The 288,358-nt window shown below is 42.9% G+C and overlaps 2 protein-coding genes across 8 annotated transcripts; one reads left to right on the plus strand and one right to left on the minus strand.

Moving 5' to 3' along the window:
• Nucleotides 1-13,497: 13,497 nt before the first annotated feature.
• Nucleotides 13,498-35,320, plus strand: KCTD18 (potassium channel tetramerization domain containing 18). Its single transcript, XM_080798436.1, has 7 exons — nucleotides 13,498-13,598; nucleotides 16,032-16,267; nucleotides 17,677-17,888; nucleotides 20,107-20,300; nucleotides 21,383-21,477; nucleotides 27,455-27,557; nucleotides 33,698-35,320. Exons 2-7 carry the CDS (start codon nucleotides 16,108-16,110, stop codon nucleotides 34,179-34,181), a joined length of 1,248 nt encoding a protein of 415 aa, XP_080654562.1. The 5' UTR covers nucleotides 13,498-13,598; nucleotides 16,032-16,107; the 3' UTR covers nucleotides 34,182-35,320.
• Nucleotides 35,321-43,753: 8,433 nt separating this feature from the next.
• On the minus strand, nucleotides 43,754-208,747 carry SPATS2L (spermatogenesis associated serine rich 2 like). 7 transcript variants are annotated; one of them, XM_080798274.1, is made up of 13 exons: nucleotides 208,613-208,747; nucleotides 186,649-186,698; nucleotides 129,370-129,430; nucleotides 103,661-103,769; nucleotides 100,029-100,078; nucleotides 97,198-97,447; nucleotides 81,928-82,134; nucleotides 80,419-80,554; nucleotides 60,467-60,525; nucleotides 53,568-53,677; nucleotides 50,923-51,025; nucleotides 47,384-47,604; nucleotides 43,754-44,675 (listed from the first exon to the last, which is right to left on the minus strand). In XM_080798274.1, the coding sequence occupies exons 3-13, from the start codon at nucleotides 129,406-129,408 to the stop codon at nucleotides 44,280-44,282; spliced, it is 1,680 nt and encodes a 559-aa protein (XP_080654400.1). In that variant the 5' UTR covers nucleotides 129,409-129,430; nucleotides 186,649-186,698; nucleotides 208,613-208,747; the 3' UTR covers nucleotides 43,754-44,279. The 7 variants fall into 7 exon arrangements, with proteins under 7 accessions (XP_080654400.1, XP_080654399.1, XP_080654405.1 ...); XM_080798273.1 differs by having other exon boundaries at nucleotides 208,076-208,615; XM_080798279.1 differs by lacking the exon at nucleotides 81,928-82,134.
• Nucleotides 208,748-288,358: the final 79,611 nt, after the last annotated feature.

Raw genomic sequence — 288,358 nt, forward strand, 5'->3', positions numbered from 1 at the left:
CCCAGGTGCCCCCCAATACCACTTTTTAAAAAAGTGATGATTCTCTTATTTCAGAACAGTTGAGGTAATTTAATGAATCATTGTTTTGTAAATTATAAAAAGCTCTTGAAAATGTAAATTGTTTTCAAACACAACCGTAAACTTAAAAGGTATAATTAATTGAACTGGATGTAACCTGATCTGAGCTTGCTTTTAGGTCATTTGCCTCGTGGTAGAATGGAGAGAGGCAGGAGCCCTGAACTAAGAGCGTGAAGATACAGTTAGTTTTATCTTGAACATACATTAGCCGTGTGTTCTTTGTTTTGGGCTCCTTATGTGTAAAGTAAACCAGTTAAATTAAATAAGCTCTCAGTTCTGTTATGATACTCTCCTGTACAAGGCACTGATTTTGCTCCCTCCCTCCATTTTCCTTTATTCCTACATTCATTAGTTGCCTGATTTTCTCCACCTCAGCGTAGATTCCAGCCAAATAAAATTTGGTTGTCCTGCCCCCTGACACACACACACACCATAAAATCATCTAAGAAAAACAGTCCCTGAATAGGAGCCGAGTAGAAGACACCGAAAATCAACAAACCAATAAAACAAAGTAGAAATAGTGTACTTCCATTTTATTAAACCGTTTGATCTGATCATCTCTATCAATCTGGCAGGTTGAATTACACCAAGAAAAACTAACCCAGGCTGGCAGAAGCGGAAAAGGACATTGGGTGGTTTAAAGCACTTTCGGAGAGGATAGAGATATGGGCTCGAAAACAGGAACCAGAGGGCCTTGGCAACAAAGACCCATCACATGCTACCAGCACGGTTTGCAGGGACATCCCTGATCTTCCATAGGCCTCAGGGGCCCTGCCGGCTACCCCTGGAACCTTCGCTGCTGCGCATCTCTGGAAAAAGTGGGCATGACTGTGCTACAATCGCTACAATCCCCATCCCTTCCGCCTGGCACCACCAGCCCCGGTTGCGAGGCCTGAGCTGAGTGTGTCTGACTGGTCAAGCCTGAATCATAGGCTACAAACTCTAGCTGGAACGGAGTCCTGAACATTCAGCCTGGGTCTGGCTTTTTTTTTTTTTTTTTTTTTCAGTGAGAGGCCATCCCTGCCTCCCCACTAGTCTCGGGAAGGGCCCTTGAGCTGGGCAGCCAACAGAATGCGAAAGGTTCATTTCAGTATTTCCCGCTACTGCGTTACAATAACTATTTCTATTTTCTTCACTGAAGACTTCCTGTTGCGCCGGGCTAGGGATAGGTAATAATCCTAACAGCGGCAGGGAACACTGACCAAGCTTTTTCTATGTCTTGGGCACTGTGTCCAGTCCTTTACACGCCTTTTCAGTTCTCACAGTGATCCTATGTGGTAGGTACGATTATTTCCTTTTTATAGTTGAGGAAATGGAAACACAAAAAAATCTAAGTAATTTCTGCGAAAACTTGGTTGTGTGGTACAGATGGAATTTGAACCGAGGCGGTCCGGCCTGGGCCATTCTGAGATGGCGGAAGAAGTGGCTGGTCATCTGTCACTTAGTTTCAAGGGATGGCCTTTATCCCGCAAACTTACCCGTGTTACCTGCTTACCAGCCTCCTCTTTTTCTTCAATTAACTTTTTTTTTAAGTCCCTTTCGTCCCTGGCATTATACTAGGGGTGGGGATGGATGAGGCCAATCCTCTTTCCTTAAGGGATAAGGCAGACAAGTGAACAATCCATTCCAATACAATTATGATAAGTAGAGATTTAAGACGTTTAAGATGTTTCTCTGGTTTTGGCAGGGGCAGGGGGTATGTAACAGGGGTGCTAAGCATTATTATCTCTGCGCTAGGTGCATGTGTGTGTGGCAGGGAGGCTTCTCTGGGGGAGGGATAAAATTACTAGAGCTTTTGGTCTAAGCCGCTCTCTGGCTGGACGGCCCTCAGCCGTTCTCACTGGGGCTCACTCACTGCCTCTGCCCTGGTCCACATGCTGGACTGTCCCGAGAGACAGAGGTTGGGTCTGCTTCCCCATCTCTATCCTGTGCTTCCACGGGTTTTTCCAAAAAGGATCCAACATTTCTCTACTCAAGATTTCCTGCGGTGAAATTCACAGCACACAACCTGGAGGCTTGGGGAAGGCTTGAGAAGTCAGCTGTCGTGCTCACTAGCTTTACCGACAGCCTGACAGTAGCATGTCCCATCCAGCAGGGCAGGGCCCTCGAGCCCACCTCTCCAGGGTTCTCTCCACACGGACGTTCCGCTGGCTGCTGGGGAGAGTCCCAAGAGCCCTCCCTCCACACCCTTCCTCAACACCCCCTTTCTTCCTTCTGTTCCTCACGGCAAATGCAAAGGAATGGCGGTTGTGGACAATAATGAATTCTGTTTGAAGTCCCCTGGGGATAGCTAGGTGGACATGTCCAGCAGGCACACAGATATAAAATGTGGAACTCAAAAGAGATATCTGGACTTGGCAGTAGAAATTGCTGGGATTGATTAAGTTCTGGGGGGAGGTGCATAGAGGCACGAGGAGGGTAGAAGGCAGAGCCCCGGTGAACATCAACATGGAGAAAGATGAAAGGGCAGCCAGGGAGGCAGTGAGGGGTCGGAGGAGACACGGGCCTCCTGAAAGCCAAGGCAAGAGCTCACTGCCGAAGGTACAGGCTGCCTTGTCTTACCCCACAGGAAGAGAACAGCCCTGGGGGTGAACAGTCAGGAAGTCATTCATTTCCCATCATCAGAGATGATGCAGGGATGGGGGCAGACAATGCCTTTTTTTTTTTTCTTTTTTAAGACTTTATTTATTTATTTAAGAGAGAGAGAGAGAGAGAGAGAGAGAGCGCGCGCACAAGCAGAGGAAATGGGGGAGGGAGAAGCAGGCTCCTGCGGGGCAGGGAGCCCGATGTGGGGTTCGATCCCAGGACCCTAGGATCACGACCAGAGCCGAGGCGAAGGTAGACACCCAATCGAGAGAGCCACCCAGGCACCCGCAAGGATTCTTTGTGGATTAAAAGGGAAGTGACAAAAACATCAGGGGAATCCAGGGTGGAGGGAGGAGCTGGTGGAGCGGGAGGGTGAATGACCCGGGAAAGAGGTGGAGAGGAGTGGAGCGGAATTCTGCGGATCCAGAGGTTGGAACAAGGGCTAAGCCACGGGCTGAAGGGTCACCTCTGGCTCCGAGGCCGGAAGAAGAGGCGAAATACCAGACATTGTAGACATAGATGAGTTCGCTAGCAGAAGTGCTCTGTAAGTTTCAAATTCCTACCAAAGTAGGACTATGAACTACTATTTTATTTAAAACATTTGTTTCCTTTTGAAAAAAGCCATCTCTACATTTAAAATATTTTGGTACTTCTCCTATAAATAGTTTCTGTAACAGGATGAAAAGAAATAATTAGTTTGTGCCTAAGACTCTCAGCAGCCACTACACACAGGAAGGGCCTCTTAGGATACTGTTAGTCAGAGAAAGAAAAATAAAAAGCATGGGTTTCAAATGACTAAAGCACCACAGAATTTAAGAGGGAAAAGATAAATACAATGGCAGATTCCTCCCAATGTAAAAGTTTCAACAATGAATCTAAATAAGCCCAAACAAATATGTTCACCAAACCAAACTGCATTCAACCAAGCCAGCACCAGTAAGTAGCTAAATCTTTATCATAACAGTTGGTTGTAGAAAACTTTGCGAAGTTCACCCTTAAAGCAAATGTGAAATACTTTTCTCCATAAGAGGATAATTAGGAATATTTTAAACTCACAGAATATCATGTATCTTCTCCATCATCTTAGTCTTATTAAGATGGTTTTCTTAAGATCATATTTGCCATTTTTTGTAAGTAATAAACCATATAGTGAGAGAAATTCTTTTTAAAGATTTTATTTATTTATTTGACAGAGAGAGAGAGAGAGATCACAAGCAGGCAGAGAGAGAGGGGGAAGCAGGCTCCCCGCTGAGTAGAAAGCCCTATGCGGGGCTCGATCCCAGGACCCTGAGATCATGACCTGAGCCAAAAGCAGAGGCTTTAACCCACTGAGCCACCCAGGTGCCCCAGTGAGTGAAATTATTTAGATAAAAGGATTAACAGCTAATAGGTTAAGAGGTTACACTGATGGAAAGTGGGTGGTGTCAAAGAATTGCAGAGACCAGTACATCTGACACATCATTGTAGCAATATAAGGTGGTCCACGTTCATTGTCACAGTAGCAGCAGAGGGCAAAGAGATTCCTGTTTGGTTGTAGATCCGGGAGGCCAACACAGGACAGTTCATGTGACCCTAAGGGTCTGTGGTAGGTTGCAAAATTCCTAATACCTCGAACTTGTGAAAATTACTTTATAGGGCAAAACCATGGATATTACCTTATTTCGAAAAAGAGTCCTTGAAGGGGCACCTGGGTGGCTCAGTGGGTTAAAGCCTCTGCCTTCGGCACAGGTCATGATCCCAGGGTCCTAGAATCGAGCCCTGCATCGGGCTCTCTGTGAAGCTGCGAGCCTACTTCCCCCCTCTCTCTCTGCCTACTTGTGATCTCTGGCCGTCAAATAAATAAATAAGATCTTAAAAAAAAAAAAAAAAGAGTCCTTGAAGATTTCATTATGTTGAGGATTTGGAGATGAGGAAATTATCCTGGACTATCCAGGTGAGCTCGAAATGTCATCACAAGTGTTCTTGAGAGAGGCAGAGAGAGGTGAGATGCAGAGATTCAAAGAGAAGGGAGGAGCAGAGAGAGATGCCCCCACACACTCAGCAATGTCAACAGTCACCAGAAGCTACAAGAGCCAAAGGTCAAATTCCCCCTAGAGCCTTCCGACGGAGTGCAGTCATGCTGGTACCTCGATTTTAGGTTTCTGGCCACCAGAATTGTCAGAGAATACATTTCTGTTGTTCTAAGCCACCCAGTTTGGGGGACTCTGTTGCAGTAGCCTCAGGAAAGTAGTACAGGGCTTGTAAAAGATGCGTAGGGTTTCACCAGATGAGAGCTGCATTGTATGGAAAGGGGCATTTTATACTGAGAGAAAAAAGGCAGAACAAAGGCAATAAAATGTCAAAAAATGAATAAATTTTCTAATGAGTAGTCCAGTTCAGATATAATGTAAATATTAAGGGCTAGGTAGAAAAGGAGGGAGTAATTTCAGAATTGCCAACCCATAACTGAAAACTCGACTGACTAGAGTTGAATATTTGTTTACCACTCTTGTTCTTATCTTTTGCTTAAGGCAAGGTGGTCAAATACTGTGATCTAAAGTTACTTGGATTCATTTCTCCCCTCTATTCAGGGTGACTGACTCCATTATTCACTTGAATTATGGCTAGGTTTGCTTAAGTCTATTTGTATATAGTTTTATTTTTTCCCTATCTTTATATGCATGTATGTTTATGTTTATATATGCATCTTAGTATGTGAAGCATTAACTACTTTCAAAATCAGAACTTTATTCACTCTTCCTTTCTTCTATCCCTTTCTCACTCCTACTTCCTTACTGCCTGTATTAGTTTCCTACGGCTGCTGTAACAAATCACCACAAATTTAATAGTTTAAAATGACTGGAGGCCAGAAGTCTGAGACAAATCTTAGGGGGCTAAAATGAGTATGTCAGTGAGGGCGTGTTCCCTCTGGAAGCTCATGGGGAAAATCTGTTCCCTTGCCTTTTCCAGCATCCAGAGCTGCATTCCTTATGTTCTTTGACCCAGGGCACCTCCCCCCTTTTTCAAAACCAGTAGCATCACATCTTGTGCTTCTGACTTCCCATTTCCATCACAAAGCCTTCTCTTCTGTTTATAGTCAAACCTCCCTCTGCCTGCCTCTTATAAGGATACTTGTGACTACAGTTTAGTACCCACCTTGAAAATCCCAGATAATCTCTCCATCTCAAGATATTTATTCATGTTTTAAAAGATTGCATTTATTAACTGAGGGTTTTGGAGGGGAGGAGGATGGGGGTTGGGTGAGCCTGGCGGTGGGTATTTTGGAGGGCACGTATTGCATGGAGCACTAGGTATGGTGCATAAACAATGAATTCTGGAACACTGAAAAGAAATAAAATCAGGGGCGCCTGGGTGGCTCAGTGGGTTAAAGCCTCTGCCTTCGGCTCAGGTCATGATCCCAGGGTCCTGGGATCGAGCCCTGCATCAGGCTCTCTGTGAAGCTGCGAGCCTGCTTCCCTTCCTCTTTCTCTGCCTGCCTTTCTGCCTACTTGTGATCTCTGTCTGTCAAATAAATAAATAAAATATTTAAAAAAAAGAAAATTAAACTAAATTTTAAAAAAAGATTGCATTTATTTATTTGATACAGGGAGAGAGAGAGAGAGAGAGAGAGAATACAAGCAGGCTGAGCAGGAGGCAGAGGGAGAGGGAGAAGCAGGCTCCCCACAGAGAAGGGAGCCCGATGCAGGGGTCAATCCCAGGACACTGGGATCATGACCTGAGCTGAAGGCAGATGCTTAACCAACTGAGCCACCCAGGTGCCCCTTTTTTCTTTTTAATTGCAGCTTGTCTCTTCCTAGAGGGTCTGCTTCCTCTGCAGCCCTCTCAAGTAGTGACTGCTTTTCCTTCCACTCTCTGCATACATCAGGGTATGTATTACTATTAACAAACATTTTTTCTTCTTTCCTTTCTCTAAGTCCTAGTTAATCAGAACTGTGTGCCATCTGGATATAGGATCTCTCCTTGTCTCCTCAATGTCATCTTCTAAGGTTCTTCTAATCATCCATTGTTGATGACATTGGCTTCTGTTTCATCTTCTTTCTTTCCACTCTTGTTGACTTTACTACTTATGGGGATAGCTCATCTGAAAATAATCATTTCTTCCATCCCATCTCAGCCTGGAACCTATCATTACAGTCATTGTAATGATAATACCTTTGAAATCTTGAAATCGAGTATGATACTCTCGGACAAGACAAGGTTGTCCACTCTCACCACTTTTATTCAACACAGTACAGGAAGTCCTAGTTGCAGCAATCAGACATCCAAAGGGCATCCAGATTGTGAGGAAGAAGTAAAACCATCACTATTCACAGATGACATGATACCATATATATAGAAAACCCTATATATAGAAAACATCAAAAAATTATTAGAACTGATAAATGACATCAGTAAAGTGGCAGAGTACAAAATCAATATACAGAAATCTGTTGTATTTCTCTCCACTGACAATGAAGTCGCAGAAGGAGAAATTAAGAACACAGTGCCATTTATAATTGCACCAAGAGCAAAATAGCTAAAAATAAATTTAACCAAGGAGGTAAAAGACCTATACTCTGAAACTTGTAAGACATTGAAGAAGGAAACTGAAGACAATACAAATAAATGGAAAGATATACCATGTTCATGGATTCAAAGAATTAAAATTGTTAGAGTGTGCATACTATACAAAGCAGTCTACAAATTCAATGCAATCCCTATCAGAATACCAGTAGCATTTTTCACAGAACTAGAACAAATAATCCTAAGATTTGCATGGAAGCACAAAGGGCCTTGAATAGCCAAAGCTATTTATCAAGCTTCTTGAGAAAGAAGAACAAAGCTGGAGGTATCAAAATCCCAGATTTCAAGATATACTACAAAGCTATAGTAATTAAAATAGCATGGTATTGGCACAAAAATAGACATATAGATCAATAGGAAGAATAGGGAGCCCCAAAACAAACCCGTGTTTGATCAATTAATCTATGACAAAGGAGACAAGAATATATAATGGGAAAAGACAGCCTCTTCAATAAATGGTGTTGGGAAAACTGAACAGCAGCATGCAAAAAAATGAAATGAAACCACTTTTTTACACCATACACAAAAATAAACTCAAAGTGGATTAAAACTCCAAATGTGAGACCTGAAACCATAAAACTTTTTTTTTTTTGAAACCATAAAACTCTTAAAAGAAAACATAGGCAGTAATCTTTTGGACATCTGCCTTAAAAATACGTTTATGGATCTGTCTCCCCAGGCATGGGGGAAAAAAAGTAAAAATAAACTACTGGGACTGCACCAAAATCAAAAGCTTTTGTGCAGCAAAGGGAGCCATTAACAAAACAAAAAGGCAACCTAGTGAATGGGAGAAGATATTTGCAAATGATATATCTGATAAGGGGTTGATATCCAAAATACATAAAGAAGTTATACTACTCAACTCAACACCAAAAAACCCCCAGTCCATTTAAAAAATGGGCAAAGGAAAAATAGACATTTTTCCAAAAAAGACATACAGATGACCAATAGATACATGGAAAGATGCTCAACATCTTTGTATGTATGTACACATACATATACATACACACATACATATACACATAATGGAAACTTACTCATAAAATGAATAAAAATGAAAATAATAATGAATAAAATCTTGCCAGTTGTGACAACGTGGATGGATCTAGAGGTTATTATGGTAGATGAAACAAGTCAAACAGAGAAAGGAAAATGTCATCTGATTTCACTTACATGTGGAATCTAAAAAATAAACAAAAAGAAATGAACAGACTCCTAAACACAGAGAACAAATTGGTGGTTGTCAGAGGGAAAGTGGGTGAGGGATGGGCAAAATAGAGGAACGGTATTAAGATGTACAAACTTGCAGTATAAAATAAAGAAGTCAAAGAGATGGAAAGTATAGCATAGGGAATACAGTCAATAATATTGTAATAAAACATTGTGCAGTGACAGATAGTGACTGTACTTATAGCGATAAGCACTGAGTAATGTATAGAATTGTCTAATCAGTATATTATACCCCGAAATGTAATACTGTACATCAATTACACTTCAATAAAATAAAATAAAGTTTAAAAAGTACGATATTCTCAAGGCATCCTGGGTGGCTCAATCAGTTAAACATCTGACTCTTGATTTCAATTCAGGTCATGACCTCAGGGTCATGAGATTGAGCACTGTGTTGGGCTCTGTGCTGGGTGTAGAGCTTGGTTAAGATTCCCTTTCTCCCTTTGTCTCTCCTTGCGCGCGCTCTCTCTCTCTCTCTCTCTCACACACACACACACACACACACACACACACAGAGTATGATAGTCTCTAATCACTGCCTCCAATCCTTCCAGGTCACTTCACTCTAATACTCCTATTTAAATCATTTCTCAATTTCACTAAGATTTCCAATCCATTAACCTCACTTTTTTTTCACTACCCACCACCACCTCTATATAGTTACTTCTCTCCTTTCCAGCGTAGAGTCCCTTCATTAGGGGAAAAAATCACGTATCAACTCTCTTGCCCCTCTCTCCTTGTATTATATTTCAACCCTAGTTGAGTCCCATTATCAGCTCCTACAATGAAGTGGTTGAATGTTCCTGGATAAAAGTCACATAACTGGGATGACTGACTTATCATCCATGTTACAATGATTATAATCTTCCAATAGGTTCTCATTTCTTCTTGGCAATCCTAGAATGTTTCTATAGAAAGTTTGATTTTTCAATTTCTGAAGATAAATAGTTTGTATTTTATCTTCCTTCCTCAAACCTTGTCCATACCTCATCTTCTTTACTCTCAGCCTCTGATCTTGGTTTAAATTTAGTAGAAAAAGTAGAAGCCATTCCATCAGAATTTCCTCATTTATTCACTGTGAATTTTACCAGTTTATCAGAACTTAATCTGTCTTCTCTGTTTTATCTCCCATCTCTGCTCTTGTCCAAAAGAAATTCCTCCGTTTGTGGAATATTACTCAGCCATAAAAAAGAATGAAATCTTATCATTTGGAATGACATGGATAGGACTAGAGAGTATTATGCTAAGGGAAATAAGTCAGTCAGAGAAAGGTAAATATCATATGATTTCACTCGTGTGTAGAATTTAAGAAACAAAACAAATGAGCAAAGGGAACAAGAGAGAGAGAGAAGAGAGAGAGAGAAACCAATACACAGACTCTTAACTACAGAGAACAAACTGATGGTCAGAGGGGAGGTGGGTAGGGAGGGGTGAAGCAGGTGATGGGATTACAGAGTACATTTGTGATGAGCACTGGGTGTTGTATGGAATTGTTGAATCACTATATTGCACCCCTGAAACTAATATCACACTGTATGTTAACTAACTGGAATTAAATTAAAAACTTAAAAATAAAGGAAAATCCTCCATTTGTGATCTGGTTCCAGTACTCTTTTGCCTTCCCAAGTTCTTATTCCGTCAGTGGTCCCCACTCTCCCTCCTGCATCGCCAATCTCGACCTTTCCACTGAATCATTCCATCAGCATAACCTGCTCTAGTAATTTTCATCCTAGAGCTTCTTTCCTTGATCCTGTATCCCACCTTAACTACAGCTCCACTTCTCTTGCGTTCTCTTTACCATAGGTCTTCTCCAGCTTTACAACCAGTTTCCCATCTCACAGTTACTCGTTGGCCCAGTTTTATCTGGGCTTGCCTCTTCATCATAGCCTTGAAACTGCTTTTGTCAAGGTCACCAAGAATGCCCATGTTATCCAACCCAATGGACTCTTGATCTCTGAGCAGCATTGGACAGAAATGACATTTTCCTCTCTGTAGCTCCATACTCTCCTCCCCTCTGGCTTTTTCTTCTAAGCCTGAACTCTAAATATTGGAGGCAATGCTCCATCCCACTTCTCATTTACCTGTTCTTTGCACAGGTGATTTTATCCAGTTCCATGGCTTTTAATGCTGATGCCTTCCAAATTCAAACCTTTAGCACAGAACTTCACTCCTGAGTTCCAAATTTATTCACCAGCTACTCAATCTCTAGTTGGATGCCTATTAAACATCTTAATCATTATAGTCCTAAACACAGCTTCTGATCTCTCCCATAAGTCACCATTTCAGTAAATGGTGCCAGCATCCAGTTTTCAAGCCAACATTTTGGAAGTGACCCTGCAAGTTTCCTTTCCCGTATTTCCCATATGTGGCAGCCATGAAAACACACTGCTCCGAACTCTGATCACAGGGAGCATTACTGGCTGGTGGCCCCAGTTGCTGTGCTCTGAAATCTATCACCATGATCCAGGCTGTACTTCCCCTGGATTGCTCTGAGCCAGTGACTGAGTGAGGCAGGGTCGGTAAGGCAGGCCCATTCCTGGGAGACATAGGACTCCTCTGATGGGGGGCATTGGTTTGCGGACTCCCCATTGGCTTTCTTGGGGAGCATCTTGCATCATATTTACAACTTTTCCTACCTGTTTTTTTTTTTTTTCCTGTCCTCCACAAGAGTTGACTCACCATCCAGTCTAAAGGTTTTCCCAGCCCCCTTCAGAGCCCTCCTTGTTTTTCCTTCACAGATGTCTTCTCCAATAAGTTTTCAGCATGTTTAATCTAACTTTATGGGCTGTTTCTCAAAGAACCTGAGCTAACACACCACAGCTGAACATTCAGCAATGTTATATAATTTCTGTTTCCTAAATACATCTCTCGCAGTCATCCAGTTCTCTCTGTTGCCATCATCACTGAGTAGAAACTATGCCATTTCTCCCCTGGATTATTCCAATGACTGCCTACTCTCCAAACCATTCTGAACATAGTAGCCAGAGTGATTTTTTTTTAATAGTAAATCAATCATGCCACTTTCCTGCTTACAACCTTTCGATGGTTTTCCATTATACCTAGGGTAAAATTTAAACTCCTATGACCACCACAAGGTACTTTAAAACCTGGCTCTTGCCTATCTTTTTAGCTTCATCTTATATCACCTTCCTCCTTAGCCCCACGCTTACCAAGCTCCAGCCCTACTAGTGTCTTTTCTCTTCTTACAAACTGTCAAATCCTTTCCGGCCTTCGGGCCTTTCGGGCCTTTCTGCTTGCTCTCTCTTCTCCATAATTACTCTTCCCCCATTTCTTCAGAGGGTGGGCTCATTTTCATCCTTCATGCTCAACTTAAATGCCCCCTCATCAGCAGGGCCTTCTCTACGCCAGCCATCATCTCCACCCAACATGATCCCATTTCCTCTCAAGCAGTTCCCACTAACCGTAACCACTTCGCTTAGTGTTTGTTTCTCCCACTTGAACAGGAGTAGGCAAATTATGACCCACAGGCAGCCAACTGTCTTTGTATGGCCGGGATCGAAGAATGGTTTTTACAAATTTAAGTGTTTGAAAAAATTTCCTTAAGAATATTTCACAACACAGGAATATTATGTGACATTCAAATTCCAAAGTCCACAAATAGAGCTGGAACACAGTCACTCTCATTTAGGTATTAACTATGGCTGCTTTAACATCACAACAGCAAAGCTGAGCAGCTGCATGCGGCCCACAAAGCCTAGAACATTTACAGAAAAAGTTTTTTTTTTTTTCCTAAACTGTTATTTATTAAGTAATCTCTACCCCCAACATGGGGCTCAGGCTCATAACCCCAAGATAAAGAATCACGTGCTGTAGCAACAGAGCCTGCCAGGCACACCCACTAAAGTTTCCACACCACTGCACTAGAATGTGGGTGCCATGGGTCAGGGGCACTGCTTGTCTTATTCAGTCCTTCCCTCCTAGTGCCTGGTCCACAGCTAATGCTCAATTTATGGAACGAATCAGTCTTACCACTCTCCAGGGACTACTACTGTCTGAGGGGGTAGGTGGGTGTAGGTCTCATTGGCTTCTTCCCTTCTAAGACCCAGGCAGAGGAACTGGGAACCAATTACTATTGGCTCTAGAAATAGTACCTTGAAATAGTATCTTGAAAACAGGACTGGGTTTTATTCATCTTGAAATATCTAGCAAAGTCTTTCGAACAAGGTAAGGTGCTGCTGGAAGCTGGAAAAACTCTTTTGGGGGTGTAGTTAAGATAAAATGAAATAGGGGCCCCTGGGTGGCTCAGTGGGTTAAAGCCTCTGCCTCCGGCTCAGGTCATGATCCCAGGGTCCTCCGATTCAGCCCCGCATCAGGCTCTCTGCTCCGCGGGGAGCCTGCTTCTCCCTCTCCCTCTGCCTGCCTGACTATTTGTGATCTCTGTCTGTCAAATAAATAAATAAAATCTTTAAAAAAAAAGATAAAATGAAATAATCATGCAACGGGCTCAGCATAATGTCAGATGGACATTAGTGTTCACTAAAAGATCGCTCCTGCCTCAATTTTCTTTGCTGTGATGGGAATAAAAATATGCGGCAGTACAACAGACTAAATTAAACAAGAATGCTCTTCGTGAAACAGCTTTGTAAACTACAGACACTCTCCGAAAGGACTTATCCAAGTGCATGCGGTATATTACTAAACTTGGCATTGGGCCGCCCAGTTTGGAGGGAAGGGCCCTCACCTGGGAGTAAGAAGACGTAACTCTTCCTAACTCTTACCACTTAACTGACCAGGAACAATCAGAACATCGGTGTTGTTTCTTTTCTTCTCGTGTAAAAGCAGCCTCTGCACAGACACGACATTCCCCTAGGGTTCAGCCGTTGTCTCTCTGCCGGGTCTTGCCTTTTCCTGCAGGTACGGAGCCCTCCCACTCTCGCCCTACCAGAGCCCGCAGGTTGAGGCGGGCTGAGGGGCGGGGCCAGTCCGGGGGCGGTGCGGGGCGGGGCGTGTCTGGGCGGGGCCGCCCTCTTTCCGGGTGTAGTCGCCGCCGGGCCGGGCCACACGGGGGCGCCGCTGGGGCCGCGCTGCTCCACGAGTTGCCGAGCAGCCGAGGAGGCCCTCACTTCCGCGTCGGGCCCCGCGGCGTCCGGCGTCCGAGCCGAGGGCTGGGCGGGCCGCAGGTCAGTCGAGGAGGCCGCCTACCCGGCCCCGCCCGTGCAGAGGACCCGGGCGCCGGGTGGGCCGCGGGCCCGGGAGGCAGCGGGGCGCCCCGAGGAAGGGCCCGGATCGCGCCGATATCACGGGCGACCCGGGCTGCAGGCTCGGGCTTCGGGCCGATTCGGGGGCCCCCGGGCAGCCGGGAGACCCTGGCGGGGCTTTCTGGTGTCCCAGCCCCTCCCCCTCTCGTCCCGCATCGCGGGAGAAGTGCGAATCCCCCGAGCAGCGTTTCTCAAAGTGGGGTCCGCGGGCGGCCTCCCGACCCCACCTCAGACTTTCTGATCCGGACTCTGTGGTGTGGCCCGGGAATCTGAATTGACAGCAAGCGTCTCTGATTGTTTTGAGGCAGGGGGTCCGAGAGCCTCATTTTGGGGGCAGTTCTACGGAGGGCAGGGCACTTCCGACACAGCCAGTGTTTAAGCGGGTGCATTTGAGGATGGGGCCCGTGACTGGCCTTGAAACGGTGACGGATGGTTCTCTGCCATAGGAGAACCGGCCTGAGGCAGGGGTGGCTCTTAAATCCTTGCACTCGGGGTGCTGCCGTGTTCCTTCTGTCACAGCAGAAGTCTGCAGATGGACAGATGCTTAGTGAGCGGAGTGCCCGGGTCAGGGGCCTTGCGGATGAGCAGATGCTGAAGTAGGCAGTGCGGGGTGCAGCGACAGTGTGGGGTGCAGCGAAAGAACTTGCAGCTGGTCCTGCTGACCCGGATTGGGGCCGACCCCACCACTTACCGGCGGCGGAGCCCTACTGTGGACCCTGCTCACCTCCCTCTATGTCTTTTTCCAGGGTCCTCATCTGTCTATAGGGACAGTAATTCCGATCCAGTGGGGCTTTGTGAATTAGATAATGTCTGCCACGTGTTTCCTGCAGTAACGGAAACCCCATACGCATTGAGTAAATGGGAATTATTAAGAGTGATGTAGAGTCTGCCTTCCTAGGGCTTATGGTCCCCCCCCTCCCCAATTAGGGATTAAATAAGTGAGATAAAACGTGTAGAGAGGTACAAAGTATATTTGGTGGTCTTCGCACGGATTCTAACTGGGGGGTGAGTGGGAAGCTCATGCAAGTGGTGTGGTTTGCCTGAGGCTGTTGAGAAGGATTTCAGGGGGCTGGTGGCTGGGGCGGCAGGAGCCCATTCCCTCCCACGCTTCACACGCGGTTCTCCCACTTGGATCATGGCCCGGTTGCTCCTCCGACTTCCAGGCAGCCAAAGAAGTCACACTGATGAGTGGCGTTGGAAAGCTGGACCATGGGTCCGTGAGAGTGTCTGTCTACTGACCACGTTTGACGCCCAGTGTTTTCTTTCGTCAGACATCAGTGGTCTCCTTTCCCTGATGCATTAGAGACTGGCCAGACTGGAGCATCTCGGAGAGGATGCTCGCAGTACATGTGAGTTGCCAGGCCTGAGCCTCTAGACAGCCGTTTTACAGGTGCTGTGGAATGTGCAGTTATATCAGGAGAAGCTTTTTCATCACCGTGTTGTTTCCGGTTCCATAGAAACCCCACAGTCATCTGGGGTCATCCATCTCCGGAGAGGATTAGCACATCAGATCCTTAAAACTTCCCCAAAGCTTCAGCCACTTTTGACTGGAGAAGCCATATGATGTAGAGGTGTTATTTGTTGCTTTCTGGACCGGTCTGGCTACTGGTATACATAAAATCCTGATCTCAGTTGATAAATGACATGTGTTCCTTAGTGACCTAACCTGGGAACTGCAGTGACCATTGTTAATACTTTCTGCTCTTACGTCTCCTTAAATCTCCGGAGCCAATATCAGTCCCTCAGTATTCACCTTATCATGAAATTTATATCATTATAGATAATATTTATCACTTACCAAGTACTTACTCTGAGCCGGAGACTGTCCTGTATGTTCTGTCAGCTTATCTTAGCTTTTTATATGTCCTGTCGGTCCTTCCTCTGATAGTCCTTTGAGGTGGGCACCATCCCTGGGTCCATTTTATAGATGAGGAAATAGGCAGGGGGAGATAAGTACTTGTCCCACCCTAGTAAGTGGTAGAGCCTCGTAGCCTAATCCCACACTACATGCTGACCCTCTCTGTGGTCTAGACAGCTCAGACTCTCTTATGTGAGTACCAGAGAACATAAGCAAACCTCACCTTTGCTTTATATGTGACATTCAGTGCATTATTTGAATTCTTTACACAGTCATTTCAATAGCTGTGATTTGGTTGGTGACAGTTTATCATTTGCAAATGCTCTGAGCCAACGTTTTCCAGCTTCCCAGCATATCTCGGACTTCTTTAATATGATATAAAGCCCTTCAGTATTGTCAGAGCTGAGGAATTTGAGTCACATTAAAATGCGTTTATTTCATTATCTACTTAGTGCATTGTAGGACGTGTCAGCCGTGGTTGTTCTTTGTTTTCACAGAGGTGGAACAGGACCGCCCTTACTTTGCAGTTTCTGAAAGCGTTTGAAGGCAAAAATTCAGGTGTTGCTGGGAGCAATGGAAGGTCACAAGGCAGAAGAAAAGGTGTTAGATGTTCTTCGACTGAATGTGGGTGGCTGTATTTACACAGCCAGACGTGAGTCCTTGTGCCGCTTTAAAGACTCGATGCTGGCATCCATGTTCAGTGGTCGTTTTCCTCTAAAAACAGATGAATCGGGTAAATACCTAAAGTCTGTAAGCATGGTCATCAGTATGCATTAAAATAGTCTAGTTTGAATTCCCTTTGGTTTTCGTAATTACAAAAGAATGTATTCGACCAGTATACTAATTATTGAGACCATTAGGGCTGAATGGCGATTTATTAAATACATGGAGAAATGAAATATGAGTTTCCAGAGTCCGTGACACTGTCACTACAAGTTGACAAGAAGACGAATGCGTGTAAAGGCCAACCGTGACCTCATTATGGGGATTGATTGTATTTGGAAAGTTGTTCCATCCACGTAACTCCACGGATGAAGGTGTTGAGGCGTCCCTCTGTGTTTTGCAGATTAAAACACCGATTTCTCTGGAGAAAGCAGCCGTCCTCCTAGTTCACAGGGCAGTCAGTGGTAGTGTTGAATTAGCATGAAACTTGCCACCTCTAGCTGCGTAGCCTTGTGTGGGCTGACATGTACACACGAGAAAATGTCAGTCACCTAGTCGGGGGGAGGACTGAACATTGGGGTTCCAGAAGGGACTGTAAAACACAAGGGTAGGGATCTGGGCTGCTCTCCCTGCTTGGAGTTCTCTGGCATTTACTGAACCGACTACTGGTTGTCAAGCAACTTCGGCCGCGGGAGTAAGGCATTTTGCCCCTCCTCGGTGCTCTGGGGCTCAGAGAACCCACTCTTGCTTTTGTGTCAGAAGAGAGGGAGAGAGGAGTCTTGAGCACGAGGGACTGTTGGTAACCCTGGGTCTTAGGAGAGTGGTTTGCCAGCCGGAGGGCAGTTGAATGAATGGGAAACACCAGTGGCTGGTGGCCAGCGCTCAATGGCTACGTGGGCAGGAAGATTGTTGGTGAAAGATGGTAAGCAGCGATTGTGGGTCCCCCCCCCCCAGGTTTTAGCTTCTTAATCCCCTCTATTCTAAGCTACTCAAGGGAGAAAAGGAATTACTGAGTAACCTTCCATCAAGTTTGCTAAATTGTCATAAAATAGTACCAGCATAGCATCAGGAGCCCTGGGTTTATATGTCAGTGACACTGGCAGCTGGCTTAGAGCCAAACATGACATGTTAAGGGCACGCCCTCATTAGGGAGGAGCTCCATACGTCCTCCCTGGCTGGGCAGGGTTGAGGTTAGGGGTAAATTTCCATCTCAGGAGCAGTCTGGGGTCTCCATGGCTTTTAAAGGGCCACAGCGGGAATATGGTCATTGCATCCAAAATCCCAAATGGAGCTTGGGATACATTTTCCTGTACGGTTGGTGAATACAGAGAATCACCAAATCTGACTAACCCCATTTGAACTGTAGCTACTAAGTTTCTCATTGTAGAGGTCTTCAGTCTGATTTCAGTTGGACGTGTTGAAATTTTATCTATGGTCATGTGTATCTATGCAATGATTTTTGAACTGAATGTTTTCTAGGGGCTTGCGTTATTGACCGTGATGGACATCTGTTTAAATACCTTTTGGATTATCTTCATGGAGAAGTTCACATTCCCGCAGATGAGCACACCCGAGTTGCTCTCCAGGAAGAGGCTGATTACTTTGGCATCCCTTATCCGTACAGCCTGTCTGACCACTTGGCCAATGAAATGGAGACATACTCTTTAAGGTCAAATATAGAACTTAAAAAGGTCTTGGCATTTTCTTAAGTTTTAAAAAATATATATGTGTATATATTTTTACATTTTTATACACAAAGTAATGTGTGTTATTTTGCATAGCCTGTGTTGCCACATAAGCCAAACATGGGAAAGTTTTACTTTTTCTAATATTTGAAGACACTTTTCTTAATTACTATTAATTTTTTTTAGAGATTTTATTTATTTATTTGACAGACAGAGATCACAAGTAGGCAGAGGCAGGCAGAGAGAGAGGAAGGGAAGCAGACTCCCCGCTGAGCAGAGAGCCCGATGCGGGGCTCGATCCCAGGACCCTGGGATCATGACCCGAGCCGAAGGCAGAGGCTTTAACCCACTGAACCACCCAGGCGCCCCTATTAATTTCTTTAAGGCCAAAATTCTATGGTCTAGGAAAGTGTATTATATTGCCACTCAGGTTTCTGGAGTTTGTCTCTCTCATTGAAGATTTAATATCTTTTGATGGCTTTTTAAAAGTATTCCGGTCTTTAGGTTCTTTGTAAATTAACAGCAATACTGTAGTATATAAGGGTATGGTGGTATTATTTTATTTACTGAAATGACTTTTTAAAAGAATGGTCATGATGAATAAAAGATTGTATAAAATCTCCTACCTGATTTAGTGAATGTAGCAGTTTGTTACTAAGTTAAAACATTGCTTTGATTAATTTACTTTGGGATTAGTAAATCCTTTTTTAAAGATGCTTCTCCTTTAAATCACATTTTAAAGATCTTTACGTGACTTGAAAAGCGTCATTACCTGTTTTTGTCATATCGATAAGTATTATATTTACTTTTAACACCTTTGGGGATCTAAAAGGAAAATACTTTTCCTAGATAATTAATAATAGTGAAAACTGATCTCAATTGGTTTAATTTGGACATTGGCTTAGGAGAGCAAGCTGACGGTCCGGTTATTAGGAGTGTAGCATGAAGAGAAAGGTGATTTGGTTCCAGATCCCCTTCAGGAATTTGCGTGGTTGTGTGGGTTCTGCTACTGAAGTTACTTAGAAGTTATTGGGTGCTGTTTGCCACATCTGCAGAATGGGGCTAAAACACCTGACTGGAAAGTTGGGGTGGGCTGACATTCATCTTCTGAAGTCTCAACTCGATAGTCTTTTATTTCTGATTTGTATGCAAAAAGGACATTCACCATGTCAGCCAACACATACTTACCTCCGATGTCTTAGGTGTATAGAGCACTGCTCTAGGGACTGTGTGGGACACAAAGAAATACAACATACAGGTAGATAGCAATAGTAAATGAAACTCTAAGACATGTTAGGGTCCTATTTTCATTCACTGGAGTCCATAAATACAAACATCTTCTTTGCATCAGGCAGGATTCCAGGCACTTGGGATACTAGACAAAGCAGACAAAAGTGCCGGTCCTCAGGGCGCTCAGAAGAGTAACGCGGTTTCTCCCAGGGAAGGCCTTTGCCACTCCAGTGGGCGAAGTCCTACTGCTCTGTGTCCCTTCGAGTGACATCGGCTCACCTGGTCGCACTTACACTGTGTGCTGATGGCTTGCTGACTGTCTTGTCTTTTACCTTAGCTATAAACTCAAGGAGGGTTGGGATGCTGTGTCCAGGACGTTAGACACCATTCATCACATGAGTAGCTTCTTAATATTCAAGTGAATGAATGAATAGATAGATAAATGCCAAAGGAGTTCTTACAGTTTGCATGGGGTTCATGTATCCCTATCTTTCAGTGGAGAAGAATAAGTTAATCTGCTTAATTCATGATTGGACTTGGAGTTAAAAATAAGTACATCAACCACGAGGCTTAGTCAGTAGAAGGTGAAAGGAAGACTGAGTCAATGGGGAAATTGGGCGAATAAAGGGAAAAGAAGAAGGTCTTTTGTCATATGAAGATTTTAAAATTAAAAATAATGTTGGTAGTGAGGCTAAAGGAGGGGGGAAAGGAAAATACAATTTCTCTGTGGGAAATTGTACAAATTCTCTGTGGGATTCGGTAGAGGAAAAGGTGTTGGGATTTTGGGTGGTGCCTTTTGTGATTTGCCCCACACTCACCCCAAATTCAACAAAAGTGTGTTTGCTTTTTCAAGGCATAAAGACTAGGTCGAAATTTATAATGTTTTTATTTCCTGTATGACCAACTAAAATGCCGCTTTACATGAAATAGAGCACATTCATTTTTACTTTACTCCAGAATTAAATTCAAATTTTGTATATTTTTTTTGCTCCAGGCTCTAACAGACTTCTGTGATTCATATGGTTTGGTTTGCAATAAGCCAACAGTTTGGGTTCTCCACTATCTTAACACATCAGGTGCAAGCTGTGAGAGTAGAATTATCGGTGTATATTCCACAAAAACGGATGGAACAGATGCTATTGATAAGCAGCTGGGAGGAAGAATTCACAGTAAAAGCATTTTTAAAAGGTATGTCCAAATTTAAATAGGAAAAGGAACAAAATAAAGTCTTGGTGTCTTGTAAGAGGTGTTACTGGTTGGAGTATGTGGTTGACTAGAGGAGATCATCGACACTGGGCAGCGCGCAGCGTGAGCCCTGGCTGGCAAGACCGGCCTGCTTCTTGATGTGCATGTAGGCCACAGGACAACCACAGTGGTCTAGTCTATTGCCTCACAACTGGGAGTGGGCATCAGAATCCCCCGAGACTTTAGAAAAAAAGAAAAGAAAGAAAAGCAAAGCCACCTGCTTGCCTGGCTCTCTCCCCTGGACCATACATAGTCCAGCAGCAGAAGCACTGCTTAGAAGTCAGCAGGCCCACTGAGTGACCCAGGACTGGCCTGTGCCTTGGTGACCTATTCTGAGAAATAACAAAGGACTTCCTTGGTCCCTCCCAGCCTTGAAATTCTATGACTCAAACATGTCAAATTCTTAAGGGTTATTCTCTTAATACTCTTTCTGTAAATTTACTTAACATTGGTCAGTTCACTTAGCAGTCCTGTTTTTTGTTGTTGTTATTTGTTTAATTCTCTGGGTGGCTGGATTGGGTCACATATTAGTGACTAATGAATGACCCCATGACTTGCTTATTAGGTGATTAAATGTGTCATCATTTTCTGAATTCTTTCCAGGATGTTTATCTAAGATATGTGAGTGCTTGGCTTAATGCTATGCAAGTTTTAGTCAAAGGTGAATCTTTTAAAATTTTCCTGGGGTTAGGTAATTTTTTAGAAAACTTATTTTTAAAGATTTGTTGATTTGTCTGCACAGTCTATATTGTGGAATTAACAAGTACTTTACCACAGTAAAAAGAGATCAAATGTGGTTTAGCACGAGTATAGCATATTATACCCATAGTATATAATACATAATAAATATATTATCTATATACTTAAGGGAGGGTCACAGAAGAAATGTTATTCAATACCAACATATTTTTCCCCTTAATTAACAAATACTTGGTGAGTTTCTAGTTTTTTGTGTGTGTGTGTGTATACATGCACACATTCATACTTAGGTAGTATGTTTTCATCATCTTTTGCAATATTTCTAGAGAGGCGGGAAATAATGTTCAGTACATTTGGAGCTATTATTCAGTAGCTGAACTGAAGAAAATGATGGATGCCTTTGATGCCTGGGAAGGAAAAGGTATAGTACAATTCTTTTATTTCATGGCAAAAGGTGGACCTTTCCTTAATAAAACAAAGTAAGCTCAAATGCTACATTTCTCTTTTTGAGAAAGTATTTCTTTGTATAGGTCAAGTATGTCTTTGTATATTTGTCACCTCATAGTATCATTGATTGAGGCAGTTTACTTAAAAGTCTTGAGACCTCTTGGGGTGCCTCAGTGGCATCGTTGGTTAAGGATCTGACTCTTGGTTTCAGCTCAGGTCCTGATCTCAGGGTCACGAGATCGAGCCCCTAGTCAGGCTCCATGCTTAGCACAGAGTCTGCTTGGGACACTCTCCCTTTCCCTTTGCCCTTTCCCCCTGCTCTCTCTCTCTAAAATAAATAAATCTTAAAAAAAAAAATCTTTAGATTCCTGAGTTGCTAGATATTACTAATTGTTTATAATTAGTAATCTAAAAAAATAGTTTATAATTTCACCATCTGGTTATGCTTATTTAGTTCAATTAAACAACAGTTTATTTAGCACCTACTGTGCACCTAGCTTTGTTCCCAGGAAGTATACGTTTAAATTAAGCATGCAGTATACAATCAAAAGAAAAAAGGAGGGGTGCCTGGCTGGCTTGGTCCGTGGAATGAATGTGCAACTCCTGATCTCGGGGTTGTGAGTTCCAGCCCCATGTTAGGTGTAGAGATTACTTAAAAGTAAAATCTTAAAAAAAAAAAAAAAAAGGAAAAATTAAAAAAAGAGAAAATGAAAATAATACCACAGAAGATATCTGAAGAACACTTAGGAAATAATCATCTTTAAATACACACTTTGAAATTTGACCATTTTTACCAACCGCTCATATCATTTGATAATAATAATGCTGTTTAGTATCCAGTGTGGTAAGTGGCTTACATTCAGTGCCTCTTAGTCTTAAAACAATTCTGGATGCTGTTTACCATTGTACTGATGAGAAAACGGAGTCTCCGAGAGGCCCTGCCACTTGTAAGGATCACAGAGGGTTAACTGTTCTATGTCTAAGTTTTTTTCTTAATTAACAAGTATGTATTGAATGTCTCTTAGGTGCAAACCCTGTAAGAAGCCCTAAAGTTGGGTCCACAGATAAATAAGACACATCTTGGTCCTCAAATGATCTTAAAAGCTGGTAGAGACAGACATTGCAAGTCACATAAGTTGGAATAAAAGGAGAGGAGGAGGAGACTTTTAAAAAACTCTCCCACCACCCGTTTTTCTTTTGGGTGGGTTGCTAGTGCCAATCCTTCTTCCTTTCCTCGACTTTGTCCCCCTCACTTTTCCTCCTTTATTTATTTATTTATTTATTTATTTATTTTTCCTAAATCATACGCCTCAAGCAGATAGAAAAAAAAAAAGTGCTATTCTCTTTAAGCTTTTAATTTTAGATTTAATTGACTTTGAGACACTTAGGCTTAAGTTGAGGAACAACACCCCCCCCCCCCGCCCACTCTGTGTTCTCTGTGTCTCCTGTTGTGGCTCCGGACTGGCCGACGGCCTGGGAGCCTTCGGGAGGGCCCTGGCCGGGCTTCTCTCTCCTCTGACTCAGGAAGCTGAAGTGGAGAGCTGACGGCCCTGATTGACAGGGTGTAAGACTGATTTTAACTTTTTCGAGGTATTTAACACCATTCCGGAAGGCCTGTGGAAAGCCATCAGATAGGATACAGAAGTAGGATAAAGAATTATTGGAAGGAAGAAGACACTTATTATTTGGGGACAGTATGTCCTTTAAGAAAACCCAAAGGAATCAGCTAAAGGCATTTTAAACGATGAGTTTAGTAGACCAAACTATATAAGTAAACAGAGACCAGCTTACTTATGATAGATTAGTTAGAAATCACAGCGGAAAAATCCCACTCACAATAGCAATAAACAACAAAATAACTAGGACTGACCTATCAGGAAATGCTTTTGTGAAAAAAAAAATGCTTTTGTGGAGTCTTTTGTGAAGGAAACTGCTAAAATATGTTTATTCATCCATCAATTTATCCATCCACCTATTAAAAAAAAAGAAGATAAAGATTATGGTGAGACATACCATGCTCCCGAATGGAAAGTCTGTTCAGATAGATTTTATAATATTCATCATAATATAATATTCTATATTCTACATATATAATATAATATTTATAATATTCATCATAAAGACATTAGTACTTCTCAGATTAAGTTACAGGTTTAACGCAGTTCCTACCAAAATACACCAATTGAATATTGGTGTAAAAGATAGATGATTTAATAAGTAATTGAGAAATATGCTTGGGAGAAAACAACCTTAGCCTCATGTCCTGTATCAAAGTAATCCCAGGTGAATTATGGATGAAAAATGAAGCTGTAATAAACTATAATGAAACTTAAGCAAATAACTGTTTTCTTAATTGGAAAATAAATCATAAAGACAAAGATGAATAAATTTGATTACATAATATTTAATACATTAACTTTAAAATGAAAATTTGTAAATAAAATTAAAAGGCTAATAAAAACTTAGATTAAAAATATTACACTAATTGGACAAAGAATATCCTTAAAATAGAGTGGATTTATTTACATGGATTAGAAAGTCAATTCAACCCCTATTGTAAATAAATGTGCAGAGTTCATGACCACAAAATTTCTGGGAAAGGAGATAAACATGTGGCAAGAGGTTCACACTTATTATTTATCAATGACATACATATTAAATGAGACTTATTTTTTTATACCAGATTAGTAGAGATCTATGAATTCTTGGCAGGAGTAAAAATTAATATCACTTTATTGGGAAATAATTTATCCTTATATATCAATAACATCAAAAATTTTCATATTCTTTGACTCGATTATTCTACTTTTAGGTATCTACCCTAAGGTTATATACAAATGCAGACAAAGGCTTATGAACAGAGTGTTCAATGAAGCATTATTCATAACAGAAAAAATAAAAACAATATAAATGACTATAATAGAGGATTAAATACATATTGGTACATCTATGGGATATAGTTGAGCTATAGCTATTAAAATTATTTTGAATAATTTAAAAAAAATAACCATTAGCTTTTCAAAAAAAAAAAACGATTTTATTTATTTATTTGACAGAGCACACAAGCAGCAGAGCAGCAGGCAGAGGGAGAGGGAGAAGCTGGCTTCCCACTGAGCAGGGAGCCCGATGGGGGCCTCAATCCCAGGACCCTGGGATCAAGACCTGAGCCGAAGGCAGATGCTTAACCGACTGAGCCACCCAGGCACCCCTATTTTGAACAATTTTTTACATAGGTGAATGCCCATGATAAAATAAGCTATCATGGAATGATCAAAAGCAGGAAACAAAATGAAATATAAAGTATGTTCAATTATGTGCCTATCATATGAATAAGAAAAAGACTGGAATCAGATTCATCAAAGTGTCATGAACCATGTTTTCTAGTTTTAGGATTAGAAGTGATCTTGATTTTTTTTTTTTTTTTAAAGATTTTATCCATTTATTTGACAGAGATCACAAGTAGGCAGAGAGGCAGGCAGAGAGGGAGAGAGGAGGAAGCAGGCTCCCCGCCAAGCAGGGAGCCCGATGCGGGGCTCAATCCCAGGACCCTGAGATCATGACCTGAGCCGAAGGCAGAGGCTTTAAACCACTGAGCCACCCAGGCGCCCCTTGATTTTTTTTAATATATACTTTTCTATAAAATCCAAATTCTGTACAAAGGAAGTGAATTACTTTATAGGGAGGAAAAAAAATAAAAGTTTTTAAATTGTGGTATATCCATATAATGGAATATAAGCAATAAAAAGAAATGATCATTAATGTATATAGCAACATGGATGAATCTTGAAAGCATCATGCTAAAGAAGCTAGCCATTTATGTGCCACCCCTGAAGAGGTAACACTAGGGAATGGAGGGGAGGCACTGGTTGCAGAGGGGTACAAGGGAGCTTTTGGGGATAACAGAAATGTTCTATGTCTTGACTGTAGCTTTGATTACAAGACTATACATTTGTCGGGGCGCCTGGGTGGCTCAGTGGGTTAAGCCCCTGCCTTGGGCTCAGGTCGTAATCTCAGGGTCCTAGGATTGAGCCCCGCATCTGCTTTCTGCTTGGCGGGGAGCCTGCTTCCCCCCACCCCCTCCCCCTGCCTCTCTGCCAACTTGTGATCTCTGTCTGTCAAATAAATAAATAAAATCTTTAAAAACAAACAAACCCCCCAAAAAAACCAAACCCTATACATTTGTCAAAACTCATTGAACCGAGTACTTTAAAAGGGTGAATTTTATTTTATACAAATTATATCTCAATAAACCTGACTTTAAAAAAGTCTTAATGGTTGAGATTTGGGAATATTTTTGTAGCGTAAGTAGGTTTGGGAGCATGATGAAGCAGTTCCAGAAAATTACTGTCTTAAAATGAGGTCCATAGGCGTCTGTGAATACTGGATATATCTATTATATATAATAACTTATATGCCCAACTTGCTAAGTTGGTTAATATGTATTACTAAATCTTTAATGATTAAAAAAACAAGACACCAGGGGTGCCTGAGCGGCACAGTCAGTTGAGCATCGGACTGTCAGTTTTGGCTCAGGATGGGGTCATGGGATCGAGCCCCACGTTGGGCTCCGCATTTCGTGTGGAATCTGCTTGAGATTCTCTTTCTGCCCCTCTCTCTGCCCCTCCTGCTCACGCTCTCCCTCTCTCGCTCTCATAAATAAATCTTAAAAAAACAAACAAGAAAACAGGACACCATTTCCATTCCTGGGACTTCAAAATTACTTTAAAAAAGAAAAGTCACTTTTTATCTAATGTCATTTTTAAAGTCTTTTTAAAATGCATCTTTATGTATTTTTTTGTGATTCTTTTTTAAAAATTGAGGTGAAATTCACATAACATAAAATCAAAGCATATACTTCAGTGGCATTTACTACGTCAACAATGTTGTATAACCACCATCTCCATCTAGTTGCAAAACATTTTTATCACCCCAAAAGGAAAGGCAGTACCTGTAAGCAGTTACTCCCCATTCTCTTCTGTCTTCAGCCTCTGGCCGCCACCAGTCTGTTTTCTGTGTCAATGCATTTGCCTGTTCTGGATATTTCCTGTAATTGAGATCGTACAATATGTGACCTTTTGTGTTTGTCTCTTTTCACTCAGCATAATGTTTTTGAGGTTCATAAAAATACATTTCCAACTTCCATTCAGAAACCTAACCAGATTGAAAAATTAAAATTTGACCACAATCTTGACCTAACACGTTAACTCTGATTATTCTTGTTTGAAAAGGTGCTTGTAGGATAGTGATAGCTCATATTTTTATAGTGGTTGCCTCTTATAGAGTGGTTCACAAAATTTAACCTGATTTGATGATTACTGCAACCCAATGAGGTAGATAGGGCGGCAGTTAGAACCCTCACTGTCCAATCTTTACATGACTGTCAATGCTATGATTTATAAAATAAAGGCACCTAATAAAGAGACCTAATGTCTCTTAAGTGTTCAGGTGCCAGTACATATACTAAGCATTTTGCATTTATTGACTCATTTAATCATCACAACCAACCTATGAAGTATGTACCATTGCTGTCATTTCACAGATGAGAAAATTTAGGCACAGAAAAGTAACTTTCCCAAGGTTGCATGGTCAGTGAGTGACAGACATGGCATTCAGACCAAGGCAGTCTTGGCCCCAGAGCCCGCGCCTTTAACAGCGCACGCCCTCCTGTGCAGGACCCGTATGAGCACCTGCGGAACATCACTGGTGGAGCTGGGGCTGGTGGCCCCATTCCTAGACCTGAGCTGGGCGGCTCTTACCTTGGCTCTTCTCGGGGACACTTCCGGTGTACACCTACCTTCTTCAGATGAGAGGCCTGAATTTCAAACTCTTTCTGCCAAACTCTTCCGGTGTACACCTACCTTCTTCAGATGAGAGGCCTGAATTTCAAACAGTGCTGCTGAACCTTTTGCAGGGGATGGTGGCTCTCTTAATTATGCCTTTTTATCTTCCAGGTGTTAGCTACTGGCGGGTCCCTCATGAGCTCATAGAATGTTGGACTCTGGAAGAGCGGCCCTTACTTGGAAGCCTCCGTCACATGGCCCCGATTCGGAAGAGGTTATCTGTGCTTTCTTGATCCTGTTTTTCACTTTATGAATTTGAACCTGTATTTTTACTGCTTTTACTGGGGAAATGAGTAATGGTTCTTGACCTTACCAAACTTACTAATCACCAGGCTAAGTGCTTTGCCTTACCATCAAAATATAAATCATGGTAAATTCAAAATCATCAAAACTATCTGAACATTGGAAATAATTCTCTAAAACTGACTTACAGTATGCCCTTTTTGGGAGAGTGTGTTTTTACGAATGCTACTGGATACAGTGAGACTGCTGTGGTATTTTTCCCTATAAGAGTGAAATCCTAGGCTTTATTGGCAGTAGTCAAAAACTTATTTCTTAGACTTAATATTTGAAAACTTCTGACTTACTCTGAATTCCTTTCTCCTTCCTGTTACCACAAATAGCATTTTAATTTAATGGTATTTCTTATAATTCTATGAAATTATTAGCATTAACTTCACTCCACATCTGTGCTTTTCACTTTAAATACATTTGAAATCATATTTTTCACTGGGTATTATTCATGGTTTTCAGATGTTCTGATTTCTTGATCATCTGTTCTAGAATTTGATTCAGTGCCCCTATAGAATCTCTGACTGTTTTCTGTTTTTTTTCTTCCCCTTTGGATCTTCCACAGAAATGCAGAGAGTTTTATTCAGTTTTTAGTAGTTCATTATCTCTTGTTAAGTGATCTTTTTTCTTAAGGACTCTCCTTTTATTATCATTATTTATTTTGCTTTTTGGGCTTACAGTTAGCAAATATTGTTTGTTTTGGGTCTAGAGCAGTGGTTCTCAAATGGAGGCACTTTTTTTTCTTTTTCTTAAATGGAGGCAGTTTTGTCCCACAGGGCATATTTGGCAACGTTCAGAGACACAGTCGGGTGGGAGATGCTACTGCGACCTAGTAAGTGAGGCCAGGGACACTGCTAAACATCTTAAAATGCGCTGGGCAGTGCCCACAACAAAGATTTATCCAGCCATAAATGGCAATAATGCTAAGGTTGAGAACACTTGGTCAAGAGTCTAGTGGAAGTTGGGGACAGAAAAAAACAAGCAGGAATGGTTTTATGGAGATTCTCCTCTGTGTTGTCTTACCTCTGGTTTATAAAGCATGGTTTTTGATTCATGGATAAGATAATGATATTGATGACTTAGAAGCAACTTCGAGGTCCCAAAGAATCACTTGATTCACTTAACTAAACTTAATTATGTTTAGTAGTTTTAGGGTTGAATATGTTTGCATTCTTTACTACATGTCAGTGTTCAGATCACCGTGCCATTATCATCCTATTTCCAGGATCAAAGTTCATTTATTTGCCTCTGAAAACACATCAGTGCTGATAAGAGGGAGAAGACTAGGGGAATTGCCATTACACTTCCTGTTCAGGGGCGATCTTCGTGAAATGAAACTGATGCAAGCAGTAGAAGGAGCAGGCAGGGTTTCAACAGTGGTTGTTTGACAGTTTTAAGGTCATTTCAGACAATATTCCCTCTGATTTTTCCTTCATTTTGGTAATGCGGTATATCACATTGACTGGCTTACAGATGTTGAACCATCCTCGCGTCCCTGGAATAAATCCTGCTTGTCTTGGTATATGATCCTTTTAATGTATTGTTGAATATGGTTTGCTAATATTTTGTTGAGTATTATTGCATTTATGTTCACCAGGGATATTGGCCTATAATTTTCTTGTCTGGTTTTCGTATCAGGGTTCTCCTGGCCTCATAAAAAGAATTTGGGAGAGTTCCCTCATCTTCTGTTATTTGGAAAAGTTTGAGAAGGATTGGTATTAAATCTTCAAATGTTTGGTAGAATTTACCAGTGAAACCATCTGGTCCTGGACTTTTGTTTGTTGGGAGTATTTTTGTTTTGTTTTGTTTTTGTTTTTAAATAAGCTCCAGGCCCTATGTGGGGCTTGAACTCATGTCCCCAAGATCAGGAGTCACATGCTCCACTGATTGAGCCAGCCAGGTGCCCTGGTTGCTTTTTGATTACTGATTCATTCTCTTTACTAGTAGTTGGTCTGTTCATATTGCCAATTTCATCATGAGTCAGTCTTGGTAGGTTGTATGTTTCTAGGAATTTTTAAAAATTTATTTATTTACTTATTTCCTTTTTTAAAAAAACACTGTAGTATAGTTGACATACAATGTTATATTAGTTTCAGGTGTAAAATAGTGAATCAACAATTCTCTGCATTATGCATTGCTCACCATGCTAAGTCTCCTTACCATCTGTCACCATACAATGTTATATAATATTATTGACAGTATTCCCTTAGGCTATACTTTTCATCCCCATGACTTATTTATCACTAGAAGCTTGTACCTCTTAATCACTTAGGAATTTATCTATCTCTTCTAGGTTGTCCAATTTTTTGGTATGTAAATTATTCATAGGAAGTTCTTATGATCCTTTGTATCTCCATGGTATCAGTTGTAACATCTGTTCATTTCTGATTTTACTTATTTGAGTCCTTTCTCTTTTTTCTTGGTGAGTCTAGCGAAAGGTTGGTCAATTTTGTTTATCTTTTTAAAGAACCAGCTCTTAGTTTCATTGATCTTTTCTATTGTCTTCATAGTCTCTATTTCATTTACTTCTGCTCTAATATTTATTTCCTTTCTTCTACAAATAATGTGTAGCTGTCACTCAGCTATTCTTTAGGATTTTATTTTTTAAGAGGAAATGGTTCTGTATATAGATGTAAACTCAGTGTATCCATGGGAGGAGGTAAATTCAAGATTTTCCAACATCACTATTGTGAACTGAAACAAATGTCTCATCAGGTTTTGATATCATCTCAAAAATCATGTGATCATCTCAATAGATACAGAAAAAGCACTTGACAAAATTCAACAACAGTTTATGATAAAAACTCACAACAAAGTGGGACTAGAGGGATTATACGTCAACATAATAAAGGCCGTATATGACAAGGCCACAGCTAGCAACCTAATCAATGGTGAAAGGCTGATAGCTTTTCCTTTAAGGTCAGGAATAAGACAAGGATGCCCACTCTTGCCACTTTTATTCAACATGGTACTGGAAGTCCTAGCCAGAGCGTTTAGGCAAGAAGAAGAAATAAAGGGCATCCAAATTAGAAAGGAAGAAGTAAAACTGGCACTATTTGCAGTTGGCATATTATACATAGAAAACGTTAAAACCATCAGTACTATTAGAGAAAACAAACAAATTCAGTAAATTTGCAGGATACAAAATTAATACACAAAAATCTTTATTTTTATACACTAATGATGAATTATCAGAAAGATTAAGAAAAAAATCCCATTTGCAATTGTACCAAAAAAGAATAAAATATCTAGAAATAAATTTAACCAAGGAGGTGAAAGACCTGTTTACTGAAAACTGTAAGATATTAAAGAAATGAAAGAAACTGAAGAAAACATAAATAAATGGAAAGATATTCTGTTCTTATGGATTGGAAGAATACTGTAAAAATGTCCATACTACCCAAAGCAATCTACAGATTTAGTGCAATCCCTATCAAAATTCCAATGGCATTTTTTTTATGGAAATAGAACAAACAGTCCTCAGATTTGTATGGAACCACAAAACATCACGAATAGCCACAGCAATCCTGAGAAAGAAGATTTGACAAAGCTGGAAACCTCATGGTCCCTGATTTCAAATTAGCACAGTCCCCTCCCCTCCTTTTCCACAGGGCATATGTTCCAAGACCCCCAGTGGATGCCTGAAACCACGGGTAGTACTGAACTGTATATGTACTATGTTTTTTCCTATACGTACATACCTGTGATAAAGTTTAGTTTATAAATTAGGCACAGGATTAGTAACAATAACTAATAAAATAGAACAATTATAACAATATACTGTAATAAACGTTATCTGAATGGGATCTCTTAAAATATCTTATTGTACATCACCCTTCTTGTGATGATGTGAGATGATAAAATGCGTATTGATGAGATGAAGTGAAGGACATAGACATAGCATTAGGCTAGTAGTCATAGTATGAGTGACATTGTGACATGGTGTTAGGCTAGTACTGACATTCTGATTATAGTCAGAAGGAGGATCATCTGCTTCCAGACCGTGGTTGACTGTGGGTAATTTAAACTGCAGAAACTGCAGAAAGGGCAGACTACTGTATATTACAGAACTATAATAATTAAAACAGTATGGTATTGGCGTAAAACCAGACACATAGATCAGAGGAACAGAATAGAAAGCCCAGAAATAAAGATACCTATAAAGAACAGTCTCTTTAGTACATGGTGTTGGGGAATATTGGACATTCACATTGCAAAAGAATGAAACCGGATCTCTATCTTGCACCATACACAAAAATTAACTCAAAAAGATTAAAGACTTGAACATAAGATCTGAAGTCATTAAACTCCTGGAAGAAAAACAGAGGTAGTAAGTAACTTGACATAGGCCTTGGCAATGATTTTTTTTTTTTAATATCTGACACCAAAAGCAAAAACAACAAAGGCAAAAATAAACAAGTGGGACTATATCAAACTAAAAAATTTCTGCACAGCAAAGGAAACTATCAAAATCAAGACTATCTGCTGAATGGGAGAAATATTTGCAAATCATATATCTGATAAGGAGCTAATATCTAAAATATATAAGGAACTCATACAACTCAATAGCAAAAAAAAAAAAAAAAAAAATTAAAAAATGAGCAGAAAATCCAAATAGACATTTTTCCAAAGAAGACATACAGATTGCTGAGAGGTACATGAAAAGATGCTCAACATCAGTAATCATCAGGGAAATGCAAATCAAAACCACAATAAGATACCACCTCAGATCTGTTAGGATGGCTATTATCAGATAGGAAGAGATAACAAATGTTGGCAAGGATGTGGAGAGAAGGAAACCCTTATGCACTTATGGTGGGAATGTTAAACTGGTGCAGCCACTATGGAAAATAGTATGGAGGTTCTTCAAAAAATTAAAGGTAGAACTACCATATGATCCAGAAATTCCACTTCTGGGTATTTATCTGAAGAAAATGCAAAGAGTAACTTGAAAAGATATATGCATCCCTACATTCATTGCAATATTGTTTACAATATGGAAAAACCCAAGTGTCAATTGATGGATAGAAAAAGAAGATGAGTGTGTATATAAGTGTCACACACACACACACACACACACACACACACACACACACACACACAGTGGAATATTATTCAGCCATAAAAAAGAATGAAATCTTGCCATTTGTGACAACATGGATGGACCTTGAGGGAAATAAGTGAAATAAGTCAAAGACAAATACCGTGTGATCTAATATGTGGACCCCCCCCCCAAATTCCAAGCTGATAGATACAAAGAACTAATCCATAGTGGTTGCCAAAGGCAAGGGGTGGGGGAGGGAAGAAATGGGTAAACTAGGGTGGGTTTTTTGTTTACTAAAAATTAAATAAAACACTGCTCTGCCTTCAGACTTCTTATAAGGAATGGCAGACTCTATTCAGGTATCTTTGAAGGTTTGTCCAGTACCTCAAAAGCATCCAACTATACCAAGGGTTTGACCATACCAGCAGCTCCCCAAATGCATTTCAAAAAATGCTAATTTTACTGGGTGCCAATGTTGCATTGCAGAATTATTGGGAAATACGGATACAACAAATTTGAACAGTTGCCTTTAGACCTCAGAAACTTTGTTAAATTAGAGTGTAGTTTCAAGAGGAGAGTAAAATATGCAGTAGCATTTCTCAAGGAGTTTACTGGACTGTGAAACAGTAAATTTCCTCAGTAACTCTCTTAAAAAACTGTTGTTCTGGGAAAATAAAACAACTTGGGATCATCCTGGTTATCCTCCGGACCACTTGAGGATTCTTAGGAACCAAGTGATGTAATTCTAGTGTAACACAGTAAATTTTAAGTTGTCGTTCTTATTAACATTACGGTGATTTCAAAGAGTGTGTTTTCAAGTAGAAACAATCTCATGTAAACTTGGTGATTTATTTATTGAACTTGGTGGGAGAGGAGATGAGGTAGGCTGATGCCTCCGAACCTCTTGACTCAAATTCTCGAGGAAAACGATTCTGGCCCTGAAGACAGAACTTTGGAGACGCGTCCCCGGGTCACCCAGCCCTGGAAACGCTGACCATGACATGCTTCTGTGTTCACAGGCGACTGACGGCGTTCAGTGACGAGGAGGACGAAGGTGTGAACGGTAAGACTGGTCCCAAGCCGGTCAGATTCCTGGGCCCTTCCACCAGCACCCAAATTAAAGTCAAGAACTCGGCGTCGGTCAGGGTGTCCCCGGCCGGCGCCCTCCAGTCTGCAGGCGGGAAGGCAGCGCCGCGCTCTGCGCCGCCGAAGGCTCCGTCCCCGTCCCGGGCGGGCCCTGCGCCCCCGGGGCAGCCCCAGGCTCCTCGTGGGGCCGGGAGCGCGGAGAACGGAGCCGCGCACCCGCCTCCCGCCAAGGTCCTGCTCTCCGACACGAAGGCCACCCCGCCCCGCGTGATAAAACTGAAACGGACCCCGCTGTGCGCCGCCGGCCCGCCCCCGTCCGCCGGCGCAACACCCAGGCCCGCGGAGAACGCCGCGCCGGCTCCGGAAGGCCCCGGCGCCCATGCGCGGACTGAAAATGGGCGGGGCCAGGCTGATTGACGGAAGCGTCCCGCTCACCTCCCGGAGTGGCAGAGCGTGCACTGCTCTTCCGTGGCGCTGTTTCGTGGTGCAGTAGGGCTGGAAACCTGAGTTTCTCTTTAGGATCATTACGGGAAAAATGAATTGTGTCAAGTAGGAATGGAAGAAGGAGACATTAATGGTTGGGTCTATCTTGCCTCAACTTGGAAATGTTGTCTACTGACGGTTTGAATTTCAGGTTTTTAATTTTTTTTTTAAATTTTTATTTTTTGGATGGTTCACTGGTCTTAAGGCAACAAGACAGTACAGTAAAATCATCAGTACAGAAGTACACTTTGTTGCTGAATAATTAAAGACTTTAGGCACTTTTGTAATGTTACTCATTGCTGCCCAGGGCCGAATGGGGTTAGATATTACTGTCTGGTGAAATAGGGTGACATTAGTGTTTCCCTGCGCTGTGTCACAGCCAAGAGATTTCAGAGAAAATTCAGACCCAGGTGAGCTCCCTGCGGGTTTCTTTCAGTCTCAGAAGGCTTCGTGAAAAGAAATGATGAGGGGGGAAAAATAGTAATTTAAGATCACACTTTGACTCTGACTCAATTGAACTATTTTCTTTTCCTAGATTGTTTTTTTTTCCTACCCTTTTTTGCTAGCAGATTTATTTATACATCATAAGAAGATGTCTTGGGATGAGAACTATGTAACATGTCTTCAGAATGAATTGTTAAAATATTTTACTTTGAGCAGTGCAGTTCTGAAAGTACTTTGAAAAGGAAGTTAAGCATTAACTTTTAACTAAAGTTACTACTTGTTTCTCAGGAATGACCAATGAGAAGTCATTCTAATTATACAATATGATTTTTATGCATAAAATTCCCATTTACCTTGAACTTAATATTTTTAAACAGAATATTTTGATTAATCCTCTATTTTTTCACAACTATTCAGTTGTATGTGTCTACTCTTACATGTTAAGTTTTATAATTGGATCCCACATTTCTACCTTCAGTAAGCAGTATGCCTTCAGTGTATTAAAAATAAGTTCATAAAGCAGGGTACTTTTTACTCTGTGCTTATCATTGTACTTGCATTACTTTGAAAGGGTAGAGTAAATATACTCAAAGCATTACTTTTTACAAAATAAATTAAAACTTTTCCATAAAAAGTAACATTTTCCATGACTGTGCTTATTTTTAAGCCTTAGAGCCCTTTGGGAGTCTGCGAGGTTGTTTGTTTAATGCTTTATCTATTTCTGGTTACAAAATTGCTTTCTTGTCTAGATAATGTATGAAATAATTAAGCCGATTTTGGATAGCTAGCCAGATACCAGCAGCCTTTTAAAATAGGTGTTTTATTTGGCTAGAAAAAAGCAAATATTCAACTGATGGTCCATGAGTGACATTTCCCTATAGAATATAAAAAATATTTAGTCGCCTTGAAAAATACTATTGTAAAGAATCCAAGCGTTCTGAAAATCAAAGATCACAGTGAATTTTGGGAACTTCCATGTCAGACGTTGCTAGTATTGCTGGATCTAGGGCATTTTGAATTGCTGATTCACATAAGAATATTTTATACCCGTAGACTTGCTTGGGGCAGGGTTGCCACAAAACCTTCCATCTGTAAGAAGTGCACCATCTATGCAGCACAATAAAGTAAAGTGCAATTAAACGAGGTGTGCCTGTGCTCCTGGGTGATTCTGTGAGCAGCCTGCCCTTCTTTGCCACGAACAGTTTAAAGGAAATCTATTTAGCACATCTTTATAAGCAGAGTTTTTGGAATAGCTACCAGGCCGTGGTGCCGCTGAGGTAGAAAGGAACAAGTGGCCCCTTTTGGGTGTCAGGAGTCAAGGTCAAATTCCGAATGCTCAAGTAACTTGAACATTAGTTGGAGTGGTTCCCTGGGGATTAGGAATTTTTGCATGAAAACACATTTCTCAAGATTCTGCAGACACAAAGGAATAACTTATCATAGCCCACTGTTCTTCCTGGAAAATGAAAAATAAGAAATGGGAAAGTATGCTTTATAAATAACGGTTCAGTGTCATTACTTTGGGAATATAGTTTTGTGCTGTTCTTGGGTCAGAGGACACAATAGAAATTTTTAATGGTGAGTGAAGGATATTTAGTTACTGCTCATATCAAAAAAAGACATTTGACTACGATGCCTTTACAGGTAATCTTTGTTGAAAACTGGTTTGGCCTGATTAAAATTGGTTAGTTATATCATGGAGAGCCTAAGGCTGACAATTTATGTTTCATATTTGTAAATAGTAAGTTTTTGATTCACTATTGCCTTACACTACAGTTTTATAAAGTATTCTCATATATTCTATTTGATTGTGTTCATTTTGCTTGTTAGTTTCAGAACAGCAACATAATGAAGGTCATCTTTCCCAGTTCTTTCAAGGTCAAGAAAAAAAAGAGGTTGAACAAAATAAAGGCTATACGATGGTGACACCCCCTCCCCTCAACCTCAACCCCACGTTTTAGGCCCATAATCTGATAACCACAGACTAACACAACATCACCGACCAAAGGAAACGGTAGATGGAGGAAGGAGACTAAAAATGTGAACTTGTTTAATACTTAAAGTTTTTGAGCAGGAAAGTATTAATATTATATTTGGATTACGTGTCTGTTACACTCTGTTGCCTCTCTATGTGCAATGCCTGGTACATAGTAGTCCTTCAGTCAAATTTTTTTTTAATGATTTTATTTATTTATTTGATAGAGACATAGCAAGACAGGGAACACTAGCAGGGGGAGTGAGAGAAGGAGAAGCAGGCTTCCCGCTGAGCAGGGAGCCTGATGTGGGGCTGGATCCCAGGACCCGGGGATCAGGACTTGAGCCGAAGGCAGACGCTTAAGGGCTGAGCCACCCAGGCGCCCCCTTCAGTAAATTTCTGAACAGTGAAAGCAATCCCTCACTCTCTCCCCCCATATTTATTTTTAAAAACGTGTCTGGTAGCAATCTTCAGGAGCTGTGGAAACTGATTTCCGACCTTGCAGAGTATATCCTGTCAGAACGGAAGAAGTGGTAGTGGAAGTTCCTTCGTAGGGTGATTATTGCTAATGACCAAAATTACCGTCAGGAATGACCAGAACAGTTATAGGACTTGTCAAGTTGTTTAAAGTAATCCAGAGCCACGGATCACGAGATCTCAGGGAGGTCGATGCCAGTGCTGTCTGACTTCTGAGAAAGGAAAAAAAGTCTGGCCTCTCTCCTCCGGCTTCATTGTTTCTGCTAGAATTGCTGATGCAATTTCTTTTTCATTCACAGACTTAATCCTATTCAAGTGCTAACACTGAAAAAATTGTTGACTCACTTCCCAGTCTGTGGTTAAATATAGTATAATTATCCAGCTAGTTCTTGATTTTTAAAGAAGGAATTAACATGCAAGCATATTTGACTTTACCTGAGAAATTGTTCATAGAACATTTTTGATTTAAATAACATTTTGAGGGGCACCCGGGTGGCTCAGTGGGTTCAAGCCTCTGCCTTCGGCTTGGGTCATGATCTCAGTGTCCTGGGATCGAGCCCTGCATCGGGCTCTCTGCTCGGCAGGGAGCCTGCTTCCTCCTCCCTCTCTGCCTGCCTCTCTGCCTACTTGTGATCTCTGTCTGTCAAATAAATAAATAAAATCTTAAAAAAGAATAACAACATTTTGAATGTGCACGAATACTTGTGGTAGTAAATCGTTCTGTAAAGGGGCGGTTGCTAATATTTGTATGAAGATGAGGTTACCGCAGAAAGGGTCGCCTTCTATCTGCAATTCCTTTGGATAGCTTCAGTTTATACCTGGTAGGATGTTGGTTAGAGACAAAGTGGAAAGTACAAAGTTGATAAAATGAAGGGAAAGAACTTCTACTATAGCAAATGGAAAGTATTTTCAAATTATTTACATCTGTGTATTCCTAAAGTAACTAGGAACTTTCTACTGATGGAAAGTACTGTCCTTTTGCTATATGTGGAAACTCCCTTGAAAACTGTCAACAAGTTGCTGATTCCTCCCTGAAGAGTGGATGAGGCATTCTTTGTCGAGGGCTGCAGTTAGTATGCAGGATTTCAGGCATGTAGTGCAGCCAAAAAAGCAAACACGAATAGCTAACAGGGGGAAAGAAAAAAAACATTGGTTTCCAGCTGTTTTCAGAATTTCCTATTCATGGAATTTGGTTGGTGGTGCAGCCTCAGAAGGGCCATTTTCACTTACAGTCCTGTCAACCTCGTGAGACACACATGGCTCACACATTGTTCCAGAAAAGCTAATTTTTCTTTGTTCACATGTGTTGCCCGAGACAGCCCAGAGACAGTTCATATCCACGAGCTAGACGGTTCCTGAGGTAGGCGGTAACCAAGATAAATCGAATTGTACAGTAACTGGCAGTCAGTATTCAGCCCGACTTGTTTATTTAACAACTTCTCCTTCTGTACTGTTGCGTCTCGTACTTTTGATTTCCTTCCTTTACCCTGAAGCCCTCATTACCTTGGTAAGATTTTGCCCAGCTACAGGGCTGAACCGGGGGCCTGGAGCGTAGAAGAGAAGCCTGTTTTAAACTGAGAGCACGTTACAGAAAGCAAAAGGTAGTGTATTTGCTGAGGTTGGGAAAAGGCAAATATTGCTGCCATCTGCCAAGATTTCTTCAAACTTTGGACATTCTGCTTCAATAACAGCTCTTTCAAGAACTCATCCCCTAAATTCTTGGTTTGGAAGATGTGGAAACTCGACTTTGATGTAGATGACAAGTGGGTCAGACGATCTGGATGTTAACTGGTAAGCGAGGCCAAACCGGTCAAGAGCCCAGCGTAGCTGGGGGAGTAAGACAACATGTACCTTCTCACCAGCTCTGTCTCTGTTCCCTTTCTGCAAATCCCTTGTTCCCTCCAGATGAGGATTTTTCGGCATCGACAGCATTGACATCTTGGGTCATTCTGTGTGGTGGGTAACTGTGCCAGCATCCCTGGCCAGTGACCCCTGCCCCGGTTCTTGTCATCAAAATGCCTCCAGACTTTTCCAAGTGTCTTCTTTGGGTGAGGGGTGGGCACACAGTTGATTATCCCCAGTTGAGAACCATTGTTTTAGTTGGGTGTCTTAACCTGAGCAAAATAATTTGTCCCCAAATTGGGGGCCCTGGGTATGTGAAGAAACATCCCTGCTGTCAATCACAGCCTTGGGGATTAAGGGAGGGGATGATACCAAAGAAGGGGTGTCTCATGCCTGCCAATTAAAACATATATCCTGTTAGCTTCCACTTCCATTTTTGGTTTTGGTATTGTAGCTGCCTCAAGATGGGCTACTTGGGCACGAAGATTATTTTGAGTTGAAAGCAATCAAAGCCCAGCAGAGTCAGAAAAAGCTCTTTTCTTCCCCCTCAATGGCCTAACCATAATGTAGATAGAGGACCTGCTCCAAGAAGAGCCACCAGGGGGGCCTGAGTGAACAGGGGTAGGAAGCTTGCCCAAACTTGTTTTTTTCCTTGGACACTGGTCTCTACTGCAGTGGTAATTGTTCCTCTATCTGCTATTCTTGCATTCTTTCATAGCTAACCCCTTGTTACTAATTATTTCTTCTCTCAATTATAAACATGTATAGACACACATAAAAAAGAACATACATATGAAGTTTCCACACACACATTCATAAACCTTCCCCATTTAAATTACTTTGTGGTTACTATCCCCTAATTGGAACCTGATACGTACAAACTGCCAGAAACTATTCCAAGTCGTTTGCAAAGATGAACTTATTCAATCCTTATATCAAACCTTCAAGGTTTGTTATAGGTGTGGTTATCAGCCCACAGAGGAACTGAGGCAGGGAGATGTTTGGAAACATACCCAAGTTTCCACAGCAGGGCCGTGGTGAGGCCTAGAGGCGAATCTAGGCAGTCTGCCACCACGGACAGCATTTTGTTGCTCTGCTGTCTTCCCATCTTCTCTAGAATTGACTTACTGGATTATTTTGCATAAAGCCATTTAGGCTCCAGAATTTTCTAGGGGTATTGGAGTTGACCACTCTTTCCTATCTGCTCTCTTGTATTTCTTGAGTTCCTACTGTGTGTCAGGCATTGACAGAGGGGTAATAATAATATTAGCCAACTCGGTACAGAGTGATGGTAATTTATAGAATGTGAGGTCTCACAAAGGACTAGAAACAGGCAAATCTATTTCAAACTTAAGCATCTGAAGTTAAAAAATAGGATAGTTTTCTGTTTTTGACGGGAGGTACTTTCTACATTCATTTTCTATAGAAATTCTTTAGTCATTGTTGCACACGTGGTTCTGAAATATTTTTCTGTGAGAAATCTACATATTTTCTCAAGCAGAGTAAAGTATTTGCTTACAATTTACTTATTCCCTAAAAACTGTGTGTGACGATGTCACCTGTGAGACTTGAACTTAGCAGTGGCACCCAAAGCTCTTGTGAGCTGTGAGAAGAGGCAGAGTTCACAAACAAGGGGGCCTCTGAAAATCAACCCCCGAAAATAATTTAGAAGAACCTGCTTGGGGAGCGCAACATTGTGTGTTTCTCAGATAGCAGGACGAAATCCAGACCAGAGTGCCTTTGCTCAAGGGGCCACTGTATTGGGATTAAACACTGGTTTGGGCTGATCTACTGCCAAGGACTGGGGACCTGGTTCTTTGATACTAAGAACAGACCGAGAACTTGCTTAGGATTTAGAAAGACTTGTTAGAAAAAGCAAGAGGCTGAAAAAAAAAATTCCTTGTAATAGCTTGCAATGAATAGTATTAAAATTGTGCTCCAAATTCTGAGGTAAGAAGAGAATCTGGGACTTAGCAACACTTCATATTTTTTTCTCACCAGATTTGAGCAGTTACGATGGCTCAGTACTTTCGGAAAAATGCTGGAGCAGTGTATTAGCCAGCTGAATAATTTAGATGGGAGGTGATGAGTTTGCTTACGAAATGTGGGAGCATTTTGGTGTCTGCGGGGAAATCTGGAGTCCTAGCCCAACTGTGCCAGAATTTTAGGGAAGGCCTCTGAAGCCGGTGGAGTAACGAAGGTGCCATTGCCTAGCTCATGGATGCTATCATGAGCGACAGTGGAGAAGTGAAGATCTTACCATCTCTAGACACAAGAGGGCACTCGAAACAGACAGGGTGGGGGACAGTGCAAAAAGGGAGGGAGGAAAAGAGCCAGGGTCAAGCTCTCAGTCAAAGGCGATGTTGAATTTAGGCATGGGGGTCGGGTCGGGTCACTTTCTCAGCTCCACCTTCTCCACCGGCACCCCAGTTGCCCCAGGAAAGAGAACTGACCAGGTCCTAGATTCCCTCTCCTCATGATTAAATTGAAACCAAGGCCCAGATCTAGGCTTTCAGAGTCAGGATTCCCAAATCTCCTACTTTGGCAAAAATCTGCAGGTCGCTGTTGGTCTGGCAACTTTTCCCATTAACCTCATTTGATGTCGCTTCCCTAGGAATATTTAATTAGAATCTCTTTTTCTGATGCCAGCAGCATTGAACTACTTGTGAACTGAGCTTTAAAGCAGATACGTTACGTTTCTAGTTTCTTCCCTCCAACTCCTCTGCATCTTTTATTGAGGGTGAATTTTGTATGACTTGTGTTTAACTCTCTAAGCCTTGCTGTATTCAGCACCCCTTGGAGAGGCTCAACACGACCGAGTTGGAGTAGGCAGACACTCTCAAATGGAATGTAAATTTGGAATGTAATGGGAACCCAACAGGGAGGTTGCATTTCACAGATGGAGTCTTGGTACAATGTAGGTGAGTTTTGAAGTGATTCAATCTTCATGGGTATTAAAATGCTTTAACCTCCACCAGAGACGTGTTTAAGAGTGAGGAATCTATTCTTCGGGTTCTTGTGCATTAAGCAGAGACATGAAAGTGCTCGTGACTGTGGATTTTTTAAAAGGAATTTAAAACATTTTAAAAGAATGGCGGTCTACTACCCAGCTAAGATCACAATGGTTCTACCTGAGTAGATGTCATATAGTATTCAAATGGCCTGACAGTGGCACTCTAATATTGAAATTACCATTTCAAACACACGAATTAGTAAAGGCTCCCATGCCCTGGGTTCTCCTAAGAAAGGCAAAATCTAGGAAAAGCCAAAATTAGGTCTGAACACGTTTTAGCACTCTTTTTGGTTTCTTTTCTGTGACCTGGGCGCATTTGCATTGTGCTTGGCGATGTGTTTGAGCTGCCTTCACGCTGAGAGCGACAGGAGCTGGTGAGTCAGTCCAGGCTGAGAGCGGTGGGGCCAGCGCAGCCCACAAAGGAAGGCGCACCCCTGATCTGGAAAACCCGTTGTTTGTCTGCTGCAAGAATTATTTGACTCATCTTTAAAGCTGTCACATATACACTGACATTTCTCAGTGGCAGGCCAAACCTCGCTACACAAAATTTGTGCTTCGTCCTTCTGTCTTGTAAAATATAAATTCAGGGCCTCAGATGGAGGAAATGGGGATCTCAATCCTGACCATTTATCTTTCTTATTTGAACGAGCAAACTCTTCCTTCCTTCCTGGAATGTGACTTAACATTTAAAATTCCTATTAAATCTCTGGTACATCCAGAGACCTCAGAAAGCTCTCTCCGGAGAAAGCAAACATCCTCCTGCTCTTGGCCAAAGAAACGGATGCTCGCGTGGCCTGTAGGCTCAGCTGCTCGGGGCTGCTCGGTGCAAGAGAACCGCTCGAGCTGTGTTGCCAGGAAAAACGTTAACGTTGAGCTGGAAGTCAGCGTGTGCACTTGAGAGAGGCCAACCAGTCTGTAGGACAGGAGGAAGCTGTTGCAAGCAGGGCCCACACTGAGCTGCCCTGAAGTCAAAGATAGGGGACTTGAGGCTCTTTGGGGCTTGGGCTCCCCAGTGTCCACTCTCCCTTCCTGAGGAACCCATAGCCCTTCCCACAGGCCCCTGTGCTTCTGGGGAACTGGCCACACCCCAGCTCCGAGGCTGGGATCCGATCAGTTTTTATTAATTAGTAAATCTTCTTTGCTGTCCCCTCCCCCACTTTGCTGATTGGTTGAGTGACCGGCCTACCAGCAATCTGGGCCAACGATTTTCCTCGCAGACTTCTGACAAGGACACGTGCTCCACGTGGATGCGACCAGGACAGCGTCTCTTTTCTTCTGGACAGTGCAGGGGATGGACTTGAACCCTAGGAGCAAAGTAGCTATTTGCCACCCCTCTGAACACAGTGTCAGCCCAAGGAGGAAGGATTGCTGAGCTGATGAAGAGAAATGAGCTGGAGTCCGGACCAACCTGGACCCAAGGCATATGTTGTTGCTGGACTTTTCGGTCACTGAACCAATAAATTGTCTTTACTGTTTCAATGAGGCTGAGCCAAGGTCTATGTTTCTTGCGATCAAGGCTTCCGAATTACCACATGGTATCTAAGATGATTGGGGTGCATACCCATTTATATGTGGGGCAACAGACTGGCCGGGGCCATTGTGATTGTTTTTTTCTGAAAAGGTACTTGTCCTAAGAGCAACAGTACTGGGGAGAGCTCTGAGCCACACTCCCTCCAGTTTCCTCGGAGGTCCTACATTGAAAAACAAAGTGGGCATCAATAAAAAAAAAAAAGAAAAAAAAAAGCCAGCCAGGTGTCAAATGCAGCATATTTTAATTTGTTTCAAATAAAGCAATATATGTATATATATATATATTTTTTTTTCCAGAAAAACACCAGGTGTTAAATTCTACAAAAGCGCATGTGTCTTCAGCAGATCATGGTTGTCTGATCGGTAAGATTTTTTTTTTTTCCCCCAACATTAACTCTCTAAAGACAATCAATGGACTGACATCACTGCTACAACACAGGTTGCTACTGAGCCTCTGATCTGTAGCCACATCTTGATTTTCCTAACAAACGAGTAAATACTGCCGGGCTAAAATGCTGCGATGTCTTGATGAGAAAAAGCGTCAACAGATCAAGCAAAGCCATGAAAGTTATGAAAGCAAGCTAGAGCTGATTATTAGAATTAGTAAAAATGATTAAGAGAGGATGACACAACCATATAGGGTCTGTATATTCTGATTGACTCTCTTTTGGCAGCGAATTGGGTCAGCACCTCGGGCAGGGAACCAAAACTGAGTGAAAACTGCTTTTTTTTTTTTCCTCCTCCTCCTCACTCAGGCCACCAACGTCACCGCTGGGACTGAGAGGACCGTGGCGTCTGTGGAAACTTCTATTCTCGTGGGGCAGAGATTGCACTGTGAAACCCTAGCGACGTTCCCCCGGAACGGCCTGGCCTCCGAGTTGTCTACGGCGTGCTGCCTTCGCCGGGGCTTCTCCGAATGGGCTGGGGCCTCGGGGGTCTTTATCCCCAAGGGGGCTTCTTGGTTTTTGGCGCCGCCTTTGTTTTTGGGGCGGAAGCCATTGTGCGGCTGTCTTCTGTGTTCATGGCGGTTGTTGCCCTTCGTCATCAAATCAGCTTCACTTCCACCGGCCTGTGGCTTGGCAGAGCCATTCAGCCTGTTGTTATGGTACTGGGGATTAAATCTTCGTCTTTGGCTAGAAGACCCATTCTGCCAAAAAAAAAAAAAAAGAAAAAGAAAAGAAAAGAGATGGGTATTAGATGCCAACAAACTCCAGATGACATCAGGGAAACCAAACCTCTAAGCCACAGGTAACCTTTTTCACACCCTAGAGGACGATGACAACATGCAAATGGGGTCAAGCTGATACAATCCTCAAGCTTAAAAGAATAGCGGACTGTCTTGTGAGTGGAACTCCAAGAAAATGACTGATGTTGGAAGAGAGGTTTCAGAAGTCTAAGAGAGACAATGCCAGAACCAACAAAACCCCATAAAATACACTTAAAATATCATGGAATGAAATGTTAACACAGAGGCAGGACAATGATAATTCTCTACCGTGAAAATTTCTTGGACCTTCTAAATGGATTAGGTATAGGAATTCTCATTAAATATAGAAGCAAAATGTAAAATTCTGCTTAAAATTCAGTTTGTAAGTTTTCTTCTCTAAAGCAGCTTTTTAATTTTTATCTCGAAACAACTATCATAGCTTAGAAACATCATCTTGGGTAAACACAGGGCTGAGGTCTATCTGGTAGACCTTGGCAGGGTATAGAGGTGACGTGAATTTTCCTACAGGTGATTCGTTCTTCTAATAAACTTTTCGGAGTTCTCAGCCAACACGAGTTCTGAAGCATCATACTGGAAAACTGGCACCCTTCAACAAATCAGCAGCCACAAACGTAAATGGAAGAGTAGAGAGGAAGCAACGGTCCGTGTGTCCCTGTACAAGGGAAGGATTTCTGAACTCCTTGAGGTCAGTAACAGCCAACATTCACTGAGCGCTTGTAGCATGCCGGGCCTCACGCAAGGGACCGTCTCGTGTATCCTCACACTGACCCTTTAAGGTAGTTGTTGTTACTTGCTTCATTTTACAGATGAGGATAATGAATTTAAGAGACTTGCCCAAGGTCTACAGTTAGAAAACGATAGAGACATTCCCATTTCGCATATGGTCTTCCTGACAAGATCCACAAGTAGTTTGTTCCATGAACAGAGACCTTTACTGAAAATCAAACTTCTATTATTAAAATGTATGATTTTATGGCTTATAAAGATACAAAGTTCTAAATATGTAGGCGGTGACTGGACGGTATAGGTTTAGGGCAGACGCACCCCTCGTCATGTAGGACCCAGGGCGGGAGTACGAAGGCGGGCCCATATAACCGCGTGAGTGAATATTATCTCTTCGCTGCTCTGACTCTTTCCCACGTGGTAAGGGGGCCTTGCACGCATGCATGTGGGCACTCCAGCCTGCACGCTTCAGCTTCGTCCTCACCCCCGACAAATAACCCTGCTCTGGACCTAGGGGTGTGCACACCGGCGGTATGGTTGGCTCTCAGGGTGCCCTATCCAGGAAAGCGGTCCAAACAGACCCTAAGAGCAGGCTTGGGGCCATTTTGGGACTAGAATTCAGGATCTGGAGTATTTGGAGCACTTTCCAGAAGGGAGAGTACAGATTCTGAGTCCTGGCATCTCCTCGGTCTTGCTCTATAGGGAGGTCCATGGCTGGGAGAGGGCCAGGAGGGGTGACTCCCAAGTGCAGGGCCTGGCCCGAGGGCCCTTCTTGCCTAGGTCTGCAGTGTTCTGGCTTCCCTATGGAAGAATATTTCAGCTTAAATGAGCCATCGCCTAAAATGTTTTACTGGAAATGGTAACAGTGAGCTGAAAAAGTATCTATGTCACTCGCATTTAATTTGGCTTCCTTTGTTTTTAGAAAAGTGAAAGGGAAACCCAGCCTAAATTTTAGACTTACTTTACATATGGGGTTTAATAATGACCAAAGAACAAAAGGTGTGAAGATGTGTTTAGATGACAAGTAAAACAGACCCGATAATGATCTTTGGCCCGTGAATATATGAAACGCCCCTTGTCAAAGTGCTCTTTTGATGTTGGGAAAGACGTCTGGGCCCAGAGAAATGCCTGTCAGTGTCGTTTATGAGAATGCTAAAAACCCTAGACCACAGACTCCAACAGGGCACCTGCTGGAAAACCAGGATTTTGGAATGCTTTAAAAAAGTCTCTTTACTTGTGCTCTCTTTCTTAGAGACTATGAAAGCTGTCTTTATAGCATGCCCCACGTCTGTATCATCAAATCCCGTGTCTTGTTCGTCCTCTAATGACCAGGGGGAAATCACTTCTTAGGCATACAGTGGAGGAGCAGAAGGAAAGAAGGAAGACTGACCTTTGCACGCTTATATTTTTAGGAGCCATGACAGAGAGGAATTAATAATGTCATTTTGAAAGATATTTCCCGAAAGCCCAAAAGAAGACAGGGAAGTTTGAACTGACTTTGGCCTTGTACTGAAAAACTACACATAATTGGGAATTCAAGGAACTTACAAAACAGATGCCAGATTTCCTTTCATCAGTAGTGTCAGTGAGCAGGTACAGAATCTTATTCCCATGTCCCGGGCTTGGCGGAGGGTGTGGGGGTGTGGGGGGGATGTGGGGGGTGTGAGGGGGTTTGGGGGGTGTGGCTTCAAGGGCACAAGAAGGGCTGGCTCCTTCAGGCACATGCAGGCCACCTCATCCGCCTGGACAAGGGCCCGTGGAGTGTGCGCGGACGGACCAGGGGAATTCAGGGAGGCCCCCCGGCGGCCAGAGGCCTCCCCAGCCCGGCAGGTAGTTTCCTCCTGGCACCAGGGTCTGCGGGACCCCCGGGGGCAGCGCACGCTGGCCTCCCTACACAGGCTCACCTGCTTATTAGCTGGCACGGCCTGGGGAGAGCTGTCGGCAGCGCTGGGAAGGTTGCTGGCCATTTTGGGGGTTGCGGCTTTACCCTCCGAGGGCTTGTTGTGATTGGTCGATTTTCGGGTAAAGTGACTCTGTTTTCCAGAGGCTGCTGCGTGGGCGTTCAGCAGGGGCAGCAGGGAGCTGCAGGGCGTTCTTGAGGAATAGCTGTTCTTTGGGTGTGTGACTGCAACGAGAAAGCACCTGGGTTACGGGCTGCGCCATGACCCCTCCCGCCTCGGGACGCCCGTTGCAGATGGGAGACACTGGCAGGAGCTTCAAAAAACATATATTTATATATGCGGTGCCTGGGTGGCTCAGTGGGTTAAGCCTCTGCTTTTGGCTCAGGTCATGATCTCGGGGTCCTGGGATCCAGCCCCACATCAGGCTCTCTGCTCAGCAGGGAGCCTGCTCCCCCCTACCCACCTGCCTCTCTGCCTACTTGTGATCTCTGTCTGTCAAATAAATAAATAAAATCTTTAAAATATATACACACACACGCATACATATATGTATATATATACACACACAGGAGTTTCAAAAACATGTATATGTATATGTATATATATTTAAAGATGTCATCTGAAAGGGCACTTTCATGTTTGGGAGACCAGCAAAGTTCTGTGAGAGTCACTGGACGGTGATGACAGCTTCATCATACAAGTTGGGAAACACTTGTCGGCAAGAAGACATGTCTGAGCGACTATAGTGTTATTCCTTAGGTTAGGAACCGCAGAAGGAAGAGAGACAGTGGAGTCTCGAAGTACCCTCTCGTGCCTGTGCACAAGGGTGTTCTGCCTCTAGGCTCCCCTGTTCCCAAGCCCGGGCCTGCCGACCGCTCGCTAGACCAGTGGGGGCTGCGGAGACACAGGAGGACCAGGAGGCACGTGGACACGCAGATGTTCTGCTGGGTGTCAGGAATTTTGTCACCCTGGGTCATGCACATTCTGTGATGACGGAGCCAGGCCTGCCGGCCCAAACAGGCCCTAAAGTACTACTGTTCATATCCCACGAGAGCCATATGACCCGGCCTCTTTCCCGATGCCATTTTCTACAGCTCATCTGCAGATGGGTACCGACTCAAAGCTCAAGTCAGTGCGCCTAATCACACAGATCCCAGCAGGCTGGGCTCTTCAATGTTCGTGATCCCCAGCCCCGCCGGTTTTGGAATGAGGTGGTTTGGGATGGGATGATTTCTGTGTGATGATGCTGAGTCAGGGCTGGAGGGAACCACTCAAGGATGAAGTTATGACCTCCCTCTCACCCTTCACCAGAATGTGACTGCCATGCCGGACAATCAGACCTTTGAATCTTAAAATTGTCAACAATTTTTTAAAGGCAACGTTCTCTGCTACCTGTGTTGGATCGGACTTCATCCTTGGGTTTTTCCAGAGGATCAGCGGTGACTAGTAGGGATCACAGAACATTAGAAATGGGAAGGACAGGGATGCATCTCTAGTCCCCTTATTTATAAGTAAGGTGTGACAGCCCATTGGGGACTGTCCCAACATGACCAGGGGATTTCAGTGGCTCTTGTGTTCACTAGATAAAGTTTCAGGGGGGTGGGGGGCGGTCATTATTTCCTACAGCTCAGGGATGACTCCGGTTCATTAGCTGTGGGTGTCCAGTGTGCTCTCGACAAAGCTGAGCTGGAAAGAGTCCTCCGTTGGACGACTACTGTCTCCAACAGGGGAGGTTGTCTCTCGTGTGGACACTTGCTGTATGGTACGGGGTGGTTCCTCCCACGAGATGGCCCTGGAAGTGCTCTGGAGGAAAGCGGGTGAGGCTGCACCAACCACCCCACCCTCAGACGGGGCAGTCACTTGGCCTCAGGGTCCCACTCATCACCAGGCTGAAGTGGGAACTTGCATGGACAGTTGAATGGCCAACTGTGAACCCGCTCGTTTGTTTTTCAGATGGGGCAAATGCAGGGGTAGAGAATGATAAATGGGTAGATTATGACACGAGGGAAGGAACACATAGAAAAAAAAAAGGGAAATAATTGAAAAGAAATGCATAGTGGCGGCGGGGGCATGCTGTGCCTGGATGGCTCAGTGGGTACAGGGTGTGACTCTTGATCTTGGGGTTGTGAGTTCAAGCCCATGTTGTCTGTAAAGAGTTCTCAAAAATAAAATCTTAAAAAAAAAAAAAGGCATTCAGTCAGGAAATCAGATAACTGCCAAAGATAGGTGAAGAAGGATGCTCACAGTGCTGTTATTTTAACGGTGAAAAAGTTGGTAGCAACCTGAATGTCCACAATCAGGGGACTGGTTGTGTCCATTATATTCATATAAATTATGAGTTAAACATGTTAACATGGAAAAATCTCAACCATATGTTGTGAAATGATAAAAACGAATCAATTACTTTGTATTATGTAGTATAGTATAATAAATTATAACATGCAGTATCATGAGAGATGTAGTATATGACTTACACAAATGAAACGTGCATAAAAAGTGTGAGGGAGGGGCGCTGGGTGGCTCAGTGGGTTAAGCCTCTGCCTTCAGCTCAGGTCATGATCCCAGGGTCCTGGGATTGAGCCCCACAACGGGCTCTCTGCTCGGCGGGGAGCCTGCTTCCCTTCCTCTCTCTCTGCCTGCCTCTCTGCCTACTTGTGATCTCTGTCAAATAAATAATAAATAAAATCTTAAAAAAAATGTGAGGGATACATAAAAGTAATGGCATGTTCTATTTAATACAGTTCTCAAATTTTTAGATCAAGCTTCTATTTTTTAATACTTGGGGGAAAAAAAAAGCACTTTCGACTTTGAAAACAAAAGTGCAGCCACATCGCAAATTTCCAGCTGACTCTGAGGTTGTGGGGAATCCACGTCCCTCGCCAGTCCTTCCTTTCCTCCTTGTTCCCGTCCTTAACGCCACCTCACTGTTCGTTCCCGCCCCCCCCATGGGTGGGCTAGAGTAGGAGAAAAAAAGATCAGCCAATTTTGTTGCACATTAACTGCTCTAATTAAGGCTTAATAGCGAACAAGCCTAAAGCTAATGGTTGAAGTGAAGTCCTTCATTATCTGCAGACTTCCCCCGGCAAGCACACAGACCCGGCCAGCGGGAGAGAGTCAGGGCGCCGCGAGCCGTTCGCAGACAACAGCTGGGCCCTTCAGGACAAGAGCCGATTGTCCCCAGACTTGTTAGGGAGACCGGCTCTCGGGGGTAACAGGTCTCTGCGGGACCAGGCGGTTGGAAATCAGAGAGGCAGTTTATCCGGCGGTGCTTAAGAAAAGTTTGCAAAAGATAGAGACTAGCTGACCCGTTCTGTTCTGCTTCATAAATCCCGGGGATTTACGGACGGGCAGTGGCATTTGAAGATTCTAAGTTCAAATCTTGACATTTCTAGTGACTTGTGTTGTGACCTTAGATCATTAAATCTCTTTAGACCTCGCTTTAACCCCCCTGGGGGACCGCACACCTGACATTTCCGGTATCAACTCCAAATAGCACCAAGCTTAACTCACACAGAATTATTTAGCAAGTACGCAAAACTCACTTTCTCCGCAGAGCATGATTTGGGCCTTTAGCTGCTCGATGTCGCAGGAGAACCGGGCGGCTCTCCCGAGCTCTTCGTCGTACTTCCGCTCGCTGACGAAGTGCTGGAGGAGACAAGAGCCCCACGGTTACAGGAGTGACCCAGGCACTCAGCGGCCGCTGTCCCTTCTAACCAGGAGGCCGGGCATGCCAGCTCTGCCCCTGGGAGGCTCCGTCAAACCAGGCCTGGTCTGACCTGCCTGGAGAAACATCCATCACCTTCTCCTTCCGGGACTCTGTGAGGGTCTTGCCTTTCCCCTGCCCAGACCTGGAGAAAACTGTGATCGGGCAAAATGTGCGTCTGGACTCCCGTGTTTAACCCTCAGCACCCCTCGCCCTCCTTCTAGCATGTTCTGTCCCGTTACAGATTTTGGGATTGCAGGATTGCATTCTGGCAGTCTTTCTAATTTGGCCAGTGACTTGCTAAGGTGTTACCCACTCTTGAAAGAAGACACATTATCCTTCCCCATCCTAACAGGGAAGCAGGACACTCAAAAAGCCTTTAGTAACTAGAAAACGTTATCTTGAATGGTAGAATTTCAAGTGTTGTTAAAGGAAGTGGGAAAGAGATTGCTTTTCAATTCATTTAAAATTAAGATCTGTGTGTAGATGACAGAGTGAGAAATACAGAAATAACTATGACTCAGTCCCTCCTGAATTTGCCAGGGAGTTTACCACAAGACAAGGGAAACAGATACCACAATACGAGGTAGAATGTGGTAGGTGCTTGAGGAATACAAAAGAGGAAGAATGATTTCCTCCCAAGGGGCATAGGGGAAGTGTTATGTGAGAGGGAGCATTTGTGCTGGAACATTAAAAGAAATATATTGATCATTTACCAGACGCGGACCAAATTCTTAACAGATAATCTCATTTTCATCTGATCGCATTATTATGAAGTCAGTTCTGTTATTATCTCTATTTTATAGAGAGGGAATCAAGGTTCTAGGAATCTGAGAGGAATTTAATTTACCCAAGTCACAGGAGCTGGACTGTTTCAGCCTAAAGCCTGTGCCGTTAACCATTTTTTGATGAGTGGCATCTGGATAGGCAGAAATGAAACTTGGAAAGTAAGTAGATGACACAGACCCGGAGCTGGCAACTTCACCTTCCTTACTGGATGTTCTAACCTGGCAGGGCACAGAGCTCAGAATATATATATATGTGTGTGTGTGTATGTATACATATATTTATATATAATGGAGTCCAGCTGTGGATTTCATTCTGAGGGAAAGGGGAGGCCATAATGCGGGAGGCCAGATCTGCTCTGGACTATGACTCTGGTCTTAGGGTGGATGACCAGGCTGGAGGGAGACAGTGGAGGCAGAAAGGCTGGGTAGGAGGCCATTGCAAGTGACTGGTTGGCAACAACAAAGACCAGACGAGAAGGGAAAGACCATTAGGACTTCTCAGGACCCTCAGAGGAGGTCCTTATTCCCAAGGGGCTCCCTTTCATGCTTAACCAGGGCAGAGGGGACTGAAGGCGCTTGCCACTTTCTGCCACCCCAACAACTTTTATGCCTGGATGAGCAGACAGTCCTACTTAGAAAGTGAGTAGCAACTGTGTCCTCAAAGCAATCTAGACCTTAGAAGCTGGGCAGACGCTGAGCCCATGTGTATACGTGTGTATGGTCAGGGCACTGGGGAAAAAGAAGAGGATAATGGAAAATGTATAAACTGTAAGTTCCCGTTTTGTTGTAGACACCTGTTTTTGTCCTTCGGGTAACCTCTCTCCTCCTGATAACCGTATCCCAATGTGGTTTCAAAGATCCCCAGTGTTGGTGGGTCTGTCAGTCAAGGCCTCCCTTAGCCCAGTGGTGTCTGTGATTCAGGCTGAGGCCAATCAGAATCTCTTTCTTTGGGACGTGAATCGGGTGGGGTGGCACAAAGGCTGATGGCATCTGAAGGTCCCCCACTCTGACGGTGCCCTGAAGAGAGTCTGGTAATTACAGCTGTCTATGTCACCCGGGAGGCTGCCTGGGTTTCTGCCCAAGTGTAGCCTGGAGTCCTCCGATCACACTTCGCTGAGCTGCACTCATTTTCTTTCCACTTCCTCTTATTCTCGAGGTTAGCCAGGGTCAGCTTCTATCGCTTGCCACTATAGAGATCCAATAAATACATATCTGTGGGTGGTCTTCTTAATAAAAGGGCAAGTCAGCTAGAAAAGGATACAAGAAAGAAGTCGCTGTGTATTATGTAAGCTTTAGCATCCTTACTGTTCTACCAGGTTCACACTCGCCGTGTGTTCCCACGTCTGAGTGCTTATATACATACACCCGAATTACATATGGTGAAAATAATATCCCCCATTCCAGCTCTAATTCGTGGTTGAGTACATTTTATTTGGGTCAGTCTCTACCGACTAAGAAAAGAGCTCGTACTTCTCCTCCGTAATAATATATCCCTGCAAACCATAGTAGACTTAAATACAGTGATTAGTGGGTTCTTTGCCCTTCTGTAGTCTCTAGTTCAGCACTGGGAAAGAGCATTAAAGCTGGGTGCGTTACATCAGATCCTCAGACAGCCGCACTCTTATCGATGCAAAACAAACGTAATGGGGATCAGATCTCTGGCTCCGGGTTCAGGCTGTGATATTTTAGAACTGACCTTAATTTCTGCCCTGAGTTCAGCCAGCTGCATCTCCGCCATCTGACTGGCCAGATCCGTCAGTCTCTTTAGTTCTTCCGCTTTCTTCTGACGAGCAGTCAGGATTTCCACTGCCAAATAAGAAAGAATAATGCGTTAGGGCCAGCGATCTAAACATATTAAATGACCTATTTCATGGGATCGGTTCTCCCTCCACGTACTGATCGCTCTGTTGGACCATGACGAGGTTTTCCGAGTTGGTTACTGAGGTGGGTTGGCCCTCGGTGCTCGGGACTGATCATTTCCGTATGTCCTTATCCACCAACTCCTAAATCAAACACGGTCCCTTTGGATTCACTGTACACCCACGGTCTTCTTCGCTTTCCTCACTGCCGTCTGATCTCACTTCCTTAATTTAGTCTTTGCAACTTGTGCGTTACTCAGAACCACTATCACCAAAAAAAGACACTTGGTGAAATCCTGTCTGAATGATATCACAAAGATAGGGAGGCCACTAAGCAAAAACCGTTCTCCTGGATGTGCCAGACTATTAAATTCTAACAGCATCAGACCTTCTGAACTTTACCACTTACTCATTTAGAGCCACTCGCTGTATCATTGGAATGTGACATCGAAGTTTTATTTTATTAGCTTTTTGTGAGCTAAAAAATGCCTCTGCTTTTGATACTCTGCAGATCTGTTGCCATTTTTGCAACCAAAGAGAAGTTCTAGACCAGAGTGCCTTGTTTTAAGCGTCCCCCATGGAAAAATGTCCAGGGTGAGTCACAACCCGCTTGGACTGGATTTGTGTATCCTCTTTAGCATCCGCACAGAAGACACCAGGGAGTTTTCTGGTGCCACATTTCACACGTCTGTCGGATGGCCTGAAGGTTCAAGCAGAGGTAGCAGTCCACAGGTGAACTTGTGGCACGTGTCTGTGTTTCCCAAAAGATTCTACCGCTAGCTCAAAAGCAATGCATACAATCACATAGAGTGAGATTGAAATATAAAATTTCCTCTTCCAAGAGATAGTTTGTTGTTCTCTAATTTGAAGTCAAAGACGAACTGCCTTCATTTCTTTTGGACAAGCATTTTGAGTTATGAGAAGAAAGAAGTCCACCCAATGAAGATGCTACACATGTTGGAGTCACATTCCTTTCTTGGCTGAACAAAAGTCTACTGCTTTATTAGACCAGATTCACAGCATACACGCAGAGCCGAACAATGATTTCTCACCGTAAAGTTCTTAATGTATAAATGTCAAAAACAGCCACTTCAAAACCCCTCGAAAAGTTGAAAAGCAATCAAGGGTTAAGATTTCCTGCAAACTATAATCCATGCTGCAGACAGACTGAGAAACATTATCTTTAATGCTGATACAAATGTTGAGATGTCGATAGAATCAGTAATCTATGACTCACAAGGCCTAATTGTTTGCTAAACTCCTCTAATCATGCTCTGATTACCCACCAGGACTCCCCTTGCCTCCCATTTACAAACCCATGTAGCTGAGTGGATGGAGGCTGATGTGTGCCCGTAGTCTTTCAGGACATAGGGGAGCTAGCGGAAAACGAGTTCCCATGATGGTTGTGCAAAGAATCCATCCGAGTACAGACCGTGTATTACTGAATGATGTCCCAGTTATCCAGTCACACAAAGAGGGCACACAGAGGTGGCCTACTCTCATGTGTGGCCACAGAGTACGTTATGTTTTGTTTGGTCCACATTTTACTTATACAAATGAATTGTCCGCATTGAAAATTAGGAGATTTCACTCAGAAGCTGGATTTCTGGCTTCTCCTAAAATATTAGAATTTCTGGCCACAGTTGGCCAACATCCCCATGTGGCAACAACTGGCTACCCTTGAGTTGTTGCCCTTTATGGATGGAGCGTGGCGCCCATCGTGCCGTCGTCACTCCCTGCCCTGCCTGGCTCATTAATGATCCCAGCCTGGCGCTTGGAGGCATCTCCAATCATGGCAGAGGCTACACTTAACAGTTTTTCGTGTCCACATTGCCCAGGGCCTGGTACAAAGTGGGTGCCCAGTATGTACATTTGCTGAATGAAGGGCTGAATGAACGCATCAATCCATTATTTAAAAGCAGTATGCGGGGGCGCCTGTGTGGCTCAGTGGGTTAAAGCCTCTGCCTTTGGCTCAGGTCATGATCCCAGGGTCCTGGGATCGAGCCCTGCGCTGGGCTCTCTGCTCAGCAGGGAGCCTGCTTCCCTTCCTCTCTCTCTGCCTGCCTCTGTGCCCACTTGTGATCTCTGTCAAATAAATAAATAAAATCTTTTTAAAAATTTTAAGAAAACACTTATTGAAAAAAAAAAAAAAAGCAATATGCGAGGTGCTTGGGTGCCGCAGGCGCTTAAGTGTCCGACTCTTGGTTTTGGCTCAGGTCATGATCTTGGGGTCATAAGATCGAGCCCCGTGTCAGGCTCTGGGCTTAGCACAGAGTCTGCTTAAGAGTCTCGTTCTCCCTCTGGCCTTCCCCTCCATGAGTGCGCTCTCTCTCAAACATAAATAAATCTTGAAAAAAAAAAAAAAAGAATACACAAATAAGGACAGTTCTTTTTCTAGAAGGACCACTGAGGCATGTTTAACATGTATACCTTTGATTATTTATATATTTGCCATAATTCAACATAGGAATGAGACTAAGTCTGTAGCATGAAAAAACGATTCTTGAGCAGGGAGTTGAAGCAAAGTGCTTTGCTCTTGCAAAGATTAAAAAAAGAAATTCCGAAGGCCTAGACTTGGTGAGCCGAGAGTAAAGGGGTCAGCAGAACCTGAATGACTACAGTTAAACAGATCTGACTTTTCTTAATGGATCATTTGTGGGACTGGTGACAATTAGGGATAATCGTACTTTTTGAGAAGAATTTGGGCATTCGCACAAAAGATTTTGTAGAAATAGATATAAATGGGTCCTGAAATAGGAATGCGGGTGCAAAATCACCAATAAATTCTGAGTTTACCCGCATGCAAATGTGCATGAAAATGAATACTTTTGCCTCAGCCAGTGTTGGGATGAATTTTACATACAGTCTCATTAACATCTCAAAGCCCTTCATTATGGAAAAGCCTTAAAACTGGAGATCTAAAGCCAATATTCTGTGGGGACACTAACAGGTTCACCTCAAAAACATCAATCACAGAAACAAAAAGCAAAAACAAAACCAGACCAGATCCTAAGACTCACTGATCCTCAAATTTAAAATAGAATAATAAGGAATGTTTTGAAAGCAACATCCTTTTGGAAATCTGTAGAGAGACAGTTTCATGCAGCTTTCATTTTCACTGCATTCGGGACTTCATTAGTATTATTGAGGTACTTTTATAAACAGTATCTGGTAGGCTGAAATCCACTTTCACAATAGGATTTATGAATGCCTTCAAGTTTTTGGAACACACTGGAAACTGGCTCTTGTTGCATGAACCATGGAAAATTTTAGGGCTTCTCAAATAATACTCTTTAGCAGAGGGTGGGCTTGAAATCCGGGGGGGGAGGAGCTGGGACACAAAGCTTGTTTCAAGCACGAAGATTCTTTGATACTTTTACCCTTTTACTCTTGTGAGTTCTTCCTTCACCTCCCAAGAGATGTGCACTCCTGTTAATGTTTTCTTCCCGTATCTCCAATAAATTTGATGCTCCAAGAACACACCTATTTTGATCTTCAGTTCTTTCAAACAGAGTCTGAGACCACAACACTACAACATGTTTTGCTTCTTCATCTAATAAACATAATAATCATATTATTTTTAGGGCTACTGTGGAACTAAATGAAATAACCTATGCGACATGTTTAGTATCATACACTAAAAAAATGCTAGCCTCAAATATTCATAAAGTGAGATATGTTCATCTAGAATATACTTCCTTTTTTTTTTTTGCTATTACTAATATTGGATCCCACAGCCTACAGATACTGAATTAATTACAATAATTCACTTAACAGATATTATGAAGTACCTACAGTCTTCTCAGCACTACGTCAGGTGCCATGACGGACAGAGGGGCTTATGTTACAACTGAGGAAATAAGGTGTGTAACATGTGCAGCAAATGGAAAATGTGGAAAGGACTCCGGAGACCATAGATGAGCCATCTCAAGACAGTGGTTGGAAAGACGGTTCAGTTCTTAGTGGAGGGAAATCCAGTGGTTCCCTCTGCCTGTGGAGACACGCCTGTGGCACCTGAGAGACGCTGCCGAGCTCGGTCGGCCTCCATTTTCTGGCGGTCATGTGAGGAGGCTGGACTGACCCCTTCCCTAGTGAGTGCTTTTCCCTTTTTGTGCACAGACTGGGTCAGGCACTGCGCTAAGTGCCTGGCATATATACTTTCCCCTTTTATCTTTACAGTAACTATTTGAGATGATACTATTCTTATTCCGCCTCTTCTGAGAAGTAAGTGTGGATGTTGAGGAGTTTAACAAATGGCTCAAAGGCACACAGCCAGTAAATAGGTGGAACGTGGATTTGAACTCAGTCTTGCTTGTCCCCAGCACAAGCAAAATGGCTTCCCAGGGGCTCTGGGCAGTTCTCAAACTAGGAGCCTTGGCACCAATGACTGAATGAAGTTAGGCAAACCCTACCAACCAATCTCACGCTTTTAGCTAGGCTGAGAATTCTGTGTGTGCAGGTCCCAGAGTTTGCTGTTTGCTGTCACACCCGGTTTGTGATAGTGCGTAACACATACGCGAGCGCACAGTAAATGTTTATTAATTGAGTGAATTTTAAAAATGGGGAAGCTCTCCAGAGATGCTCCAAATCCCACAGGTCTTGGATCCTAATATTATTCTCTCAAGAAGATAGAATGAGGGGCGCCTGGGTGGCCCAGTGGGTTAAAGCCTCTGCCTTCGGCTCAGGTCATGATCTCAGGGTCCTGGGATCGAGCCCTGCATCGGGCTCTCTGCTCAGCGGGGAGCCTGCTTCCCCCCTCTCTCTCTCTGCCTGCCTCTCTGCCTACTTGTGATCTCTCTCTGTCAAATAAATAAATAAAATCTTAAAGAAAGAAGAAGAAGATAGAATGAGCACGTGATATCTGAGGTCTACTGTTAACCTCTTAGGAGGGGATGTGCTAGTAACTTTGTATTTTGGTGCTAGAGACCCGTTTGTGTCTGTGTTGGCTGCTCACATTGTTATCAATAGGACATGAAACTAACAAGAAAGAATAAGCTATACCTAGGAAATGGGGGATATCCCGGATCATGTGGAAAGCAACTTTACTGAAGAAATGAACAAAGTTCATAAGAATAAAATAATATTTATTTTATAAAATAAAAACATTTTATAAAATAAAATAATTTCACATTCAAAGGGATTGTGTAACTGCCTAAATATTCCATAGCTGAACCCTGGATCACATTTCGTCTTATTTCATAAAACTTGCTGTTATTTGAAATTCTCGGACGTTGCTTAAAATCATTTTTTAAAAATTGTGTAACAAAAATACCAATCGTTACTTTTCACAAAGTGACTACTGAATTACGACCAAGGGCCAGACAAGAAAAATAGAAAAAGAATGAAGAATTTGGTCGGATCCTTCATTCTGGTAAAAAGAAAGACACCGCTGTCGAAGTGGGTTAAAGCCTCTGCCTTCGGCTCAGGTCATGATCTCAGGGTCCTGGGATCTCAGGGTCCCTGCACTGGGCTCTCTGCTCAGCAGGGAGCCTGCTTCCCCCTCTCTCTGCCTGCCTCTCAGCCGACCTGTGATCTCTGTCAGTCAAATAAATAAACAAAATCTTTTTAAAAAATAAAAAAATAAATAAAATGCACAGGAGATAAGAATTGTAAGCCCAGATCCCAGGTGAAAACTATGGTTTTAGGCTTCTCATCAATGACAGGGGACTGCATTTGATCCTAAGAGAGGGCTTAGCAGCCCCACCTGGGGCTTGCTATTGTCGCTGACAAAGCAATCTGGTCTCACAATGTCCCCTCGCCCCCCGCTCTCCCCCCCCCCCCCCCCCCGTGAACCCCAGCCTGTTTGTGGGAGTTTAAATCTGTCCTACTATCTGTTGAATAGTTTTATGACCATTGGACAAACTGAGAACTAGAAATAAGTATAAAGATAATACAATAAATCCAACCCAGTGTATACGAATATTTTAAGATTGTCTGAGGGTGTTTATTATTTAAACAGGGTATTTGGGACATTAAATAGTCTCATTTGTGATTTCAACTTAAAACCTGTCATTGATTTTCTTGTGAGGTGTTAAGCTGGCAGCTGGCAGCAGATATGACTGAGTTTGTAAACAGAACTGGGAGTGTTTTAAGAAAACTTCACTTAGTACATCTCTACGTTTGAATTATTAATCTTATAAGAGCTGTTTAAAAGCTTGGAACATGTTGCTTTTAGGCTGGTGAGTTTGCCTTGCCCGGCATCCGAAGTGCTCGGAAAAAAAGGCAGACGTTTAATTTATAGATGTGATTCAAAATGTTAAGGGGAATTTAAGTAAAGTTTCAAATGGACAGTTTTCTTAGAGGAATGTGATGTGTCAAACTTGAGGTAGCTGAACCTAAGAAAGAACAAGGGAAACATATCCTTTTAAGTCACATAGCCAGATATGGAAGTTGCAAAAGCATAAAACCGATGTTTGAAAATTTAATTTTAAATTCGATGTCATTTTAAACCTGATTACCTGTAAGTACCCCTTTATATGCCCCCAATTTTAAGTAACTCAGCCGGACACCTACTCTTTGCTGAGTACCTGCTCTGCTGTGCGCTCCTGGGGCCGCACCCACACGAGGTTCCCCAGGTCTCCAGGGGCTACGTGACTCGCCCGAGGTCCCAGAGCTCATTAGCCAGGATCTCGGTGTGAATTTTAGGACCTTTCTCAGAATCCATATCACTGCCAGTGGACCTACGGATTGCTTCAGACTAGGAGGCGCCTAACCAAACAACCGTGTGTCTACTTACTGGCTTCTTCTTTAACTTTATCCATTTCTGCCATTAACGAAACTTCTTTGTCAATGATGCTGAGAGGGGAAAAACAGAAACAAAAGCAAAGAATGCTTAGTCAAAGAGAAACCTTTAATAAGCACTGGAAGCACAAGAAAAATTATTTTCATTAAACAAAATACAAAATTACCATAAATATTTCTATGTTACAATGCCAGCAGCACCCTCTGCCTTTCCAAAAATGAGGCAACACGGAAGGGTTGCTCCCAAGTATTTCATAGTGACATCTGCTGATTAAATCATTGTCAGCAAATCTAAAAAAAAAAAAAAAAAAAGCCTTTTCCGACTTTCAGAATTGTGCTGCTTTGAATTTAAACTTGGCAGTACTTTTGCCCTATGAATTCTGAAGTTCCACGACCATATGAAGAGTATTTGAAAAGCCAGGGTTCAGGGGATCTAGGCCTGTAGTTTTCACATGCTTCTGTGCGTCGCTCCCCTAGATACTGGCTGGGGGGCGGGGAGGTGGGCGCATCTCTGATGCAGATGGCCCTGGGACCTGCTTTGGGAAGTAGAGCCTGGATCAATCCATCTACGTGTTCTGTAATAGGACTCTACGCGTTCTCATTCCCCCAAAGAAGCATTTCAAGTTCAAATTAACTTTTCCCCCACACTATATTACTTTTTGGTTAGTTCTTTGCATAAATAATAATCTGTCCAATAGTTCACTTCTCTCCCATCCTGACTGCTAGTTCCCCTCACAACAGAACACAGCATCAGAATCCCCTCATCCAGGTGACTCTCGAACACCACCTTGAACTCTGCAGGTCCTCTTACACACGTGTTGTTTTGGGTAAACACAATACAATACCGCAAGTGTATTCTCCTTATGACTTTTGCAATAACATTTTCGCTTCTCTAGCTTCCTTTATTGCAAGAACATACTATGTAATACATATAACATACGAGATGTGTGAATGGACCCTTTATGGTATTAGTAAGGCTTCTGGTCAGTCAGAGGTTATAAGTTAAGTTTTGGGGGAGTCAAAAAGGTTATACGCAGACTTTAGACTGTGTGGGGGGTGGGCACCCCAACTGTCTCCCCTCCATTGCTTAAGGGTCAGCTGTATATCCTTTCACAGATTTTCATGTATATGTAAGTGTAGATGCGAGGTATTTTAAAATTTTCATTTCAACCATAAATACTTCAATATATATCTCACAAAGATAATGACTTGTTGGGACTATAACCATAGAATTACTAGAATACCTACAAACATTAACAATAATTTAATATTATCAGGTATCTACTCAATGTCCAAATTTCCCTAATTGTTCCCTACTAATTTGTTAACAGTTTGTTTGAGCCAGGATCTAGGTAAGTCCAGCCATTGCAATTGGGCGATTGTCTAGGAAATCTGTTTTTAATCTCTCCACACCCTGTTTGCAACTCATCTGTTGAAGAAAGCAAGTTGTTTGTTCTGTTAAGTTGTCCAAGGTCTTAATTTTGCTGATTGTACTGCATGTTATTATTTAACCCATTCTTTTAATTTTCCTATGAATATGGTATGAGATATATAAATCTGATTAGATTCAGATTTGTTTTTATTCCAGGAAGGATACCTTATGTTATCTACTTCCATCAGCAGACATATAATGACCCAACGCAGTTATAAATATTCCTCTGAGAAAAAAACCAAACCTGAATGTATTCAAATTCTTATATCTCATAACAAATTTGTAGGAAATACAAAGGGCATCTCTATTTTTTACGATTATCAGCAGTCCCTGATGATGGTTACCTGGATAAATAGGGTTTTAAAAACGGGGCTATTCAAATTCTACTACTCCTTATTCACTTATTTACCTTGAAGTCTTGCACAAAGAGAAACTTTCCCTTACCAACTCTTTGGGTTAACATGTAGTACAATTTATATAGGTAAGCAGGATAAATGCTGGTAGATCCGTTTTCAAAACGATAGTTGGTTCCCTAGCATCCCTCCGAAGAAACCAATGAGATTTTTTTGCTTGTTTGTATAGTTTGTGAACTCATAATTAACGTGCTTCAATACACGGCAGTAAGCATCCGTAGTTATTACCTCTCTGTTCCAACCAATGTATTTTTTACCCCTATCAGGTGTACTTTTAAAACTTAAAGTGTATTTAAAATTTATTTCCTCTTAGGAGGAATATTTTGTAATATTTGTCAAGGTAAGAAGTGTCTTCGGGATATGTCTATAGGAGTTTTGGGGCTCCTCACCCAGACGATGGAACCTGAACACTTGGCGAGTCAGGACTTGAGCTGAGCAGCGCGGCTCGTTCCAATGAGGAAATCCTAAGGGAAAGAACTGACGTGTCCAGTGAGTGGCGAACTCTCCAGAACTGGGCGCTAAGCCTAATCCATCAAGTGTAGATATCAACTGTCCCCATGTCGCATACGGCTTAGGGTCACTGGATATGATCATGCTGGTGTGACCAGCACACCAGGATACCCGCAAGTTCTTTACTGACATTAAATAAGTATGATGTCAGTGTGTTTTAAATAGAGGAAGTACAGAAGAGAGTCTTCATCCCCCCTCTGTCCCCGTGTATTTGGCTCCCTTCCCTGCGGGTCTCCATCAACACCAGCTTCTTGCATTTCTTTCCAGAGACTATCTACTCATAAACCAGCATATGTGTCTTAATCATATGAAATGCTGAGTTAAGTCAAAAGAGGCTTGTGCGCCTGTGATTATGAGGTATATTTAGCTTCTCTGTCAAGTTCACACATGCAGCCAATATGGGCCAAGCAATTTTTTGTGTTTGTGTTTAACAGCTCACCCGGAGAGGGCAGTTCTACGTTTGCTTAGGAAAAGGAGGCTCACGGATGAGCTGTTAGAGAGACAAGGTGAGAACCTAGAAATCTGGAGTCAGGAGCCCCAGTCACAACGGTACGACTCAGCTTCTCTGCCTGAGGACACGTTTTGAATTTTTATCCCCTACAGAAAGAGAGGCAGAAGAGGGAGGGAGAAGAGTCAGCAAGAAGGGTGGGGACGGTGCGGGGTGAAGAGCCAGGAAGAGACCTCAGCGGTGGGGAGGGCACAGGAACTTCCAGGAGCCACAAGGCCGAAAGGGTACACGGCCAGGAGTGTGATGTGAGCCTTCCGGATTGTCCCTGTGCGGGAGCGGATGGTCTGAACGCGAGCAGGTGCGCACACAGACACCGAGGAGGGGGACGCCTTCCACGTTTGGGTCAGTATGAGGCTGAACAGATAGAAGGCGACTGAGCGCGAGAATATCCGGCCCACCTTCCCCCCTGGATCGGACACAAATCTTAGCGAGAGTTTGAATTCCACTGGACACCAACAGGAGTCCGCAGAACTAGGGGACAGGGATACTGCGGAGGAATCGCGAGAGCCCGGCAGCTAACACGAGCTCCCCTGTCCACCTGCGGGCTGCAGCAGGGCGCTCGGGCTTAGGCCACAGCGAGCACGGGAAATGCGGAGACTTACAGAATATTCAGCCATGGCACAAGCACTTGCTGAGTGCCTGCCCTGTGCCGGCAAGGGTGTTGGGGCAGGGCAATGCAGCTGGGGAGGAAGGTGAGAGGACCCGCCGAACTTACTGGAGAAAAAGCCAAAAACCAGATGGAAAGGGAAGACAATGATGACGGCAAGAAGAAATACCTCCACCCCCCCCCCCCCCACGCCGCCCACCCAGTAGGCTTCTAATTAGAGTCTCTGGGATCCGAGAGCATGCAAGGGACGAACCAAAGGAAATTCATGCCCAGGGTACAAGAGTAGGTGTGGTCAGGCTTCCGGAGGGCGGGTGCCAGGGCAGCCTCCCGTGGTCCTCCCACCCACCCAGCTCCCAAACAAGGCCCTGGAGCGTGGAGGCTGGGAGCCCCGCCGCCTGTGTGCGTTGGGAGGGGAGAATGGTGGAGGCAGGGGCCTTTGCTAATTTCTTTGCCAGCTGCAAGATTGGGGTAAATTCTTGTTGATTAAATTTGTTCACATAATTATGTGCCTAGAGAGTTTACAAATGGACATCAGGGGCATAAGACCTACCCCCAGGCCCAACACATCCTCAACAAAGCTGGATATTGACACAATGGTTAGTTTGGGCCTTCCGGGCCAGCAACAGGAGGGAAGAAGGTTTTCACAGTAAACTGTTAATCTGCTTAATGACCACTTGAGGATGTGAAGGAGTCCGTGAAGCTGGCATCGAACCGTGCTTCCATTCCACTGGGTATTTCAACAAACGACTGTCCTCAAGCATCTCCGTAATTCCAGCACTGCTAGGTCTGACTACTTTCAAAACTCATGTGCATGAAGGCAAGCCAGGGATCCCTGCTGAATCCGGACCCTGCGCAGAACCCACGACTGGAACGCAGATCAGGGTTCGGGGCCAGCGGAAGCAGCGCCTTCCGATCCTCCCTCCGGGATCTCAGTAGGGTACGCCTGAGGGTCTCTTTGGGCTTCACTTTCAAGGCGGCAGGACTGTGGAAGGGAAGGACATCGCGGGAAGTAGATAGGGAGGATGAAGAGGCGGTAGTAGGAAAGGCCAGTAGTAAAGGTCGGACAGCGAGGAGCCAGACCAAAGGAGGAAAAGAGGAAAGGCTGCGTCCAACACCTTCCAGGGCCTGGTGTCATATCCAGCTCCATGAGCACATGCCTCAGCGCCATGTGTGAGCCCTGCTGGATCTCCTTAGGGGTCCCGGGACAGATGCATACACCGAGTGCGCCTCATGAAACACTCTGCAGGCTGGCAAGGACAGAGCGTGCTGGGCAAAGCCCTGGGACGGGGTTAGCAGATACAGAGGCAGGGAGGGAGGGTCTTGAGAGGAATGACATCAGAGAGTTGAAGAGTCACAGAGAAATCACAGGCAGTGTCACAGACCACATTCCTACTGAGGAGCAGAAAGGTCACGTGTTTGCTTTTTAGGTACACCTCTGCAGACAGATGTTAGCCCTGAGGTGCTTCAGAATGAGAGCTGATCATAACTAACACAACCTGAGTGCCTACTGTGTGCTGGGCACCAGCTTCATGAAACCCCGCAAGGTCTCTGCTCTGCTCTCTCCTCACCACAGGGCCTTGGCACATGCCCTTCCCGCTGCTGGAAGACAACTTTCCTCCCCAGCCCTGCTGTTCTTTATTTCATTAACTGTGAGTCTTTGTTCAGGTCTCCACTAAGTCATCACTTTTTCAGGGAGAAACTCTGAGTTTTAAAAACTTCTGTTCAACTTTATGGACTTAGACTGTTACGGGTTGCTCAACAACAAACTGCTCAGTAGTAACAATACCCGGAGTATGGAAAGAGCTCAAATGTCCATCGACTGATGAATGAATTAAGGAAGATGTGGGGTGTGTGGGTGTGTGCGCGCACGCATGTGCACGCACACACACACACAATATTATCCAGCCATCAGAAAGAATGAAATCTTACCATTTGCAACAACGTGGATGGAGCTAGAGAGTATAATGCTAAGAAAAATAAGTCAGGCAGAGAAAGACAAGAAACATATGATTTCACTCATATGTGGAATTTAAGAAACAAAACAGATGACCACAGGGGAAGAGGGAAAAAGAAAAGGGAGAGGGAAACAAACCATAAGAAATTCTTAACTACAGAGAACAAACTGAGGGTTGCTGGAGGGGAGGTGGGCAGGCGATGGGCTAAATGGGTGACGGGCACTTGGGATGAGCACTGGGTGTCATAGGTAAGTGATGAAATTCTACTGCTGAAACTAACATGACACTATATATCAACTAACTGGAATTTAAATAAAAACTTGAAGAAACTGCCCAACAGTGATGAGCAGGAGAGACAATGTATTCATTTTTCTGTGGGATAACAATAATGAAACTTCTTAATCCGTCTACTGTAGTGCTTGCATATAAATCACGTTTAAGCAAAAATTTATATAATTTTTACCACTGATGGAATCTAATCATTTGAGACCTTATGAATAAAAGTGCAATGATAATCACCGAACCACACAGGGTTTGGCTCAGAATCAAAACACACAGTTGATGTTTCTGTATGCAAATTAGGGTGGTAATAAATTATTGAAATTTGTGCTTTCCCCCACTGATCGTCTGTAACTCCTGCTTTTGAACATTTTTGCTTTGAAATAGTAATCCTCTGTACTTGACAGAAATACAGAACTCTTTAACCAGCCTTTCACTGACCACTATAAGTTCTCTTTTTTAGAATTCACAGTTCTTTATTTGCTTATCTGAGAGAGAGAGAGAGAGACAGACCACGCTCAGGAGCAGAGGTAGGGGCAGAGGGGGAGGGAGGAGGACAAGCCGACTTCCTGCTGAGCACGCAGGGCTCCATCTCAGGACCCTGAGATCCAGACCTGAGCCGAAATCAAGAGTCTGATGTTCAGTGAACTGAGCCACCAAGGCACCCCCCCCGGATATTCTTTAAATGGTTGGATAAAGTCCTCCGGAGGGCACCAGACTCAAGACACATCGAACACGTTCTATATCAACTGAGCTCACATAAAACCTATGCTGACCTCACATGTTTCAGATGTGCCCTTTATCCTTCCCGAAACACATCTTCTCATTTTATCTAAACTGTCTGGATAGTAAAATTTTATTCTATTGCCATAAAAAAGCTTTTATTATTAAAGCAATAAGGTGTAAGGAGGAGATTACCATGGCAAAGCCTTTACGGTTTATTATATAGTTAATCACAGAGATAAAGTGTCATTTAATAAAAATGTTTCTACTGTCTTGCTTCTTTTCTACAGAGGAGTTATAATAACAATAATAAAAAGAATCAGAAAGGCACTTTAGCAGGAAGAGATTTATCATTTCCTGCTCTTGAGAGATTTTTCCTTAAACCTGGAGACGAAAACACTGAGGGACAAAACTGCTTCCTTTGGAAGCAGGGGTGAGCCACATCGAGTCCGGTGTCCCTCATAAATAAAGATGCTGGGCTAGGGAGCAGCCCCGGGACTGTCAGTGGTTGATAAGCCGGCGAGCAGAACCTGCTCGTGGGTACCGAGGAATGAAAGCAGAATTTCAAAGGGAATTTCAAGAAATCAATCTGCAGCGGCAGCCAGATTCGATGTTAAAAACAGTTAAAACTAGACCACATTTCATCTCGGTGAGTTTGCCTCAGGGAGGCTGCAGTGAGAGAAGCTGCCGGCGACCATCTGATCCCAGACAATCTGGCTTCAGGACCTTCTCGTGGACGAAGAGCTTCCGCTCAGAGCCTCCTTAACTCCTCAGCTGCCAAGCAGGGCAAAGCAGGTGGAGTGGAGGGGGCGAGGCCAGCACGTGCTGTCCCCCAGCCCCGCAGAGGACGAGAGCACGGGAATGGATGGGGAGAAAGGATGCCCGCGAGCTCGGAGGTGATGCTCCGGTCCTTCTGGCCTGTACCGAAGAGCGTGAAGCAGGCAAATGAATGGCAAGCCATAAAGCCAGATTTCCTGTATTAAGACTTTCTCGTTCCTTCACTAAGAGAAAGAGTAAGGTAAAATCATTGCCCCCGCTGTGGGCTGCGCTCCTGCCCATGGCATCAGGGAAGGACTGTGAAGGCCCGGAGGAGAGCCGGCTGGGCTGCCGGCAGCCTCAGGGCCCAGTGGGCCTCGAGCTGAGGAGCCCCGGCTGATGGAAGAGGCAGCCTGTCCGCCCAGCAGGTGGATGGCAGGAAAACTCCCTTTATTAAACATTTAAGGGGTACCATCCTGTTGTATGGGTGCCATTCTAGTCCAACTTCCCGAATACTCGTGGACCCAGGGAATTCGCGGGCCCAGGGTAAAACCCATTTCTCAACTGTTGCTGTGGTCAACAGAGCTTCCGTCCTGGGCCCGACAGGCACAGGGGCAGTGAGACCGCGGGTGCTTTCCTCGTCCTTGGGTCAGAGGATTGGCAGCTCGACCGCTTACAACAGGTGCACGCGAACAGCGCCCGTGATCTCGCGTGCTGCCCGTTCCCCACTCCTGCTCTCTCTGCTCGCAGAATTCGGCCCCCACCCTCAAATACAGAACTGCGGTGTACGGATCATCGCGAGCTGCAGGCACTTGAAAAACAGCCAATGCAGGGAGAGGAGGTATTTGAACTCCCCTCATCTGCCTGAAGACAGAGCCTCCAAGGAACTCAGTTGTCATAAATCCCCCCCCACCCCGGAGGGTTCTGTCAACCCGGTGAGACTGCTGCCTTCTGTTACAGGAGAAGAGCCTAGAAGTGGACGCCACACTCAGACACGCTGTTACAAGTGATCACACCTCCCGTCTGCCCTTCTGAGGGTCTCTCATCTTTTCCAGAATCATTTACTCTCCTCTGAGAGGCCTACACCCACCCCCCCACCTTGCCCCCATCCCTGCTGAAACGACATTTAATTCTGAATCCTGAGCCCCCTAGGGAGCTTCCTGACTTTTCCCTGGGTCTCTCCCGTGTATACATGAGGTACACACGTTAATAAGCTTTTGTTCATGTTTCTTTTGTTAATCTGTCTTTAAACAGGGGTCTTGGCCCAAACCCGGGAGGGTGGACGGGAAGCTCTCTGTCCTGCCGTCCATCCCCATCTCGTCCCCTCTCCTGTAGCCTGTCTGCTGGTTACTGGTATCATGTGATCTGTGGGACTCCTTTTCCTTCACTTCCCACGTGATCACGGCCTCCAAAGTCTACCGCAGACAGGTCTCTCCTACCCTTCTCCTACCCGCTCTGGCTAGTTTCACTCCCCGCTCATTATGAAGTAGTTGGCTGTGTTTCATTCTGTGGTTTTGTGGGGATTCCTGGGTCTGTCGCCCTCTACTCTGTACCTTTTTCCATTCGATTTTACCAACCCCTGGCTTCTTTTTTATAATTGGAACCCTTCTTTTCTGCATGCAGCTGTGGTGACAAACTGATCTTTCTAAACGTCTCCTGAATTCCACACGGTTATTTGGCAAACATGGCAAAACGCAACATACATGCCTATGGCAGGTAGACCGGGGTTGGGATACAGCCCTTCAGTGGGGTGCCTCGTGATCGCGACTATCGGGGAAACAAAGCGGCAGCGCCTCGGAGCATGAATCATGCTTAAACTACAAAGCAGTCAAAATCCCTCTAGCTGTCGAAGAACGCAACAGCCGCACTCCATTTGCCAATCAGGCTGGGCCTGTTTTATTTCTCTTTTATCTGAAGTAATATCATCTGTTAACGTTAGTATCTCTTGGTTGCGTATCTCATATTGGAATCCTACAATAATTTAAATCACAGTCAATGAATATTTCATCGCACTGTCTGAGGGGCACTTCTGGAGTGAGGCTCATGCAGATTCAGCATAAGGACTGACGCCCAATACTTCTAATCCAGAAGGTCCTTAAGAAGCAAATAGTTAATTGAAAAAAAAAAACAACAACAGGGGTTCTTTCTCTTCTTGGAGTTTAAAAAGTGATATCAGAGTCGCACAATCCTACAAATTCTACAAATCTCACAATACCACATGCTCAGCTGAAAAATCTATCCTCCTTGTATACCTCCCTTTAGAATTTTACGTATGATTTCACTTAATAATATAATTTCTTGTCTTTACTAATTACTTCTTAGTTTTGTTTCTTTCCATGGAGATCACTAATCAGGGAAAGTAACTTAATGGTACTTCAATTTCTATAGCTATAAACATTATATCATTTACTCCCACCCCCTGAAAACAAACCCCCAAACTAATACCACCACTATGAAGGCAGACTCATATCTGTGGACGTTAATAGTCTTACAGCACAAGGGTGCCATTTAAGGCACTGACTTCACATTCTTCACATTTTTATTTCATGTTACATGCTCATTAAAAAAGCGGGAAAATATAGAAAGCAGGATAAAATAAAACCAACTTCAAAATGAAACAAGGCAAAGTATCTCTTTGTTTCATACCCCAAATAGAGTCAAGCGCTCAGAACACTGTGGCATTTCTCTCTAATTTGAGCGGGGAGGGGAGGTGTCTATGCAGAAGCCATCCCGGTTGCTGAACACAAGGAAGACAAACGGAAGCTGGAAAGGACGGGGGCGGCACAAGGAGTCCCAGCGAGGCTGGCCCACGTCCAGCCCAATGTCCTGGACTCGGGGAGCCTGCTCCCGGCCTCCTGATGGGCTCTTGTGTGAGAAGGGCCTGAGCTTCCTGGCTTGGGCCCCGAGGCTCCTCCCCACCCACCATCTCCAGGCTCGCTACTGCCACTCCTGCTGGGCACCTGCCCTAGTCCGCTGGTTTCCCAAGGGGAGTGGGGGGGGGGGCAGATGAAATACTGAGCTTCATGTATTTACTCTTTATTTAAGAAAGCAGACTTTCCTAATTTCCAGGATACAGATTAATAGCGGTATACCTATGTGACCTATAAACGAGTTTTCTGGTTTGAGAGGGATGTGTTCACAACTCATTTATTAATGGCATGAGACCCAGGGAACGTACTCCTCCCAGAGTGCACTGTGGTCTTTCTGCTTCGGGTTCCTCGTGTTGTTCCTCCTGCCGGCACCCTCTCCCTCCCTTCTCAGTCTGCCAATTCCTAGCCTCGCTTCGAGTGCCAGTCCAATGTCACCTCTGCGATGGGCTCTTTTCCTGCCGGCCCTCAACCCTCCCCAACGTGCGCTCCCTTTCCTGGTTTTCGCCATACCGCATTACACACCTTTCTGTCTACTCCCGCTAGACCTTGGACGTTTTTCGGAAGGACACCGTCTTTTATCTTTCAGTATTTCTAGCAGTGCTTCTTCAAGTGTGGTCCTCAGAGCATGTACACTGGTCCTCATGACCCCCCACTGTCTTCATGACACGTACGTTCCTGGGCTCCCCCTGCACCCACAGAATCAGAGCCTCTGGGAATGACGTCCAGGTGCTCCCTGTGCATCCCAAAGTCTGAGAAGCACCAGCTCATGACATGTTCATCTCCCTCCTGGAGGGTTGGATGGAAAAGGGAGAAGAGAAGGCAGAAAGAGGGCATGACAAGATGTGAGAGGGGAAGGAAGGTTGATCTGGTGACCACGGTGGCCATTCAGAATCAGGGTCCTTTTGCCTCACTTCTCTCTCCATCAAGCAATGAACAGTAAAACCGCGTGATGAGACATTCGCACCCCAAAGCTGGGATCCTCTGCATGCTAAATAGAAAAGTGGAGAAAGAGAATTTCTTCCCTTTGTCTTGGTACAGAGAGAATAAAATTGACTAAATACTTACCTGGAAGAGAAGAGAACCAACCTAGATGGGTCAGGCTAGAGATTTTCTAGAACACTCTGAACAGTGCATATCTTGCACACAAAATCTTCATAAAACCCCTTGACAGTAGTACCCCTTTTTGTAGCAGAGTGGAAGTAAGAAACTCAACCATCTTCAGAGCTAGAATATGTGAAGATGAGATTTAAACCCTATTCTAACTCTACGCATCACGCCTCCTAATTATGTGGTTAATAAACCTTGGAAGGGGCACCCGAGTGGCTCAGTGGGTTAAACCTCTGCCTTCAGCTCAGATCATGATCTCAGGGTCCTGGGATCAAGCCCCACATCTGGCTCTCTGCTTAGTGGGGAGCCTGCTTCCCTCTCTCTCTGCCTGCCTCTCTGCCTACTTGTGATCTCTCTGTTAAATAAATAAATAATTAAAAAAAAAATAAACCTTGGAAGATGTGACTTTTGTGAGAATATGGCTACAGTCACCGGAAGAACAGTGTAACTGACATAAGAAGGAATTCTGTTCTACGGACAGGCACGGTCTGTTATAGGATTTCTTGCTGTCCTAGCTGACAAATTGCCCAAAATGACTCCTTCGTCTCACCCCGAGAGAGTACAGGGTCTCCCTCTGTATCAGTGTCATCAACAGAAATAAGTCCTAAGACCCATTCTGAAGTTGTGACCAAGGATATCCCAGTTTGGAAACTATAATGTATTTTAGACTTACAGTAATATATGGGAGCAAATTTGTCTTATATTCCCAGTGAAAATGGATTATACTATAAATTAAAACACACACACACACACACACACACACACACACACCCCACATACTCTCCATCTGGGATAGTACAGATAAGAACAATTTGCTTCATTCCTTTTTATATCTCTATTCTATCAGGCAAACCAACCCTATTCAGGAGCGTGCTGCTAAGCTGGTGGGACGGGTAGCCTTCATTTGCTGAAAAGATTCAGAGATCTTTTCAGATTTCAAGCTGAAATCACGATCAGCGTCTTGTCCTCCAGCTCCTGTTGTGGGTCTGCGGTGAAAGCAAAGCTGACCTCCAGCGCCAAGTGTATGACGGACGTAACGTATGGAGGTAATCACACCCGGAGCTCGGCGAGGCTATTAATACAAGGTGCTATTTATGTTGGTTTCCTGGGGACTCTACCCAGCCGAAAAGGCCAGTTCGGTACTTTTTGTGTTTATCAACCTGCTCTTCCTTCACGTCGACTCATTCTCTGAGTCCTTGTGGCGGCCCGAGGGAAACATCTAATGCACGGAAAAACCTTGGGGAGGAGAGAAAATAGGAAAAGAGAAGCTTTCACCTCCAAAGAGGGAGCTACGCCTATTCAGAATGACACATATTCACGAACGAGGCAAGATTTGAAATACAGTGTACCGCGGGGACTCGCCGGAGTCACAAAGTCGCAGGAACCTTGAGTTTCTCCGTGGTTTATGGTATTTACCCTTTTCACAATTCAGAATGGATCCCGGAGCTTATTTCTATTTATTGGACTGGTGCAGAGTGAGGAAAAGGAGTCATTTTGGGCAATCTGTCAGCGAGGACAGCGACAGAAACCATACATAGGGCTCTCCTGAGGCATAAATATATTTATTAGCCTCCTCTGTCATTGCCTCTTGATATCCTCTGCAGGTGAAGTTCATCTCCATACTGTGAGTTCCTTAAATATGCTGGCAGAGTCTCGAATGTCGGGCGTGGGGAGAAGGTACAGGTTTGTTTGATTTCCGTCGTCTAGCTCTTTGTGCAAGTCACAAGCAGGTGGGCACTCAGAAAAGCCATTTAATGAGAAGGAAAGAGGTTAGTGGGAAAGTCTTTGTTAGTGCGGCTTTTGATCAAGGGGAGGATTATATTTATTTCCAAAGCAGAAGGACAGGGAGGCCTTTTATAAAATTTCATTCTAAAACTATAAAAAAGGACAAAGCAAACCCCTGATTTTGTCTTCATTACACATTTAATCTAAGGAGCTGGCAAAATTTAGCTACCACTCAACACGCTGCTGCCATTTAACAGGGAACCAGAGTCTGTACGGCATCACGTAGCAACGCCAAGTGGCTGCAAAGGTTCCCCATGTCAGCTCTCCCACAGGTAATCCCACTGCGAGCAACCCCTGTCGAACGGCCTAGAGAAAAGCATCACTCCGTTCATGGACGACACACTCCTCCAGAACTCATCATGTGCGCGGGCGCACGAGGAACGAGGACCATTTCAGCCATGGTTTTAAAATGGAGGGGCGCCTGGGTGACTCAGCTGGTCGGGCAACTGCCTTCGGCTCGGGTTATGATCCCAGAGTCCCGGGATCGAGTCCCGTGTCGGGCTCCCAGCTCCACGGGGAGTCTGCTTCTCCCTCCGACCTTCTCCCTTCTCATGCTCTCTCTCACTCTCTCTCTCTCAAATAAATAAATAAAATCTTAAAAAAAAAAATGGAGTCTCTGCTCATTATCTGGGCTTATGTCAATGTTTCCACGTGACTGAACTTGAAAACCAAGTTGGCTTGTTGTCACGGCATCTACTCTGATTCTAGAAACCACTTCAACGAATACATATTTTCCCTGTACTCAGCTATCGAGGTGCACACAGCGCCACAGTGTCCATGATTCACTAAACTAGATGCTCACCAAGATTTGCTCCACCATGACCGCACCACAAGGGACAGAGAGACCTGTCTTCCTTCAGCTTAAGTAGCTCAAGGGCCGGCATGGCTGCCGAGGTCACCAGCGTGACAGCAGCTGGACACAGGCCACGTGAGCCCAGAAGCAACAAGGACTATTGCCGCCTGGCCGAAGCCAAACAGAAATAATGATCCTCTAAACAGACACTCGGTGAGACAACTCTTTTCTGTATTTTTCTTTACATACCTCATCCTAACCCTAGGCCCCCTGTGATATTTGGTTTTACTGCAGAATGAGAAAAAGACAGGTAGAGACGGAAGGGTTAATGAGAGTGCTTGTCTGGTGCTAGCAACAACCTCCGGGTCTTCATTTTTCCCTTTTCTCCCCAGCACTGAGTTGACTTCTGCCATGTCAAATAGGCAAAAACCGCCAAGCCCTCAAATTTGCTACACTTCCACATAATTGTTTGTCTGGTCTTGAGGAGGCAAAAATGTAATGTAATGTAGCCAGAAAGTTTAGGTTTAAAATTTCCTACAGCACTGATAAGAGGACAGTGTGGTTATGTTTTTTGGGGTACGGAGCTGACTGGAAAGGACAGGTCCTCTCCTGTGTTTCCGGCCATGGGTTAGGAGGGCCACTGGGGGAGGGGCAGACAGGACTCAGAAGTGCTGCCAAGTACTTGGGGATCTTGGGGATCCCTCCCTCAAGGAGCTACGGCAGAAGGACGGATGGACCCTCTCACTCTCTTACTCCTCTCACTCTCCTCAGGCCAGGCTTTCCCAGGGTTATTGTTGTCCTGGGACAGACAGTGTTTTGTGATGGGCGGTGGGGGAGGGCTGTCCTGGGCATTCTAGCACATGTTGGGCTATGCCTGGCTTCTACCTACTAGGGGCCAGCACTTGTGACAACCAAAAATATTTCCAGACATGTCAACTGTCTCCTGGGGGTGAACAGTGCGCTAGCTCCAGACGTGGCACTCCCTTTGGAGGGCTCTCGGAGAGTGGCTTTCAACCACAGATGCACAAAAGAATCACCTGGAGTTCTTAAAAAAAAAAAAAACAAAACCCACCTATTCCTGACCTCCTCGCAGACCAGTAGCGTCTGCCTTTCTGTCAGTGCTACTTCGGCAAAGCTCTAGGGTTTTTTAATTCTAGTGGACCACATGGCCTTGGGTATGGAGAGAAGTAAATATTAATTTACAAGCACTGTCTTTCAGTCAATGGGACGTTACTCACAAAGAGAACACATTAAAAAACTCCAAGAGCACAGGAAAACCGGTCTTCTAGCATGAAATGGAAAGCCACGTATTCACCAAAAATCAGCGAAAAGTTTGGGGAATATTGGTGGGGGGGTGGGGGACGGGGTGAGAACCAACCCAAGAGGAAAGAATCCTGCTGTGTGATAAACCTGCTAGGAAAGAAAAATGGTTTCACTTGGACTTGAACGGAAGTCGGTCCGAGCCTTGTATGCTCCGAGATTTGTACCTGAGTTGAGCGCCCGACGAGCAGCGGACTGGGACTGTGGGACACAGGGCTGCCTCGCGTGCTCTGAAAGGCCCCACACTGGCCATTTCCCCTTTGGGAGGCCTTCTCAGAAAAAGGACACAATGTTTAAAATGTCACAGGGAGGCTCTCTGGTTGGTGTGGGGTCACCATGCTGACTACCCTGGTGGTCCGGGCATGGTTACCTCCGAAGCTTCCAGGGCAGGCGAGAGGCCCACTTCGGGGTGGGATCTGAGGAATGCTGGGAGAAGACAGGCTTTTCTGCAGCCTCAAATTCTCCCTTGTAGGGTTATGCTTTTGGCTGATGGAGAGCGTCTCAACACTGTTAACATCTGAATTAAATAGGACACTTTGGGAAGGAGGACCCACGGCCATCAGCAGGATGAGGTTATCAGTGACACAAGAATGAGTGTCAGTCATTAATGAGGAAAAAAGGAAAGTGCTATGGGGATCCAGTGCAAGCTTATCTTGTAGTAGTGAGTGGTGCTATGGGGAGGAGCCCCTGGGATGTAGGGAGCACCTGTCTTTGCTCTGGGGGAGGAAACTCCAAGGTGCAAGGAAAGAGGAAAGCAAGGGCTGGCGGGGGAGTGGGGGATGGGGGGGAGGGGAGGCGGGCAGGGCAGGGCCTGGAACTCCTGACCTACTCCAAATTCCGCTGAAGTAAGACCTGGCGGCGCTTCAGGAAAAAATAAACATGAGGTATAAGGACGCAGGCTTGGACTGATTTCCCTTTCCTACACGAAAGCAAAGCAGCCTAAAAATATTGTCTCTCCCAGCCTCCATTCTCTATGACCCTGTTACCCCATCCCCAGCACAAGCTCTACCCTCTGGCTCATTACCATCTTCCATTTCCTTTAGGAGTGCTTTTAATTAGATGTTAAATTGACAATGGCACCTAGCAATTTTTACAGCTCGCTTTTGGAATCCTTCCTCCCCCGGCATATGGCAGAGCGATCAAGTACTATTCTCCTTCCTTAATGTTTTTTGAATTTAATGTTTATTGTTCATTTTAAGCCTGCACCATCAGCTTGGACACACACACACACACATACACACACACACACATTTGTGATGAGAAGCTAGACTAGTTTGCACACAAAGCAATTAAATCTGGCAGCTAGGATTCCAAAGGATGAATATTTTCCACTTGTGGTAGGGGGCCAATCATATAGAAAGGAAACCAGCTGTTTCATGTTAGTTCCTGATGTGACTTTTCACACAGACACTCATGTTGCAAAATTTATTTTCTGCTAAGACGGCGTGAGAGCATCGTGTCATCTCTGCTGCCCTCTCGGATCCCCAGTTCTTTATAGGCAAATGAGATTGATCCATTAATGGCCATTTAGTCTTATGTAACTGTGTCCTGGTCGCAGGCCAGCTTTGAGCCACTTCACGGTTTTCCTTAGGAACTGGATTGAACAAAGCGTTCTTCACTGCCAGACCGGGTCGGAAAAGCACTGGGTTCATTTCACCCAGATATGCACTCGCTGGGGGCTGGGCGTGTGCAAGCAAGTGCTTTCTCCCCGCCTCCCCAAATCTTCGTTCCCCCGCGTATCCCAGCGGGCTTGTGGAGAACTGGATCGGGCAGGATTCACCTCCTGAAGCCCGGTAGCCAGCTGAATGTTTAGAATGTCTGACCTGAGAGTTTCTGTTTATTTCTAAGCTACACCCAAAGCCTGTTGAAGGGTCTGGTGAGGGCGCCGGCTGGCCTGAAGCTAGGAGAGCAGAGTCAGGAGAACAATGAGGCCTGTGCACCAGGTAAACATGTCTCAGGACCATCCCTCCTTTGGGAAATCTCCAGAGATTTGTCCCACGTGGTCCACATCTGGATATGCCTTCCAACGTAACCCCGAGGCTCTGATTCTATTCAGTGAGTGGCGCTGCATTCGCAATTTTCTCCAGTGCCTGGAGCCCGCCACGTCACCCCCAAGAGGAAAGCTTCATTTTTGAAAATGTGTAAGCTGCCCTCCTCCGTTCTGTGACCTGTTATTTTTTTAGGAGCAGCCCGATCCCTAAAATTCATCGGTTTCTCCCCCTCAGAAGACGAGAGGAAGACTTTATCCAAGTACATCAATCACCATGCTGGCGAGGCTGCAGGCTCGTTTGGAACAGAGAGGTAACGTTTTCTCGTTTGGCAGAAATGCCTGCTGACGGCTGATGAGAAAGAATTCCTTTTGTTTTATTTTCAAGTTGACACGAATGTCCTTATTTGGGGATCATTTTTAGCAAAGGTTAGATCAGAAAACAAGCGCCGGTGTTTACGCGTTTGGTAGCAACAGCACATAAAAAATGGTTAATCTATACTTAATTCTATACTTAATTCTTCTTCTGTAAGGAGGAAAGGTGCCATTCGTTACGGGGTGACTTTTAAACAGCGGTCCTGCTTGGCAGAGCTCACTCAGAGGCGATCTTACCCATCAGTTTAAAACTGAGTGTGACACACAAGCAGAGAAAAGATACACAACCCGACTTCCCTGGTCCACACTTCAGCTCTTGAGGAGTGAAACACTCAGAGAGTCTGTTATAAATCTCCAGATGTTTCGTGACCCATGTGGTGTTCATTTTACTAAGGAAATAAAAAAAAAAAAAAAAAAAAAGGACTCCGAGCAGCTGGAGGAGAGAGGTAACTTGAGGTCAGTGCTACACTTTGTCAATTAGTGTGTGAGTCACTCGGAGGGAAGGTATCACACAGAGGCCCCAGAGGAGGAGTTGACTCTAAAATGCCACACAAGAGAGTGAGACAGAGTGGTCTCCTCTGAGCAGTTGACTAGTCCCTCCAGAGACTAGGAACCTGTGACCCCCACGAGCCGAATCAGGCCCACTGCTTCTCTGCATTTCTCTGGCTTTCGTGCCCGAACAGTAGAGCTGAGTAGTTGCAACAGAGACACGACTGACTCTAAAACTCAAAATATTTACTAGCTGGCATTTTATAGATAAAGGTTGCTGTTTCTGGCTCTGGAGAACAGGCCTGGAAGTTGAGTGTGCATATATATATATATAGGTAACAAGGATAGATTTAAAAAATCATAGAACTATAAGATTTAAAAATCAGTGATACTACTAACACCTTTCGTTTATATAGCATCTTCATCTTCTCTAAGTACTTTCAAACATATTCCTGCAGTTTACTTTGAACGATTAGTTAAGCGTCTGACCAGGCAGAGAAGAGTTCCACTAAGGTGAAGACGACATGACCAGGGGGAGGGAAGAGGGTCCCTCCCTGAATGATCAGTGATGGAGACAGTTTCCTTTCAAGTCTCTGACAGCTTATGCACACTGGGATCTTATATGTAGCAGATGGTTGAAAATTCAAGACTTCTAGATTATGTCAAGCGTAATCCTTGGTTTTATACAACTCTCTAGTCTGCTGAAAAGCACATCTGTGTCAAAGAAAGGACTTGGAAAGGAAAGCTATGCAAAACATGGGATCGAATTCTAGAATCATGGAGAGCCAGTGAGACACAGAGAACACATGTGAGCCTGGGCACTGTAGATATGTTCTCTTTGTCTTTATATTTTTTTCTCTTTAGCACCCGGACCTTCCTTCGAGAAACCACGGCTCTTTAACTCTCAGTCTGTGGGATTCAGATGGGGCTCACCCGACCACTAACTCTGTGGTGGGCACATGGCCCTGGCCTGGCTAGCAGAGAGACTGTCCCGCTTGCCACAGTGACTGGTTTAGGGACAGATATGTGACCCAGCCCCGCCAATGCAAATTAGCCCTTGGACTTTCTCTGGAAGTGTTGGAGACAAAGCTCTCTCTCAGATCACAGGGACTAAGGATTATGTAAGCTGGGAGCTGCTAGGGGGCCATCTTTGCTACCTAAGATCATACCTAAGAATCAAGCCAAGAATAAGCAGAGCCAGGAGACTGTAGGAGACGCTGAGAGAGGACAGGAGGGAGAGACGGAGAAAAGGAGAAGGGGAGGGAGAGAGAAACTGAATTCTCAGAACACAATTTAGGCTTAGAACCAAATTTGCCCAAAGGAATGTTCTGGATTTTTCATGTACATCAGCCAGTGAACTATCCTTTGTCGTGAACTAGTGTGACTTGGGTTTCTGTCACATGAAGCTGGAAGGGTCTTGACGGATACACCGAGAACTTTTTCTACGGATAATAACCTTCACCAGTAGAGACCTCATCTCAGTTGTGCATGTAAGCCCGTATGCACAGCTCAAAGAAATGTCTCCCATCAACATCAGTTGCAGAGCAGGGCAGGGCAGGACCCAAACCATACCAGCGAACCATTCCTAAATTCCAGTCCTCAAAACACCACCCAAGGATGGGATTCCATCACTAAGCTTGCCTAAGATGTTTCTGAGTTTTGTTAAGGGAGTCTTACTTATTTTACAATGATAAGGCTGGAAAATATTTTTGTCTCAGTAGCATTCATGATATCAGCCTTCCAGGGATTTGTCAAAAATATCATTTGTTGAGGTTGTGTTCTACATCACTCATATACTTTGGGGCCAACTTCAAACTCCAATGAATTATGTGTATCAGGTTTCTTCTTATTCAAACATTTTCCCTTCTTTTTTTATTCCCAAGATATAGGCCTCTGCCTGCAGGACTTAAAAAAATTTGCCAAGGAGTTGTTCTGTGATGTTTATGTATTAAATAAACAACATATCCCATCAGATGCTTTTACCTGTAGGAACAGCTCAGGTGCCGTAAGTTTATAGTTTCTAAGTTGAATTACTCACCAGTTGTGTAATTCAGCAAAGGCAGCTTTGATCTTCTTCACTGAACTATCCACTTCCTCCTTGATCATGACACGATATCTCGTTAGAGACACAGTGCAGCGTTGCAAATCCTTCACGGATTTCTCAATGTTTGGGCCTAAAAGTAATGTCATGGAAAAAATGTTAAATTGAACACTTAATCTTTTTACATCTGAGCTAAACAACGACAACAACAAAAGCAGCGATCTCCCCTACCCCTAATAAAAAGAGAGAGATTTATCTTTTGTTTCTCAATGGGGAAAAAAAAAAGGTCCGTCAAGAAGATGTTTGTGTGTTTATAACCCAGAGTTGTAAAAATCCACAGTGGGTGACTGGTGTGGCCCCTGGGACTGCTGGGATTTGACCAGGGGCTCTGTGGGTGGGCCATTTGGGGCACCCACGCCTCCTTTGCGCTTTGGAAAGAGGCTGTGGTCATAATGTTCTATTGCAAACTCCAGTTTCGAAGAATCTGATATGTCTGAAGACTGTTTGTGTGCTGCTGGCTCTCACCACTCTGCGTGGTTAAAAGCCAGCGGGGCTTTTGGATGAAGAAAAGGCCATAGAGCTTGGGAGAGGAACAAATGAGCTCGAGAGAGGAGGGAGCTCTGGTGCCAGGTACGTTGGCTCCCGCCCCAGCGGTCCTGAGCCAGGCCTGTAATTAGAGCAGCAGCACTTAGAGCTGCTCGAAGGCGGCCAGTCTCGCCTGATTTCCTGAAACCGTCACCAAGGTACACAGATAGGGCAGAGCAAATGGGCCAATTGTACTGATCCCAACAAGGCCATGTTTCTTAGAAGAAAGAACCCTCCCTCAAGAGAAGTAAGAAAGTCTATCAAACCAAAGCCAAGGAAATCCGATACAACCGAGGCTGAATGCGAAGAATATCACGGATTTCATCCTCTGGGAACCAGAAAGGAAGCGATTTAGCCCCTTTCGTGTTTAATACCAGTTAAGTGTAAAGTATGACAAAGCTCAAAAACTAGTAAAAACATAGTGTGTCAAATATAAAATCCTCTTTCGGGGTTACAGTGTCTGCAAGTTCTAGCACAGAACTGAGGTTCCGTGAGGAAGGTCGCATCTGAAGAAGACGGATCAGCCTCTAGGATCATCTTCATTCAGGGCGAGGGGAGAACTTGCGGGCCAGGGAATCAGTCGGCATTCCCTCTGCTAAAAGGGCTCCCGCGTTAACGTTAGCTTCATGAAACACGAGGGTAGAAAGCACTCGTGGGGCCGGTTTGTCCACGCCTACGAAGAGCGGAATGACCACAGAGGGGCAGAGAAAGGAGAGGTGATTCCTCGTCAACATTCGAGACCTTTGGTTCACATGGGAGGAATCACATCTACTTTTCCATCTGTGTGGGTCACCGAGAGAAATGCAATTACATGTGCATCTCTCTTCACTAAGCAGCATCCTTTGGAATGGTCTAGCATTCTGGCACTTCTCCGGGTGTGCAAAATGTGTTGAATCATTTGTGCAAAAGAAATCACTTTACCTCTTTTCTTTGCCAGCTCATCTGGCTTTATTTCAAGATGAGCTGCGGGGGTATTGGACTTAACAGGAGATGTTTTTGTCTTAGGCTTGCTTGGGTTACAAGGCTGCTCAGCTGACCACTGTAGGCCATCTGACCTCTCTGGTGTTCCATGTATAGGTTTGGGGTTCCCATCTAAGGATAGTTTCTGTTGCAGTGGTCTGTTGCCTTCTGTAAGAAAACACCAAATAATGACTGTGAAGTGATACACTGAAAACACTGATGAGAAAGTGATGGGGAAATGCCAAGAGTTTTGCTTTTGTTTCCGTGTTGGCAATAATGCCCTTCGTTGCGAACAGTGAAGAAACTGCTTTAATAGAATCTCTAGAAGATTTGAGGATATCCTAGAAATAGAGCCCTGCACTGGGAGTTGGAAGACCCGGGTGGGCGTTTTGGCTCTGGTAGTTACTTATACGGTGGCCCTGGGCAAGTCACTTCGCATCTCTGAGCCTTGGTTTCCTCAGTCAGGATGAAGGTTATTAGGAGACGAAGAGGTTTTTGGGTTTTTTCCCCCCCTCATTCAGTAAAGGTATAAGCATCTTTAAGTATGGTTTCATATTGAGGCTATAAAAATACAGCCTTCCTATCTCCAAGTGCTACATTAATGTCTTGTGGTATTTTATTCTGAATTAATGAAGGCAGAAGAGTGACTGGAGATAGGGCAAGAATGAAGTGACAACAGGTACTATAATCATTTCACTTAATTTATGGAGGGATTAAATCAGGAAACATAATATCTCTACTATATTTAAAATCTAGGGAGTCAAATTCTCTCTAGAGCTTTAATAGATGTGGCAATAAATTAGCAGCACATTGCTCTCAGCATCTTTTAAAGGTAGGTTTCTATTTAGTTATTGCTGGAGTGAATTAAATGGCACCTTAGTGGCCGGAAAAGGAAATGTATCACCCTTAACATCTTACTCACAACTAGAGAGAGCTTTGGGTGTAAAAAAAGGGAAGCCAGTGTGCTATTGAAGGCCAGGTTCTTAGAGAAAGCTGAGTGTAGTAGAGAGAGGGCAGGTGGGGATCCAGGATCCCATGTTCTGAGCCTGTGTCCTGGGCGAGCCTGTAGGAATGACTCCACATTTCTGGCTGCCTGTGGCTCACACTCAAACAGAGCACAGCATCGTCTCTATGAACCCCAGACCCTTTGAGGCCTGCCTTCCTTCTCTCTACTCCTAGGGTGCCTCATAAAAATTTACTGCATTATATTTGAACACAAGACTTATGTGTCTGCCCCTCACCCCTGCCCTGAGAAGGCTAGAACTCCCTTGAAGTTTGATTCATTTGTGAAGCCCTGGTACTTGGGTCTGGCTTGATAGCTATCTGTGAAATTGTGACTGAATTAAAGTACTCTTAAAATGATCTCATAGGAAAATGAAGAGCCTTTCTTAACATTTGCCACAAACATTATGGAGACTATACTTGGAAGGTGCAAAGGACTACAGCCTGGGTCCTAGTCAGTCTGATTTTAGACATTTACGAGAAGTGTAAATTTGACTTTGGTTGAATCCATCGTTCATAACTTATACATCAAGAAAGCACAGGGGTGGCTGGGTGGCTGTCTGTTGAGTGTCTGACTCCTGATTTTGGCTCAGGTCATAATCTCAGGGTCATGAGATTGAGCCCTGCATCAGGCTCCAGGCTGAGCAGGGAATGTGCTTGAATTCTCCCTCTCCCTCTGCTCCTTCCTGCTGTGCTCCCTCTCTCTAAAATAAACAAACAAATAAATCTCAAAAAAAAAAAAAAAGAAAAGAAAAGAAAGAAAGAAAACACAGCGTACAGTTTATGGGCTGAATGATGAATACTCTCTAAAGGGAAATTACAATACACAGTGAAATGGTCAACAAAGGTAGTGAACAAATTAAGTACTGAAAACAGCATTTCCTCCAGTGGTGAAACAGATTTAAATGGTAGAATGTGATTTTATCTTTAGGGATACTGATGTGGAACTTTAGGGCAGTGGTTGTCAAGATTTAGTGTGATCAAGCTCTCCCTTAGTACTTGTTACAAATGCAGATTCCCAGACAACACTCCGGGGATTTTGAATCAGCAGTGGGCCCAGGATTCTACCTGCCAGGTGGTTCTGCTGGGGTGAAGACGGATGGCCCACCCAGCTAAAGAAGCTCTACTGCATAAGATGAAAAACTGATTTTTTGATGAGTCAGTGAATGTTTTGTTAAAATAGTGATTAAGTACAGGCTGAATCCAACTCACTCCCTCTCTAAATCATAGTGAAGATTCAGCCTGGATGAAATATTATAAATCGAGCATCTAAAGTAGAGATCGCTGTGCACAGTGTAGTGAATTAGTCTTATTCTTGAAAATAAGGGGGTTTATATTACAGCCTAATGGAAATAATGACCTTAGAATGAAGGGAAAGCATTATTCTTTGGATGCATAAGAATTTTAAATGGAAGGCAAGCATGCAAATGAGCATGGGTTCATTAACCTAGAGCTGAAAATATTTTGTGTCTCAGAGAACTGGTATGTGGGCTATTGGTTCATTTCATCATTCATCCAACAAAAATTCATTGAGAAATATGAATAGCAGGGTTTTTTTTTTTTAGGGCCCTAAAAAGCTGTCTTATTGGTGGAAATCACTGCACACTGGAAAGATCTGAAATTCTCAAAGATGGCTTGGATATATTTGCACATTAGCTGTACAGATCTGTCTCCAAATATAGTAAAACTCTGGGGCTCTTTCAGAAGAAAGCTGGTGGAGTTATTCAGCTACAACAGAGTTAGGCTCATCTTAACCACAAATCCTGATATTTCTAGCAACAGAATAATGGGGGTTCTTGCCTGGATACAGCGATTTCCCTCTAACGTTACGGCCAGAAGTACCATCAGTTCTCTATCTTTCTGGAATCTACTTACAAACTTCAACAGACTGTAGCTGACTCAGATTTGATTCCTATCTCTGTCCAATAAGGTAGCCACTAGCTACACTCAACACTTGAAATATGGCTTGACTAAATTGAGATGTGCTGTAAGTGTAAAATATACACTGAGATTTGAAGTCTTCGTACAAAAAAAAAAGAATTAAAAATATTACTTTGATAATTAAAAAAAATACTGATATGTCAAAATAATATTTTGTGTGTATTAAGTTAGAAAAAAATATATTAACCAATCTAATTCATCTGTTTCTTTTTACTTTTTTAATGTGGCTACTAGGAATATTATTTATTTATTTATTTTGCTACTAGAAATTTTAAAATTATACATGTAGCTCACATTATATTTCTACTGGGTAGCACTACTATAAATCAGAAGGAGCATGAGATTATTGATCTAAAACCTGCCATCACTACTAATTTATGTTCTAGACTAAAAGAGTACTGATTTTAGTGAAACCTTAAAATAGCCACTGCATTTCTACATGAGAAAAGCGGTGACAGAGTTATGTATGTCTTGTTCAACACTATATGCTTGGTGCCTATTAAGTACGTGATGACTACTGAACGAACGAATGAACGAACAAATGAATGAATGAATGAATCAGCATTACTCTGGTACTTTCTGCACCGGGGGCCTTCTTGTTATAGGGAGCCTAGTTTGATACGGGTCTCTGGCTGTGTCTTTATCCAATATTCATCAAATACTTGAATCAAAGTAGTTATATCTTGGACACACCTCATCTGCCCACATTTCAATGAATACTACATAAATTTTAATTTATACACATTTTAACTTAATCCTAAAATGGCTCCTAGAAGGGTAAATGTTTTTGAATTTAACTATTACCTGAGTCTTCCCTTTGTTTAAAATACTTATCAAATCCCAACATAGATGGTATATATCTTCCTGAGTACCATTCTGATTTCTGACTCAACAGATACATATGGAGTGCCCAGTATGTGCTAGCCTGGGCTTATTCATAGGAGATAAATGGGACAGTCTTGCTGCCCTTAACAACTAATATGTAAAATGTGAAAAAGTAACAGACCATAGCAGTAAATCTGAGTTCACCTTTCCCCACTGAATTATGTATGCTCGCACCTTTGTTGAAAATCAATTGACTATATATGTGTGGCCTATTTTTGGACTATATTCTATTCCACTGATGTAGTTGTCTATCCTCACCCCTAACACCACACTTTTTTACTGCAACTATATAATGAGTCTTAATATCAGATAATACATGTCCTCCAACTTTGCTCTTCCTTTTCAGGATTGTTTTGGCTAACTTAGGTTCTTTGCATTTCAATGTAAATTGAAGAATCAGCTTATTTTTACAAAAACAATCAGTGTATTTCTACAGAAAATTTGGTTAGGCTTGAGTTGAATCTCGAGTTGAATCTCTAATTCAATTTGGAAATATTTAGTATCTTAACAATACTGCATACTTTGATCTTCGAACATGATACATCATGCCATTTATTTAGCTTCTCTTTAATTGGCCTCAGCACTGTTTTACAGTTCATAGTGTCTTGGGCATCTTTAGTTAAATTTATTCCTGGGTATTTTAGATGTCTTAGGCTATTATATATAATGTTTTTAAAAACTTCATTTGCCAATTGTTGGCTGCTAGAATGCAGATATACAACTGCCTTTTTATATATTTAGCTACCTTGCTAATTTCCTTTTTTTGTCTTTGTAGGTTTTTAAAAATTTTCTATGTAGGCAATAATGACATGTGTAAATACATCTAGCGTCTTTCTTTCCAGTCTTTCCTTGCCTTATTAAACTGGTTAGAAACCCTAGTACAATGCAGAATAATACAATCTTGATCTTAGGCAAACTGTATCCAATATTTATTATTAACTATGATATTAATGGTACAGCAGGTTTTTTGTATGTTTATTAGGAAATTCTCTGTATTCCTACTTTTCTGGGAGTTTTTCTTATTTTGCCAAGTGACTTTATTTGGCCTCACTTATTGAGATAATCATATTTTATTAGTATAGCAAATTACATTAATCAGTTTTGACCTGTTAAGCCAAAGTTGCATTCTTGGGAAAAGCACACTCGGTCATAGTGCATTATCTTTTTATAAAAAGATAAAATTGCTTACTCCAACCTGCTAATATTTTGTGGAATATTCTGCTTCTTCAATCATGAGTGATATTGTTCTGCTTCTAACGACTAATCTTTCTCTTCACTATAGGTCATATTTGATTGCATCTTGTGTGGATTTATTTTACACAGCAAAACAGAAACTGTGGCGGTTGTTTTTTGTTAACAGTACCAAAAAAACCAAAATCTTCATCTTGGGAGAAATAAAGGACTAGGATTCAGAGATTTTCATAATATATGTACAGTCATGTATGTGTTCAGACTTGAAAGTTTCTGAAAACTCTTTTTTCTTGTTAGATTTTACTTTCCAGTGAAAGCTTTATGTATTTATAACCAGACTGAAGGAAGTATACATGGAATTCAAATCTAAGTTTAAGAAATGTGTTATATATAAGAGCAGGTCTAAAAAATTATTTTAACCCATTAAGTTCCTATTATACACAGTAAAACACCGACTCCTATACATAGTAAAACAGTTGTCTGATGATTAATATGGTATTATGAAGTAGTTCTACTTAGAAAAAACTGGAAAGGAGGGGCACCTGGGTCGCTCAGTAGGTTGGGCCTCTGCCTTCAGCTAAGGTCATGACCCCAGGGTCCTGGGATGGAGCCCCAAATTGGGCTCTCTGCTCTGAGGGGAGCCTGCTTCCCCCACTCTCTCTGCCTTCTTTTCTGCCTACTTGTGATCTCTCTCTCTGTCAAATAAATAAATAAAATCTTTTTTAAAAAAATTAAAAAAAAAGAAAAAACTGGAAAGAAAACAAACTATAATTTTGTTATAAAATTCTGCCTAAAATTGCTAATGTCTGTGTTACTAAAAATGTGTTACATTCACTTAAAAGTAATTAAGTCAGTATGTTAGTGTTTAATGATACCTGATAATAATAATAGTTCTTTGATCATAATCTTAGTGTTCTTAAGTATTCACAAAAAGAGAAATGCAAATGGAAATGAAACATCTTAAAGTGTGCCATTGCCCTACTAATCAGTTTTACAAATAGAAACAATGTGATAAGCACAATCTTTCTGGACAACAATATATTAAGAATTTCAGAAATATTCATACTCTTTGAACCTTAAAATACCATTTCTAAGAAAATGTGCCAAGGAAATCATAGTTGTTTATAAAGATTTATACATAAGAAATGTTCACTAGAGCATTATTTACAAGAGCAAACAAATGGAAACAATCCACATGGACAATAGTTTGGGAATAATTAAAAATATGTCAAATTCATAAAAACACAAGGTGGCCATTAAAATCATGTTTTTAAAGAAACGAGGTAATGTTTATAATGTCACCTTAAGTAAAAAGAATACAAAAGTTCACATGCTATCTAATAGGATATTTGCTTTTAAAAATCCCATACATCTGTGCAGTTAAGAAATTCTGAAATTAAGTTTAATAGTGGTTGTTTTGGGGAGGTAGGATTTTTTGATCCCTTAAAACTTACTTCATTTTTCAAATTTCTTCATTAGTATAAATTTCTTTTAAAATAAGAAATACAAAGTTCATAATTGTCTTTAAAAAGCAGCATAGTGACTTAACAAAATTTAACCTACACTTCTTTACATATTCTATCACTAATACTTCAACAGAAAAAGGCTTGTTTGTCTGAGCGCCTCTAACGTCCAGTTACTGTTTTAGGCCCCAGAACTACAAGGGTGATCAAAGACAGATGTGCTCTCAGTCTTTCCAGAACTTTCTGGGTGTTACGAAGACATATAAGTCAAATGGCCACACACACAAATGTGGAATTATAACTGTGATAAGTGTTACGAAAGAGAAGTGCACAGTGTTTTGAAATCTGCCACTGGCGTAGCTGACTTGATGCTAGTAATTCCCCAGCCATCACCTCCGGTCACTTGAAAGCCCATGAACTACCCAATCAGGTAAGGAAGCCAATCAGTGCAGTCCAGCAAAGAAAGCTTTTGAGGCAGGAGGAAGCATCGTGTGCCAACTACCAAGTTACTGTCTCTTGGTTCAAATCTCCCCTTCTTTGTCTCACTTTGTGTTGCTGGAGCTGGTGGCCCTGTTTTGCCTGCTGGCAGAAAGTTCGCTTTAGCGGGGGAGGGCCGTGAGGTGACCATGCGGGGCTAAAAGGGCAGGCATACCCCTCTCTTCCACGTCTCGTTCTTTGTTATGCTTGTTCGTCACGGGAGCTCCTGGGCCGCACCCCCCGCCGTGTTCTCCAGTTGCTCCAGTCCCCTGTGACTCTGAGCAGTGCCAGTCTGCCTACGCCCTCTGGCTCTGGTAACGGTCTACAGAGCAGCCTGGTCCTGGCTCCGCAAGGTTGTTGTTTGGTCACCACAAGGCTGCGTGTTCCTCTGAGGGCCACATACCTTTGACAGGATTAGAATCTCAGTCTTGGACTGGACGGCTCTTGAGTGTCCAACCTTCCTGGAGACAGTAACTGCTCTCTTGCGTGTCTGGATCCCTCAGAGTCCTCATTTATCCCTTTTAGTAATTAACCACCTCCTGGTGTTTCTAGTGTTTTAGTAATTCTCTGTATTACCTTCCTCCCATTCAAATAAACTGTGGCTTCTGTCTCCAGACTTGAACCTGACTGATACACGCAGCCAGCATGAGGGACTGAGAGAGGACCAGGATGGCTGAGTAGAGACAGTAAGAAAGAGTAGGCCATACAACGAGGCTGGAGCGACACACAGGGGCCAGATCATGCTGAGCCTGCAGGCCATGGTGAGACTTTTGGTTTTTATCTTAAGAGTTCAGAGTTGTGGTTTTGAAAAGATTTCAGGATACGGATTGACTTAGAGGGGAACAATGTAAATGCTAGGAGACTAATCAATGGACCCCTACAGCAACACAAGCAAAAGAGGATGATGGCTTTGGTGGGAAGGCACAGGTAGAGACAGTGAGAAATGGATGAATTCTAGGAATATTTGGAAAAGAAAATCAACAGGACTTGTTGATGGATTGGATGTGGAAGGTGAGAGAGGGGAAGATGTCAGGACTGATGCCTAGATTTCTGGCTTGCACATCAAATACAGAGAACACTAAGATCAGGAACACTATAAGAAAGCTGAGACTGGGACGGAGATCATGAGTCTGCTTTAAGGATGTTGTTGAAGTGCTTTGAACTGTTAGAGCGAAAATGTCCAGTTTAAGAGCCTGGAAGACAGAGAGTTGCCGGGACTGGGAAGATGAACTTGTGAGCCAGCTTACATAATTAAAACTCAGGCATGGTTGAAATGATCTAAGAAGATGGTATGGTTTTATATGAGGAAGGACCTGGAACCAACCAAACCTTGTCAAGCTCTACCGGTTAACAGCCCAGTAGAGAAGAGGGACCCTCAAAGGAAACAGGAGAAATGAAGATGGAGGGGGATCAGGAGTGTCATGTCCCAGGCGCCGAAAAGGAGACCCAGAGTAGTTAAGGACAAAGTGATCAACAGCACTGAATGTTGCAGAAGGAAAAAAAGACGAAGGATTGAAAACGCCTGCTAGACTCAACACAGGGAAGCCACTGATTCACTTAGTGGGAGCAACGTCTTCGGCGTGACGGGGCCGTAAGGCACAACGAGTAGGCGGATAACCGAGAGGCAGAGGCGAAGACATGGAGACAGTGAGTAAAGATAATCCTTTCAGATGTTACAGAATGACGGTCTAGTGATGATGCCCCGAGAAAACTCTTCACAGGACAGTGATGGGTGCCCCTGGATCTGCACGTTCCATCATTCTTCTGTCACTGCTCGACAGGGGAATGAGCAGAGAGTCAGAGGAACCCATAACTTTGAAACGGAGACCCGAACACACAGGTTGATTTCGAAGACACAGTGTCAGTAAGTTCTGCCTTCTCGTAACTTCTTTATCAAAGACAGATGGACTTTATTATTTCAAGTCCTATGAAACTTCATCAGTTCAGTGGGCAAAAGGCTTGTAACTTTTCAGATTGGAAAGAAACCTTTTGGTTTTATTTACATGACCTTTCAAGGTCTCATATGTCATTAATACCTTTACAGGTTTATTTATATTAAAAGATAATAGATAATAGGGGCGCTGGGGTGGCTCACTGGGTTCAGTGTCTGCCTTCAGCGCAGGTCATGATCCTGGGGTCCTGGGATCGAGCCCCGCATCAGGCTCCCTGCTTGGCGGGGCGTTTGCTTCTCCTTCTCCCTCTGTCCCTCCTTTCTTTCATGCTCTCTCTTTTTCTCAAATAGATAAATAAAATCTTAAAGAAAAAGATAATAGATAATAAAGTCAATGCGCTAAGCTGTCAGTGGCACAGATGGACGTGTTTCCTTCATTTGTTTCACTGACTTATTTCACTGCAAAACAGGCTCAATTCTCATTGCATTGGGATAGAGCCATTTAAATCTTTGTTTGAAAATTTTTTAAAAAATTGGCTTTTCGGGAGGCCTTTTGTTCTTTGCAAGGAGTGCATTCCATTCAATTAGGTCTGCTTGTAACGGAAATCCCCTAACAAAGTATGGACGGGAAGTTAGGAAGGTATCAGCTCTTGAGCGAGGAGTCGTTTTGTGTTTCTGCTGCGGGCTTGCAGCAAAAGGCGTTTTCAAATGAGAAGGGAATGGAGACAGCTCTGGATTTCAGTCTACCCAGGTGACAGAAAAATACCCGAGGGGTTTTGCATTTCCTGTGCCCTGGTGTCCCTACATCCTGGGTGTGTCTGTCTCTTTCTGCTGTTTCGTTACCCAGAGAAGGAAGCAAGGTCCCGGTCTCGGAAGACGCGGTCGCAGGCCTCCCCTGGCGACCAGAACAGCTCGGACACAGTGCTGCTGGGAGCCGAGGGGCCCGCTGAACAGCTCCCAACTAGACCAGGAGCTAACCCTACGTATTCAGATGCTAAGAGAATAATTAAGGCGGGGTGACAGTCACGATAAACGTGCTTTAAAGTGTAAACTTTCAAAAATGCATGTTCTTAGATCAGTACCCAAGATCAACCGAATAGATTAATAAAGTGCAGCATCTTTAATTCAAAAAAAGGGTAAAAACCTATGGTTATAAGTCTGCGAGGGTTTCAGCTCAAGTCCTTAATTAAGGTTTAAATAAAACATGGGCTGCTCAGGCCACGGCAAGCTGGCGTGAGAGCAGGCGCTTCAGGGCGTCTGGGCCTCGGCCCCCGTGTCTCCTCTTCAATCACTCGCCTGACACTATGGCTTTCTCTCATGTCGCCACGCACGCCCTCGACCCCTGGCCTGGTCTCTCTCCTGCTCACTGTCCCCACGGCATTGATGACAATCCAGAATTCTCTCGGTAACTTGGCTCTGCTCTGGTTTAGCAGGTATCTCTTCTCCTCCCTTCAAACATGTACACAAACCCCATGAGGGCAGAGACCGTGCTGTCCTGTTCACTTCCTCTCGAAGAATTCCTGGCCCACGGCAGGGCGCTTAAAAAGGCTCACGAGGCAGATAAACGATTTGTGGGTTTACTCCATGCCAGATGCTGTGCGAATCACCACCGCTGCCCACACGCTCTTGTAAAGTGAAGTTCTATTTTCTATTTTGCAGGTGAGGTCACTGAGACGCAGACTGGTTAACCTGTGCGGGGTCACACACCTAGTAAGCGACCAGGCAATGACCTGAGTCCAGACAGCCCCAGGGCTAAAGCCTGGTCTTCGCTACAATCTGACTCTGCTTCCGTTTGAGAGCTGGCTCTGCCGAAATCCTGGAATATACACACTTGGCTTTACTGTTAACGTTCTGGGCAAGCTGCTTTCATCTTGTTGATCTTTTCTAATCCTCTGGTCCAATATAGGGCTTAGAGAAGCCGGGGAGATAATCTTGAGGCTAGGACCAACAGCAGCATAAAAAAAAAAAAAACAACAAAAACAAACCTGGTTGAAAAATCCTATAGGGAACCTCACAGCATAAAAATACTGTGAAATAGTCTGGTGAGATGTGTGTGTGTGTGTGTGTGTGTGTGTGTGTGTTTAACAAGAAGCACAGATGAGAGACAAGCAGCCAACTTTTGAAAATAACAGGACCCTTTCTGTCACATTTGCTTCCGTTCACTCTGAGAATGAGAAAGCAGTTCTGCGCCAGGCCCATGGCAAAACAGAGAATCCGCATCGTCCCGGCAAAAGCGACGGGGCTGCTCCTGGTCTAGGATACAAACCTCCCGGTCTGTGGAGGTCAGTGAACACAGCGTGGAGCCTTCTGTTGGAGACAGGTAACAAGTAACAGGGGAGCTGGGTCCCCGGGACACTTAGCAAGATGAAGGGACATAAAGGAAGCCGGCCAGCCAGCGAGACAGGCTGGAGCCAAGGAAAGCCCCGCCCCAAAGTTTTTGTCACTGGAGCCAGTCGGTGGCCCATAATCTTGCTCTTTTCCTATTCAGTGGGAATTGTGTCCAGTGGGAGGAAGATGACAGAGAAATCCCAAGTCCTGTTCAGGCCTACACGGTGATAAGCATCTAAATATTTCAGCAACTGGGAGCCTTGGGGAAAGTAAAGCAGGAAGAATACTTAGGAAATTCAAGCCCCTAAAGTCATAATGTGCTTTAGACATTTAGATGGGCCTCAGGATTAAAAATGATCCTTGGCATTACTTTTGGTAAAAATAAATCTCAATCTACTCCTTGTCTGACTTTGTACTTGGACGCAGAATGGTCTTGATTGGATTATGTAAAAGATCTAATTTGAGCTGTTATTAAAAATTCTGAAATACAGAAAAAAAACTACTCCACAGCTTAAAGAAGTAATTTTGTACTAAGTTTAAATCAAGCTCCCAAACTTCTAAGCCACAGGCTGACAGGCCGCGTTGTCCCACACGACGGTGCTATATTTACAGCCTGAAACGATGATGCTTTTGGTGGCGGGTTTTCATGTAGGAAGTCACACCAACACCCCTGGACCACCTGGATACATCTTCGAGCTCACTTCTCCCCTCCCAGAAAATGATTCTGTTTAAAAATTTTTTAAGAGAGAGAGATCTTGAGTGTCAAGGTGTTATAAAAAGATAAAACATGCGTTGCACGTGTTCACAGCCTGCCGCTCAGCTGGGCAGTCGGGGCAAGCTTCCCTGAGCCAGTTTCATTATTGGAGAGATTGATAAACGCTCTGCTGCCAAGCAGCCTGGAGATTTCTTTTCCGCTCATACTTCGAACCCACTCAAGTACAGAATATCATTATATGGCTTTGTTATGATCCCTTTTTCCTAATTTTTCAATTATACATCTTTTCGGAGTCGGGGAGCCTGTGGTTTCAGCGGCAGCTCTCCAATGCATGCATTAAATCGCACAGACCCAAGTCAGGCTTTTGCAAAGCAGTAGGAGTTACCCCAGGGGGTGTGGGTTCTCTTCTTGTCTTCTCAACCCAGGGCGGGGGCGTGGATAGGGGGCTTCGGCTTCCTCCAGTTCAGTGAGGGGATGGTGTTAAAGGGTCACTACTGCCCACCTTTCCAGTTCCAAGGCTCTGCTCATAATGGGCTGCAGAACGTCCAAGACCTAACACTCGTCTGTGAAATACCTGGTTCGAGGCCTTAGGGTTGCCGACGGATCGGATGGGCATTTCAAAGCTGTTTCCCAGTCTCGGCACCACCCTCCTGGTGAACTTTCACTGTCTTTGGGAAGGAAAACCTAACCAGTTACAAACTCATTTTTAAATGTATGATCATAGCACGTGAGCCATTGATGAGTTAATGGTCAACCAGGAGGACTCCTTTCCTTTTGCGAAAATATCTAATGACCTCCCAAGATCATCATTTATTCTTTAACAGGAAAATTGACGTGAGGCATGGATTTGTACTGAACCAGCAACATTAACAGGCAACACTGACGTACTTCGATGCCTTAGTGCCGAACGTAACAAAACCAAAAGGATCCTAGGATGGCTTTTTGTGCAATAAAGGAGGCTTCACAGAAAGTTTCATGTCAGAGTCGACAAAAGCCGCCTCATACAGAGAACTCCTCTAGCGCGTACTTAACTTTCAAGGCAGCTAGCCACTGTGACATGAAGCGCTTCAATATTGAATTTGTCCTAACGTCATATACTTGACAGAGCCACCGAAATTGTTTTAGGAAAGAAGGTATAAATTATAAGTAAATGAACGAATATACGTGCTAGGCTTTTAGTCTATGATTGATATCAAAACGGCAACTTGAGTAATTAGATGTTGAAACTAATTCATGGGAAAGCAGTAACAAGCCAGCTTGGGAATCTGCCACCCAATTATTTCATTTCTTTCTCCTGCCCTTACTATAAATCAAAACATTCTCAAAATCGTAGGCATGGTAAAAACGGAATTTAAGAATTCCTGGAAAATTTAGATTCCAAATGGAAATGAGCTGTTGTTTGTTTGGTTTTAAGGAAGTGCTGTTCAGGGAGGCTCTCCTGATTTACTGCTCGCTGTCAATGGAGTTGGTAGGTAATGTGTTTGTGGAAGAAAATCAGTGCTTGTGAGCAAGCTACAAACGTCCTAGCATGTTTCACGGCCTGTGAGTTATTTAATGCTTCCCCACCGGAGCCCTGGTTTGGTACACGTCAGCGTGAGATATTCTGTTTGCCTTTGTCTCTTTTGCAGGACTCAGTTCTTCCTGGCAGGGCCCCTCTTGATCACTTTTGGCCTATCAGAGAGGATAACACTGCCCCCCAGACCGCAGAGGGAGTGGAGTCCTGTCCTTTCTACTTCGTTTTAACCCTCCAAAGCCCTCTACCACCTCAAGGCTATGGGTCCTTCAATAACCGTGACTCCCCCAAAGCTTCTCCGGATCACTCACGGATGCAGCTAGCCCCTCTCTTCCCCAAACTGTAAACTTGGCCCTCTCTTCGGGAATAACAGAAAGCGACTCCCTCACGGCCTCAAGTGTACCATATCCTTCTGGGAGTTTCCAGGGTAGCACAGCATAGTGCTTAGCCTGTAAGAGGAGTTTAGAGAGTCGCTGAGTCAATCAGCGCAAGATTCTGTAACTAGAAGAAGGGCTGCAGGAATTACCCCGTGGTGGGGTCCTCGCTAGGGCATCTGCCAGGTGTTTGGAATTAGGAGGCGTTTAAAAAAAATGTGTCGGGGCGGGGGGGAAGGGGCCTACACCTATAGTTCGGTGACTTACTGTCACGGGAATCCTGCACAACAAAGCATCGCCTTGTGTCCCAATGTGTTTCTCAGGTCCTCTTGGATGCTTTATATATACACACAAAGTAGTTTTTGTACAATCCTCCAACGGATTTCCAGGATTTAATACAGGGTAAATTAAGAAAAAACTGTACTTTATGGTGTGCGGAACTGACCAAAAGCTTTGCACCATTTGGAAAGTCGCACAGCCAATGACACGCGTGGTAATGGAATCTGACTTGACAACCAGTGTCCCCGTGTCAGCCTGCCTTTGTAGTAGCTGCTTTCAGAGTGAGTCTAGGTCTGTATACAAACATGTTTATTTTGCTCTTGCTTCACGTGTCAAATATCAAAAAAACAGTGTCCACAATGTCCCGTTGACCATTGTTTTCTTTTAAGTGCCAAGTGATTCATTTTAAGTGGGTGTGAATATCTGACCATATAAAAAAAAAGTCTTCTAGTTTAGCTGTTCCCGATTTCTTACATTTTTTGCTTTACTGAAATTCCATTTCTAGATAGACAACATTATCTCTGATTTTTATTTTAGGATTTGTTATAAAAGTGGAGCATTCTATTAGATAATGCTGAGACCACTGATCTAGTACATTCTGGTACGGTGTCCTTATTTTACAGAAAGGAAATGGGACACTAGAGATGAAATGATGCACCCGAGGTCATACATTTGATTAAAAAGTAGCCTTTTATAGATTAATTGAGATACAGCTCTAGCACAAATAATTAACATTCCAGATTCTAACACCCTGGAAGAGTACGTTCTGTCGCGTAATACGAAATACCAGCAGTTAAAATAATTTGATCTAACCTTTAATAACATTTGCTGTTATCATCAATTATTCCTCCCTTATCCCAGCAAAGGTGTCTTGAAAGAAAAATTTCTTTTAACTGAGATTTCTGTTTTCCTGATGATCCTAATACAGACTAGAACTATGTTCTTTGGCCAGAATTATCCTTCGATTTAGTGCAGGGCTACGCTGAGCTTTCTCCTTCGTCCCCGTAACATCCCCCCACCCTGTTCCCGCAGGAAGATGTTTTTGAGTCCTTGCTGGAATGAAGCCCCTTCTCTTCCAACAGCATCATAGCGGCCACCACTGCCTCTGTGGGTTCCCTCTGCCTCCTTCTCTTCTGTGTCTTCCTAAGCAACTTTATATAAGAATTACTGACCTGTGACCCCGCGGAGCGCCTTTGAAGGTTCCTCGAGTATCGAGATCTTTTTCTCACGAGGGACAAGGACCGGCTTTTCGCTGGCGGAATCTGTGGACGAGTTGTCTTTCTCACAGCCATTCACGTGGCCGTTTTGTATCTGGGGCGGCAGCGGCTGCGGGGGCCCGGCCTCGGGCCTCTCTGCCTTGTCCTTAGTAGCATCTTTATTGCCTTGATGCTGCTTGGACTTGCTTCTTTTTCTTTTGTTGTTCTAGAATGAGAAACGAATGAGAAGTTAATATTATTCCGCTCAGGCCCTTGAGTTAGAAGAAGGTGAACCTGAGAGATCAAAATAAAATGGGTTAACTTATTTGTTCTCTGGCCCGTCTAAGCGATGCGGGAAAACACCTACGTCTTTACTGACCACCCACGTGGATATAAGTCTCTTTTTTTCTCACAGTAAGTTGTGTAAACTTGTAACTCATGGACCCAGTAAACAAAAGAAGTTCCCTTAGAAGGGAAAAACAGCAGGGAATGGCTTAAAAGCTGAACCATTACTTGAGCAAACCGAAGCCTGATGTATGGGAAGGGGAGTATAGTAAAACCTTGTGAGAACTGCTTTGAAATGGCCTGAATTCAGACAGCGCGCCCTTGGAGAAGCGCTCGCGTTTCTTACAGAGATGATGGTGGCGGGTGGGGGGCAAGGAGGACTCTAGGGTGCTGGTCGTCTGAGGGAGGACAGGAGCTTGAGGGGGACAATCAGTACGTAAAAGGCCACAAGGCCTTGCAAAATGAGGAAGTGGAAGGCACGTCCCAAAGTCCAAGTCGGATCTCTGAGCTAAGCCCGGATCAGCCAGGGGATTCCTGGAAGTGCTGCCCCTGGGCAGGGAGCGCAAGGTGGCCACGGGTCCCCTGGTCATCCCCGGGAGCATTTCAACGGCGGCACACAACTGCGATAAAGTCAGGCCAAACGGCTCTGCGTCCACCCTGGGTTTGGACTGTGCAGCTGGAATCCTGGACCTCTCAGGGCTAGTCAAACAGCATGACCAGGCTTCACTTTACACCCAATCCTGGATTTTTGCCCATCAAAATCGTTTTGGACCCTGACGATCATGATATGGCGGGTTGTACTGCACCTCTCCTAAAATGCCCTAATGCTCAATACGTAATAACAGATAGGAAATTAGGAAGATGTTCCCAATTCTGTGGAACGCTTTCCTTGACTTCAGTTCTGTACCCACAGGGGGCTCCGTGTAGTTAACATTCCGGCCTGACCCCTCAGCCCAGACCCTGCCCCCGCCCCGCTGCAGCAGGGAGCTCCCCGCTGGACACCAGCCTGGCTTTGTTCTCCAGCACATTTGAAAAGGGAGAAAATGAAAGGGAACTGTTTTCTCTTAACTCTCCTCCCCACTCCTCTTCTTTCCCTTTGAAACCACAATCACAGCCCCGAGGGAGGGCTCCTCCAGCCCAGAGAAGCCATTCCCAGGATGAAGGGGAGGGCTGGCCGCCCAAATTCCCACCCAGGCTCCGTGTCTGCTGGGCCGGGGAGACCATTTTCTCAATGAACCTCTAAGATGCGGACTCAGTAGTGAGCGGGGTGTGCGGCCGCTGTCTGCTCCCTGATTCACGTCACAGAAACTTGCTACCTCAACCACACATCCGACATGTTTCCACCAACGTGTAAATATTGCCTTTCTATCACTTGCAAACCGTCACCTGGCACAGACTTCAGGGAAGCCATGAATCGAGCTAAGCAGAGATTGTCAGAGGGGCTGACTCGCAAAGGTTTAAAAAAAAAAAAAAAAAAAAAGGAAAGAAAAAAAATCTGGTGATTCTTCCTATTTCCATGAATCTAGGGGGTGAAAGAAAGAGCAAGGGTAATTTCAGCCATCTCAAGATTTTGGGAAAGTAATGCTGCTTTCTGTTTGCTTACAACCTGTTTTGCAGGCCTGCGATCTTCCCTCGGTGGGGAAGCGTGGGCTGGCCTGTTATATGGCGGGATACCCAAAACTCAAGGCCCGACTGCGAAATAATGGGCATGGGGGGAGCAGTTACTTTGGAAGGAGAATCGGACTTTTTGTGAAAGGCATCCAGCAGGTCGCAGGCCCCAGACAAGGACGGCACACCTTATGGGAGCTGGTGTGCTTCTACAGATGCTCACAGATCAGGCAGGCCCGTGCTGGACCCCAAGGGCCACGGGGTTCCCGGGCACACCTCACGTGTGCCCAGAAGCCCCGTTCCTTGTGACTAGCCAAGGGAGCAAAACGACCCGAATTGGGCAGAGTAAAACCTCCTTATCTGGGCTCTCGATGAGAGGATTTTCAAGAAAGGAAAACAGGTCCCTAACTTACTATGACTTCAAGGTATTTTCTTTCTTCTTCTTTTGTTAAAGATCAAATTTAGAACTTGGCAAAAAAGAAAAAAAAATGTATCTCAGGGCAGCCTTAGACAGATTCTTACAGTTGGAAGAACATGAGAAAATATATTTAGAGCTTTTCAAGTATCTTTAAAACACTCCCTAATTTTTCCTTTGTGCTATGGAATATGTTCAGGCAAGTTAACGTCTTGAATCCTTTGAATTCCCCGGCTGGGCTCCCCTTAATACTTGAAAAAAGAAGAAGTCGGGGACCTCTACGGCACACCTGGTGGTGTAAAACACTCGAACAGAAAACGAGGGCATTAGTAATGAGGCTGGCTGGTAATTGAAGAGAGCCTTGAAATTGCAAACCTTCTGCATATACATTATCAACCTATTTGGAAGAGGCATAAAATTGGTAACCTTGTTTAAATGGTAACAACCATGAAGGTTGTGACTAGAGATGTTACTAATTTACGATCGATATTCATCTTACCTTCTTTTTCCCCGTCATATTCCATTCTTTTAGAACTTGGACTGCACTGCCTAGACAAAGACAAAGAATCTTCAACATGGATTCACATAATAAAACACCGCACAAAATTCACCTCCTGTCTTTCCATCCTGGCAGCGATTTTTTTTTTTTTGGCTTTTCAATTTGTTTTGATACATCCTACCTTAATAAAAATGCCAGTTTCATTTTTTATTTCCAGATTTTCATTTAATTCACTGCATGATCTTGGTTTTATCAAAGTATTAAAGCCCCACTCAATGAAGCTTACCTTTTTATCATTACGTTGTCTTACAGAAAATGAAATATATATCGAGAATGTTCTGTCAGCTGTGTTGCCATAGGTGGAATTAAAATTGTTCTGTTTGATATATGAATCCAAATACCTGTAATCTTCCAAACCAAACATGGGATTTTGAATATTATTAACCAAGTGAATGGAAGCTTTTTGTGTGGCCACTCGTGCCCTTTCCCTGCCTTTCACCCACTACAGTCCCAGCTTGTAGCTCCGTAAGGAGGACAGATTATCTGATGTTGGTTTCACTCTTGTCACCTCGCAAAGGGATGGGATGGGCTCTTCAGAAGGAAGGCTTCCACTTGGAAACAAAAAAGTAGTCCATCGAATGACAAGCTGATCCCAGGTTTTCACTTTCATATGCGAAACTTACGTTCACATACGTATGTGGCCATGCACAGGCTCAGAGAGGAAAAGCCTAACCTGATTAAGTCATAAAATATTTTAAAAGACTGATCACCTACGGTCACTGTCTCCACACGGCCTAACGAATTCTCCGCTCATTCCAACTGGGCGGGGCGTCATTTCAACAGTAAGTTATTGGTAATGAGTACATGGGTTGTTTTCATATAAATAGGTACTTCTTTTTTTTTTTTTTTAAAGATCTTATTTATTTATTTGACAGACAGAGATCCCAAGGAGGCAGAGAGGCAGGCGTGGCGGTGGGGGGAAGCAGGCTCCCTGCTGAGCAGAGAGCCCGATGCGGGGCTCGATCCCAGGACCCAGAGATCATGACCTGAGCCAAAGGCAGAGGCTTAACCCACTGAGCCACCCAGGCGCCCCTAAATAGGTGCTTCTAAAAGAGTAGCTCTTAAATGTATTCTTTTAACAGTTTTAAGCCTTCTCGTACAATCTCATTATACTAATAGTTCTCTACGATGAGTGTGTTGGCTAAACAAAGATGAACTTCAGGCTGGTTTTTATAACAAATTTCAAATTAGTAGGGTCCCAATTATTGAGTCCACTGTCACCGTTAGATAAGCAGAAGGCCATATTGCTTTGACTAATGTTTAAACAGGCTAATTATTCCTATCTATTCAAAGTTTCCAATTCAATGCCCCTCTTAGGCTTTCTGAGTTACATGTACTTGAAATAATACCACGGCACTTAAAAGTAAGCTATAATTCAGACTTTTTATTAACTGAGCTGGTCTCTCTCTCATTTGCCCAGAGAATTAATGTTTCACCATATTTTCCTTTTGGAAAAGGAAAGTCACTTTCATTAGGTTTCTTGGTTAGTCAATCCAGGCTAATAATCATTAGGGTAGTTCTTTCTTACAGCTACGCTTCAGTTTCCCAAATAAAATTAAATTTTAAGAAAGTGTCAAGTACTGTTCTTTTTAATCAGAGAAAGGAGGTGAGTTGTTTACTGCTTTAAGTGCAATATTCAATTATTCCCCTAATTTTCCTATTTTGACATAAATTCTATTTGCAATTTGGACAATGAGCTTTTAGACAGTAATTCTGAAGGAGAAATACTCATGTTCACAGCAAATTTTGAAACCGTTATTACTAAATTTTAATTATACTGAAACTGCTCATAGCTTTTGAAGCCATTTGGAAATTGTGCTTTTAATATGCCTCATTAGTGATTCCTAACAAATATTTTTGAATCTCACTGGTTTTTAAACAAGTTTTCCAACTGGTCCCCAACCAAAGTGATACGAGGTTTCTCAGCAATCAATGAGTTACCCTAACAAGATCTCAACACTGTCGAGGTGACAATTTCAAGGACAAGCAAGGTGTGTTACTTAGATACAAATGGATCTGGTGACATTCTTTCAGTTCCTGGGCATCTGTGCGTTTCATCGGGGCCACTTTGTAATAAAAACTTTCATGATGGGGAATGTAGGGGCTTCAATCCAAGTGAGGGTGAGGAATGGGGATAATAACCTTTTTCCTTTCCTAAAGCTTTTTTCCATGCAAGTGATGTTGGCAAGTGAATCTTGAGAGTTTATTTGAGCCAGGATGTGCAGATTTCCAAAAATTTTTTTCTTGAGACGAACTGCGCCAAATGCTACAAATTAAGTGAATATCAGATTTTCTACTATTTGTTCCTTACGACTCAAAATTCTGTATCTGCTTGGTCATGAGGCAGAAAAAAACCCAGAAAATTTACTCACTATGGGTCTGCCTGCAGGTCAACTTTGAATGACAATCATTTTTGAATTCAACTGGGACCCTAAACCTTGATTGTGGATATCAGAATGTAAGAGTGTATCAGGATCTTGCCTGAAACGACTTGTAGAACCTTGGGAAAATTATTCTATTCCTAGGAAAATAAGTAAATCAAGCCATCCTTAACAAATAAAGTATAAGCAGGATATACCTGAGAAATGGGCTGACAGGTCTTCCCTGACCATATTTATCAGATATGTTTAGCTGGCCCATATTTATGACAGAGAAATTAACACCAGAACGGAAGACATATGGTAACTAAGGACAAGTAGGAGATCTTCGTTCACAAATGGAACGTGCTCAAAGAGGAGAGGAAAATTTCTCCGTAATTTGCAGAAAATATAAGGGAGGCGGTTACAAGTTTATAAGATAAACATATTCCTGAGACTTTAGATTCAATAACGTCACTTTTAGACAGCACAAAGGTTCTATAGGTAGATAAGATGAATAGATATTCCAATTAATTAGGCAATCTCAAAATAAAAAACGAAGGATATTACAGAATAAACCAGTCCTCTCAGACTGTGTAAGCATCAAGTGCAAGGACGGCAGTCATTTAGACTGTAGAACTGTGCTGGCTGAAGAGTTGAGGAGGCCTTCTGGATCAGGAACTGCATTACCCTCCACGAACAAGGACACCATCAAGTAAAGGACATGTTTATAACAAACTGGAAAGACTGGTGGACGATGGAATTAGTATCATTATAATAGGTAGCTTTTGGAAACTAGCTACAATCTTCTTCCTTTTTTTTTTTTAATGAGGGAAAAAGAAATCCCAAATCCTGCTCTCACTGAGTATGTAGATGTGTTTTTAAACCTTTGCATATTTTGGGGGTGCCTGGGTGGCTCCGGCTCAGTGGGTTAAGCCTCTGCCTTCGGCTCAGGTCATGATCTCAGGGTCCTGGGATCGAGCCCTACATCAGGCTCTCTGTTCATCGGGGAGCCTGCTTCCCCCTCTCTCTCTGCCTGCCTCTCTGCCTTGTGATCTCTGTCTGTCAAATAAATAAAATCTTAAAAAAAAAAAAGCTTAGCATATTTTTATGAGAATTAAAATATTAGGAACTAATTGATATTCAATGCATTTGGGGGAAAAAAATTGAATGCATTGAGAAGACACAGAAGAGTTAGGGGTCACACAGACTTACCATCCACGAAGGCTTGTACTGCTTTATCTACGTTAAAGTCAAACTGTTGTAGCACCAGGACGATTTCATTATTGCTTTTGTTGGGAACAACTGATCGAACTGCATAGATCTATAAAGAAAAACAAAGGTAAATACTTTAAATATTGTTTACCCATGAATCTCTCATTGGGATAGAACTGTAACTGTTAGAAAGGCCTTGAATAGCCAACTGGTCTCTCTTCGTGCCATTAGGCGGACTCAGGCATTTCAGACCAGTGGAGATTCATCCTAGTAATCACCTCGATACCATTTTTATTTATGTACACATTTTGACAAAGAGCTCCTTGCGGGGACCAGAGCCGTGAGTGTGAAAAGCCAGCTCTGGTCTTGCGATCCGCCCCGCCCCCAGCCCCCACCCCAGCCCACCCCCAAGATGACAGATGCGTACAAGATGTGTGTTCAGTGAAGACACAGATTGTTTTCTGTCTCCGGCCCTCCTCTCCACTGGCTCGGAGGCTATCTTTGGAAAACTGACAGAAGCAGCCTCATGCCTCAGCTTCTCTCATCTGCACAGTGGAAGCACTCATCTCAAGGCTCACACAAGTGTGTTGTAAAACTCCATTAATGTTTACAGAGATATAAAAACGTGGGGCATCGTTACTTTTGAAATGGCAAGCTTAGCACATTTCTGAAAATCAAACATTTAAAACATTGTAAAGGTAAATACCTATATGAGGACTAAGGATTTCCACAGGTTAATTTGATAATAAAATTTTAATGACCATATGTATTTCTTAATCAAATTTAGCACATGTTCTTTACTAACAGAATTAGTTGACTTCTATCCCACAGAACTTGGAATTACTACAGGATGCTCTACTTACTTGAGCAAAACTTAGCTCACCCAGCTTTCTTTCCTTTTTTTTTTTTTTTAAAGATTTTATTTATTTATTTGACACAGAAGGAGAGACAGCCAGAGAGGGAACACAAGCAGGGGGAGTGGGAGAGGGAGAAGCAGGCTTCCCGCTGAGCAGGGAGCCCAACGTGGGGCTCGAGCCCAGGACCCCAGGATCATGACCTGAGCCAAAGGCAGACGCTTAACGACAGGCCACCCCGGCACCCCCTCACCCAGCTTTCTATCGTGGGGATTCCCTTAGCTGCTACTGTAGATTCTAGAGTCTGCGTGGTACAAAGGTCACATGGTATCCATAACAATGATCACAAAAGGGCTGCAGGATCCTGACATGTTTTCATCAATGGTTCAAGTGTGGCTAGTGGAGCTTTGGAGTTACATACAGTTTACTGTAATCAAATCTATGAGCGATGGATTATATGGGTATGATATGTGCGGTGTGACTCTAGTGACCAAAACATTTAGTTAAGCAGCATAGCCTGTTTTCTAATTATGTCAGAAAACAGGCAGCCTATTTCACATAGATCTGTACACAGGAGTATTTAGATTATTACGAGCAAACAGCACAAGCTATGAGTATCTAACTTAGAGAGGTCTGACACTACTGATCAGAAAGTTGGTTTTGAAATTTGACATTCATAAATGCTGAACATGTGGGTTTTACAGAGGACTCTAATACACTGTATTTGTATGTATGTGACTCAAGTTTCCTTTAATTTTTTTTTCCTGTTCTCACCTTTTATGGTTCTTAGCTTTTTAGCTTACACATTAAAAAAGTTAACTTCTTCAGATATAAGTTCTTTCTCGCTTTTTCTCCTTTCCCTCTTTAAAGATATATTCAGTGAATATTTTTTTGAATGCCTATTGTATGACAAGGCACCAAGCTTCCTGGAACTTAGAGACTAAAGAGGGATGTACACATTGATCAAATGTTCACACAAATAAATACATACTTCTACATTGTGATTAATGCCATACGGTCATATAATGGGGCGACGTGACATTACACACGCATGCTAACATCTGAAAGACAAGTGAGAAAAGACGGGTAGGAGGTAAGGGGGAAAGCATTTTAGGTAGAGGGAACAGCATGACTGAGGACAGAGGCCCAGATGAGGAAGGAGTAGCTGGAGGGGAGGGAGGTGGGAGGCTGTGGTTGAGGCTTTCATAACAGAGGATGCGGCCAGTTGTGGGCAGGGACTAAATCATGCAGGGCCGACAAGGCCATGCAAAGGATTTAGGTCTTATGGGCATCCCTCAACCATCCTTTCTTTCTTTCTTTCTTGTTTTTTTTTTTTTTTTTAAATTTTATTTATTTATTTGAGAGAGAGAGAGTGAGCGAGAACACGAGAGAGGAGAGGGTCAGGGGGAGAAGCAGGCTCCCTGCTGAGCCAGGAGCCCGATGAGAGACTCGATCACAGGACCCTGGGATCATGACCTGAGCCCAATGCAGTTGCTTAACCAACTGAGCCACCCAGGCACCCAACCATTCCTTTCTTACTCATTCATTGGGTTAGAAAAATAGCTTTCTCACTCTATTTCTCGCTCTCTAATTGTCTAAGTTAAGGTATTCAGTGCATTGATTTGCTAATTTATATCCGGAGAGATGATTAGCAACACAGCATAAGCTAAAACCTCTATTCCGTCACAAAATCGCCATTTCTTTTTTGTAGTGAGGACATTTAAGATCTACTCTCCACAACTTTCAAGTATATCATAGAACATTATTAGCTATAATCACCACATTGTACTTTAGGTCCCCACAACTTGGTATTCTTATAACTGGAAGTTTGTGCTCTTTGACCTGAATCTCCCCATTTCTCTGTCTCTTTTTAATGAGAACCTGAGAGAAAAACAAGAACAAAAACACCTTCATCCAGCCAACGAAAGTCACTAACAGTGTGTGTCCAACAACAGATACAATTAACCTAGTAGTTCCTAGTCCACTGGAGTTATGTGTGAACATTACATTTACTCTTCTAATGTAGTTCTTTATTTATAGTTTAATTTTTAAAAAGATGTATTTATTTGGCAGAGGGATGGAGAGTCTTAAGCAGACGCTGTGCAGAGTGCGGGGCCTGACATGGGTGGGGCTGGATCTCAGGACCCTGAGATCATCACCTGAGCTGAAACCAAGAGTCTGACGCTTAACCGACTGAGCCACCCAGGAGCCCCCGGAGTTCTTTTAAATAAAATTCTAGCATTTCAAGCGTTTCAAGGATGGTTAGCATTATCTAAAATTTCTTAATAATTATCATTATCATTACTATATCACCCATACCCTTCTATATAATGCAATGATCAGTTATTAATTCCATTAATTGCATTATAATTACATTAGATCAAAGTTTTTTTTTTAAAGATTTTATTTATTTATTGGACAGACAGAGATCACAAGTAGGCAGAGAGACAGGCCGAGAGAGAGAGGAGGAAACAGGCTCCCCGCTGAGCGGAGAGCCCGATGCTGGGCTCGATCCCAGGACCCTGGGATCATGACCTGAGCCGAAGGCAGAGGCTTTAACCAACTGAGCCACCCAGGCGCCCCTAGATCAAAGTTTTCAATCTACCTGCACAATTGTGTGATCAGTAAAGACCCAGAATTATGGAATAAAGTGACTTATCCTTGCCTCCAGTCTCTCTGCAAAGCATATTTTATTATGTTAAGGTAAAACACAATACACAAACCACAGCTTATGGAGACACTTCCTTTTTAGGCATTTATACAAGTCTTGCCTATTCCTCTTTAAAAGGGAAAAAACCAACAATCATAGTCAGATATAGAAAACATCTATCCTTGTCATTTTATATATTCCAGCTCTAAACATATCCTAAGAAAATTGCCAGTAACTGAGTTCTGATATCAGATCTAACTATGAATATTGCCTACAGTCCTCAGAGGAAGATCCCTAAGACAGGAATGTCCCATTTTAAAGAAATGAGAAAAAAGAAAAGAAAAAAGGATTTCTGCCTATCCTTAGATATTCCACAGCGATGCTGAATTCTAGTGAATTTCTGCGCCAAGCTCTGTGTTTGCTTTCATCACAGGGCTTGGGTAATGGGAAGACAGTAGTATTGTCTTTCCACCTTCCTATTTATAAACTCACGACCTCTATTTTTCAATGAAGACGTTTTGGGGAAAAATGGAGAAATCCTGTGTGCTCCTGTGTGCCCATAAAAATACAAGAACCTCGGGCTGTCACTCCCCATGACGCAGGAGGCGTTAGAAGGGGTCTGAGCATTTCCGTCTAAACAAGACCTCATCGTGAAGTAGCTCCAGGAGGAGGCGTGGATGACACGGGCAGGGTCACGGCGAGGCTGCACGGCGAGGCTGCACGAGAGGCTGCCTCTGCGTTCGGAAAGGAAGCCCCCGGAGGAGCGGATCGGTGAATGCGTGACTCACGGTGGTGCGCATCCGGGGAGCTCATACAACTCGCGCCGCACTGCCTGTTTGGCAGAGCCCGTTCCTGGCGCGGCTGCACACACGCGGCCTCTACGTCGCTGCCACAGCCCAAGCCGGTGCGGCTGCCGCCGCAGCCGCACCCAAGGCCCTGCTGGAGCCGCGCCCGCCGCGTCCCTGCGGGGCTGTCCCGCCCGCGACACCGCTGTCCCGGAGGGGCGGGGCAGGCGGCGCGGGCTGCGGGGGCGACCGTCGGGACCGCGAGGGCGGCAGTGGCCCATTCAGCAACTGCTTGCGCTCTCTCGAATCCCTGCTCCCTTGCTGGGCTTCTCCTAATTTAAGTCTGCTTTGGCAAATTCAGTTTGCCATTGAGAAACGTGCCTTTTGCGCCTCCGACGTTGTTCGGCTTTTACCTTCCGCGTTGTCGGCTCTCCTGCCTGGCTCTCCCCGGGGACTTTCTGTCTGGCTGGGCACGCTCGGCCCGGGCTGCCTCGGGGCGCCCCGCCTGCGTCCGCCTGCTCCAGGAGGCCAGGCCCAGGGGCTTGCACAGACGCTGCTTGGTTTCAGCTTCCCACGGAGCCCACCTCCCCTGGACTGGAGTGGTCTGGGCTAAGAGCCGTCGGATGGCCTCGCTCCGGGTGTGCATTTGGTGAGCCTGTCTGGGATGACTGCTTCGAAATTCTTGGCTTATTGATGAGTCACTTAGACTATGTCTGAGTTTCAAAAATGGTTCTCAGACCAGGGTTTTCTTTCTTTCTTTCTTTCTTTTTTTTTTTTTAAGATTTTATTTATTTATTTGACAGACAGAGATCACAAGTAGGCAGAGAGGCAGGCAGAGAGAGAGGGAAGCAGGCTCCCTGCTGAGCAGAGAGCCCGTTGTGGGGCTCCATCCCAGGACCCTGGGACCATGACCTGAGCTGAAAGCAGAGGCTTTAACCCACTGAGCCACCCAGGCGCCCCAAGACCAGGGTTTTCAATGCACTACACAGCTGTGTGATCGGTGAAGACCCAGTATTCTCCAATAAACATAACATAATCGCTCTCTCTGCTTCCACTGCCCCCCCCGCAAATTCGCCACCATCAGACTGCACTTCCTCAACTACGATCACCGCCGTTCCACTCCCTCTGTTAAGAGGAAAGCGTTGGCTCTACGACCTAGCATCCAACCTGCGCTTCCAAGCTGGGTGGGGCTCTGCCCAGTATCAGCTCCCACCCCCACCAATGTCGGCTTTGCCCTTGACACGAGAGGCCTCTGCTTGTCCAAATCGTAGAGTCCAGCTGAAATGCCATGTGTCCTCCTTTCCTAGCCCTGCCCCAAGTCACCCCACCTCCTTTCACGTCCCACAGCCCGTATCAGTAGTGTCTCTTTACACCCGGCACCTTCTGCTCTCTGCCCTAAGAGCGTCGGTGCTGTGGTTACTAGATGGGGAGCAACACGAGGGCAAGAGTTCTCCTCTAAGACCTTTCTGCATAATCAGCCGCCCACCCCGGCCGACTGAAAGACACGTAGTAGGTACTTAGCAACGCTTGTTGAGTGGGAGGATGTCAGCCTGTAGCTAATATCCGGCTGCTGTTTTGGGTCAAAGGAAGATCCTGCGCAGGTTTGGGCCTGCCCACCACTCTGCATTTACCATCCATAATAACAGGGCGGGCAGAGGGGAGTCAGCCCACTGTGGTGTGAGCTCAACGTTATATGGGTAAGGAGAATATGTGCCTCTCCTCTAAATTTCAGTAACAGAGATGGGAAGGATATTTAGGAGACTCGATCATTTTATTTCCTTTTAGGTGCTCAGAGGATTTTGTGAAATTTTCAAAATATGAAATAGCACAGTAACTGGCTATCATTCCAAAGGCCAGCCCGGCGGACAGAGAGTGGTTGAGCTCTCCCTACATCACGGGCCCTGAGGACGCCCAGGGGAACCCGAGACAGTTCCTGCCCTAAGAGGGACTGCGGAGCAGAACCGTGTGTACCCTGGAAGTGTACAGCAAGCCCGTGCTGTCTTTATGAACACGGCGCTGGGGTACTCCAGAGAAAGAAGCAGTAACTTTTGCCCGAGTTGGGGGGGGGGCAATACTTTACAGAGGAGACAGCCAAATGTCAGAGGGAGCTTTGGAATAAAACAGACCTATGGTCTAATCTTGGCCCGGCTACATGCTAGCTCTAGGACCTTGGATGAACTGCTTAAATTGTTAAAATTTGGTTTTGTAGCTGTAAAGTGAGGGTATTACCTGCTAGGGTCTCAGTAAAAATGAAAAGAGATGATGCATGTCAAGTGTTTGATATAGAATTTGGCACATATTACCTGCTCAATAAATTTTAAGAAGTGTTGGCACATTTACATTGGGCCACGAGGAAGAAGGGTCCCTTTGGCATGTCTTTGAAATGGAAAGAACATGTGGCTAGGGTGATCGCCAAAACTTACTTGGTTTCCTCTCTTCTCAAGAAACTTCCCGCACAGCCTCACTGAACAGTGAGTGGACCCAAGGCTCTCCCTGGTTCCTCCCTCTCCTGCAAGCTGATGTACCATAAGGAAGCCCATCTCTAGGGTAACTAACAACATGTGCTTTCTCCACCCCACCCCCTGCTCCTTCTTCCGTTATTTATTCACTAAATGCCTTCTATGATCAGGCACTGTACTAGTGGCTGGAAACAGCAGCAACAAAATAGTTAAGGTCACAACAAAGCTATAGAGGAAAAGACATGGAAATGTGTACACTCAAAATGTATATAATTGCAATTCGTGCTAAGTGAGTGATATGAAGGAAGCAATCAGGATGTAGTGACAATGATCACAGGGGTCAGGAAGTGGCCTGGCAGAAAAGACAAGTGAGCTAATCAGACTGTCAGCCTGGGGAGTCTGGACTCTTCGACAATGGGAGAGAACAGAGTGGAGGTGAAGAGGGCTAATCTGGAGCTGCCTGACTTCCTGCCTTCCCTGCTTCTTCAGCTTTTCTTAAAGTCCCACGAGACTCTACCAGACCTTTCTAATAACCTCTCTTGTATTTGCCTAAGTTCGAGAGGGTTTCACTTTCCATAGTAGCAGCAAGTGCCTAGACGCAACACTAGCAGCTAGGGCTGAAAATAAAAATAACAAAGCCAAATAATTGATTCAGTTGGCAAAGGGGAGAAATGGACGATTTTGCAGATAAATTCAGTTAGGATGTGGAGGAGAGAACGGAGAAGGCCCATGAGCCTTGTTCACGTACCTCTTCCTGCACTCGTGTTAGCATCATTACTCATGTGACTATGTGTCCCATTGGGATATGAGCTCATGAGTGAGAGAGACCATAGTTTTATGTTTATGGGGGCCTAGAACAATGGGTGGCATTCAGTAGATGATTGATAAATGTCCGTTGAATAGATGAATGACCACCGGTATGAACTGAAGGAAGTAGGGAGTCTAGTAAGATGGCTACGGAAATAGCCCAGTTTCATTTTTCTGGTTTTTTTCCAGTGCATTTCTGAAATTCAGCATCAAGTATGACAGTATTTTATTTATTTATTTTAAAAGATTTTATTTATTTATTGGACAGAGAGAGACACAGCGAGAGAGGGAACACAAGCAGGGGGAGTGGGAGAGGGAGAAGGAGGCCTCCTGCAGAGCAGGGAGCCTGATGCGGGGCTCAATCCCAGGACCCCAGGATCATGACCTGAGCCGAAGGCAGACGTTTAATGACTGAGCCGCCCAGATGCCCAGGTATGACAGTATTAAAAAGGATTCGAGCCCCAAATGGGTGGAGTACCTCCTAGGTCCCAGGCACTGTATGTGGCTCGTCTTAGCCTTGAAGAGCTTGCAGTCTTGTAGCTTAATCTCCTCCCCTACAATAAGGACAGCAATCAAACAGCCAGCAACCTCCTTTTCACATCAGCAAGAACCAGAGTTATTTATGGGTTTGCCATTCCTGCAACTTTGAAAGGAATTTTATAATCAGCTTTGGTCACATTTCTCAAATGCTGAGCCGTTCGGAGATGCCTTAAAAACAGCTCATCTGTGTACGTTCTGCTTCACTTGCTGGACCACTACTATCATCTACAAACTAATGAAGGCGCTTCTCTTATGAATCTTCTTGAGGAAGAAAATACTCTTTGTAGACCAGCACCTCTGCATCCTGGGTAATTCTATAATTTAATTGCCTTTTCTAACATCTACTTTCTGCCAGCAAAAAAATATGCATGAGGTGTTGTCATGTTCTACTTGGCTGACTTTTTGGGAATTAACACCAGGGGTACAAATCAAAATTAACTTTTTTTTTTTGGCAGGAAACCAGGATTAGAAGGAATAATGAAGATTTGAAAGTAGAGAAAAATGCCATTTTCATAGGATCATGGGAACTTTAAAGTAGAGAAGATGTTAGAGATGGGCTAGTTGTGGCTTCTCAAACTTTAAAGTACATTGAGATCACCTAGGAATCTGATCAGAATGCAGAATCTGATTCAGACGCTTGGGGCAGAGCCCCAAATTCTGCATTTCTAATAAGCTCCCGGGTGATGCAGATGCTGCTTGTCCAAGGATGTGGTAGGCATAATAATGGCCCCCCAAGACATATGTGTCCCAGTCCCCCGGAACCTGTGAATATGTTAGGTTATATGACAAATTAAGGTTGCACAGAATTAAGGTTGTTAGTCGGATCACATTGAAATGGGGAGACTATCCTGGATTATCTCAGTGGTCCCAATATAATCACAGGATCCTTGTAAGTGGAGTGATGCAATGTGAAACGGACCTGACTGGTCGTTGCTAAGTCTGAAGATGAAAGGGGCCATGACCAAGGACTCCAGGCAGCTTCTAGAAGCTGGAAAAGGCAAGAAAACAAATTCTGCACCTAGAGCCTCCAGAGAGGAACACAGCCCCTGCGGACATCTTAATTTCAGCCCAGTGATAACTGCTTGGACTTCTGATTTCCAGAAATGTAAGATAATCCATTCATGCTATTTAAAGCTACTAAATTTGTGGTGATACGCTACAGCAAAGAGAAACTAATACAGTGGTGCACAACTTGAGGAGCAAAGGTCTACCCCTTTCTTCCTCCTGGTAGGGGGATGTCTTTCCCTTGCTTGCCAACTAACCCCTTAAAGGAAAAATACACCTTCCAGGGGCATCTGCGTGGCTCAGTCCATTCAGCGTCTGCTCAGTCATGATCTCGGGGGCCTGGGATAGAGCTCCAGCACCCCCATTGGGTTCCCTTCTCAGCGGGGAGCCTGCTACTTCTTCTCCCTCTGCCCCTCCCCCCCAAATAAATAAATAAAATGTTTCTAAAAAAATACACCTTCCAAAGGGTAGCATTTCCCACCACACACACATATTTTGAGGGAATTCTAACTATTCGTTCAAGCCAGATTTTGTGAAGTAAAGTGACATGAATCTGACACAATCTTTGCCCCCAGGAACTGACAAAACAGTGGGAAAATAAGGCAAAGTCATAAATAACAACCAGACAAGAGTCATTCTGACAACGAAATCCTCTCTGATTCACACGTTCTCTATGCTTCCATTCACCACAAATCCTCACAGGTTCCCTTTGTTTTTTGCCTGGAATCTGGAAAAAGCCTTCTGATTGAGTTCTCTGGCTTGGTTTTTACCTCTCTCCAAACCATCTTAAAACCACCACTGCACAATTAATCTCCCCAAAATGGTTAAGTATGTTTATCTGACTGAGGGCAGGGGCCGGCAGTGAGAAAGAATTCGAGCAGAGGAAAGACAGGAGATTAATGAATTATGAAACAAAGGCCCGGAGGAGATGGGAGAAAATGGCATCAAAATCCATGTGGAAAAGCAAACTTTGGGAAGTCGTGGAGTTTCTTCTCTGTCATTCTTGGAATTCAGAGAAAGGAGAGGAAGGAAGATACAATGCAAATTTGAGACTGTGAGGAGGAACTGTAAGGAAACTATTTCCTGACCGAGAGTTCTAGAGCTTGCTTCAGGCTTTAAACGGTGGAACAGGCTTAGAGCTGCCTTATGGGAAGGTGAGAGGACTTGTCTTGATAAATGGAAGAATAATAAAGGGCAGGAGTGAGGGTCCACGAATGCTGGGCAGCACAGACCTGTCCTGATTTCCCCTGGCACTTCTCAGTAAGCCAGGAGCCGGAGGAGAGAAAAGAAATGATTCAAGTTACGAACTCCGAGGAACACAGTGGTACATCTTAGGGCTCAGGAGATGGAAACTGAGAATCATAAGTGCAGCGGATCGAAGCATCTGTCGTCTATGAAGGGGGATGACACACAGAGAGTAGGGAGAGGCTGAGGGCTGGGGGATCCTGCCGAGAACACAGAGCCGATGTCAAAGAGAAGGGGAGGAGGAGAGAGGTCAGTGATCAGAAGGATGTGGCCAGAGAGGGGATGGTAGCTACTGCCAGTCGTTGGTCCTAGTCTTCTGCAGCGTAAATATATCCTCTTCCTCAAGGCCAGTCCTTGGATTTTCTCAAGGAACCAAAGTGTTCCGCAGAATGCCATCCTTTATGGAGTAAACGTATGTTCTTCATCGTTTTTTGTTTGTTTGTTTGTTTTTAAATCAGCCGTGTTTCCCAAGCTTTCACCACCCTGGTCAAGCTCCTCTAAGTGTATCTGAAATGTGGTTCTAATTGAAGCACGTTGTTCCGGAGCGGGTGGATCGGAGCAGAGGACTGGGGGCCCTGCACCTGTCCTGGCTGGGCTCCGTTTATCCATTAAAGGAATCTACGAAGGCATTAGCACTTTCAGGAGTCGCATCAATTATTGGCTGAAATAGGGGCTTACTTTGCTACCAACACACCGTGGACTGTTTCTGCGACAGGTGTCCCCTGTCCTATACTTGTGCAGTAATTAGAATGCAAGGGTAGAATTTTGTATTCATCTTTGTTAAATTTTAATCTGTAAATCCCGGCCCATTCCTCAAGCCAGCTGTTATTCCCTGGAACCTTGCTTTTGGCCCCCCTCCCCCCCCCCCCGCCAAAACACAGAACGTATTAGCTCTTCCTTCTAACTCTGTATCATTTTTTAAATTAGTTGATGTCTTCTATGTCTTACCCAAACTGATTTGAAGGTTTGGATGGGCCAGAGCCAAGTACAGAGACCAGAGTATTACAACAAGAACTTCCTTCGGAGCTGATGTTCACCTCTTAACCCATGTTTATTCATTCAGTCACCGTGTACAGACTATGCTGAAGGCTGGACTGCACGCGGTGACAGGCACACCCCTGAACGGCTTCGGAGTTTACAGGGTAGGAAGGCAGATGTTCTGTGAATGTCACAGAAGGGAAAATAAAGACGCTTTGGGTGCCAGCAACAAGGGAACCTATCCTTATCTAGAATCAGGGAAGCCCCATCTGAGAACTGAGATGAAGGGTGATTAAGACCAGGAGAGGGCGGGGAGGAAGAAATGGAGTGTTCTAGAAGAGCACACAACCTCTAGTGATGGACAGGACAGAGTGACTGGAAGCATGTTCAAAGCCATGACGCTCCAGGACTGTGGGAGCACTAAATGTTAAAAGGAAGAGGATTTCAGATGAAGCTGGATCGAAAAGGCACGGGGCCAAGTAGTGCAGGGCTCAGCAAGCCGTGCTGTCATTTTGAGCCTGATTCTGAGAGCAGGCCATTGAATGGTTTTACCCGGAAGAGAGTGATAGTTGCATATTTAAGAAGGTCACCGTTGTGTCTATAGAGATGAGCAGCAGGAGGTCAAGTGGACAGCAGGATTCTAACGCTGTCCGTGTCCAGGGGACAGAAAACAGACCAAGATGGGGCAGTTTAGACGATGACTCCCAAATCAGTTGAGAGGAATGACTGATGGGAGTTTAACTAGACGCAAGGAATGAGGAAGATGCAAGACTATGGATGAGCCAGCTTCCTGGCTTGATCATTTAGGTGACAGTGGTGTCATCGGAGAGACAAGGAGTCCTGGCAGAGAGGCAGCACTCTACCTGGGGGGTTTGTGAGGTCTCCACATATCCAGCTACAATCTCTGAATCCGCAGCTCCAAGGAGGAACCGAGCCAGGAAAACAGATTTGGGCACTGTCGGCATCAGATAGTGGTTCTCAGCCCTGGCCGCCAACTGGAATCATCTGGTGAATTTTAAACATATTCCTACACCTGGGTCCCATCTCCAACAAGTAAATTTGGGCCTGGTCATTGATTTTTTTGTTGTTGTTTTGTTTTGTTTTCTTAGTGATTCTAATGTCCAGACAGAAACTGAGGACCATGAATAAGAAATAGAAGGGAAGTCCAACATAGGTAAGGGATGGTGTGGAAGAAAAAGAAAAGAGAGTGGCTTGGGATAGACCTCTTTTTGGGTATGACGGGTCACCCATCAACGGACTGACTTGCGTGCACTACCTAGCCATCCACACCTCTCCATTACTTATGCAACGTCATAACTTCAAAAGTATCTGTTCCAGTTAGGACACTTCTGTTAGCGTTAGAGAGGCTACTCCGGATAACCACTGCTACCTGAAGAGTCACCCCAGAACCCTGTGGTTTAAAACAACCATCAATCGGTAATTTTCCAACGTTTCTGCTGGTCAGGAATTTGGGAATTCAGCCGCGTAGGTCTGGCCTAGGGTCTCCTGTGCAGGCAGGTGGAGGAGCTGGTAGGGTGGGCAGAGGGGTGCAGGTGGGGTCCGGCCAGGCACCGCTCTCTCTCTCCTTATGGAGACTCAGGCGTTCTTCACGTGGGCTCTCCTTATGGGCTAGTCTGGGCTTCCTCACAACATGGTGGGCTTTGAACAGTCAGAGTGTTTATATGGCAGCCCAGAGGACGAGCATGAGTGTCCCAGCTCGTAAGAGAGAGGCGGAATCACCTAACCTTAGAAGTCCCATAGCATTCCCTCCTTTTCACCGCCCTGGTTAACCAGTGCCAAAAACCTACCGAATTTTAAGGGGAGGGGCACAGACCCCAACTGTCAATGGAAGAAATATTGTTAAAGCTATTGGAGAATACAATCCACCTCAAAGGGTTAAAAACAACCACCACCACCCAGATTTCTTTCCATCAGTTCTAGGTCTACACTTTGTCAAGTCACTGAACATTTGAGGGGGACAAAAGCAAATTAATTGAACCGTTGTTGTAATACTAAATGGAAATTGATAGCTTAAAGTTATATAACTTCTTGAATTCCTAGAACTAACCTGATGACTTTAGAGAAAGAGACACTCAAATGGAATTTTCTCCTATCTAAAGAAATAGTAAAATTAATAGTAAAAATCAGATAACCAAAGTGTCTTAATTCTTTTAATTTCAGTCCATGATAAAATTTTCATATTAGAATTCTGACCTTTAATCTGACACCTGCAGGTTTAAAAAATATATCAAATGGCTGCTATTAGCAGCTGTGGTCCCTCTAATTCATATTGAGATAAGCAATGAGCTTTATACCTATTTTATTTTACCCATTTAGCTAGCATGAATTTAGTATACACCTGCATGTTTACTGTAATTGTGCTTGATTCCTCATATTTTTCCAGAATTACCAGTTACATTTGCACATAATTTAGAGCATGGCGAGCCCCCAGTCCACTGGAAGTGTTTTCAGCCAGCCTGTTACACCCACACGGTATTAGGACTTAGGTAAATATTGTGTCTAGCTACTTTCTCTGATCAATTCCACATTTGGGACTTATTAGTGAGGACAAAAAAAAAAAAAAGGCAATGTTATTTTTACAAGGGATTTTGTTTTTGAGATGTTAATCAGAATAGAAAAGTAAGATGCTTTTGATTGATCTTCTGCTTCTAACTTAGAATATTCAGTAAAAATCTTTCCTCCTTTTCTTTGGAACTTGAGGTCTCCACTTTGGGGGGAAAAGATAATAACTGACATCCACTCTCACTCTGGGTTTTTTTTTTTTTTTCTCCTGCTCATTCACAGAACTTTTCAGACAAAGAGTACCAGGAAGATATAAGTCACGATTACCATTTAATCAATACCAGAATAAAGAAGTTAATTACCTGTTAGCCGATACCAGAATAAAGGAGTTAAGTTAATCTCTAAATTATTTCAACCTTGGATATTTTTTCACTGTGGTGTGAAATAAGGAGACTGTCTAAATGCCATGGAAACCAGGAACAACACTCGCTTTGGGGGAAGTGTGTTTGTTTTCACCTACATACTATGTTTTAATTCCTACAGGCTTGACCAATTCAAAACAGGCATCCTGGTTTAAACATCGGTAAAAATTATCATCTGACTGATCATGACTTGTTTTCCTGATGATTTTATGAGTTAGGCTGCTTTTCCTCTAAAGGTAGCAAGGCAGCAAAAAGAGAATTAAAGCTCGTTTGCACATTCCATCTCAGTCGAACAGCTAAAATTATAATTTCAGCCAATAAAAAAGCCAAACATTAACAAATGCCCATTGATGGAGAAGTGAGTAAAGAAATGCGGTATGAAAAAGGGAAATTAGAGAATCGATTCCATTTACTATAGCACCAAGAACCATAAGATACCGGATTAAACCTAACCAAAGAAGTAAAGGATCTGTACTCGAGAAACTACAGAACACTCATGAAAGAAATTGAAGAAGACACAAAAAGATGGAAGAGCATTCCATGCTCTTGGATCGGAAGAATAAATGTTGTTAAAATGTCTATATTGCCTGGAGCAATCTATACTATCAATGCCATTCCGACCAAAATTCTACGGGCATTTTTCAAAGAGCTGGAGCAAACAATCCTAAAATTTGTATGGAATCAGAAGAGACCCCGAATTGCTAAGGAAATGTTGAAATAGAAAAACAAAACTGGGGGCATCACGTTGCCTGATTTTAAGCTTTACTACGAAGCTGTGATCACCAAGACAGCATGGTACTGGCACAAAAACAGACACATAGACCGGTGGAACAGAGCAGAGAGCCCAGATATGGACCCTCAACTTTATGGTCAACTAATCTTCGACAAAGCAGGAAAAAATACACAGTGGAAAAAAGACAGTCTCTTCAATAAATGGTGCTGGGAAAATTGGACAACTATGTGTAGAAGAATGAAACTCGACCATTCTCTTACACCATACACAAAGATAAACTCAAAATGGATAAAAGACCTCAACGTGAGACAGGAATCCATCAGAATCCTAGAGGAGAACATAGGCACTAAACTCTTCAACATCAGCCATAGCAACTTCTTTCAAGATATGTGTCCAAAGGCAAAGGAAACAAAAGTGAAAATGAACTTTCGGGACTTCATCAAGCTCAAAAGCTTCTGCACAGCAAAGGAAACAGTCAACAAAACAAAGAGGAAACCCACGGAATGGGAGAAGATATTCACAGATGACACTACAGACAAAGGGCTGATATTCAGGATCTATAAAGAACTCCTCAAACTCAAACGCACAAAACCGATAATCATGTCAAAAAATGGGCAGAAGACATGAACAGACACTTCTGAAATGAAGACATACAAATGGCTAACAGACACATGAAAAAATGTTCACCATCATTAGCCATCAGGGAGATTCAAATCAAAACTCCATTGAGATACCACCTTACACCAGTTAGAATGGCCAAAATCAACAAGACATTAAACAAGTGTTGGAGAAGATGTGGAGAAAGGGGAACCCTCTTACACTGTTGGTGGGAATGCAAGTTGGTGCAGCCACTTTGGAAAACAGTGTGGAGATTCCTTAAGAATTAAATTAAAATTAAAATTAAATTAAATTAAATTAAATTAAAAATAGAGCTTCCCTATGACTCTGCAATTGCACTACTGGGTATTTACCCCAAAGATACAGATGTAGTGAAAATAAGGGCCATCTGTATCTCAATGTTCATAGCAGCAATGGCCACAGTAGCCAAACTGTGCAAAGGACCACGACGCCCTTCAATGGATGAATGAATAAGGAAGATGTGGTCCATATATACAATGGAGTATTATGCCTCCATCAGAAAGGATGAATACCCAACTTTTGTATCAACATGGACGAGACTGGAAGAGATTATGCTGAGTGAAATAAGTCAAGCAGAGAGAGTCCGTTATCGTATGGAGCATAAGGAATAACATGGAGGACATAGGAAGATGGAGAGGAGAAGGGAGTTGGGGGAAATTGGAGGGGGAGACAAACCATGAGAGACTGTGGACTCTGAGGAACTAACTGAGGGTTTTGGAGGGGTGGGAGGTGGGAGGTTGGGTGAGCCTGGTGGTGGGTATTATGGAGGGCATGTATTGCATGGAGCACTGGGTGTGGTACATAACCAATGAATTCTGGAACACTGAAAATAAATTAAAAAATAAATAAAAATTAAAACAAAACAAGTCTATCAGAAAAAAAAAAAAAGAAATGCGGTAGGTACATATAATGGAATACTCTTCAGCCTTAAAAAAAAAAAAAGAAGGAAATCCTGTCCCCTGTGACCACATGGATGAACCCTGAGGACATTCTGCTAAGTGCAATAAGGCAGACACGGGACAAATATGGCACGATTTCACTCACATGAGGTCTCTATAAACAGTCAAACTCCTATGGATGCAGGGAGTGAGAACAGTGCTTGCGAGAGTCTGGGGGTAAAGAGAATGGGAAGTTTCAATGGGTAGAAGTTTTCAGTTTTGCAAGATGATGAAGTTCTAGAGGAGTGCTGTGCGACACCGGGCCTGTGGTTAAGCACACATTGTGCCCTTAAAGAGGGTAGATCTCATGTGAAACGCTCTTATTGCAATAAAAGAAAAAATGTTAGCTTTAGGTTATGCAATTGATCCCCATCATCATTTCAGTCCTTTTATTTTTTGTACTGATAGTCACCTTCAAGGATGAGAAGCAGAGTTCTGAAAGGCCTGCAGACAGGGTGACATCAGACATGTCCTACCAGTGAACCATAAATGGACCTTAGAGCTGGTTTAATCAAATTTCTTGATGTTCCAAGAAACTGAGCACAGACAGGTTATGTCCTACACTTGAACCGAGGCAGCTCATTCGTATCAGAGCTAAGACTGCCTCCAGGCTCTCGGACCCGTGACACGGTCCACTTTGTCGGTCTTGTAAGACACCTCTATGGTGGGAAAGACCATGAATTTATCCAACATTAGCGCTGGAAAAGATTTTGGAAAGCCTCTGCGTGAACCCCCTCATTGGGCAGATAAAGGAACTGAAGGCCAGAGAGATATCTACCAAAAGATACACAGTTTTTCAGCAAAATTAACATGCTTTCTTTCCTTAGATGTGATTAGAAAGAGTACATTTTTAATAGAAAATAGGACGCTCAAATTACTATTTGCCGGAGAAGTTAGGACTCCCTACACCAGTGGCAGTATGGCTCAGCTGGCTAAGGGAGGGGAAATCCTGGAGTTGGCCTGTTAATTGACGAATGAACAGCGGTTCCCAAACTTTCTATTAATTCTCTGCAAAGAACATAAAAATCTCACGCTTTTCTCTTGCATGACTGAATTTCAAAAGAGGTATTACAATTTTCTTTTTTATTAGAAAATGTTGTTATACTCTACAATATCGTGATGCTGTGGAAATCTCTCGCTGCGGGAAGCCGAGCCGAACCCAAACCACGGCCCCCACAGGGTGCTCCCAGCCCAGGGCCTGGGGTGGTGGGCAGAAGTGGAAGTTCCTTTCTAAGGGATGCGGGGCTCATCCAGTAGGTAGGTTTGGTCCCAGGACTCCCCGACAGCGGCAACGTCCTTCAAATCGCACTCTGGGTTCTGATTCTCCCCACCTGACTTTTTCCTTTCTTCTCCCTCTTCTTTCAAAGACTCCAGACCTGCCTGAAGTGTGGCCTCTCCCTGCTTGCTCACGTGGCCTCTCCCTTCTCTTTCATAAGCTTTCCCTCCCTGCCTCGACCCCCAAGCCATCTCTTGCTCCTCTAATCCCATGCTGGCATCTGCTTCTTGGAGGCCTCAAACGAACACAAATAAGCTTTTTCTAACTACTCCTGTCTTTCCCTACTGACGTTACAAGGTTTGCCCCAAACCAGGGAGGCACGGTCCACTCCTTCTCCCTTCTTCCTAAGAGCTGAGAACCACCATTCCAGAATCTCGGCTCAGTTATTTAGCTCAATATTGATTAACAAGTATTTTAGGGACATAACGTCTATGGCATCACTATTACAGGGGCCGTTGAGTACACAACTAAATTTAAAGTCCACTTGTGTTTATAAGGAGCAAGTAATGAAGTGGTAGAGGAAGGACTTAAAAGGAAAAGGTGGCTTCAATAATAAGGTAAGCGGCACACTGTTAAGTGTTGAATCTATCTAATCTAATCTAATCCAATCCAATGCATGTGCTCAAGGTCAGAAGGGAAGAAACCACCGCAGCCTTGTCGTTTTTAAAAATCTGTACCAACTGGGATAATATAGAACGAAGGATCATTGTGAGAAACAGCTAGAATATCAGCGAAGTGCCCATAAATTCCAAGGGCTTGCCAACAGAGGTTAACTGTTCCCCTGCTGCCAAAGGTTTTCATTTCTGGCATGTTCCCGTGTACTCTAGCATTAACTGTCTGTGTTACACACATTACATAGACCTCTCAGCCATAGTGCAAAAGGGGCCGCTTCTCCAGCAAAAGGCTGGAAGGAGGGGGGACAGGAGAAGTAGAACAGAAACACTGTGAATTCCAATCATGTAGCTTGGAAAAGGCAATGTGATGCTAATCCTGCAATAGTAAATTTCTTCTTATCCCCTGAAACTGATGCTGACATTTCCATCTATTCATTCGGTTCCTTTAGCCTCCCTGTCAAATCTCTCCCAGTTGCCAAGCAACAAAAACAGCCGTTCTGTACATAAGCATTAGGCAATAACTATTGTCAATGTTTCTCCTTTCTTTGAAAGGGAAATTTAACGACCCTTTCCTATGAGAAAATGATGACAAGAACCTGTCCATGGTGAAACCCGAAAGCTGTTTGTGTGGTCTGTGCTTTTGCTGTTTGTATCCAAGGACTGGGCTCAGCTGATTTACACATCCCTCCAAAATGATGAAATTAAGATTTGCCCCAAAGCTTGCATGATTTGGTCTTTAAAAACAACTATGTATCCTCTACCTGAGACTAATACAACACTGTGTGTTACACTGGAATTAAACAAACAAACACAACAACGTATCATTAAAACTGGCCACGTCCTAGGAAATGAGTTCTCTTTGAAATGAGGTTAACGTTTTACAGATGCTCTGATTCTGCTAAAATTTCTTTAATCAGATGCCTGGGGTTTTCCGACCATATTCCACCGCACATAAAGACTGGAAGTATATTTCAGGACGTTGTAAAACACAGACGAAGATAGTTACAGGAAAAAAATAAAATAAAATGGGACATCTGCCACCTGTTGAGGACAGACTCTACGGTTTAGCAGTTTAGCTTGGTCATCTGTAGAAACGACCCCTCTCGGTCCTCATGGTGGCCCAGAGGCTCTTCCGTCCTTTTCTATCCTTCCTTCTTCATTTTGATGACTATGATTATTGTTTACAACCCAACTTCTGTAAGTTTAACAGCTCTACAAGCCGTTCACAGTAAGTGGTACAGCTCGGCAAGGGTATTCTAGACTAAGCTATTCCCCATTTCCGTATCACTCTGCTTTCCAACCTCACTTATTTTTTGCGAGGCTCAGCAATAGCTATAAAATTTTTGTTTGGAAAAGTCAAGTCCAGTTTTATGTTCTTTTTCTCATTTGGGCTTTTTATTTATTTTATTTTTTTTTCTAATCTTGGTTCTATGTAAATTTGTATTTTGAGTTCCAAACTAGAGCTCCTTTTCCATTTTTTACATTGTAAAATAGACAGATGAGCTCCCCTCAGATCTTTTAGAGTTTACATAATTAAGAGCTCATGAAGCTCAATTTATTATTGTATTTGAAGATTCTGTTAGGTGCTATTAGTACCATGTCCAATCTACAGACTAGGAAACTGAGGCCCAGAAAAGTTAGGTGACTTGTTCCAGACTGCTTAGTTAGTAACTGGGGGGCCGATAATCTCTGCCCCTCTCTCTCTAAATTCCATAACCTTACCTCACTGGAGATCACTTCCCAAGTATACACGGTTCCCTCAGGTTGCTTAGGGTTCACTCTTTGTTGGAATTACTTATTCCATACCTGGACAGTCAGCAAATACTATTCTGTAACCCCACTTTATAAACAAGATCCCCTCTGCTTTCCATCACCAAATTGTATTGCTGAACTATATTCTACTTAAACTGATATTTAATAATGCAAGACAATATCTGACTAAAAATTTTCTTTTGTCTATGCCAGTTCTAATAATTTTTTTAGTGGAGAGTTACATACAAAATTTTATAAATCAGCTTGACAATCTGGAGTTTCATGTGAGAAATAATATAATAGTCACTACGGAGATGCTAACCTTAATTCATTCATGAGTTTCTAGGACTGAAATTATTACTGTTGTTACTTTTTATAGATTTTATTTATTTATTTGAGAGAGAGAGAGAAAAAAAGATATTGCACAAGTGGGGAGAGGGGCAGAGGGAGAGGGAGAGGGAGAAGCAGACTCCCCACTGAGCAGGGAGCCCTAAGACTCCAGGCTCCATCCCAAGACCCTGGGACCATGACTTGAGCTGAAGGCAGCCGCTTAACCGATTGAGCCACGCAGCTACCCTTCTAGTACTGAACTTCTTAAAAAAGATGTCATTTAGAAAATAATTATAAAAAGTGAGTATGTTCAAAATATAAGGGCCCTGATTAGCGTGAAGATTTTGTTCTGGTATCTTTCCTTAACAAAGTGAGATGTGGGGATCACCCCCCCCTTTTTTTGGTACATCAGAATATGACTAGTTTTACTCACCAAAGAACCTCACTTACTATGGTGAAACCTTCCTGAGGCCAGCTGTATTTGATAACCATCTTATAAAGATGCTGCTTTTTTTTTTGCAGAACTACAAAGTAGTCAACCTATGTAACCCTACTTTCTGTTTTAAGAAGCAATTTAAAACTTGCTTTATTTAATAGCAAAGAGTACTAAAATAAGGTGACAATTCCATTAACCTATATTTCAGTTTTCAAGAAGGCTCAAGATTTTGCGAAATATTCTGAATGGGAAATGTGGTCTCTAAAGAACTTAACTACTCAAGTAGACATGTTCATTCATTCATTATCCATTCATTTACCCAGTGGTATTTGGGGGTCAACTATGTGTCAAGTCCAAGAACGTGAAGGTAAGAGAGGCCCAATCCCTGTCCCGAAGGAGCACAGAGCCTCGCATGGGGAGAAGATAACTTTGGTGCACAAAGCACACGCTCAAAGGGGAACAGGGGGGCAAGAGAATTCAGGTGAGGCAGGAGGAAAGATGGGGTGGGGGGGGAATATTCCTCTGAAAGAGCTCCTGAAAGGCAGGTGAATGAGGGCCAGGCTCCCGAGGGGGACACCTCCCAAACAGAGGAAAACTGCCTTCGCAAAGGCCCACAGGCAGGAGCATTCAAGGTCAGGATGGCGCCACTGAAGGGAGCCTGTGGGGAAGCGGCAATAAATAAGACGTAAAGGCAGACGGGGTCAGATCTCGGAGGACCTACGTCACACCGAGGAGACTGAACTTTAGTCCGCCGATACTTCCAGTTTAAATCCCTACAGCTGTAATCCACTAATATAAAGATATTTTAAAATAAAACAGCCATAGATAGTGTCAATTGTAAATTTCGGTTGTCTTAGCTATATTAAACCTTAAGTTATTAGTTTCTCCTTTGGACTAAAAGCTGCCCGAGGACAGAAATTATTTCCTCACCAAAGTACCTGTTCCTTCTCAATTCATCTAACAGAGGATCCACTGATGAACTCATTCCATCACAAGGCTTTTGTTAAGTATTAATTTCCCACCGTGCTCGGCTAGGTGTTTACAAGAATACTGCATAGATCCGTTCTCATGTCTCTAAAAGCTTGTAATTGGTAATTTAAGACATAACAGTTGTGATTATTCTTAATTCTCAGGACTAAAATGCCATTGCTCACGTGACAGATTGAGAAACAAACTAATCATAAAAAGGCCATAAAAGCTAATAAGTAAAGGAAATACATGTACTAAAATAAATCAATGTAAAATTATAAATGACCGGAATTTTCAGTTGTTTATCGTGATTTATTTTATTGAGTTGAGAAATCTATTAACCTTTTTGATGTAGGAAGGTGGAACTTACTGAATGAGTTAGAGGAGCTCTACCTTCATCGTCATGCAGATTGATAATATTTACAACTTAAACATCACCGTCTTTCAAAACAATGCCAGCGCTTTGATGAGTTACTGAAGGGCAATGGAAAAAACACCGTCTACTGTTAATGTTCGTGCACAAATTTGACAGCGATCGTGACAAGTGGATGGAAGTGGCGCCTAAGCCAGTGCCTGGAGCATGCACCCTGCACCGCTGTGGTCTGGGCGCTGACAGATCAGCCCTCACTGGCTAGGTGCCACCAGTGTTTTGAATAAGACACTCTGCTGAGCCTACCATATTAGTCTGTCCAACCAGCCAGGCTTTGCAGAGAATCGATTACTATGACTCTGATTCTTTAAAGTGCTTTTCCTTCCCATAACCCAACGTTAGGAGCTGTCCCATGCATCCATCAACAGTCATTTGGAAAGGGGCCAAACTTTGGTCAGCACCAGCTTCTCACACTGGAAAACACGGTCTCACCTAAGGAGGTGACTAGGAGTCAGAGAGAATGTGAAGCCCTTATATAAAAGGGGCACATCATTTTGCTCTTCTTTGCTCAATGCTCAGTAAGTAAAAACAACTTTGTATGCAAATGATATTTGGAATATATTACATAATACAACGACTAACAAATTTGCATCAATTTCTATGATAACACTTAGGACTCCAAATACGCTGCACGTTGTGGAAAATGGTTTTGGCCACGTTCTCAGAGACCTGGATTCACGGGTTTGTTCTTCTGTGCCCTGGGGGTACTTGGGTGGAAAGCTCTGGCATGCTGACGTGTAGTGGAAAGGGGCCAGGCTTTACAACCAGACACAGCTGAGTGTGAAACCCTGCCCCTCCACGTTTCCTGAGAGTCTGACTTTGACCAAGTCACTGTACCTTAAGCCTCTGTGTCCTCAGAATGTTATTTAATATGAAGATCTACAAAACAGGTAGCATAGCCGTTGACAGAGCCAGGGCGAGCTCTAAAAAAAAATCTCACAAGTCCTGCTCCTGCTTGAAACCTTTCAGCAGTGACTTCTGCCCTTTGAGTAAAGCCCTCCCTGGCTCATATCTCAGATTCTAAACCTTTTGGGGCACAGACCCTCTTTGGCAGTCTGGTGAAGCCTACAAGGTCATTCTTAGAATGTTTTAAATAAAATGCATATGATTAGAAAGGAAACCACCATTCATACTGAAATAAAGTTGGAACAAAAGACTATGCCACGGGATTATCTGGGTTCCTCTATTAACATCAAATAAGGTGATGGAGGGGGGCACCTGGGTGGCTCAGTGGGTTAAGCCTCTGTCTTCGGCTCAGGTCATGATCTCAGGGTCCTGGGATCAAGCCCCGCATCGGGCTCTCTGCTCAGCGGGGAGCCTGCTTCCCACCCCCCCAGCCCCGCTCCTCTGCCTGCCTCTCTCTACTTGTGATATCTGTCAAATAAATAAATAAAATCTTAAAAAAAAATAAGGTGATGGAGGGGCAGTTCCTGTAACTACAGTCATTCTGAAGTATCGAAAAACAAACCGCATTTCAGGAGATCTGTGGCAACTGTAATTTGATTTGAGGCATCTGTGACTTCTAGTTGTGAAAGTCACAGGTTCTCCTGCTGCAACCACGGGCTTTTTTCTCTGCTTGTGTTCAGGATTGAAGGCGATGCTAAATTTCATCTGGATGTGAGTGAAGATGAAAATGTATTTTTTTTTCATGCAAGTTTGTGGAATTCTGGATTCCACCCACGGGTCCAGGAACACAGGCGAAGAGTGAATATTCGACCAACACCAACTCCCGCCGCGCTCGCTGACCTCACCTCCCCTTACCGTCCCTCTCTGCTCACCGCACTCTCGCAACACTGACCACGCGATCTCCAAACACGTTAAATTACCACCCCCCACCCCCCGTCAGAGCTTTTACTTTTCTATCTGGAATGTTCTGCTCTTGGGTCTTTGCACGGTGTTTCTCTCCTGTTGTCTTCATCTCAAGTGTCACCTCTTCTGAGACGGCTGCGCTGAGCAGCCCCATCGAAAGCACCCCCTCCCGGAGCCACCCTTATCAGACCACTATCTGAAATGATTGTGTGTATTAACGCGGTCTCCTTATGGACTCTCCTTTCCCCTGCCCTAAAAAGCAAGCTCCGTGGCTGCAGGAACCCCATCTACCTTTCAGCTCCACAATCCCAGCATCTAGAATGCTGTTGGGCACAAAGGAGGAGGCCAACACATCTTGGCCAAATAAAAGAAAAGAAAGGTGGGACTCCACAAATGTTCCTCTCCCATCCCTCACTCTGTGTTTTAGGTACTGTGATGATACAAAGACATTAAAAACAAACTCTGCCCTCAAGTCGTTTACAGTCTAGTGGAGGTGGGAGGTGGCCCTGTGGAAGGTGGGGAAATTGTCCATGTCCTACAACCATGGACAAATCTCTCATAGGGCCTCCGTCTCCATGGTGCCAGATGAAAGGCTTGGACAAATTGATCTCCATGGTCTCATACGGTCTGTGGTTTATGATCATTAGGAGCTAACAGTACAAGGTTGTATATATAAGAAGTGAAGGGTTTTGACCCTAAGGGGAAGAAACTTCGCAGAAGAGGACAAGACTTAGAAGGGCTTTGAAGTGGGGCGCATGGATGGCTCATTGGTTATGCGTCTGCCTTTGGTTCAGGTCATGATCCCAAGGTCCTGGGATTGAGCCCCACATGGGGCTCCCTGCTCATCAGGAAGCCTGCCTCTCCCTCTTCCACTCCCCCTGCTTGTGTTTCCCCTCTTGCTGTGTCTCTGTCAAATAGATAAATAAAATATTTAAAAAGAGAGAGAAGGGCTTTGAAGTGTAATCAGCCCCCAACAAATAATGAGAAGGGAGGATATTCAGAGTCATGAACGCTCCGTGTTGAAAGAAACGTTACAGGTTATCCAGCATGACCACTAGGTAATGGTGTGGCCATCTCTCTGTGAGGCCATCTCTGGAGGTGTACCTAATACCCTAGCCCTCAGCTATAGCCCAGCATGGTGGTTAAGACTTTGAGCTGTAGAATGGTACTGCCTCGGTTCAAATCCCAGCTCTGGAGCTTACTAGCTATGTGAACTTAGGCTAATTACGTAATTTTTCAGTGTCTCAGTTCTCCCCTCTGTAAAATGAGAATAACAATACTATTAACTTCATAGGGTTATGGTCAACATTAAGTGAGAAAATAAAAATAATATGCTTAACACCCATTCAGCAAATGCTCCTTACGATTCTGTCTGTTGAGCGATTTTCTAGTGTGTCAAACTTACTACGTATACCCCCAAACCATTCTTCCCTTCTTCCATTGTAACTGAATTTTTTACTAGCTAGAGACTATCCAGTTTGGGGTTTCCACAGCCGGTACGTAACTGTATCATACCTTCTCCTTGACATTCACATGCGTGTTGAGTTCAGCCATCTTGCTTCTAGTGGAATAAGTCCTATAAAGAAGAAAAGAAGATGAAACTTCTAAAATTGATTTCTCAGTGTGTGACTTTCATGCTCTCTCCAAACATAGTAAACAATTTCATTCAGCCATAATCATAAATACCATTTTAGAATGTAAAAATACTTCCAAGCTAAGCATTTGTCTTAGATGTTCTAAAAGCATGTTACGATTACTCTAGAAGACAATGTAAAATCTTTTATGCATACTGTATTGACAAGAAAAATGACAAAGACAGACGTGTGTGCACCCAAACTGTGTTTCTTAGTAAATAAAAGAAAGGTGATCAAAACAGTGAGAGGTGGGGCGCCCGGGTGGCTCAATCATTAGGCGCCTGCCTTAGTTTCAGGTCATGATTCCAGGGTCCTAGGATCGAGCTGCCTGCACATCAGGAAGCCTGTTTCTCCCTCTCCCACTCCCCCCTGCTTGAGTTCCCTCTCTCACTGTGTCTTTCTCTGTTAAATAAATAAATAAAATCTTTAAAAAAAAGAGAAGGAAAAGCATACCTATTTTAACTGAGCATTGTCATCCCAATCCTTCCTGTCTCTTAGTTATTTTATTTGCCTCTAGTTAATATAACAAATGTTTAACGAGTCTTTCCTACATACACATAAATACACCAAAGCTCTCGAGGAAGAAACAGAAGAAACGATTCAAGATTTAAACATAAGAAACACGACACATAACAGTTTTTAAACCGGTTTTTTCACTTATCAACATAGGAACATCCTTCCAGATCAAGGCATATCTATTCCTTCACCATAATTTTAATGACTATAAATTCATGATCTCTATGAAATGGAGTCTTAAAATTGCCCGTAATCTTTCTGTCTCCCTAAATTCTTTAGATTTTCTAACTCTGGTGTCCAATCTTCCTTGTGAGGTGACCCACTCAGGGAAGATCTGTGTTCTTAATAAGAAGCGGTGGTGTTTTCTTTCCTCTCATCTGGTCTAAATCTTTCACCATTATTATGGAAGATAGAACTTAAGTCTTTAATAGTTTCAATCTCTTTTTGAAATAGAGCATAAATGACTTAAATGGGCAAACAGATTGGTTCAGGAATTAGCAGCAGGATAGGCCAAGATATCGATACACTCCCTATTTGCATGTTTAACGCTTTTTGTCAATCAAGAACCATTGAAACTCTACCTTATATTCTTTTTGACTCATGCTACAGTGAGTGTATCTAGAGTTGATACATTTCAGGGATAACTTACGATAATTCTCGGATTTCTCCTCGCCATTTTCTTTTAAACCCAGGTCTTAAATAAAACATAAACTCAGATCCATTATCTTTTGTTGATTTAGGATGAAAGCCTGGCAATATGTAATCTTAACTCTATTACCACGCACATAGGAAATCCACATAGATATGTTATTATCTATTACTAGATATTATAAATAGTAAGATTTCATCTTTGTAAGTTTCCAAGTGATAATGACAGACACATGCATTTGGGCACACTAGCAGGAGAGACTCTGCAAACTCGATCCCCAGTAAGACAGCTCATTTCCATATGCTCTGCAAAGAGTGTCCATGCCATTGAACATTGCTCCCATTTAAATAACTGTCCCAAATCGCAATTCTGCATCTCTGAGTTGGCATATGGGAGAAAGCAAATAATACTAGCTGGGGAGAGGGGCCACCTGGGTGGCACCCAAGAGTGACCCACTCTTGAGTTTCGGCTCAGGTTGTGATCTCAGGGTCATGAGATTTAGTCCTGAGTCTGGCTCCCAGCACAGTGGGGAGTCAGCCTGAGATTCTCTCTCCCTTTCCCACTGCCCCTCCCTCTGCATGCTCTCTCTCTCTCTAATAAATAAATAAGTTCTTAAAAAAAAATACTAGCTGGCAAATAATACCTGAATTCCATTCTTGTTTATTGCTGCTCTTGAGAGTTACTAATAACAGAATGGAATTATTTTCTGATGGTTGATTTTCTTATTCCAATGGAAGTTTTGGCATGTAAATACACACTGTATACACAGTGGATTTTTCTGCATGTGACTGTGTGTGTGTGAGAGAGAGAGAGAGAGAGAGAGAGAATGAGGAAATGAGGATGGGGGAGGAGGCAGATATGGGTTATACCTGTGGAACTATGAAGGATCAGGGTGATAGCTGCATTTAGTGCTATTTGTTAGGATAGATCTACGAGCCACAGCTCCTTTCATTAAACTAGATTAGCCAAATCTTCCGGACACATCTAGTCTTGCCATTATAGATGTGTGAAATCTGATAGAAAAACTGTTCTGTTTTTATTTTGCTTTGATGCCTCGGATTTGGGTGTGAAGCCTTTTCTAAGGCTGGAGTGTCATAATCCACGGAGGAATCGGGAACAATTCCATCGAGGACAGAAAATTTCTGAGATCTGAGGAGGCGGCAGCACTGAATGGTGAGCTCTATTTGTAGACGAACAATATACGCATGAATATGTAGCTTTCTTTTACTTAATATATATATTCATATATATTTCCTTGGCAATTCTCTCTGTCTTTGACCTCAAAGTCTAACTCAAGAAGATTCGTCTTTGGTAGTGATGCCAGTGGGTTAATTACAACATTGTGTGGGGTGTGTGGGTATGTGCGTGTGTGTGTAAGGAAAAGCTGGCTCTGGGGGTGAAATGATCTATTACAGGTTTCTCAGATGGTAAGAGAAGATCAAGATAATGGTGGGGGCTGTTCTTTGTCCATTTTCTTCTCTTGGTCTTTCCCCCCACGTGGAGCACCACATCTACAGAATCGACCTTCCAGGTGGATTCCAGCGCTCTCTCCACATCAAGGCTTTCTGCTGGCTGGCGTATAACAGAGAGATGAGGGAATCAACTGTAGTTCCAGTTATGGAAACTAGAGGAAGGGTTTTAATCTAAATAGAATATAAATTTGGTTTGCCCTAAAGAATTAAAGAGTTTAACTGGCCAGGTAGTCAAACTGAGTTCTACCGCTAAGGACAAACGTGAGGGCAAGGTTGATCATCAGTGTTAAATGTCCACACCCTCAGTCTGACGCCAGTTCCTCTGGGTTATTCCAAAGCACACCTCCCAGTGGCATGGTGCCATATGCTTGTTACCCTTCCTGAGCTGACTTCCTCTCCCCTGTGAAAATGAAACTGTGCTGTGCCTCTATTCTTTTGGGAGTCTCTTTTCTGCCATGAACTCCATCGGGACAGTCAGATCAATTTGATCTGAATCTTAATTGTTTAACATTTTTTCTTATTTCTTATTTTTTCTTATTTCTTTATTTTATTTTTCTTATTTCTCATTTTTTCTTATTTCTTTATTTTATTTTCTTATTAACATTTTTTCTTATTTTAACATTTATTTGTCAGAGAGAGAGAGAGAGCACAAGCAGGAGGAGCAGTAGGCAGACAGAGGGAGAAGCAGGCTCCCTGCTGAGCAAGAAGCCCCAAGTGGGACTCGATCCCAGGTCCCTGGGATCATGACCTGAGCCGAAGGCAGACGCTTCACCGACTGAGCCGCCCAGGCATGCCTTAATTATTTAGCTTATATAGTTAAAGAACTTTTCCTCCAGGACACATATTGTCACATCCTCCAAACTAATAAGCCTAGAGTTTGGCAACTTAAGAGTTGCAGACTTCTGAGCTAACCCGAGAGCCCTCTAAGGCTGTGAGTGACAGGTGTTTGGGACCAACAGACCTCCTTATTTCCCTTGCATCACACTTGGTCACCACACATCGTAGTTTATCATTATGGGACAGGATGGATGCCCATATCCTAATATACGATGACCGAAAGAGCTTTAAATCCACTAGAAAAGTACAGGATCTCTGGCTTCTTGGAAAAGCATCTGGCTTCTAATTCCTACTATCACTTAAGAGTGTTCTCAGAACTGACCAGTTACTGACGCCCAATTATTCAAATCCATAAGTATGTGTTCTGTGCCTGTCAATCAATATAAAATTAAAATAACCAGAAATTCTGATATCGATATAGTGTTTCAATAGCTTGGGTTCTGCTTGAAATTTTTTTCCTTAAAGCTGTACTTTAGCTTTTAGTAATAACATTACAAACATACATACATATCATCTAAGTTTTATACATATCCTAGAGAAAAATAAAGATCAAGGATGTTGTTGACTGAAATTTTATTTATGAAATAACACATTAATCTCTTACTTCATTCTAGATATATCTATCTATATATAACATATATAAATATATGTACTCCATAGTAAAAAATGAAATAACAGATTTATCTCTTACTTCATTCTATATATGTGTGTGTGTGTGTGTGTGTGTGTATGCATATATATGTTCATATATATATACTAAAGTCAAAAATTTACTAGGAAAAGATATCAATCCCAAAGAAAAGAATTTCACAATTTATCACCAATATATCATCTATATACTTCTCCGGTGCAAAATTAATAATCCAGAAATATAGCTACCACTCGTCACTTCATGTGCAAAGTTGTATCAAACTGAAGTATTCATTATGCAAAGATCTTACTTAATATACATTAATGTCACTCAGGAAATCTATTGGTTTATAACAAAGATAAATATTTTTTATGAAAAATAAATCTGCATAACACAAATTCTGGCAAATATGTTTCAGCATTCCTAAATAATACAAATCAGTGAAATTCAATATATATGCCAAACTAATCAGCTACCAAACTCTGTGTTTAAAAAAATAAATGTATTTCTAATTCTCACACAATCATATACAACATAAAGAGTGAAAACAAGGTATTGAAATACCAAATTGCTTTCTGACTCTGTTTCCTCGTGTTTTACTGTGTAGACAGTAACGAGGTTTCACTTTTGTTTCTCTGAAACCTATGACTGCTTTTAGATTCACTTTCCTGTTCTCAGGTACTACGTCACTTTTCTTGAAATGGATTCAGGGAACCAGAAGTAATATATAAGAAAAATTTTAAAATAATGATTTTAGCTATTTTTTTTCAAGGTCATTTATGCGAAGTTCTTCCATGATTTATAAAAGTGTAAAGATCATAACACATAATTGGAGCTGTTAATAGAGTATTTCATAAATTATCATAATGAAGCTGAAGGAGACAGGGAAGGGGCGGACATCCCAATGATAATGTGCAGAGAGGGAAGATGAGCAGGTTCGTAGAAGATGGGGATCAACTTGACTTTCTGGCCGATCATCAGAATCACCTGGGGAGCTTTCAGAAATCGAGAGTTCTGGAACCCCTTGCCAACTGGTATGAGGGGGGTGAGCCCTGAGCAAAGCAACTCCCTAGGTCATTTTCATGCAAAGCCAGATTTGAATGTGGCTGGGCTGAACCAGAATGTGCTGGGACTGTGAAATATATCCTAGATTTCGGACTTAAACAACGAGAAAGGAATGTAAATCGTTCCAATATTTTTCGGATCTGTTATGTGTCGAAATGATAATATTTGCCTTATTAGGTTACATAAAACACAACATTAAAATTAATTTTGCCCATTTCTATTTACGTTTTTAAATGTGACTACTAGAAAATTTTAAATGGCCTATGTGGCTTTCTATTGGAAAGTCCTATCCTGGAGTAGCTGTTCTTTTTGATTCCCAGAAGGGCAGTATCAGTGTCACCTAGGAACTTGTTAGAAAGGCCGATTCTCTGCCTCTTCCTAGACAGATGGAAGTCTGGGGCGGGGGCAGCTCAGTAATGAGCAATGTGCCACCCCCCTGCCAGATGCACACAGCCAGATGCTGAGTGGTTCTCAATCTAAGCTTTGAGAACCCCTACTCTCCAGTCTCCATCCTGGGAATATTAAGAAAAGGCCTCTCTTCCTGGATCTCAACCACTACGCACAGCACACTGAGTCTCACAGTAGCCTAGATAGATAAATGGGGGTCCAGTTTCCCACAGATTACACTAACGAATGATCCTTCCACCAGCATATTATTAATAATAATTAACACACTTATGGAGCATTTACAATGCCAGGCCCTCTGTTAAGTGCCTGGCAAACATTTTTTTCCAGTTACCCCTCCTCCTATAAAGTCGAAATTATGATTACCCCCCACTTTATACATGTGAACGCCGAGGCACAGAAATTCAGTAATTCAGCTGGGGTTGCCGAGTAAGTAGCAGGCCCAGGACTCAAGCCGTGGGCAGTCTGACTCTGGAGCCCACAGCTGTGGCGCTCCTGGCGCCTCAGAGTCATGGTAAGCCAGTCACGGGGCTCGCTGTGTTAGGAAGTGCGGCGAGATTCCGCGGGGACCGCAGGAGCCCATCCCAGGCCTCGGCTTCTCGGGCGGGGCGGGCACGTGATGCATACGCCTCGTACCTATGTGGACCTTGTACACGCTGCAGAGCAAAACCATGGAACTCACACAGCAAGGGACAGGAATATACTTGTTAGAGAGGGTGGCTGTTTTCCGGCGGCTTCCTGCCCCAGAGCAGATTGTAGAAAGCTGCCCTGAGCTGGCCCTGAGCCAACGAAGGGTCTCCCCGGCTCGTTCACGCTGCCCAGGGGCTCCACGACATTCCAGAGCCTGAGGCTTAACTGCTTCTTCTTTGTAAATTCAAGTAATTAAAGCGTCTGTGTGTCTGACTCGGGTGCAGCCCAGACAGTGCTGCGGTCCCGTAGGGCCTGCTGAGCCGTTTGCTCACGGCTGTCCTGGAGAGAAGGCACGAGAACCGACCTTGCGGGCAGGTGGTCAGTTACTCGGTGTGGCCGGCGGGAGCAGCAGAAAGACTCGGTCACAGCAGAGTGTCCAGCGGTCTCCCAGAGTGCCAGCCCCTAACCTGTGCAAACTTAAGAGACAGCTGCATTTTCACTCGCTCTACCTCTGGAAGGAGGTGGAATACAACCGATTAGTTTATTTCCTTCTCTACTGCCGTCAGCGGGTCCTCAGCAGAGAGCAGCGCTCTGAGACAGTGAGAAACGGGTCCGGGACGTTTTGAACAGACCTGTCTGTATGGGGTGCCACATCCTGACGGACGTCGCAAAAAAGGTTCTAGATTGTCACTGTATAGCAAGAGGGCCTCAGGTCTCCAGCCACAGAATAAGACGCTGGCGTTGCAGGGGAAGAAAAACACTTTTTATCTACACCCTTCTGAGTTCTTCCCTTTGTAATAAAAGACAGATTAACAAGAGAAAAATAAACAGAAATTTATTAACGCGTGTACCTCCTGTATACACGGGAGATACGAGGGAAAAGCGAGGACGCTCCCGAGGCGTATTAAAGTGCAGAATCGAACACCATCTTCACAGGGAAAGGGGAGGAGGGGTGTAGGCCTCTCAGGGGAGAGCAAATGATTTTTTTAGGAGGGATGAGAGGTTCGACAGCTCGTGACACAGTGTGTCTGAGTGTGATGTCGACTTCTAGGCTCCTCTCCTGTGACAGGAGTCAACAGTCTTACGTGGTTGACAAAACTGCCCGAGGGGAGCTCAGATATGGCCTCTCCCTGCATCCGCTGTTTTCCCAGTGCCTCCAGCTCCCGAAAATCAATAGGTCAAAGGGGCACAGTTTGGCAGCAAGTCTTATATACCTACAGTCATATTCTGGGGCGGCATATTCTCCAGCCTTCGGAGTATGACCTCTGTGGCCCTCTTCGGCTCTCAGGACTACAAGGGTGGAAGGGCCCTGGGAGTGACGGGAACATTCGCCAGCTAAGGCAGCAGGCAAGGTGAAAAGTCACCTTAAAAAATAATAAAATGTGTGGGTGCCATCTGCACTGTTTCCCTGTGAAGATCACCTTTAAACCAGGGACTAGCTGTCCAGTCCCCCATGACCAATCGGGGGTACCTGCGTGTCACCTAAGCAGAGAAACAGTGTTCCTTCGGTAAAACGGGGACTTCGTCTAAACGGAACAGTACATAGGATTTCTGTGGCTGGACTCTCCCACGGCCTAATCCCTCTCTTCCCTTTCCCTCGGTCCTTTGCTGTTCCTTATCTGGTGTTGTAATTACTGAGGTCTCTCCAGTTCCAAGGGCTTTAGCTCGCTCTTCTGTGGTTTGATTCCCACAGTTTAATAAAAGTTCCTGCGCTGTGCCTTGTTCCTCCGAGGAAAGCTGCTTTAATTATTAGGAATGAGGACACATAAACAATGAAACAGAGAACAGTGATTGAAATATGAATTTCATATAAAGATACTTACCGAGACTTTTTTGTTTAATTTGGAGGGGGGAAAAAAAAAAACCCCTCAAGGTTGCATTTTTATTCAAAGACACTTCAATGTACTAAACTCACTGTTAGAACAACTTCGCTGAAAAGCATTTTAAGGGCAAATGTCAGAAAAAATTTCGCATTTAAAAAGCCCAGACTCTGCCTCTTTTGAAAGGCAGGGTTAGCCTTTGGTTTAGAAATGTCGCTGCCTACGAAGTTCTTTGTGGGGAGAAGAAAGAAAATTGAATGTTTTATTTAAACAGGTCATTAGCAGTCAATACTTATTTGAAAAGGCCTGCATCCAGAGGCAGATAAAAGCTTCCAATCACTTAGAATATCACTTGAACGCATCTAGGGCAAGATGTGCTGATGCAAGTTTCAGACCTCTCTCAACAGCCCGGCACTGGCGTGGGAGGCACCGTCCTCCGGATCGGCCGCCCTCGTGTATGCTGCACGCCGAGGCAGCAGACAGCACAAAGCACACTCTATGGCAGGCCCGGCTTTGAATTTTCCATTTAGTGCTGGCAAATGCGTATGAATGAAGATTACCCATTTTTGCATAGAGTGCCAAACCACCTCCCCGCGGCAGCAGAATGCAAATGGAAGCAAAAGAGCAGAGGGGAACTCAAATCAATGAATGCAGCAGATCCTGAGCCCTGCGAGCACCGGGGGTGGGCGTGCGGCAGGCTTTCTTAGCATTCAGCTGTAGCATGATTTTTCTATTTAATGTGAAATTATTTCATTTCCCATGTCTCTGACGGCTTGAGAATATAAATAAATGCTTTTTACTAAAAGTGACCCGATGCTGGCGCTCGGGGAAGGCTCTGCTTCTGATCGCTGGGCTTTCAGGCAAACATGTGTTTCCATAGAGATGTGGGTGACCTGGGCCCGGTGCAAGTACCCACTTGTACCAGCCATTCAATTATGTTTCAAGATGCAGTGATGTCAGCTCGAGGCTTTAAAACATGCCCATCCTCAGAGATGCCTTGGGAAAGGTGAAGTGACTGGCCTTGTGAGGTTCAGAAGAAGCGCGCTCTAACAGGCTCCCTTACCGCAGATTACACCTGCTTGCTCCCATCCCCCTCCTGCCCCTCGAGCAAATCTCTGATCCCAGAGGGGTGTGGACACAAAAGCCCAGCGAGGTTCTCCTTCACACACCAGAGCACCAACTGCCTTACACAGACTCCCCAAATGCTGAAAAAGAACATGCTTTCCTTCTCTTTCCTAGTCCCCAGTCCTTCAACTAGCTATGGGCAAGTCCTACAGAGGGCAAAGTTTGTTCTCATGCTCTATGGGGACTGCGCGCAGTGGTTACTAAAGAGCCCTTACCGAACTCTTACTGTGGACCGGGCACCGCACTAAGCACCTTGCACGTATTAACTCCTTTAATCCTCCTAATAATTCTACGGAGTACGCTGGCCTCATTTTACAGAAAACGAAATGGAAGCACAGAGAGTAAGCTACTTACTCGAGTCACACTGCTCAACTTGGACCTCCTGAATCCTTCTGTCACTCGAGGGAGACAGACATGTACACGAAAACACAGACGGAGGCCAGACGAGGAGGTGGAGAAGGAAATCAGAGTGTGGACTCAGGAAATCAGAGTTGGAACGGAGCTGGCTCCAGCACCAGGGCAGAGCAGCCCCAGGGCCGTTGCAGACACCAGGCACGGCGGAGGGCGCAAGGCGGGCTCGCGGTCAGCAGGGGCTCTATGCTTTTTAAAAACTTTTTACAGCAACTTTATAAAAGAAACCCTGATAGTCACCTCCAAAGAAAACATGCATTGTGGTTCTGCAACATAACTCTGGACTGGCAAAGAGAAATCCGAACTCAGCTTGGCAAAGAGAAGCTACATATTCGAAGCCAGCTCTGCGGAAGCTGGCTCATTTGTCGTGGAATAAACACCTGGTAAAGGAACCATCCGCTTTCCAGAGCCGCCTCTCGTTGCAGAAACCTCTGTTCCAAGAAGCTCACAATATTCCTAATTCATGAAGTCAGAACTCTTTGAGTAAACATTTAATGATTTTCTCAAAGTAGCATAGAAAGGTTTTTCCTGCTTCCTTGAAATGGCACCGACCCAGTAAAGACAGTGTAAGATGACTGCCTCACAGGCCCCGGCCTTGGGTGGGGAGGGAATACTAGGAAACTGAGGCAGCACCTTGATATCCAGCAGGAGAGAACCCACAAGGAGCCAGCTGCTCTAATGCATTGATAACCCCCACCCCCAAACCCCCCCCCCCCAGCGCCCCCAGCACAATTACTGTTCCTCTTAAGGCTTTCTAACAAAATCAACCTCAACTCACTTTTTAACGCTTCCCGGCGTGTTCCAAATCAGGGCTCCCCGTGCAAGGCCCGAGCTTCTGGCTCTCTCACCGGGCAGATAAGCCCTGTTCTCCGACCGGCCACCTTTATTGACATGCTTTTACCATGACCAGTAAGTCATCTCAGCAGTGACGCGGGTGGAATCAGAAACCAGGGTAGGTGGCAGGATCCTGGGTGTGGCCCAGTAACCCGCAGTAGGCTGATGGCCTCAGCCACCTGAGGCTCGGAGGGACTCACCTTCGGGAAACGGCTTGCTAACCGGCCAGTGCTTTTGCCTTCAGGCTCTTATGAGTGAATTCCCAGTTCTCCGCTCCTCCTATCCTAGGGAAGGCGCAGCTCTAAGACCGAACTTGCAACCTTTACACGGACTGCCTCGGAGGCTACGGGACATACAGGCTGGGACTCTAGTCATCATTCCAAAGGTCAGTTTCTGGGTATGGTCATCTGCGGAAGGCTTCTAATCTTCCTGTGACACTAGTGCAGGCCTATCAATCAATCAGCAAACATTGCTGGCGCTACACCCTGTGGCTTGCCCTATCCCCTCCCCCTTCTAAAACCTGTTCCAGGTTCTAGACCTAACTGCAAGCATCTGCTGGCTACTTGTGCACTAAGTGAATCGTGTTCTACCATGTCCATGGGTATATACATTTTACGAAGGGTCATGCTCTCATCCGGAGGAATGAAATTCTCATGGTGAACGTTCAGTCCTTACCGGTGAAAAGCTCATGGGAGGTATATGGGGGTGGGGATAACCACTGGCTGGGGGGGGGCAGGCAGAATGGAGAAGGCTTTCTTACCTGTCACGCCTGTTCTACCTGGAGGCAATTTAGTCCTGTGTATGTTACCTCTGTTTGCTGGTTTGATTTTTAAAAAAACGAGTATATGAATTCAACATGTTTTCAGAAAGATGCTATTTCTCCTTCGGGGCAGGCCTGCCTTGGTCCCCAGCATAGAGCCCATGTGAGTCACCACCCACAGGCAAAGTCATCCAAGGAGCGCCCCCCCGCCCACGACCCCCTAGCTGGCCCTATGGTAGGGGGCTAGAGGCCTGGGCGTGAATTAGGTGCTTCGGTCAACATCCAGAGTGTCCGTCCGTAAATGATTACAGAGAGGAAATTGCCAATTTTCTGCTATTTCAATTCTTCCTTATCTTCTTATGACGGAAAATAAATAATTACCAGGATCCCAATTCTGCCTCTTACTAGTCTTGGTATTTGGGCAGACACAGAATTCTCAATGGCTCTGCTTCCTCACCAGTAAAATGAGGATGCTAATAACAAGGACCTCATTGGGTGGTAATGACGGTGACATGAGTTCATGTTCGTAAAAGTGATGAAAACAGTGCTTGGGCACACAGCAGGTGTTAGAAACTAAATATAAATAGAGAAATCATCTCACTGGATTCTCCACAGCCTGTGTGATTGCTTTTCCGTATTCCTCATCTTACAGGTGAGAAACGAAGCCTGGCATCTAGCTGGTCACGCAGCTAGCCAGTGATGGGGCTGGCCCTCAAAACGCAACCTTCTGACCACAAAGTGTCCTTATAGGGCTATGCCCTCCCCTCCCCTGGACGCTGACCCCTTATGGGAGGACCAGGGCAACTCCAGGGAGGCGTGGGTGGCGGGCTAAGGCCCGGATGCAGCGTTGCCAGAAGGGATATAGATTCACCGGGCTCTATGCCCACAGGGTCATTTGTTCTTCATGTTCTTTCTCACAAAGACCTCCAAGCCACAGAATGGCTTGGAAACCCAGGCCAGATCAGAGTTTCCAGCCGTGTGGCTAACCAGATGTGATCGAAGCTCCGGTGACCAAATTCACAGCTAAGGTACTGGTCTTCAGAGGACGATAAGCAGTTACAATACAAAGAGAGCAAAGTTCAAATGAAGTCTTACAGCTAATTAGAGAACAACTTAGAAAGTACTAAATCTCCTTTCATACATTCTGATTTCAGGTAACTGTATTAAGTATGGATAAAAGAGAAGGAATGAATATGATTTTAATGCCCTTGAGTTTATTCTAATGCAATCACGGATAATAAAAACTCATTTTCACCATTTTATGATATGCTAAAAATTCTACAGTTCATATTTACTATCTTAGTAAACTTTCTATTTCTAATTGTAATAAAAAATACAAATTTGTCACCTGAAATATACCTTGGTGGGAAAATTAATACGGACTTTAAAAGTACTTCAAACATACAAGATATTTATAGATTTAATGAATTACAGAAAGAATTCTTTCCCTTTCAAAGGCCTGTCTCTGGTAAATTCCATTCTCCTTTCTCTTTTCCAAAGTACCTAGCAGAGTGTCTTGGACAATTAAATGTTCAGGGAAGACGTGGAAAAAGAGGAATAAATGTCTTCTCATTTGATTTTTCCTTCTTTGATTGCAATGAGCCTTTAATAATTCATTCCTTGGCGTTCAACATCTAGGACTGGGTTATCATTTTAAGTGCCACTATTAAAACCAGCAGCATCAAATGCTGTTCTAGCTACATCACTTTACACACCCTCCAATCCACTCCTTATCCTCCTCCTCCTCCTCTCACCCTGCAATATTTTGGTCATTCTCAAGGTCAAGGTCTAATCGTGAGCACTGAAGCCCTCCACATCTTCCCATCTTAAACTGCAGGTGTCCCATCTCTTTAAGCAGGTAACTTCCCCAATGTCTTCTACTTGTTTTATTTCTTCCTCATCTAAAGTCTTGTTTTTAGGGTAACCAGGTCACTAGACTAACCCACTAGTTCACTCCTCTCCATCAAAACCTATACTCTGCCCAAAAGAGAAGGGCTGAAACTGTACACTTTCTATGGAATATGAGAAAACAAAAATTAATTGGCTTTCTACCCAATGCTAAACAACATTTAACCACTACCATTTATATACACCCCTATGAACTCTACCCACACATATGGATTTTTATTGCTGTGTACACCCATATGTACGCTGTGGGTTCTTTTGTAGTAAGCCCTTTCTTGGTCTACCTGCTTACTCCTTTAGTTTATAACATGAAAGGCCTGGGAGCACACACCTGACCCTCTCTCCAGCCTACCCTGTGGCTCAGCTCACACTGGGGGAAGTTCAGAAAGCACTGCATGCTTATGATGGTCTATAAGCCTCAGCAATATGTAGTTTAATCTCTTCTAAATCATTTTTCTAAAGATTGTATCAAAACTGGGTTTTGTACAGTAGTTCAAATATTGTACAGTCCTCTCAAATAAATATAGTACCGTATATTATTTCCCTTCGGAAGACTGTTAGTCATCCAATCTACCTTAAAGCAATTTTCAGGTATAAATGTATTAGGTTTTGATCATTTGTTCTATGGAAAAGATCCATCTCTCACAGCCTTGATTCCACCATACCCATCCTTGGAGGATTGATAGGAGCAATCAGGGTTGTTTGATTTTTTACTGATGCTAAAAATGTCAATATCCAGTCATAGAAGTCTCTTGAGGGCGCTGCCTGTGGGCTGGACACTGCGTGTAGAGGGTCATCGGCACATGTGTGTCCCTGTGGGAAATGACACTCAGTGCCCCTTCTTCTGGAGGGATGGAAATCGTGGGGCACTGGGGGCGGGTGTGTCAGAACCAAGAGAAATAAGAACGGCATCTTATATCATCCTGAAATGTCTATAGTCACGTTTATAAAAGAGGCTCTAGAGGGGCAAGAAGGCTCTAGCTTAGGTGGGTTTTCAGACAGGACTTCTGCGGGGAGGGGCTGTTTTAGGCTACTTTAGGGAAGTTCTGGCAGCGATGGGAACGGCATTTCCGGTTAAGAGGAAAGGCGAACCGGAAACCCCTCTGGCGGAAACGTAAGTCACGTGTGAGGCCGGAGAAAAAGCCCACCTCCAGAGTTCACAGAAGTCCACTGATAAATATTTATTGGGGGTCCGCTAAGTGTTCAGCTTATTGTAATGCAGTATAATTTTAAGACTGGCTCTGAACAGAGTTAAGAGTAGCAGGGATAAGCGATCAGATGACCTCCGAAAGCAGTTCTCCCGAAAGGTGTGTGGTGAGGTTTCAGTCATACACTTGTCCTGCTTGTAATGCGGCAAAGAGATCACATCCTGGTTTTCCTTTCTTTTTAGCAAATGGGAGAGTTCCTTGTCATCCCACCCCACCCCAATTCTCTGGCCCACTCCCCTGTCATTTTTGGTTATGGGTTCTGAAACCAAACCCGATTTTCTCTATTATTTTTGATATACTGAATTGAAAACTTGACCTTTTTTTTTTTAACCATTTCAACTTGATGCAACTTGATTATTTGTTCCTTTAGTTTTGCAAAAATATACACTTTAATCTAATATTAAATATATACTCCAAAACAAAAGCTATGCAGCTGAGTTTCATTTCACTCTAGGAAAGCAACTCATAAATTCTATTAAAAATTTCATTTGGTTCTGTTTTTACCTGGTTTTGTATCTTGGGAATACCTAACAGTTAATATTATGTCATTTACCAAATTTGGTCTTAAAAAAGAGATAACCAGACACTGAAAAGACACTCTTGTTTGTTTCGCTAAGTGGTTCTTTTAAAAATATGAGTAAGTGTTAAAGAGGGAAAATGTCTTTGAAAATTAATCTACTTTAAAAAAAAATCTATTTCTGAATGGCTGCCAGCCAGACTTCAGTTGGTCTCATTTTTCATTTCAAGTCTTCTAACAATATATGACTAGACAGAAGAGACCACTCTAGATAACCTCATAGAAAACATTGGGGAAGGACGAGGAAAGACTACAAAGACTACATAATGCTCACAGTTTTAGTTTAATTTTTTAAAAAGTCCTGAAGCTATGCCGTATGATGGGGAAAAAATAAATTGATCTGTGACAAAGCATTCTCCTTCTTCAAATCTCTGGAAAATCCAGCAGCCTCGTGCTTTACAAAGACTTCTCATGTCTGATAACGCTGTCATGCCTTTAGCAAGAGCTATCATACGCTGAGCTCGTTCATTCATTCATTTAGGAAACATTTAGTGAGCACCTCCTTTTGTGAGGCACTGTCTTAGGTGCTGGGGAAGACAATAGCAAACAAAACAAAAACTCCTCAAGCACTGCACTCGGTTTTATCCTTTGTTTCAGATACAGGAACTAAGTGTAGAGAAGTTCGGGTCAAGGTCCCAGAGCTGGTCAATAGCAAGGCAGGGACTCCGCTGTCTGAAACCGATTCCCAGGCGTGGGCTTATCTCCCTAGACTGCTGCCATTGTTTCGGTTCAACGCACGTAAAGGAAACGGTTTAAAAACTATTTCATGGGTTCACTCCAGTTGGGAAATCTTCGTATTCACGAGCATTAGAATTAGAAATGTAAAGCTGGCTTGGCAGAAAAGCCAAATGGGATAGAAAAATTATCAATGGGAAGACCAATATTTTCTCAGTGCTTTAAATTTTGCTCTCCACTTCCCAGGAAGGACAAATCTCGGTGGAAAACACTTGGCCAAACCATTTTTCATCCTCCTGCTCACCCTTCCCTTTACTTGCTATCTCCTTGTGTTCCCTCCCCCTTCTTCCTGTCACCGCTTATGTCTTTGTTATTATTTAAATTTTTTTTTTTTTTAATTTCCAACTGAGGTAGAGTTGACATGGAATATTAACATCTGGTGTCTTTTTTTTTTTTTTAAAGATTTTATTTATTTGACAGAGATCACAAGTAGGCAGAGAGGCAGGCAGAGAGAGAGGAGGAAGCAGGTTCCCTGCTGAGCAGAGAGCCCGATGCGAGGCTCGATCCCAGAACCCTGAGATCATGACCCGAGCTGAAGGCAGAGGCTTCAACCTACTAAGCCACCCAGGCGCCCCAACATCTGGTGTCTTTAAGTGGAAGGTGCTGTTGTAAGAGTCATGTGTCTCCTGGCACAAGATTTATTCAGGCATAGGCTGGGTGACCACTTAGTGGGATGCTGGAGAGGGGACTCACTTATAATTCAGGAAAACGGGGGACCTTTGAGTCCCTGCAACTCCAGGATTCCAAAAGGGGAGGCAAGGTGGTTTTGTAATCATTCCTCAGTCTTTCCTCTACGTTACCCATGAAGTGTCTCATTCTGCCATTGTCATATTGTTTAAAAGCTTGAAATGAACACTGAAATCAAATTAGGTCTAGCTGATGCTAGGCATACTCCCAGAAGTGAAACATTTCCTCTGGGCTTTTTGTGCCCAGGGGTCTGAGATGGTCATGGAAAGAGCCTGCTTGTAGGCAAGATGCGAAATGCTTCCAAATATATGGCTTTGTTGGAAAATAATTTGTGACTTACCATGGAGGCAAAATCGAAAGAAAACTGTCACCAGAAAGGCACAAATACTTTCTGTGTAGCTTAGATTTTTTTGTTTGATTTGGTTCATAGCTTTATCTGACTCCCATGGAATGCATCTCCAGATCTCAACTTACCCACAGTCCTGCAAGCTGGAAGAGCTTCAACACTCAACATCCTTCCCTCACTACCTGTTTCACAGAGAGAGGTCTAGTAATTGTCCACTCCTCTGGACTCTGGAGTCAGAAGAGACTCAGAGGTCCCCTGTCTTCCTGGCTACAAGTGAGCCTCCTTTCTAGCACCCTCGTCCTACGTATGCTTTCTCTATTCTACTACAGAATCATTCATTGAATCACAGGATGTTAGATTGGGTAAGGACTTCACAAATCTCTAAATTATTTTATGGACAAAACATTTTGTATTGTCGGAACTTCAGAACCTTATTTATGTGAGTGCTTTCATTCTTCATGTGACATAGTGTTGCGTTGTCTCACCCTGGTATATAAGATACCTATACCATATATTATGTTATGTTATGTTATATCATATTATGTACCAAGATATTGTAACAACAGTATGTATATATATTCATTCTATGGGCTTATTCCTTTTTTTAATGCAACCTAAGTTTGCATTTTATTGACAATCACATCACACTACACATTGGTCATAATGAGCCTATATTAATGAAATTCCCAAGAATTTCTCATTCAATCTATTCGATCCATTACTAAGTTCCATTTCCCCAATCTTTACTTTTACAGTTGATTTTGGGGGGAACTTAAGTGCATGTGGATATATTTATTTTAAATTAGTTTTGTCTTGTTAATTTGGCCAATTTTTCCAGTTGACTGGAATTTTTTTGGATACCAAATCTACAACTTTCCACTCCAGCTCTACATTTCCCTTTGGTCATTCACAAGCTTGAAAGATATCATTTATATAACTTATGCCATTAAGTACACAGTCTGGGCTTGAATCTCAGCTCTGATGCCTAAGATATGTGTGACCTTGAGGAAGTCACTTAAACTCTATGGTGCAGCTTACTCATCTATAAGGTGGGAATAAAGTATTGACTGCATAGGATAGTGGTAAGGATTAAATAAACTAATATATGCAGAGTAACAGAACAGTGCTTGACACATAAGAATCAACAGGTATCTGTTATTTCTATTATTTTTTTAAATCAAATTAATCATTGTTAAAGAAGAATCTAGAATAAAACAGAAGTAATTGTAAATCACTTTCTATGATCACATGGACATAGTCTTCAGTACTCTTTGGGTCTGGTTATGCAAACCTACTTGTGAATCTGGACAACTACTGTTATTCCATTCATATTTCTCTATTAAATCCACAATGAAATCTGGAGATATCGTAAAAACTGGCTGCATGATATTCCTCTATACCATAACTACCACATTTTCTTCATCTTGCATTCCAATTACTCTCTCAAACAGGAATATCACTTAGTCCCCCTTGATTTCTTGTTGATGTCTAATGATGATCACTTTCATTTCTGAATGTTCTCAAAAACTTCAGAATGAATTCTAAAATTCTGCTGAGATTCTATGTTTTCTCTTTTTGCCAATCCCCGGGCATTTGGGGCTTTATCCATTTGCTGACACTCCTTCAAGATGGGTGGTTGGAGTGGGAGAGTCACAGGTCTGAGTGTTCTCAGGCCCATGGATACAATCTGGGCCAGGAGACCCCAATCCACCAGGAAGGGCTACGGATCTGGTATTATGTTGCCATGGGCCTCAATTTCCTCTTATCGTCATTTTGTTCTACCCTTACAAGGTGGGAAATCATGATCCTTGATTAAAAGCCAAGAATAAGAAGAGATGAACAGACCCTTTGTTTTTCTCGTCAGAGGTCCTGTCCTTTTCTTGTACTTTTTTCTACAATAGCAAAATAAAATTCTACAGTAAAAAGTACAACTAAAAATAATACTACACTCTTGACAGAAATTGTAACTATGTTATTATCAAAAATGGGAACAACACACTTGGCATCATAAGCATTCCAATTTTCTACATCTGGTTTATTCTGTGACCTTCATTTTCTGTAGAATTGTTCCTTGCCAGCTTTTTAAGTCCCTTTTGTTGTTTTTAGAATTTTTTTTACATACTTCAGTTCACTCTGGACTCTAGGCTTCCTGACACCATTCTAGTGGGATTATCTCTCTCTTTGGTATTTGTTCTTGGTTATTTGCCTGTCCTTGCATTCTTCTTTAAACGGCCTTTTATATTTTGAGTTAATTCGAGCATGCCCTTTGTGGCCACGGCCATCTCATTACCTGTTTTAGAACTTTCAGACCTCGAGTTCTAATCGTTCAAAAAACTGTGGACTCTCAGAGTTGACAAATGTGTGTGTGTGTGTGTGTGTGTGTGTGCGCGCGCGCGCGCGCGCATTAACTTTGATAATTTGGAAAAATATTCATCATTATATTATCAGAATTTCATCATTTTTTTTGCTTAATTCATTACATATGCAATGAGTGTATGTGTGTGTGTGTGTGTGTGTGTGTGTGTGTGTGTGTGTGATTTACTGGGTATCAGCTATATGCCAAGTTTGGTCTTATTTACCAGGATACAAAGATAAACATGATAGATATAGTGCTGTCCTCTTGAAGCTTGAAGTTTCACAACAAATAGATAAGTGAATGCAAAGGCACTCATGATCCAGAGTGATATGAATTTGAGAAGGAAGTTTAAGAAGCTTTGAGAGCACATAGAAAGAGCCTTAATCTCAGTTTTAAGAGTTGGGTTTCTCATCTCTTTAGTCTAGTCTCACGTATAGAATCCTATCTATTTCTTCTCTGAGGTTCGCAATTTCGCTCCTAATATCTGAGATACACATCTGGCTGTCTCCATCACCTGCTCTTTGGTTATCATAAAAGCTAAAATGACATGGTCACTATCTTCCAAGAGTTTGGCACGCAGTAGCCATGCAAATATTATTGGATAAATGGACAAAGTAACCTTCTACCTCTATTTTACCAACCAATCTCTTCTTGGTTAAAATTAGATCCAAAGTAGTAGTTCCTTTCACTTCCTTTACCTAGAGATGAAAATGAGGTAAATTGGTATCTGAAACTCTGTCTTCCTTTAAACATGAATAAGACTTCTAGCAGATGCCTAAGGAATTTAAGTTTCTCATCACTCCCATTTATTATTTTTGTGTCACTTTTGTATGCTATATCAGAAGTAAATTATACCAATGCTTGATATGACTGGAAGGTCTCAGTTCATTTCTTCTCTTTAAACTATTTACTGAGTGCCTACTACGTGCAAGAAACTGTTCTGGACACTATTTTTTTCCTTCCTCCTTTTAACTTTGCCAGGTGTATGTCCTTTCTTGGGTTTACAGATACCCACCCTTCTGCCTACCCTTGGAACATCTGGATTCCTGCTGCATGGGACAACTTATTGTCCATGTTTCTTCTCTGTCATAAATCCTGCCATTAACCAACCTGTTTTTAACTGCAGATTAATTAAAGCAGGGTTTCTCAATCTTTTGGTAAGGAAAACATTCTTATTTTCCTGTGATGCTACTGAAATACCAAATTAAGTGATTTTTAAAAGTCAGAGCTATGAGACAAAGCACTGTGTTGTTTGTTAACTGCATCTTTAACTACCTGCCATTAAGAATCACTGATCTTGGGGTGCCTGAGTGGCTTAGTCGGTTGGGTGTCTGACTCTTGGTTTCGGTTCAGGTCATGATCTCGGGGTTGTGAGATAGAGTGCCACATGCGGCTCTGGGCTCAGCAGGGAGTCTGTTTGAGATTCTCTCTCTCCCTCTGCCTCTGCTCTCCCGTGCTTGTGTTCTCTTTCTCACTTTCTCTCAAAATAAATACATAAACTCTTTAAAAAATAAAAGAATCATTGATCTTAATGATGGAAGTAATTAACATGCTGGAAGAACACAGCCAAATTTATAGTACTATTTCGTTGATCATCAACAGGACCAGTAACTTTCAGGGTTTGAACTTCATTTACATATTCATATACCCCATATGCAGCATAAAAACTGGAATTCACTTTCAACTCTCAGACATGTAAATATGAGCATTATTTTCTTAATTCCTCTGATCTACTTTTTGCAAAGTAATTTACATAATCCGTAATCAAATATAAAAACTGTCCCCCAAATAAACCACAACTTATTTTCCATATAAAATAAAGATATATTATTTTCTTGAAAAGTACAGATTTTCATCAGAGTTTCTATACCAAGTATTTGAGTCATCAAATCATTTTCATTGGCTGTGTTTTGAGCTCAGAGTAACTTGTCAGTAAAGAAACAACAAATCCATTTGTCTTTGGTGTTTTCCTGGTGTCCTGCTAACAAATTGCTCTGTCCACACGAGGTCACGGCCACCTGACCTGGAAGTGGGCTTTGCTGAGTCAGGAGGTCAGAGATCACCATGGACTGCTAAATAAGCAACAATGCATAAAAATAACAGAGATAGAGGGGAAAAGATCCTAATGCTAATTAGCCTATCAGCTAGCCAAATACAGTTTCGTCCAAAGACAAAGGAATTCTGCATTGGGCAAGAAAACTTTCAATGAAAAGCAGAAAACAAAAATCGTGTGTAGTGAGTTGCCTTAGAGTCCTGATGTTTTATCCCATTAGGCGTATCATTTTAATAACACTGATCAAGACTTTGCAATAAGGTTAAGAAGCAACTTTTGAAAAATGTTAAGTCTGTTTTCAAGTTTGAATTGGTCACAATTACCAAGAAATATAGAGCAAATTTTAGGAAAAGCTAATTATATCTGGGGAGATTCTTAGTAAAATTACTACTTTTGATTATGACATAGAACATATGAATGAAATACATAAACACGTTTAATTTACTAACAAGAAGTACCTGAGATATACTAATACTGTGATCCCTATGATCATTAGCAACCTCCAGAGTGTATAAGTACAAATCAGCCCGTAGTTGGCCTTGGACTCCTTGAGCAGGAAGTTTACCCAGCAGACACCACCTGGGAGTTACTGTGATGGTTCACATTCGACATTAACCCTTTTACTGCTGGCATGTCAGTGGTTCTCTTTTTTCCTTTTATTTTCATATCATATAGTTCACACAATTATATATGGTATTACATCTATTGTCAACTCAAGTCCATGAGTAATCAGCAAAAATGGCAGATTTTGTTTCTTATTTGAGACCAGTTCTCATCTAATAGTTTCTTAAATTACCTTCATTTGAAATTCTTGGCACAGCAAAAAGTTTCATTAACTCCCTCCAGGTAAAAACAGATGGACATAAGAACAAAAAAGTAGACATAAACAGACCTTAATTTTCTTGGGCTTAAGAGTCCTTTTCAGATGTGCCAATCAGTATAAAATGAAGAGAGTACCCCGTAGAAAATAAACCCTTGGGTCAAGAACAAAAATATCAACATAAGAACAGGCATGAATCTGTTGACCATTAACGTATAGAAGTGGGTGGAATGAAATAATCAATCCGTGCTCAAGAAATTAAGTCCATGGCAATGCGCCCAACTGATCATTTGCAAGACATGACTGCTGATTTATGGTTTCTGGGTGGCTAATGAGTTGCATTAGAATCCCAGCATGTTCGTGTTGGAAAAGAACTTCAAAACATCTCAGTGAAATTTCTCTTTTTTAAAAAAGACCTGAAGTGTATAAGGAACTTGTCAAAAGCCACACAACTGAAAAGCAGCAGGGCCAGGCCTTGAATATAGGTCCTCTAGTCCTTATTCATCCAAGAACATTTTATCAAGAACTTCCTATATACACAAACTCGTGCCAAGAACTAGAAAAACAGTGAGTGGAATACCGACCCTGGCCTCAGAGAACCTTTGATTCTGCTGAGGGTTACCAGCCAGGTAAAAAGGACATAAGTCAACACACAGTATTAGAGGGGAAGTACAAGGTTTTATTAGAGCACTTTGACTTGGGGGGGAGGGGTAAATAAGCAAGATTAGGAGAGTCAAGGAAAGCTTCAAGATGGAGGTCAGACCTACATGGATCCCGATTATCCAGAGGAATGGGGTGCAGTGAAGAGGGAACGAAAAGGGAGAACATGATTTCAGCAGAGGGACTTGGATACACCAAAGCCAAGATGCGAAAGACATTTGGGCTTGACAGGGTGATCATTATCCCTAGAACCAAATGAAGAGATGAATCTAGAGAGAAAGACGTCTATGAACCAGGTTATGGAGCCTCAACTTGATCCTGAGGTTAGCAAGCAGTCCCTGAAGGGTCACAAGCGAGGGGTGGAACCAGCCAGAGGCATATTTCAGGGTGAATGCTAAGGCAGTGCAGGGATCAGACCGGTGTGGAGCAAGAGAAGTCAGTGACACTGGAGAGGGGATGTCCTGGTCCTTAGAAAGAAAGAGATGCCCTGATGACAGAGGTTGATCCGTCATCCTTCTTAAAACTTTGTTAGTCTCTTAGTTAGTATATCACTGGAGAGTCTGAGCACCTCCGAGCTCACAGACAAAGTCCAGTACGTGGACCCTGAAGACTAAAAACCAGGCTCTGGAACAGGCCTCAACCAAAAGGTCTCGCGTGGGCGACCAGCTTGCGGCAGCCTCAGACAGCAGTCACATCGCTGTCCCACCCAAACCAGGAGAGATGCCACCCTCCCTGAGCCCCTGGGTCCTCAGCTATACACGGGAGTAATAATACCTATTTATCTACTTCATAATGATACTGTGAGGACACTCCCTCTTCCTCAGCAGGAAATGAGAGTCATACTGTCTACTTCATAGCAATGCTGCGAGTTAAAAGATAACATATGTAAACACACGTAGGTCTAACACTTGGGTAGCAGGAATACAACGCTGTTAAGTTTCTTTTCCTGTGGTAATGCAAAAGCTGTTCTCTGTGAAAATAATTGACTCAACAAACACAGGGAAAAACGTGTGGACTTCACTTCATTTACACTAGGCTCTACCCAACTGACTTAACGAAGCAAGTCAGTGAACGTTACATTGTGAAGATTCTCCTTTTCAGTGGGGGTTGTCTTGGTTGATAAAAGAGCAAGAATGAAAACACACACACTTTCTTAAAGTTAAAAGAAGAAAACAATACACCCAAGTGTATCCTTCCTTGCCAGCCCAGCGAGGCTCTCGTCTGGAATGTCTCCCTCTCTGAAATGGCGGACCCACCTGGCGCTCCCCTTCCCTTACTGGGCTGCTTGGCAGCTGGCCCTTGTCTCCTCTCTGCTACTGCTGGGAATTTGCTCCCCGACCTCTCCGCAGACCCCACCAACGTTTCAGGCATTTCTTCGAACAGGGCAGAAGAGGGATAAGAAAGACACCGGAGGAGAATAGCTTTGGGGAGGACCTAATAGTGGACTGTACATGGAAGTCAGTAGAAGGAATTTCCCACAGTTGAAATATAAAATCAATGTATCGCGAATCTAAGGAGAAATCTACAAAATCCTTTTAAAGTGACGAAGGGGCCAGTCTAAAACGTGACTCTTGTCACTGATACAAAGAAAGAGGTCTGTCAGCAACATAAACACGGCAACAGATGGGCGAGCACTGCCCATCTGAACACTGGCAAGGCCCTATGCTAAGTCCCTCTCATGGATTATTTTATTTAATGTTGACCAGAAACCTGTGACATAGACCATTCTACTCTTCTCACGAAGAGAGAGGAAACTGGGGTATTCGTTTACTATTGCTGCTGTAACAAATTAGCACAAAGTTCGTGGCTTCAAGGAACACAAATGTATTATCTTATAGTTCTGCAGGGCAGAAGTCCAACATGGAGCTCACTGGGTAGAAATCAAGGTGTCACCGGGGCATCACTCTTCTCCGGAGGTTCTAGAAGAGGATGTGTTTCCTTGCCTTTTCCAAACTAGCATCATACCTTCTCTCTGGCCATTCTTCCATTGTCACATCTCCCCCTTGCCCCCACTCTGACTTCAGCCATAATATCTGACCTTTTCACTCTTCAGGAATGAAATTTCACCCTCTTGGGGGCAATGTAGCCCCAGCTGAGAATGCGCAATCTACTCAAATCAGGGATGCTGGCATCGAGGTAGAAGCTCTTGTTTATCTCCCACCCAAAGCTCCTTGGCTTTCCTTTCCTCTGCTGGGTTTGCAGCCATGCAGTTTGGATGGAACTGATTCGAGGCTTAAGCACTGAGCACGGAAAAATTTGTGCAGGGAAGGTACACACTGAGAACTCAAGACACGAGAGTTTTTGTTATTATTATATTATTATTTCTACAACAGACAATAGAAATGTTAAATTTGTACGTCAAATAAATGATCAGCCGAGAAACACACTTTAAATGCAATTTTTAACATCCCCCATATCCTTAAATTAATCCAATACTTAGGGAGAGCTATACATTTATTTTTTGGTTCCTGGTTAAAATAATGGATGTCCCTGATCTAATTCTGCCTTGGTTTTTATTACTTTTCTCAGTAACAAAAGCCAGGAACAAAATCGGATTTTGCTTCTAGCAGTTTAAATAGATAAAAATCAGTGTGACTGTCAAAATCCAGGTTGGTCTTGTCAGGCTGAGATGAAAACCAGGGTTCCACTTGGAAAAGATGAATGTGGACACTAACAGGAAAAAGCGCCTGGCTAATCGAGTAAACAAATAGGACTTGCAAGTCCCAGATGGAATATGTATAGCGCTGTAATCAGCAAAATGCCTTTTTACGGTTATTTTCCTAGTACATTCTTAAAGTAATGCAGAGCTTACAAGGGGGTAGGAGCAGTAGTACGATTTCTTTAAACTTAAAATTTTCATTTACTAGCATTTTAAAAGTTTCATTATTTTTTTCTTTTCATCACAGCCCTCAAATACACGCTCCTGTCCCTCTCACGGAAGTGTAGCGCAATACCTCAGACTAATAGAATGATCTAGATCAAGAGGCAACAGACTAGCGTGGCTTCTGTGGCCCAAAACGAGAGTAGCCGGGCCAAGTTGTGATCTTGGTTTTATATTGAACCTATGTCGTTTGGAAACTTCACTTAGGTAATCTATTTTAATTGGGTGGTACAGTAGCCAAAGAATATTCTGGGAGTTAATTAAGCTTCCACTTCGAGTCTAGCAGCAGGAGAGGCGTACCTCATTACGGAAGGCCGGGACTGAGATCTGCGGGCTTACAGCACCAGTCTTCTCCGGTAGTCTGGGCTCCTCCTGCACAGCAAGATTTCCTCCTCCTTCACATCCTTAGGTTTTTTTCTACAAGACTTCCAAGTCCCCTGGCTGAACGTGTGGTCAAGGCTGGCTTCTCGGGCTGGCTCTACAGAGCCCGAAACAGCTGTTATCCCCATCACCTGTCCCCTCCGTTCTTCGGTAACAGAACCCTAAAGTCCTACCCGGGCACACGCGCGCCCGGCATAACCCAGGCCCCCTCGCAGCCCGGTCGGGCGGCTCAGTGCTGGCCAGCGGGATGTGAATGGAAGGAAGATGCACACCTTCTGGGTTGTCCCCTTAAAACGAGGGGTGTGGGGTCTCCTCTGCCTCTTGCCCCCCTCTCATCGGCTGCAGGGTGACAATATCTTTAAATGGAAGCCTTAAGGACAGGATGGAAGAGCTACAAGATACGAAGACGAGTCCCTCCCTCAGCCTGCGCGCTCGCGTACATTTTTGCAGGGAGAAACGGGCCTTTACATTTGGAAGCCACCGTCGTTTTGCTTTTATTACAGACGCCAAATAGGCATCCTAACTAATATTTGCTCAAAAATCTCCCTCGTTGCCCTTCTTGAAATTTCTAGCATTTACAGTTTTGGATTAAGAAGACTTCTGTATCCTAAAGAACTATCAATAAATGTCCTAATACCTCCAAAGAAATCAAAATGGGCAGGAAAAAGGCTGATTTTTAAATTAGCATTATTATTATTATTTTTTAAGCTGACTAGTTTGGATAAACCCAAGGAAGCACATAGAAACCATCATATATTCCTTTTATCTAGTTTCCACAACTAAAACACGGTGCAGAAAGTTGAGGAAGAAGGCACCACACAGAAGATTCAAAATAAACAAAAAGAGGTATACGATGGCACTGGATTGGCTTATTCAGTCGGAAGGCTGGCGGTCATCTTAATACCGCGATGTCACACAAGGATGGTGACGGACTGCTGCTTCCACGCCAGAAAGGAAACCATTTTAAACTGAAGCAAGAATGCCTGGACACTTTGGAGAAAAGTGTTCTCTGAGCCCATGTTTAATCATTTGAATTTGTTATTGAGAGAGGTTTTGAAATCTTTCTCTGTAGATATTTAAAAACTGAATAGATTTTAATCTCTCAGAATGTCATGTTAGAGTTTTGCCCCCTGAGGTCAGGCAGGAGGATTGAGGATGGAGGAGAACAGACCTCAACAAAGTCCCTCATTCCGGGACCTGATGTGATCCCGACACACCTCTCTTTCTCCCTTCCTCGCTCTTTCTAGAATGACACTAAATTACCTTCTGCTGACAAGCAGTGAGAAGCAACAAGCTTCTGTTTCTCTTTGCTTTGTGTTCCAGAACCACATGCCTTCACCTATGTCTTCCATTCCATAATATGCCAAAAACTGCAAAATTTAATGTTAGGGAACTCTGTATGTGTGTGCGCATGTGTGGGCAAACAGTGGGGACTAGGGAGGTAGAGCTAGGAAAGGAGTTTCACAATATATCCAGATTGACGACCACACCATTCTTTTCAAAGACACACACACACACACACACACACACACACACACACACACACACGTTCTGTTCTAATGCAGGGTTTGGGAAATCAGATAGTGTCTTCTGGGGAAGGGCCCTATAATGGCACAGGTTCCAGGCCTCAGTCCAGATACATCTCAGGCCTTCAAGCACACAAGTCAAAATCCTGTCAACACGTTTTATGTGTTTTGCTTGTACTTTTGGTGAAAAGAGTACTCTTTTTTAGGGAGATACATCTGAAACAACAGAAAATCTTACTTATTAAGAGGTGATAAAAGCTGAAACAAAAGTGGTATAATTATCAGGCGGAACCTGCATATTACAGAAACACTGCGACCTCTCTCTACCTGCTACCTACCTTCCCTCCCCCATGAAGAAATGGCTTAGCTCATAGATGCATTTAGAAGAATAAACTGAGCCCGCCCCACTCAATCCTCCTCCCCCCACCTTAGGACCTTTCCGCCTGCCTGCAAACAGAGTGACTTCTCAGCTGCTCCTGGTCATGCACAAAGCTTTGGGCACAGGCACAGTCCCTGACTGAGTAGAAAATGTGGCTGATACAAAGCCACATTTTCTAGTAAGCATCTATCAGAAATAAAGCTGACATCTCGATCTCCTCTTACCTGACTTCTCTATCTTTCCACACGGCTTGGCCCACTGTAGGGTAGATTAGCAAATATTTCTGAGTGAGAAAACAAATGGACCTGGGTGGGCCAGTTTGCTGACCTCCTAAAATCCCAGTGAAAGTTTTAAATTTGAGGCTCTCTCTATTTTTTTCAAAAGATTTATTTTAGAAAGAGAGAGAGCAGAGCGGAGGGCGGAGGGACAAGGAGAGAGAGAGAGAATCCTCAAACAGACTCCCTGCGGAGCAGAGCCACATGCAGTGCTCGAGCCCAGGACCCTGAGATCATGACCTGAGCTGACGTCAAGAGTTGGATACTTAACTGACTGAGCCACCATGAGGCTCTGTATTTTTTAATCATTTACTCCATTAGTAAAAATGCTAGCACATGGATGCCCAATGAATATAAATGGTTACCATATACCTTGCTACTAACACATTACATACTTTATAAAAATACTCTAAATTAGAAATTTGAAATGACATGAAAAAATGTAAATATAAGTTCCAGTAGATTCTTCCTGCACCACAGTGGACTATTCTGAGCACTCCACTCTGTCGCCTGCTGGTCTAGACTTAAACTACTGCACAAGGCTAGGAGAGAAGGATCTGGTGGTCTGGAGCAGTCCAAACAGACTCGGGCAGTCCGGTAGGGACCCCGTTTCATGCAGCCTTGCCCTCCTCACCAGGCACTGGAAGGAGGCTTTCCATTTAATGGCACATTCCCAGGAAGTACGTGTTGAACTGAATTGGAAGGAGAAAGTGGATGAATGGGTTCATTGAGCTAGAAGGAAAAAGGGAAGGGTATTCCAAGTGTGACTTCTCTTGGAACACTTTATTCCAAAAACAGACATCGCAGAAGTGGGATAGAGGCTGGCTTTCATCAGACACTGACTTCAGAACCAACATAATGCGAAGCGGCAGAAAACGAAGCTGGTTACCGGAGGGGAGAGAGAAGAGAGAAGGTGGCAGGTCACTCTGGGTCATGGAATCTAGGCAGATTTCGTGCATCTGCATCTGATTCCCTGTACAACAAAATATGGAATCGCTAGACACTTTAAAGACGTCAATATCACCGTGTTTTATGTTTTATAAAGATCAGACGAGTTAGGATGCATATCAGATGGGTTAATATTTGCGTTTGGTTAGAACAGCTCTGAGGAGTCTAGAATGAGATGATGAGAGTCTGGCTAGAGCGATAAAGGAGATCATGGAGAAGAAAGTATGAGACAAATAGTCAACTAGAAGGAATATGATCCAGCCTTGGAAACCAATAAGATATGAAGGAAGAAAGAGAAGAAAACATATATGCCTAGAGATGATTCCACCATTTGGAAAGTGAACAAACTTAACTGATTTCTGGAAATCTTCCTCTCTCGTGATTTGCAATGCTTAAGTAATCCCAGTGTGAGTGATGTCTCTTTGTTCCTATTTAAATGCTTAGGCTCACCCTATAAACTCAAAGTAAATTCTGAAACATGGAACATGGACTACATTTTCACGAGTCCAGGGTATTACTTACTAAGTTTGCTGGAAGATACAATCAAGAAATGGCACTTGGCCTTGAAGAAAAAGGAAACATCACATTTGTGTGTATGCAGTTGACAGCTGCTGGCTTCCTACACACAAGTGAACCATCTAGTCAACCACAAAGACTAGTAATAAGTTCATGACCTTTTCAGCCACATTTTTCCTATATGTGAATTCCATGATATTGTTAGCTATGGAGTTTAGCTCTGGGGTAATTCGGACAGCTGGAAAACAAAAAGGGATAGAGGCTAGAATAGACAACAATGCTGGAAGAAAAAGAAACCAAGCCTTTTCGCCAAATAGCTGTAATTCTGTGGACAGGTTAAATGATGTGCTTATGTCTGTGCAGTTCATTTTTTGAAACCAGTGTGACTTATTCTGAAAACGGACTTAAGATGGGAAGAAATGACCAAAAATTACATAAAGCTCACTTTCCAAATAGAGTTCTGCAGAAAATACAGCTGCCATCTGGCCTTCTGGCTAACTTCACTCCTTTCTTTTTCAGCAGATATTATTTAATCCAGACCACACAGTTTGTTGGTCTGGTTGGTTCATGAAAATTTCAGAACATGACTCCATGGCAGGCATGTTTGGCAAGTGACAGGACATTAGCTGCTTGACATCAGAGCAGTTTCCTTGTCTCTGGGTAAGTAAGTCTCCCCCAGGCTCTGTGTGCTCGGGTGCCTTCAGCTATGAAGTCAGACTGATTATCCTTGTCCTCTCTCAAGACATGACGTCTGCAACGCACTGAGACAGGTACGGCTCTCGCATGTATGTGGCTGCTCTAAAATTACCTACAAAGACTTTACTTTTTTAAAAAAAGATTTTATTTATTTGACAGAGAAAGACACAGAGAGAGAGGGAACAGAGCAGGGGGAATGGGAGAGGGAGAAACCAGCTTCCTGCTGAGCAGGGAGCCCGATGTGGGGCTCCGTCCCAGGACCTTGGGATCATGACCTAGGCTAAAGGCAGACACTTAACAACTGAGCCACCCAGGCGCCCCAACTACAAAGACTTTAAAACCCAAGTTCACAGTTAACGGTATATGATGGTCTACTTGCATCTAAATGGATCTAGACCAAGTTATTTCGTGTGAAATGGGAATAAAGTTTCCCCAGCCTCATTATATAAAATACAACCTCTGATTTAAAATTTGGCCAAGATGTATGAAAGTACGGAAAAAAGAATTTGGTCTGGGTTGGCTTTTCAAATCCTGTTTAAACTAAGAAAAGAGACAGTTAATAAAAAAAAAAAAAAATTACATCAGTTACATAGTGGCTTTTCTCCCTTTCCAAGTTTTTCAAAAGGCAGAAGTTGCTGGTCTCTACAGCTACCTATCAGTCTCCAAAGAAAGTGAGAGGGTGAGCTGAGACAGAGAGCCTATGAACTTCTGCCAGGTCCGGATGGGGGGAGAAGTCTTCCCATGACATTGGGGGTTTGGCTTCATTTCTCAGTGGTCTCACTTTGCCAGCAATGCTAAAAACTGCACAGAGCCCAAGCATGTGGAATCCTACAGATACTGCCATTGCAGTGACCATCAGGTAGTAGGGAGGCAGATTGGAGGGGTAAATGGATGTCCACCAAAACCCGGCCATAAAATAAAAATGAATGGAACAATTCATTTGCTGGAGGATGATGCTATAGTTTGAGAAAATACTCAGGCATTACTTTACATAATTTTCACCATAAACAAGATTCTAACAAATTATAATTCCATGTTCCTTAAGGCTATATTAGATATTTATCACACTGTTCAGATTTTCATTTCCTATTAAATCTAATTGATCACAAGTTTGTCATCATTCATTTGCATAATTCCATTTCCTTCACCGTTTCTTATTCAGAGTATGACATCATGGAGTCAGAGAATGGAAACTGTTTCTATACTTTGGGAGGAAAAAAAAGCAATGTTTGTGATAACCCAATTTTTTTCCCTCCTTCTAAGTTAAACACTTATAATTCTTAACACATGTTTTTTCTTGGAACCATTTTTACTTCTGGCTTTATGTAAAATGTGAGAATTTTCTATCTCAGAAAATGGCACCAGTTCATTTCTTATGATGTCCCCATTGTATGTTCATTGCCAGTGAGACAATCTGTTTAGAACTATCATTATTATTACTATAAATAGACCTGTAAAATGTGCTTTTCGGCATGTTTCATCATTTTCAGTTTCAGAACTGTGTTATTTAAGCCCTGATCAGAAGGTTAACACATAAAAACATCTAACGGACCTGGCTTTCTGGTATGGAATTCAAATTTACTTTGTAGATACAAATAATACTCATTTGCCAAGAGTGTCCTGACTTACTATGTACAAGGACTGCAAAACCACAGATGTAAATATACTGTTAGTGTTGGACTCAGGCCTGTTATTAAAATATATAGTTCATGAGTTTTATTAATTTTTAAATTAAGAGTTAAGAGTTATTTCTTAGTCAAGTCGTAAAAATCTTAACGTTCAGGTTTTTAGGTATGTTTTATAGGCGCACACAATACTTTCAATCCCTAAAGCTTTTGAAATAAGGCCCAGTTATCTAACTTCCACCATCTAGGCATAAGGATCTTATAAAATAGCAGAATATCGAGGTGAGAGATTGTTTGAGATTCTGTGAATTGCACTGTTTCTTAAATCATCTGCAAATAGGTCTCTTCACTATTTAAAAAGGCAGAGATGTGTGCACGTGTGTGCATATACAGAAACATACATGCACAAAAATATTGACACGCACAATGGAATATGGAATGGAAGGAGAACTAAATTCAGAATTTAAATATGCAGTTTTTAGTTCTGCTTCTAGCAGCTCAAGTATTTCAAGTTCTCTGAGTCTGTCTCACCATTTGTAAAGCAGCTGAAGAACAAATGTGTGTGTGGAAACCTTTTGTAAACAGTGAGACAAAAAGCACTAAACACACACAAGGGTTGTGTGTTTGTATGTGCGGTCACTATAGCCTGACCCAGTTCATCGAACAAAGGTGGTTTTCCTCAACTCTCTCAAAGACATCTAGATCTTTAAAAAAAAAAAAAACAAAAAAAGAAAAAGAAAAAGGATACTTGTAAGTCAAGATGAATAAAAGTAAATGAAGTTAAAAGGAATCATGCCACATTAAAGAAAATACTGGGGAACCCACCTGGTCCTCCCCAGGAGCTATCTCTGGTGCCAGGCCAAATCGTTGCCTATTATACACAGCTTCTTCTTTCGCTTTTTCTATAGAAACCACACTTTTTCCAGAAGAGTCCAATTTTCCCACAGGCAGTTTCCATAGCAGTGTTCGAGTGGCCTGGCACTGAGGGGGACGGGAGGGAGGCAGGTTGAAGGGCAAAGAGGAGAAATGAAAGGGATCCTGAAAGGGGAGGGAAGAAGGAAGGGCAGCCTTTTATGTCGACTGGGAACTTGTTTGTCAAGTTCTTGTAAGTCAGGGACTGTACGTATATCCAACCATACTTACTACAATTTTTTAAAAAGTCATTCAGAGTTGACATTTCCTAAATGTCATGTTTAGCTACAAAACACAACCCTGGCAAGACGTCAAAGGTACTGCCTTTGTTGCTAAAATCGGCTTTGTTCGGTCACAGCAAATAACTCACAAACTCAGTTGAAAAGCATTTTTTCGTGTATCCCAGAAATCACTTTAAAAGACATCTACAGACAGTAAAAGCTACTTGGATTTTCTACCCACTATGCCTCAACATGGGAAGAAAGGACATGAACAGGAATCCTTGGCAATGTTAGCCTCCCACTTTGGTGTGGACTCCGGAGGCAGGAGACCGAAGCACAGAAGCAAGATGGAGGCGGCCAAACATGGCTGCTGACACTGCGGAAGGCCTGTGGCTCCATTTCCAGGGTCACGAGGCTACAGCTGAAGTCATCTCATGGTACAAAGGTGAAGAACATCAACATTCTTTCCTACGAAGCACAAAGGGAACCTTCCCTAAAATTCATGCTCTTGTCCAATGCATCTTCTCTTCTTTGGGATAAAAGAGAGGGTCTGAGCTAATGATTCACGTTGTTAAAATTATGGACATGGGCAAAGAATTACTCATGGTTAGCTAAGCTTAAGATTTGTTCCAACACGCCTTCCTGAAGCGTCTCCTCTCAAAAACAAACTCACTAGGCAAATGTTTAACTTCATTAAGCCTGTACTGACATCAAGAGGGTAGATTTCCAATGGACTCGGCCATCCAAAATGTGGATCAGGCCTCTTCACCGAAGGCCTGCTCGGATATTTATGGAATGTTCTCTTCTGACTAAAAAGAGGAGCAAAGTTCAGACAAGAAAATGTAGGAGCTGTAGTTGCCTACAATAGTGTGATGTATTTCTGGTTTAGACTAGAGCACAGAACTTGTAAAAGTCACTGCTTCAGTAAGAACTGATAGAAATGTGTCTGAGTAGCAAACACCTCCAGAATTATCGTTGGGGGGATAAACTAAAGTAAGTCAGGTAGGTGTGTGTGTGTGTGTGTGTGCGCGCGCGCACACGCAAGAGGGGACAAAACAAAGGGTCTTCAGATTTAAAATTTGGACATTTGGGGTACTGCAGCAACGGGAGGTAGGGGTGAAGGGATAGAAGTGAGTGAGAAAATCAGGGGCTACAGCCATGTGCTCCAGTTTTCCCCTTTGGGGGGTACTGACTTCCTGTAAAAAAAATGAGGTTTATTTTCATAAGAGCAGTGAGGAATCGCTAGGCAGATGTGTGTGGGTTGGCTCTGGCCCTTGCTTAGCACACAGGAGCGATCTGCCTTTACGCTTCACCAAATATATCCATTGAAACACACACAAGGGGCCTCCACTTGAGTTGCACAAGCAAGATCCCAAATTTCAACGCTGTGATCATGCTGTTTGAGGAAAGTTTAAATGGGGCCAAATTTCTATTTGCAGAACCATTCTCAGATGTGGTTAACAACTTACATGCACTTTTTCCTCTCCTCTTCTCTGCTCCTCTACTGAAATCAAGGTATTTGGAAGATTTTTCTGCATCTTGATCAAGGAGGCACTGATAGTCACCAGATGTAGTTCTTAGGGCAAACCAGAACCTGTGACCCCCAGCCTGCTGCAGCAGAGCAAGAATGCTCCCAAGCCTTTTAAAGACCAGCCCTGCCATGTACGACATGTAGATGTTCCCGTCAAAGTAGCTCGCTTTTTGACAGCTAAAATTGGAATGTGGCCTTGAGCACACACACAAGAAAGCTCACCTCGCGGCTGTGTTTTTGTGTCGATGTGGGTGTTCCCCTTCCCCGGCTTTTTCACTTTTTTCCTCCTAGAAGCTGGTTTTTGTGCTGTTAATCCTCTTGGAATGTAGCTCTTATCACCACCTAGAAGAATTCATTACCCTTTGGCCCTCACTGCTCCCCAAGCCCATTAGACTAAGGAACAAGGGAGCGATTGTCTGGGGAGCTGCCCCCTGAATTCAGGTGCGCTGGCACTGAGTTACGGTGTACCCGGTTTTTCCTATAATCAAAAAGGAAGGGGAGAAATTAATCATGCTGCCCCCTCCAAGGGAGTGGGAGGAAAAGAGGCTTCAGGAACAGAGGCTGGGGCCCCCGCCATTAAATCCAGCTATTCTAAAGCCAAGGGTTTAAAAAAAAAAAAAAAAAAAAAAGGCAGCAGGTTCACAGGAGCATTCCATAGCTGCGTGTGCACAAGGCCAGAGCAACTGATCAATAGCGGGGTTGGTGGGGGGGACCGGTTAAACCAGTTATTTGGGATGATGTTTAAGAGAGAGAAACACTGCTTGTTTGCCTTTCTTTTTTAGTTTCTGCTGGTTGTATAGTGGCTACGAGACCAAAGCGTTTTGTATTTTACAGACAGCTTGCAAAACTCATTTTACGTCTTTAAGTGCATGCCCCTTTCTATCGTCCTTAAATCGCCAGTTTCCCTCACAGGAGAACACAAACTCAGAATACCAATGCAGCCTGCTTCTCTTTTGGTTCTAAACCATGAGGCATCGTCTCAGTCTCATCGGCTAGGCGCTATCAAAACCGGAGAGGAGGGACACAGAAACGCATCAGTCTCTGGTTGTTTCTTCAAGCACATCAATGTAAAACTTGAGATTTGAGCCTGAAACATAAAAACTGAGATGTACCTGAACCAGAAAGATAGCCAAATGGACTGGAGAAGAGATAGAACAACATTGTCAGAAGCCATTAAAAGGTAACAGAAAGTAACCATTTAATTGAACAATACTGAACTAGACCCCCCCCTCTTAAAGAACTATGTCAAGGGGGCAGGGATTTATAACCAAGCTCTTCAGGTGTTTCTAGAATCCAATATTTCCTGAATGAAGTCCAAGGCTATCTCACACTTAAAGACTACATTATCGTTTGCTATGTTTTTACAGGGCTGAGCTGTAGCTGTTTTTGAAGCAAAAACTCAATTTATAATCTCTCACTGGAGGAATGGGGGAGGGGTAAACGCCAAAATTCTTATGTCTCACTTTTCAGTTTAAGGTATGTAAATCAGTCGTCAATTCCGAATCCAATATTAGTGACTCCCTTTGGTAACAATTATGCATGTCAGAATACCAGGAATAATGTAGGATTAACTAAAATACATCAAGTGTTGGAAAAAAGTTACTGACAGGCGAATAAATTTATTTTTTTTAATGGAAAATTTTAGTCCTTGGCAAAATAAAATATGTGCCATTCATTTAATTTTTATTTCTCAGGATTTTGCAAAGTGTCTTGCATTCAAATATTTTTACTGTAGACATGTTGCTGCAGTCACAAAAACCCACCACCATACGTTAAGTTTACTCACTTAACACACATTCGATCCCCGGCATCCCTGATATGTGCGCACTTGTGGGAAAGCTTTCTACGGCTGGTTAGTGCATCTGAAAACACAAACACTGAGAGGGATGTTTGGCGCTTCCTCCCAGCGAGTGCTCAGCTACGGAAGAAACATACAAATCTGACTCCCCCTCAGAATTCTCATTGATTTCCATCCATTGATTTTATAGCGGCGCATTTCATTTTCAAAACACTTTCATAAACATGATTGTGAGCCACGCTGTGAGGTTAATTTTTGGTGGTAACACAAAACCCGAGATTTGTTATTTGGAAGGTTCCTTGGTAGTGACTGCACATATGGTGTGTTCGTTGCTGGGGGTAACGCCTCACACATCAGTATTGAGAGATTTCCTTAACCCTTTCTCTGTAGCGGAAGGCCATTATCCCCAACACTCAAAAAAAAAAAAAAAAACCTAACTGCAGTCATCCTTGGTCGGTCACTATTTACTGGGCCTTTTAGGTCCATATGAGAACCTCATATTAAGAACATGAAAGTTTGGACAATATACCGAGAAGGGGAGGCTACTAACATTCAGCGGGGGTGGGAGGAGATATGCTGATCTCTGCTTCCTTCCAGAACCTACTAGTATGGCGAGAAAGAAAGAAAAAAGGTAGAAGCCCAGGAGGACGACAAATGGGCAAAGAGCCACAAGCGGCTGACACGTGACACACCAGTTTGGGAAGGTGGAAGGCATACTAAAGAGCCAAGGGACCCTGCCGAGGTGACTGACACCTAAGGACCCCCGGACAAAAATGTAAAGGGAAGGCCAGCCAGTCGGTCCCCAGAGAACCCCAAGATGGTTCAGAAGGGTGACAGATCTACCTCCCCTCAGAGCAGCCAGGCAACCCTCATCCCCAGCCCTCGAGACATGGGTTTATTCTCCAGAAAAATGGACTCCGAGAGGCCAGAGGCTTCCAGGGTGATGGAGGACGTCTGCGCACCAGGCTGGAAACAAGGGGCTAAGGAGGAAGTCAGGGCACTCACAGGGAGACCTCCTGCCCTTCTCCAACTCAATAGCTTAGAAGGGTGGTTACTCTTAGACCTCCAGGCAAGAGATGAAGACTCAATTCATGCGAAACAGAGTGACCATGATAGCAAGACCTATAGATGTTGACATCTGGGGAGGGGGTAGGTGGCTTCTAGCAAACGGAATTTGCAGAAGAGAACGAAGTCCTGTCTTTCAGGGCTTCAAGAGACCGGCCATTAACAGGAGAGCAGGAGGAGAGGTTTTGAGGATAACCAATAGAGTCTGGTGGCCACAGTCATTATTTCCTCTGACCTGGGCCTCAGGAACCTTGTGCTTTAGGTCCTGCCTGTGTCACCGACTCTTCACGCGACCTCTGAGTCACTTTTCCTTTCTGGGCTTCAGTTTCCAGTCCTTGGGTCCTATTATTTTTCAGATGCTCACTCTCCCCAGGAGGTCTCGGATGACAGACAGACAGTCAGGGGTCTTTAGCGTGGTGCCATCTGCAGTGTGAGGTCTCACTGATTTCTTGAAATCCTTGCTGCTCCCACAGCAGATGGCTGCCATTCTCGGACGGGAGGCAATGACAGAGAGGCTGTCTCCAACAAACTTGCCTCCTAAGTAAGTACAGGACAGGGCACCTACAATTTGCCAACATCAACTCTCCCTTTTCCACACAACAAAGGAAAAGCATCATCAGGTGGAGCCAACCCAAATTCAACCTCTTCACTCTCACACATTTTGTTTTTTTGGGTCATGAATGAAACTCAAGAGAAAAGAGCGAAAAACTCAACACTCCTCCCTCTTTTCAAGGGTCAACTCTGAAAATGGAACAATAGTTAACATTTACTAAACACTTAGACAGTCTGACGCACTGGCTAGACGCTCTATTTGCCTTTTCTCATTAGAGTCCGATGTACCCCATTTTACAGATGAGGAGATGGAGGCTCCCAGAGCTTGACTGAGCTACTGGGACACGTGAAGGGGCCAGGGTCAGACCTAGGTCTCCCTCTAACTGAACCCATAGTCTTGTTCCTACTGTCTTCGACTCGGATAGCCAGTCTCCCAGCCACGGCAAGCAAGCCTTCCACAGTCCACTCTCCGGTGACATTTCCTGTGGTTTCAAAGGATTGACATGATCAGCCCTTCCGCTGAAAAGCAACGAGGCGCACTGAAAAATCAATACTGGCTTCTGCAAGGAGCAGCCTTGCCCAAAGCTAATTGAAAGCCATCTGAACATTTTCAGAACTGTGGCCATAATCATCTGTCTTGTTGCATACCATGTCCCAACATGCAACTGCAGTAAATCACTTGAAAATCACTTCTGCATGTTCACTCATACAAAACAGAAGCCCACAATATTTTTTATCATTGCCCTGTAGCTCCTCCATCTAAACTCGGAGCCCTGGCATTATGGTTACATAATAATAGGCAGCTTGCTGACATTACCTTTTTAAAGTACCACTTTTTCAGGGTTTATCACAAGTCATTTTAAATTCCATTTAGCTCTAACTTGTTATACAACTTTATGTTTGGAAACAATGTCCTCTGTTGCACCAACAAGCTATACTGGAAAATACAGTTGCTTGGGGTTGAAATACATTTTTTGGCGAACTCTGATTCTACCCTTTCAGAGGGCCGTATATAGGGTGATAATGAGAAAGGGAAGTGATATGGCTTATTGCAAGGCATTAATCTGGAATATTAAATTCAGATATTTTGATATCTAATCTGGATTAATGGTGTGGCCTTGAGAATTCAATTTCATTGCCATAAATGAATCCAATGACCAAATCACTGCGTACTGTAACTTTGCAAACCAAATGATTAGTTTACCTCATTACAGAGTCTATAATAACTCAATGATGGACCTAAAGAAACTGGCAAGCTTGGTAGGGAGGATATCGTGCTTTGATCATCCAGGATCTATCCACTCCCATCTAGAAGACTCGGTTGGAGCTACCTCCAGAATGGGTCTGGGGGTGAGATACATGGCCCAGGATGAACCCAACAGCACGTCATTCTGAGTGTCTCAGTCATAGCTCTGATGCAACCTCAGTGGGCAATCAAGCCAATCAGAAGCCAGTCTAGACTTTGAGCTATGAGAAAACTAGACTTCCTCTTTGCTAGGTTTGAATGAAGACGATGGGACTAAAGCTGCCTTAGCCATCTTGTGGACACACGGAGCCCGGAGAAGAGCCGATGTAGAGGAATGAAGAAGCAGAGTCAAGAAATGCACAGCCTGGGACGCCTGGGCGGCTCAGCCAGTCGAGTGTCTGCCTTCGGCTCGGCTCAGGTCACAATTCCGGGGTCCTGGGGTGGAGCCCCACGTCGGGCTCCCTGCTCAGCAGTGAATCTGTTTCTCCCTCTTCCTATGCTCTCTGCGTGCTTGTGCTTACTCTCTCTCTCCCTCTCTCAAATAAATAAATAAATAAAATCTTAAAAAAAAAAAAAAAAAAGGAAGGAAGGAAAGAAGGAAAAAAGGCAAAAAGGCAGGCAGGCATAGCCCAGTTAACTGTTGCTGAGGAGGTTTCCAGGAAATCCGGTCTAAAGATTTCTCGGCTGGCCACCCCTAACTGCAGGAGGCAGTCTTTTGGGTGGGTACATTGGTCCCTTGAATAAAAGCAGGGTGGGTAACTCAGGAAGGAGGAAAGAATGGGTATTGAGTGGGCAGTTCCCAGTCTCTTCTGTGGCCTGTTTAGGTTGGGTTTTCTGTGCTTACTACAGAAAACAGATATCTTATGTGAGTTAAGGAGATACTACATATTTCAGAGTCTACAAATTAGACATCAAGCTAAAACACACAAGTAAAATCTCTGATTTGTAAATCTTTCATTAGAGTAACTGGATTTTTCTTTTACAGTAGATCTGTTTGAAATTGTTACTCCATTTTAAAATATGCTATCTACAATAAAAAATGCAGGGTTGGCAAGCATGTGTGGCCGCCAAATTTTTCATATTCAATGTAGATACTGAAAAAAGTGTTGCTAGAAATGTTAAATATCTTAATTTCTTCTTAAATCGTATGGATAAACCATACTACATACTTATGAGTCCACTGTCTCAAGGCAAGAGTTCTTCTGTTTCAAATTATGCCTTAAACTTCTATAGGTTAGGCTAGAAATGATAACAAATGTAGGAATGTTTGAATTGACATTTAGTTCTCAGGGGATGGCTTTTAAAACTGGAGAATAATGGAAGTGGCTGCTTTTAAGAATTTTTTTCATAAGTCACAAAGACATATCATACATTAGAGGATATAGAGAATGCCAGAATGAGATTCTCTCTGAAATCATGTCGTGTGGCATGAGAAAGGAAGATAAACAAGAAAACAATGGTTTATTGCACCAGGAGAGATAAGAAGGAGGGGAGTCACGGGGCTGAATTGTTAGCAGAAGCTCTGTCTTCAGTCTTGAGTTATGTAGGCAACAATACATGGCCTTTGTAGATCATTTTCATACAATCCTGGAGCTGAAGGGGAGCTTGAAAACCCCCAAATTCAGCCCACTCACTCTATAGAGAAAACCTTGGACCTAAAAAGCCTAGGTCACGTCTCCCGTGTTTTAGAACAGGTTCATGCCAGAGCCAGAGTCAAAACACAGGTTTCCCAACCCATGGCACAACATTTTTTCCACTAACTTCCATTACAGAAGATACAGAATGAGGAAGCCCATCAGCAAGATGTATACTATAATCTACATCAATGAGGACCGTGAACTCGTTCTGAAATTACACTTTTAAAGGGAGGAGGAAATTACTGTAGTACCAACCTGTCAAGAGTGAACAATGAGTAAAAATAGATGATATTGCCCATCCCTGAACTAAACTGGGCCCAGGAGGTGTGGACAGACAGAAGCCTCCATGATACCAAAGGAAGAGGCCGAGAGGTCATCAGGGTTTAACTGCTGGTGAGAATCTCATCTGCTAACAGAAGTGAGTTCTTTGTCACTGTCTGCTTCAACTGCCATCCACCTATTACCAAAACTCCCCTGGAGCACCGAGCAGTTCTCGGCAGTGTGACGCTCACCGTAAGCTTCCCCCCAAAATTCAAAACTAGGCAACAAGTGATGGAAAACCAAATCTTTGCAAGGTCTCTCTTCAAAAGAGAGGAAAACAGACACCAGGGACAAACTTGCAGAGTGGGTTAGTTTGTGTACGACAAGTAATAAGATAAATCCTTATTAATATGTTCTCATCACGTGGCAGCTTGTAAATATGAGAAATGCAATGAGTCCTCAGCTCAGCAGTTTCTCTGCGTCAACCTAGAAGGTGTAGACCTGAGGACTGGAAGTAGGAAGGAGCCCCAGAGTTGGTCTACTAGGTTGAGTCCCTTCATTTTGCAGAGATTAGGAGGAAAAGCTCCTAATCTCTGCGAAATCAGGTGTGTCGAAGAGCAATGACTGTCCTCAAATCACGGCGCACACGCTCAGCTGAAGTCAGTTTGCCAATCGATTCAGCTGAAACACATGCTGGTTATCCAGAATCAGTCATTTTCGTATGGTTTGGCTCACATACTTTCCTTTCCTCAATTAAAAATAAACTTTGTTGGTTCCTTCTTGTTGTAAAAGCAGTGTATGTTTAGAGTGGGAAAATTAAAGACCCAGATAAACAAAAAAGAACATTTTAAATGCCCATGATCATACCACCCAGAGAACCACTTTAAAAACCCTTAAACGTATTTCCGGGCCATTTTCTAAGAATACATCCATACATTAACAAAAATGTGACCACACTGTGCACACGTATTCTTTTAGAACATGATTTCTTCACCCAGCAATACAGAATGGATGTCTTCTCATTATCAACATTCATCTACAACATCCTCTGTAGTAGCTGAATAGTATTTCATTCTTTGACTAGAACATGCTGCTTGTAACTAATCTGTTTTGTACATGTGAACAATTTTTTATTTACCCTATTGTAAACAATGATGGGATTAACATCTTCGTGGCTAAAACCTTTGCATATATCCTCAGTTCTCTCCTCAATATAAATTCCTAGAGATAAAAGTTCTCTAACGAAACAGTGGACACATGTTAAAGGATTAAACGGGGCGCCCGGCTGCAGAGCCTGGGGCTCTAGATCTTGGGGCTGTGAGTTTGAGCCCCACGTGCAGCACAGGGTTTACTTAAAATAAAAATTTAAAAAAAATAGAAAAAAATAAAGGATTGAAAAATACATGTATTGCCAAACTACCCTCTACAAAGGGACTCACCTGGTTTGATTTACTTGAGTTACTTGCATATCAAGCATCTGGGTCAGTTCAGTGCTTTAGGAAGAGAAACTACAGGTATGCTTGGATTGGTCGGATGCAACAGATGCGCTTCTGTCTACGATTCTGATGACTGTTAACTACAGGCACTTTAATCGATTAGATGATTTTATACTAGGAGCTCCCTGTTTATACACCTCCAGCCATGATTAACTTACATATTTCCTTTCGACTCTTTCTTTGGGATTTGATGCCTTTTCCCCCTTCCCTGTGTTCAAGCACTCTTTTTATACACTTCACACCATTCTTAAAGAGATTCTAGACAGTTAGTCCCTGGCAGCATTCTTGTAGTCCTCTGATTACATGCATCAGCTAAAAAATCTATCATCCAAGTTAGGCTCCCAATTAGATGCCAGAACCAGTTTTCTGTCTGACATTTTAATGAAATGATAGCAAAGACATCTGACGCTCGGGCCAAATCCACAGTACCTAGAAGGCTAAAGACAGGAGGTGGAAGGTGCTGTCAATCCACACGTTTTCTTTTAAATTTTATTTGTTCCTTTTTATCCCACCTGATTCCAAAAAGGAATCTTTTTAAACATGTTTTCTAAATTGGACATTTTCATATCATCGAGGCTGCCAACTTCTTTCCTAACATAAGGATATTCTTCTATCATAACTGCTTGCTATATTTGGAGACTGAATGACAAGGATATTGTTCTTATCCAGAAAAGGGGGAAAAAATAACTCATTATGATCATGAAGACCCTCCGAAACCAAGTGACCCTGGGTATGCGACAGAAAACACTAGAAAGAACTATTAGAAAACACAGGAAGAACTAGGTATCCAGAATGCAGAAAAGCTTCAAAGAATCACAAAAAAAGTCAGGCCCTTAGGCTGTGCATTCCCCTCAAGGGACTGTAAGAATTCGGAACCCCCAACATCCTAATTTGTGAGAGAACTGTGAGACCTGAAAAAGCAGGAGCCTGCTAGCAGGCAAAGCAAGCCCAGAGTTAGGAGGAGGAGGAAAGTACTATCTTCTCTAGACCAGTGGCAAGAAAATACCCGTGTCCTGTGTGGCTTGTCTTTCCCAATCTCCTCTTCCTTTTTCTTCCCTGGTCCTCCTCTTCCAGCACATCTCCTAGGAGTCCAGCTCTGCTCTCCGGTCCCACATTTTGAAGCCCCCCCCCCCACTTTTTTTTTTTTTTTTTGCCATGGCCTTTCTAAGTCCTCATCTTCACACTTGATCTCCACTTCTTTTCCACTGGCCTAAACCTTGCCCCACATCCTTTTCTGTTTCACGGCCCCACGCCAGCGGTAAGAGACAAGGTCCCAGATGCTGTACAACATATTGAAAGACGCTTAATGACAAGTCACCAGTATGTGGTGAGCAGAGACTTGAAAGAAAATTGATTTTGCGTGATTTAGAAAAGAAAGAAAAAAAAAAGGAAAGGGTGTTGAGGGCTACATTAATGAGGGCGAGTTAAAGGGAACAAGTGTCAGTGAAATTCCTTGGCATATTAAAAGCGTTATGCCGAGTTTGCTGAGGCGCTAAATATTCCCAAATGCCACCATTTTGGAAGAAAAAAAAAAAGCATTTTTGTTGTGAAACTTGAGGTCTGCTGAGATTTCAGGAAAACCTCAAGAGAAACCTGTTGTTTTTCATCTGAACCAGCAGTATACCCAAGGAGCAAGGGCCCAAATCACCCAACTAACAGAAGCTATCAATGGTTGGCCCAAACTGAAGCCTCACAGTGTGTCTCTTCACAATGTGTGAATAAAATACTTATTTTATTTGATCCTCACCACGGTTTAGTAAGGTGGGTGTTACTATTCCCACTTCAGAGATGGGGAAAGTCAGACGCCCAAAGGTTACGGGACACAGTCGAGTCCCTCAGCTGTTATGCTCAGTGGCTGAGCGCACGGACCTGAAGCAAGACCACTTCGGTTCAAGGCCAGGCCCTGCCCACCATTAATTACGAGACCTTGGGCAACGCACCTTTACCATGCCTCGGTGTCCATGTCGTAAAACATCGACCCACGACAATACTCCCTCTGTCCCAGAACTGCTTGGAGAACCAATCGAGGTAATACATTAGAGCGGGTACAGAATTAGAAAGTCCCTCTGGCTTACACAGTAAGCGCTTAAAAAATGTTCAGAAGAGTCAGTTCCCAGAGCTCACTGTTTTAAGGCCAAACGAGGTATCCTTATTTTTAACAATTACATTGCTTCTGCGATTCATAATTTTATCAGTAGAGAATTAGCTATTTCTCACAAAAGGAAAATACATGCTAAAAGGAAACCCTGAATTGGATATAATGAGTCAAAAGGGAAGAAAAGAGCAAAAGTTCAAGTGCGGTTTCTTGAAAGAACCCCATTAATTTCTGTTTCCAGAAAAATACTGTACACGATTTAAGTATTTTCAGTCATTTTTGAGCACAATGAAAGGTCAGGCTAAATGGAAGTAATATTTGTGTAGCCCATGGTGACTGTCGGGGAGTCTGTTTCCCATGGCCCGGTCCTTGATGTGGACAATGAAGCACTTCTCGGGGCCGTGCTGGCCCCCCCCCCGGCCCTCCCGCCTCCCGCTGCACCCACTCCACGTGAGCCTTCTGTGACGGGAGGAGAACAAAGCTGCAGCTGGCAACTCCGCAGTGCTGGGGAAAGAGCAATTTCCCTCAGAGAAGAGGGCAGTGGGAAATCGGCCGAGGAGCAGCGCCGGGACACATTTTCTCGTTTGTACTCTCCTGCGGCCGTGGGGGCCAAAATAAAATAAAATAAAATTTTAAAAAGGCTGAAGTGCAGAGAATGTGGTGCCGGGAGAGTGGGAAAGAACAGAGGGAACAACCGATACTCGAGACTGTCAGATGCAAACCGCAGGCCGCTGGGAGAACGAGGAAGAAAGAACCAGCCCGCAGAGCATCCCGAGGCAGCAGAGAGAGCGTCACGCGAGAGAGCCAAGAGAGTGGCATGGCAGAGAAGTTCTGGAAGAGTACGCATGCCGGCCTGGGAGATGGCCTCGGTGGGCTTCGGAGCCAGCACCTATGGGCTGCCCCTGTGAGGCCCGCGAGGTTTCTTCCCGGGAACGGGCCTCCTCCGACAGCCCCACGTGAAGCGTGCTTCTGGGGGCACAAGTGTAGACCGGAGGGTTCCAACGTCAAGTGCAGCAGGAAGGAACCCAGCTAAGGAAGCAAGGGTCAGGGCGTCTTTGACCTAAGAGTTACATGTGAAAAAAAAAGGAAATCTCCCTCAAAACAGGAACATATTCAGCATTAAATCACAAAGTTATGAACTGTTGTTTAGCCCAGAAGTTCTGCCATGTCACGAATGTAAAAAGAACGTAACATATGATATCTGTATAGTATTTTCAAGTTTATAAAGCATTTTAATAAAAGTGATCTTCTGTCCCACAGGGATATTTTTCATGCCCCAACAAGACACATTCTTCACATTACTATGAGTCCTGTTTAACGACTGACTTGATGCTACAGCAAATTTTTTTTTTTAATCTATAACTACTACTTACAGAGTTTTATCTATAAATATGATACATAAAAGCCAAATGGTGGGGTTTAGGTACTGAATCTGTTCCAAAACATCTACTACTTTTCCAGCATGACTAACTAAACGTAATTTACATTAACTGAACTAGGTGTAAACATTGCGATACTCCGCATAGACCACTAAGCGTATCTCATTAAGAAGTTTCCGTGTTTCCAAACCCTCAGACATTCGAAGGGGGTACTATAGAAGAGTAATTATTTTTAAAAGAATATATTAAAAGATATCCCTCAAGGGTCTTTAAAAACAGCTCTTAATAGCATAAACAGGAAGCATGCTATAAGGTTATGAAGAATGGTGGAGTAAAAATGATTGTGGCCTATTTCCATAAAGAAGCATGGAAAAAAGAAAACAAGCTAAAATTACTTCCAGCTTGCTGAGTTAAAACGAACTGTCATGTCATTAGGCAAGTGTCTTATTTACTCTTTGCCCTATATACAATAATAACATGTGTTGTTGAGAGTTAAGAGTTCACATTAGCATTTTTTAATTTAGGAAAAGGGGGAAATTGTAAACCCTAAGGAACAGTGCTCTGGTTGACATAGTCCAGCATGCCTGGAGGGTGATGTGTACTTTGAACCCAAATCTTTATTAAACACTCTGTCCTTGAGATATGAAGAGAACCCTTCCGACCCACAGTCAGCACAGCGTTCGCTCTGAGGTTCTTTCTTTCTTTCAGCTTTGATGATAGATTTGTGCTGATCTACCCTCTTTTGGTCATCTGCTTTCCTATGTGACCGACAGCATACGTTTGGGAGACAGCTGCCCGGCTCTGGGAGAGAAGTTGCAGCCCGGAGAGGGGAAGTGAAGCAGAGAGCTAACCCTTGGCCTTGGCACCCGGCGCTCATCAACGGATGTGTTAAAGCAAATTGCTATCAAGTAGAAACTCATACTGCCAGTATGGTGAGAACTCTGCAAACCTATTTACATTAAGAAATGCTGTAATCAGCTGAACCTTTTCTTCGGATATGTTAACTTCTGGAGTAAATTAAGCCTTCTGGGAAATTGTATCAATTCCTTCTATACCATTTTTTACATTATTCTGGGTCTTGGTTTCTCCAATCCCTTAGTCCCCATCACAGTGGTACCCTGTTGAGGTCTTTGGCAACCCTCACTGCTAGTTGTTTTTGCTGTGTTTATTCACGTGGTTCCTTGTGTCTTCACTCTCTGGCTCCTCTACTACATTATCAGCTCCCAGTACTGAAAGATCCCAATCTACTGAACTTGGGTACTGATTCCCTGATCAGAATTTATCTGGCCCAGAGTATATCTGGCCCGATACATAATTCGTGAATATATAAATCACAGAAAGAACTGCCAGGGTATATTCCTTCTTCCAATAGATACTAATTAAACATGCCTATGTACCTGGCAATGGGCACAAGCACTGCGAATACTGGTGAAGAGAACTTACATTCAGACAGCCAGTGGTCTGTTGTGGGGCTAGCTGAATATATCATGTATTATCTTGATAAATCTTTGAGCAGGCCACAGAGAAAGAAGACGAAAAGGGAACACCAGCTCGTTAATCAGAGCGCAAGCTCACAGAGGACAAAACCGCATCTCTCCCACTTCTTTGATTTAATCTCCTTAACTCTCTGCCACTCTAGGTAAGCAACACATGTCCTCATAATTGGCCGCCAGAGCCCTCCTCAAGCTCTCTTTTCAGAAAGCTTTGCAAAAGTCTTATGAACAATTTTGCTGTTCCAGAAAATGTTAATGCTCAAGGTACCCCTTTAAAAGAAAAGGAAAATTCCTCTGAGATTTTTTTTTTTTCCTCAGTAACAAGGAATGCAATTAGGCCTATACTTGGCACTTTGTCAGTTCCCAGAGCCAAGAGATCTCAGGGTTAGGAGAACAAAGCTACCAAGATGCTTTTGCTATCGACTATGGCCGGCCCAAAGTTCAAGGGTTAAAGCCTGAGAATGTTTTACCCCTTGACTTGAATTTCCCACATAAGTAACTTCCAAATACCAAAGCTTAGGGGGACCAGAATGCAAAATCCTTCCCATTATTTTATTGAAATATTATGTATGCTGTGATTTATTGCTAATGCTGGACTTTGAAAGCATTAGACAGGATACCTGCAAACCTTCAGACAACAGCTGCCAATACCAGTTTAACATTTCATGGCTCAGCAGTTAAAATATGACGAATAATAAATCATCCTTGTAACCAGTGTGAGGCACTTGGTTGGTAAGGCTGGTGAAAAAGAAGGAACTATAGGTAGTGATTTAAATCAGCACTTCAGACGGGGGAAGGCTAAGGAAATGGTGATTGTTATTGTCTGTCTTCAGTGGCATGATTTCTCTAAGAAAGCAACTTCTTTACAGAAGGAAGACGTCCCTGTGTATTAACAACAAAAACCGTGATGATTTCAGATGTACACGTGCTTGAGAACAAAGACTTTCGGAACTCTTTATAGCTTTATGGCAAATGATCCAAATGGGACAATAGGACCTGTCAGGGACTGAATCTGAAAGTGATGTTTAGTTGTTTTAGAAGACAGTCATTGCTTTTTCAGGCACATAAATACTTTCATCATTTCCATTCTTGAAATATTACAAATAATTGCCTAAGCCCCAGTAGAACAAACACTCCTTATCAAATACCTGTTGGCTGTGAGGACTGGCCGTACACATCTGTTTAGGAAAGTCTGTGATATATTCAAATATGCTTTAAGAGGCTCCCAACAGAAAAAAAAGGTACGGCCCTTTAATAGTGTGACGACTCGTCTGTAGTACGCAGACCCTGCACCTCGCTTTCCATCTTTCTGCTTCGGCAGAAAATGCTAGGGCAAGCCGGGCTGTCAGTGAAACGACTATCAGCATTAGGAATGCTAAAGTGTATTTAATACTTTCTTTCTATTTTTTTGAAGATTTTATCTATTTGACAGAAAGCGACACAGCAAGAGAAGGAACACAAGCAGGGGGGAGAGGGAGAAGCAGGCTCTCTGCTGAGCAGAGAGCCTGATGTGGGGCTTGATCTCATGACCTGACCCGAAGGCAGATGCTTAACTGACTGAGCCACCCAGGCACCCCAATACTTTCTTTCTAACAAGAGGTCAAGCAGTAGCTAAATGTAGACACAGAGTTGAACCCTAGAGATACAGCCTAAGCAAAAGGATTCCTCTTAGCACCTACACAGAAATGTCTACATCAGTGAAAGTGATTTCAAGTTCAGTGGACACCTAAAGAACATGAGAGAAACAGCCCAGGCTCGGTTAGGAATGTTGACACTTACTAAAGAAATCAGTCCTCTAATTCTGTATTTATACTTGATTCTTTTTTTTTCCCTAAGATTTTATTAATTTATTTGACAGGGATACAGCGAGGGAGGGAACATAAGCAGGGGGAGTGGGAGAGGGAGAAGGAGGCTTCCCACCGAGCAGGGAGCCCGATGCGGGGTTCAATCCCAGGACCCTGGGATTATGATCTGAGCCAAAGGCAGACGCCTAAGGACTGAGCCACACAGGCGCCCCTATACTTGATTCTTTTAATGTAAATTCCTTAAAGAAAGTTGAGTCATTACTAATACCAGTTTGTAGGTAGAAACTCCTGGGACCAGACCTCCCAAGAATGCTGTCTATACTAGGTGACCCTGGCCCCTCACCCAAGGCTGCCTGGTAAAAAGCGGTCAATCAATCCAAGTTGGACAAATTAGATTCTCTCTTCCCAGAGCTCAAACTTGGAAGCATGAAACGCAGAGGGTAAAAGTCACCAGTGTCACATTAATAGCAATACCTCAGAGAAGAGGGGCACAGAACCTGTGCTGGGACCGCCAGAGCTTCCAGGCTTGAAACCCTTCGTGTGGTTCCATGGCCCCACCCTTCCTTCAAGTCTGGGAGATACAGACCAGGATACTTCCAGTAAAAAATATTAAAATAATTGGTGTTTTTTGCTTTTGTTTTTGTTGAAGCAAATCAGTCCATTTCTGTAGCTCCCAACCAAAGATCCTTCTAGGTTAAGGCCATCAGCACTTTAATTAAGAAGTTACATTTCCTTAAAGGAGAAGTATCAGGGGCACGATCATAATTTGTCGCATTTGTAGGAAACTCTACATTTTACACATGCTCTCGTATGTGATCCCCGTAAGGGCTGGAGAAGGGTTGCTGTTATCACCCTCGCAGTGGAGGAAAGGCAACGCAGCTCAGAGAGGGTATTACCTGTGCGCTGGGGCTGTCGGCAAAGGGCAGAACCAGGCTTAGGAGCCAAGTCGACTGACAGCTGATAGTGCCCTTCCCACTGCAAGCCATGACGCGTATGCCGTCCAGTACTTGCTATTATTTTTGCTTTGTGAAAGCCTACCTGTTGGTATTCAACTTTTATTTTTAGCATACAAAACCTGTAAGTAAAAGGATATGTTTGTACAGAGAATACAAACAAAACAGAAAAACAGAACTATTCTGAGTGTGTGTGTTTGTGTCTTTTCATCTCTCTTACTCCCAACTCCAACACAGGCTTGAGAAAAGTTTTAATAAAGTAAAATATTTAAGCTATTGCCTCGCTGTTGATATTTGCCAACAGAAAAAACATTAGGGCTGACGAGTGCCTCATTTGATACGGGTAGCAAGTCTACCATCTTCTACATAGTTTAACTATTAGCAGGGAGTACCCTTTGCACTACAAGGCAGTGGTGTTGAAGATGTTTTCAACATCTATCCCCGAATATGTGCAGTTGTTCACTTACAATCATGTACAGATATTATTATATTAACAGGTTATACACTTTAAAGAATAGGAACAAAATAGAAAAGGCCAGATTTTGGTAATCATGACTATCTCAAGGCAAATACACACAGGATAAGGTTAATGATTAATTAACCATAGTAGACATAAATCCGCAGGTCTCCCAAATACTTTAGAATTTTCGTGGTCAGCTTCTTGCAAGATCTGATTTTATGATCATGGTCATTACCTCATAATGTGGCTGACAAAGAGTTTGTGTTGAACTCTGCCATTTAGTTGTGGCTTACAATATGAAAATTCCCTTCCATTTAGGGAAATTCTTTACAGACTCTTTGAAAGATTCTGTTAGTTTGTGAGGGTTTGTTAAAACTAAAACATAAAATCTGTAAATCCAGTTAAATGAGGCACAAGATATTTCACAGAAAACCTAAGTGGAGGAAGCAGTGGGGAAGCCACTGTGAAGGGCCGGGCCTCGCCTCCCTCTCTTCAGGTGATAACGGACACCCCCCCACCCCGACATGTGGACCCAGGGGTTACGCCAGTGCCAGTGTCATCACCAGCAGTCATCACAATGTTTTATGAAAATAAAATGAATGTAAATACAAGTTCTAATCAGTTTCTTTTCCACCCAAATGAATCTTCTCAAGAGCTCCCCAGGGTGCACAGTGCACTTTGGAGGCCATGCCACAAGGCGACAGTTTACTTCCACAGCAACCTACAATCACAGGAATCTCTAGGCCTAAAACTATGGAGGACAAGGACAAACCAAACCAGGCCACAGAGAAAGTTATTTCGCATTTTAAAAACTTTAAAAATCACGAACTCAGCCAGAAAAGCACATAAAACATTAACGCTTGATGCAACGTGCCGCATGTTATCCACGGAACTACCCGACCAGTGGAAAAACAGGACCAGTGCCAGCACCCCCGCAAGCCCTCCAGGTCCCTTCTCTTCCCTAGCACACCCTCCCCTAAGAGGTAACCGCTATCCTAATTCTTTCAGTAATAAGTTCCTTCTCTTTATAGTTGGAGCCACTTATGGACGGCCCCCTTTGCAGCAAAGTGTGGTTTTGTCTGTTTTCACACTTCATATAAATAGAATAAGACTGCTATATATTCTTTTGTATCTTCCTTTGAACATCCTGTCTGTAAGATACATCTGTGTTATTGTGTGCAGCTCTGGTTCATCCTTTTTCATTGATATGTAGCATTCCGTCTTATTACAACACAATTTAGTCGGCCCTCTGCTACTGATAGATATTTGGGATGGCTCTTATTTAAGATGCTACTAAGAACATTTCACACCTGTATCTGGAGGCACCTGTGGGTACATTTCTCTAGAATACATACACACATGCACAGAGTGGAACTGCTAGGTCCTAGCACAGTTTAAAAAAAACCTACTTGTGGCCCCGACTTCAAACTGTGCTACAAAGCTGTAGCAATCAAAACAGTATGGTATTAAAAAAACAACAACAACAACAACAACAACAACAAAAAACCAGTATGGTATTGGTAGAAAAACAGGCAGACAGCCCAATGGAACAGAACTGAGATACCAGAAATACACCTACACATATATGGACAATTCATTTATGACAAAAGAGTCCAGAACATACAATGGAGAAAAGACAGTCTCTTCAAGAAATGGTTTTGGGAAAAGTGGACAACCACATTCAAAAGAGTGAAACTAGGCGACTATCTTAAACCATACACAAAAATTAACTCAAAATAGATGAAAGACTTGAATGTAACACCGGAAGCCATAAAATTCGTAGAAGAAAACATCGGTGGTGAGCTCCTTGACATTGTTATTAACGACATCTTTGCAGATCTGACTCCAAAGGCAATGGAAACAAAGGCAAAAATAAATGGGACTACATCAAAGTAAAAAGCTTCTACACAGCAAAAGAAACATTGTCCAAATGAAAAGGCAACATACTGGATGGGAGAAGATATTTGCAAACCCTATATCCAACGGTTAATATCCAAAATACATACAGAATTCCTATAACTTAACAACAAAAACCAAACAACTCAATTAAAAAATGGGCATAGGATCTGAATAGGGATTTCTCCAAAAAAGACATACACATAGCCAACAGGTGCATGAAAAGATGCTTGATTTCACTAATTATCAGGGAAATGCTTTCAAAAGCACAATGAGATATCACCTAACACCTGTTAGAATGCTGATTATCAAAAAGACAAAAAAATAACAAGTGTTGGAGAGGACGTAGAGAAAAGGAAACCTTTGTGCACTGCTGGTGGGGATGTAAACTGGTGCGGCCACTATGGAAACCAATATGGAGGTTCCTCAAAAAACACTGCAATAAACTTAAGGGTGCATATTAACTTTCCAAATTAGTATTTTTATGTTCTTGGGATAAGTACCCAGAAATGGAGTAGCTGGTCATATAGTAGTTCTATTTAATTTTTTTTCCACAAAAAAAGTCTTTCCTGTGTTCACTGCAGCATTATTTACAATAGCCAAGATACATAAACAACTTCTGTGTCTGTGAATAGATGAATGGATAAAAAAAGATGTGGTCTATTTACATAATGGAATGCTACGCAGCTGTAAAAAAGAATGAAATCTTGCCATCTGCAACATCATGGAGGGACCTTAAGGGTGCTGTTCTAAGCAAAATGAGTCAGATGGAAAAAAAAATGAGTCAGATGGAGAAGGATAAATATCATACGACTTCACTCATATGTGGAATCTAAAACAAAACAAAACAGAAGAATAAACAAAACAAACAAAAACAAGCTCACAGATACAGAGAACAGACAAGTGGTTACCAGAGAGGAAGGGGGTAGGGAATGGGTAAAACGGATGATGGGGGTCAACTGTATCATCACGGATGGTAACTAGGCTTGTGCTGGTCACTCTGTAGTGTATACAGATGTCCAATTATAAAACCATACACCTGAAACTTATATATTTTTTGAAACTTCCATTTTTTTAAAAAAGAAAAGAAAATAGAGATGACTACAGATTACAAAAACCAAAAAACAAAATCCACCTAAGGGAAGGTAATTTTAGTGCATCTCTTGGCAATCAATTTTAATATGAACTAACCCTTCTGGAGCCATGAGGAAAGCTCATTAAATTACTAGATTTATCTTTCCCTGGATTTTCACTCCTGAACATTCATTAAATTTGAACTACAATATTAAATACATTTAACTCTGTTAAAAATAGTTTGAAATTTTCCAGTGAATTTATTGAAGTTAATTCTCTCAATCCCCTTCCCCATATATATATATTTTACCTATTGTAATCACAATTTTCCTTTTAATGAGGGCCAACACTGTATCTACAAAACACTCATTCAAATTTTAAAGAAATCTTGCACCAAAAGGATTCAAGTTAACACTCATATTGATCAAGCACGAAAAGCCAAAAATGTTAACTCTGTAGCCAGTCTGAGGAATACAAATACGAAAAAGAAATTAATTCCAACTTTAGTGTCTCCAATGTTTCATAACCATCACAAATGATCTCCAAATGGCCTGAATAAATAGGACATACTTTGATGATGGTATTGTGGCACCAGCCAAACTGGCCTGCTCATCAGTCTCACATTGTCTTACTGATAACAAACATGGTAACGAACATTTATTATAGTGCCAGGTACTTTCTGCATATTAGTTCATATATGCAATGCTATTCTCTTTTCTTTTCTTTTTTTTTAAAGATTTTATTTATTTATTTGACAGAGATCACAAGTAGGCAGACAGGCAGGCAGAGAGAGAGGGGGAAGCAAGCTCCCGGAGCAGAGAGCCCGATGTGGGGCTCGATCCCAGGACCCTGGGAATCATGACCGGAGCCGAAGGCAGAGGCTTTAACCCACTGAGCCACCCAGTCGCCCCTGCAATGCTATTTTCATTCTCAAAATAATTATTAAGGTAGGTACTATTATTCTTCCCAACTAAAAAGGAAACTGGGGTTCAGGGAGGAAAGTGACTTGACCAAGGTCCATGGCAGTAAATAATCGAGTTAGACATCAAAACTCAGCCTCCTGGGGCTCCTGGGTGGCTCAGTGGGTTAAAGCCTCTGCCTTCCGCTCAGGTCATGATCCCAGGGTCCTGGGATCGAGTCCCGCATCGGGCTCTCTGCTCAGCGGGGATCCTGCTTCCTCCTCTTTCTCTGCCTGCCTCTCTGCCTACTTGCGATCTCTGTAAAATAAATAAATAAAATCTTAAAAAAAACAAACAAACAAAACTCAGCTTCCTGGTGTCTCAGTCCGTACTCTACCACACTGTCTGGGAACATACTGGTTTCGTTGTTATCACCGTTGGCATCGTTATTATTCTGATAATGACAAGAACAGTTCTTTAAAACCAGTGTAAGCATGCAAACCAATAGGAGGGAGAAAAATCTATGTACATTTGTTTTGATCTATGAAAATTTTGTGAAAATGACTGTAACCAAGCAACTCTAACTCTGGGAGAACTAATTAAGAAATGAATTAAGGGATTCAATGCATACCCAAATTAGTCATCAGAGCTCAAAGATCTGGCGTTCTGGTCTGTATCCAGCTTTGGCACTTGCATCCAAAATAAACATGACCAGATAAGAACCACAAGCTCACAATTAAAATGGATTTATATGGCTTATGCGTCCACATGGGAGAGGCCTCTTCCTAATTGAATTCGGACACCTCTTCAGTTATTGTGGGTTTCATCTGCCATCTCCCTACTCTTTTGTAACTGCTGGCAATAGGATTATGCTGAGGGAGAAATCATTTCAATCAGTGATGTGTGCAGAGCGAGCATAAAAAGAGAAAAGAAAAGCCTTTGAACTGTAATTAGAAAATTCCTTAAGTGTGCTCATGTGACATATGTTTGAGACGACGACTAAGTGGCAAGACGAGTCACAGAATGGATGTCCGACGTCACCGTCCTGGGATAAGCGGCCAGTAAAAGTAGTGTTCTGACATGCGATTAGAGTCATCTTTCGCAGGCCACAACATTCCTGCTTTCCACCTCTAATATGATTAGTGACGGACAGCTGGAGGCATCTCATTCTCCTGACAAAAATATGATCAGAATTGTTTTCAGTTGGTATATCTTCCCATCAAGCTCTTTGTTGCCTCCTAGCAGAATAATCGGAGTTTCTGATTATTTGGTACGTTCCAAGAAAACAGTAATTGATTGTGCCCTTGCTTGTCTGATGGAGAGAGGGCTGCCAGAATTTACATAGTAACTCTTCAGTCGCCTAACCCAAGAAAAACTAAGCAGCGGGCACGTGTGTGTGTGTGTGTGTGTGTGTGTGTGTGAGAGAGAGAGAGAGAGAGAGAGAGAGGAAATCCAGCCAGTAGTTTCCATAATAATTCTCTTTGAACAACTACAAAGTGTTTTCAATGGTGATTCAGAATTCAGATATGAGGAAGTAAAATTATTCTTTTCCACTCATGGAAAACTACCAACTCCCACCAATGTTAATGGCTCTTTTCAAAAAGTTAGTCATCTTACTACTAAAGTTTCAGGGTTATTGAAAAAAAAAATCAAGTTCAGATTTAACATTCATGGAAATATTCAGGTGCAGTGAGACCTCATTCATTTGGTCTACCTCAGTTCAGAATTTAATCATTTGGCAGTGTCCAGACCAGGGGTGATCTTTTCACAATGAATATGTGGCTTGCTAAGCAAATTAATTTAAACAAGCAAGACTACTGGGGGGAAAATAAAAATATTTCAGGTAAAGTATGATAATCAAAAATAACAACATGCTTTCTGTACAGCAAACACTTTTGATGTACCCATTCAAATACTAATGACTGATAACAATAATAATTACCATTTAATTAAATGTCAATCTTGTACAGTTCAGGTTACATACATGAGCTAGAAATATCCCAACAACTCTGCAAGATGGGTAGAATTATCCCCATCTCAAAGAGGAGGAAACCCAGGCTCGGAGAAGCAGGTAACATGCAAATACTGCATAATTACAATGCAGCCAAAGAAGGGTGCAAAGCCAGGTTGTCTGGCTCAAAAGCCTACACCCTTCCACGCCCACTCAACACTGAGTGAGCCCTGAAGACAGCACGACAGACTTCTAGAGTCTCTGGACCAAGTTCTTCAACAACAGCGGCAAAAAGAGAATCCCTACAAGAAGGGATAGCCAGGCAGTCTGGCTCCAGAAATCATCCTTCTTGTCTGTAGAAAGAATGATTCCTTTATACATCACAAGGGCATCTATAATATCCCTATTGGTAGGTGGAAGTATTTTGCATGCATGAAACTACTCAGGAGAAATGCACAGAAATACTGACGGAGGTGGAGAAGGGGGATACAGGCGAGGCAGGAGTGCCTTGGGTCCACTGCCCCTTCCCTACACCCCATCACATGTGACTTCAGCCTACACCCCTATAGACGAGAACTGGCGTGGAGACCCTGAGGGGCTGCCAAGGGCTGTGATGAGGCCTCTGGGAGTCAGCGGATCGTGCAGGGACAGCTGGGCCGTGGGCAATAGAAGAGAACATGGAGAAGGGAAGGAACATCTCTACTTACCCAAGAATCCACGGAGATATTCCTGAAAGCAGCCTGGATTCTGGAATGCTCTAGGAAAAAAGTAAATGTGGGAGGTCAGATCTCACATTCAGCAGGCAGATCACCCTGTTCCATCACATCCCAAGCACAGTATCTGGAGTCAGGCAGACACGAGATTAGTCCTTCCTTACCTACTACTTCATGGCTGTTAGGGAGATTAAGCTCTCTGTGCCTCAGTTTACTCAACTGTGAGAGGGGTATAAGAACATTACCCTCCTCACAGAGATGTTGAGAAGACTGGATAATATGGAATTCATGCCATGAACTCAAAACACAGTAGTTTTAATAAGTATAATAGCCAACATTTATTGTTTAGAAAGTGCCCAGCATTGCGCGCTAGGGCTTCAAATAGGCTAACTCTTCAACACCCTGAGGTAGGCACTAGTGCCACTGGCATTCTGCAGATGTGGAAAATGAGGCACTGCAAGCTCACATCACGTTTCATCAAAGCGTACTGGGTAAGCGGTGGAGTGGGGACATGGGACCCTCTGGCCCCCGAAGCAGGATGCTACGCAGTGATATCCTGCCTAATTCATTACAAATAAATGTTAGCTACTGTTATTATTACTGTTATGAAATTCTCCTCTCCAAGAGATCGTCTATAATGTTCCCGAAACCCCAGGGAGCTCACCATTTAGCTAGTCACCACTCAGGCACACAGACAGGTGCTGGGATCCTAAGTCACTAAGCCAACAATCACTTCAAGTGTCCCCCGAGATGCTCTGTGAAGCGCTGTGTGGGGCTGCAGGGGCTTGGGTCTTTGATCCTGGAGTCAGGTCAACCTCCGTGAAGCGAATGGAGAATGCCAACAAGGAGGCAGCAAGGAAAGGCGGGAGAGGCTGTCAGGACACTGGGTACCATACCGGGCTCTGGCCCCAGCTCTCTGGCTGGCCTTCTCCAAGTCAGCTGACCTCTCCGGGTTTCATCTTTAAATGAGCGGACTGACCTGCGATTCTAATTTTCAATTCTATTCCGATTCCCTTTCTTTCCGTCTGACTAACTTCCTCTTCACAGTCCATTTTTGAGAGAATATGTTTTAATTCTTCATTCATCCAACACACATCGACCGAACACAATGCCAGGCACTGGGAACAGCGCTCAGGTTATCAACACAAGACTTGGCCTGCACTCTGTAATTAGCTCTGAGAGCAGGATCCAGTCCCATCAAGGAAATCTTGGCCATGAGAACACCAGGGAAGGTTGCAGCCCTGAGGACAGCTGTGCACGCCCATTCTGGCCTATCTGAACCCCGGGAAGTGGCCCCAGTGAATTCTGCACCAATCCAAAACCGGGGTCCCACAGTGGGGGAGGGGGTGCCGTGCTAAAACGATGGGGACAGATCAGAATGTCTATGGAAAGTAACTAGACAACCAGTGAAATGCTTGGGCTGAGGGTTTTTAGGTTTGTTTTCTAAGAGTAATAGTGTTGTGTGCGATAAACCAAAGAGATGAGAACTCATTTGACACTTGACTTGACTTTCTTGACTTTATTAAGGTATACTAATGACCACTTCGGTAGCAATCTTTGATGTATGTGTGTGTGAGTGCACACGCGACTGCTTCTTTGAGAAACATTAACTTTGACACAAGATGCTACTGACTTTATTTAAAGATCGGTTCATCACCCTTAAACATGTTTCTTTCACAGAAACTCCTCGGAGGGGAGTAATTCCGCGAGTATAATACTTCCATTAAAAAGACATTGATTTTAAAATATGCTTTTCAAGCTTTTGACAAAAACAATTTTTTGATTTTATGAACTAAAAAGGGCAAACAGTGGTGTGGAGACAACGTAATAAATAACATGAGTCGTCAAATAAGCTATTAAACATTTATAGATACAATTTTTAATACAGACTTTTAAACATGCCCCAGAATGTCCATCAATCTTTGATATGGGAGGAAGTAGCATTTTGGCAAAGTCTGTCTCCCACCACAACAGAAGTCAGTACAAGATGTTTATGGTTCTTAAAGAGAGCAATGATGGCATTCTTTGCGGGGTGGTTAGACATTTTTAGCATGTAATTTTAGAAGGCAAAAAATGGGAGAAATACAAAAAATGTATTATTTCGATAGGTATTCAGGTAAAGTACCCTGTGCATGGAAGTCTATAGAGAATTTGGTGCCTAAATTGGCCCTGAAAGAGATGCCAAAAGTGTTTTAAGCAACATTGTTGGAGTACATGCATAAATGTCCAAGATGACAACCGAGGAACAATACTCTGTCGGATATATAAAGTAGAGCTTTCTTAACCTTGGAAAGAAAAAAGTTAAAAATTTAGTAGTGATGACCCCTGGATAAAGAATTACAGGTGTTTTGTTTTTTTTTCCTCTTTCTTTATAATGTCTCTGCTTTCCAAACTTCCTATAATGAGCATGTGTTACTTTAACAATTTTTCTAAAAAAATGTTTTTTCGATCTCATGATGTATTATGGAAAGTCACCTGATATAAAAAGTGAAAAGGCTTCAGAATCAGACAAACTTGGGTTCAAATCCCTTTCTGGTTTGGTGCCCTCAGATAAGCGACTCGGCAGCCCCTGCTGCACAGAAAATGTAAGTAATAACACGTGTCTTGAAGCCCCATTTTGTCTCCTAGAAGTGAGATACTGTAAGTGCTTAGCACAGAGCGGGAGCCCAGGGAATGATAATCACACTTCTCTCCACAATACACAGGGAAGGAAGGCCTCTTTGATGACAGTAAATAAATTTGTTTGTGTTTATAAATTGACTTCAGGCCATCTGTTTAGAGAAACACCGGGAGTTTTGAACAGGTAACTTTCAGAAATCTTTTCATAGTTAAAAGTTCCAAAAAAGAAGAATGAGTTTTTACCCTACTCTCCTTTCCCTCACACTTATTAGGATCCTACAGTCTAAAACTCTTGGGTTCCCTTGTACCCGCTACAATGCTGCCATGTTCAGAGATCCTCTGGTTGGGATGGGTGTTAGGGGAAGGGGAGAGGCAGACCCACTAGAGCACAGAGAAACCACAGCTACCACAATCAAGATCTTTTCCATTTTCTCATTCCTTATGATTAAAGTGAGCAAAATAAATTATGGGATTGCTTAAATGAGGGCTGAGGGACAAGATTTTTTTTTTTTTAAATGCTAGCTACGTTGATGTTTTCATCCTATTCAGCTGAAGGTAGGGTTATGGCAAAATATATGTACTCAACAAAATATGGCTGTTGGGGATATGCTGCCATCGGATATATGTTGCTGTACCTTGACTACAGGAAGAAATATTGATTTAACTGGCTTTAATATCAAGTCCGGTATTTGTTGACACGTGGAAATGAAAAATATCAAAACCGTGAAAAGCTTGATATATAGGTCAAGTCCCATTTCAGCTCCCTCGGAGGGACTGCCCAAAGTCTTCTGCTGTATTGGAATTGTGTTCTGGTGATGCTTGCCCCAGTCACAGATAACATGAATTTTCATTATAATGGGATTTGCTACATAAATGAATATTGGTATAGATTTTTATGTAGTACAATTTATTGTAGAAAGTACAGCCAAAAAAAAAAAAATCACGTGTTTAACTTCTCCCTTTTCCCAATTCTGGAGGCATATCTCGCTTTCTACCAAAGGCATGTAATGTTTTCTCCTTTTCTGATACCTCCTTATTCCTCTCCCAGTGCCTAGAACAGAGCAGATACTCAGGAAATAGCTTAATAAAATGAAGAAATGAGCTGAATAAAATGTGGTACCAAAGCAAATGAGGGAAATTCAAAATAGTTTCCAGTGTAAGAGAAATAAATTTTAGAAATTGATTCAGAATGAGTATAGCAAGCAGGTTTAGCCCTTCCCAACTAGCATGCTCAAGTCATCCCAGGATCTGTGGGCCCTCACGTGGCTCCCTATTGCTAAACGGTCTTGTCTAAAACGTCCAGCGCCCAGCTGACACACTCCCATCCCTGGGGAATGCCACAGGGACATTTCAATCATTAACTGCCTGAAACACCTTCATCGGAGTCCTACAGCCCCTTCAGCCCTAAGGCAGCTAAGGATCAAAGTCTGTCCTTCTAAAGGACTGAGAGAAAGGACCACCGTGACCACCTGGGAGGCAATAAAGGCAGAGAGGTTGGCCCACAGCAGCCGAGGAAAAGGGAGTCAGCACAGCCCCAGGATTGGGAGTTCCTTTGTTACAGCCAACACTCAGAAGTAGTTTCTGTGCCCTTAACCGGGACATAATAAGGGCTGCGGGAAAAACCGAGAGAGACTTCTGACGAACTTGCTGGACACTGCCCAGTGTCAACATTCTTAACCTCTTGTTCTCTTTTCTTTTCCCCTCCAGCAACAATGATTACTTTAATAATCAAAGAGTTTCCTATAACTTTTTATAAAGCTACCTATATTTTTTTATAAAGCTAGTCGGAATATGTTTTCCCACCTTACAGTTCTTCTCTTAGAGTCTTTTTTTTTTTTTTAATTGAAAGCTACAATAATGCATCAAATATCAAAATTTTCTATCTTCTGTCTTGGGACAACGTAATAGATCTAAATGCCTATTTTCACAAAGGTTGTGTTCAAAGGAATCACCTATTGATACCAAGGGTTTCCTTCCTTCATCAGAGGAATAAACCATGGGCATGAGCTTTGAGAGACTCCAAGCAAGGGACCCGGGGTTTCCAGGGCAGAGAATGGGCCTATCCCATTATTACTGGATAAAGCATGAGGAAAGAGGAGGGTCTGGTGAGGCTAGCCCCAAGAGTGGTGTATTTTTGCATACATTTTACAAATATTCCCATTATTCATTTGAAAATATTTCAAAGGAAAATTGGCTTCTCCGCGAGAGGGATGACCCAAGGCCATCAATTCATAACTTGGAAACGCATCACAAAACCACTTTTGAGTTAAACACATGGTTTGCTCAATACATGTAATCCTTCATATGCCCCTTGCCTGGGCACCAGTCGTTATCTCTGTATGAGAGCTGAGGGAGCTGAGGGGCAGGGACAGTCAAGCAGTCGGCCCTGGGTCAGACAGCTACTACGCAATGGAGCCACGTAGTGAATCCAGTCTGTAGACTCATGTCCAATTCTCTGTTTGCAGTTACAATGACAGAGCCCAAAGCTAGTTTGTTGGGCCCTTTGCAGCTAGGACATTACCATGGGGGACATCCTCTCAACAGGTCAAGTTGGTGGTCATGTTCTGTCAAGATCCAGACCTTTTTAGTTGCTTGGCTGTGGGCGACACTGTTTATCCCTTGCAAGAACTAAGATGACTTAAGGAAAACTGGAACAATTCTAATGCAAGAATGTGTAAGCTCAAAGGCTATAAAAATTCAAGAACTCAAAACCAAAGATAGCTTTCTTTCTTTCTTTTTTTTAAGCAAAGATAGCTTTCTTGACTACACAATAGTTGGTTATAAACTCTGCAACAAAGTACCTTTTCAATGTGAAATTTTACTACTAGGATTTTTTTTTTCCCGTTCATTTTTACTAAGAACTGAAGCCTACAAAATGACAAAACGGGATTACCCTATTAAAAGACAACTTCAATTGTTCCTTTGTTCTAAGAAACTGTGTTAGGTACTGACTGGCAATACCTACACCTTGATCTTCATATTAATTATGCATTTTTCCTACAAAATTGACTGCCACACTGCATGCTGTAAGTCAGATTTGAGAGCTGCCAAGATAAATGTTCCGAATGGCTGACTTTTTAAAGACAACTTGTCAGTTCACCGAATAATTCTTTGGGGGTTTATCCCAGTATATTCCATGGCTCCCCTATACCTATACCTTTAGCAAATATTATAGCTCTTTCCGGATATATCATCTTATAGCTAAAGCTAAAGATTTTTCTTTTCAACCCCTTATATAAAAGTAATGAAACTTACAATTCCTTTTGACGCCATCAATTTACTTTGGCTGTTATGATCACTTCATTCCTATACTGATTTCTGTGAAATATTCTGATTCCTAGGCAGAGAAGTCATTTTGGCCTAGTCCATACCACTAAAACAAAGACGACCTTTGTATTATTGACTAAATGAATGTTTTCTTCCCGGAGGTTCGCTTTCATCAAATAATCCTATCGATGTCTTATTTCCTTTAGTTAACACCTTATTTTAATGAGATTTGATTCCAAAACATATAAGAACATACGCACACAAGAGGTACTATATTGAGGAAGCCAAGAGTTCCAGCCAAGTGTCCTATCTTTGACGTGGTACCAAGTGACATTTTGTAAAAAGCACAATGGTAACTATTCATTCAGCTCGCCTTAAAAGGATAGGCACGGACTGCATGCCAGAATGAAGAAGCTTAAGCTTTGAAATCAGACAGCTGGCTTCAAATACCATCTCCACCACCATTATCTCTATGACCTTGGGCAAACTACTTATCTCCTCTCAGAGCCGTTTCATCTGAAAAATGGGGGTAACCGATTTGCCTCAAAGCGGTTGCGGGAGAGGTAAACAAGAATTTTGCTGTTAAAACAAAACAAAACAAAACAAAACTAGCATACAACCTGGTATATGAGTACACACTAAGGAACTGGTGGGTCTTTTTCCATCTAAAAACTGCCATTAGTGATTCATTTGGAATCTGTTGTCTGTGCACAAGAAATAACGTAAGGGATATCAGTGCTGGTGCTCTTTATGATGGCAAAGAACGGGATACGACCTAAGCATAGGGAAATGATTGCATTAAGGTATATTCATACACTGAAATGTATGCAATCATTCCAAATATTTTTCCAGTAATATTTTATGACAAGGGAAATTGTTATCCTAGAATTTAAGTGAGGAAAACAGACCAGAAAACCTGTATAACAACAACAGCTCACACTTACTGAGCATGGACTATGAGCCATGTACCATGCTATGCATTCTACATGCATTACCTTATTAATTCTTACAATAAACTTATTACATGCATACTATTATTATCTCCATTTTATAGAAGGAGAAACTGAAATTTTGATAGTTTGGGCAATTTACGGGCTCTACATAAGAAGCATAGCCAGGACTGGAATCTTAAACTGTCTAATTTCAAAGCCATATTTTTTTTTTTTAAGATTTATTTATTTGAGAGAGAGGAAAAGTGTGAGAGCACGTGGCGGGGGAGGGGGCAGGTGGAGAGGGAGAGAAAGAATCCTCAGGCGGATGTCCCGACACCGGGCTCAATCCCAGGACCCTGAGACCATGACCTCAGCCCAAATCGAGAGTTGGCCGCTTAACCGACTGAGTCACCCCGGCACCCCTAAAAGCCCTTTTAACTACGATGTTACACTGATTCTTCAATACAAACTTCCTAGGTCCACCAGGAGGCTAGTTTAAACACACACAAACACGCACAAATGTAGGCACACATGCATACCCAAAGCCATACCACACAGGCACACCAGATGCTAGCAGTGACAATCTCTGAGTGGTGAGATTTTGGCTGACTTGTAATTATTTCTTATCCATTTCAGTATCTTCTCCAAATTCAAGGAGTATGCGTTGTTTTCACAATCAGAAAAAAAAAAATTTCAAAGAAGAAAATGTGTGAGAGTACTTTGCAAAATGTAGAGTATTATACAAGCGGTAGTATTTTTAGGAAGTGATGGTTTGTTCCTTCACTTACAGATCTGAGTTCCTCAGTGCTACTATTCTTTTAAATGATTTTTTTCTTTCCACTGAGTCCAAGGTAAAAAGTATGTGAGAAACTATTTAGAATATGAATACAACCAAATATAGGACAGGAAGCACCATATGTATACTTGACAGACATGTGATACTGACACAAAAACTCAAAGAGCTTGTGTGTGGTGGGGGGTGGGGTGGGGCAGGGACATCTTTTCAAATAATACAGAATTTTCCACTTAGCGAAAACACATCTATTAGTGACATGATGCCATCAGCGCATTCTCTGTCATGGTCATGTTAAGTGATACTGTCATGGAGCCATTGACGTTGACACCAGCACACTGTTTGGACATGCCTCAGCCTGATTACTGTCTATTCCAGAAGGTGTGAATATAATGATGTGTTGGAGTGACACCTAAGGAGTGATTTCCTGTCACACCACCAATTCGTTTTCGGAGCAATGATTCTATAAAGAGAACTGAATGATGGACAAAAAAGCAATTTCTTTGAACCAAACAAGTTCAAATTATAGACGAGGGATGAATTTATTTTACAAAATTGTTATTTTTAAATTAAACGAAAAGTAAGAGTCTTTAGGTATGCTTCCAGACCATTTTTCAAAAGAAAAACTGATTAATACCATCTAAAAGTGACTCCAAATTAATCGTTTCACTTCATAATAGAGGTTCTATGATTGGCATTACGTGGATCAACAGTGATAGCATTACTGAGGCATTTGACTAAATTACTTCCTGACTCTATCCTCTTAGGCAGTCTGGGGAGAAGAAAGAAAATGCAAGTGAAAGATTATCAAACTGGTTAAGAGAAAAAAAACAAAACAAAAAACCCTAACAAAATTCACATATTGATGCCAAGTCTCTTGTAGAAAGTCACAGGGCTGTCCCGGTCGACATTTGATCAATGAGAGAGAAAGTACAATTCTCAAATGTGTAATTAGTAAGTGAAAGAAGTACCACTAATAAATTGAATTTTAAAAAATTAGAACTCAAAAATGTCTTGTTAGAGAAGAAAAATGATTCAACAGAAAGAGACAATATGTAACAAGGATAAATGTAGAATCGTCCACACAGGGTCACATAATTAACTGCACAAGTACAGAGTGAGGGAGACGTGGCTTTGGAGTAGTTGTTTTAAAAAAAGACTTGGAAATTTTATTTGACTTTGGACGTAAACCAACAACGTGCTGCCCTAGATTTAAAATGGAGGCCAGCAGAATATTTGACTGGATTAATAAAAGAAGGGTGTCCTGAAGGAGTTTGTTTCCTACCGCTTAGAGAACTCGGGAGGAGGGTGTTGAGTTCAAGATCCTTGCTTCTCAAAAGGCATGGGCGGCACGGCGGGTGACTAGAGGAGGGGTGGCAGGATGGGAGCTCTCAGCCGAAAGAGCTGGGACCCCACGTCTGCCTGAAAAGGGAAGGTCCGTTGGCTGTGGTCAAGTATTTGAAGACCTACTACAAGAAGGCAGTACTCTGGGGCACCCCAAAGGATAAACGGAGGCAGATTTCAGCATTTTCATCTGCCTGTGCTTCATAGTGAGTCTGATCCAACCACACACGAGACAGGGTCCACATCTAGAGGCGCTTCAGAAATATTGCGGACGACTGTCCGCACAATTCCTCAGCACAGCAAAATTGTGAAGTCCTCATTCCTGGCAGGGTTCGAGTGGCAGCTGGCTGACTAGGATACTTAGTCAGGAATCCTGCATTTGGGGGGAACGTGAAAACAAAAAACCACAAAAAAACATAGCACCCACTATCCCTCTGCAACACACATCCTATGCCTCTAATTTCACATTCGTAACTTTCATGAAGACAGTCCTAGGGCATTTATGTAAGCAATATCTAACTATGCCTGCCTTGATAAATGAGAAATAACTATAAATTTAAATGCAATCTGGAAGAGTCCAGAAGGTGAAATTCTACCAAAGTTTGGAAATTATAAATTAATGTTGTCATGGCAACCCTAGCTGATATCATCCAGTGCGGCTGAAACCGTTCTTGCTCTGGGACTATCAAAACAATAAATGGGCTTATATATTCAATGTCACAAACCGGCACTCAATAATATTTTTAATGCTTTCATTTTTTAATTGTTGAGGCCGTTGATTTGCATTTTTCTCCTTGAGTGTTCACTATTTTCACATGACTCTACACTGAGGCTCTGGTGTTACGGGGGGTTTGTCAATTGCATCCAGAGTCGAGGAAGTCACTGGGAGCCCCGTGCATGCACTGAATCCAGCCCGCCGTGCACACTTCACAGGGGAAGTAAACAGAAAGGACAGAGACTTCCTAGATCAGGACGTTAGGAGCCGCAATAGCCAGAATAACATCTTCCACTTTCCTCCTAAAAATTATAAGGCTGCCCACATTCCTATAATAAACACTCATCGATCAGAAGTGGCAGTTGTCAGATCAGACCATCTCACTTCTGTTTATGGCTCTTCAATAAATGGGTTTTCTTGGTTCTGTATTAGCAATCACTGTAATGTATGAAAGCCAGCCCACACTGAGAACATTATTGCCTCCAATCAAAACCATTCTTCCCTTAGTACACTATAGCTCTTCCCCCTTCTTGTAAGCAACAAAGACGACAACAAAAGAACTTCCCAAACACCCACAGTTAAGGAAAGAACAGCTCCAACAAAGTAAGTGTGAAATCTGTCCCTGGTGTCTAATTTGTCTACGAGTCTTCCTTTTCACGGTATTTTAGTGACTTCCTTTATCTGTAATTTATCAGCAAAGAATAGAAATAAAAGTTTATTTTGATGGCAGCGCACCTGGCTATTCAGAGATCCAAAGACTTGCTTTGTTTTTTCTTATGTTATCCTGGCAGAGGAGGTGAACATGCCCTTTTTCCATGCCTTCAATGCTGTCCTCATAATCCCAGATGAATGCTTGCACAGATGCAAACCATCAGGTAGGACTGGCGTTGAGCGAAAGGCAACTTCCTTGTGGTCCTTTTTCACCCCTGGATGGGGGAGATCTGGGCCCCTCGACCCAGATTACTTATTTTCCTCCTTATCAATCTCAGGGAAGGGTCCATCCAAGTATTCAACCGAAGGAGCACGTGTCCAGCACGTGTAAGTTACCACTTCCCTAGCCTTTGCATTTTAGGCCCTGCGGCTGGGCTCTTGATACCTCCTTTTGTTTAGTCACAACAAAACATGTAGGTATCATTGATTTCACCTCATATATAAGAAAACTAAGACTCAGGAAGATTAAATAATTTAAATAATATAGACAGTCAATTACATAAATCAAAACCAAGTCTTTCAAGTGCCAAATTTGTCCTCTTTTTTCTGATAAGCACTATTGATCTTAGGAAAGGGAACAGAGTTTGTATGTAGGCTTTCACATACCAGAGAGCAGGAGAGAGAAGCTCTTGCTATCTGGAGGGCCCTTTCGAGCAGTATGGATTCTGAAATCACACTGTGAAGGCTGCTACCCTTCTCGTCTACACAGGAGACCAGACTTCCCACTGGAGACAAAGAAGTGGATGTATCATAGTTTAGGAAAAGTCTTCCCCGTCGCTTCCCAAGTTGCACATAGGGTACAAATGGGATCCAGAGACCAGTAGGGCAGCTCATTAGTCAGCAGTGTTTGGTGTCAGGGGTCTAGAACCAGGTAACAGCCAGTATCCAGGCAAGCTGTCAAACTCGCTGAGTTTCCTGCCCACTGCTGGCCGGTGTCGGTACCGAAGAGGCCTGGAAAGGAGTAGCGGGGACTCAGCCTAGGGCTTGTAGCTCAGCAGTAAGACTACCGTCCTAAGAAAGCTCGGATAAATATGATGGGACCCTTACCTAAGGCAATCTGGGTTTCTTACACTACACACAAGGCAGGGACCTGGGAATGAGGGAGACAAAGTGAAACCTAGGGTACAAAGTGAAAATGCGGTTACCCAAGACTGAGGCTGAGTTACGGCTTTCTAAGTAAACTCCCCGGGCAAGGCAAGCTGCAGCGCCAATCCCACGGGGAGTCCGTAAGGAACGGATGCAAGGGAGCTGCGACCCTCCTGCAAACGGCCTGAACGGGTCCCAGATCCTGCACATGGGAGAGCAATAACCACACCGACTTGGTCACCATTTTCTCAGGCCATTTTCTGTAGATCTATGTCTTTCAAACATGAAACTCTCTCCTCAGGAGAATTTTTAGACACATGCCTAATATGCAGACACAGGTAAAAACAACTGCGCAGGGGGATTCTTCCCTGAACCAAAGGGGGCTCGACAGAACACGCTCTGCGGACAACCAGGAGAGAAGGCGCTGAGTCACTCTGCCTATCAGACTTCGCTGGAATCTGATCCTGCTCCATTTTTCCCATGATAGTCATGGTTTCTTGCCCGCACCTCCAGGTTTCTCCCTCCTGCCCCAGCCCGATAAGCTCTGGTTTTCCTACCACTGGTCAGCTTTTCTACTGTGAAACCATAAAGCTCTGCACATCTCCTAGGACACAACATGGTACCTTCTGGGTCTTTCAGACAGCCCGTGTGCCCTTCTTCCAAGCCTCGGGGGCCAACTGATCCCCGATGGCTGCCCTCGGTATCTCAAGGGCTCTCGCAGCTGTTGTCAGATGCACAATGACTCTGTGCCCTATGTACTGTTAAGGGTCGAGACCCACTGGTTCACTAGTTTGTCCAGAATCCTAGAGCTAGACAGTGGGGGAGCTGGGCCTTAGACCACTGGGAAAGATCAACGGCAGGATGGGGTGTCTCAGGGCCCTGTGCAGGACTCTAGATGCCACACAAGTCGGGGCCTCTCGGGAATGTGCCTCCACTTACCCTTCCCTTGCTCCCATTGTCAATCTCAAACCCTCCCTCTGGCACACAAGCATCCCTGCCTCCCACTCGCGAGGGCGACTGGGTAGCCAAGGAAGACAGATGTGCTATCATCACGATTTCAGCCCCGTGCACACTGCGTGTGTGACTCCGGGCTGCAGCCTGCGCAATCTGTCTCTTTGATTCTGAATCTTATCTACAGCACTCGTATCTCTGGATTTAAGAATGGAGCAATAGCCGCTTCTTTGTACCCGTAGGGCTGACTTAATCATTCAACGAGCCCATGGGCTTGGCTCACAGAGGATGTATCTCCTGGGAATGAAAAGATGTTCCCTAACAATGCTGTCCAATACAATGAGGATGCAAGCCACATGGGTAATTTGAATTTTTCTACTAGCCATGGTAAAAAAAAAAAAAAAAAAAAAGTAAAAATAAACACATGAAATTATTTCAATAATGTTTTATTCAAACTGCTATATCCGAAAGATGTCTGTTTCAATATGTAATCAATATTTGAATTTGTTAATGAAATATTCTACATTTTTTTTCTCACAGAGTCTTTGAACTGGGGCATAGTTTACTCTCACGTCACATCTCAATTTGGACTGGCCGTACTGCAAGTGCTCGAGAGCCACACGCAGCTAGTGGCTGCCGTACTAGAGAGCACAGTTCTAGAATCTCTTCTCTGTTTCCATCCTTCCTCTCACCGCTCTCCTGTAACAACTCATTTCCTCGAGTAGGGATGCTAGGGCCCCGGGCAGGGACCAGGATCATTACAGAAGACTTTGATACACACACGGAGGGAGAACCCGGATCACAAAGGAGCTTTTGTGCCATGCTAGGGAGCTTAGATTTTATCCTGGAGAAGCAGTGACTCTGCTGAAGGGTTTTAAGCGCAGAGAGCCGTGATCAAATTTGCCTTTTAGAAAGGCAGCAGTGTGGGACACGGACTGGAGGCAGGCCAGGCACAAGGCAGAGGGGCCAATGCAGTGATCTCCAGAGAAGTGAGGAGGCCCTGCACCAAAGCTGTCATGGTGGTATGAGTTCCAGACAGGCGATGGCAGATTCCAAAGCCTCTGAGAAAGACGGTTTCGACGGGGCTTGGTGGTCAATGAAATGGAGGGGTTGAGGAAGAAGGAGGAATCTAGAACAACTCCCAGATTTAAAAATTGGTGAAGTGGGTTTCATTGATTCGGAGAGAAACTACATTAGGAATAGGCCGCAGGGGGAAATCAGGAGAGAGGAATGACTCAGAAAACGGGTGGGCCAAGTTTCCAGGAGCGGAGAGGGATCACTAGGGCACACAGGTCAAAAATCGGAAAAGAATCCTGAATGATGGACCTGCCAGTGTGAAAGTCAGAGGTGGCCGTCATGAGAGGACAGGGTTGTGGGGGGCTGTAGAGAAAGGGGAGAAGGGGAGGTACAGGTGCTGCGTAAGAACCGATCCTCCTACCGAGAGGGAGGAGTGGGATGGAACCAACCAGACCAAAGGGAAGGGCCAGGGAGATTCTGCTGGTCTCGTCCTCTGTTTTTATAAAACATGAGGAGACTTACGCATGTTCATGCACTGAAAAAGAAGTTTGGTTGAGCCCCAGAGGAAAGGAGAGGTTCGAAAGCAAGGTCCCCAGGGAAGCAAGAGGGAATGGTGTCCAGAAAGATTAGGCTCAATAAAGGTAAGGAAAGGTGTGAGGAAGATATAAGGAAGATATAACATTACCGTCGTGAAACTATTTTTCCTTACTTAGGAATAGAAATGAAATATAATTATATAGGAAGGCTTTTTAAAACTAGTACTGCATACCATGTATAAAATCAGATAAATGCTGAGCACAGAAGTCACTTGTCTCCTGGAGCCCCAGATCTGTGGTCTTGGTATATATTTCCCCTACTTTTGTGCTTTACCTGGATCACGTTGGTTGCTCAGGAGAGCGACAGCGGCTCTGTATAGCTTGTGGCCTCTCCGGTTGGTCAGTGTCTGTGCTGAACGGATAAGTAAATATTTCAGTATCACCACGAATTATCTGTCAGAGCAGTGTTGAGAAAAAAGCCCGGGCTTGGGGGGACCAGGCACCAGACAGACTCCTCTGCCACTTACCAGCTTTGCAGATTCAATCAAGTTATGTAATTTTCCGGACTTCTGTGTTTCTCTCTCTCAAAAAGATACCTAATCCCTACTTTGCAAGACCACCATGAGGTTTAAATGAGATGATCAGTAAATGATACCTATTACGATGGTGGTAACTGTGTTCACTTTGTTCTGAATTTTTAGAATTGGGTGCCGCTGCTCAAGAAATTGTGCTTTGCAGCGATCAACATCTTGAGGCTTAAGGAGAACTGAACCACCAATCCTAGTGTTTGGAAAGACCCTAAACATCCTAATGGCCGCAGGCGCCTGGATGGCTTAGTTGGTTAAGTGGCAGACTCTTGATCTGGGCTCAGGTTGTGAGCTCCTGGGTCCCGAGACTGAGCACCCCCTTGAGCCCCATGCTGGGCTCCACACTCGGAGCCGGCTCGAGGAATCTCTTCTTCCCCCTGCCTCCCCACCCCACTCACTCTCAATTGCTCGCATGCTCTCTCTAAAATAAATGAATCTAGGGGTGCCTGGGTGGCTCAGTTGGTTGGGCGTCTGCCTTTGGCTCGGGTCATGATCCCAAGGTCCTGGGATCAAGCCCCACATCGGGCTCCTTGCTCAGCGGGGAGCCTGCTTCTCCCTCTGTCTGCTGTTCCCCCTGCTTGTGCTTTCTCTCTCTCTCTCTCTCTCTCGCTTGCTCTGTTGTCAAGTAAATAAAATCTTCTAAAAAAAATAAAATAAGTAAATCTTTTAAAAAATATATTAAAAATCCTAATGGCCATCCAATGTTCGTGTCCTTTCTCCATCACAGTACATACTCAGTCTCGGCCCTCAGATGCATGACCTCTGCTCGACACCGAACTCGCTGCTCAACCTTTCTAAGCTTTGGTATTGCCCTTCAGTAAAAGGGGGGTAATGAGGGTTTGTACTTGAGAGCACTGTTGTGAGGATAAAAGGAGATAAGGCATGTATTTAAATGAGACACTGTCTGTTACAGTGTGTTGCCTGCATACATTTTGGCGTGGGGGGCGGGGGGGGGGCTTAGCCACCTCATGAAACAGCACAACCCGTAATAGGACCACCTTTCTTACGCTGACCCCAAATCTGTCCTAGGTTTGCAGTTCGTGGGGGTAGCTCTACAGAATCAGAACTAGGGTTCTAGAGAACGGCACGTTTCCTCCTTTACTGAGCTCTCCTGGGTGCACTGGGCAGCGCCTCACAGCCGGCTGGCTCCTTGGGGCCAGACCTCTCCCTACATAGAGTACTATTAAAGTTTCAACCTTCAGCCGTGTTTCCATAATGCAGGAGACCTTTTGCGTGTTCTGAACAAGCTGGATGCTACCCAGGAATGCACTGGTTATATTGCTTACAAGATTTATTTTGGGCTTTATATCATGGGCAGTTCAGCACTTGGCACCAGAAGTAATTATAGCAGGGATCTGTATATCCTTCACGTTTCATTATTGAACACTGCAGCCCACCAAGGCCCAGGGGAGCTCCGGTGGCGGTTCAGCTCAGGAGCAGGGGCAGAGACACAGGGCACTGATGTTACAGTCGCCAAGTGGAGAATGCCTGGCCCTCCCTACCCCCCGCCACCATCCCCCCCCCCCCGTATTCCCAATAATAGCTACTGAAATCTTTCAATAACAAGCCCAGGCAACTGTCACTTTAGAAAGGACCCACCGCCACCCAGCAAAAGGAAATCTTCCCTTCTGAGCTCCCTCAGACCTTTGTTTCCGGGTTACACGTGTCATTTCTCCTGTTAAGACTGTAAACTCCTTCCTGGCAAAAACAGGGTCTTGGATAAAGAGAGTCTCATTGAAAGTTTAAAAGAACTGAATTCTATCCTGAATACAATATGGTGGTGTGGCAACTTCCCCCTACTTACCTTTCATCCCTGGATGGATCCCCAGATGAATTTTTTTTTTTTTTTTAATTTACAAGGAAGTTTTAAAATGAAAAGGCTGGGCAGCCCCTGCAATACAGGGAATTTTATGGCCGATTAGCTGAACTTGGATTCAACTGAGGACTCCAGCCTAATTGTTTTAGGTATAAAATCCTGGCATAAAGCCTGAATGCTTTTATTTTTGCTCGCTACTGAGACCCATCACTCCACCTTAAAATAACGACAGCCTCCTTAATTCCAACTCACAACTGCCAGCCTCCATCATTATCTCGACTCTGGAAAATGCCGAGGCCTCAGAATCTCACAGCTGATGAATGGAGAGGCTGATTAGAACCACGGAAGAAAAATGGGAAAAAACTCCTTGACAGATGTCTCCCTTCAAATGCCTGTCCCTTTTATCTAATGTCAACATTAATTTCTATGTTAACAAATATTTATTGAGGTCATGACTAGGTGTCAAGCTGCAAGCTAGGCTCTGGGGACATAATGGTGAGCAGGACACAGGCAATATCAAACCCCATCATTTACAAAAAACTCACCCTTACAGGTTATTGATTCTACTGGTACGCTTTCAAGAGTTTGCTATGCTAGAGCCCTGTAGATGGTTCAAGGACAGCACACGGGGTCCATCAGTGCCCTCAAGGAACTTGCAGTCTAGTTGGAAAGGCAAGATGAAGCATATAATGGCACAGGAGAGTATCTGATGGTCTAAAGGGATGGTGCGGACAAACGGGCAGAAGAAGAAACCAATGAGTAATGTGGTCAGGCTGACTTTAACTCGGAGATGGTTGTTAGGTTAGAGGAAAAAGGAAAAGGCCTTCTAAAAGGCAGAGCATGAGCAAAAGGGCACACAGTCATCTTAGAAGGGCAGTGAGAGCCAATTACCAGAAGAGAAGTTCATGTTGGAAAGAAGGAGAAAATAAAGTCCGTAAGTCAAATCTGGGCAAGACTGTGGAGTATATTAAAATCTGGTTGAGAGATGGGACTGAAGTTGGGGGTGGGAGGTGATGTACAGAAAGAACTTGAACTAGTAGCAAGAGCACTGGCTTTTGAATCAGATAAACCTGAGGTCAACACAGCCTTCCTGCAAGACAGTCCTTGGATAGGAGTTGTAAGGAGAAGAGTTTAGGAAGGCTGATGTGGAAGCACACTTAGTGGGAGAACTCATTAACCAAGAGACCAAGACGTGGCCGGCTCTAATCATCCTACAACAGTGATGGCCAAGGACCAGAGCTATCGGGGACAATGAGGAATGCAGAGATGTAGGGACTGGCTCAGAGAAACTATTACAAAGGAAAAGGTAACAGGTCTTGACGGAGTTTTACTGAGGGAATGAAAGGAAGAGGAGTCAGGTATGGTCCCTGGGTCTCAAGTCTGGGTGATGAAGAGAATGCTGGGTATCAAGAAAAGGGAAGTCTTTTCATTGTGAAAGGAACAGGGTTAGCAGAGAATCTGAAAGGTTTGTTATCAGCCATGCAGCGTTTAGTCTCACAGCAGGACACCTGCCATGAAAAGTCTATTAAACAGGTGCATAAATGGGAACAGTACTAGAGATAAAAATGTACGTGTTGTAAGAATAGCTAACACCATCACATTTAAGAATATTTTATTAGAAAATAAAAATACTCGCTATTAAACAAAAATAATGGGTCTGATATAAATAGTAGAGAGAAATACATTTTCGCAGACTGTTTCTTAGTTCTGGTACTTAGGGGATCCTATCCATTACCACAACACTGAACAAATAAACTTCTGTAGAAATTCAACATATGGCCTATTTACATAACAAGCATCACAACTCCAAATTAGCCATTTTGATGTGTCAAGGAAATAACACCTTCATAGCAGACTACTTCAAAAAAGGAAAGAAAAAAAGAAAGGTTTGTTTTTCTTTTATAATTACGTATACTGGGTTTTTAACTGTTTGTATCAGGAAAATTGTATTTTAATTGTGTGATTACACTCGAAGGCAGAACAGTGATGGAATGAATTGGTTAGCTGAATTATGCACAATCATTCAGAAATCAATAAAGAGACTCCATCACTTATATCTTTCCATATCATATAACTGCCCTCATGTTCTGTGCCATGCTGATAAAAGCGACTATTCTCTGTGTACGAAAATTGTTAACAGTCCTATGATTCCATTATCAGAGTCAGGAAAGGGTCTACGGAAGATGACAGGGCAATGGGTGGGCAATATCTATCTATTATGTACAAAACCCACTCCACTTTCAACAATGGCCAGGCAGGTGGTGGCAGCTTGGATCTTACTATAAGCAACCTCAACTTCTTCCATTTCATCAAATCTATAACCAAAAGTTCTTGTCCTGGCTCCCACCATGGGATGCTGATTAAGACTGTGTAAAGATAATAGAAGAAAGACCACCAAGGCACCTTTCATACATACACCATAAATGAATAGTCATGGTTAATGCCAGTACAATTGTATGATCACAGACTGAGAAACTGATAGAAGTAAGAACCCAAAATGAGACGTCTCTAAAGCTTCACTTCTTATGGCAAGTATTTCCATCTGCACAGCAAAATTGATCTACGAGATGCTTCCGACTGGCAGCACTTCAGAGACTGCGATGGTGTGGCCTAAGCATTTTCTTTCCCCGATCATTATGAAGTGGTAAAACAGCTTCACAAGCCCACAGATAGCCATCCCCACAATGGCCCCTTAAAAAATCAGTGGGAGCATAGAAACAATCAACTTAAGACTTTCATTAGGGAGCTCCCTAAAACGACATGAATACAAAAGAAGTTTATCATCCTGCCTGTCTAGATTAGTATGTTAAACTAAGTTGATTCCCAGGAAATAATTTAATATTTTCAGAGGCGGGCATTAAAGAGAGAAAGAAAATTGGCAATATACTCCTTTGCCAGATGTTGAGTTTTTACTATCCTCTTAAATATTCCCTGCATTCAAGTGATTTGTATTTTTATGCAAATTCTCCTTGGGGGCTAGGCTAGTGGTGTGTGTGTGTGTGTGTGTGTGTGTGTGTGTGTGTTTAAAGCCACGCAGGGGGGCGCCTGGGTGCCTCAGTCCGCTAAGCTTCTGCCTTAGGCACAGGTCATGATCCCAGGGTCCTAAGATCCAGCCCTGTGGGGCTCCCTGCTCAGAGGGGAGTCTGCTTTTCCCTCTCCCTCTGCCCCTCCCCCCTGCTTATGCTCTCTCTCTCTCAAATAAATAAAACCTTCTTAAAAAATAAAGCCATACAGATACAGAATTTGACATATTTTACATTTTCTTCCTTCATAAAACAGGTTTTAACAAAGCTTGAGTTTAATCCAAAACACTAGAGACTGCAGCCATATTTGCCATGGTCAAATAGAAAATCATTCCCGAAGTTGATTTTCTCCAGTTAAAGATCCAATAAATACTATCATACACATAGTTTTAAGCAGTACAGTTACTTGATAAAACTGTCCCCATGTATACAACACACTGCTTTCCAGTTAAGTGTCAGTTTTATAAAGCCAATGAATTACTTTATCCAGAAGGCAATCTTAGTCTTTATTTTCAGAGTATCTTTCACAATAATTGGATTTGTTACTTGAATATTCTTTTTTTTTTTTTTTTCAGAATGAAGCAATTTTGACTTCCTGTCCCTTCATTTCCCTGCCATCTTGCCCATCTGTTTAACCGCCAGAAAACAAAAATCAATCAGAACGGCAATGAATTGTTCCTCTAAGACAAACTAAAACGATGCCATAAAGGTCACACGACAATACTCTTTCAAATCTTGGAATAAGCCTCTTAATCTGCACAGGTTCTAAAATTTCGGAGACTTTTTTTTCTTACTTTTGACAGGACAGGCAAAAGCTTTTAACATAACATTTAAATTTTGTTTTAAAAGCAAGTGAAAAATACTACATACAACATTTTATGTAAGGAAAGAGGCTGTGTTTGAAGTTCAAGGTTTTTCACCAGTTCTCGAGCTACAGAGTCTGCAAAGGAAAGGAAAACGCTGCACAGAAAGATTCTCTAGTGTCAGGTCTCCAAAACCTTGCCGACGCTCAAACCAGGACTGCTGGGAACTGAAAGCTCACGAAGTTCACAAACACCCCCCATCCTCCGAGCCCCCCCCCGCCCCAGGGGAAGCCTCTACTCGCGAGGATGCGAAGCCGCGATCGCATCTCTGCCCAGGTGAAGTCTCAGCCCTTCACCGCCCACGTCTGCCGCAAGGATTAACCGGACAGCGTGCGGGCGAGCAGGGCCCATCTCCCGAGACACGCCAAGTCGCGGGTGCCGAGGGCGCCAAGATCGCTCTCCGCGCCTCCGCCACAACCGCCGCCGGGGGCTTCAGTCCGCCGCCGGGTCCCGAGCCCCCGCCGCCGCCCGCGGACGCCGGGTCCGCCCGCCCAGACGCGGCGGCGCGACCACTTCGTCCAGCGGGCCGGGCGCCCGGCGTCCGGCCGCATCACCCCGCCTGCCACGGCGGCGACTGAGCGGCTGCCGGGGGCCAGCGCATCCCGCTCCCGCCCGGCGCCGCGACGCGGGCGAGGGCGGGCTCGTCCCGGCCGAGGCGGGCGGCTCCGCGGCTCGGAGCGAGCGCGGTGGGCGGCGGTGGGTCTCCCTCCGCTCCGCGCGTGGAAGGGGGCGCTCGCACCGGGGCGGGCAGGCGAGGCACCGCGGCGGATTCAGATCCGGGGCGGGGGGGTCCACGTCGGAGCGCGGCGGCCACACGCTCGTCCCAGGCGCGCAAATGTGCGCCCGACCCGGCGCCTCCTCCCACCCGCCCGCTCTCTCGCTCGCGCCCGCCTGAGAAAGGAAGGACGCTGACCTCCGCGTCCGGTCCGCGCCGCCGGCCCGCGGCGGCGCCGAGCGGGGGCCACACCCAGCGCCCCGGGAGGCGGCGGGGGCTGGGCGGCCCAGGCTGCGGAACGCGCGGCCCGGGCCGAGCCTCCGTCCCGGCCGCCCAGGCCCCGCCGCGTCCGCCTGAGCCCCGCATCGCGGCCCCGGCCCGCCGCGCGGGGAGCGGGCGGGGGGGGGGGGGTCCCGGGCGGCGGCGACCGGGAGTCCCGGGCTTACCTCTGTGCGGAGCGCCGGCTGCTCTGTCCCGGGCCGGGGGACGGCGACCGGGGGCGCGGTCGCCGGGGGAGGCGCGGCGGCTGTGGCGGTCCCTGCGGCGCGGAGGGCGGGCCGAGCGGGAGCCGCTGCCTGGGCCGCGCGCCGTCCGGAGCTCGCCCCGTGCTGCCGGCGCTCGCGGCGGAGGGCGCAGCCAGCTCGGCCCCCGGACTGGATTCCTTCACTGACACAACTCCGGATCGGCCGGCTCCACGCAGGGACACTCCCGCCCCTCGCAGGCTGCCCCCGCCCGCCGGCCGAGCGGCCAGCCCGCCCCTCCGTGTCACTCACCCAGGCGCACACACCCCGAGCCGGCGCCCCTCGCTCCCGCTCGCACACACAGAGCTGCTCACGCCTCTCTCGGGTTTTGTATCCGCTCACACGCACGTTCTGACACAGATGCCTTCCCTCCACACGCCCTCCCTAGCTCCTTTTCCCACCCCACTTTCTAGAAGAATCCCCGTACAGCTTCCGCACTTTGCTCGCTTGCCCCACACCTACCTCCTCGCCTTTCCCCGAACCGCCACCTCACTCCAGCTGCCCCTGCTATTCAGAGATTTTGTCACAGCCCGCACGTGTTGCAGGAGAGTCGTCCTCCCACACCCGGGAGGGTGAACTTTGCCCCTCCTCCCCCTCACCCCCCGCCCCCGCCCCCAGCACTGTCTACGAATGCAGGATGCTTCTTTTAGAAGGTAGTCATGCTTTCTGGTCGGGAGCCAGGCTCAAAATGTAAACACGGAGAGCCGGTTTCCAAATGACCTGAACGACGAGGCGCTTAAAAAGTCCTGGGGCTCCGAGCTGTGCTCAGATCCCGGCTGACCCGGAGCGCTCCCGCCCCTCCCTTTCGCTGCCCGCTCACAATGGGCTCCCGGAGGATGCGTTACTCTAACGTGTGTAATAACCGAGTTCCAGATCGACACCTGGGCATCAGCCCACGGATTTCTACCTGGGAGTGCAGTAGTCGGGAAAGTAAAGGCAGTTTCTCAATCAGTATTCATGATGGAAGCACTTTAGATAACACAGCTCTTCCAGAGGCAGGAGAATGAAATGCAGGCAGCACTCCAGTTTATTTTTTGGAAAGGGTGACTGCTTAGACTTCCTTTTTTTTTTTTTTTTTTTTAAATACTAGTAACTGTTTCTCAGCGGCTCCTTGGATGTCAAAGCCCCTTACAAATATCAGACCAAGGTCAGTGAATGTCTCTCACGCTCCAAACTCTAAGGGGTTCCTCAGTGTACAGCAGTATGGTGTATCATTCCATGTTGAGGAATTCATAATCTGAAATAAAATCCGACACCTTTCTGGCAAAGTTCAAATCTGCTAACATCATGTGCCTCGGTTGACAAAGCACAGCCAGAATAAATGGAGGGGCTGAAAGTAGAGGAACTCATGTTCTTATGTGACTTGTGGTGTCTGTTCTTGTTATACTGGATTTGTATATTGATCACATAATTTAAACATTTGTAAGTGCTTTATAAGTGTTAACTCATTTAATCTTCAAACAATCCTATCAGGTAGGTCCGAGTTTTGTCCTTTTGTCCTTTTTTTTTTTTTTTTTTTTTTTTTTTTTTTTTTTTTTTTTTGCTGCTAAAGGAATTGAGGCATGGAGAAGTTAAATTACTTGCCCAAGTTATTTAGCTGGCAAACGGTGGAGTGAGGATTTGAAACTGTACAGTCTGGCCCCACCAGTGCTGTAGATAAGACTTACTTCCAGAAGCCTTATTACATAGAAATATGAAGAATAAATACCCCATTGCATATTAAATTTAAGAGTAAAAGATAACTTGTAGCAATTAGACTTAAGTTTGATGTACATTTTAGGTTCTGTGGCAAAATACATCATTTAATTGGGGGGGATTACCTCCATAATTACAATTCTAAAATGAATGATAAACTGTTTTCCTGGGAAGCCTTTGGAAATAACATTGAACTCAGTCTTCATTCCTTTCCTCTACCACTTCATACTCTTCCCAAATTGAACTTGTTTGGTAACATCGGAAAGAAAAACCTTTAAGAACTGAGTATCACCAGTGGGAAGAGTTTTCCGAAGCCCATACATGGTCTTTTGCATTTGGCGGCTGTTTCCCAGCAAGTAGGTAGTAGCTATAAGAACAACTGGCCTGTGTATTGAGAGCAAAATGTTAAAGCATTGAGTTGATGAAAAAAACAAATGGAGAATAGGAGTGTAATAGTGGCCACGGTACCACAGACTAGACTAAAATTAATCTTCTCCTGGGAATGGCCTAGCCCATGGAAAGACAATTATAAAGTCACTAAAGAAAATAATTATTTACTCTGGAAAAAATGAAAACTTCTTCTATTTCTGGGAGAGAGGGTTTTAAATGCTTATTAAATAGTATATAAAAACTTTCTGTGCATCAAATAATTCCCAAAGCAGTATTTTGATGAGTTAAGCATAAATGATTTTAAAAACATACATTTCTATAACTGCATGGAGATATAAAAGTTGAAAGAAATAGAATATGGAAAAAAATATGTATCAGTGTTTGCACCAGATATGGAAAATTTATTTGAAAAATATTATTTGAAATTTTGATCTGGGGGTTATCTCTCTAATACTAGTATGATGCTACGGTTCAAAATGATTCTCTATAATTATAATCCACGAATCTCTTTTTACTCTTTTCTAAATTAAATAGAACAGTGAAGTCTTGAGAAAACAAGCAAGAATCATAAGAATAAATGTTCTTTGAGAGATGAAAAAAGTATGTTAGTTTATATATTCTAATGTTTCTACAAAGGTAATTTGAATATGCGTTCCTCCATATTGTTGGCCAAACCCTCCATCCAATCTATTTAATCATAAGTGTGGGGCAATACTGACCTATTCTTCAATGAGGCTGACTCTTTCCCTGCAGTATCGATTTCAGCAAAATGCCATATTCCACCCCCTAGATTGTGCAGGGCTCCTGATTCTCTGGGCATTCAGAGCAGGGCTTACCCTCATGCAAGCACCTCAGATCCCAGAAGGCTGTTAGAGACCATGAGCAGTTGTCTCTATTACCATTTGGGCATCTGAATAAGTAATGGGGACAGAGAACGATTTTAGTTGCTAGGCTTTAATCTAAGACCACTAGACTACCATGCTCCAAACCAGTATTCAGACCTGCTGGAGAGTCATCATTTAGAGACCTTTGACTTTGACTCGGGGAGTGACTGGGCAGAATCTGGGTAATTTCTCTCAGGGACAAGATGCATGTGTTCTTTGTGTGTGAGTGTGACATGTATTAGGGCTGTCCACAAATAGTCTAGCCCTGCTTCTTTCGAAGCAAACAGTAGGATTGCACTTCTCCATCTTCCTGAAGGACGATGTAGCCCTGCAGCTTGCTTAGAAACGATGAGTATCAGTTCTGCGCAGAAGTTAAGAGCTTCATGCCTCAGCACACTCTCGTTCCCCTCCGGTACTACAACCAGCAAAGTGCCTGGTGATGGCTTCTCCATTGGATTGGAGTGTGCAACGACAATGAGCAATGTCGTCCATGCTCACCTTTAGTGGATATGTAGTACGAGCAAGAAAATCAACCTTGTTCTAAGCTACTGAGATGCAGGGTTTTTAATGTTTCTGCAGTATAACTAGCCTATTCTGATCAAAAATAGGAAGAAACAAATCACTGCAGGGTAGGCTGTGCCAGAGATTGGCTAATACTTCCACAAATCTGTTTCTCTTTCATCCTGGGGGCACAACTAATTCACATTTCCCGGCCTCCTGTGTAGCTCTGCGAGGCCACGTGACTGAATTCTGACCAATGGAATGTAAGGGAAAGTTTGATCCGCCACTGCCCCGCCCCACCCATAGAAAATCTACTAGCTGAGCTCTCGGTTTAATCTGCCACGTGGTGTCTCAGGAGTCTGGGTCTCTAGAACAAGAGCCAGCAAACGTTTTCTATAAAGGGCCGTATAGTAAACATTCAAGGCTTTGTGGGTCATAAAGTCTCTATCGCAACTACTCAACTCCGCTGTTTTATAGGAAAGCAGACTCTATGTACACAAATGGACATGGGTTGTATTCCAATAAAACCCTATTTACAAAAACAGGCAGTGGGTCACTGTGCCCTGGGTGGTCATTTGCTGACTACTTACCTAGAGGAGAGTAAAGATGAAAGGAGCTTGAGTCTCTGAGTCACTCTGTGGTAGCTACTTGCTGACCACCCACAGGGAATTGTCATCGGAGTAAAGACCTGTAGAGCTAAGTGTAACTCATACACTATCTTATTCCATATTCCAGAAAAAATTCCAGATGGATTAATAATAGAAAAAAATATTTTAAAAATGTAACAGACTCACAATATTGGCTACCTTTATAATATTAGAAAAATCATGATAAAAACTCTGGAAACTAACAGAAAAGATTAAACAGATCTGAGTACCCAAAAAAATCCCAACATTTGAAAGTTACCTAATGAGAGAAAATATATGCAACATAAATAAACAACAGGAAGAGGCTGATAAGCAGAACAACAAATAGCTTCTCAAAATCAACAGGAAAAAGAGGCAGCAAAATAAGGAAAATAAGCAAAATAAGAAAACTTGTACGGGATATGGAGAAGTAATTCTCAAAAGAAGGAATATATGCTAATAAGCATATAAAAACATATTCAGTCTCACCGATAATCAGAGTGTAAGTAAAAACAAGACAGCATTTTTTACTCATCAGTTTGGCAAAAAAAATGTTTTAATATCAAGTGTTCATGAGTGCATATAAGAAGTAACAACTTGCATACTCAACTGACTGGAGTCTGAATTGATAAAAATTCTGGAAAGCAATTTGCAGCATTTACAAATATTAAAAATGCATATAGACTTTGTCCATGCACTTCCATTACAAGTAATTTGTCCTACAGAAACACTAAGTGTGCAAAAATACATTTATGCTGTATGTCTATTATACTACCATTTGTAAGAGCCAAAAAAACTGGACCACACCTCAACATTCATGAGTAGAGGAATGGTTAAATAAATGTTATACAGGGTGCCTAGGTGGCTCAGGTGTTAAGCTTCTGCCTTCCGCTCAGGTCATGATCCCAGGGTCCTGGGATCGAGCCCCACACTGGGCTCCCTGCTCAGCGGGGAGCCTGTTTCTCCCTCTCCCACTCCCCCTCTTGTGCTCCCTCTTTCTCTGTCTTTCTGTCAAATAAATAAAAATAAAATCTTTAAGGTAATAACTAAATAACTAAATAAATGCAATACATATACACCAAGGAACAACAACTGTTAAAAATGAGGGAGATACACACCTGCTGACATATTTTTAAGTGATAAGAGCAAGTCAGAACAATATGTACCCTAAATGCACTCTAAAAAGGGGAAAGGAGACAGAAATCTATGTATCTTGACGGATATGCACCCTGTTGACACTGATAACCCTTGGAATGAGGGGCTTCGATTTTTAACTTTACACACTTCTTTTTTTCCCTTATGTATATCATTTTCACAATTATAATTTTTTTTTTAAAGTAAAAGGACAGAAATGAAGAAAGACTGAAAGAAAAGCCCATTGTGGACACGGGCCAAGGCTGAGGGGCTGAGGGATGGTTGGGCAGAGGAACAAAGGCTTGTTGAAGGCTCGCTGAGGGAAACGCACAGGAATGAGTCACTCCCTCCGAGTTCCAGTGGCAGCAGATGCAGCTGTTATGACCCGGAACCAGGGTTCTGCCTGGAAATTTTCCAGGGAAGAGGAAGACTTTGGGTGAGCAAAGAAAGTATAGCCCTGCCGGCCTGAGGGCAAAACATGTTGGAAACAACAACAACAAAAACCCCAAACAAATAATGTCCTTTGGCTAAACTTGGTTAGTCTACCCAGGAGCTAAATATTAGGTTATCTTTTCATTGCTTCAGATTTCTTTAGGTTGAAAACCTCCCCTCAGAAGCTGTTGTGTGAAATGAATATATACTTAATGGAAGGTGGGTTTTTTTGGCTTTTGGTTTTTGGTTTTAAAAGTTACACGTCACTGTGTATTCTAGGAAGATAATTCCGGGTTCGTTCAACCTTTGTTGTGCCAGCAGGAAGGCAAATGGCACAGGTGTGTGTGTGACAGGTGAACAGGCTGTCATTCACTCTGGATACGTGCGATTGTTGGTTCTCTGATGGGTATTAACGTCTTCCACTTGCCAAGAGTACTTTGTCACAAATCTGATTACATGTGAGATAGAACATCTTTTTGTAGGTTCGTTAACCATCCATCATAAGTAGTGCCACACTGACCTGTTACTTACTGGAGAGTTTTCCTATTGGGTATTGCCCGTACTCTAAAATCCCCCATATTACTGTATGTTAAAATTACCTTATAAACAAAGGCTTACGGGTGGTGTCCACACTAGAGAGGACACAGGAATCTTGTAAACTCAAAGTTGCTATTTAGAGAAAACTCAAGATTCCTCTGAGTCACAGCATACAAATGAGCCAAAGGCAGATCGAGGCAGTTTTCTGGTTGGTTGTGTTCTGAGTGCCTTGCCCAGAGTGAAGTCAGAGACGTGGGGCATGCTTGTGACAGCTCAGTGCTCCTTTAGTCAGCCAGGGTCACCATAATCAAGTACCACACAGACTGGGGGTGGGGGTGTGTGTGCAGTGGGAAGCTGAAATAACAGAATTTGTTGTCTCACAGTTCTGGAGGCGAGAAGTCCGAGATCAGGGTGTCAGCTGGGTTGATCACTTCTGAGGACCGTGAGGGAAGGATATGCTCCTTGGCTTGTAGATGGCTGACTTCTCCCTATTGTCTTCCTGTCATGCCCATCTGTCTTTGTATCCAGATTCGTCTCTTTGGGATTAGAGTACACCCTAATGTCACTTTAATGACCCCGTCTCCAAGTAAAGTCACATTCTGAGGTACTGGGGGGGCAGGACTCCAACATAGGGTTTTTTTTTGTTTTTTTTTTTGTTTTTTAAGATTTATTTATTTGACAGACAGAGATCACAAGTAGGCAGAGAGAGATAGAGAGAGGAAGAAGCGGACTCCCTGGTAAGCAGAGAGTCTGATGAGGGGCTCGATCCCAGGACTCTGGGATCATGACCCGAGCCGAAGGCAGAGGCTTTAACCCACTGAGCCACCCAGGCGCCCTCCAACATAGGTTTTTAAGGGAAAGGATACAATTCAACCATAACGGAAGGCATAATAATGAAGCAAATTAAGCATAAGTGTAGAGCTTGGGTCTCTGATTGGTCACCCAGGATTTTTATCAGACCCCATTATCTCCACATTTAAGGGTGCCTTCCCTGCCCCATTTCCCCACGTTCCTGTTGATTTTTGCACTTTGCTCTATCATCGTAATTAAGTAATTACACACTTATCTCCCCGATGAGACTTGCACACTCCCTGTGAGCAGGGACTGTTGTCTTTAGTTCCTGGTGTCTAGCACAGTGCCTGACCCAGACAAGGAGAATGAATGAATGATTGACAATGAGATAATATTCATCTCTTAAAGAACACCAGTCCACACAGTTATTTAAATGTCTTCCCCAGCCCCCCAAGAAAACCTGACTTCCTGATTGCATGACTAAATGTTAGAATCTAGACTCATCCCCATGAAAAAAATGACACGCAAACTTGAAAATTTTTAAAATCTTATTAAGCATGTCATGACACCTTGTAGACAGCAACTTCTAGATAAGAAGTTGGGATTTTTAAAAATGTCTAAAACGGGGGAAAAGGATCCTTATATCCTTATTTGCTTCATAAACAAAGCAAGTTCAGACAAAGGATACTGCACCTTACTTACATTAATAATGAACTTTAGATTTAAAGCTTAATTTTATTTTATTTTTTAAAGATTTTATTTATTTGACAGAGATCACAGGTAGGCAGAGAGGCAGGCAGAGAGAGGGGAGGACGTAGGCTCCCTGCTGAGCAGAGAGCCCGATGCGGGGCTCAATCCCAGGACCCTGAGATCATGACTGGAGCCAAGCCGAAGGCAGAGGCTTTAACCCACTGAGCCACCCAGGCGCCCTTAAAGCCTGATTTTAAAATTACCGTTAGACAAAGTGAAAATACTTCTTTGAAAATTATCCTATGGTTAATAAATAGAGTTCATGAAGCTGTGAGCTTTTAAAATGTGGAGAAAGCAAGTCAGAAGGGAAATTTGATGCCTTCAAGTGGAAGCACAGGGATGTTGATGAGTTTTTCTGCCTCTGCCAAAGACAGAACAAGGCTAGTTTATGCAACAGCATGCAAGGGCTAGGCTGCCTACAAAGGAAGAATTTCCTAATAGAATACTAAATATCAGGATGGCTTGGGTTGGTTTTACACCTTTCTCTCATTTAAATGGGAACTCCGAAACTGCAGTGACCCAACCTCTTTCGCTACTAGCCAGAACTTGGAAAAGCTACCTCATTCTGCTGAAGGTCTGTTTTTTTTTGTTTTTTTTTTAAGATTTTATTTATTTATTTGACACAGAGAGAGAGAGAGAGAGAGACAGAGATCACAAGTAGGCAGAGAGAGAGGGGAAAGCAGGCTCCCCGCTGAGCAGAGAGCCCGATGCGGGGCTCGATCCCAGGACTCTGGGATCATGACCTGAGCCGAAGGCAGAGGCATAACCCACTGAGCCACCCAGGCGCCCCCGAAGGTCTGTTTTCTTATTCACAAAATGGGTTTAGTTTTTTCCTCATACCGTGACAAGAGATTGACTCTAAAGCATGTAGCACAGTTTCTGACACATCATAAGCGCTCCAAAAATAGCATTGATAATAAGAATGAGAGCAAATATTTATTCATGATTTGCTACATACCAGACACCATTCTCAGCACTTTATGGAGTATTTCATTTTGGTGTTACAATAATCACGTAAGGTGGGTGTTTTTATTTCTGTCTCACAGGTGGGAAAACTGAGGCACAGAGAGATTAAGTTGCCCTGAATCGTAGAGCTAGTAAGCGACACGGCTCTATCACACACCCAGGCGGTCTGTCTCCAGACCCTGTGCTTCTAGTCATCTTAGCAGCAACCTCTACATGTTTATAAACATTAGCTCTTTTAAAGTAAACATTTGGTGCGCCCTTAAAAATTTCATAGTCGAGTGGTCCCTAGCCTTCCATCGTCCGTCTATTATTTTTTCCTTTTGAATGGTTTTATTTACTAAAATACTGTAATGATAAGTAAGAACTCATTTTTTTACTGCTATTAATCGGAGATACATGTCACAGAGTTCCTGATCATGGTGAGGGAACAGCCGGATCTGAACTGATAGAATTCTTACCAAAGGCAAAGCAACTCGATAATTTTGGTTGGCTCGTGAAGCTTTTTCATTGCACGGTTTGCACAAGGCTCTCTGAAATACCTGTAATAATCAACTGGCTCTCTTCCTCCAAATAGTAAGCTCACAAAAGTTAATAACCTGTGCGGAGCTGTCTCTGATGCTGATACGTGAGTCCCTCTACCAGAACGCCATCTTAAGTGTGTAGGTTTCCCCCCCTCCACACAAATGATTCCTGCAGGTGGTCTGCAGACAGACAGATGTGCTACATGAGCAGTTCTCAAATAGTGTGGTCAGGAGTTTTGGATAAGTCTATTTAGGGCCCAGAATATATTTCCAAAATATATATTTGATCACCGAATGTCAGACGTGTTTTAAGGCAGGAGTCAAAATGTTGACTCTCTGTAGGGAAGTATTAAAAGGTCATCTGCTACTGGAAGCTAAGGAAGACTGAAGAGGTGAAGGTCTGGAGTTAGAACTATCCACTGTGTGTGTACGTGTGTGTGTGCGTGCACAAGGGACAGTTATGGGGAGAAACGAGCAACAGTGCGCTAGTAAACCACCTTTTAGGGGGAAAACCGGGTCCTAGTTGGTAGCACTTGCCAATTTCCATGTTGTAAATACTCCTAGTCAAAGAGGCCACAACGAAGAGAAATTTTGGAAGGTAACAATCTAGTTACCAAACTGAAAATGAAGCCCTTGGATGCGGGGGTATCCCAGACACGGGGACTGATTAGACAAGGAGAAGAGGAAGAGCAGTAGTTCATGCGGGGTAAGGATCTGCTTGCCTCAGACCAGATGTGTGTTCCTGTCTGACATGATGATTGTCACCGCCCTTTCCACATTTGCTCTTGTGCAATATGTTCATCTTTCTCTCCTTGAGGGAATTTCAAGCATCTTTGACAATAGGAAAATACTGCTCACCAGGAATTCATAGACAAGAACTCCAAGCCTGGTGTCCACAGCCTGGAAAGCCAAATAGGACTGATCAAGTAATTTAAACAATTATATATACAGCAATAGAAACTCTAGAAAACAGACAAAATTTGGAGACCCAGGTGGGTAATCAGCAGGCAGTCAGATTTGTGGAAGTCCATCAGCAGATGTTAGGATCATGGAGATAGGAGAGGACACTGGACCAGGGAACGAGGGGGATAATATGAGTGGCAAAATTTCCTAAGCTGAGCAATTATGTCAGACACTTCGGATTGTATGTACAAAATCCATTCGTTCCCTCTTACTTAGAATCTTTGTTTTATTTGGCTTGCATAGAAAGGTTTAGCCATGTAACTAATTTCTAGCCAATGAAATATAAGCAGCTATTGCTAGGTAGAACTTCCTGGAAAATTCTGTAAAAAGAGGACAAAGAGCTCCCATGTGCCTCCCACCCACCTCCTTCCCCTTTATCTCTTTCTCCTGCTATTTCCTTGAAAGACAACAATGATGGCTGGTGCTCCAACAGACAATTTGGCCCCGAGGAAACCTTGCAAATAAAAACAGTGCTAAGGATGTTGTTCTAGAAAGAAAAACAAAATCTTGGTCTCTGACCACTGAAAACTGTCAGAGCATTCCTGGGCTGTCTACCTCTGGATGTTTTTTACATGAGAGAAAAATAAACTTTTGCCTTGTTTAAGGCACTGTTATTCACTACTTTGGTAACAACTGAAATTCTTGATACAGCCAGTCAACAAGCCAAGTGCTAAGGAATAGGAAGGAAGCAGAGATGGGATTTTGTTTTAATAATTCCAGTACAAGGTGAAGAAGAAGGAAGAAGCGTAGTTACTAGGACCAGGACATAAGGTAAGAGCCAAAGTAGTAGGTGATGGACATTGAGGAGGGTATGTGTTGGTGTTGAGTGCTGTGAATTGTGTAAGACTGATGAATCACAGACTGGTACCCCTGAAACAAATAATACATTATATGTTCATAATAATAATAATAATAATAATAGAGCCAAAGTAACAACACTACTCAAAGCCTACTTCTCTGAAAAAGCTACTTCAATCCAAATTTAAGGTCTCCCACTCAACATTGCCTTTTGTCAATAAGCCAAGAGCAGTATGGCGGATGGTCTAGAGAGCGTCAAGAGCTTAGTGGCTGTGAATCGAGAGGGCCGTCTTGGGGTAGGGGACCAGGAAGGTCGATTGCATTGGTAGTGAAGTTTTCAGAGACATATGGAAGACTTCAAGGCCTATGAAGATTTCATGAGGCTGTAATTCTCATCTGGATGATCAGCCCACATTTGGCCTCCCACGGTCTGGTGATGAAACTCTCTAGGCTACAATCTGACATCACAGTCCTCACCCACTGGGAGCTCAGGACCAGATTTCAAGAAGCCTGAGGATGGTGAGGAGAGGAGCGAGTGGAAATGCAGCTTGAAGGACAGTGATGGAGCTAGAAAGAAATAAGGGATTTGAATGAAGGGCTTGAGTGAAGGAGAAGAAGAACGATGAATGGTACCTGCCATGAATTCTGATCAAAATTAGGAGAGTATGATAGTGTTTATCTGGGGCAATGAAAGAGCAGAGCAGTAAAAACTAGACTCAGACATCATCTTTTCAGTGCTCTAGAGTACGGTAGTGTCTTATCTGAGAAGGGATGATCCAAAAGTCCAAAACTGCTTCTTTTCTGCCTCCTTTACAATGAGCAAAGTACAGTGCAAGAATATTAGTGCGCTGGTGTCTGGTTTCCTCTCTATGATAGCACCCGCAATGCTGTCACCAAGAGACCTCCTATTTGCCAAGTTCAGTGGACACTGTTCATTCCTTATCCATGGCCTCTTTGAGTCCTCAGACACCGCCTCCTCTGTGCCATCACTCTGAGTTCTCATCCCAGCTCCATCACCCCCTTCCCATCTCCCACTAGCACATCTGATGGTTGGTGTCCCCAGTGTTCTGTCCTCAGTCTTTACACTCCTCCATTTATAATCTATTTCTAGACTCTTCTCCCATATAAGGTATTTCATTTGTTCTGTGTATCCCAACTCCAGTATCTATGCCTTCAGCTCATACCTTGTCCTTGGCTCTAGACTTCTAGATCCTAAATCTATACCATATGCCTCACCATCAGCTCCAACCCCACGAGTTCAAAATGAGAATTTGCCAATGGCTTTGAAAGCCTTTGAAGTATAGGGGGCACGTCTCCTTCCTCTTATACCTTCAGTGCATGGAAGCATTCAGCAAGTATTGTCAAATGACAACATGGCTGGATATTTTCAACAAACACATTTAAATGTCACTTATGTACATATTTATTAATGCAGAATGCTTCATGAATTTGTGTGTCATCACTGTACAGGGGCCACGCTGGTCTTCTCTGTATCATTCCAATTTTAGTGTATTTGCTAAATATTGATTTACTTAGCATTTTACTGAAATGTAATTGACATACAAAGAATTAAACACGTATGAATTGTACAATTTGATGTTTTGACATATGTTCACCTATTGAATGTTCACTACAATCAAGACGGGGAACATAGTCATATTGCCAAAAGTTCCCTCTTGTGCCCCTTTGTGATTCATCCCTCCTGTCCTCCCTATCCTCCAATCCCCCACTGCCAGTCGACCACCAATCTAATTTCTATCACTATAGCTTAGTTCCCATTTTCTATAATTTTATATAAAAGAACTCATACATTATGTACTCTCTTTGGGGGCCTGGCTTCTTTTCTAATTACCCTTATTTCTTTATTTATCAATAGTCCATTCATTTTATTGCTAAATAGTATTTTTTCTTTTCTTTTTTTTTTTTTGTTGTGTTATGTTAGTCACCATAAAATACATCATTAGTTTTTGATGTAGTGTTCCAAGATTCATTGTTTAAGTATAACACCCAGTGCTCCATGCAATACGTGCCCTCCTTAATACCCATTACTAGGCTCACCCATCCCCCCACACCCCTCCCCTCTAAAACCCTCAGTTTGTTTCTCAGAGTCCACAGTCTCTCATGGTTCATCTCCCCCTCTGATTACCCCCCTTCACTTTTCCTTTCCTTCTCCTAATGTCCTCCATGTTATTCCTTATGTTCCACAAGTAAGTGAAACCATATGATAATTTACTTTCTCTGCTTGACTTACTTCACTCAGCATAATCTCCTCCAGTCCCATCCATTTTGATGCAAAAGTTGGGTCTTCATCCTTTCTGATGGCTGAGTAATATTCCATTGTATATATGGACCACATCCTCTTTATCCATTCGTCTGTTGAAGGGCATCTTGGCTCTTTCCACAGTTTAGCTATTATGGACATTGCTGCTATGAACATATGGTCCTTCTTTTCACTGCATCTGTATCTTTGGGGTAAATACCCAGTAGTGCAATTTTCAGGTCATAGAGTAGCTCCATTTTTAATTTTTTAAGGAATCTCCACATTGTTTTCCAAGGCGGCTGCACCAACTTGCATTCCCACCAACAGTGTAAGAGGGTTGCTGGATAGTATTTTATTGTATTGGTATACCACAGTTTGTCTATTCATTCACCTATTAATGGACCTTTGTGTTGTTTCCGGTTTTCAGTGATTACAAATAAAGTTGCTATGAACATTTGTGGAAAAGTCTTTGTGTGGACATATGCTTTCTTTTCTCTTGAACAAATAAGAACAGAATGACTAGATTATACGGCAGGTATATATTTAACTTTAAAAGAAACTGCCAAACGTTTCCCCAAGTTTTGTACCATTTTACAATCCCACCATGGTCTGTTCTAATTCTTTCACATCCTCAACAACACTTGGTGTGGTCAATAGTTTTAATTCTAGCCATACTAACAGATGCTAAGTGGTGTCTTACTGTGGTTTTAGTTTGCATTTTCCTATTGACCAACACTGTTGAGCATCTTCTCACGTGCTTACCTACCATTCCTATATCTTCTGTGGTGAAGTGTCTCTTCATTTTCTCTGCCCATTTTTAAAATGTGTCATTTTGAGAGTTATTTGTACAGTTGACTCTTCAGCAACATTGGGGCTAGGGGCAATGACTCCCCCACATAGTAAAAAATCCACTTATAACTTTGGACTCTCTCAAAACTTAACTAATAGCCTGCTATTGACTGGAAGCCTTACTGATAACATAAACAGTTGATTTGATACATATTTTGTGTAAGTACTATATACTGAATTTTTATATTAACATAAGCTAGAGAAAAGAAAATGTTCCTAAGAAAATCCTGAGGAAAGGAAAATACATTTCAGTACTATACTGTATTTATATAAGAAAATCCATGTCTAAAGTGGACCAGATCAGTTCAACTCATGTTGTCCAAAGATAAATTGTATATTCTGAATACAAGTTATTTACCAGATATATATGATTAGCAAATATTTTTTCCCAGTCTGTGGCTTGTCTGCTCTACACTTTTAACTGTCTTTTGAAGAGCAGAAGTTTTTAATTTTGGTGAAGTTCAGTTTATTTTTTTATGGATTGTACTTTTATACCATATCCAAAAAATTTTTGCCTAACCAAAGGTTACAAATATTTTCTCCCATGTTTTATTTTTTATTTTTTTTAACATTTTCTTTTTTATTTGAGAGAAAGAGAGAGCAAAGAGAGAGAGAGAGAGCGCAAGTGGGGATGCAGGAGGGCATAAGGAGAAGCAGACTCCCTGTTGAGTGGGGAGCTGGATGGATGGGAGCTTGATCCCAGGACCCCAAGGTCACGACCTGAGCTAAAGAAAGATGCTTAACAGACTGAGCCACCCAGGTGACCCTCTCCCATGTTTTCTTCTAGAAATTTTTTAATTTTAGATTTTACATTAAAGTTTATGATCCATTTTGAGTTAATTTTTATATATGGTGGAAGGTATGGGTTGAAGTTCATTGTTTTGCAAAAAATAATTTATTGAAACACATATAAATTTAAACAAATTATAAAAGAGTTTTTTCTTATGAATCAGTGGAAGCTTTTAATTTAAAAATCTGTAATCAGGGATACTATGCCAACAGCCTAAACCAACTGCTTGCCTAATTTTTAAAAACATACTCTTTATTTATTCTATTTTCAAGGTGTTCTATTAACTTTTTTATTTGTATAGTAAAGGAATAAATCAACATTGTTCATATCCCATGTTCCACTGGCTTATCAGTTTGTTAAGTTTGAGCTCTATAAGCTTGCTTTTTTCTAGATAGCTCTTGGGCCTTGCAGGTAGGAGAGGAATAATGAGAAAGAAGGTAGGTATGTAATATAGATGAATATATCTAATGGGTACCTCATTAAAGTGCTCAAAACCCTTAGATGCTATATTAGGGAAACTCCAGGGTTATTGCATGAAGCATTTTTTTTTTTTTTTTTAAGAGAGAGAGGAGGGAGGGGCAGAAGCACAGGGAAAGAGAGAATATCAAGCGGACTTCACAATGAGCATGGAGCCTGACATGGGTCTCAATTTCATGACCCTCAGATCATGATCTGAGTTGAAATTAAGAGGCCCATGCTTAACCAACTAAACCACCCTGGAGCCCCATGAAGCATCTTTTCTGTGTGGATTTTGACCCATGCAAGAATGAAATACCTTTAATAATATGTGTATGTCTGTGTATTTTAGTAGGAGGCAGGAAGGAGATGGTTTATTAGAGATTTTATTTCAATTTAGTAGAGAGAGAAATCCTGGGATAAACCCATCTTCCCCCTTTGGAGTGGCCTACCAGAGCTTAGTAAAATTTGTCTGAAATATTGGAATGGTCTCTGGATCCCTAAAGCCAAATGCCAGGACCCCATAAAACAGTGGAAGAGGTACATCTTTGGGAGCCACTTAGGCTAGATAGTGGACATACGTGGTCATATGTGTTGCTTCCAAGCATCCATTCTTCACTATCCCATTCTTCATAACCCCATATCTTTGGGAAGTCAGATGGTTTTCTAAAAGCTGAACCTACCTCTAACTTCAGGTGTATGACATTGATATATTAGCTCTAATAATGCCCCCAGCTCTTGAGATCGGTTCATGGATGGGAATGTGACATGAGTTGATTCAATAAGAGTGAATCTCAAGACTTGTACAGAAATTATCGGAAGTTTCTTTTCTACTCCTCCAAGTGCTCAATAATAAAATGGTAAGGGCTGAAGTTGCTGCCACCATCAAAGGACAGGTTCTGTCTGAAACACTGTAGAGGGCAGAAGGAACAGACAATGAGAAAAGTCCTTGGCGATATAATTGAATGGTTAGGTCAAACTTCACTTGACTTCTTCAAGGCTGCTCAATTGTGTGAGGCAGTAAGTTTCCTTTTTCTTTTACATCCATCACCTAACTGAAGGAAGGATACATTTGGGTATATTAAGTTTGCAAGAAACTGAGATCTGTTAGGGTTTCTTCAGGTTTCTTGGGATATAGCACAAAACCTTAGCAGCCTCTTGAAAAATTGAAAATTGGTTCAAGAAACAGGTGAGATTTAGCAAATCTGATTTTTAAAATCTCCTTAGAAATTAGACTCTAAGGCCTATTCTAGAGCTCTAATATACTGCTGATTTAGCTGCTTTCTGCTCCAAATACCACTGGTTACCTGATTCTTCTGCTTTATCTCACATTCAAATTTTGGTTCAGTCAGTCAGTTATAATTTCAAAAGCTCTGTCCAACATCACTGGCAAATGTACAGAAATCTGGCCGGTCCACTCCACCCTGGTAGACAAGATGGAGGGTTAAAAAGCGTGGTGATGAAAGGTAAGGAAGTCTTCCACGGTAGGCCGTGGTTATGAAAGTTATGCTGAGCTTTCTCAGAAAGGAGTCTGTCAGGCACCATGAATGTGCTGTCCAAGACTGTGCTTTCTGGGATCCCTGGACTTACGAAGGGGAGTGTGAGAGCTGAAGGAGCTGGGAAGTCGAGAGTTGGCCGGAGATCTGACCATGTGTCTATGCGGACGTCGGGAATGGTCCTGTTGGCAAGTCCTGTGTAATCATACAATAAAAATGTTAAAATGTGATTTTGACAAAAATCATATGGGAATATAAATGCTAAGGTGATGGGGTTCGGTCCCCTACCGTGTCTCCCGACTGTTTCAATCTGCTTCCCTGTCCTTGGTTGGATTTGGTCAAGAGGGAGTCCTAATGAAAGATGAGAGAGAGAGGAGAGTAATGTTAGGCTCTTTATTCCCCTGGGTGTTATCCTATGGAATTACCCCAAGTTGGCTGTGTTCCTCCACTAAAGATCACTGATCTGCATTCTGGAGATCACAGCTCCTGTAAAGGTGACTTTTTGTACATGATTCTATCCTCCTGGGTTCCGGAAACCTCTGCCTGCCCTCCGCTGTGACCAGCTCTGGTCTGGTACTATCTCTTTTAGTGTCGCTATACTCTGATCACATCTTTATAAATAGTATCCTTATAAATAAATCTCAGTTTTCCCCTTGTGTGTGGCTTATCTATTCTTTGTCCTTAACAGTGACTTTTTTTTTTTAATTAAATTTTTTATTTATTTTCAGCGTTAACAGTGACTTTTGGGATGCCTGGGCTCAGTCAGTTAAGCATCTGCCTTCAGCTCAGGTCATGATCCCAGCATACTGAGATGCAGTCCTGCATTGCGTTCCTTGCTCAGTGGAAGTCTGCTTCTCCCTCTCTTTCTGCCCCTCCCACTGCTTGTGCTCTCTCTCTCCTCGGACAAATAAATAAATAAAATCTTAAGGAAAAAAAAAAGACCAGTGACTTTTGATGAGCAGAAGTTTTTGGTTTTGGTGAAGTCTAGTTTATCATTTTTCCACGTCAGTTGATTGTTTTTGCATACTGCCTAAAAAAAAAAAAAACGTTGTTTATCTCCAAGCCATGAAACTATCTTCCTAGATTCTCTTCTAAAACCACTGTAATTTTGATTTTGATCATAGATTTGGCTGAACCATGGCAAATTCATAGTTGTGTACAGTGTGAGCTTGGGTTCAATTTTTTCCATATGGATAATGCAGCTCTTCCAATGCCACTTGTTGAAAGACTCCTATCACCACTGAATTGTTTTCATTGATGTGGTTGGATTTATATCTATCATTTTGTTATTCATTTTTTGTTTGTTCTCTGTTTATCCTTTTATGCCTTCTTCTGGACCAATTGAATATATTTTAGAATTCCATTTTTACCTACCTATTGGCTGTTTAACTACACCTCTTTCCATTATAGGTTTCAACTAGTTACTCTAGGAATTACAATATCTATCCTTAATTTTTTATGATATTCTTAGAGTTATTCTTTACCATTTTATGTAAATGTACAAACCTTGCAACCATAGAGGTTGCATTTACCTCTTTTTTCCTTTACGCTATGGCTGCCATATTTACTGCAACTCCATATATTATAAATCCCACAAGACTGTAACAATTTTTCCTCTAAACTGTATGCATTCTTAAAGGTTAAATAAAAAGATGTCTGTAATTATCCAGCTCTTTACCATTTCCGGTGTTCTTTATTCCTTCCTGAAGATCTACATTTCCATCTAGCATCACTTCCTCCAGCCCGAAGAATGTTCTTTGTAATTCTTGTAGCACAGCACTTCAAGTGATGATGAATCTGTTCTTTTTCCTTAAATCCAAAAATGTTTCTATTTCATCTTCATTCTTGAAGGATATTTTCACTGCATATAATTTTTTTTTTCTTTCAACACCTTAGATATGTCATTCCACTGTATTCTGGCTTCCATTGTTTCAGATATGAAGTTAACAATGACCTGGAGGAAATGTATTTTTCTCAGGCTTCTTTCAAAACTTTATTTTTGTTTTTTAGCAGTTTGATTATCGTGTGCTAGGCAAGGGTTTTTTCATATTTATCCTGCTTGGGTTTTGCTGAGCTTCATCAATCTGTGAATTTGTGACTTTTACCAAGTTTGGAAAAAAAAAATTTTTTTTTTTTAAGATTTTTATTTGTTTGAGAAAGAGAGAGAAATCATGAGAAGAGAAAGGGGCGGAGGGAAAGGGAGAAGCAGACTCCCACTGAGCAAGGAGCCTGATGTGGGGCTTAATCCCAGGATGCTGGGATCATGACCTGAGCCGAAGGCAGATGTTTAACTGACTGAGCCAGCCAGGCACCCCCAAATTTGGAAAAATTTTGGCCATGATTTCCTTAAATATTTTTTTCTGCTTCATTCTCTCTCTTTATTATTCTCTTGGGACTTTAATTATAAATTTGTTAGATGTTTTGATATGTTTTGATATTGTCTTTAAGGTCTCTGAGTTTCCGTCCTTTAATTTTCCTTTCCTTCTTCTTTCTAGAAAATTTCTTTTCTACCTCACTCTTTCTTTTCTTCCTTCTTCCTTCCTGTCTATTTAAAAAAAAAATTTTTTTTTATTTATTTGAGAGAGAGGGAGCCCGAGCAGGGGCAGAGGGAAAGAATCTCAAGCATGGCCTGACCCAGGGCTTGACCCCATGACCCACGAGATCATGACCCAAGCCAAAACCAAGAGTTGGACGCTCACCTGATGGAGCCATCCAGGTGCCCCCTTTTTTTCGGAGTAATTCTATTGCTCTGTCTTCCAGCTCATTGACTCTTTCCTCTGTTATCTCTATTCTGCTCCATCCAGCAAATGTTTTACTTCAAGTATTCTACTTTTCAGTTTTAGAATTTCCATTTGGCTTTCTTGTAATTTCTATTTTTCTGCTGAGGTTTTCTATCTTGAATGCATTTTGAGCGTATTTTCTTCTACCTCATTGACCATTGTTTAATATCTGCTTTAATATTCTTGCCTCCTAATTTTAATATCTCAATAATTTTGGGTTTGATCTACATTGACTGTTGTCTCTCTTGAGTCTGGGTCACAATTTCCTTGTTTTATTTGTTGGGTATTTCGGGCTGTATCCCAGACAGTGTGGTTATTATTATGTGGAGACTGGATTGTATCAAATTCCTCTGAAGAGTATTGACTTTTCTGTTTTATCTAATTTCAGTTTGGTTTATCAGGCTATTGACTATCAGTTTGGACTAAACTTCAAACACTGTTTCTCAGGTGGGAGTTCAAATCTCAGTTCAGTCCTTTTATCGTTATCCAGACTTGAGGGGTCCAACAGAGATTTGTCCAGAGCTATTTGGAGCTCCATCTATTTAAATACTTTCTGGGATAATTCTCTCAGCTTCTTGCAGCTGTACCTCACACTATGTCTTCTGGTTCTTCAAGGCAGAATAACTGATTTCCTTTCAGAGTTCTAGATGCTTTGCATGGTGCCAACGACAGCTTAGCTCTGACCTAAAAGCCACAAAAATGGGAAATTCACCTTACTTCATCCCCTCCTTTCCAAAATCTGCCTTCTTGTTTTCACTCTCTAACTTCAGATTATGGTATTATTATATTTTTCCTGGAGTTTGTAGTTATCATCTAATAAGACTTCATTCAGCTATTTCTAGAAACTGAACCACTTAATTCTATGAATGTTTAGAGTGAATTCTCTCACAGGACTGGCAGTTTCTGGATTCATGCTACAATAACTAGGTCACCATGAAATTCACCTCCTTAATAATGCTTTGCATACTCTATCTTGATCTTCTCAGTTGTTTTCTCTCAAAAGCCGTTCAAGTTTTTGTTATCACTTAGTGGAGACATTTCATTCTCCAAGGGGTACTTCCCAGTTTGTATTTTTATGAACATCCTATTTATGGCTTTAAGAGAATGCTACTCAGTACTTTTTGCATCTGAATTCCCTCTCAAGGGATACCATTCCACTTTGCTCCCTGAAATCTTGAATCTTTCTCTTTTCCATTTCTTTTGAGCCCATTCACTTTTCAAGGGCTAGCAATGACTAAAACACCACCTTGTTTTATCCTCCCATATATAAAAGCAGTTAGATTCAGGTACATCTTCCTTTCTATACTGTATAGATTAAGTCTACGTAGATTTCTTTCCTTCATATCTTTCTGGCCTGATTACTAAGATCACATTTCTTTCAAGAAAATTTTTCTCTTCTTCTAACTTCGTCAACCAATATTTTTTTTAAAATTTTTCTTCTCCTCTGTTGCCCCTATTCTGTAAGTAACTCAAAAGCATATTTTACTATTATCTTTAATTTTTCACAAAAGAAATACATGTGCATATATCAAATGATCAAATAATGTTAAAAGTTTTAACAAACACCAGCTGTTCTTTGCCTACCTGTTTCCCCAGGTCTATCCCAGATCTCCTCCCCCCAAGGGCAATTACTTTCAGCTGTTTTTCCTGTTTCTTCTGGCATTATTCTCCGTGTTTCTAAATAACAGGCTTGGACTGTTACAGACTGTTATTTATTGATTCTTTCACCCTGTCTGTATGTAGCTTGGGCATACCCAGAGTAGACCTTGAATCAAGGACTTGAATAAAACAGATTACTTAAGAAGTAATCCTTAGAAGTACAAGTTGGACTGTGGGGAAATGAGACAGGGAAGGGCAGAGAGCCTGACAAAGAGTTTAGTTTCAAATATATTTCTGCCATAGACAACTGCAGTGGCCTGCAATCCTACAGTAAACTCTCGGAGATAATGCGTGACAGGCCTTGGGTTATTCCTGAGAGGCAAGGGACAACCAGCTCCTCTCAGTCATTGGTTGAGGGTGCTCTCAGAACCCACTGTCTGTCTGACACTTTCAGCTGCTCTGTGTACCAGTCAAGTAGATTCTATTGGCCTGAGGAATCCACCAGGCTAAGAGTGGCAAGTGTGTCAGTTAGAAGCCATTGAGTAGCATGCATGGCAATAGGCAACGTCAAGATGACGTGGGTGCGGCTCCCATCATACAGTGGTATTAATCAGGATTCTCTAGAAAATCATAACCAATAGGGCTGGCATTAGGAGCATCACCTGAGAACTTGTTAAAATGCAGATTCTCGGGTCCCACCCAGATCTACTGAATCTGAATCTTTGGGGTTTGGGTCTGAGATTCTGTGTTTTAACAAGTTCCCTAGGTAATTCTTTTGCAGGTTAAAGTTTGAGAAGCACTGGCCTGTAATTTACACAATCTCTTGATTGACTAAGCTAACAGAAGTTGAATACAGGTGAGGGAGAACAAAGGTAAATAATTATGTACATCTGATGCCCCCAATTAAACCTCTTGGAAAATGGGGCCAACAGGGAGTTCAAAATCAGTCAGGGGCCATTCTTACCTTGGCCTGCCTCTGACATTGCTATTGCCTGTAACAAGGGAATGGTGATAATGTTGGAGAACTTCCTGGGCTGTTGTGTAAACCAAATGGGAAACTAATGTGATGGTTCTTTGTTCCTGAATATCAATAACTGTTTCTAATAACATCACTCCTTTAAGTCACTTGAGTCCTATTTATTATATTTCCACTTTGGTGAACTACAGTAGTATGTAACAATTCCCCCCAAATGCTAACTTTCAATCAACTGGCAAAATTGGCACTGCCATTGTTATTATAGATTTTAATATTTAAAAATATTAATCTTTTATCCATGTTTTTCTATTTATGCATGATTAAAGAATGCATTCTTATATTATATCTTCCACAGATTGTTCCTAGAAAGGGCAGGATTTTGTTTTGTTCTTTCTCTACAAGGATGGAATTTTTGCTATCTTTTTTCTTGGTGACTATTCATTGCCAATCAGGATAAAAGAGCTTTTGCCCCTCCAATAATTTCTATTTTATGATTACATGCTTGGACAATTTCAGTATACTTTAGAGGTACAAATGGGTCTATTTAAGTGCTATTATTTTTTTTAATTGCTATTTTTTTTGCAGCAGACTCATTAACAATTCAAAACTTGAATTAGAACCAACCTAAAAATGTCTTACTTTATGTCAATGAAGTCTATTAGATACAAATGAAGCCCATTTTTGCAACACTCAATGAAGAACATATCATACCTAATGAAAATCTGTTCTCAGATTTCCTAGAAAATAAGCTGAACAAAGGGGGACTAAATAAAATGTAATTTTAATATTACATGAACATGACAGAACAGAAGAAATAGAAGGGTCAAAATGCTGAACCTATTTTTAATTACCAAGGTCATCCTGGAAGATTTTGTTTTAATTATACATCAGAGGTAATGTTTTTAGGGAGCTCAAATAAATACTCATTATTCCACTTGAACTTAAAGTAGGCATTGAAAAAATCTTCATAAATTCAGTAAAGTCATCAGACTTCTGCTAAATCCTTAAAGTCCATTTATACTTTTCTCTGTTTTACTATAAGCTTTTTGCCTACAATTAAATGGGAGTATATATGTGAAAGTACTTAGCATATGAGTTAGTATGTATACTCATAATCAGTGTTAGCTTCCTTTCTTTCCTGTCACATAATAAATGAAAAGAGATGTACTAAATTTCCAGTCGGATATTTATCTAGGTTTCTCTGGCCATTTTTAAAACAGCAAGTAAGTGTCCTTAGAGAATGGAATTAAAAGTCCTGGGAAAATTAAAGCTGTATGAAGATTTTTAAGTGCTAATAAGTGCTTAAAATATTAACTAATCCCACTCATTAATAGTAAGCATTTTAAGTTGAGTGTGGTTGTGTGTATGTTGTTGATGCTTAAATTTTTACCTACTATTTTCAGGCATTATAAATTCACACATAGAATTCAATTCAGAGGGAAGCTAGGAGCCTCATATGACAGATGATCAAGTCAAAAGGAATTCATATTTAAAATAAAAGCAAAAGAACTTCAACTATTTTTAGATCATTGGCAGCAATTCTAAACCAAAAGAATATTATTGAAATGACGAATTTTGCATTCCTAGAATTATGAACACTTTGCTTCTTACAATTAAAATTTCTAGACCCATACGAAAGGACATACTCAATTGTATAAACTCAAGTTAAAAGTCAAAGTTATTGATATGCACAACAGCTGTTACATATTAAAGACATTGGATTTGGGGGTGTGTTGGTGTGTGAACATGTTTATGACACAGATGGATCATAGAATGCAGAGCTTTTCTAAGTTTGGACATGCAGGGCCAATTTTATCCCCTTCCAAATTGAAATTAGGGCTCTCAAAGATTCCAGACTCGAATATAGGAAATCCAAGTCCCTGAAATGCCCACAGAATAGGTACCAAATGGAGACTTGGGTTACCCAGTGTTTGCGCAAGGCAGTGCAGAAGATTCTGAGTAAATGACAAAATGAAAGTGACCGAACCATTTAGTATGTGCTGTGGCTCATTATGCAGCCAAATGCCCCAGTGCGGTCTCTTCTCTGATCATCTAGGCTGGAGTCTTCAGTAGGGTCATAAGGGACTTAAGATCAATCTAGTTTGATCTTTTTATTGAACAAATGAGGCTCAGCCAGATTAAGTGACGAGGTCAAATCACAAGAGCTGAAAGTGGAAGAACAGGGTCTTGAACTCTGTTCTCTCACTTCTCAGCCCAGTGCTTCCCTCTTATTTTCTAAGGCCTGCCTTTCTTATTATCAGCATCACAGACTCTGCCCGGCAGCTGACGTCCAAACTTGGCTCTGCCTTTGGGGGGTGCAAATAGGGACGGATTGTAGTCCTGCCCAGATCTGCCTTGAGGGTAGGACTGTCACAGGTGGGACGTTCTAAGGAATCGTTGGAATGGAGGAACACACATCTTCAAGGGTAAATGGAGGTGGGGGACACTATGATGCATCTGAAAAAGCAGACTGGAGCCACATTGTGGGGCTCCCAAATGCTAGGATACTGAGTTGATTTATTGGAATTGATTTCACCCACCATTGGGTGCCCTTCCTGGGGTCTGGCAGTGTAGGTGTTAATATGTATTTGTTAAACGACTGAGTGAGCTGTTGAAAGTTTGTGAGCTGTTTCTAAGACCTGTTATTTTCAGAGATGTGCTTCAAACTGTGTTAGACTTTCTGGGAGATTGAGGCTCAAGGAGGTTGGCAGGTGGGAAAATAGATCCACTTACAAAGATGAGAAAGACACTACAGTGAGTTACCAAAATTTAACTTATATATCCATAGATTTTTCATAGCCTTATTGGTATATAATTTGAGCTTTTTAAAATTTTTTATTTATTTAATTGACAGAGAGACCCAGCAAGGGAGGGAACACAAACAAGGGAAGTGGTGGGAGAGGGAGAAGCAGGCTTCCCATGGAGCAGGGAGCCCGATGTAGGGCTCGATCCCAGGACCCTGGGATCATGACCTGAGCTGAAGGCAGATGCTTAACGACTGAGCCACTCAGGTGCCCCTATAATTTGACTTCTTAATGAAAGGATTGCTCACAGATCATTCTCACATATATAATGTTAAGCAAAAGAAGCCAGATGCAAAGAAAGTGTGTCAGTTCAGGTCCTCTAAGAAGCAGATGTCAAATGGAATTGAAGTTCCAAGACATGTAATATGTAAAATAAAGGGGAGAGAGTGGAAATAGGCAGGGAGAGCTGTCATACTACAGTGCGGGTCTGATACATGGGAAAGAAAAGGAGGAAGGAAGGAGAATGGGGGAGAAGACTCTCGGACAGTGGGGTGGCCAGGTCGGTGGGGCGGCCAGGTCGGTGAGGACCCCCAGACCAAAGAGTGCCTATTAAAGGGTGTAGGATGAAGCAGAAATGGCTTGGGTCTAGTACCCCCACTGTGCACGGTTGTCGGCTGGGTGCAGCCTAGAGAGAGCGTGGTCTTGGTGTAAATTCTGTAATGGATCGTGATGGCGCAGTAGGCAGAGGCTGTTGGCTCACTGGTCTCCTTTAGGAGAGAACTGCAAGTTCTCTCCTAAAGGGAGCTGAATGACACATACCTGTATTCACTTCAACACCATTCGCTCCTATTTACATACAACTAAACAACTAAACAACAGACAAGCCAAGATAGTGGAGAATGTCTATGTGCTGATGATGTTCTGTCTTTTAATCTGGGTGCTGCCAACACACCAGATATGCTCACTTTCTGAAAATTCCTTGAGCTATGCACTTAGTGATTGTATATTTTTCTTATTATGTAATATTAACATCAAAAGATGAAGGGCCCCTGGGTGGCTCAGTCAGTTAAGCATCAGCCTTCGGCTCAGATCATGATCCCAGGATCTTGGGATTGAGCCCCTGAATCAGGCTCCCTGCTCAGTGGAGAGCCTGCTTCTCCCTCTCTCTCTGCCTGCAGCTCTGAGTTGTCTTTCTCTGTCTCTCTGCCAAATAAATAAAATCTTAAAAAAAAAAAAAAGAAATAAAAAGATTATTTGCCAAGCTCAAAAGAAAAATGATATTGAAGAGTTTAATATAGTAGGAAATATGGAAGAGTTTGACAGAAAATCAAATAATTATTTCAAATATAATAAAAATTAAACAATTGGCCTAGCCTCTTATCAGGGCTTGGAATTGGACTGAAATGGAACAGTGTGGACTAGGGCAGTCCATGTGCAACAGGTTGGTAGAATCTGGCAAATCGATAAAGCCTCTCAGTTGGGCGGCAGGTAGGGTGGGAAGAGCAGCCTATGAATGGAGGCCACCGGGTGGGGAGCAAACATTACCATAAAGAATGACCAGGCCTTAGATGTCCATCGACAGAAGAATGGATAAAGAAGATGTGGTATATATATACAATGGAATATTATGCAGCCACCAAAACACCAAAATCTTGCCATTTGCAATGACATAGATGGAACTAGAAGGTATTATGCAAAGTGAAATAAGCCAATCAGAGAAAGACAATTATCATATGATCTCACTGATATGAGGAATTTGAGAAACAAGACAGAGGATCATAGGGGAAGGGAGGGAAAAATGAAACAAGATGAAACCAGAGAGGGAGACAAACCACGAGAGACTTTCAATCTGAGGGCTGCTGGAAGGGAGGGGGGTGGGAGGGATGGGTTTCTGGGTGATGAACATTGGGGAAGGTATGTGCTATGGAGAGTGCTGTGAATTGTGTAAGACTGATGAATCACAGACCTGTACCCCTGAAACAAATAATACATTATATGTTAATTAAAAAAAAAAAAAAAAAAAGAATGACCAGGCAAGGTGTAAAGTCCCAGAGGACAGAATGGCATCAGCACCCAGAGAACCTAGTTATGCATGAGAACAAAGATGTATTTTGCAGTCTACTCTTGGCATTTAAGTGTTTAACACATACCTTGTCAACTATAGGAGAGAAAAATGTCAGTAAGCAGACTTGGGCATCAGTTCAATTGTTTGAATTATGAGATTGGGTATCAGGTCCAAAAGGATAGTTTTCTTGGTCCAAGGCTGATTATCAGGTAAATAGATAAACCTCCTGACCTATTGATTCTACTGACCCTCTGGTCATCACCAGAGATTATATCTCTGGTAACAGGAACAAACACATAACAAACAGAACAATTTTCAATGCATAAGGAAAAAATGACTGCCTTGTAAAGAGATTAAGCTTGAGAAAAGTTGAAAAGGTGGTTCACATGTGTTGTGAAAATATTCATAGATTGTATGTGGCACTGAGCAAAAAATATGATTCAGGAGAAAAGCCAGGATACTACGAAAGCATTTCCATTTTCTTGATTTTAGGAATTTGAGAATGTTTCTGGTCTTCTCTCTTGGAAATTCTAAGAATCTTCAGTGTATATTTTTAGACAGGGATGGTTTCTTCATCATCTTTGGACCTTTGGTGTGTGACACACCAATGGATTTTTCTATAAACTTGTTGAAGGAATAGGTAAAAAAAAATATGAATGAACAAAGAAGTCTCTGTGTCATCAGTCTGGTCTTGGTGAACGAAATGTATGTGCACATGAGGAGTCACCTAGAAAACACTTGGGTACCCTGTTGAAGAGAGTGGGGACCTATTAGAGACTAGTTAGGACCCCCGTCTTCTCCAGAATTGGGGGAGCAACATGGGGAGAGCAACCTTGATTTTTCTTCTAGAAAAAGTGCCACTTCTTCTGAGGTCCTTAGGGCCATCCTTAGGTCAAAGTTGTCTGAGCTCACTGCTGGGAACCAAAGAAGAGAAATTCATACAAGAGCCTTTTTCAGAAGAAGAAAGTTCTGGCGCTCATCTTTAAGTAAATTGCTGATTTTCACTATAATTCTTTTTTTTTTAATTTTTTTTAAAATTTATTTATTTGTTAGATAGAGAGAGCGAGCGAGCACAGGCAGACAGAGTGGTAGGCAGAGGCAGAGGGAGAAGCAGGCTCCCCGCCGAGCAAGGAGCCCGATGTGGGACTCGATCCCAGGATGCTGGGATCATGACCTGAGCCGAAGGCAGCTGCTTAACCAACTGAGCCACCCAGGCGTCCCTGATTTTCACTATAATTCTTAAGTTCAGGGTTTACTGAAGTAAATCCTTATATTTGTTCAGTTCTTTATTTATTTCAAATCTCTTTTGCATGTATTATTCCTTTAGCTCCTCATACCAGTCATGATGTCTGTAGAATGGATTCCGATTATTCCGTAATATGAAATGGAAGAAAAAGTGTTACATTAGTCAGTGTTCTCCAGAAAAACAGAAGAAATAAGATAAACACACACAGGCACATGCACGCACGCACACATGCACACACAGAGACACAGAGAGAGATTTACTTTAGGGAATCGGCTCACATAATTAGGGAGACTGGGAGACTGGCAAGTCCTGGCAGACTGGAGATCCAGCGATGAGCCAATGATGCAGTTCAAGTCTGAAAGCCAGCTGTCTGATGCATAATTCCCTCTTGCTCAGAGGAGCTCAGTAATTTTGTTCTATTTTGGCCTTCAGCTGATTAGATGAGGCCCACCTACACTATGGAGGCAATCTGCTTTATACTAGCGCAGTGATCCAAAAACACCCTCACAGAGACATCCAGAATAACACTGAACCACATAGCTTGGCATTGTGCCTCAGCCACGTTGACACATAAGATTAACCATCGCAAGGATCCTGGAGTCTGGGAATTACTCAAGCTTATGGAGTTAGTCACAAGATTTTTTTCTAAAATTCTGGTCTCTGGCATAATTTAGGCCTCGTGAGAGACTTACTAAGCACTAGAATTAGATGATGGCTTTTCAAAAAAATTTCTAATGTGGGGAGCGAGAATGGAAAGGAGCTAGCTAGTGGTCAGAAATGTTAGTTACTCAGTAAATGCTGAAAGTGAGAATCAGACCCCAACTAGTTAGGAAAAACTTGCATCCTTCTTAAGCATTATGTGTAACTATCTAAAATCACAAGCTCATAAACAAACTCAAAATACGAGAAAAGAAACTAAACCATCTGCCTAAATTTAGAAAGACACCTGTAGGGACACTCCAGCTTAGATGGGGGTGGAGAATTTCATTACAGTGTCTCGGGCAGATGTGAATCAGCACAGCACAGGGCAGGGCTGGGCTGGTGGGGAGTGAGGCTTTCCACTGGGAGGCTATTCTATTCACAGAACTTTGATCCCTGTTGAGGGGCAGCCTAAGGCTTTTCAGACTTCCAAACAAGCCCAGAAAGCAGGAAATCGAGTAGCACGCAGCTCTTTCCCACCCCTCCTCGTCTTGGCAGGAGCGTCTGGGTCCCACACAGCTCAGCCAGTGCAACTCGATGAGTGTGTGATCTGTGGCAAAAATTCACATTCAAAACCCACAAATCCACGAACTGATGATCCTGGAGGTTTTCCTGTCGCAGTGCTGGACAGCACATTCTCATGCATCGCGCCGTCTCTCTTCTGACCCACGATAACGGAGAATACAATTTGTATGAATATTTGAAGACGTCAGATAATCCCCAAACCTAATTTCAAGTTAAAGGCTTTTAAGTTTTCAACTTCTTGCCTCATGAAACAGCTGTTCTTTTGGTCAATTCTTCCTCTCTACCTTCTCTTGTGAATCCTGATGGAGGCAAAACAGCACTCACAAACGCGTGTCCTGTTTCTTACATATTAGAAGTGTTGCTGAAAAGTTGTAAAATTGTACATTTTAAATGCACCTCAAGGGAGGGAACTTTCAGTGTAAGATTAACCTGAGGCAAAGGAAAGAGTCCTTTTTTTGATTTTTGCATATTTGTGTCCTCATTGACTGCCTTACGGTTTTGCTTTTTACAAATGTCATTTGCCTAAAATAGACAGTATTAATGGAAAGGTGGGCAAAAAATACATACAATTAAGTGCCCTACAGGGCCAGGTAACATCCTGGATGTGGCCCATAGGACTCCGTGAGAACAAGGTGTATTGATGTCTCTACTTCCCAGGAAGTAGCTTGGAGCCCAATGCCAAGGCTAGGGAGAGGAGAGGCATTTTATTCTAACGAAAGGCACACTCCAGTATTTAGCATAGTTTTGGAACAGTCCATGCACAACTGCTTAAGACAGAACAATGAATCACGTTTCATTTCCCTGCCTGAACAAGAGAAGCGACTCTGTCCTGCCTTTCCTTCATGCTCAGCAGATGCTGGCTCCCCCAAAAGATAAAGCCTTCTTTGTGTGCCGAGCCCTCAGCTTCCCTGGGTATTGGATGGCAGTTTCTGTATGCAGATCCTGAAAATTCTTTCTGAGGGTGTTTACATAGTCGTTGTCTCTTGAGCACATGTTTATTTTTAGCAGTAAATTATCAGAGCCTGTGAGGCTGAAACCGCAGCTACTTTTTGCACGTTTCTTTGTAGCCGGATTCCAGACCAGGGCACCCTGATCCCCCTCTCACTGGTGAGGTTAGTTTCCAGACCCTACGCTCCCATCGTGTAAGGTAATTGAAATTGATTAATGACCTAGCAATTTAACAATGATCAGGGAGGGCCCACAAAGTGCTTATTTTCAGATTATTCATAGCTGGGTGTCTATTTATTCAGGACTAAGAGGAATGAGCTAAAATATTTCTCTCTGTGAAGGTAGAAACCTTAGATCAGCGATCTCCATTCATTGCTCAGCATCTGCAGAGAGAGCAAAGAAAAAGGGTCAGGTCCCAATACCTGAGGGCACACTGTTCAAATTGCTAATAGGGAAGTGCAGGCTGGCTTGGATACTTAGGATCCCAAGATGCTGCTTTCATCGATGTCCTTGATACTGACGGAGAACTGCAGGAATTGCTCCAAATCCTCCTGGAACAGACCTGGGAAATGCAGCGAGGAGAGCACAGCAAATGAGGAGCAGGGCATCTGTACCAGACCCTCTACTTAGCACCTCATTGCCCCCAGAGATCTAAGGTGTGGCTCCATTAACTGCTAAGTTTAAAGATATCATCGATTTTTTTTTTTTTCTTTGTTAGGTCAGGACTCTTGGTTCCAAGCAACAGATACTCAATCTAACTTCTCATACTTTCAACCCAACTTTTCATACCACTTCTTCAGGACAATCAAACAAATAAACCAGCTCTGAAAAAATGGATGCCTACAAAATGTTTTCCTTACGTGGGTGTGTGCATGTGTTTATTTCATATAGCTGAAAGTCGAAGTAATATACCCAAGAGTTCAAATGATGTCTTCAAGTCCTGTGACTCTCTCCAGGTCTTGGCAATGCTTTGTCTTTGGTTGGCTAAGTTCCACCTACACATTCCACATGGTAGGCGAATTTTACATAGTCCATGATTAGAAATCACAGTGGGAAAAATAGCTTCTTCTACCGGGTTCCATTGGTCATTTTCAAAAGTGGATTCTGATTGGCTCTACTTGGAGCGGATGTACACCCTTGGACCAATCACCATGCTTTGAGAGACACAATTGTATCATCTAAGGAGTCACGTGCCCACTCCAATAGCCAGTGTGGCAGGAATGTGTGATTAATACCTCCATCAGGATCTCACCATGTGTGAAAGGAATAGATTCTCCAAGGACGGGTTGATGATAAATAAAAAGAATGCCCACTGCAACATGTGAGTGGTCCATAAGACTCTGGTGGTCTTAAAATTAAATAAGAGGTTACCGGTGCTCCTCCTTTCCACTCATGTTCCTCCTCTGTTGTTCGATGTGTTCCTTGATACTATATAGGCATAGGTCCAAGTAAATCCTGTAGTGTGTACTAATCTACACTTAATAAATCTGATGTTGTTGCTGCCTTTATTAAGGCAAATTCTTCTATTAGGAAAGCATGCCATTCATTGATGTTTGCTAGACAAAAATGGTGAGAGATATGAGCTTCTTACGAGGTAGAACTTGGTTTCATTTATCTCTATTTCTGCTATAATACTGTGCACAGTGTTCAGTACTTGGAGACTTTAAATCATTGTTTCTTAAATTGAATCAAGTAGGCCAACCAACATGTCATCTGAGGCTTGGTAGGTCCAATAGCTAAAGAACCTATATCCTCTGAGAGCTTCTAGTTCCTCCCAACTCTTTCACACTGGAAATTCCATTTTTTCTTTTCCCCCAAAAGTTTCTCTTTTGTTAAAATCTTGAAAGAGCCCAGGTCGATGCATATGAGATCAGGACTGTGTAATGGATGAGGTCTTAGAGTTAAGACTGGTTTAAAAATGTCCACTGTTTTGGAAAACAGCACGGGGGTTCCTCAAAAAATTAAAAATGAAACTATCCTATGATCTAGTAATTCCACTTGTGGGTATTTATCTGGAAAAAATGAAAAAGAATTTGAAAAGATATACATACCTCCATGTTCACTGCAGGATTAGTTACAATAACCAAGACATGAAAACGACCTAAATGTCCACTGATGAATGAATGGATAATGAAAATTGTGTACGTACACACAATAGAATATTATTCATCCCTAAAAAAGAATGAAATCTTGTCATTTATGACAAAAATGGATGGACCCTGAGGGAATTATGTTAACTGAAATAAATCAGACGAAGAAAGACAAATCCTGTATGATCTCACTTATATGTAGAATCTAAAATAAAACAGTAAGTGACAAAAAAACCAAGCTCATAAAGAACAGATTGATGGTTGCCAGAGGTGGGGTGTGGGGCAGAAGAAAAGGGTGAAGGGGGTCAAAATGTACAAATTTCCAGTTATAAGATATATAAGTCAGGGAGATACAATGTACAGTTTGGTTACTATAGTAATAATACTGTGTTACTATTTGAAAGTTGCTGAGAGGGCGGATCTTAAAAGGTCTCATAGCAAGAAAAAAATTTTTGTAACTCTAAGTCATGGATGTTAACTAGATTTATTGTGATGATCATTTTGCAATATAGACAGATACAGAATCATTACTTTGTATACGTGAAACTAATATGTTATATGTTATTAATACCTCAATAAAAAAATCTCCAATGTTTAATACAATTCCCAATAAGTTGGGTTAACTTGGGCAAATTATTTAATCTCTTGGCTTCTCAGTTTCCCCTGGTATTATAATCCTCAGTGAAAGGGTAACAACATCCATCTCATGGATAAATTTGAGGAATAGCTGAAATAATGTTTGAGAAAACTGGTACCCAATGAACAGCCAGATGTTGCAGAAGCAGGCACTGATTGGTGGGCAAGAGAATGAAAGAAGTACCTACGATCATAAGGGGTTGGATGGAAAAGTTGAGGTCCAGAAGACAATTCACTTACGTAAGACTTGCTACAACAATGGACTTGTGCTGTTGTGATTATACCAACTACAATCGTTAGTGGAAAAGATGTGCCCCCTAATCAATTAACTGCCTGCCCTTGCTACATCCCAGAGGTGTGGCCTCTAGAGTTTGATCTTAATATTTTTTCTTTATCACCATCTGGTGGCATCATAACCAAATTGCAGGGACAGCTATCAAAATCGAACAATCACCTGAGAGTAGACGCCAAAAACTAATCCCAGAGGTGAGAACAGCTCTGAGGGGGCACACACTTCCATGGCTTTGTATTAAGCCCAAAGACACTCGAAAGTAGGAATTTCAGGGAAATAGCTTGGTCTTAAACCTTTCTTTTGTAGTTCCTGGAATATAAAAATTCTCTCCAGATTCATCACCCTCCCCTGCCATGACTTGTGTTGAATTAAGTGGTACTATATTTGAGGAAGTTTTGCATTTCTCCCAATGCAAATCTATTTAAAGGTCAGCTAAGCTCAACTAAAAATAAAAGCCCAAAGTGGACCCGCTGCTAATGCTTTATACATTCCATCTATAAAAAGACCGGTTGGCTTATTGCTGTATATTGATTATTTCTGTGTTGGCCCAAATGGGAATTACGGATTGTGTGGTCGTCGGTGTATGATCATTCATTTTTAGCATAGGCTGTATGTTGCAAACTTATAAAGAATTGAACTTGTCATAGTTTGGACAATATTTTGTACTATGATTTTAAAAAGAATAAAATAGAAAAAAATACGGAGAAAAATTGAGTTCCATATTAAACCTCCTTGGGCCTGCACATGGTACTAGGATTGGCCCAGGGCTGTTTTAAATTCAGGTTGTCCTTATGGCTATCTTGTCTTCCTTCGTCCAGGGTCACGAGATCTATTTGGTTTCCTCTTGAAAAATAGGAAAGGCATAATGAGATAATTGCAGAGAAGAAGTTTTTTAAAAATTTAAAATTTTTACAGAGTATTTCTTTGGCAAATATCCTTGCTGGATATCCCTGATGGCCCTACCCCTGTGCTCAACAGACTTCTCACAACCAGTATGGCTAAAACTTGAGTTAAGCTTTTCCTTGCTTAACCTATCAATTCATTATTGATTACCCAGCTGTGCAGATGGCACCATTTCCACCCTGTCCACCTGACTAGAAACCTCCCTCACCTTTGAGTAGTCCTTAACCTTAATCTCTATATTGAAATCATCACTATGCTCTTCCCCAGGATTTATCCAGAAGGTCTCTTGGTTTGGTTCGTCCTCTCCATCATCACTGTCACCATCTGATTCAGACACTGTTTTTCTTTTCTTTCTTTTTCTTTTTTTAAAGATTTTATTTATTTATTTGACAGAGATCACAAGTAAGCAGAGAGGCAGGCAGAGAGAGAGGAGGAAGCAGGCTCCCTGCTGAGCAGAGAGCCAGATGCGGGGCTCGATCCCAGGACCCTGGAATCATGACCTGAGCCGAAGGCAGAGGCTCAACCAACTGAGCCACCCAGGTGCCCCCAGACACTGTTTTTCACTTGGACTTTGGTTAAGAGTCCTCAGTGGCTTCTCTTCTTCCTTCCCTACACTCTTCTCTTTCTTCCCATTCATTATCCACAGAACAGCGGGATAGATATGTTGGCTTTTTTTTTTCTTTTGTGGGTTTTTTGTGTTTGTTTTGTTTTTACAAAACATCGATACAATCATTTACTCCCTTGTTTAAAAAACTAAAAATAGTCATCCAAGATTTTGGTTGACGACTCTGGTCCATGTAAAATCTTACCAATATTTAAGGATTCCATCATGCAAAGAACTGAGAATCAGTACGTTAACATTGCAACAAAGTTTATAGAAAGTTGAAACTCAATGAAGCAGGATCAGCACGAATGATTTATTAGACCCTGACCCAGGAAACTATCCTTTATTACGTTGAGAATGCCATCTCAGAGCCCCATTCAGGCCATGACTTCTTATAGAGATATCTGCACCTCAAAATGGAGACTTAAAACATTAATTGGTTAAAAGCTAAAGCCGACTTGGGTCGCCTGGGTGGCTCAGTAGGTTAATCATCTGACTCTTGACTTTCTCAGGTCATGATCCCACAGTCCTGGGATCGAGACCCATATCCGGCTCTGCACTGGGCATGGAGCCTGCTTAAGATTCTCTCCCTCTCCGTTTGTCCGCCCCTGCCAAAAAAACTAAAGTAGACTATATTATTAAAAGTTAATTGAGCCATTTTTCTATTCAAAATCAGTTACCAAGATTACAATAAAAAGTGACAAAGAGGGGCACCTGGGTGGCTCAGTGGGTTAAGCCTCTGCCTTCGGCTCTGGTCATGATTCCAGGGTCCTGGGATCGAGCCCCGCATCGAGCCCCACATCGGGCTCTCTGCTCAGCGGGGAGCCTGCTTCCTCCCTCTCTGCCTGCCTCTCTGCCTACTTGTGATCTCTGTCTGTCAAATAAATAAATAAAATCTTAAAAAAAAAAAAGTGGCAAAGACAGTGAACTACCACTCTTCTTGGTTAATTCCAACAGACCATCTATACTTTCAACCACAGCAAAGAATACATGTACTGTTTTTAAGTATCCAGGAACCAACAAGAGAATGTTTTTACTGCAGTAATGCTTTTTAATAGTTTTCTAATTATAGTACCTAAGATGCTATGCACTATAAACAATTAATAAGCAATTTATTTTTTGCCTACTTATCTTTAAAAAATATTGTTAGATATACCCAAAAGATTCTATGTAAATACATGTAAATTAGCAGATAACACAATAAACAACAGCAAATCTCAACCACTCAACTCAAGAACAGGAATATTAGCTAGAATTTCCGTGAATCTATTTGCTCTTCCCTTGTATAGCCCCCATTTTCCTGCCGAAGTAACCCAGTCTCAGAGATCTGCGGTACTAGGAGTAGTCAGAGAAACTGGGTGATGAGGTGAGGCTTTGGAGCTGGACCACACACCTCCTTATTGGCGATGGTGTCCCCGGTCACCGTGGTATGATGAGTAACTGTAGCACCTGACCTATGGCAGCAATCTGCTGGTTAATGCTCTTACCAGAGATGAATTGGGATGGTGTACTGGAGTGTAATACACTAGCTGCTCTGACATATCAGACAGTTGGGAAATGTATGGGAATAGCAGCTCCAAAGGGAATGCGATTGGATGGCTATTGCTAAGCACCGTTGATGCCCTAGAAACAGATGATGAAAAGCTGTAAACACTGAACAAGCAATTGAAAAGCTAGGCACGACTTCTTTGGTAACTTACAAAGGGGCTCTCATCTCTTACAGCAGAAGGGCAGAGAAAGTTGAATACAAGGCTGAGGCCCAGGACCTAATCAAGCCACCAAACCCCAGAGAAGGTTAAAGATCCAACCAAGATGGGTGTGCTGTGCCCAGGTCAGGCCAAATTCGGGGGAAAAGTGGGGTCCCACTTTTGGTTTGCCCGCATCTGGGTTAATCATCCCTCACAATTCGAGTGCATGGACTCCTACACCCTCTAAGCTTTCAGAAGTATTCCGTCTACCCCTGTTAAGAATTAGCACATTCCCCTTCCTTGAAATAATTGAGCAGTTTCTCCTCCACATGACAATGTGCTCCCTTAGGATCAGCCCCAACCCTCCTCTGGACCACTCGGCCAAAATTAGGACCAAGTCATGATATTAATCAGCTTGAGGATGAAAGGGTACGGATAAGGGTACAGTTAGAATTTCTCTGCATGGCAATTGTAATAATCCCCATATTGGATCTTTCACGTGTGGGGGTAGGAGGGTAGTGAAATAGAGGCTGCTGAAACTGTTCTTCTGCTCAGCCAAGATAGTAAATCAAAACCAGCATACATTTGCGGGGGAGCGGGTGTTGATAGTGGAATTGGCATCATCCTTAAGGATCTAAGGTGGGCTTGGCAAACTTTCTCTGTAAAGGTCCAGATGATAAATATAAAATAAAATATTTTAGGCTTTGTGGGCTTTACAGACTCTGTTGCAACTCTTCAACTGTGCTCCTGTAGCAAAAAGCAGCTGTGGGCAATACTTAGGCACAGGAGCTTGGCTGTGTCTCCCCCAGATATGATTTGCTTCTGCCGGTGGCCTGGGAGCTCTATATCCGGGATCACATCACCCTCCCTGAGGGTCTCAGTTAGCACAGAGAGTCTGAGGTTCCTTTTACTCTTGCCACAGTGGGCCAGCCAGCCCACTGTTGTCCAACTAGCCTCTGGTAAGCCTGTCCCTTCCAGCTGCCCCAGGTCCTGGTACTTCTGGTCTCCAATAATTTTGGGTGGGGGCAGGGTAGGGGAGTACTTCTGAACACACCCCCTATCTTGTGTGAAATCAGGTCTCAGATTTTGTCTTCAACTGGATTTCACTGTTTTGCAGAAGGAGAATCCCTCAGAGCATCTGGTCAGCCATAATGATGAAAGCAGTGACCTTTATTTTTAAAATACAGTGGATGAGCATTTATTAGATCAAATGTGTGAGATTGTTTGCCTTCCATTTGTATTCACACATATGTAGTGAGCATAACTCTAATGACAGTTTTTTGAAGCTAATTGTGTGCTTTATATAGATTCCCCCCCCCAAGGATTTGATATTTATATATGGAGAATTTCAAATATACACAAAAGGAAGAGGATAGTAGAATGGGCCTCTATGTCCTGATTACCCAACTTCAAAAATTTTTAATTCCTGGCCACTCTAATTTCATCTATCCTCTTCTCCCTCCCCTTGATTATTTTGAAGCAAATCCAAGACAGCATTAATTTTAACCATATGTATTTGAATAAGCATCTCTAAACAGTAAAGACTATTTTTCCAAAATATAATCACAAAAGCAAGATCACACCTAAAAAGTGGCCAATGACTTCTTTATATCATCAAATATATTAAGGACATTAACACTTTATCAAATATTTTTTCCAAATTGTCATTTATCTTTACACTTAGCTTATAGTATTTTCTTACCATTCAAAGTTGTTTTTTTCTAAATTATATATAGCCAAATCCATCCATCTTTCCCTGGATTGCTTCTAGATATTTGAGTTCTGGAAAGTTTTTAGGAAAGTTTTTCCCATTCCCAGATTATAAATTCATTCATGTCATTCTCTTCTAGTTATTATATGGTTTTACTTCTTTACATATAAGTTTCCTATCCATTTGAAATTTATCCTGGTATATGGTGTGAGGAATGGATCCAATTTTATATTATTCCTTGTAATTCTTCAATTATCACTTGTCATTTGCTAAAATGTGCACTTTGCCTCCACTGATTTGAGACTTCAGATTCATCAGACATTATATTCTCATGTGCAACTGAGTCTGTTTCTGCATTTTCTATTCCTTTTTCCATTGGTCTTTCCCTCGCTTTATGTGCCAAGGCCACACAATTTTAATTATAGAGGCTTGATAATATATTTCAATATACTTCCCCACAACTGATCTTTTTTAAAGGTTTTCCCCTGCTGTTATTGCTTGGTTGTGTGTGGGGATTTTTTGTACAAGCTTTTAAAAAGGGGTTTTCCTGCTATTCTTGCTTGTTCTTCTTACAAATAAACTTCACAATTAACTTGATATCCTTATTTTTAATAGTATAGGGTTTTGACTTAAACATCTCTTTTTTCTTTTTTTTAAATCTAAAAAAAATTTCAAAGTTTTGATTTAAATTCCAGTTATTAACAGACAGTGTAATGTCAGTATCAGGTGCACAGTTACAGTGATTCAACACTTTCATCCAACACGAGCTCTTCACAAGTGCATCCTTAATCCCCATCACCTATTTCATCCAACCTCCTACCCACCTCCCTTCTGGTAACCATCAGTTTGTTCCTATAGTTAAGAGTCTATTTTTTGGTTTGCTTCTCTCCCTTCTCCCCTTTTTCATTTGTTTTGTGTCTTAAATTCCACGTATGAGTGAAATCATATGGCATTTGTCTTCCTCCGACTGACTTATTATGCTCAGCATAACACTTTCTAGCTCCCTCCATGTCATTGTAAATGACAAGATTTTATTCTTTTTTGTGATGAGTGGATAAAGAAGATGTGGTTTGTATATACGATGGAATATTACTTAGCCATGAAACAGAAGTATCTTGCTAGTTAAGTTATATTTACTCTCTTACTTGCGTACACATAAGTCGGTATTTCTCAATACACTGCAGTAATATTTACAGAAACCGGGTATTATATGATATGGTATCACTTATTTTGAACAATTTCTTGCATTTGTCTTTGTGCCAAGCTGAAGAAGATACTAACCAAAGCAGAAAGTAACTCACTAATAGCCTCTGTACAAAATGTCTGGTTGTTTGTGTTTAAGTAACTGTCATTTCACTACCGTGATTTTAAATCTCTCTTTGTTGGACATTATGTCCTTCCATTGGGATAGCACAGTGTGGGTTACTTAGTGGCTGCTGGGTAAGTATTAACAAGCTTTTGCATGGCAAATACACATTCTTATTTTGTTGCTTATATTTATAGAGAACTTACTAAAAGCAAAGGACTGTGCTCAGTGCTATGCAAGGTACAAAGGTGAATCACACAGAAGTAAAGGAATTTACAACGTAACAGAAAGATAAGATGTATACCAAAATAATTATATCAGAAGATTGATAATCCAGAGGAGATGTACAGATAAAGGAGAGGGAGAGAGATATTAACTTGAGGAAGGGGCAATAAGTTAGTATACCAGAGTCTTGTTTATTAGGGGAATTAATCAACTAAGAATAGTTACCTACTGAAGAATCAGGGCAGAACTATCCGTCTGTCAAGTCAATTTCCATGAAAAGAAATTAATGCATATTTCCATGTAAAGCAGTTAATTCTTTCCTTCTATATTTACTTACTGTCATGTAGATATGCCCTGGAGAAGTGCATATTTTTGGCTGGTGAGAAGGTAATGAGTTACTTGTAAGTCATTATTACAAAGAAGCTATTACTCCAGAACGATATTCACTCGGGATGTCTCATCTGGATGCAAGGCACACCTTGGGAAGTGTTGGTGCCCCCTAATATAGAAGAGTGGGGGTGTGACTTAGATACAGTTTTAAAATGAAATTTATTTCTCGTTGCAAAACAAAATGAACGCCGAGAGACAAAGCAAAGAAGGGAGGTTGGCTTTCTGGGGCTGACCTGTGAGCTCCGCAATCAGCCAGGGGCTTCCTTTGTTTCCTCTTGGAGCAACTTCATCGTGCCCTTGGGTGTATGTCTCAAAGGTGGTCCAGCTCTTAAGTCGCTGGTGTGGCACAAGGTCTTGGGAGTTTCATGTGGGAAGAAGTAGTTTCCACAGATGTGCTCTAGTGAGACATCCAGCTATAAGCCTCTGGTCATCCCATAAGCCCTTTGCCCAACCTACTCTCAGTCTGCTGCTGACCTTGCATTTGACCCCCTTTTAATTCAACTCCTGGGCGGGCTGGCTCTTCAGGAGCAATGTCTAAGAGGAAAACATCTATCAGGGGAATCCCTCACTGTCGGCATGCCCTTACCCAGAAGGATGAATTCTTGGCCAGTTCTGAAGCAAACAGGCAGAGACACATTGCACACAACATTCTATCAATGAAAATATGGTTTTATTTATAATTTTATAACCCCAGCTGTGATTTAACTTCGTGTGTCAACTTGACTGGACCACAGGGTGCCCGGAACAGGGATTAAGGTACCAGCCTTGTGAGCATATGGCTCATTTTGTTGAAATGTTACAGATACAAATGATAATCTGATTTATTCTCTTACTACATCCTTGGGAGAGTTCTAAAGAGTCAGAAAGGATGACTTAGCCAAAGTGAAAAAAAAAATTCTGTAGTTGTAACTGGAAATAGATGACAAGACTCACGACTCACATATTAATTCCTACTAGCACATACTGCATCCTTAGAAACACTCACTTTCATGTGGAAAACAGAATCTTTTGCTTTCCACATCATTGTGGAGATCTGAAGGAATTTCTAGTTGTTTCAAGAATTTTTGAGGCACATGAGGTAGGTCTCATTATTAAAATCTCACTAGATTTATCCTCTGAGTTTTGTCAGAGATATGTTTTAATTCAGACAATACATATGCCATTAAGAGAGACTGTGGCTAGGGTACCCGGATGAACACTAAAGAAACACCAGGGCTTCATGCAGCCCAGTGTTACCTGGTATATCAGCCAAAAAAACACAGTCAAGCCTCCAAAGGTAATTCAGGAGCCGTTCAAACCTTACTCATGCTTCTGAAGGAACTTTTATCTTCCGGTTATTGTGTGGTTTTACTTCACAGTCCACTTCACAATCTTTAGAAACCTTTCTGGGGGTTTCTCTTTCTCTCTCATTTTCTCAGACACCCAGTGAACAGAAGCTCCTCATTCTTGTAACGCTTAGCCTTTACCTTCTGGTCAACTGTCCTCCCCAGGCCCAGACTGGCGTCCCGTTTTTCTTGGGTCCATTCTTCGGATTCTGCCTCACAGAACCCGGAAACCAGGCTGGCAAAGAAAGAAGGCTATTTGTAAGGTAGGGAAGGAGAGGGAAGTTGAGAGGACAAAAATGTAAGCCTGTTTCAAGATAAAAATCTTGCAATGCTCTTATTTTATTTTCTTTCATTGGCATACTTAGAGGTAGCGCTGCATGTCCGCCAGGGGTAGGAGTCATGTTCGCTGTTGCCTCAAGGCCCTGGGTCATCTTTCTGTCATCCGCAGTTGCCTGCACAGTGGTCCTGGGTTGCCCATTGGGAGAAAGACGACACATCTCTGAGACTTTGCTATATGCCCATTCTTTTCAATGACTCAAGACGCTTGTACCCTGCATTGTGTGTACAGATGGTGTTGGGCCTGGACAATCAGAAGGCTGTGACAGAATGGAGAGAAAAGCCCCATGCTGATGCAGGGTTGGACCTCTATTGGTACATACTACGGACTCATTTTATCTTCCAGAACAACCCTGTGGGACGGGCAGGGACAACCATGAATGTTATTATTCTCATTCGATAGCGCACCAGACTTGGCATTTCTGTAAATATCGGTGAGTGCTTCAGACAGTAGGGAGAGTTGTTCAGACTGATTGGAATTCTACTAACTCACGTAAAGCATCCTGGGTATTTTTTCCTTCCTCAGGCCAAAAAAAAGTCCATTTTTAGATGTGAAGTAAACATGCTTTTATTTTTCCTTCTAAAAATCATGCACTGCATCTTTTGCAAAGAAAAATATTGAATTTATAAGCATACTTATACTGTAATCATTTCCTGTGATTACTTTTCATTTTTATGCTAATATAAGTAGAATTTAGGTAGTGCATTATTTTTCCATAGTGCATCTATTCTGATAAATACAAGAAAAGAAAAAGCACCAGAAAACATCTTCTGAGAAGGGCCATAAATATACCTTTTTATCACCCTTATTAGCCAGCATTCTTTATTCTCTCTCTACTTTTTTCTTCCTCTTACTCTCTTTCTCCCTCTCTCTCTGTTCCTTAGAAACAATCTGTAATATTTATAGATAGCACATAGTTTTTTAAATCTATTTCTAGAAACCAAGAAGGTATAGACCCTAGTTCACTGAAAGTCAGTCACTCTCTGGTTTCTCTGAATCTCCTAAATTTGCAGCCTCTTCAGGGACATGCGGATCCTTACTGGTTCTGTGAGGTGTTGGAGGACGCTTGTGCCCATCACCTCCCAGTCAGCCCATCGCTCTGCTCCGCACAAATTCCCGCTGGGCAACGCACAAGTGCATGAGGGAAGCCCTCAAACGCATGACCCTTGACAGCCTGAGGAGGAATTTACCTGACGTAAAGCTCAGATGTCCTCATGTCGCGTGGTGGACGCTGGCCAGAGAGCTCGGGCAGACGCGCCCCTGTCTGAGGAGATGGAGGCGGGGCACAACCCACGCGGGCGGGGGGGGGGGGGTCACGCTGAGGAGAAGGGATCGAATCCGTAGCGGCTCGGCGTTGTTTTATCCACTTCGAGTTTGACTTTGATAATCTCGTTTCAGGTTTTTATCTGACCAGAGAAATAAATCACGTTGACATTGGTCGAAGTCTCGTGAGGGCGGTCCAGGAACACCCCCGTCCTAGGTACATACGCAAACAGCAGCCACTTCTGGAAGCTGGGCTAGTCTGTCTGTCTGTCTGTCTGTCTTCCTTCCTTCCTTCCTTCCTTGCTTGCTTGAAGGGATTGAATAGAGATAGAATAGAGGAGGCCCGCCCGGCCACCCCCACCTGCGCTCCCGCCCTGGCTACCGGCCTTCCCTGGACGCTCCGCCCGGAAGCTCCGTGGGGTCTGGAGGCCCGCGCTGCACCGCTCGTGCCCTGCTGGGTGGTTTCTGGCTTTGTTCCCCAAAGCTCGCTTCAGCTTTGCTTCTTTAGGGGTCAGGTCTTGCCTTCCCCCCTCCCCCCCTGCAGCACACCGGTCCTTGCCCAGCGCTGACTCGTGACAACACACAACAGCTACTTGTTCATTAACTGACCGCCGCAACCCCTCTGGTTTCCAAGGCCTTCGGCCTCTAGAATGTGGATCGCGTTTAGAAAAGATGAAGCCATGCGTCTGCCATTCTTCTCTCTTGTAAACTGCGTCCTCCGACAGCCACTGGAGTTCCGGGGAAGGGGGGGGAACACCCTCAGAAGACAATGGCTGTGGCCAGAGCTGCTGCTAGCCCTTCCGGTATGTTCTTGACATCTAGGAAAACGACCTTCTTGTTCTAAGGAGACAAAACGCTTGGCCTGAGCAGAGAGCAGACTGGATTTCAAGTCCTCCTCATGGTCTCGGTTGGGCATTCTTGCCAGGCGCTCTGCCCAAGCGTACACGGTGGCCTCTGACGGACCACGGGGTTGAAGCTGGCTAGAAACAGCTCATCTCTCTGGGGGGTTGTGGGGAGGAGAAAGACAGAGGTCAGAGAAGGATCAACTTTGAGCCCCCATCTTTCTTCTCTACAGAGAAATCCCAGAGAGTGAAGCATTTGGGTAAGTAGAAGGGAGAGCTCCAAGAAGAATGCCTTTATCCCTATTCCTGTTTGAGACTCCAACCTTTGCTGCACGCGCCCTGTGCTCACTGTAAAGGGAGGACACCGTGTGACAGGCAGAGACGAAGGGGGGACTAGCCTCGCTCTGCTTTTCTGTGTGGGACTGCAGAGACCTGAATGTCCTTCCTGATCTGTAGGAACATATGGGGACTGAGTGTGGCTGGGGAGCCTGCCAGAGAGGGGTCACCACAGCGGGGACACAGTGAACTGTGACAAGCATACAGAGTGCCACCCAGGTGCCATCGAATGGAAATCGCAGTCAGATCTCAGGGGGTCCTAATGTCCGGGAGATTCTTGGAGAGGTCTACACCGCAGAGGAGTGGGTTATGCTCTGACTGAGACAAGGAAGGTGCTCCCTGTTGCCCAGCCCTAGCTTCAGCACCTGATGACAGCAGGGTGCGCGGGAGCTGGGGAGACAAGGCCAAAGAGACCACACAGTGGGAGGTCAAGTCTGAGTCTGCGACCTACAGCTCTGAGGTTCCCCTTTCTCCTGCCACCTTGGGACCACATACCTTCCTTCTGTTTTCCAGATGCCACCTCAGAAAGGAGGACGTCTGAAAGAATAGCATCTGGCTGATAAAAACTGATTTATTTTCAAGCGTTAAATTATTGGAGGAACTACATTGATTAGGTTGGAATGGCCTGTTGTCCTCCTTCCACGTTGGGGCAGAGGCTTATGAGCAAAATGAGATCATCTCTCAGAGGTGGAGAAGCTACATTTTCACCTTATGTGTGTTTGTGGAATTGTCTCTCAACGTCATCCTCATTCATATCTCCCACATAGCCACCATGTCACATGGATGTGGAACAGGAAAGCCAAAGGTTGGGGACATACCCAAAAGCAGGCAGCTGGTTGATGGTGAAGCGTGCACTGGAACCCCAACCCTCTCATCCAAGTCTCCTCTCCGGAGGCTCCCTCAAAGGCCATAAGCACACGGACACGGATCTGGGAAGATGTTTACCCGAGTGCCTTGGGTCAGGTTTCCCAGAAGCTACCTGGAGAGGAGGATCTATGTGCATGGGAAATATTAAGGAATGGCTCCCAGGAAGAAAGCAATAAAGGGCTGGGGGAAATGGGACAGCATGGGAGGGAAGCCAAGTAAAGGCATGACTTCAAGGGCAACCCCAGTCTCAGCCAGATCATGCTTAATTATCCCTCAGATGTGGCCTACCTCTAAGGAAGGGAACTGGGTTTTCACACTCAAGTACTTCCGGCCACTTCTGGTTTTCTGGACATGAACCCAAAGCAACTCTAGAAGCCTGAGGGCAGTCCTCTGAAGAAGATGGCTGGTGGAAGCGACCAGAAGCACAGAAAAGAAGCCGGGGGTGGGGGGGTGGGGTGGGCGCAAAGAACCAGTAAGGGGGATCTGAGGAGACCTAGGATGACCGTGGGATCCCCTAACTGTGCCTCCTCTCTCTCCCTCCCTATTTAAGGTCACCAACCATCCTGTCTTGGGAAGAATGGTCCTTTATTCAAAGATACGTTCTTCCTGCTGTTTTGGTATTAGAGTGTTGCTCCTTTTACCAAGATCTGATGAACATGGATAGTATGACTTGATATTGTTTTAGTGTCTTACCTGGGAAGATAAAAGGAGGCAACTGGGTCTTGGTTCTCAAACTTATTTGACATGTTACTGGTGCTGGAAACCCAAAAGTCTGGGAGCTCCTGCGTTAGTCCACATCACTTCTCTTTTTCGGTCAGTTTCCAAAATACTTCCTAACCATTCTCTCTGATTTAAAACAGACAGCTAAAACAATACAGAGTCTGGAATCCAGCTCAGTAATAATTGTGTAAACACTGCCTTTCCTCCCAGGAGGGCCTCTGCAGTCATCAGCAATATGCACTTTCCCATGCAACTTGTAGGCAGGGGTGAGGGGAGAGAGCTGACCCAGAAGGAGTATCACAAGAGCCTTCGTGGCCTCACCTCCCCTGCATGAGTCCTAGGTTGAGCAGGACTGAAAGTAACTGTACGTGGGAGAGAATCTCTCCCCCTTCTGTGACCCTTCCAATCCCACCAAGAAATTCCTAGAAACCACACAACCACCCGTGTGTGTGTGTGTGTGTGTGTGTGTGTGTGGCTATGTGTTGCCGCAGAACTGGGGAATGAGGAGAAGGGATAATTGTGATGAGAGTCCAGTTAAATGTGAAAATTAAGGAGTTCTCAGTCGATGCCTGTTCTAGTTCAAGTAATGTGCAAATAAGTTACAGAGCCTTAATATTCTTCCCAGTGACAAATTCTTAGAGCTGACAGGGTTTTTTCCCCCCCCCCCTTCTACTTTAACAAGAATGACTGAGTTTTCCATTTGGATAAAGCTTCATGCGTTTCTCATCTGCCAGCCGAAAATTGCAAACAAGAAAATTCTGTTCATTGGAGCAGTTCCTGGAGCAGAGGAATAGTTTCAGTTGATCAAAAGAGTTTATAGTGCCTGATGGTTTTGACTTTGAACTTGAAGAATCAAAGATTTATCTGTGTAAAGGAATATGGCCGATGATTCTGCTCAGCTACATACTATTGACTCTTGAAAAATACGTGATAATCAGTAAAGATATTTTAATAGTCTCATTTTACTGAGTAATAATCATTATTCGTATTTTGATCCCATAGTGATCTTGCAGGCATTTTTATTTTAAAACTAGGGCTTATAATATAAATTTATGTCTAAGATTGATTTAATCGATCATCACCATATTTAACTAATATTTCCTGTGTCCCAAGTATGTGCCAGGCGCAGGTCTAAGTGCTGGGAAGCAGCAGGGAGCAGGACCGTTAAAGGTACAGCGTAGTCATTGCCAAAGAGTTAAGCTAGCATTTCCTGTGAAATTGCCTTTGAAATCAAGTATTTTATGGGGTCAGTCTAATGTGATACGATGCAGAAATTGAAAGTTACCAACAAATACAGAATTGCTATTATTCTGTCCCTAGAGTGAAAAAGAAAGTTCCCCAAAAGGCAGAAAATATCATGCTTTAATACCAGTGTATAATAGATGAAATCTAATAGATGAAATCTTCTCTCAAAATAAGTAATGCATTTAAATAGAAAATAATTTTTGAAGTTCATAAATTCCTAAGTCTTTAAGAGCCAGGAGAGGAACCTGGATTTCATCCACCAGACAACAACGAGGAAAGTGCATGGAGAAAAGCCTTGATTTCCTTCCCTGAGACAGTGCGTGGCTTGTCAATTACGTAGGTGGTTGTCACAGTTCTTCACCTTTAAAGATGAGGGAAATTGGAAGGGGAGGTGAACCATGAGAGACTACGGACTCTGAAAAGCAACCTGAGGGTTTTGGGGGGGGCGGCGAGGGGTGGGAGGTTGGGGGAACCAGGTGGTGGGTATCAGGGAGGGCACAGATTGCATGGAGCACTGGGTGTGGTGAAAAAACAATGAATACTGTTACGCTGAAAATAAATTAAAAATTTAATTAAAAAAAAACCATAACCTGAATTTCAAAAAAAAAAAAAAAAAAAGATGACCTGGGTGAGATGCCAGGTAACGTGATAATCTGGTATTTTTTATTTTTCTGGATTCTTTAGCAGCCTAAAGAGATTTACCTTCCACCACATCACACCACCAAACCAGGGTTCCGAACCTGTGGAGGTGTGTGGTGTTGAAATCCAGGAAAGCCAATAAGAGCAATTTTCATCTGGAGACATCAGGCAAATGATCAGGGGAGTAGAACCAGGGACGACACTCTGAAATGTGACAGATGTCTCACTATGTCAGACTGATGATACACCTTTTTCTCTCTAAATAGAAATTAATCTGCTATATTGTCACGTGATGCCAGTAAAGGGCCTTTTTACTAAATTTTAGAGAAGACCAAATTCAGCCTATAGGGACCTTTAAAAATAAATTTGGAACTTTAGAACAATAATCATGCTTCTCTCACTCAAAAGAATCTGCTCATGAGTAATTTAAAAAAATTAAGCTTCATAGTTACTTGCGAACTTCCTTCTTGGGTCCTAAAATTCAATTCGATAATAGTCCATATTGGGCATTTTCCATATGCCAAATATCTTCCAAGTAGTTCACACGCATTATCTCATTCAATCCTCATAAAATCCTGTAACGGAGGTCGTCCTGTTTTACAAAACTCATTGAGGATTTGGAGAGGTGAAGCGAATGGCCCAAAGTCACCTAGACAGTAAGGAGAAGAGTCAGAACTCGGATCCAGGTCCATGGGAGCCCAAAGCTCATGCTCTCAGTGTCATTCTACACTGCTACTGCCTGACGTCACATTGATGCTTCCAGAAGATGTAGTCCGATTCTAGGATCAGAAGCCCAGTCCTGCTAACTTGGAGGAAATGTGGGAATCTCTCCTCCTTGAATAGTATCCCTAAGCTTCTTTCCCATTGCACCTCTATTGAGTAAGGATGCCACTGCGCTTACAACGTGCATCTCTCAGCCGAGGAAACACTCACCTAGCCAGCTGGAACATGCACCTAGGAGCTCCTTCACACAAATAAACACTCACCATATATAGCATTAATTACTCTGTACAGTGCAATTCTTCTAGGAAAATGTATGATGTGTGCTCCAAAAAAGCATTCCCCCCCCACACCATCTTGTTAATCAAAAGAGCTGGCAAGTGATCATGAGAACATCTTAAGTCTTGCACAGAATGTAAGAAAAAGAAAAACGCAACGGAATCTAAAGAGGGTGTATCCATTTCAGAGACGTTTTTGCTTCTTAATGACTGTTCTTCCTTCAAGACCAAGATGGTAGTGTTTCTGACGAGGACGGTGCTCTTCCGCCTCCAAACGCTCCTCTTAGCTCTGCTCTCCAAGAAGACTCTATAATTTGAAAATAACATTGGGAGAAAAGAAAGAAGCACACATATCATTTTAGAGTTTTGCATACCTGTGTGTTTAGAATTTTTTTGAAGAGTGGAGATTTAAAAGTAAATTTAGCATTTCTGAGGCAAGATGTTTTTAGAATTTAAATGTTTCCTAAGAGAAAATTGAGTTCAGGATTAAGACAGATGCATAAAAGGGAAAACAAATTGAAACCTTATTTTTGAAAAGATTTTTAGTTTATTTATTTGTCAGAGAGAGAGAGCACGTCCTAGCAGTGGGAGTGGCAGGCAGAGGGAGAAGCAGACTCCCCACTGAGCAAGGAGCCCGATATGGAACTCGATACCAGAACTCTGAGATCATGACCTGACCCAAAGGCAGCCACCTAATTGACTGAGCCACCCAGGCATCCCATCAAACCCTTATTTTTCAAGGTACTCAACATTCAAAATTCTTAAGTATTTATAAACTACTGGCACTATTTCTACAGGTGGTCATCTTCAAATTTAAAAATATATAGAGATTTAGAGGTTAATGTGTGATTCAAAATAATGCAAGGAACCTGTGCTTCAAATACTGCTTGGAGAAAAGCCCTTACCTCTCAGGGACATCTTTGTTGGTCGTCGCGTGAGCAAGAGATCATCTTCTATTGTGTTGGGGTCACTGTAATATTTGAGGGTCTGCTTGTGGTGAGGGTCAGTGTTCCCTCACTAATCCAGAAAGATCCAGCAGTTGGAGGTACAGAGCTCCTGGTACAGTTCCAGTGTCTGTGCGCTGGTCCTGCACATCTACGAATAGAACATGTGCTGGGTAGTTTTGCCTTTTGATAACCCTTTGGCCAAAACTTTTTGGACCCAGATCAGTTTCCTCTGCCTATCTGTCAAAAAGCTGGAGGACAGACAGAAAAGCTCTCTTCTGCTGTGAAAGCCTCTTGGTAGCAATCAGGAAAGTAAAAGACAACGTATTCCATCATCTAAAGTAAGCCATAGCTTTTAAAGTAACTTATTTCATTTCTTTCTCTCTCTTTTTTTTTAAAGTAATACATGTGTTTCTCTGACCTTTCAGAGCTCCCAAAGGAATGCACATATAAGATATATCACTGGATTCTACCAACAATCCCGGGGAGAATGAATTGTCCCATTTTACAGATGAGAAAATAAAGGCTTTGAAAATGAGGTTAGGTTTTGTACCGGGAGTAGCAAAGCCAGCACTTCAATGCCAAAACTCTAAAGCCAAAGTCCTTTTCTTCTCTGAGATGACAAAGGGCTGGGTCTTGTTCGCTGCCTTATTTGCAGCACCAGCCAGAGCGTTGCAAAGGTCTATTGTCTTTGCTGCAGGAAGACACCTTTTCTTTTGGAGCCAGCAAAAAAATCACATACTCTGGCGATTAAAAAGAGTATTTTTTTTTTTAACTTAATGAGATTTAAACATTTTGCAAGGTTTTCCAGGGAATTCAAATCTCCCTTGGAATTATACCATTTATTTTAAGCTGCATCATGGCAATATGCATAGCATTGCTAAGTACTAAATGAAATAAAAAATATCCATCACCATTTTTGCAAGTTTAAATATAGGATAGTATGAAACAGAACAAAATGCCCCTAGATTTTCCGGGAAAAAGAAGTCCTCATCAAGGAAGCGTCAGATCAGAAGTAGGCGGACGACCTCTGTTTCACTTGCTTCTCGTAGTCTTGGTTACCCTTCTAGAGGTGGCTGTTGAGGAAAAACAGAAGAGCTTTAGATTTTACCAGTTGAAAGAACTTTTCCAGAAGTCCCGAAAAGATTAAATACTGGGCCCCACATCACTATTTCAGAAACGGTATTTTTGTAGCTGTGTATTAAATAAAACCATGTCCAAAGCAGAGGCCTCTGTAGGAAATTTTGGACCAGTATTTCCATTATTAAAGATGTCTATGAGCTCAAAAGTTTCCTCGATCCAAACCTGGCCTGTCTAGTTATTTTTGGACACAGTGAAGTCTCAGGCTTACAGAAAAGGTCTGCAGCGCTCGCTGTGTCACAGGGCAGGCATGGCCGGGCTAGGAGCCGGTCATCCAGGGAATGTGCTGCCAGCAGAGCCTGGCTTCATCTGGAGGCACATCTTGCGGGGGGATGAACCAAAATAGTCACTATCCACATTCTCGAAAGCACTGTTTGGAGCCGAATTAATTGCTAGAGTTTGAGCTAACCCAGTCCGCGGCCATAGCGCAAGTCTGAGGGGTCTGAAAAGGGTGGCCGAGAGCCTGGAGCCTCGTGTAAATTTTTTTATAATTGGGACATCTCTCTTCAACTCGTTCATAGAGCCTTTTGTTGCAAAGGGAATCAAATTTGGTGATCAGCCCAACACATGTAAAAACTGAATGTTCTGCTCTGTTTTTAGATTAGCTAAACTGATGAAGTATTCTAAAAACAAACGTGTGTGTGTGTGTGTGTGTGCACCCGCACGTGCATGTGTGCTAAAAGTTCCTTCCAAACATCAGGGAAGGAGAGGAGCATTCTTTGATTTAATGACTTGAATGTCCGACCACTCCCGTTTTGAAGCCTCCGAGTCCCCATGGGCTGGGTATCCTCTAGGAGACTCCTTTTCAAATCTGGAATTAATTAAAAGAAATTACCAAACCAATAAATGTACGTTAATTACCTTTGCATTCAATAATGAAGAGGTGGAAAATACTACTATTCTGGAACCATCACATACGTGCCAGTAAAAGACTCAGATGTCTTGCTGTAGTATCTGCATTATACGGCTCCCAGCTCCCAGTGTGGAACCCTGTTTAATGAAAACCCTGACTGGGAGCTGCCTCCTACATCAGGAAAGGTTCACATCAGACAGCAGTGTTTACTGGAGTACATTACACGTTCATTGCAATGATTAGAGAAAAATGGTTTTCTAGACATGCAATTGCTGCAACGGGGAAAAAAAAAAAGCCAACATTAGCCTTTTTCTCTGTACCGGGCTTTCTATTTTCTTATAAACATGAGCAGGAAAAAAATTCTTATTAGTATATAATTCTTTTTTGGGGAGGAAAAACATCTTCTACTCCACAAGGACCTAGAACGTAAGAGAATCATGATGGGTCTAGCGTGTAGACTGGTTGATTACTCAATCACCAGACACAAATATGGACTGCCTTGTAGGCCCATGGCAACATGTGAGAGAATAAAGGGACCTAAACATACGTTTCTAAATTCCTGTTCTTAAAGATTTACAAACTAGAGGGGTGCCTGGGTGGCTTAGTTGGTTAAGCATCCGACTCTTGGTTTCGGCTCAGGTCATGATCTTAGAGTCCTGGGATCGAACTTCGTGTCAGCCTCCGAGCTCAGCCAGAAGTCTGCTTGAATTCTCTCTCTCTTCCATTGCCCCTCCCCCTGCTTGCCTGTGCACTCTCTCTCTCAAATAAATCAATAAATATTTTTAAAAAAAGATTTATAAATTAGAAAGTGAAAAGGAAAAGACCACAAGGATCTACAAAATCAGGCACGAAGTGAGAAGACACGTTACAGGAGCAAACGAGGGGTTGGAATAATTCTGGGAATAAGGGAAGTTTTTTTTGTTTTCGTGTTTTTAAAGATTTTATTTATTTATTTGAGAGAGAGAGAGAGAGAAAGAGAGACAGAGTGAGAGAGCATGAGAGGGGAGGTCAGAGGGAGAAGCAGACTCCCCATGGAGCTGGGAGCCCGATGTGGGACTCGATCCCAGGACTCCAGGATCACGACCCAAGCCGAAGGCAGTCACTCAACCAACTGAGCCACCCTGGTGCCCTGAATGAGGGCAGTTTTGAGAAGGAGCTAACACCTGAGCTGAGCTCGCTCAGAAGGATGAGTAGGATTTCAGCCAGGGAATGGCAGGGAGGAGAGAAAGGCATTCTCTACAGAGGAAGGAGGAACAAAAGCACTGCTGGGAAGAAGGTGGGGTGTTTGGGGAGAGGGTAGGGAACATACACAAATGGGGTCTATGCTCCAGGAGGTCCAGGGGAGATAGACCTGGCAGGAAATGGGAACAATTATAAAATCCCTTTAGAAGTATTTTACAGAATCAGGGTGTTCCCATTTCCTCCAGGGAAATTACATTCTTCACCTTATCCACCAGCTGAATTGAGGACATAATTGGTTGTTTTAAGTCCAATTATATTTAACTCAGTTGAAGGTAAGGATTATGGATTTTGATATTACTTAGGATGGGGTATGCATAATAAGGCCTTTGATAGAGGTTAAAACAATGGTATAAAGTACAGTGGTCTGCCCCTGGGCTAGGAAACAAGAAAGAGATGACAAAAAATGAGCAATGAGCCAATTAAATTACGCGAAAACATCATGCTCGCAGAGAAACAGAGGAAAAAAAGTCAGTCCTTGGGTTGTACTTCAAAGTCTCATTTTCTTTCCCCTTTAACCAGGACTCTTGCTTCGTTAGGATTTCTTCTAAACCATTTAGTAATTGGATTACACTCAAGAAAAAAAAGGGGGGGAAATGAATCCAATGACTAATTTTAGGCAGGAACTGGAACGACAGATTTGATTTAGAATTGGTTATTTCTGATATCTGTGTCCTCATGGTGGTAGGGTGGTTCCTTTCGTGTATCTCCCTCTCAGAAGAGAATTCTATAAATTTCATTCTGCTTCTGATAAATAAAGTTAGTAAACAAGGATCCAACCTTCCGCAGCCCAAGAGAAAGACGAGAGGGATGATTGCCTGCTCTTCTTAACAGGTCTAAACAAATGTCTTAGAGACTTAGTCTCAATGAAATTTTTTTTACAAAGCAGGGTATTTTAACAAAAGGAAGTGACCCTAGGCCCATTGGTTCAGCCCTTTACACAAAACTCAATCCTCTAAAAAATGACTTCTCCAGTTTTTCTCTCAAAACAGCCCATTTGTTTCCCTCAAAGCGCTTATCACATTGTTACTATCTTGCTTGTTTTTGCGTGTGCTCTGTCTTGCCCAACCACGAAGGAAGGCACTCAAGGCCAGGGAGCATATTTTTCTTGTTCGTAGAAAAAGGGTTTGCAGTTAGCACAGTGCTTGGCAAACCATCATGATGATAATGACTACCGTCACTTGTAACTGACAGTATCTCAGTTAACTTACTCCGTGTGCTTTGTATGGTTTACCTCATCGGATAGTACACCGAAGGTGACAGAGGCATGTTTGTTGAATAAATGAATGGCTTTCTCTTAAAGATAGGGCGTATAATTCGGACAAGTTATCTCAACAGCTTACTAAAGTGTACTTGGTTCTTGTGTGTGGCTTCGCAATTGGGGATCTTGGAGAAATTTTAGAAGGGAAAGAAGTACCAAGAACAAAGAAAGGGGTAATGAGGTTAGGCCCAGAAGTTTTACCTGTCTGTCTTCAAGTGGCTCTCCTTCTTCAAAGTAGTCTTTTATTATTTATTTTCCTCATTATTTAAGTACGCATGCTCAACGCAAACCTTCAGCAACGTTCATTCCGATTCTAGAAGCATTTCACGCATCCCCCATGCATGAGCCTCTTTTCCCTGCTTAGTGAAGGAGGTTGCTTAATGGCATGTTACCACCCATGTAAGAGAGATTCGGGCCCCTTGGAGTGACTCAATAAATTCACCGATGATTAAATTTAAAACTGTTGCCCAGAGAGAGCTAATTTTTCATTGAACACAATTTCAAATCAATATATTAAATGTCTTTCTTAAGAACCACACGGATTAAAAATTAAAGGGCAAATTAAAAGTTAGCAAACTCTGTGCTGGTGGGTATTGACCTTCGAGATCTGCAAATATTGGGGCATCTCATAGAATCGGTTAAGTTTATTGCAATGGGAAATTCATATGCCCCACTAGCCTCTAAAGAACAAGTATTTAAAATTTCTTGAGTAATTTTAAAGTCTATACATGTTTTAAAAGTCTCATTAATAAATACGTAATGCCAGCAAACAGATGTTCAGAGATGGTCACCTAATCTTGTCTCTGCCACTCCTGATTGTCGAAGGAAGTGATGTAATTATGGCTTTTGAACTTTAGAACAGCGGGGAACATTTGAATGGCAACGGCACAGCCTCTGTAAGCAGTTTGCCTCGTGACGTTCTCTCTCCGCGCTCGTCTGCCCAAGAGGTTCCCTACAATGCCCAAAGGGCACACAGGTGTGGTGCCTCCATCAGATAATTTCATATCATGTGGCTTCTCTGAGGTCTGGAAACAGGGGGCAATCTGGAAAAGTGAGGAATCGCCGGGCTAGAAGAAAGACGGTCAAGGCAAAGCTATTATGGAGTCTCGTTGGTTTTTATTTTATTTTCTTTTTCCGTTGTTTTTTTTTTTTAAAGCGAGGGGGATGAGTGGCGCAGAGTGAGGCTGTGGGGTGCCTGATGGAAGGCTGGAGTCTCAGCAGATCCGGGTCATGTTTCTCCTCCCTGCCCTTTTGGCCCCTCTCGGTCCTCTGCAGACAGAAGTTTATGAAGGGAGCATTCCCCTGTGGCCCCGGTTTCACCCATATTCTGAACGTTCTCCATCTCTCTCTCCTAGGGACCATAAAAGCCAATGCCCTGTGACCACATCCTTGTAGAGCTCCGAAAACATGCAAAGCACTCTCATGTACAACCTTTTCTTCTTTCCCTACAACGATCCTGTGAAACGAGGTAGGAGTTATTCTTCCTTGGTAATTACAAGAAAGTGTAACTGGTCAGTAATTGTCAGAGCTGAAAGCCAGACCCCACTCTTTGGATTCCAAGATCACTGTTTGACGAAGAGTGACCTTGTACTTCTGTTGCCCCCTCCACAGTGCCTAACAACAGGCCAGACACATCAGTAGTCTTGTTTGTAAATGGCAAGTAAATTCTTTGAAGGGAGTTATCTTGTCTCCTCTCCCGGTATAACAGTAAGAGATATTGAGGAGAGCTGCTGTTTTATTTAGATTCTCAGAAAGAATCAGAGGGTTCGATCAAGAGGTTTCATGGATAGAACTTAAGAAAAGTTCTTTTTACGGAGGTGTGGGTAGGATAAGGAGAACCAGGAGGGGATGGTGAGGCACCCCGGAATTAGTGGGAAGCCGTGACCACCCCGAAATCTGAGGAGGAAGCGGAGGGAGAGTACTGGAATCTGGTACAGAGTCCCCCCCCAAAAAGAGGAAACCACTGAGAAAAGCTAAGGACGTAGAAAAGCCTGGAGGAGGGCACCTGGGTGGCTCAGTGGGTTAAAGCCTCTGCCTTCAGTTCAGGTCATGATCCCGGGGTCCTGGGATCGAGTCCCGCATCGGGCTCTCTGCTCAGCGGGGAGCCTGCTTCCTCCTCTCTCTCTCTCTCTCTGCCTACTTGTGATCTGTCTGCCAAATAAATAAATAAAATCTTAAAAAAGAAAAGAAAAGAAAAGCCTAGAAGAACCCAGAGGAATGCAGAGGAATGCAACTACTGCCCAGACCGCACGACTGGCCGAGGGTCGGGGTGGGGAGGGGTTAGGCAATGGGAAATAAATACTCCAGCTTATGGATGTACCCCCCAAGCCCACTGACCTGCTCGTAATGGCTCTGTAACCAAAGACAAGGGGCTCGGTGATGTGGCCTGTGGATGTCAGCGGGAAAGAGACAGTAGACGGTAGAGCTGGAGGGGTGAACCAAGAGGGCACTAAAGAAATACTTGGCGACTGAAACTTTGGCTTTATTCTCTCCACTTTCATACCAAGATTTACTGTTGCCTTTTTCCTCCTTCTGTTCTTCATAATCAAGATGCCGATAACTTATTTTTGTGTTTTTCTGCAACTCAGTTCCTCACAGTGTACACACGTGCATACGCACGACGCACGCGCACGATTTAAGAAGCGTAAGGCCGAGTCTCCTCTTTGGCTCCACAGAACCAGCTGAATGGACGAGCTAGAGTCCGTGGAGCCGGACCGTGAAGCAGCTTTATTTTCTCGTGGCCCGAGTCTGAAAACTGCCGTATCTGCTCTCCTTGCTCGGTCACTCAAAGCTACCAAAGGCGGGTCCCATCATTTTTTCCAGTCACTTCTGGGTACTAACAAGGCAGCTTCAGGTGTTAAAAAGTCCAGCGTAATCTAGGTTGCAAACTCCCATCTCCCGTGCCACCTAATGCTTCGCTTCTGCTCAGTACTTGCACCTGAATCATGCTTGAACAGCTGCAGAGAAGAAAGGAGACAAGGGCTCCCCCTCTTTTCTCTTCTTGTTCCTTGCTATCTGGCTCAGAGTAGCAGACGCGTAAGCAGGGGTTGTCTCTACTGGGGCACTTCCGGGGGTTCTCTGGTGACCTTCTGGGATGAGGTCTTCCCAGGACAGAGCGTGCTTGGCTACCTGTTGGGGCGTCTACGTTTCCATGGGAAGCCCCAGGAATGTTTGCCTTGACAAATCCCAGAGTGTTGACCTCTTCCACCTCACCCGCTCTGCTCACCGCCCTCACTTTGGCCTTCTGGACGTGAGAGGCAGGTAGGGGTCTACGGCCTCCAAACGTCATGGGCCCACAGCAAGCCCGAGCCACCCCCTTCTTTGAAAGTGGCTGAGGAAAGTGGATCATTCCAACAAATCTCTTCCAAAGGTAACTTCTCTGCCAACCTTCTCCCCATGCCGACCTTTTCTTATATAGAGACGCCGAAAGCAGAAGGGCCTAGAAGCCATGCCTGTGTGGTTCGGAAACAGTACGAAAATATGTGAGCGCCTAACAGGAATTGTTTTGTCTCAGTTCATAGACTGGAAAAGTCCCATCTAGAGCCTGTTACACTCTTGGTCCTGTGACAACAGTAGAAAGTAAATTTCTTAATCTTGCCCCTGTAGAGCAGCGCTCGGCCAGCCTTTCTTGTAGACATATTTTATGTAGTTATAAATTCAGGATAATGACTTTTTTCTTTGTTTGATCTGCTGTTGGGCTGTGAGCACTTCTTCTGTTTCTCTGTGGCTCCCCCGATAATTTAACAATCAGTAAGTGAGCACCAGTTATGTGCAGACACATGATGCAGCCACCAAGAGTATAGTAGGGAAGAAAACAGAAATTTGGATGGCATTCTCAAAGGACAGTTAGGTATTTAAGAGATAACTGCAGAAAGTATGTGTTGGATGATCATTGAACATATCTAACTAATCTTTCATCAGGTGGATATGCCCTGTTTTACTTACTTCCCCCTTGTTTTCTATTCCGAGCAATGTTCATAATCACGTAAAGGGTATTTTCCATATTCTTTTCTCCCCCATATTCTGAATCATTTCATTAGGCCTGAGTCTAACACAGCTAACCTGTAGGCACAGTGTATTTTTAATTAGCTCAAACTGAAATGTTCATTTTGTGAGAATTCTGATACAAGTGTTCAACATTTATATAAAGCATTAGAACAATGTTGGCCATATGGTAATCACACAATACCCATTAGATAGTATTGCCGTTATGGCTATGCTTTGAGATAATTAAAGATATCCTGACATGTTGTGACATCAGACTTAGGGGTCATACTGTTAAAGTTATACTATAAGGAGTTACAAAGTTAAAGGAATGCCATACTTTGATGAAGAAAGTATATCCATGTTTCCCTTAAATATAGAATAGGATGGGGTGCCTGGGTGGCTCAGTCAGTTAAGTGTATGACTCTTGGTTTTGGCTCAGGTCATGATCTCAGGGTCATGGGATCAAACCCCGCCTTGGGCTCTGTGCTCAGCCTGGAGTCTGCCTGAGATTCTCTCTCTCTCTTTCTCTCCTTCTGCCCCTCACTGTACCTGAGCTCACTCTCTTTCTCAAATAAATACATAAAATGTTAAAAACTTATATATAGAATAGTTTAGATATCACATATCTCATTTAAACAAAGCAAAAACCACAGTAAATAGGAGTAGAATTAGACATTGGTCTTTGGCATTCTTAGATTTCTGAGTCAAATGCTAAGGGAAGACTTTTCCCCCAACTGCTCTAATTTCTCTTTACCATAAAGCTAAGCTGCTGGCATTCTAGACTTAAAGATAGAGATCAGAAAATGAAGTTCATGATCCCATCATCATCTGAATTTCTATGGTTGCTTCTAGCTTATCTATCACTTCTTTATGAGGTTTATGAGGCGATATTTGTAAAGCACAAAATAGAAAAACGTGGCTGTCACTGCAAACAGTATACGTGTTTTTGCACATAACTCATGCATGCTTGAATCCTTCATTATTGACTGTTTACTCTGCATTTGGATCATCTGAAAATGTGAGCTATAAAGTCTATCTGCCTCCTATCGAAGCTTCTCTACTAAAGCAGACTGTTCTCTTAAAACTAGAAATTTGACCATTTCAATCCCATGTTTAAAGCTCGTCAATGACATACTTCAGGTGAAATCCAAAAGCAGTCTGACATCGAAAGTGCTGAGTTGTCTGATCAAACCTAGAAACTAGGGATGGGAGGGCATAAGAGGGAAGTAAAATTATTCTAAAGGTCACCTACTGAGTGAGACAGGAGAGACACAGAAGGGCATGAGGCTCTATCAATGGGGAAACAGTGCATCATGTTGGTTAAAATAATATTTTGTTTTCTTCTTCTTTTTTTTTACATTTAAATTCAAGTTAGTTAATGTATAATCCTATTTTTTTAAAGATTTTATTTATTTATTTGACAGACAGATCACAAGTAGGCAGAGAGGCAGGCAGAGAGAGAGAGAGAGAGAGAGAGAGAAGCAGGCTCCCCATTGAGCAGAGAGCCTAATGCAGGGCTCTATCCCAGGACCTTGGGATCATGACCTGAGCTGAAGGCAGAGGCTTAACCCACTGAGCCACCCAGGCACTCCCGTATAATCCTATTTTGTTTTCAAATAATAAAAGAGAAGTTGATGAGTAATGATGAGAAGAGGGTAGAAGAGGTTACAACTTAATGGATTAGAAAAATATTGTGAACTCACTAGGGGAGAAAAGGAATGAAAAGTAATTTGATCAAATCAGAAAAAAAAAAAAACAGGAGAAAAGGGGAGAAATGAAAATATAAAATAAATAGGAAATAAATGGAATGAAATCAGTTACATTGGCGATGGTAATACATGGGAACCAACACAACTCTCCCACAAAGACAGAGACTATTAAATTAGGATCAAAACAAAATTCAGTGATGCACTGATTAAAGGAGAATCATTTAAAACGAAGGATAAAAATAAAGGAATGGGGAAGAGATACTAAAAAAAACAACAACAACAACAAAAAACAAAAAACACCAAACCAGAAAAAATAAAAAAGAAAGCAGAAAATAATATTAATATTGGACATGCTGGAACTTAAGAGTTAAAAGTGTTAAATAGGACATTGAACCAGATTATACAAGGGCAAAAGGCATGATCTATGAAGAACCTATCCATATGTACCAAACAATCTAGAAAATAAAGCAAAGTCAGTTGGGAGGCCAAGGAGAACTTAATAAAAATTATAACAGGGGATTCCAGTATTGGCTGTATGTAGGACAAAGTCTTCAGATTTTGCTCATATTCCTTCTTCTGCCCCAAATGGCTTTATCCTAACTTGTCATCAGTGGAATTGTGTTCACCGTTTAAATTTTATTTTAGAATTATCTTCTCCAGGAAACTTCTCATTCATACCTCGTTCCAGATAGAACTTGATATTCTTCTCCCTTGGACTCCAATAAATTGCTTACACACTTGTATCTAAAACAGATCTGGAAGCTTTCCTCATATTTACTGGTGAAAGGTCTATCTCCCCTAGGAGGCTGTAAATTCTTCGGGAGCATTCATTGGGATGTTATTTCGATTTACTAATAAAAGTGTATCCACCCCACCCTGGACTCCACTGAATTCCTTATTTTGAACTCTGATCCTCCTCTAGTCAAGCTATGGGCCAACCCCACCCAGAAGGTGGTAAAGAGCAACTGGGGGAAAGTAATCCCATCTACCCCAGTGTAGTATCAATAACGCGGAAATGTTCATCATGGGATGTGCTCCCTGAGATGCATGACACTCCCCCCAGGGTAAGAGAGCTTCTGACTGTTCTACTCCAAAAGGGTTATGCAAATGGTTGACAGTAGGTTTTAAGACCTGGATGAGGAGGACACAGAAACTGGGGGCTGGAGACAGGACTTGTCCTACTAATCCCAGACAGAGGTGTGGTCATGCCTGAGAACCCAAATGATGGATTGGCCACCTTGGCAGCTGCCAGCATAGGACTGCCGATCAGATCCTTCCTCCTCTTCCCACTACTACTGCTGTGCTAGACCACGGGAACTCGGAATCCCATGACCTGGAAAAGGCAAGGAGGGAAAGGAAAAAATCCGGGAGTAGACCTTGAAACAACTGACTTTATCTGGAAATGACTAAATTAAGGGACATGCCAACAGCCAGACAGAAGCTGGTTCCAGGTAGCAAAAAATAAATTGCACGTGTGCTCTTCCGAGTTAGTGACTTGAAATATCACACCTGCCAAAAGTTTGTATGTCTCTCATCCCTGAAACTCTGGAACCGTGCCTGACAGGTAGAGAATGCTTAGGAAATGACTGTTTTCTCGAAGGAAGGATCAAATAATACTCGAATAATTACGATCCAAAGTTTAGTGTTTGTTTGGGAATTCGGGTAGATTATTTGCCATTTTAAACTTTGAAGATTTTCTTTTATCTGTTTCCTTCTTGCCACTCCCATTGAAGAGAAAGGTTTGAGATGATTATGGTGCTTGATGTGATTGAGATGTGGTCATTTTGAAATGAATACATGTGAAAGAGAGGCCAGCCATGAAGGACTACTTCCTCAGTGAGAGCCAGGTCTTTTGACGACGTCTGAGATCTTTCTTAAGACTCGGTTATCGTTACTCGGGACAGAGCCAGAGCATCTCGGAATCCATTTTCTTTTTCTTTAGGCAATGCAGAAAGAAGTAAATAGACAAATAGTAAAAAGGTGTCTTACCACATTTTTGAATACTTTGTTACACACGTAAACAAACACAGCAACAGTCACTTATTTTTGAAGATACACTAATAATTTTAACTCCCTGATGACTAATAAGTTTGAACACCGTTTCATATGCTAATTGGCCAGTTGGATGTCTTTGTTCATGAAGTACTGTCAAATCAATAACCAGTTTTTCTACTGAGCTTTCTGCTTTCTTTCTTACTGACTTACAGAAGTTTTTTTCCTTTTAAATGTCTTAGAATCAAATTCTTCATGTTAATAATACTTCACCCACTTTTTTGGGAGGGGTAGATTCTCTTTTCAGGAATGGTATCTCTTTATAAACAGAAGTTATATATTTTAAGATGGTTTAATTTATCCACCTTTCTCTTATGCTTAGTACTAAAGAAATGTTGTGCCTTGCTAAAGAAATGTTGCCTACTCCAAGGGCACAACGATGTTTTCCTATGGTTCTTTGTACTCTCCTTTGAAAATTAGTCTCCAAATACTTAATGGTCCTCACTGATCTTGTAGTTATCTTTTCTCCTTCTCGTACTCTTGTGGAACAAGAAAGATTGCTGTGTTATCCTTCCAGTTTTATATCTCAGAAAAGGTGTGTATCCTAAATCATCACCATCACTAAACATTGTATTTCTGTGTGCAGAGCATGGCACAGCAGTGGCATTTGGATTTACATTTTGGGTGTGTGAAAAAGGAGTCTTTGAGAAGAGTCCTTGAATTCTGAGCAATTCTCCTCCCTCCCAGTTTGTTGAGACTTTTATGGGCTTTAACAGTTTATTGTCCACCCAGAATGCCTATCCGGATCCAAACCCCACAAAACCACACTGAGCTGAAGCCGTGTTTTCCTTAAGATAACAGAGGAAGCGCGAGTACAGAAAGGTACTAACTTCAGGCCAATGAAGCTAGGCTCCATGCCAGTTTTAGCTCTGAATGTGCCTTTCCTTATAGCCCTCAAAAAAAAAAAAAAAAAAAAGGTAATACTTTTTGTTCCTATTAAGAAAGAATAGCAACACCGAATTTGTTATTCCATAAAAATGTAAACTCTGGCAAGGGCTTAACGTGTCATCTCTACCACATCGTCATGGTTTTTAGAAAAAAAAGCTGTAGTTCAGTGCATTCCTAGTTGAGAAGATACTCCGAATGCGGGTCTCTGGCAGAATCCTTAGAGGGGACCAAAATTACGTGTTTCTCTTGTGAAACTCTTCCAGGGTTTCCTTCTGTTTCAACAATTTGACCAGTATTTTTGCCGAAGAATAAAGCCATTACTTAAGCATCACTTTGAAGCTGCTGTAAGATTAATGAACAAGTTTTATGCCCTACGCCAGACCTCATTTTCTCTCTAAAATGGAAAACACTAGGAAACTAGAGTCTAAAGAGAAATATAACTGAAATTAATCTTGAGAAGACCTGCAAGTCAAGGGACGTCTACATGGAGGGTTTTTGCTTTCCCATTTTGGTTTGTTATTACAGGAGCCAGACAGTAGTTTCACAAATGGTATTACAGTTCTAGGGAACTAAGTAGCCATAACTATGAAATATGCTTACTGAAAAAAAAAAAGAATGCCTTCTCCCAACCACAACATTCTACTTGAGAATAAAATTTTGTTCTTTGAGGTCTAGAAGCCAGATTCTTTCTCCGATTCAACGTGGCACTTCTGTCAATCAGTTCTTCACCCAAGACACACTGAGTGCCCCGTTTGGGCCAGGAACTTTCTAGATGTTGAAAACCTTAAGATGAATAAGCTATGGTATCTGTCCTTCGGGATTTTATAGTGGAGAGACAGATAAGTAAAACCACAACTATATTATATGGCGCTAAGCGCTATGGAGAGGCGTCACAGGTACAAGGACCACTAAAATTTGATGTGGCATTCAGACAAGGCCTCTCAAAGGAGGTGGTGGGGGGAGGGTGAGTTTGGTTTTGCTAACTGAAGATGAGAGCAGTGTAAGAAAAGTGAATGCATGAAAAGAGTCATACACAAATAGTACTAGACTTCTGATAATGGTAAAGAAGGATCCTTGTGGGGCATGGTCAGGAGGGAAGCTACAAAAGTAGGTAAGGAAACTGTGTTTAGGCTTAAGGACCTGAACTTCTAAGAATAAAGTAAAGAGAGTGTCAAATGCTGCAGGGACGGCAACTAGAAGAGGACAGAGAAATGTCATTGGATTTGGCGGCACTGAGATCACTGGAGATTAAATCAAGATTGTTTCCATTGGGTAATAGATAAGGATAACGGATTATAGTGGGTGAGAGTCAATGACAAGTGCAGAGACTGCCAGGTACCTTCTTCTGGAAACTCGATTGGAGGATGAGGAATTAAAGGAGGTTTGATTGACTTTTTTTTTCTGACACAATTTTAGACTTCAGATCATTTCTAAATAGTACAAATAATTCCTACAGAGCTCTCGTGTTTCCTAGATGTTAGTATTTTATCACATTTTCCTCATTTGCTTTATTTCTCTCCCTCTTTCTCTCTCTATGCCCTTCTCCAGCCCTCAACACACACTTCATTATATTTTTTTCTGAACTTGTTGGGAATAAGTCACAGATATGATGCCACTTTATACCTCATATTTCAGTGTATTTCCTAAAAGAGAAGGATATTCTGTTACATAACAATAACCCAATAATCAACATCAGGAAATTCATGTTGATATAATGCCATTATCTAATTTATCTTTTTTAGATTTATCTTTTTTAGATTTCATGATTTGTTTCAATAACATCCTCTATTGCAAAAGAAAATCCCAAATCACATGTTGCATTCATTTGTCATCACTCTTAGTCTCCTTTAACTTGGAATAGTTCATCAGTCTTTCTTTGCACTTTGTAGTGGTCTGGCATTTTTGAAGAGAATAGATCAGTTGTTTTGTAGGATATTGCTTGAGTTGGGTTAGTCCAATGTTCCTCCTGATTACATTCTGCTAATGCATTTATGGCAGGCAGGCAGGAATACTTTGGATGTGACGTTGTGTCTTTCTTAGTGCATCATACCAGGTGGCACATGGTGCTGATTTGCCCCATACTGGTCACTTTAATTGTTTAGTCAAGATAATGATATTTGCTAGATTTCTTCACTGTAAACTTTCTGTTTTTCTCTTTATAATCAATAAGAATCTTATGGGATATAGTTTGGGACTATGTAAATGGCCCATTTTTCTTCAAATTTTCACCCCTAGCCATAGCATCTGTTGATGATTCCTGCTGAATCAATTATTATTATATGGGTTGCAAAATGGTAATTTTCTAAATTCATTATTCCTTCTACATTTATTAATTGACTTCACAGTATAAAGAAGAGCTTTTCCTTCTCCATTCATTTAATGATTCATTCATGTCACTGTGGACCCATGGATCCTTATTAATTCAAAGAGTTTAAATCGTTTATTGTGGGTATTTTTTTTATTAAAGTATAATTAGCATAGAGAGTATATTAGCTTCATGTGTATGTATAATAAAAGAACAGTTCTACACATTACGCAGTGCTTATCAAGATGAGTGTATTCCTTGGCTAAAATTAACAAGTCAGGAAATGACAGATGCTGGCGAGGATGTGGAGAAAGGGGAACCCTCCTACACTGGAATGCAAGCTGGTGCAACCACTCTGGAGAACAGCATGGAGGTTCCTCAAAAAGTTGAAAATAGAGCTACCTTACAACCCAGCAATTGCACTACTGGGTATTTACCTTAAAGATATAAACGTAGTGATCCGAAGGGGCATGTGCACCTGAGTGTTTATAGCAACAATGTCCACAATAGCCAAACTAGGGAAAGAACCTAGATGTCCATAAACAGATGAATGGATAAAGAAGAGGTGATATATATATACAATGGAATACTATGCAGCTATCAAAAGAAATGAAATCTTGCCATTTGCGACAATGTGGATGGAACTAGAGGGTATTATGCTTAGCGAAATAAGTCAATTGGAGAAAGACAACTATCATATGATCTCCCTGATATGAGGAAGTGGAGATGCAACGTGGGGGATTTGGGGGGTAGGAAAAGAATAAATGAAACCAGATGGGATCGGGAGGGAGACAAACCATAAGAGACTCTTAATCTCACAAAAGAAACTGAGGGTGGCCGGGGGGAGGGGGGTAGGTAGAGGGTGGTGGGGTTATGGATATTGGGGAGGCTATGTGTTGTGGTGAGTGCTGTGAAATGTGTAAGCTTGATGATTCACAGACCTGTACCCCCTGGGACTAATAATACATTATATGTTTATTAAAAAATTAAAAAATTTTTAAAAAATGAGTATATTCTTAATCTGCTTTATCTATCTCATTCCTCCCCCACCTACCTAACCTCTGGAAACTGCTCATTTGTTCTCTGCATTTATTTGTCTGGGTTTTTTTTTTTCTTTTTCTTTTTATCTCTTTTTTTCTTTATCTATTTTTTTTTGTTGTTGTTTCTTAAATTCCACATGAGTGAAATCATATGGTGTTTGTCTTTCTCTGATTGACTTCTTTCATTTAACATTATACTCTCGAGGTCCAACCATGTTGTTGCAAATCCCAAGATCTCATTCTTACCATGGATAGTTTAAAAAAAAACAAGACCCTTGAACACCTTTATGGACATGGGAAAAAGAGCCAGAGAAGATGGAGGAAGGAGAGTGCATAACTGATGTCGTAAAGCAACTAACTTTTATTCTACAGCTCTGTTAAACTCTGTCTAGTCTGGGCACTGAGATGCAAACAGGAGTAAACCAGGGCCACATCACAAAGGGAGTTCATATACTGCGGGAGCGGCAGCCCCCTGGGGAAAGGGGACAGAGCATTTACTAAGGTGATTTGTAAGGGTTGTAGATATGAGAACAGAACTGTGGGTGACACTGAAGAAAATGATTCATTTTGGTGGGTTGGTGAAGACTTCTTGAAGAAATGACCTTTGAGACAGATCTTAGCATGTTAGTTGGATGAATGGGGGCGGGGAGGGGGGCGGGGAAGAAATAGTAAAGAGGAGTAGGAAAAACATTCCAGACAGAAACGAAAGCCATGGAAATGTGGGAAGAGCTTGTTAAGTTCTCCTGGACATGCAGGAAAATAAAAGGCTCTCAGTGAGTTGCCTCTACAGGCTGCGAGGGAACGTGGTCATTTCAGGCTGAGGCTGCCCTTGCTCGGTTTGGGGATTGAGAGGCAGAACAGATCTTGATTTTTCAGGGAAGTCCCTCCTTGATCAGGCCTCAGAAAAAGAGTTTCCCGCCCACCTCCACAGTTACCACAATCATCAAAACGAACTCTGTGCCCTCTTTAAGGAGTCAGCTGCTAAATGTGAGTCAGCCTATTCAGGGAATCCTGAAGCTCCCCTTAAAACATTTGCTTTTGGCTTCTGAAAATGTACTCACAGACCATTTGCCTGAAGAGAAAATGAATCTGACTGCAATATTAATTATTGAGCCTTATTTATTTCACCCACGCTAACAAAAAGCAAGGGTAAGCCAAAATGCAAGAGGTTCCATTCATTTTAGGATTTTACCTTCGTTCCAAAGATGCAGACACGGGGTTAAGCTTTCAATAGATTAATATTTCATACCTGACAAAAGTCCTTCAAAAAGGGAGGTGTTTTGGGGTTTTTGTTTTTGTTTTTTTTAATTTTTAATTTTTTTTTTTCAATGAGTGGAGAGATAGATTAATGTGTTTTTAAATACCTGGAAGAAAACAGAGTAAAGCATCTGTTACCCCATTATCCAGTACACATTAATACTCCCAAGGAAATTTAAACTGAAAGATTCTAAACCCTAGATTTCATTTTAGCAAATGCCGTCTAGCTGCAAATGTAGGTCACATAGTTTGGCATCCTGTGTGGGTTTCCAGCTGTCTGCTGAACTTAGAAAACAGAAGAATACGTGTTCCATTGCACAGCACGCTTGAGAGTAAATTTCACGTTGGAGCCTGAAGTGATTCACTTACTGAAACTTATTTTTCCTCAACCTTCTCACTTCTGGTTTTTCCTTCTCTTTCGGGTCAGGATTTTTAGGTAGTGCAGAAAATAAAGCATTCTCTCTCTTTCTTTCCATCTGTGGACTTCGTTTCCTACCAAATTAAATTATGAATAAATTCAATCTTGGTATTAATCTAATTTGGGTAACAAACACTGGCCTGTGATCGCTTGGTTTATTCCCAATGCAAATAGAGAAAAGCTAACACACCAATGGATTCACTGAGCTTTTGGGAACAGGAGAATAAGTAAGAGAGCTGTGCCCCTCTGTAATTTATGAGCTAGATTTGTACATGGAGACTAACCAAATAAGGCAGTAAATAATTGATAAATGTCATGTGAGTGCCACAGATAACAAATGTCACAGAAAGTCAAAGGAGGGCACAATTTGGGCCTAGGGAGAAAGAAAAAGAAGTCTATGAAATTTTTTTTTTTTTAAGATTTTATTTATTTATTTGTCAGAGAGAGTGAGCACAGGCAGACAGAGAGGCAGGCAGAGGCAGAGGGAGAAGCAGGTTCCCCACCGAGCAAGGAGCCTGATGTGGGGCTCGATCCCAGGACGCTGGGATCATGACCCGAGCCGAAGGCAGCCGCTTAACCAACTGAGCCACCCAGGTGTCCCAGTCTATGAAATTTTTAACCCATGTGGTTGTTCCACCAAATTGGTAGCGCTGATGTGTTCCCTTACTTGGCCACTAACTAATCCGTCACTTTCCAACAATTTCAGTTAAATAAAATTCCAAGAAGGTGGAAAGTCATCAGAACCTTTCTCCATCTCTTGTCCACCTCTCCTCATACTGCAGACCGACCCTGACCACTTCCCCAGCTCCTGTGGTAGAACATGGCTGCCCACAGCTCTCAAGATTACGTGCTCCCCCCAAATTCTACTTCCATTTCTCAAAGAGAGAATCTGACTGGGTCAGCTAAGAGAAAGGTGTCCATCACGTATCCTGTCAACCAGGGCCCTGGGCAGGCATGGAGTAAAGCATGTTGACAGAGGTCATGGGAGTGGGTGTGGGGAGTGGAAGTTCCCAAAGAAAGGAGAGTCACTGTGAGCTCTAGCAACCCCGGAATTGTGTCTCAACAAATACCAACTTATCAGAGGTAGCTGTCCACCCTCACATAGAAAAGGCGGGTCATGGAGTAAGATTAGTTTATAGATGACCCCTAGGAAGAACGGCGTTGCATAAGGGAATTAAAAGTTCTGGAGGAATCTATGGAGTGGGAGACTCTAATGACTGAAGAATTAGGAAAGGTCTCACAGAGAAGACACTGGAGGTGGGCCTGGACAATGGGTTGATTGTAAATGTAGAGATATGCATAGCAGAAGGGAACAGGGATAAAAAGGGGTGGGTACAATGGCCAGAGGGAACAACAGAGAGACCTGGAGAAAGAACAACAAATTCTGAGACAATGAGGAGGAACCCCTGACATTCCTGTGATTGGTTTGCCTGCAAGCGATAAAACAAAAGAACAGACAACACTGCCATGGCTTAAGCAAGTTAGAAGTTTCTTTTTCTCTCATACAAAGGAGTTGAGAGTTCAGGGTTGGTAGGATGACGGTGAGCATCAAAGACCCAGGCTCCTTCCATCATGTTATGTGGCCACCCTTCATCTGTGGCTTCTAGTTTGCAGCCCAAGATGGCTGCCCAGGTCCAGGCATCACAACCACATTCTGCCTAACTGGATGGAAGAAACAGGAAAATGGCATGCCCTCTACCATTTAAGGATACTTCTCACAAGATGCACACAACGTTTCTTCTCACATCCTGTTGGACAGAACTTTGTCTAGTAGACATGCCTAACTGCAAGGCAGGCTGGAAAATGCAGTGGCCCCATGCCTGAATAAAAACCAGGAGTGATATTTCAAAAAAGAAAAGAATAAGTATTGGGAGACAGGCAGTCTGTCCCACTCCTGCTTTGCCGAAAAGGTAGACTCTCTATGATGGATGAGGCTGGAAATTTGGTTAGAAGTGCTTGAATGTTAGGCCAGGGAGGTTGTTCACTTTGGTTGGCAGTGGACAACCATGAAAGGTTTTGGAGCAAGCAAGTGACACGGTGAGATTTATACTTTAAGAAGCGTGCTACTCGAAAGATTAAGAAGAAAGGCAGTAACTATTAAGTGTCATTTGGGGGTTACTCCTAGTTTTGCATCTATAGATTGTGTTGGAGGTAGAAGAAGCAAAAGGTGCATGTGCAGTGAGTGGGGAGGGTGGGAAGTGAGGGGGGGGGTTGGAGATTATATTGGTCTAGAGTCTAGACCAGAATGATTAGGATCTCCATTGGACCTGTAGCAATGAGAAGATGGGATAATGGGGGAGAGGGAGAGGAAAAGGGAAATTCCAAAGTTTTGAGCCTCAGGGGCTGGGGACTGATTGTGCCCTTAACGGAAACAAGGAAGTCAGGCAGAGACGAGGAAGGAGGAGCCGCGGGATGGAATGCAGAAAGGGAAGAGACCACGGGTTTGGCAGCAAGTCCTGTGGTTAGGGCCTCAGTGGCAGGGATGTCCAGCAGGATGGCTGGAAAATGAAGGGATGTGAGCAAGAGCCTCCAGGACAACTTTGAACAATTCCAGGACGCTACGGTGTCATAATGTCAGTATTTACGTAGTGATGTGTGGCTCGAGTGCTGGGACCCCCGATTCATGGCCTGCGCTTGCCTCTCTCTGAGAAGCTGAGAAGCCAGTAAACCTCCATCACTCTGCAGTATTGAAATCTCAGATTATTCAAGGTACTCTGGGCACATTTAGCATGGGTAAGTGAGACTTGGGTGTACTGATACGCTATATTTCCAGCAAAATGTCAATAAAGCTGCAAATGTAATTTTTGACCCAGGTTTTAAGTGGAGGAGATTGATGTAGAGGGTGAACACTAAAGACTTCTCAGAGAAATTCTTATTTCAGGGTGTTATAATTTGTGTATAAATCAACTATTCATTCAATAAATATTTACTGAGCACTGCTGGGATGTACTAAATACAGGGCTTATAAGGGTGGATAAGGCAGACACAGTCCCTGCCTCAGTCTAGACCAGGGGTTGGCAAATTATAGCCCCTGGGCCAAACCTGGCTGGCCGCCTGTTTCTGTTCTGCCTACCAGCTAAGAATGGCTTTTACATTTGTAAATAATTGAAAACTATAATCAAAAGAAGTGCAGTACTTTACAGTACAGGAAAATCATAAGAAATTCAAATTTTAGTGTTCGTAAATAAAGTTTTATTTTGCATAGCCCCACTTGCCCATTTATTTATTGTTTTCAGTTGCTTTTACACAGAAGGGCAGAGCTGAATAAGTGTGACAGAGATGCATGGCTCCCAAAACCTAACGTTTTTACTCCGCGGCCCTTTGTAGAAAATGTTTGCCAACCCCTGGTCTTGATAGAATTCATCAACCACATGATCACACAAATAAATAGATATTTAAGCAAAGTGGGTGGGTTTGACTATTGTCTGGTCTTACCCAAGTTCCTTTCTCACCCTCTAATATCCAGAGCTGTGGTAGGAAGTCTCTAAAAGATGGCTCCCAATGAACTGGGTCTCCCAGGATTCAGATTCTTTTGGTCATCCTCTCACCTTAAATCTGGCTAACCTATAAGCTGCTAGTGAGCAAGAGCATATGGCAGAAGTTACATGGTGTGGCTTTTAGACTTCTAGAAGAAGTCTTTCTCCTGGTCTCATGGAAGGCTCTCTGTAAGACAAACCAGTCATTGACCTCAGTCCACCATGCTGCAAGAAAGCTTGAGCTCGTACATGGGGAGGCCCCATGGAAAGAAAAATGCCTGGACAACCTCCAGTTCTTCCAAACATCCCAGGCTAGGAAACAGACATGTGGTAAAGAAGCCATCTTGGATGTCCCACCGGTCAAGCTTTTGCATGACCAGCCCCAGCTGACATTCTACTGTAACCCCATGAGGGACTACAATTGAGAACTCTCCAGCTGAGACCAGTCAATCCTCACAGCCATTAGAAATCATAATAAATGTTTGTTTTAAGTCATGGGTTTTGGGATTTTTTTTACACAGCAGCAAAAAACTGAAACAAAGCCTGGACTTCTATTTCTGAAGAGGCATTGAAAAGGGTGGGGTGGGTGAATTCCACATGACCACATTTGGATGGAGCTTAACAGTCTTAGGAATGGAGAGGTGATCTTCTGTTTTTTTTTTTTTTTAATTAAATTCAGTTAATTAACTTATAGTGTAGTATTAGTTTCAGAGGTAAAGTTTAGCAGTTCGTCAGCTGTGTACAACACAGTGTTCATTACATCGAGTGCCCTCCTTAATGCCCATCACCCACTTACCCCATCCCCCCACTCCCCTCCCCTCCAGCAACCCTCCATTTGTGTCCTCTGATTAAGAGTATCTTATGGAGATATATATATATATATATATATATATATATATGAATACTATGCTGCCATCAAAATAAATGAAATTTTGCCACTTGCAACAACGTGGATGGAACTAGAGGGTATTATGCTGAGTGAAATAAGCCAATCAGAGAAAGACAATTACCATATGATCTTCCTGATATGAGGAATTTGAGAGGCAAAGTGGGGGGCTTGGGGGGTAGGGAAGGAAAAAATGAAACAAGATGGGATTGGGAGGGAGACAAACCATCAGAGACTCTTAATCTCACAAAACAAACTGAGGGTTGCCAGGGGGAGAGGGGTATGGAGAGGGCGGTTGGGTTATGGACATTGGGGAGGGTATGTGCTATGGTGAGTGCTGTGAAGTGTGTAAGCCTGATGATTCACAGACCTGTACCCCTGCAGCAAATAATACATTATATGTTAATTAACAAAATTAATTTTAAAAAAGTGAAAAAAAAAAGAGTTTCTTATGGTTTGTCTCTCTCTCTGGTTTCATCTTGTTTCACTTTTTCTTCTCTTCCCTTATGATCCTCTGTTTTATTTCTTAAATTCCACACATCAATGAGGTCATATGATAATAGTCTTTCACTGATTGACCCTTCTTGCTTCTGCTGGTTTATCCAGAGACCTGCGCAGGCCTATCCTGGAAGGGAGATAAAAGTCTGCAGGCAGGACCCATCCTCCTCAGGCCCACTAGTATGACTGCACTGACTACTAAACTACGGGATTATTTTCATGTCGGTTGCAAAATAATATAAGAGTAATGACAGTATGAAGTAAAATTGAATAAATTTTATTTATTCATGTGGACCAGAACATGTGGTTTATCACAGAAACCCCATGCCAGAGTACTGAGGCTGTTTTTCTGGCTTTAGTGCAGCTTATTGGAACTTGCTTTGGATTTTAGATTATTTATTTCAGGTGTTGGAAAGTTGACTCCAGTTCCTAAAGCCCCACTCCTTTTTTTTTAAAATTCAACTTTATTGAGGTATAATTGACATGCAAAATGGTAAGGTATGTGAAGTGTACATCACTGTGATTTGATAAACATATACATTGTGAAGGTTTCCTCCCGCCAGTTCAGGAACATATCCATCACTCCAGTTCTTAAGGTCTTCCTGGGGAGGGTAGCACTACACAGCTGAGCTGAGAGAGGGCCTCTGCGTGAACCACCACTCAAGTCCTCACAGGGTCTCCACTCTCTTAATGATTATCACTGCAAGAGGGAAGTCGTTGAAAGGTTTCCTGCAATACCCAATCTTGAGCCATGACTCATTCCAGGAAATAATTCAGAGAACATGTGAGCTTGGGTTTCTCTCCAAAGTGGAGCCTGAAACAGGGATGCTGCATTGGGTACAGGGAATACATTTGGAAGTCGACCCCAGAAGGCAAGAGGATGGGAGTGGGAATGAGATGGGGAGGGAAGGGATGTCAACAGCTGACATGATACTGTGCTGGTTTCCACTGTGGACACTTGATGCCAGATCCCTCTAGGGACCCTTTGAGAAACCATGTAGAACGTGCCTCAAAATTGTCTTCCCAAAGGATGGGAGTCTGAGGGCACTGTTTCCCGTTGATGTCTGGTTACCATTGTGCGAGGTTGGCCCCCAGGGTGTTTGCTGTTGGGTACTTCCAGGCAGAAAAGCGAAGAGATTAGCAGACACTTGTGTTGGGATGCTGGTGGTGTGCAGGGAAGCCAACTACCTCAGCTGCAACTGAAATCAGAGGGAGGCCCAGGGGAGGTGGCCTGGGGTGCCTGGAGAATCTTCCTCAGACAGTGACAGCTGCATCAAACACACGGGCACACCAACTGTCACAACCCAACAAATGTTTTGGCAGTTGGTAGAATGAGTTAGTGACTGACTTGTACTGTAATTTCTATTCACTGCAAGCAGTTTCATACCCTTGATAATTTTGACAATAAAAGTGAATCTTTTACATTTTTCATCTATATATTGGCTTATGTACTAGTGAATATTAGCAAGAGATTGCAAATATGTGAAGTACACCCAGGACTCTATGTCTCTGCTCCCTCCCAGGGCTCCCCGGTGCTGGCCAAGGATGATGCTTGGCCAGGGTCCCGATGCCAACCCCACTTTTCCTCCTTACTGGTCCCCAGGCTACAGCATCAGCTCTGCTCTCCACGCACATCCCCGTGACTTGCCCTTTTAATTCTTACAAGCTTCTTTTGGAAGTTGAAAAACTGAGCATGAAATGTTTCCTGCTCTTGTCACTCCCTCTATACAAATCCCACTTTCCTTGAATAAATGGATGGTCTGATTAGGGAAAAGGTCATGTATAAGTTGTGGAGGGAAAAAATTAATATTTCCATCGCTATCACACTGCACTAACACTTGTGATAAGTGCTATGAAGGAGAAGTACAGGATATTAAGAAAAAGTATAATGAGGATGGCTGGTTGGGCGAAATCAGGGAATGCTGCTGAAGAAGTGATTTTTAAGCTCAGATCTAAGGGACAAGAAGAGATTAGGCAAAGAGCAGGGAAGAGATTTGAGGGAGAGAGAACAGCATGTGCAAAGGCCCTTGGGCCTCTGAATAAGGATCTAAAAGGAAGCCAGAAGTGTGGCTCAAGATGGCAAATGGGACACATGCCCTTACTTTGCTTTTTCCTGAAATTACACTAAAATGGGAATAGAGGGAGAACCCAGGATGACAGTTGCTCATCAGATGTGGAAGTCTGGGCAAGAGAAATACCTTAATAAACACTGACATGTACTTAATTGAGACTCTGGAAAAAATGTTTATTCACCTAAGGTGGGTGTAGGGTTGACTTAGTGATAAGAAAATCAAACCAATGGAAAAAAAAAATAACAATTCATAACTCCAGGGAAAGTAAGTTATTCAGGAAGGAAGAGGAACCTTTGACACACATGGCTGAGCTGTAAAAATGTTTACATAGCCCAAATAATGTAAATACAGGGTATGTCTAACCATAATTATCAGGTAACTATATTGGGAATGGGAAGGATGGTGTTGGGGGCAGAACCGGAGAACGGGATTAAAGAATAAGTTCTTACCTTGTACAGTAAGAACTCAATAGAGTAGACTTAAAACAAAAATAGGAGGCACCTGGGTGGCCTGGTCAGAAGGGTGTGCAACTCTTGATCTCAGGGTCATGAGTTCGAGCCCCATGGCAGGTGGAGAGATTACTTAGAGCTTTATTTTTAAAAAAATTTAAAGTAAATAATGAAGTAAATAAAGACCAAAAAAAGGGTGCCTGGCTGGCTTAGTCAGGAGAGCATGTGGCCCTTGGGGTCATGAGCTCAAGGCCCACGTTGGGCTTTGAGGTTTCTTTAAAATAAATAAATAAATCAAAACAAACATGAAAGCAGCCTTAAAACCATGCTATTTAGATGTGAGCACAAAATTCCAAAGAGTCAGCTGAAATAGTTATGTGGTTGCCGTTGGGGAGATGGAAGGTCTGGGAAGAGGGGCGTGTGACAGTTCTTCAGATGGGGGCATTACGGACATCACAGGACTTTTTCACTTTCTTCTATAACTGTCTTATAACTTGTATTGAAAATGAAAACCACCCCGTGGCGGGAGTCCCTGGAGGAAGCAGGGAGTTGCAGGAGGGGAGTCTGGAGTCCTAAGCGAGAGATGGGATCTTCCAGGCTATATTATGGATTTTAAAGGCCATAGGAAGCAAGTGCCGGAAACATTTTTTCCAAGGGGAAATGGTGCGACCTGTTTCGTATTTGAGAAAGATCCCTCTTGCTGTTGTATGAAGAACAGACAGAAAGAGGAGACCAGACGGACTACGGGGAGAACAGAATGTCATGGGAGAGAGGAGGATGGCTTGGATGAGAGTTGGGAGACGTGGAAAAATTCAAACGGGTCTTTGGAAGGAGAACTATATAACAAATAATTCCAGACGGGTGTAAGAGGAGGGGTGAGAGATTTTTCTTTATTAATAACCGCTGTGAGCAACTTCAAAAATCACAGCTAATAACCTTAAAATTATTCCACTGAAAAACCATTCAGATTAATGTCGACTGTAGCATCGCAAACAGGCAAGGATATTCATTTTGGGCTGAGTGCTTCTGGAAAATACGCAGGCTGGCACCTTCGTGGCCTTGCATCCAACAATCCCATTTTCTTCAATTAAGCTCGTGTTTTGAAGACATGTCCTCTGTTTACCGTTAATACATATGAGCACAGCCGTCCGTGGTGTAACAGCGGCGACCATCTAGAAAGGCTACATTATACTTGTGCGATTTTTATAAGTTTTTTCATACGCATGTACATTTCAATTCCAAACATCTTTAGAGTGAAATATCACAGTGCAAATATAATGGCATTAAATTGAACTCTACCAGGGAAAAATGTATTGAACCTTATATTACTTAAAAATCAATGTTCTTTCTCTGACTTTTGCTTTCCTCGTATGTTCAAAGTGAAGGGCTTTGGAGTCACCTTACGTTCCAGCTCCCACATCGACACTGCTTTTTGTTTCCAGGCCAGCTGGTAGTTTCTGCTTGCCATGATTTCAAATTTTCCTAATATTTGCTAACAAAATCTGGGTGTCATTTTCTTTCCGTAATGGTCCTTTCCTTTCCCCTAGGGATGGAAAGAGACTCTGCGGTGCTTTGATAAACAATGAACTTAAAAGGAAAGAAAGGTGAGTGAAATGAACCCTTCCATGCTCAGTCCCCTCCACAAAGGCACCTTGACTCGGTGTCCTAGTCACTTGATTTGCTGACTCATGAAGCAGCCAAACATGTCACAAAACCAGAGGTGGTCTGTGTGTCCGGGATTTAAAACCGAAGCCCACAAGTGATCAGAATGAGATGAATGGGGTTTGCTCATTCTTGGTCATCAGTTTTGGCCTCATTTGCTTTGCATTCGTATCTGGAACAGTTTCAAAATGTTGACAGGGAGTGGAAGTAGCAGAAAGGGTGGGCAGAATCTCGAGGTGTTTTGTAGCAGACAATGGTTTCTCTTCCAGGGCCAAAACCACTACTCCGTTGGCTGTTTGTAACCCTTTCCTCACCAAACCAGATAAGAAACATCTTTTGTTCAGCATTCCAGATTTAGCAGATGTTGACATTTTACTGTATTTGCTTTGTATCTTTTCTTTAGGAAACACAATGTCACAGATACGGCTGAAGCCCACTTTGTCTCTCTCCAGGATTCCTTTTTTTTTTTTTTTTAAGATTTTATTTATTTACTTGACAGAGAAAGAGAGAGAGAGAGAGAGATCACAAGTAGGCAGGGAGGCAGGCAGAGAGAGAGAGAGGGAAGCAGGCTCCCCGCCGAGCAGAGAGCCCGATGCAGGGCTCAATCCCAGGACCCTGAGACCACGACCTGAGCTGAAGGCAGAGGCTTAACCCACTGAGCCACCCACGCGCCCCTCTCCAGGATTCCATTTTATCTTTGTTTTTCTCCAGGGGTAATCACTGCCCTGAGGCTTAGGTCAATCTTTCTTATCCTCGCTTTATAGTTTTACTGTATTTGTATATATATCCATAAGAAACATGTACCTGAGTCTGCAGCTTTTAAAAGCCTGCCATAAAGGGTTTTACGCTCCACATTTCATTCTACAACTTTTTTTTTCCAATCAACGTTTTGTTTGTGATGTTTATACATGTTGATATGGGTGGCCCTAGTTTATTTTCATTGTTCTACAGTGCTGGATGGACCAAAACACCACAATCTCCTCACCTATTCTCTTTTTTTCTGATGACAATTTAGGTTCTCCTCGTCTCATTAGAAACAATTTTGCAGTGAATGTGGTAGATTGCGTTCAAGACTCGGTTCTTAGGGAAGAATACCTATAATCATGTCCTTTGCCAGGTGACTTTGCCGTTATTCCCACTAACTTTTCTGTTTGGTTATGTGACTTGCTTCGTGCAGGGGATGTTAGTAGGAAAAATGTGACCAAACACTTGGAAAGAACCTGTGTGGTCAGATTAGCACTCTCGAGTCTGCCATTGCCATGACAACATGCCTAGACCACTGTCTAGGCCTAGAAGGAGGAGTCAAATGGGTTAGAGCTGGGCCTCCTGGCTGAGTCCTGTTCCTATCAGCTGACCTCCACATGGGTGTGAACCACCCCAGCTGCTGGGAACCAAACCACCTACCTCAGCTGATCCCCAGCCCACCTATAGAAGCGTGAGCGTGCCAACACATGTTTCTTCTTGAATGCCATAGAGTTACTGTGGTCTTTGTTATGCAACAACATCTAATTAATATGGCAGATACACATAAATGAAAGTTCTAAGACTTTTACCTAGAAACGGAACTGCTGGGTTACAAGGGACGTGAATCTTCATTAATTTGCAGTAGATACTACTAAATTCCAAGGGATTTGACAAGTTTTTCCTTCTGCTAGTGGTGGATCTCATTTTCTTACACTCTTGCTAACCCTTGTTATTTTGTCTGTCTTTTCTCATTTCTTCCCACATTGCCTTACTTTCTAGTGAGGTTTACAGTCGACGCTGAGTCTGTCGTTCAGTCAGCCCAGCTTGGGCTCCAGACATGTGAGTCAAGAAGCCATCTTGAAAATGGACTCTCCAGCCCTAGCTGTCCCCACCACCAGCCATCCCAGCTGAAGCCTCAGATACTGCGGAGCAGAGAGGGCTGTCCCCTTTGCCCTTCCTGAATTCCTGACCCAGAGAATCCATGTGCCTAATAAAATGGTTGTTGGGACTCCCGGGTGGCTCAGTCGATTAAGCGTCTGCCTTCGGCTCAGGTCATGATCCCGGGGTCCTGGGATCGAGTCCCGCATCGGGCTCCCTGCTCAGCGGGGAGCCTGCTTCTTCCTCTGCCTGCCGCTCCCCCTGCTTGTGCTCTCTCTCTCTGACAAATAAAATCTTTTAAATAAAATAAAATAAAATAAAATAAAATAAAATGGTTGTTGCTTCCTACCACTGTGTCTGGGGGTGGCTTGTTATGCTATAATACATAAAAGGAACACTGGGTCATCTCAGCCTGGCCTGGGACCCTTTTAGCTCCATTGCAGGACAAGGGTTGGCCCCCGCGGCCTCTGGCTGCTTCTGCACCCAGACCTTGCCTCCTCCTGGTTGCTTTGCCTCCTGTTTCCTCTCTTTTCCAAGAAAAATTTGGTTTTTGGTTTTGAACTGGTTTTTTTTTTTTTTTCTCCATGATTTCATTTTAAGTAATCTCTATACCTAATACGGGTCTCAGATTCACGACCCTGAGATCAAGGGTTGCACGCTCCCCAGACAGAGCGAGCCAGGGGCTCCTGTTTTGAGCTGTCTTTTAAATATTCTTTTCATGTGTTACCTCTCATTGTTCCATGCCTGAAATAGAGGCGGCTGTCTTGCCTGCTTTGCCTTTTTTAGGAAGATCTCATCGCGCATGGAGCCAATCCGGCTCATCATCCATTCCAAATATCGATGAGCACCTCTGCGTGCAAACCCTTTTCTAGACATCCCGGAGGAGATCAAGAAAAGTCAGGCAGGATCCCTGCTCTCAGAGAGCTTCCCGTCTGCTAAGGACAAGCTACTGCGCAACTAACCAGAACGACACACAGACTCATAAACTGTATGAGTAAAACGCTGTAGCTATGGAAATAGGACTGCCGCTCAAAGACGATAAATAAGCCCAAACACACCAAGTCAGTATAGCGTGGGAGCCAGAGCGAGCCATCTGCTCCCACGTGCGTGGCTTCCTTGAAGAGGAACACCACGTTTTCACCTCCCGTGGATCCATCCCCATCACCCCCGCGACCCGCAGGCCGGCCGCTCTGCTCTGGACGCCGCAGCAGCCCGCCGCTCCCTCGCCGGCCGCTGGTCCACGTTCCCACCTGCTCGCGGGTGCGTGGATGTGAAATTTCAGAATCGACTCTCGCACTTGCTCCTGCTTTCTCCTTCATCCAGGAAGTTCTCACAGCCCGTCAGAGGTTTCCTCAGACTGTCTCGTGTGCTTATTTATCTTCTTTGTCTGC

The sequence above is a fragment of the Martes martes genome (genome assembly GCF_963455335.1).
Source record: "Martes martes genome assembly, chromosome: 3".
Lineage (NCBI taxonomy): Eukaryota > Metazoa > Chordata > Mammalia > Carnivora > Mustelidae > Martes > Martes martes.

Excerpts from the sequence above, each read along its gene's own strand:
- KCTD18 (XM_080798436.1), top strand. The coding sequence starts at position 16,108 with ATGGAAGGTCACAAGGCAGAAGAAAAGGTGTTAGATGTTCTTCGACTG. Across the intron at positions 21,478-27,454 it reads TGATGCCTGGGAAGGAAAAG|GTGTTAGCTACTGGCGGGTC; the intron begins GTATAGTACAAT and ends TTTATCTTCCAG. Across the intron at positions 27,558-33,697 it reads ATGGCCCCGATTCGGAAGAG|GCGACTGACGGCGTTCAGTG; the intron begins GTTATCTGTGCT and ends CTGTGTTCACAG.
- SPATS2L (XM_080798274.1), bottom strand. The coding sequence starts at position 129,408 with ATGGCTGAACTCAACACGCATGTGAATGTCAAGGAGAAG. Across the intron at positions 97,448-100,028 it reads ATATGACGGGGAAAAAGAAG|AACAACAAAAGAAAAAGAAG; the intron begins GTAAGATGAATA and ends TTCTCATTCTAG. Across the intron at positions 53,678-60,466 it reads TAAAGTTAAAGAAGAAGCCA|TGGAAATCCTGACTGCTCGT; the intron begins GTAAGTAGACAC and ends CTTATTTGGCAG.